General features: G+C 44.6%; 2 protein-coding genes across 9 annotated transcripts; one reads left to right on the top strand and one right to left on the bottom strand.

The window, feature by feature from the left end:
- Positions 1-48476: 48476 nt before the first annotated feature.
- On the top strand, positions 48477-153601 carry SPMIP2 (sperm microtubule inner protein 2). The gene is made up of 4 exons (XM_081242237.1): positions 48477-50700; positions 102140-102372; positions 117179-117237; positions 153244-153601. The coding sequence occupies exons 1-4, from the start codon at positions 50637-50639 to the stop codon at positions 153509-153511; spliced, it is 624 nt and encodes a 207-aa protein (XP_081098363.1). The 5' UTR covers positions 48477-50636; the 3' UTR covers positions 153512-153601.
- Positions 153602-155818: 2217 nt separating this feature from the next.
- Positions 155819-284558, bottom strand: FNIP2 (folliculin interacting protein 2). Of its 8 annotated transcripts, none has more exons than XM_081241310.1 (18): positions 284239-284558; positions 219600-219726; positions 216254-216382; positions 213478-213578; positions 212406-212477; positions 210591-210691; positions 210334-210423; positions 208701-208772; positions 201627-201756; positions 189844-190045; positions 189459-189547; positions 186915-187061; positions 186627-186796; positions 181418-182594; positions 180457-180613; positions 165200-165400; positions 161201-161316; positions 155819-159350 (listed from the first exon to the last, which is right to left on the bottom strand). In XM_081241310.1, the coding sequence occupies exons 1-18, from the start codon at positions 284352-284354 to the stop codon at positions 159272-159274; spliced, it is 3276 nt and encodes a 1091-aa protein (XP_081097436.1). In that variant the 5' UTR covers positions 284355-284558; the 3' UTR covers positions 155819-159271. The 8 variants fall into 8 exon arrangements, 5 of the variants coding, with proteins under 5 accessions (XP_081097436.1, XP_081097435.1, XP_081097438.1 ...); XM_081241309.1 differs by lacking the exon at positions 284239-284558 and adding an exon at positions 238478-238663; XR_014016411.1 differs by lacking the exons at positions 155819-159350; positions 161201-161316; positions 165200-165400; positions 284239-284558 and adding exons at positions 172117-172877; positions 174660-176066; positions 177263-177360; positions 238478-238671.
- Between the last annotated feature and the right edge of the window lie 3800 nt (positions 284559-288358).

The raw sequence follows: 288358 nt of genomic DNA, 5'->3' as shown, positions 1-288358 counted from the left end.
TAGGGTCTACAAGGATTTGCCAAACTCTCTTAATTCCTCAATGCCTTGTGTATTCACCTCTCACCCAGAAGTCTCTTCCCTACAAGGTTCACCTGCAAAATTCTTACTCCTCTTCAAGGCCTTCCTAAGCAGAGGTCTGTGGGCAGGTGATGTTACATAGCAAGATGGAACAAGTGTCCAAGACGCATGAGTCCTAACCTAGATTCTGTCTTGCTGCATACCAGCTGCTTGTCCAGAGGCAACTCACATGCCTCCCATGAGCCTCAGGGCCTATTTAAATGGAGACAATATTAGCTAGATAACATGAGCGAAGCACCTGGGAAGGGACTTTATGGCCATGGCAAAATGTTTCAGCTGGGCAGACCTGTTAAAATATTTTCCCCGAGATTTGTATTGATATGTCCAGGCACCTTTCCTACTGGTAATTTGTTTGACTTCTGCCAAATCCACCCTCTGTTACCCCTGCTTAAGTATAGCTGTTATAGTTAGGACTTTCCTGGTCTAGGACCACCACTGTTCTTGTTGCTGTTACCATCATTGTTTATTATTGTATCATTATCCCCTGATTCCTCACCGTTCCTCCCCACACACACCAGGTAGTGTAGGGCTTCTCACTCTGTGCTCCCAAAGCAGCTTATATGTACCATACTTACAATACTTTTTTTTTTTTTTTTTTTGCAGTACGCGGGCCTCTCACTGTTGTGGCCTCTCCCATTGCGGAGCAACAGGCTCCAGACGCGCAGGCTCAGCGTCCATGGCTCACGGGCCCAGCCGCTCCGCGGCATGTGGGGTCTTCCCGGACCGGGGCACGAACCCGTGTCCCCTGCATCGGCAGGCGGACTCTCAACCACTGCGACACCAGGGAAGTCCACAGTACTTTTTACATTATTCTATAATCATGTGTTTTACAACTGCCTCTCCAGGTGACCCTGAACTCCTTGAGGACAGAATCCATGTATTTTGTGTGTGTTCTGAGAACAACACTGGCCCTGGCTCAGAGTAGGCCGTCACTAAATTTTTAGTAATTGGATGAATAAAGGAAGAAACTATATTTTATTGATTGGGAGAGAATAAGAAATACTGCTTTATTGATTCCTAGCAGTTTCTGAGCTCCTAGAAAGCTGATGTTGTAGAAGAAATTCATCAGAAGAAACCAGTTAGCTGGCTTTTAAAGGGCTGGACTTCCTCAGAAAGCAATGGGCATTTGGCCAGTGTCTTCTAGGGCTGACTGAACTCAGGTCTTTATGTGTGTGTGTGCCTAAATCTGTTTGTCTAAATGATCTAAAATGACTGAAATGATCTTTAAAGCTTAGATTTCTTTGATGAATCTAATGAATCAAAGCTATAGTCCTCCAGCTATCTTACAGACTATGGAAAAACCCCAAATACTAGCTTCATATAATATCAACTGTGTTTCTTTTGATTCTTGGCGTTCTAGTTTTAGTGATTATGTTGTTTCTCCCATACAGAAAAGTTGAAAAAACAGTACATACTTTACCACATTTTTGTCACGTTTTGAATTTTCTCTCTATCTCTATCTCTGTCTTTCTCTTCCTCTGTCTCTCTCTCTCCCTCTCTCTCTCTCTCTGTGTGTGTGTGTGTATATATATATATATATATACACACACACACACATTACACACACTTTTTTTTTTGCTGAACAATTTGCAAGTTACAAACATCATGACAGTAAACCCCTCAATATTTCAGCATACACTTCCTATTGATGAGAACATTTCCTCTGCAATCACAATGCCAGTATAATTCCTAAGAAATTTAATTTGATTATATCTAAAATTTGGTCTCTTTATTCAAAGTCTTTCGATTGCCCCTAAGATACCTTTTTATTGTTGCCAATGATTCCAACAAGGGTTATGCATTTCATTTGGTTTCTTTTCCCTTTTGAAGGAAGACTAAAGGAGCGGCAGTGGACTCATCTTCATGATTTGAGTGAGCAGAGACATTTAGACGTATTATTGGTATTTATACTAGAGATGGTTTGTAGGGGCTCCAGCAAACTGAGGACATTTAGAGGTGTGTCCATTAGTAGGGAATGTTGAGTAACAGAATAGACAGACTAAACAAGTACATATTTAGGGCACCAGCATAGCAGCGACATTTTAAAAAATATATTTTGAAACAATTCAAGAGAAAGAAAGGGGAAAATAAAGGAAGGGAGGGAGGGAGACAGGAGAGAAGAAAGAAAAAAGGAAAATGTGTCAGAAGGAAAATCAGAATTTGTTGGACTCTATCCTATAAATTAGTGGTTTTTTATTGTTACTGTTGTTTAGAATCGCATATCGGGATGAGGCACTGTGGGGTTTTTTCAGTGTTTAGGATTTCTTTTTTTTTAATTTAATTTTTATTTGATATTGGGGTATAGTTGATTTACAATGTTGTGTTAGTTTCAAGTGTACAGCAAAGTGATTCAGTTATACATGTGCATATATCCATTCTTTTTCAGATTTTTCCCTTATAGTTTATTAAAAGATATTGAATATAGTCCCCTGTGCTGTACAAGATTATTTTATATATAGTCATGTGTATCTGTTAATCCCAAACTCCTAATTTATCCCTCCCCCCCGACCTTTCCCCTTTGGTAATCATAAGTTTGTTTTCTATGTCTGTGAGTCTATTTCTGTTTTGTAAATAAGTTCATTTGTATCATCTTTTTAGATTCTGCATGTAAGTGATATCATATGATATTTGTGTTTGTCTGGCTTACTTCATTTACTATGATAATCTCTAGGTCCATCCATGTTGCTGCAAATGGCATTATTTCATTCTTTTTTATGGCTGAGTAATATTCCATTGTGTGTATATACCACATCTTGTTTATCCATTCCTGGTGTTTAGGATTTCTAAGGGTCTGTGACTGGGGTCTGTGAAAAGACAGCCCAGCATGATCTGGGGGCACCTGACCTAACCAGGAACAATGATGTGTGATGACCACAATGGGAAGGTGATATCAGCCAAAAAAGTGTCTACGTTCAAATATATGCTTTTAAAAAAACAAAATATAATTTCTTATATGACAGGATAAGCAGTGGGTTGTCTTCAGGTAGATGCAGGGTGAGTTCAACCCTGTTTAACCTCAGGTGTCAAGCATTGTTCTGGTTTCCAAGAGGAAGTTTTGTAACACAAAATCCATTTGATAGCTTTGCCCTGCATATATCCAAACTATAAGATTGCTCCACCCCCTATAGAAATAGCGCACAGGGCTTCCCTGGTGGCACAGTGGTTAATAATCTGCTTGCCAGTGCAGGGGACACGGGTTCGAGCCCTGGTCCGGGAAGATCTCACATGGCGTGGAGCAGCTAAGCCCGTGCACCACAACTACTGAGCCTGCACTCTAGAGCCCTCAAGCCACAACTACTGAGCTCACATGCCACAACTACTGAGCCTGTGCGCTTAGAGCCCGTACTCCACAACGGGAGAAGCCACCACAATGAGAAGCCCATGCACCGCAACAAAGAGTAGCCCCCACTCGCCGCAACTAGAGAAAATAACGCACGCAGCAATGAAGACCCAACGCAGCCAAAAATAAATTAATTAATTAAAAATAAATTAAAAAGGGAGATAACCTTCTACAAAAACAAAAGTGTACAAACTTTTGTAATCAAACCTCTCCTCTAAGCATACCTCTTCATTCCACACAAAAAGGTAATTCATCCTCACTTGTTTTCTTAAATTTGTAGATAGCTAACTAGTTCATAAACACAGCATATTGACAGGACCTAACCCTTAGTTTTTTGACCAGGCAGCTTTGAGTAACTTCAACGAGTTCCTTAAATCAAAATACCAGATTTCCCTTGCGGTCCAGTGGTTAAGATTCTGCACTTCCACTGCAGGGGGTGCACGTTCGATCATGGCGTGGCCAAAAAAATAAAAAATAAAAAAAAATCAAAATACCATAGTAACATTTACCGCACTTACTTGTATGTAACTGTGTAGTTAAACTGGGAAATGTTGTCCCCTGTGGTTCCAGAAGCACTTTAAAAGTAATGGAAATTACAATGCACTCTGGAGAGATTGATGAGAATATTAATTAAAATCAACTTGTCCTAGTATTCATTTTTCCAGAATTGAAAAGGATGATGAGTATGGGAAACTGACATGTTTTCAAAATATGACTGCTTCTCAAAGCTATGCTTTTAAACAAAGTCTAATGAATCTTCAGAAAAGATGATTTCTCTGAGAACACCGCATTTTTACCTCAAAAAAATTACATGATCATTTATACTTAGCATACATGAGGGTCTCCACTGAATTAATGAAATATGAAAGAAAGAAGGCAATTTCTGACAGTATCTGTGAAATCTGTAGCATTTCATCTCCCAAGGCATGGCCTATTCATAGTTTTACTTTGATGTGCACACACAATATGTATTAACATTGACAGGAGTTAAGCACACAATTTAAAGGAGAAAATTGTACCATTTTGAATCCATCTCCCAGATGATTAAAAAGCATCAAAAAACTACATTTAAATAGAAATATGAATATAACTTAAAATACCAGGAGCCAAGAAATTCAGCTCTGATGATGCTGTCAGGAAGCGGGTGGAGTCATGGAGATTCACAAGTTTCATTTAATAGCTAGTAAGTGCTTGAACTGTGAAATTGCATCAGTTATTTACCTGCCAATTCACAGCCAGAATTGTTCCTGAAATCTAGTTTTCTTTACGAGCAGATTAATTTCATTCATGAAGATGTAGTTGAAATTTTTTTTACTAAAATTGTATGTATTTTATTTGAAGATAATATTTTAGCACTTCACCAAATACCATTCTTTTTTTAAACCTGTTAATTATTTTATTTATTAATATACATGAATTATATAAATGTATTATTAAATAAAATAAATTGAAAAGTAATTGCACAGATAATTCAAAGAGGAGAAAGCACATATAGCTTAAAAATAATTGTAAAAGGGGCTTCCCTGGTGGCGCAGTGGTTGAGAGTCCACTTGCTGATGCAGGGGATACAGATTCGTGTCCCGGTCTGGGAAGATCCCACATGCCGCAGAGCGGCTGGGCCTGTGAGCCATGGCCGCTGAGCCTGCGAGTCCGGAGCCTGTGCTCCGCAACGGGAGAGGCCGCAACAGTGAGAGGCCCGCATACCGCAAAATAATAATAATAATAATAATTGTAAAAATTTTCAGCCAACAGCTTATATGGTTCGTCCTTCCAAATTTGCCCTGTCTTGCTGCAAATACTAGAATCCGAGGATGCTCAAGTTCCTTATATAAAAGGATGTAGTATTTGCATAAAACCTATGCATACCCTCCCTGATACTTTATATATATATACACATATATATATATATATATATATATATATATATATATATATATATATACACACATATGTTTCAAATACCATTCTTATCTTCCCACTCCCGGTCTTGAGACCCTTCATCTTTTCCGAGTTCGTATTTGGTCAACCCTCCCCCTGTAAGGTCCAAATACAAAACAAAGCAAAACACACACACACACACACACACACGCACACACAGAGGAAAGGTGAATTGTCAGATTTACATTCTCCTTCCTTCTGCTCGATTTTTTTCTTTAGGGTTTTTTCTCCTCAGTTAGAGTAGAAGAACAATTTTTCAAGTGTGCTCGTGTAAGCCAGGTGCATTATTTGTCTGTGTCGTGTCTCAATGGGGACATGACGGGAGGAGATGGGAAAATCAAGATTCTAGCACGCTATACACTTAGAATCCCAGGCTCTTCTTGACTCATCATTTCATTTCCAGAAATTGATTATTAGGAAATAATCATGATGAATTGGGTGATTGGGATTCACATGTATACACTGATGTGTATAAAATTGATGACTAATAAGAACCTGCTGTATAAAAAAATAAATAAAATAAAATTCAAAAAAATAATCAAGAGTTATTTGCAGCACTGTTTACAATAGTAATAAAAAAGTGATAACAGGGAATTCCCTGGTGGTCCAGTGGTTAGGACTCGGGCTCTCACTGCGGGGGAAGGGGAGATGGAGTGGCCAGGTTCAATGCCTGGTCTGGGAACTAAGATGCCACAAGCGGTGTAGCACGGCCAAAAAAAAAAAAAAAAAAGTGATAACAATCTAAGTATTCAGCAATAAAAGGGCTTATTAAATAAATTATGCCAAAGCAATACAATAGAATACTATGCAGCTATTAAAATCAAATTTTCAACGTTGTTTATTAACATGAGTATATGCTGACATTGTATTTAGTGAGAATAAAAAAGTAGGCTCCAAACCTAAATTTACAATGATCTCCCAATTTTTAAAAAGGGCTAGAGAGATAGAGACATAGAAGTAGAAACAGGGGCAATTTTCAGGCACTTCCTTATATAGAACATCAAATTAAAGCAGAGCCTATAATGAAATTCAGTATTCCTAAAATTGTGCTTTAAATGCACGGTAGAGCCCTGGCTGGTAAAACCAACCAATTTACCAACCAAAGGGCAACCACAAAAATCCCAAGTCTTCTTGATGAAAAAATCAGTGTTTTAACGCGTCCATTTGGCTTTTAGATGACAAATTGGTTTATCAATTGGCAATATTGATCTAGTAACGAGGTCCTGTTTGAGTTGTGTTGTGACCGGCTCTGTCCCTGCAGGGAAAGTGAGGGGTTTGTCTTTTTACTGCCAGCCTCTCCCGTGGTGTCCTACCCATGGATCCCTCATGCTTTCTTCACCTCTTCATCCCCATCCATCCTCTGCTAAAAATTGCCAGGCTTGGAAAGGTTCTCGAAAATTCATTCAGCCTAAGATAAAGTGCTGACCAGCTTAAGTACCTTCACTGCAGGTATGTGCATTTAGTAGGGGAAGAGCCCTGAATACCCCAAAGTTTCTCCACTGGGGCACTATATGCATTTGGGGCGGGGCTATTGGAGGGCCAGTGTGAACGCCCCACCCCATCACCCTGAAAATCACAAAGTTCATATAGGTCCAGGAACATCGTGTTCTATTCCGGACACTGGCTGATTGCTCAGGAGTTCATTCGTCTAAAGAATATGTACTGGGGACCCACTCCAGGCCAGACACCGTTCTGGGATTTCAGATCATCCTCTGGTCCTCACGATTCCTGCACAGGAATCATGAAATAAAACACAGAAGACACTGAAGACTTCATTTAACAGAAATGATTCATATGCTGTTCATTCTAGTTTTTTTTTCCTCTAATTTTTTGAAGCAAAAATTAAAAACAAAAGTTAGATTTAACTTGGAAAGATCCATCTCACCAGGCTTCTGCTTTCGTTCACATTTAAAATAATATTTTTAAAGATACCTTGACTTTTGTGCTTTGTCATTTACCTGTGGACTTGAGACTCCTGATCACATCCCCTCTGTAAAATGAACAGGAAAATGAAAGTGCCACCTGCTTTCCACCACAATAGATCATTTGCATATCTCGGTTTCAGTAGTGCATTTGAGAGGATGATGCTTTGTTCCATTAAATTGGAGCCTCTGTTTTTTTTTTTTTTTCTTTCTCCCAGATGTTAATAACCACCACTCTGTTACTCAAGAGGTTTTGTCTAGGTAATTAAAGATCTCTTCACATCATGGTTGAATATAAAGTCCTAAATGAGTCATGCAGTGAACTTGGGTCTTTTGAGTTTAATGAGGTCAGTTTTAATGAAGGCAGTTATTTTTTGATAAATTTTAAAACTGTAAAAGAAAAATTCAATTATACATTCCTAATATAGCCACTTAAAATAGAGTTTAAGCTTATTAAGTAATGAGAATAATTTATAAAAACTACTACAAACCTCAAAGTTCAGGTTAAAAAACAAAGAAGAATCCCCCTAGAAACACTCTCCTAAGAGAAAAACTCATTAAAGGAAAACTATTTATTATTGTTTATATGTTATCTTTTAAAAAAATGGACATCTGGATTTCACCACATTTTTTTGTTTTAAATAGTGAAGTGTATTCAATTTGTGGATGAAAATAATGTTTATTTTATTTTTATTTTTTAATTAATTAATTAATTTATTTATTTATTAAATTTATTTATTTGGCTGCATTGGGTGTTCGTTGCTGCGCATGGGCTTTCTCTAGTTGCGGCGAGAGGGGTGTACTCTGTGGTGCGCGGGCTTCTTTCTCATTGCGGTGGCTTCTCTTGTTGCGGAGCACGGGCTGTAGGTGCACAGGCTTCAGTAGCTGTGGCTCGTGGGCTCTAGAGCACAGGCTCAGTAGTTGTGGTGCTGAGCTTCGTTGCTCCATGACATGTAGGATCTTCCTGGACCAGGGCTCAAACCCGTGTCCCCTGAATTGGCAGGCGGATTCTTAACCACTGTGTCACCAGGGAAGTCCAATAATGTTTATTTTAACGGGAACTTGTTTTCTTAATATAATGGTTGTTCCATTAATATTCTAACGATGACACATTACATGTGTATTTCAACTAATAGAAATAAGAACAATTACAAAAATCATCCAAAATAACTGTGAAATCAATTACAGCTTGCTGTAAGCTGTATAATAATAACATAAACATATTCATCTAGAATGAAAACAGTAGGTCAGAAGAGCAATCTATTGGGAGTCAATATTCTATAACCATCAGGACGAAGTTAGGAAGCAGACAGACCGGAATTTGAAAATGGGCTTAAACACTTATTGGAAGTGTGACCTTGTTTTAATAATCCTCTCTGGGGCTTCCCTGGTGGCGCAGTGGTTGAGAGTCCGCCTGCCGATGCAGGGGACACGGGTTCGTGCCCCAGTCCGGGAAGATCCCACGTGCCGCGGAGCGGCTGGGCCCGTGAGCCATGGCCACTGAGCCTGTGCGTCCAGAGCCTGTGCTCCGCAATGGGAGAGGCCACAACAGTGAGAGGCCCATGTACCGCAAAAAATAATAATAATAATAATAATAATCCTCTCTGAGCTGCAGATTGTTCACTTGTGAAATGGGGGCAGTAGTACCTAATATTTGAATCCAGTTGTTTTGAAGAATTGAGTGATGCTGGCAAGAAATGCACTAGAAAAGTTCCTATCCATCCATATATGTGTGCACATCGATGGAAATTTTCATCATCAGAAAAGCCTCTATTGAAATTCAATATGCCCTAGGACGTATTTTGGACAAGCTCTTAGTCCAGATTATTTCCCAGAGGGGAAAATTATTGGATTGGGAGACAGCGTATGGCAATGGGGTGTGCAAAGAGGGGAGAGCTTTCCTTTCTTCTCATTTTTAAATTAGCAAGTGTGGTTAGGTATCAATGACTAATAGTTATGTTTTGGTTTTAAGGCTCATTGTGGAGCTTCACTTTTTTAATTTTTTGGTTGAGAGAGCCTGAACGAATGTTAAGTAGAATAATAGAAGAAAATTTATTTTTCCTAAACATAGTACTTCAAGGAAAGTACAGAGGCAGCACGAGAGACAAAAGGTGCATTTGCCCCATCATAAGAGCATCCCACCTGCCGCCCCCTTTGCTCTGTGTTAATAGTATTTCCCTGACAGCACCATTGTGAGGCTAACTGACAAAGCCCTTGAAAAGATAGGAAATGGTGTGTGGCTATTAATAAGAGTTTATTTTCCTACATTTAGAAGTAGTAAGCCAACAGAGCTCACTGCTTTTCATTGTAATTATCAAAGGACTCTTTTCAGTAAAATTCTAAGTGTAGTTTTAGAGCATTTATATCATTATTGATGAAGTGGTTCTCTGGAGAACTTGGGACACGGAGTTTATAAGATTAACAATGAGAATCATTAAAACACCATAACAGAAAAGACAAGATCGAGAAATAACTACAAAGGAGCGTTGGGGAACATTGGGAAAATATTCCCCAAGGAGAGGATGGGCAAGGGAGACATCCAAGTCCAAGTTGTCCTCAATCTACCAACTGCTGTTTTTACTCTTGAAATGGATACTTGTGAATTCGCTTGGAATTTACAAGAAAATATTCCTAGGGAACCAACATTAAAAATGGTGGTTAGGTCTCTCGCAGGCCTTGTGAAACCACTAATCCCCATGTAGCTGCACCAAAGAACACTACTTCCCTGCTGTTCCTGAGGGCTAAATAGGGACATTCCAACCTGCTACCAGGATGCTAGAATATCTCCCAAGCTGCCAACCCCATAACCCCCCCAAAGTAGTTTCCTCCAGTCTTCTCTCCTACTGGGCCAACAAAGAAGAAGAAGTCTTTGGAATTCCCTGTCGGTCCAGTGGTTAGGACTTGGTGCTTTCACTTCGGGGGCCCAGGTTTGATCCCTGGTCGGGGAACTAAGCTCCTGCATGCCACGTGGTGTGACCACATTTAAAAAGAAAAAAAGAATTCTTTCCCTCATGATGACAAAAGAAGAAAGAATTCTCAGGCAGCCAATGTTAACAGGAAGGGGTAGTGACTGACATTTTAGGGATGTTCAAAGTTTGTTTTCAGGGCCTCGCTTCACTTTCTTTTACAATAAGTGTGTCATTGCTGCCCTATGTTTGGTTGAGTTTATGGAAGTAGCTGCATTGCTTGTTGATCGTGAGAGGTGGGCACATAACAGCATCTATAAATCCCAGGCTACCCCTCTGCCCAGCCCTCTGTCCTCCGCACAGCCTCAAGGGGAAGGTCACCCTGGACCACTTGAACTGAGGTGCCAGAAACCACAGAAAGGTCCTACCAGCCACCTCACAAGATCCTCTGATGACACAGCCTAACACAACCTCCTTTACAGTATTCCAACGACAACCAAAGTCAGAAATAACTCGGACATAATGCTAAAAAAAAAAAAGTAAGCCTCAAAAGCTTTTCTTTTTTTCCCCTCAAAACATTAGCATGCAAATGAGTTAGCTAGTAGTCACTAATAGCTTTTTCCCTGCAAAATTATTGGCTAATTATACCAATTATTACATTCTCAGACTATCAGGCCATGCTTTGTTCATCCAGAGACAAAAATGTTCCCTGGAACCGATCCACAGGGCAACAAATGAAGTCTGTTTTGGTGGTTCTTTCTTGCCAGGCGTGCTCATGATCCGTGCTGACCACGGAGGCCTGGCCTCGGTCCACGGTGAACGGTTACAGCTCGTCATTCAGGGTTCTTCAGAGATGAGTCCTCACTTGGCAACTCTCCCTTCTGAAACATCCATAAAAAGGAGCCATTGCCACATAAACGTGGACCCTCTGACACACAGAAGGATCACCCTTATCTTTCAGGATACTGGAAACCCTGATTACATGACTATGGACACATATAAATGATAGAGCATCCTTCCCTATACACTGTACTACATTACATACAGTCATACTGAGGACAATCTAACCAGAGTTACATATGAAGAAGCTAAGAAGTGTCTACAAAGTTAGCAAAATGCTCACACATCTATCATTTGGTTGATATTAATAATGTCCAGGCATTAAAACTTAATCCCCATTCAGAAAAGTTTACTCCATATAGATCAAAGCTTAGTGAACTATTAAAGCCTTTTTAAGCATAAGTTTAGGATGGAATTGTCAAGATTCTACCAGACAATATGATGGGACTATTAGAGTGAATCCCCAAAAAATAACTTAAGACATATTTACAGTTTATCATTTGCCAGTGTCTATATTATTTTAGAATCAGTTAAACACTTGATGACTATTGATGTTCATTATGTCCAAAGTTTTCCTGACTCCTGTGTATTCACTGTATTATAAGTGTAGTCATCACTGCATTGTGGTTTTAAACCATTTGATAGCACAACACACTGTAGATTTTTTTTTTTTTTTTTTTTTTTTTTGCTGTACGTGGGCCTCTCACTGCTGTGGCCTCTCCCGTTGCGGAGCACAGGCTCCGGACACACAGGCTCCACGGCCATGGCTCGCGGGCCCAGCCGCTGCGCGGCATGTGGGATCTTCCGGGATAGGGGCACGAACCCGTGTCCCCTGCATCGGCAGGCGGACTCTCAACCACTGCGCCACCAGGGAAGCCCCACACTGTAGATTTTTATCTCTGATTTTCTTCCTCTCTCACAGTTTTGGTACAAATGTTCTGTTTATGGTCGGGAATGGTAATTCAGGTTTGAGGCAGGTTGTAACAAGAACCATCTGTCCTTTTCCCCCATCTGAGTCCTTCTGTCATGATTAATTGCTGTTACCAAAAAAAAGTACCACCTCTTTGCTGGAGTTTTGCAAGAGGCTGCAGCCACTGCCTCTCTTTAGAGTAATGGAGCTTAAAATATGACATGCTTTGTTTCCTGTGGCCTTAAACACCCAGTCTCTGCTATCGTGGTTCCCAAGGCTTCCAGTAGATTGAGAGAGACGAGAGACGGGTGGAAACCACTCTTGGTAACATCAGAAAATAACAAGATGGGGACAAAATTGAAATCGTTACTCAAGAATGTTCCACTTTGTATTAAGCATTTTGGGTGTCTGCCTCGTAGGGAATAAAAAACAACTGAAGGAAGTAATATACATATCATGTTCACATTGATACAAACAAGCTCCTAAAGAGGATGAGAAAATGCTGATATGAAATGCAGCATGGTATATACCAAGGTTTGGTAGAAGTTAAGTTAAAAACACAAATCCACGTTTCCTAAAGACCTCTGCTGTTGCTTAATTTCAAAAGTATCTGAAGAGAAAGAGAAAGGGGCCAGAGCTAGGATTTAATTTTTATTAGAAGGAAATGCACTCTAGGAGGGACCAGCGTGGGAGGGAACCAAGGAAGAGAAAGGTCTGCTCAGAGGTGTTGCATCGTTAGCCCTGCAGAGGTAGCTCCCAATGCAGTTCGAGGGGAAGAGTACTGAGTTGTGGTACAAATTCTCAGAAATGCTGCCCGTTTCCTAATTCAACCAGCATTTATCCAACCAGGATTGGATATAGAGAAGGGGGAAGAAGATGCAAAAGGGATGGAGGATGTTGTTGCTTTTGTGTTCAGTCATCAAGGAACTTTAAACAAGTTGGGAAACAGACATGAAACCTAGGACAACCATCTCAGCCTCTAGTGATGTGCTTTGCTGGACCACAAGGCTCCCTCCCTCTTTCCCAGAAATCCCCTTCCCTTCGTCTGCCCATTTTTCTGAAGTCCTCCCTCTTAGAGCCATCGTTCCTACTCAGGCTTTCTGTGTAGGAAAAGATGTGGCGCACACACACACACACACACACACACACACACACTCCCTATAAAACCCCTCTTACAATATAAATATGTTACTTACAAGGACTCATACAGTTCCAACATCTCAGTCTTGGTATAATGCCAAACAAGGTTCTCAGGAAATGAGACGCAGACGGAAACAAAAATATAGGTAAAGAAGGAAAACCAGAATGGTCCAGAATAAGATGTGGGAAGTAGCCAGGGGGAGTTATGAGATTGATAAAGTGAGTTCAAACTACAGATCCAGGGCTTCCCTGGTGGTGCAGTGGTTGAGAGTCCGCCTGCCGATGCAGGGGACACGGGTTCGTGCCCCGTTCCAGGAAGATCCCACATGCTGCGGAGCAGCTGGGCCCGTGAGCCATGGCCGCTGAGCCTGCGCATCCGGAGCCTGTGCTCTGCAACGGGAGAGGCCACAACAGTGAGAGGCCCGCGTACCACACACACACAAAAAAAACTACAGGTCCAGTATACAGGGGCATTTCAGTGCCAGTGAGATAAAGCTGGACTTTGGCTTATGAAGGGTGAAAAGGCAAAGGAGGCGATTACCAAGAAGAGAGTGTTAAGAACCTGGCAGTCACCTTCAGACTGGATCAGAAGAGGTGGAGACTGCGATTACAGGAGCCAATGAGGAGGCTATTGACTTCTTCAGGAATTGAGAGACAAAAATACCTGAACTAAGTGATGTTATCATAAGAATAACTTAATATTTTGAATAAATGTAATATGCTGCAGGGACAGATTGGATATAAGAATTGAGGTTTCCCCTTGGGCAATGATTCCCAAGTTTTAACGTTAGGTATCTGTGAACTGGTGATGGTGTTGAAAGATACAGGACACTGGAAGAGATACCTAATTTGGTCAGTGGTGGCAGCATGGAGAGATGTTACCTTCCTTTCTAATTACTTTTTTTTCCCACTTTTGTTGAGATGTAATTGATATACAGCACTGTATAAGTTTAAGGTATACAGCATAATGACTTGATTTACATAGATTGTAGAGTGATTACCACAATAACTTCACTTAACATACATCATCTCATATAGATACAAAAGAAAAAAGAAAAAGTTTTTTCCCCGTGATGGGAACTCTTAGCATCTACTCCTAAAAACTTTCATATGTAACACACAGCAGTGTTAATTATAGCGATCATGCTGTACGTTACATCCCCAGGACTTATGTATCTCATAACGGGAAGTTTGTACCTTTTGATACCTTCATCTAATTCCCCCTCCCTCTCCCCTCCATCTCTGGTAACCACACATCTCATCTCTTTTTCTGTGAGTCAGTTGTTTTCTTGTTGTGTTTCTTAGATTCCACATATAAGTGAGATCATGCGGTATTTGTCTTTTTCTGGCAAATGTTACTTTAAACACTTTTAGTCACATAAGCAGCTGGACATTTCCTGTTGCCTTAGGACCCAGGACTGAGTTTTCAGTGAGATATGGAGCAAAAGAAACATGAATCTGCAAGTCACAGAGATTTGAAGCCTTGAGAGTAAATGACCAGCAAGAGCAGAGAGCCGAGGACAAGTTACCTTGGAATGTTCATGGGAAAGGACTGAGTCATCATAACTGAGAGGAAATGGATAATCAGGGAGATGGAAGGAAAGTGGGAGCAAGAGTTTTAAGTAGCATAAGATGATCAGTGGTATGAAAGCCTTGTCTAAAACAGTAATTTTTTTCTCACCCTAAAATCATTGTCTCCAGAATAAAGAATTCTGACAGGTGGTTTTTAGTACTTTGAAGTTATTCCACTGTCTTTGTCTTCCATTGTTACTGTTAAGAAGTCCTGTGTCATTCTATCCATCATTTCTTTGTGGGTAATTTGTCTTTTTCACTGATTTCTTTTAAACTATTCTCTTTGTTTTCATTCTGAAACTTCACTGAAATATTTTTTTACTTATACTGCTTGGGACTCACTGTGAATTGTGAATCTGAGGATTATGTCTTTAGCAATTCTAAAAGTTTTTCAGATATTATCTCTTTAAGTATGACATGTCTCCCATTCTCTTGATTCTCTCTTTTAAGAGATGCACATGTTTTCTAAGGGTAGTTGTGAGTTATGCCTTTTTATTTTCCTCTTCATCCCACTTTCTGTCTCTTCATCTCTGCACGTTAGAATGTGGGTCATTTCCTCAGACCTAACTTAGAGTTTACCAAGTCTCAGTTATGCTCTTTAACTTTCCCATTGGTATTTCGTTTCAATTCCTTTGGTTTTTCATATTTATAGAGGCTGTATTTAATTATTTCTTTCCAATCTATATGTTGGATGTTCATAGACTCTTATTATTTTCTCATATTTTAGAGTCTTTCTTTTATGCTCTTAATCACATTATGTCTACTTTTTGTCCCTGTTTAATAGTTCTATGTTAGCTGATGGTCTTAGGAAACTGAATCCTACTTGTTGTGTCTTCTGGCTCTCAACTTTGGTGAGCTGTTTCCTTGTGTACACTGTATTCAAGAACCTGTGTTCACCTTCAGCAGGGGAATCCCTCACATCCCGAGCGAACAAGCTGTCCCTTCAAAACAGCTTTATGTTTGTTTCTTCCAGGAGCCTTAGGTGGCCCTGTCCAGTGGAGCCTATCACTGGACAGGACCAATTTTTGTTGTTGTTGTTGTTGTTTTGTTTTTGTTTTTGTTTTTCGGTACACGGGCATCTCACTGTTGTGGCCTCTCCCGTTGCGGAGCACAGGCTCCGGACGCACAGACTCAGCGGCCATGGCTCACGGGCCCAGCCGCTTCGCGGCACGTGGGATCTTCCTGGACTGGGGCACGAACCCGCATCCCCTGCATCGGCAGGCGGACTCTCAACCACTGCGCCACCAGGGAAGCCCAGGACCCATTTTTACATCAAATTTTCAACTTACAGATACTTGGCCCAGGCAGATGGTATATTGGCATTCAACAAACTACCATCTCTTTTTGTAAATAAAGTTTTATTGAAATGCACACATGCCCATTTGTTGACATATTGTCAACAACAGCTTTTCTTCCCCAAGGGCAGAGTTGAAGAGCTGCAGCAGAGACTGTGTGGCCCACAAGTTGATAATTTACTATCTGGCCCTGTACAGAGAATGTTTGTCAACCTCTGGTATAAATTCAAATCCTAAACCAGAGTAAGAGCAGGTAGAAGGTTACAGAGTCTCAGGGAAGAGACTAATTTTTTCTGCTCAGAGTCCAAGCTGACGAGTTTCTTTGTTCACTCCATGTGCTAGTTGGGAGGTTGCCTTTGTTTTTGTTTTTACAGTCCATACTTTCACTAAGAACATAGCTTTTTAAGGTCCTGAACTCATGCAGATTTATTGATTCTAACTCTCTATCTTGCATGAGTCTAGAGCCTAAGACCTCATGTCCTGAGGACATTTAAATCCAAATTCCTAGATCCGGGACAGCACATTTTTCTGCCACACCAACACCCCTCCACAGCACTGCTCCACTCACAACTCCTATCCTAACTGCTCAGTTTTGACTCCTGCAGATATTACTTATAGCTCAGCTCTGTATTAAGGTTTTTTTTTCAGCAGTTTATGGGTGTTTTATAGCAAAGTATTTCTCAAGTTATATAACAGGTCATATTTCTGAGAAATAAAAGTTGTGTAAAATGTAACTGGAATCTTGGAGGACTGAAAAATTTTAAACTTTACTAAAAAATTTAGAATATTGAATAAGACTATTTATATGGAATCATAAAGGTGAAAGCCATTTAGGAAAATTGAGAAGGAAGTGAGCAATGAAATATGCACCTTGCCACAATGATTGGAGGCCACATGGCAGAGGGGACCCTGATATCAGACTTGCCCCAATTTGAATCCTACCCATGTAACCCTTAGAAAAGTTATTTAACTTCTCATAACCTCACTTTCTTTACCTGTAAAATCAGGATAATGAAGTCTAACATATAGCAAAATATCAATATATGACCCTTGCAATTAATGTGAGTGCATTCTGAAGTCTTTAGAATATTAGTCACTCTTCAGAATACCCCTCTCTGGCTTCAAAGGAAAGAAAGAACCATGTGGTGTATATAACAGCAAGTATTTCTAGCTGAATTTAGCCCCTGTCATTTCCATGGCAACTACCTTACTCTGAAAAGAGGGGCAAAATACATAAAGATGCTATCAAAGATTTATAGTCACTTATTTGGGGTGAGCTTCATAATTCTCAGGGCTCTGAGGGAAGGCATTATCTCAAACATGTGGTATTAAAAACTTATAGTTATCAATTCTTTCCCTTGGAAAGCTATTTAGTAATTTCCAATTGTTCAGCAATCTGGCCTCATTATTTAAAAATTAATTATTTATTTTTGGCTGTGTTGGCTCTTCATTGCTGCGCATGGGATTTCTCTAGTTGCGGCGAGCAGGGGCTACTCTTTGTTGCGGTGCGCAGGCTTCTCGTTGTGGAGCATGGGCTCTAGGCGCACAGGCTTCAGTAGTTGTGGCTCGTGGGCTCAGTAGTTGTGATTCGCAAGCCCGAGAGCTCAGGCTCAGTAGTTGTGGCGCACGGGCTTCGTTGCTCTGCGGCATGTGGGATCTTCCTGGACCAGGGCTCGAACCCGTGTCCCCTGCAATGGCAGGTGGATTCTTAACCACTGTGCCACCAGGGAAGTCCCTGGCCTCATTTTTTAACCATGGCAATGCAACTGTCTTAGAAGGGTATCAGATTGGTATAAGTAATCTGTCTGAGTCTACTCATTAGGTAGGCAACGGGAAGGGAAAATTAGCCAGAAAATACAGGGTGAGGACAGAGGAGATGTTAGGGCTTGAGAAAGGAAGGCAGGGTGTTGGTTCAGACTGTGGTGGTTGGGAAGTGTGGTCCAGCCTAGAAGGAGCAGCATAACTGGGGGGGAGGGAGAAGAGGAGACCCTTTGTCATGTGCACAATGCAGTTCAGTGCTATTCTGATCATACGAGGGGTGTAGAGCCAGTGTGCACGCTTTGTTTGCATCTTATTTATCCAGATGTAGCATTTTTCTCTCACTAAAGAAAGCAGTGACTCATTTCTCCAGTAAATTCTTTAGATCAACTTTGTTTTCAGGCAGTCTTTTCTGATACTATTTTTCGTGGTCTGATGCAACTCACAGAAGACACCACAAATCATTTTCCCAAATGAGTTTTCTCTATCTTGCAGTAATTTAATCAATCAATAGTTTTATTTTTTAAACCTTAGACTTGTTTTCAGTTAGAACCTATTCAATTATAATGAATACAAGGATACAAATCCCCTTTGGTTATATATTTTGTCATTTCTAGACACGTAATTAACATGGTGTAATTTCATTTCCAACCATGCCAAGAGAAACAGGAAAGCAATATAGTGCTTGAATACTTTGTCTATAAAATACAAATACCCTCAATCGTTATGAAGCTTTTGTTCTGTAGAGAAAAATGCCTTTCAAGAAATGGACTACATGAATAAATTCATTAAGAATATCAATTTTATTTACTATGAAATGATATTCTTCCTCATGGTAGGAAATGTAGGTTATGATGAACTTATTTAGAAATATCCAAGACATCTACTCAGAAGGTAGAGAGTAACTTCCACCCACCCCACCCCCCTGTTTAAAACAGGTGCTGCAGCTGGGTCTCTACTCAGTGTCAGATACTCAAAATCAGCTCTGTTTGCTACAGACTGAACACTCGTGCACCCTCACCCTAATTCATATGTTGAAACCCAATCCCCAATTCGAGAGTATTAGGAGGAGGAGCCTTTGGGAGGTGATTAGGGCTTGAGGGTGGAGCCCTCAAGAATGGGATTAGCACCCTTATAAGAGAAGATGACCATCTATGAACGAACCAAGAAGCAGGCCCTCCTCAGAAACTCAATCTTCCAACTGATCTTGGACTTCCCGGCCTCCAGAACTGTGAGGAATAAGTGTCTATTGTTGATAAGCCATGCAGTCTGTGGTGTTTTGTTATAATGACCTGAAAAGATTAAGACAGAGTTCTAAAAGAAAATCTGCTTAGTGAGGAACCATCAAGGCACCTTTGTCAAATGGCTCAGCGCTCTGTACTAGAGAGCAGGTAAGTGCAGGGGTGGCCTCCGTTTACATGAGCAGGTATAAACTGAAACACTCTCAAAGGGCCCCTGACCAAATACACCTTCCCGAGAAGGTAAAATTCTTCCTGCAAATAGCTGCATGCATTATTAATGCAAAGATACAGAACCAAATAGGAAACACCATGCTGTGTTTCATTAATGTAATTTGAGAGGTAATCAATGCTTCCTTTTATACCCTCGGTACAGATGTGTATCCTTTCCATGTGTAGAACTTGATTTGAAAAATCTATACAACTTCACAGGTGAAAGAGAGTTATCTCAATGGAATTAGGCTAAGACATTTTAATGAAAAGAGCTTTAAAGCAATATACATGTCTAAACATTTAATGTAGTTTTCATAAATTTGGGGGTAGTTTAATTTTTTCAATATGATTAAAATAACAGAATTTGGGGGAGGAATCCCTAAACATTATAAATGTTAGAGAAAAGGTTAATGTTGTTTTTAAAACAATCCTGCCAGTAACCATTTTTGAGTAAGATAAGAGGGAAACTATTCATCTGTGTTTCAAACAAGAAACAGTGAAGAATTTCAAGAAGATCACTGATACCAGAAGTAGAATTTTCCTTAGTAATTATTTTCTAGCTTACTTCTGTCATTTTTCTGATTAAAATAGAAGACGTAATGGAGGAATTTCTTTTAAACACTAAATGAGCATTGAGATAGAATAGCAGTGAAGCCACTTTTGTTTCCATAGGAGTTTCTGTCTTTGAAGTTTTAGAGACAATTTACTTGAAATATTTTAAAATGTTCTAATACATTTTTCTGTTTCCACATGGTGTTTTTGCCTTGGCAAAATCTGAAGGATGCAAACCCCTGACACATTAAGCATCAATCACTCTCTTCTAACCATTTCTCAAACCAGTTTTGTTGATCCGAAAATATTAATTGTTCATCTTGTTATTCATTATTTATTCACCAACTCTTATTAATAATACACAGTCATAAATGACAAATATCCAAGTTAACACTCTTAAGGCTGTCTTTTGACATTATCCTTGTAAGCACCTAGGTAAACACATAACAGCTAAAGCTTAAGGAATAAACTTCAATGAAAAAAGGCAAGGAAAATGCCACCCTCCTAAAGACAAGTTTATTAATTTTTAGAGTACGATAAAGCTGAATAACTACTGAGTCAGCCCAGCTTTCAGGCTGTCAACTTCTTATTTTTTCTCAGTACCTTCCCTTTTGTTGATCTTTAAAACAAAAGCATTGAAACTGGCTTTGCAAAGCTACCCTCACATCTTTTTTTTTTTATTTAAAAATATGTATATATATAACAAAACACAACTAATCTGGAAAATGGTGGATAATCTAATTTACATAATAATTTGTGAACATTTTCCACATACAGTTGTATGAGATAAAGGGTATACTTTGAAAAAAACAATCACTCATATCAATGTTAATAAGCTACAAATAGGATTAAATTCCTTTCATCATAAAACAGTTGCTGAACCAACAATTTGAGCAATTTATTCCTTAGGTATCTTTTGGGTAAACTGTAGTTTTTTTTTTTTTCTGATGATCTTTTTTAACATCTTTATCGTAGTATAACTGCTTTACAATGGTGTGTTACTTTCTGCTTTATAACAAAGTGAATCAGCTATACATATACTTATATCCCCATATCTCCTCCCTCTTTCGTCTCCCTCCGACCCTCCCTATCCCACCCTTCTAGGTGGTCACAAAGCACCAAGCTGATCTCCCTGTGCTATGCCTACCCTCACATCTTATGCTGCAATTATCTTTGTGGGGTTGAGTCATAAATAAGTAAACTTAAACCAAATGGTAATTCTTCCTACATTTTTATCAACTTTTGGGGGAACAGACTATTTAAAATGCATTCGGTCTGAATGAACTGAACATAAATGGATCAATAACAGATAGTGAATCAGTTGTCAAGACTAGTCAAGACAGTGACCTGAGGTACCAGAGTTTACTGGGGAGAAGTTAAAGGAGAGGGTAGTGGGGGGAAGGGGTTCGGGAAAAAGGCACCAGACATGAGTTTGAGTCTCAGTTCGTCTGAGTGTCAATTTCCTTGCCTAAAAAAGGGGGATAGTTAAATCTTTTATGCGTGTATAAATACCCTGTGTATCATCATGACTAGCATGGAATAGGTGTTTTAAAATAGTGGCTAATGCACTATGGAAAACAATATGGGGTTTCCTTAAAAAAATTAAAAATAGAGCTACCATATGATCCAGCAATCCCACTCCTGGACATATAGCCAGAAGAGAGGAAAATTCTAACTGGAAAAGATACGTGCACCCCAGTGTTCATAGCAGCACTACTTACGATAGCCGGGACATGGAAGCAATCGGCAGATGAATGGATAAAGAAGATATGGTGTATAGATATGTATACACACGGTGGAATATTCCTCAGCCATAAAAAAGAATGAAATAATGCCATTTGCAGCAACATGGATGGAGCTGGAGATTATCATACTAAGTGAAGTAAGCCAGACAGAGACAAATATCATATGATATCACTTATATGTGGAATCTAAAAAAAAAAATGATACAAATAAACTTATTTTCAAAATAGAAATAGACTCACAGATGTTTGGAATTAACATATACACACTACAATGTATAAAATAGATAACTAACAAGGACCTACTGTGTAGCACAGGGAACTATATTCAATATCTTAGCCTATAATGGAAAAGAGTCAGAAAAATATATATGTATGTGTAACTGAATCACTTTGCTGTACACCTGAAACTAACACAATATTGTAAGTCAACTATACTTCAATTCTTTAAAAAACAGTGACATTATTAATAAGAAAAAATATAACAATTTAAATTGCTTTTGCAACTAAAGCCAGTTATCTTAGTTTCAAATCCATGTAACCCAAGCTTTCTAGGCCAGAGCAGCCTGGCAGGGGACAATCAAGGGATAACTACTTCAAAGGTAATAAAATAGCATCCTGTTTGCCTTTCCTCGCATTGCAGTCACCGCGCCTGTTTCTCTGCTCTGGCAGGACCGCTGGGTGGCCCCGTCTCTCCTTGGCAGGCAGCTGTGGTCCTGCTTTCTGCACATACACCTGTGTGGGTGCTGCCCCGGTGCCCCTGCTGATGTGTTCCGTGCTTCTCCACTGTTGCTGGGCTCGCTGGTCATGCCAGCCTCTGTGCCATCGCATGTCTGCTGACGTTGGGTCCCCTGCTCTCCATGCTGCCACGCTCCCCCCATCAGTCATAAGACAGTCACCATTTCCCAGAGGGAAGGCCTCAGTTTCCATGGGGCTCCTGTGTTTGTGCTCAGTCTTTTAAGCATTCAGTTCTCTTACAAGCCTGTCATCCTGTCCAAAGGATTCATGGAGGACCCACATCTCTCCCTGCCCACCATGAACGAGCGTCTCGGGATGCTCTGCATGGACCTCGAAACGACTGGAGAGGATGCTCATGCTCGGTGCCTGTGCTGCCTCTCATCACAAAGGCTGAGGTCAGCCCCTACAGCCAGGCACTTGCCCACCTCCCATGGGGAGGGACGCTGCCCCTCCAGTCTCCACCCCGCCTTCGGGAAGCCGTCCGCTCTGTCTCCTCGATGAGCCCTGTGATGGTCGCCCCTCCCAGCTCTGACGTTATCTCCCCACGGATGCCTTCACAAAACTCATCTGCCTTTTAAAATCAACTCTTATCAACCTTCACAGTTTGATTTGACCCCATATTTTATCACGCCTAGATTCACAGTCATTCTTTAGGATATGGAGCCTCAGGAAAGCTTGCTCTCTGGGGTCTGTGACAAAGAATAGACTTGGCCCTCAGACTCTTAGAGGATTCCAGTGCCCAGGGAAGTGTCACCCTCTATTGTGTATTGTACAGACTCATGTGTATCTACTGGCAGCTCTCTTACCCCTGCTGTTGTCTTTTCTCTCTGTTCTCGTGCTGAGCTGTCCGAGGATCTATGTCTACATTCATGTTACCCTTTTCAGAACATAAACTCTCACAGATTAGGTCTATGTTCAAGATGTATTAGGCTATACATTTGCAGCAACATGGATAGACCTAGAGATGATCATAGTGAAGTAAGTCAGACAGAGAAAGACAGATACCATGTGATATCACTTACATGTGGAATCTAAAATACGACACAAATGGACTTATCTACAAAACAGAAACAGACTCACAGACATAGAGAACAGACTTGTGGTTGCCAAAGGGGAGGGGGTGAGGGAGGGATGGATTGGAGTCTGGGGTTAGCAGATGCAAACTATTACATATAGAATGGATAAACAACAAGGTCCTACTGTAGAGCACAGGGAACTATGTTCAGTATCCTGTGATAAACCATAATGGAAAGAATATGAAAAAGAATGTATGTATACACACACACACACACACACACATAATTGAATCACTTGGCTGTGCAGCAGAAATTAACATTGTAAATCAACTAGACTCCAATAAAATAAATTTTAAAAAGATGTATTAAGCTATAGAGTATCCTTCACAATGACATTTACACTTAGATTTTTTTTAAAACTACCATATATTCATTATAATCACTATCCTAAAATCAACTTGAGAAGGCAAATTAAAGGTATTATTAGCCATTTGTGGGTCAGTATTTTACTTTCCATAAAACTATAAAGATAATGGTAGGAGCGTGCTTTGTAAAATACTGTTCAAGTTATTCAGTCATTACTATACCATTGTTTTTTTTCATAAATGTGCCAGTTAAAATGAAAAAGTATACTATCCTCTATGTTATAATTATGCTTTTAACCAGAAATAAGCCACTCTTAGCCATGTTTTCACTATTTTCTTTATAGCTGTTTGTTTTCTTTATCCTGTAATAGCTCTGGTTCTGCAATGATAGTCATAGAATCACATGCCTGAAAGAGAGTTTAAGTTCTTACCCTTTTCTCTAAGTTTAGGCAGAGCTCCCTTAAACCTATTCAGGAAGAAGAAAATATACACCGTTGAAAAAAATGTAAAGTACATGTTTTCCTGCATATAAATATGAGGCATACATTTTTTAGAAGAAGTTCTAAAAAATAAAAATAAATAAAAAGAAGTTCTATACCTTCCCTTCATTCAATACCAGACATTTCTGGTTTAACAATATAAACAAGGATCAAAGACAAAACAAAACAAATAGAAACTGTATTTCTTTTGCTTGTTCTTAGCAGAAGAAGCACTGATTGTGGTTTGACACGACACTCTTAGCAACCAGTCTGGTTTTCCGTCCCCTTTCACACTAGTTGCCTGTGGCTACAACCATGACATTTAGAAAATAATACCATTAGAAGATGTGCAAAACAACAAAACAAGAGTTATAAAGAAAAAAAACCCAAGGCAATACAATGACCCTTTCCATATAATTCTCCTATACTTACTAATTGAACTAGTTACTTAAAAAACTAATTACTAGTTACTTAAAAATTATAATGATATACTCAGCTTTTTTCCATATAACATTACATCATAAATATTTCCATATTCTGACATGGCACTGGTATCTTTCATTTTAATATTAACACACAGTTTGCTTCAATTGAAGTAGCATCTTTTTTAAATTTATTATTTATTTATTTCTGTTTTATTATTATTTTGGCTGTGCTGGGTCTTCCTTGTGGTGTGTGGGCCCTTTGTTGTGGGCTTCTCTAGTTGAGGTGTGTGGGCTTCTCTTTAGTTGCAGCACATGGGTTGAATTGTCCCGCGGCATGTGGGATCTTATTTCCCTGACCAGGGATTGAACACACGTCCTCTGCATTGGAAGGCAGATTCTTTACCACTGGACAACCAGGGAAGTCCCTGAAGTAGCATCTTAATCTGAGTTTCCAAAAATGAACATTTTCAGGACTAGGTGTGTAATTTCAAATTGCTTTTCTAAATGATCCTCCTAACTTCTCTACCCTCATCCAAGCACAAGTGTTCCAGCACTGAATGTTTCAGTGATTTTCATTTGCACTAAGTTTGGAATAGGTGTCTCTGATGTGATTAATCTTTTGGAAGCCAAATAAGAGGGAGGAAAATGTCACCTCAGCTGCTACACACATCAGATTATTTTAAAACTCAGATTAATTTCAGATTAGAGAATGATGTAAAATCTTCTATGAGATTATCAGTTATCAGATGTGGTAAAGGGCAGTTAAGAAAAGAGAACACTGCTCCTTGCCTGCTAACAGCCCCGTCTGAAACCTTTTCTCTGGAGGCCCTTTGATAAACGAAAGAACTGAACATCCTAAAGGTTCTTCTCTCTTTTCTGATTATTGTATTTCTCCCTTGTTGGAAAAACCTTCAATGGCTCCAACTGTCCATAGATAAATTCCAAATCCTGAGACCTGGTTCCGAGGCAACAGAAAGGACACAGGGACCGTGGAATCCCCAAAGGAGCACAGGCCACAGACTCAGAGGACCCAGATTCAAGTCCCACCCCTGTGCTAATACTTAACCTTGCAATTCACTCATCTGCACTGTGAGAATAATAGTATCTATTTTACAAGGCTCTGTAGAAGATTAGATGAGAATTCATTTGAAGGACCTGGAATGAAGTGCCTCCTGGACGGACGTGAATTCCTTTCTTTCTTTCCTCTCCAGTCTGGGCTCAGCCTTCTTTACCCCACCCACGGTGGATCCCCGAGCCCACCTGTTCCTTTGCTGCTTCTATACATTTGCTTTTCCTCATAGTTTCTCCATCCAATGCTTGTTCCTCAGATCTCTACAATCCTACTTAAGACCCAGGTAGGAAGTCTTTCCAGGCTTATCTCCCCAACTGAAATGGACTTCTCTCCTGTAACAGCATCTACCTCCTAGCGTTTATCAAGTTGCTGTGTGATGACTGTATACAGGACTACACATGCCCCTTGGAAATGGAGCCTGTGTCTCAGACCTCGATACTTGTGTATCCCTTCATCACCTTACACAATGCCTGGTAAATAGGTGTCTGTTTACTGTTGGCTTTATTTACTTCTATCCTGTTGTATTCCATGCCTTTTTCCCCTGCCCTCCCGTCTCTGCCTTTATTCCTTATATTTCATATGCAGGGACATTCATCCCAATAAGCAAATGAAATGACAGTTTTAAGAAAGGGAGGGAAAAGAATACTAGCCTTGTCAAAGAAGCAGCTTTTGCACACCTTAAACCTGTCTGGTTTGTGATAGGAGCCAAAGTCAGGGTGCCCAAGACTGTTCCAGTTCTTTTTCATTTATTTATTTATTTATTTTCTTATTAGTCATCCATTTTAGACACATCAGTGTATACATGTCAATCCCAATCTCCCAATTCATCACACCACCACCACCACCCTGCGTTCCCCCCTTGGTGTCCATACGTTTTTTCTCTACTACTGCGTCTCAATTTCTGCTCTGCAAACCGGTTCACCTGTACCGTTTTCTAGGTTCCACATATATGCGTTAACATACGATCTTTGTTTTTCTCTTTCTGACTTACTTCACTCTGTATGACAGTCTCTAAATGTATCCATGGCTCTACAAATGACCCAATTTCATTCTTTTTATGGCTGAGTAATATTTCATTGTATATATGTACCACATCTTCTTTATCTATTCGTCTGTCGATGGGCATTTAGGTTGCTTCCATGACCTGGCCATTGTAAATAGCGCCGCAATGAACATTGGGGGGCACGTGTATTTTTGAATTATGCTTTTCTCTGGGTACATGACCAGGAGTGGGATTGCTGGGTCATATGGTAATTCTATTTTTAGTTCTTTAAGGAACCTCCATACTGTTCTCCATAGTGGCTGTATCAACTACATTCCCACCAACAGTGCAAGAGGGTTCCCTTTTCTCCACACCCTCTCCAGCATTTGTTGTTTGTAGATTTTCTGATGATGCCCATTCTAACTGGTGTGAGGTGATACCTCATTGTAGTTTTGATTTGCATTCTCTAATGATTAGTGATGTTGAGCCGCTTTTTATGTGCTTCTTGGCCATCTGTATGTCTTCTTTGGAGAAATGTCTATTTAGGTCTTCTGCCCATTTTTATATTGGTTGTTTGTTTTTTTAATACTGAGCTGCATGAGCTGTTTATATATTTTGGAGATTAATCCTTTGTCCGATGATTCATTTGCAAATATTTTCTCCCATTCTGACAGTTGTCTTTTCGTCTTGTTTATGGTTTCCTTTGCTTTGCAAAAGCTTTGAAGTTTCATTAGGTCCCATTTGTTTACTTTTGTTTTTATTTCCATTACTCTAGGAGGTGGATCAAAAGAGATCTTGCTGTGATTTATGTCAAAGAGTGTTCTTCCTACGTTTTCCTCTAAGAGTTTTATAGTGTCCGGTCTTTCTTACATTTAGGTCTCGAATCCATTTGGAGTTTATTTTTGTGTACGGTGTTAGGGAGTGTTCTAATTTCATTCTTTTACCTGTAGCTGTCCAGTTTTCCCAGCCCCACTTATTGAAGAGACTGTCATTTCTCCATTGTATATCCTTGCCTCCTTTGTCATAGATTAGCTGACCATAGGTGTGTGGGTTTATCTCTGGGCTTTCTATCCTGTTCCATTGATCTATATTTCTGTTTTTGTGCCAGTACCATATTGTCTTGATTACTGTAGCTTTGTAGTATAGTCTGAAGTCAGGGAGTCTGATTCCTCTAGCTCCATTTTTTCCCCTCAAGACTGCTTTGGCTATTCGGGGTCTTTTGTGTCTCCATACAAATTTTAAGATTTTTTGTTCTAGTTCTGTAAAAAATGCCATTGGTAATTTGATAGGGATTGCATTGAATCTGTAGATTGCTTTGGGTAGTATAGTCATTTTCACAATGTTGATTCTTCCAATCCAAGAACATGGTATATCTCTCCATCTGTTGGTATCATCTTTAACTTCTTTCATCAGTGTCTTTTAGTTTTCTGCATAAAGGTCTTTTGTCTCCCTAGGTAGGTTTATTCCTAGGTATTTTATTCTTTTTGTTGCAGTGGTAAATGGGAGTGTTTCCTTAATTTCACTTTCAGATTCTTCATCATTAGTGTATAGGAATGCAAGAGATTTCTGTGCATTAATTTTGTATCCTGCAACTTTACCAAATTTATTGATTAGCTCCAGTAGTTTTCTGGTAGCATCTTTAGGATTCTCTATGTATAGTATCACGTCATCTGCAAACAGTGACAGTTTTACTTCTTCTTTTGCAATTTGTATTCCTTTTATTTCTTTTTCTTCTTTGATTGCCATGGCTAGGACTTCCAAAACTATGCTGAATAATAGTGGTGAGAGTGGACATTCTTGTCTTGTTCCTGATCTTAGAGGAAATGATTTCAGTTTTTCTCCATTGAGAATGATGTTTGCTGTGGGTTTGTCATATATGGCCTTTTTTATGTTGAAATAGGTTCCCTTTATGCCCACTTTCTGAAGAGTTTTTATAATAAGTGGGTGTTGAATTTTGTCAAAAGCTTTTTCTGCATCTGTTGAGATGATGATATGGTTTTTATTCTTCAGTTTGTTAATATGGTGTATCACATTGATTGATTTGTGTATATTGAAGAATCCTTGCATCTCTGGGATAAATCCCACCTGATCATGGAGTATGATCCTTTTAATGTGTTGTTGGATTCTGTTTGCTAGTATTTTATTGAGGATTTTTGCCTCTATATTAATCAGTGATATTGGTCTGTAATTTTCTCTTTTGCAGTATCTTTGTCTGGTTTTCGTATCAGGGTGATGGTGGCCTCAGAGAATGAGTTTGGGAGTTTTCCTTCCTCTGCAATTTTTTGGAAGAGTGTGAGAAGGATGGGTGTTAGCTCTTCTCTAAATGTTTGATAGAATTCACCTGTGAAGCCATCTGGTCCTGGACTTTTGTTTGTTGGAAGATTTTTAATCACAGTTTCAATTTCATTACTTGTGATTGGTCTGTTCATATTTTCTATTTCTTCCTGGTTCAGTCTCAGAAGGTTGTGCATTTCTAAGAATTTGTCCATTTCTTCCAGGTTGTCCATTTTATTGGCATACAGTGGCTTGTAGTAATCTCTCGTGATCCTTTGTATTTCTACGCTGTCTGTTGTAACTTCTCCTTTTTCCTTTCTAATTTTATTGATTTGAGTCCTCTCCCTGTTTTTCTTGATGAGTCTGGCTAATGGTTTATCAATTTTGTTTATCTTCTCAAAGAACCAGCTTTTAGTTTTATTGATCTTTGCTATTGTTTTCTTTGTTTCTATTTCATTTATTTCTGATCTGATCTTTATGATTTCTTTTCTTCTGCTAACTTTGGGTTTTGTTTGTTCTTCTTTCTCTAGTTCCTTTAGGTGTAAGGTTAGATTGTTTATTTGAGATTTTTCTTGTTTCTTGAGGTAGGCTTGTATAGCTATAAACTTCCCTCTTAGAACTGCTTTTGCTGCATCCCATAGGATTTGGATTGTCGTGTTTTCATTGTCATTTGTCTCTAGGTATTTTTTGATTTCCTCTTTGATTTCTTCAGTGATCGCTTGGTTATTTAGTAACGTATTGTTTAGCCTCCACGTGTTTGTGTTTTTTACGTTTTTTTCCCCTGTAATTGATTTCTAATCTCATAGCGTTGTGGTCAGAAAAGATGCTTGATATGATTTCAATTTTCTTAAATTTACTGAGGCTTGATATATGACCCAAGATGTGATCTATCCTGGAGAATGTTCCAAGTGCACTTGAGAAGAAAGTGGAATCTGCTGTTTTTGGATGGAATGTCCTATAAATATCAATTAAATCTATCTGGTCTATTGTGTCATTTAAAGCTTGTGTTTCCTTATTAATTTTCTGTTTGGATGATCTGTCCATTGGTGTAAATGAGGTGTTAAAGTCCCCCACTATTATTGTGTTACTGTCGATTTCCTGTTTTAGAGCTGTTAGCAGTTGCCTTATGTATTGAGGTGCTCGTATGTTAGGTGCATATATATGTATAATTGTTATATCTTCTTCTTGGATTGATCCCTTGATCATTACATAGTGTCCTTCCTTGTCTCTTGTAAACTTCTTTACCTTAAAGTCTTTTTCTCTGATATGAGAATTGCTACTCCAGCTTTCTTTTGATTTCCACTTGCATGGAATATCTTTTTTCATCCCCTCACATTCAGTCTGTATGTGTCCCTAGGTCGGAAGTGGGTCTCCTGTAGACAGCATATATATGGGTCTTGTTTTTGTATCCATTCAGCAAGCCTGTGTCTTTTGGTTGGAGCAATTAATCCATTCATGTTTAAGGTAATTATTGATATGTGTGTTCCTATTACCATTTTCTTAATTGTTTTGGGTTTGTTTTTGTAGGTCCTTTTCTTCTTTTGTGTTTCCCACTTAGGTAAGTTCCTTTAGCATTTGTTGTAGAGCTGGTTTGGTGGTGCTGAATTCTCTTAGCTTTTGCTTGTCTGTAAAGCTTTTGATTTCTCCATCAAATCTGAATGAGATCCTTGCCGAGCAGAGTAATCTTGGTTGTAGTTTCTTTCCTTTCATCACTTTAAGTATATCATGCCACTCCCTTGTGGCTTGTAGAGTTTCTGCTGAGAAATCAGCTGTTCACCTTATGGGAGTTCCCTTGTATGTTATTTGTCATTTTTACCTTGCTGCTTTCAATAATTTTTCTTTGTCTTTAAGTTTTGCCAATTTGATTCCTATGTGTCTCGGCATGTTTCTCCTTGGGTTTATCCTGTATGGGACTCTCTGTGCTTCCTGGTCTTGGGTGGCTATTTCCTTTCCCGTGTTAGGGAAGTTTTCGACTGTAATCTCTTCAGATATTTTCTCGGGTCCTTTCTATCTCTCTTCTCCTTCTGGGACCCCTATAATGCGAATGTTGTTGCATTTAATGCTGTCCCAAAGGTCTCTTAGGCTGTCTTCATTTCTTCTCATCCTTTTTCTTTATTCTGTTCCACAGCAGTGAATCCCACCATTCTGTCTTCCAGGTCACTTATCCATTTTTCTGCCTCAGTTATTCTGCTATTGATTCCTTCTAGTGTATGTTTCATTTCAGTTATTGAATTGTTCATCTCTGTTTGTTCTTTAAATCTCTAGATCTTTGTTAAACATTTCTTTCATCTTCTTGATCTTTGCCTCCATTCTTTTTCCGAGGTCCTGGATCATCTTCACTGTCATTATTCTGAATTCTTTTTTGGAAGATTGCCTATCTCCACTTCATTTACTTGTTTTTCCGGGGTTTTATCTTGTTCCTTCATCAGGTACATAGCCCTCTGCCTTTTCATCTTGTCTATCTTTCTGTGAATGTGGTTTTTGTTCCACAGGCTGCAGGATTGTAGTTCTCCTTGCTTCTGCTGTCTGCCCTCTGGTGGATGAGGCTATCTGAGAGGCTTGTGGAAGTTTCCTGATGGGAGGGACTGGTCCAAAATTTATCTTTGATGCTACAAGTCAGGGTATTGGTTACCCTTGGAAGCAGGGCAGTGAATGGAAGGGGACAGAAGGAGCTTCTGGAGTGCTGGTGATATTCTACTTCAGGTTTCTTCACTATATTCCCCACAATCCTGCAGCCAGTCTTCAATCTTGTTGATTGGATTCCCTAGAAAAGCCAGACATCAGATCACTGTGGAAACTCAACTGTTCCAGTTCTATCGCATTCCATTTATTATTTATATGGTGCATATTGCTGCAGTCTCTAAGTGCTTTACAATGAAATACAACATACCTCTGGGAGAGAAAAAGGAAATGAGGAAGGGGGAGGAGGAGGTGCTGGAACATGGGTTATCTTTGTGAGCTGGAGAGATCTAAGCTGACACGAGCATGCCCTCCCTGTGACACAGGTGTGAGCAGTATATTGGTCACTGTCCGTGGCATAAATTCACATTGGGAGCTGGAAGCTAGCCTCTGCAGAGAAAGCTTTCTTTATCCTTGGCTTGAAAAATGTGCAGTGCTCAGGAAGGGAGACACCCCTCCTTCCTGGGTATACACCTGAACTTCAGAATCTGGTCAGAACATAATTGATACTGATGCTTACCATCTAAACCTTACCCTTCAAGAATTTTTTTTTATTCCTTGTGGCAACAGAAACTACAAGTACAAAAGCTTCTGGATGCTGAGCTTTCTTCAGACGGTTCAGTTTCCCATGGCATTTGGAAGTCCTCAAAAGGAAGAAGGGAAGGAGTCCAAACATCACGGACACCCCACGTCTTGTCATTCCTCCTGCCAGCACACGTGCCTCGGGGCTCTAATGCTTTTCTCCCAACTGAATCCTTCACGAACTCCTGGTGATGCGCCCTTCCTTAAGGAGGCCGAAGGGGATTGCTCCTGAAATAGGAAAGCATTCAGACGCTTTGACCCCAGAGCCCCACACTCCTGATGGCTTTAAATGTGGCCATCCGGCAAACTCAAACTCTATGGGGTGGGAGAGGCTTCGATAGGCCTTTTCAGTCCTGCAGATTTTCCTGTGGAAGCCTTGGACCTGGGGAAGAAGTTAAATCGCGATGGTTAGAGCAGTATCCTCCTCCAGTATCCTCTCGAATGATTAAAAATGCTGACTCTGTTGCTGGCAGAGCAGCTGCTTTAGAGATTATTACGGTGTGAAGCGTTTGCTGGAGGAGTGATGAGGGCAGGGTGGGAGGGGCCAGGGAACCAGACCAGGAAAAATGTCAGGGCCTCCAGCAAGAAGCCAGGAGGGTCTGGGGATTCAGTGCCTCAGCTGGACAAGGACGGAGGCGGGTGGGCACAGCGCTGAGAAGTGGGCGGCCTCTGTGCTCCACATACCAGGTTTTCAGAACCCAAGTCTCAAGTGGTTTCCCACGATGTGTGTAAGGTCCCTCTATAACTGACTACCTTTCAGTAAAGAATGTCAAACACGCTGCTTTCTGTTCGCAGTGCATGCAGGCAGGTTAGGGAAGAAGGCGTCTGTGTGTGGGGAAGTGGACTGGAGAGAGAGGGGTGTCAGCAGAAGAGGAACAGGCTGCTTGTGGCCCAGAGTGAGGGGACAGTGCCAGCCAGACGGGCTTGTGGAGCCTGGAAACAGGATCCTTGGGGTCTCGGAATCGTTAGGAGTTAGGGCTGCATTTCCGCATCCCTGTGAGATGGGGGAGGGATGGGAGTGAGAGGGAGGATCATTATTATACGAATTTTGGAGAAAGAGTTGAGCGGACATGGTGATAAACTGGAATAGGAATGGCTACAGTATGAATCTGTTTCAAATCAAAGAAAAGAAAGAAAAAAGGAAGGAGGGAAGGAAGGGAGGGAGGGAGGGAAGAAAGGAGGGAGGGAGGGAAATCTCTGCTGGCTTGCTCCTGAACCATGCACGGCTTTAGTCTGTTGAGAACGATCCCGGGGCAGGGAGAGCCTGTCCAGGTCTCCCAGGAATGGCTCTAAGCGATGGGGAGTGGAGAGGAACTCAGAAACAAAACACACCTGGAGCTTTCGGGAACCATGCTAGATCCCTGGAGGGGACCTGAAGGAGGAGGTGTGGGCCCAGTGAACCCAAGGATGCGAAGTGCTGGATCCCGGGTCCTGGCCATCCTTGTGTTCTTCTAGGTGTTATTACAAACTCGGAAATCAATATATTAATGATCCGTCCATGTCTGTTTGAATTTTTAAAAGAGGGAGCATACAGCAGATAACACTTAACACCACAGAATGACCAACAAAATGTTTGGGCAGCTACGCAGTTCTGCCGTTCTGCATGTACTCGGTACCTTCACTCCAACAGTTAAAAAACAAATGATCCTCATGACAACCCTGTGGGGATGGACGGCAACATCACCCAACCCACACCAAAGGAAGGTCGAGGCTTACATCTGCAAGGTTACACGTTTAGAAAGTGGAGAAGCCCAGTCCTAAGCCCCAAACTTCTCACCATTTTCAGTCTGCTTTACCCATACAAACGCGTAGTTACAGCCTGTGGCACTGGGTAGATAGATCCTTTATCATGCGCAAAACGTGTGTGTATGTATATGTGTGCGCATGTGCGCACACATGCATGTGTATGCATGTGTGTGTATGTGTGTATGTTTATGTCTGCACGTGCGCCTGTTTTCATGTGTGCACGCATATGTACATGTGCATGTGTGTATGTGTATGTGTGTGCACACACGTGTGTGTTTGTGCGTGCATGCATGCATGCATGTGTGTGTATGTCTGTGTGTATATGTCTGCATATGTGCCTGTATGTGTTTGCATGTGCGCACGTATGCACGTGCATGTGTGTACACGCATGTACATGTATCTGTGCATGTATGTGTGAACGCATGTGTGCACGCGTGTTTACAAGTATGCACATGTGTGTTGAGTGCATGTATGTCTCTGTGCATACGTGTGTGCACGTGTTTATGCATGTATGCATGTGTGTACGCGTGTGTTTACGCATGTATGCATATGTGTCTGCATGTGTGTCTGTGTGCATACGTATGCGCATGAACGCATGTGTTTATGCATGCATGCATATGTGTATGTGCGTACATGTGTGTGCATGTACGTGTGTGTTTCTGCATGCGTGCACATGTGTATTGTGTACATGTGTGCATATCTGTGTCTGTATTTGTGTGCATGTGTGTGTGTATGCGCACACGTGTGTTCAGGGTCTCCCTAAGTCAGGGGTCCCCAACCCCCAGGACCAAGGACCACTACTAGACCGCAGCCTGTCAGGAACCAGGCCGCGCAACAGGAGGTGAGCGGGGGCCAGCGAGTGAAGCTTCACTTGCCGCCCTGCGTCGCTCCCCATGGCTCGCGTCACCGCCTTGACCATCCCTCCTCGCCCCCCACCCCCCGTGGAAAAATTGTCTTCCATGAATCCAGTCCCTGGTGCCAAAAAGGTTGGGGATCGATGCTAAGTCATGGCGCATGGGAAGCTCTGCTCGGCGCTAGCTGATTATTACCCTGAAGGAATGTGGGCCCAAGTCTTCCAAGTTTTCAAGAGAAGCTGAACATTTGTATTTGTCCACCAAGTCTGATATTTTAATGTTGGTGCATTTGAAAAGGAAGAGAGATCAAAACACTATACAAACGGAGCACCCCGGCCTCCCCTGGGAGGCTTCTGCCTTCAGTCTGTGTCCCTGGCCCCTCCCGGAGTTCCTCCTGGTAAAGGGGGTAAAGGTGATGCCCCGAGTCTGCACCCCCTGCCCACGCCTTTCTCTCCAGTGGACTCACCTAGTCAGGAGGTTTGCCCCGGATTCCTCCTCTCTTTTGCCTATCTCCCTCCACCTGAGTCATTTTCAGTCTTTGGGGGGAACGCTGGGAAATCAGGTGGAGGCCAGGGAGGCTTTAACATCCTGATTGGGGGGGGGGTGAGCTGGGTGGCAGGTAGTTAGAGGGGGTGGAGCAGGGAAGGAGGAGGAAGGGTGAGGAAGCTCCAGGCAAAGCGCTGCCCCTAAGACAGGAAATGAAAGGATGGAGCTGACACACTCGGTAAATATTAAACAGCAATGAAATAGCAAGGAATAGGCCACAAAGACATGGCGAGAAGCGCTCGGTGGTCTGCTGTGTTCTGGCACACAGCTGGGGGCTAGGGCTTAACACACCTCTGCCGACACTGCCTAAGGCTTTGCTTGGCTGGGAGAAAATCCTGAGTAATGAATCCAAGGCCCACGTTCTTGCTGTTATGGAAACAAACAAATGGTGGAATAAAAATGACAATAAAAGAAAGATATTCTCTTTCCATCATTCTAAATAGATGTTACATCTCATGGCAGATAAGATTTCATTAATTAGCAGCAATAGATTTTGGAAATAGCCACAGTGTAAATGGTCTCTGCTCTGCATTTGGTAATGAAAGTGCTTTTGAATGTGACACTTTAGTCTTCAGGCAACAATATTTCTTAGTTCCTATTGTGTACCCTGGGGGGGAAGCAGGGAGATGGTAGAGGTAATCTTTTTTTTTTTGAGCAGCTTATAGTCTACTGGTATTAGATGTGCAAGGACAAAGCTCCCCACCAAAAGCCCATCTCAAATCTAACAGTTTCAAGCAAAAAAAAAAAAAAAAGCCTCTTCCAGAAAACATAGCACTTTGCATTCATCTGAACATAATTCAAGCTACATTTACTAAAACTCTTGTTACCCTGTTATACAGCCAGTTGGTTTTATGTTTCTGCAAGAAAACATAAAAATGCTCAAAGAAGAGCATTTTCTTGGAAGCCTCTAAGATTTTAAACAGTAAATTTATACTTATCTGATCTTAAGGCTGAGTCTAGGCTGGAGGTTTCAATGACTTATACACAGTGATCCTTGCTTCTAACTCACATGTCTCTTTTCACCACCCATCTTTGTTCTGATTATTGTACTCACACTACCATGAATTGCAAACATATTTTATCTATTAAAAATGCGATCACTTCTCTCTCCCACTCACCAGGCCAACACTTAAGTTAGGTAGTCACACCTGTCTGCCACTTCTCAAGCCTGCCAGGGTTACCAGTAAGCACAGATGGTCAAAACATAAAACAGAACAATGGTAGCACTAACCCAGTAAGAAGAATGAAATCCAGATGCTGTCAAAATTAAGAGAGGTTTAAAAAAAGATAGGCTTGATTAATGCCACTGTTAACTTTATTTTCACTGCCTTCCCAGCTGAGTCAAAAAAAGCTAATGTGCTGATACCAAGAGACATCTTTCAGCAAGGCACAATTTTTAAAATAACGTCTACATTAATTGATGTGTTATCAAAAGACTGTCTTCTTTCACCAAGAAGCTTTAATCCTAGGAGTCAAAAGTAGCCTATACCCCAATGCACATTTCCCACCAAGATTTCTCCAACGTTAAATCTACTTTTGTCTCTTCTGTGACAGCTAAAATAACAGGGCTGTAATGCAGTATATATTTGCGATCTTCAGGGCATCTGTGGAAGTCAGACCCTATTTTCCAGACAGACACAAAATTCATGTGGCTTTTAACTCAATTTTAAGTAGATCCTGACCTAATATAAAAAATTGAGAACAGGTGACCAATATTCCCAAAGAATCATAAAAATTCAAAACATTCTAAAGAATAAATACCTTCAAGGAAAGTTGACTGAAAATCCTAAGTTGGGATCAAATTTAGTTGACTGTTTAAAATCACTTGGTCTGCATTCCATTCTTTAATCAATCTCTCTGAATCTCGATATTATCTATACATTTTCAAGCTTCTTTCTTACATCATCTCAACGATTTTCAAAGCTATTTATTGTGGTGCTTTCAGGAAATGAAAAATGCCCGAGACTTTTGTGTGTAGTGAAAGAAAACACAGAAACAAAAAGCTTAACAGGTCCGGCTGTGCCTTCTTGTTTTTTGTTTTTTAAAGCTAATCTGTGTTGAATGTAGACTCCATTGAGATATGACAAATTGATGTTACTTTATCTTTCTTGACAGTGTTTTTTTCAGAAATCCCTATCATTAAAAAAAAAAGTTACATTAGAAAACTCTTGTATTTTCTTTCTGTGAAAATTAGTGATGGATAATTTTTTATAAGTATAATGAGCAGTAAACTTTTGACATCTATATTTTAAGGAATTCGAATCTCGTATTTCAACCTAAAAGCTTATGTTTTATATTCTGACGTTAAATAATTTCTTGAACTCTTTATCATCTGGTAAATTATCTCAGTTCTTTTTTAATTGAAGTATAGTTGACTTACAATGTTGTGTTAGTTTCGGGTGTGATTGTCTCAGTTCTTAAAACTATTAGCTATCATTGTAAACAAACTTCTTTGACAGTATCCTCATAAGCAAACCTAAGGCATTCTCAGTGAGGGTCCTTCTGCAGGTTGAATGCGGGGAGTGGGGGAGGCTGGGGGCGCCCCCTCCCCTTGTCCGCCTGAACGTGGCTCAGAAATGCCTGCGGGGGCTTCCCTGGTGGCGCAGTGGTTGAGAGTCCGCCTGCCGATGCAGGGGACACGGGTTCGTGCCCCGGTCCGGGAGGATCCCACATGCCGCGGAGCGGCTGGGCCCGTGAGCTATGGCCGCTGAGCCCGCGCGTCCGGAGCCTGTGCTCCGCAACGGGAGAGGCCACAACAGTGAGAGGCCCGCGTACCGCAAAAAAAAAAAAAAAAAAGAAAAAAAAGAAATGCCTGCGGAAGGGAAGCCGGCTCTGAGCTTGGTTAAAGACGAGAAGACAAAACCCAACACTGCGGATGGAACTCCTTTAGGACCCTCTCCAGGGAACGGCGCGTTTGGGATGCCCTGCGTAGGAAGCCCGCTCCGGAGGCTTCAGGACGCGCTGCCCTGAACTTGCACTTGGGCATCTGCTGGCGCCCGCGCTCACCGGGGAGCATCCCTCCCGCCCCTTCGGGCTTAGATGGGACGGGCATCTCTCCCGTTTGAGACAGAGGCCAGGTCTGTCCTCCAACACCACGCTCTGGCGGATGAAGGAGGATGTCGAGGGTGACCTGAGCCAGTTCGGGGTCGGGGTTGGTGGGGGGCGAGGAGTGGAAGAGAAGGCAAAGCGGTTCCTCTCTGGACCACAAACATCAGTTTAAGAAAAACAAGCGTCTGTGCTGCCATGTAAGCACACCAACAGGTAAGCAGCATCTTGCCCACGTGTTGGGAGTTGGAGCACTTTTACTTTTCCTCTTTGTTCGTTTCTCTATGACGTGCTGTCATATCATGGTTCTCATGTGTGAAACGCTCTCTTGTACGTTTTAACTTATTTCGGATCATGCAAAACCGCAAAAAAAAAAAGGAGAACAAATATCACAGAACATCCCGTAGCAGGGCGGGCACGCTGTGCTTTCAACACCCTTCCTGTCCACGTGGGCTCCATCCTGGTTTTTCCTGCAGGGCTTGTCTGGTGGATGCAGGGACTTTTACTCACCAGGATTTTTAGTTATCTAGGAGCATCTTGGTATTTTTCAGATTACCAAGACTCTGTTGTAATGTGACTCTGTGACATCACAATTAAAGAGACCAAGATAGATCGCTGATGGAGGCTGCCATTTTCTAGGAATGGATGATAAGCATTGGCAGATAAAAATGCAATCAGTCAACTCCTGGAACAAGGCAGGAATCAGAAGAATGCTTTTCAATTTTAAAGTCTAGTGAAAAGTTTGCTTTTAAGAAAATTGGAGAAGATCAGAAGGAATTTTTAAAATATACAGTTAAGGACGAAAAATATTGCTTAAGTAGATGAGCAAATGGTTTTAGACATAAATACATGCATGTATGTATCTATATATTGGGGGGTTCCTTTCTTATTAGAATTAAATAACTTTTAGTGTGTATTTGGAGTTATTTAGGAGTTGATTACTTAGTTGGTCAATAGTAACAACCTACTTTTTATAACTCTTAAAAAATTACTTTAGCTGTACAACTGAAACTAACACGACATTGTAAATCAACTATACTCCAATAAAATTTAAAATTTTTTAATTACTTTAAAATGTACAAGAATTGATGCTTGCTTTAGAAAAACATGAGTGATATTGCTAGCGTTTCTAAATAGCAGGTTCCAGAATACTAGTGGTCTAACAGGACTGATAAGATCCCGGTCACTAAAAGTGGAAGGCTCCAAAAGGCCCCAGAAAATATAGGAATGTAAGAGTGAGACAAGCAAATATCCAAGTCTGGATAACTTTCAACTCTCTACCCACCAACCCCTGCCCTCCCACACCCGCCTCACCCACCTCTTCAGTGGTGAGTCAGTCTCCCAGCCCTTGGTATTCATATCCTTGTGGAGTGCCCTACCCTTCAGGGTGGCTGGGCTTAGTGACCCGTTTCTAGCAGATAGAATGTGGCAGAGGGATAGGGTGTCACGTATAAGAGTAGGTGGCACAGTGGCTGTGGTCCCTGTCTTGGGTGCTCCCTCTCTCTTGTGGTCCATCTGGAAAGAGCCAGCTGCCACATGAAGAGGCAACAAACACGGCCCAGGAGCCCTTGAGGAACCAAATCCTGCCCTCAACGGTACTCTTAACACCAAGTCTTCACCTGAGACCTCAGCCTCAACTGACACCTTCATGGCAACCTCCTGGGAGACCTTGAACCAGAGGCACCCAGCCAGGCAGCTCCCAGGTTCCTGACCACAGAAACAGCAAGATACTAAATAGTTGTTGCTTTAAGCCATTAAGTTTTGGGGTCGTTCATTACACAGCATCAGAGCTAATAGCCTGTTTGTCCCTATCCAGCTTCCACCTTCTCTAGCCCACGTCTCTCCCCCTACCTCCTGCCCTGTCCCTTTTTGGGCTCCCCTCACACATTCCTTTATTTCTTCTGTGGGACAGTTTAAGCCATCTCTGCTTCATAGACCCCTTCAGGCCTCACCCTCAGGGCTTCCCCTTCCTCACCTGAAATGGCCCCAAAATTATAAAGTATGAGAAACTCTAGTGCAGGCTGCTGTAAGCACAGTTTTCAGCTTATGTATTTTTTTTTATTTTTAAATTATTTATTTATTTATATATATTTTTGGCCATGACACACGGCATGCAGGATCTTAGTTCTGTGATCAGGGATCGAACCCACGGCCCCTGCAGTGGAAGCACAGAGTCTTAACCACTGGACCACCAGGGAAGTCCCCAGCTTATGTATTTTTTTTTAATTTTATTTTACTTTATTTTTTTATTGAAGTATAATTGATTTCAGCTTATATTAAGAAACTGAATCACGCAAAATAAATAATGTATCTGTGATCTTATCAACTTAAAAATACTCTCGCTTTGGTACATTTTATAAAGTTGAGATTAAAACATCTGATGACTAAATAATCAATTCCCTGATTACTTAAACTTTTTATAGTAATAAAACAAAATAAAAATTATTTAAAAATATTTTAGTTATTTTTGGCCTGCCATTTGATTTGGGTTATTGCTACATGTTACTATGGGGTGTCTGTACCCAAAATCGTCAGGCTTGTCAGCCTTCTGGGCTCAGCGGTTACTTCAGTACCCCCAGTAAAATGTCTTTAGATACATACAAGGCCTTTATTTCAATAAATTAATGTTATTTATCTTAAATTATAAGTTTGTATTAAAATAAAATTAATTTATTAAAATTATAAATTACAAATTAAATAAATTAAATTAATACAATAAAACATTTAAATAAAATAAAATGCCCCAATAAAACCCCTTTCCCTCAGGTTGTGGCCATCCTTCTCTCAAGATTTCAGAGGACACCCTGAAGGTTTGCTTTCCTATTTGTCTTGTCTCTCTGGAATTACTCCTCCTCTGCAGCCTGAGGTGCATTTCCTGCTGAGTTTTGCTCTACAAAGGGCCCTGTCCTGCTTTCTTCAACTTCCCCCAAAGGCCACCAACACAGGCTGCCGAATGGAACTACAGCAAAGCACAAGATAATAAACAAAATTAAAACGAGTCATTTGCTGAAATCAGACTTCGCCAGTTTCTCGGACAACCAAGCACATGGAAGCATCACCACTGCCCTTCTGGTCCCGTGCGCCCCGCCCTCACTGGCCTCCCAGACTAAAAAGCCTTCTCTTCCAGCTTGCTATTTTTTCCTCTAGTCCAAGAGCCCCCAGACCCACTCCTCACCACAACTTTAATTTTCCTTGACACAGGGCATTTTAGCTTGGTTTTGTTTCAGCTTCTCCCATCTAGGTTGTGTGGGAGTAAGTTTGGGGTTGGGTTCAGCTTCTACCACAAGGAGTTCCCAAACCCACCACGTGTCCTTTCCTAGATGTTGTCATCCTTCTCCGCTCAAACTGTTCCTAGACATTTTAAACAACATTTTAAAGTGTTACATTAGAGTTTAATAAAAAGATTAAGCTAAAAACCCTAATAAAATATATAAGAAGAAAAGTTATTTTCCCATTGACATCTAAATGGGATTTGCTAAAAAATGAAGTTTTTCAAAGAAGTAGGGTTTTTTCTTAAGACTATACCAAACACTTGTACTATAAACCAGTGTATAATCCATTTCAAGTGAGAGATAACAGCTATTTTTATTATTAAAAAACTTTTTTATTGAAGTATAGTTGATTTATACAATGTTTCAAGTGTACAGCAAAGTGATTCAGTTTTTACATATATATGTTCTTTTTTATATTCTTTTCCATTATGGTTTATTACAGGATATTAAATATCGTTCTCTGTGCTATACTGTAGGTCCCTGTTGTTTATCTGTTTTGTATATAGTAGCATGAATCTGTTAATCCCAATCTCCTAATTTATCACTTCCCCCATGGTTCTCCTTTGGTAACCATAAGTTTGTTTTCTATGTCTGTGAGTCTGTTTCTGTTTTGTAAATAAGTTCAATTGAATCTTTTTTTTTTTTTTTAGATTCCACATATAAGTGATATCATAGGATATTTGTCTTTGTCTGGCTTACTTCACTCAGTATGATAATATCTAGGTCCATCCAGGTTGCTGCAAATGGCATTATTTCATTCTTTTTTATGGCTCAGTAATATACTATTTTTAGATTGTTTGTAATTATCAGACCCTCTTTGAGGATCCATACATTTGAATGCTCTTTCTGTGTCATGGCAAATGATTGGCAAATACTAAGAAGCTACGTCGTCTTTTTTTATCAAAGGTCAGACATTGAAACGAATCTTGGATTGTAGAACTGCTGTAAATGGTGCTTAGTCTCCGGAAACTAGATGAAAATAAGATGCTGAGCTTCAGACATTTATCTAGGTTTAGAAGAACCTATGGAAGCACACATATTCTCGATGATATTTAATTGCTTTCCCTCCAGTAAGTATAAGTACTTATAGTCCATTATAGAAATACATTTACTCGGAAAGGTAAGAAAGGTTGGTTCCTGGCTGTGCTCTGGGGGAACCACCCTCTGCTGCTGCCTTGTCATTACATTCAGTGTTTCCAAAGGGAGCTGCGAATTTCTCAGGAAAATAACTGGTAAACTGGATGAAGGATAGGAAAAATGGAGCTGGGTGGAGGGAGGGTGCTGATGGAGGGAATTTTCTACAGTAGATTTGTCCTGGCAGGAGGAAGACTTCATCAGGAGCAAAGATTAAGTACGGCACGATGCCCTGGATTCGACAGAAGACCAGGGTGGTTGGAGGAGTCTCCAAATCACAGTGCCCCCCTCAAACCCACCCAATCAGTAGTGTGCTCTTAAGTAATCAGAAAAGCTGTCACCGCAGATTGTGCTGCTCTATGGGGCCCAAGAAAGTCTGTTGGCGGCCTTCCAAGGGAGCATGTCATAGAGGAAGAGACTTGTTTCCTTCCCGCAGCGTCGAGGAGTCTGTGTCTGAGTGGCGGTACAGAGAATGGCGTGGCAGCCAGGAGCCCACGGGTGGTTGACGTTGCTGGGGAGGGAAGAGCAGAATCCCACTTTGGCCGGGACCGCTGTGGAGAGGGACGCCTGCTTGCACAAAAATGATCTGCATAACAGCCACGGTAAAACGTAAAGCCTCTAGGAGCACAGAGAAGGAAGTGTGGGCATTTGAGGACCTCTGGAGATTTGTGCTGGTGGAAGGGGAAGAAGAGAAATTTGGAAGGGGGCTGATTTTCTTTTCTTTTCTTTTTTTTTTTTTTTTTTACAGTACGCGGGCCTCTCACTGTTGTGGCCTCTCCCATTGCGGAGCACAGGCTCCGGATGCACAGGACCAGCAGCCATGGCTCACGGGCCCAGCCACTCCGCGGCATGTGGGATCTTCCCGGACCGGGGCACGAACCCGTGTCCCCTGCATCGGCAGGCGGACTCTCAACCACTGCGCCACCAGGGAAGCCCGGGGTTGATTTTCTTAAAGGCAAAGATGGGAAGGCTATTTGCCAGGAACATTTAAGAGGGAATGCTACTATTACAGGCGGAGAAGCTGCAATAGCACCCAGATGGGAGAATTTCACTTATATTCAAAGTTCGAACTAACCATATTCATAATTTTGATAAATATGTTTATTTATTTTTTATTTGAAATCCTTATATTGTGCTTTTAAAAAAATTATTTTATTGAAGTATAGGTGATTTACAATGTTGTGTTAATTTCTGCTATGCAGCAAAGTGATTCAGTGGTACCGATATATACATTCTTTTTCATATTCTTTTCCATTATGGTTTATCACGGGAGACAAATACGTCTATTGAAGATCAAAATTAGATTTAATTTCTACAACTCAGAAATAATTAACCAGATTTGGAACCCCACATTCTCTGTTATGCACAATGAGACCAGACTTTGACACTAAACCCTCTGGAACACACCGACCTCAACAGTAAACCAGGGATAATAATTTTGTGTCATAGCACTGTTGTGCAGACAGTGAAAAAACTTTGGAGAAAGTGTTTTTCACAGTATCTGACACGTAGTAAGTGTCCAGTGATATTTGTTCACTGCTCAGTGAAAAAGTCTTCACCAGAAAGTTCAACTAGTGGCAGAAGAAGACCACATAAACCATTAGAACAGAACTCCAAGGGCTTTTGACATCCACAGTACCACGCATGAGAAAAAGAGACGACAGATTCTTGTACAAGATAGAGCAGGGAGAACAGCACCCTGAACTGAGGGCCAGGAGGGTGGATCCGTCCTGGCTCTTCTTCCGGCTCCCCTGCGCCTTGGCTTAGCTCCTCAGCTGGCCTCTCCCACGATCAGATTGCTCGAGCGGAAGCCGAGGGGCTCTGCTTCTGTCTCAGGAGTAGCTACGGTCCCTTATCACAAGAACAATTCACACATTTGTAAGAAATCACCCTATGGTTGCTAAAGCACTTGCTTTAATTATTTATTGTTTCTCCATGTAGAGTATAGCAGTTAGGGAATGGCAATTCTAATGTGTTGTGGTTTTAATTTTCTAAACGGTGTTTTTATAGAAAAAGCATGTATACAATAATCCCTAATTATATTAACTACAACTGTGGGAGGTCAGGTTGATTGGACGGGCAGGGAATAGCATCGCTGGTGCCAGCTTACCCGAATTCTAGCTACATGAGTAAGACGAAGAATACAGACACTTTCGTGAGCTGGCCTTGAAAACCCAAATATAAAAAGAAAGGTTATGATGGTCACACTTTATTGTTTTATTTACTTATTTTCATTATTTATTTATTTATTTTATTGAAGTATAGTTTTTTTTTTAAACATCTTTATTGGAGTATAATTGCTTTACAATGGTGTGTTACTTTCTGCTGTATAACAGTGAATCAGCTACACATACACGTACATTTACAGTGTTGTGTTAGTTTCAAGTGTACAGCAAAGTGATTGAGTTATGCATTTATGTATATAATATATATTCTTTTTCAGATTCTTTTCCATTATAGGTTATTACATGATACTGAGTAGAATTCCCTGTGCTATACAATAGGCCCTTATTGTTTACCTATTTTATATATAGTAGTTTGTATCTGTTAATTCCAAACTCCTAATTTATCCCTCCTCCCTTCCCCCCACCCCTACTATCCCCTTTTGTTTGTTTTCTATGTCTGTGAGTCTTTTTCTGTTTTGTAAATAAGTTCATTTGTATCATCTTTTAAGATTCTGCGTATAAGTGATATCATATGATATTTGTCTTTTTCTGTCTGACTTATTTCACTTAATATGATAATCTCGAGGTCCATGATGGTCACACTTTAAATGTATATTAGTCACATGTATTTTCTAAGGGAAGAATAGGGAGAGGCCAGGGTAAGGGGGAGGTGATGAGACTAATATTACAGTGAATATTTACTGCATACATACCACATAGTGTGTCAGGTATTGTGACAAGCATTTTATATACGTTATTCCCTTTGCCCTATAGGGAGGGAGGCACAATTATTCTCATTTTACAGAAAATCAACTTGCCAGTGTTACACAGAAGGCTGTTGAGATTTGAAGCCAGGTCTGTATCTCTATTCCGTGAGTTTTCCAGATCGTTGCCTAAAAACAGGAATGTAGGGAGAGGACCTAAAATTATTTGGCGCTTAAAAGTATAAAGAGGGCTTCCCTGGTGGCGCAGTGGTTGAGAGTCCGCCTGCCGATGCAGGGGACACGGGTTCGTGCCCCGGTCCGGGAGGATCCCACATGCCGCGGAGCGGCTGGGCCCGTGAGCCATGGCCGCTGAGCCTGTGCGTCCGGAGCCTGTGCTCCGCGATGGGAGAGGCCACGGCAGTGAGAGGCCCGCGTACTGCAAAAAAAAAAAAAAAAAAAAAAAAAAAAAAGTATAAAGAAAGATTTACTGGTATAGGAGTGGCAAAGCTCCCCAGTTTGTAAAGTGTGCTTAGTAATAGGGTACTTGAGCATTAATTTTAGCAAGTACTGACCTATATTCACCTGGAGATAGGTTCCATTGCTGCATCATGGGAGTTTCTAGTTTGTATCACTTTCCGTCATTAACTGTATAGCTGGATGCGTTCCCAAACACTGGAACAGGCATTTTTGCAGGGCCTCAGCACCAGGCACTGGCCTCCACAGCTGTACCGTGAAGCCGTTTTCAACTGTCAAGTAACTGTTACATTAGCAAAGCAAGACAATAGCCAATGTTTCATTTGTGCCGAGCAGTAAACCCTGAGCTTCCTCAGAGGAGGTTGCGGCTGATTCATAAACAATAGGGATTTTCTCTAATAGAAGAGCATCTGGTGGCCACAGGAGATCGTCTTTAATCCCCTCTAATGAGTTCAGAAGCTGTTGCAACTTTTGATGACAATATGGGCTTCATTTTAACTGCTCGGTTAGCCTGTCGGGTCCACACCGAGTTAACACCATTGCTTTACCTACTGGCCTAGGTTTTCTCTCTTTCTCTTGTTTTCAGTGTTTTATTTTGTGACCCTACTACTCACGGTCACCCAGGCTGGATAACCGGGGTCCTCCTGATTCCTTACCACCTAGATTCAGCACGTCTCCCGAATGCATCTCTTCTCTGCTCCCATCACCTCTGCCTTAGCCTCACCTGTACTTGCCTGGACCACTTATGGCCCTGCCTGCTGGGCCCCCATCCCCAGGCTCTTCTCATCAATTCGGTCTCCACCCAGCCAAGCATCTTCCATTTAAACCCAAGACTGACCAGTCTCTGCCCGTTTGAACCTTCAGGGGTCCCCGATGCCTACAGAATAGAGTCCCTGCTCCTGGCATGCCTGGCAGAGCCCCTTAGGCCTCCTCTCCCCTCTCCCCTCTTAGCCATGACCTTCAGCAATGCTGAACTTGTCTTTCTGCCATGTACAGTTCTGCGGGCTGTGTCTCCCCTCTGGGCCATTTGCTCAAGCTGTCCTCTTTGTCCAAAATGCCCTTTCCGCCCACGCCATCCCCCAGCCTCCCATCCCTTGCCTGGGTCCTCATCATTCTTTGAGACACAGTTCAGACGAGAGCCTCACCCTCTGTCCCAGGAACGGCAGGTGACCCTCCCGTGTTAAATGTATTCCCGTAACCATCACTGCCCTTCTGACACTTTACCATGATTCTCTGTTGGTGTGTCTTTTGTCCTTCTTTGGAATGATAGCTCATTCTTGTAAAAGTAGAAGAAGCTCAGTGCCTGATAGTAAATTACACAAGAGGGATGACCAGAAGGGTCTTAGAAAATCATGCAAATAGCTCCTAAACATACGAAAAGATGTTCAGTCTTGCTGATAGAAGAGGAATGTCAGTTACTATTTGACCAATTCTTACCCGTCGTAAATCCAGAAGTTTGACAACATACTCTGTGGGTGGGGTCATGTGGAAATAGGCATTATCTGACATTGCTGGTTGGACAACAAAATGGTACAGCCCTATGGCAGAGGGAATTTGGCAGTATCAAGCTAACTTATATATGCCTTACCCTCTGGTCCAGGAATGACACTTCTAGGAATCTATCCCAAAGATGTACTGCAAAATAAGTGAGAACATGTTTGCAGAAACCTATATTTTATAGCACATTTTATAAGAGCAAAAGATTGGAAACAGCCCATATAACCATTAATAGAGGTCTCGTTGAATAAAGGGAATGTGGAAAAACACGTGTTTAGTTTGTTACTCTTTTTCTGGGAAAGGGGAGGATACGATTATAAATATATTTTTCTTTGAGTTTTTACAAGTTTTCCTATAAGGAAAAAGAAGTAACAAGATGTAGATGACAAAGATAAAAGCTAGATTTCTCTAAATATTCCTTATTTTAAGAATTTTACTTTGAAACCATGTAAATATTTTACTTAATTACACAAGAATTTTTTAATCCCTAAAAAATGAAACAAAACTAAACAAACGAACCTAAACATGTACTAAGTCGGTGGAAAGATCTCACAAAGAACTAACTCTGATTTTTTCTCCTCTATTTTCCCTTCCCTCCAGCCTTTTGCCATCAGAATCACTGACCCTAAGCCCACAACAGATTGAAAAGTTTGTAACAGTCTCTGAGGCAAAGTGGAAGCCTGCGTTCCTCAGGATGGGTTAAGGGGAGGTCCTCCGCCAAAAGCGAGATCTCCTTTATTTCCTGCTTATTTTACTAAAGAATTTCTTTTTGTCACTGAGGTTCCTCCTTCCTTCTCTCTCCGCATCACAAAAACTGCAGTGAGAAACCAAATGGGCGGGCTCCTGACTTCCACTAGGAGGTTTCAAACTTGGCTGACTTGGAAAGTGGTAGTTTTGAGGACATAAAGAGGGAAATTTCAGAGAGAAGCCTAAGGCTGGGGCTGGAGAGCCCTCGACCATAGTAACAAGAACTGGTTAACCTCAGAAAGGGTAGGAAAGCTTCTGACACTGCAGAGGTAAAGAAGAGTGCCATGCAGGGCAGATCAAAGAAGACCAGTAGACTTGCCCACGCTGGGGAAATAGAATCAGCTTCTGGTTAGAGGGTTGAGGGGTTAAAACAAGAAGCCTTCCAGTATAACACGTTTATGCTTGTACATCAGTTACCCAGTTCAAGCTCGTACTGCTCGCCACACAACAGGCCAAAAAATCGAGACACAAGGTGTTGGGGCAAGGAGGAATAGAGATTTTATTCAGGAAGCCGGAGAAGATGGGGCACTAGTGCCCCCCAAAACCACCTGCCCCAAGTTAGCAGTCAGGCTGCTTTTATACTAAAACGGGAGTGGGCGTGGCTGATTGTCGGAAACGTTTTGGTGCCGGAATCCTTTGTTTACAAATGTTATTCTCTGTTCTGCAACATTTTATCTCTGTATGAATGGAAAAGTGTTTTACCCTTAAAGGTCAGAGCCTTGGGAATAGGCTCTCCTGTATATTTCAGGCTAGAGGCAACATTGTTTCACAGGTGCAGAGCCCGCAGGACTCAGCACAGGCAACAGAGCACAAGGCTTAGAGCTACAGGGATAGATCTGATGCGGAAGCAGGTTTGTTCTTCCCTGTTACACATCTGTGCTGTCTGGTCGCCACAAGTCATGCCCTCCAGAAGTTGCTGGGGGGCAAGATGGTTATTTGGGATCTATGCCTGTGAACAGAAAGGCTGAAGCAGGATTGGGCAGAGGAAGAAGCTGAACTGTGGTGAACTCGGCTCACCGGTTGAAAAATGGTCCCGTGGCAGGTGGAAACATCTAGACTTTATCCCCTCACCTTACTGAGTCTTCTGACCATGCTGCCCCGAGAGGGCTTGCCTCGGAGAGAGACACCACGAGAGGGACACAGCCCACTGCAGCTAAAACAGCCCCTGAAGGAGCAAATAGCTGCAGGCTGTCTACTGGTGGTATTTCCTGCAGCTGGGGCACAAGTCTTTCCTTGAAGGGGGACTTGGGGGTTATATCCCTTTGCTACCAGGCTAGCAACCCTCTTCATAGTTAATGTAGAGTGTTTTTACTGTAATTTCTCTCAACAAACAAAAGGCATTACATTTTCAGTAAAGAACTCCATATATTTAAGGTTGAATTCAAAATTGCTGTTAGAATTTATATTCCATGGATTATCAGGTGGTCAATATTATATTTCTGGGCAGGCTGGAATTAGCTGTTTGTTCATTTATTCATCTCACAAACATTTCTTAAGTATCTGTTGCATGACAGTCTCTGGAAATTGAAATATGAATAAAGATGCTTTTCCCCTGAACTGGGAGTTAGATTCTAGTAAGGAGGCGGACAAAATAGACAACTGAAACAAAGTGGTAGGAGTTTAACAGGTAGGTATAAACAAGACGCCATAGAAGTTAAAGGGGCATGAAGGAGCCAGTGGTCAGCTGTGTCTGCAGGCATCTTCCTGGGAGAGGAAGCATGGGCTCTGACTCTCAGAGGACAGAAATATTCACATAAGAACATTATCGGAAGAGCAAATGAATGGCTAAAGGCTCAGAGGAACGAAAGAGCATCACACATGATGGGAACCACAGATAGATTGATATGACCAAGGCACAGATTGTGTTTACGGAACTATTGAAATACGGGGCTGGGAAAAATACATAAACAATTATCTTATTCATTTAAAATATAATTTCTGATTGTATTTTATCTAGCCAGGTCTTCTCAAATGCCTCTAACCGTGGTTTGTGATTTTTGTTTGTTTGGTTTGTGCAGTAACAGCCCTCTGCAGAACATTCTTTGGGATATGTTGGAAGACAGTGTTGACTGATGCTGCCAGGTCTTTGGGGACGTAAGGCTGCTCTAGATCTACTACCTGAACAGGTCTGTTCTGGACTTGATGTTGACAGGTAAGGAAAAGACTGGATGCCGTTCCTGGGGATGCTACAGCTGTGTCTTGTCTGTTCCTGGAGGCTGGAACACTGAACTGTTAGAAGGAACACCCTGCCTTCCTGTCATAATGAGTCCCTAGCAACCACCTACTTCGGGTCACAGACAGGGAGAGGAGAGACAGCAGAGTCTTTGGCTCTTTCTGGTGCAGATAAACTGGTGTGAGGAAGCTGAGAAAGAAAATCCAGTAGCACAGCTACAACCATGGCATGTGTATCCTTTCGAGAGCCAGTATCGACCACAGTGGGGAAGCGGATGGTTTTTACAGGTAAAGGGCTTTCGAGTATCTTTCACAAAGAGAGCTAAGCTTTCTTTACCCCTCACCTATATGATGCTCACATGACAATGGACATGAGAACGAAAGAAACACAAGTTTATTTTGCACAATTCTGCTACTCTTATGCACTCAGTCTGGGCGTCGACACAGAGCTGCCATGAACAGCTCTGTGACGTCCCCGTTCTCAGGACATCTGAGCTAACTTCCACAAAGGAACATTTTTATATCATAAAGTTTATGTTTTGTGTAATGGGGGCTGCTTTGATGTTGATAAAAAGTATACTTGTGATCAAATTTTCATTATTACTGATTTAAGTTTCTTGTATTTTTATGAACTTGACATATTTGGTTGATAAAAATTTGAGCAAGACGTGTAGTCAGCTTAGTAAAATTGTTGGCTGGCGTTTTGTTCCTTCAGCTTGCTTTAAGTGATTTGGGTGGTGTGTATGTGTGCAATTATGTGTGTGTAACTGAATCACTTTGCTGTATACCTGAAACTAACACAGCATTGTAAATCAACTATACTTCAGTTAACAAAGTGTAGTTAAATAGAATATGACTAATTGTGATGTCTGTAAGAGATAAACCACATTTAATCTTATTTCCTTAATATTTTAAAATCACAAGCCTATTTTTAAGCATACCGCTTGCTTATATGTAAATTCCCCCTCCAATCGTGAGAACCCGGGCTCCCACTCTGCCATCCGTTTACTTAATTGTTTAAATTTCAGTATATGTATATACACGTATCAGAATTGTTAACCAGTTCTCCAGGGGAAAAAACCTTATCAACTAGAGTACGGTGCTTCCTTGACGTCCTTTTGCTCTTGGGCTTACAGGCTCTGCTCATTTCCTAAGTTACTTGGGTCAGGACCTTTCCCCAGCCCCTCCAGTGAGGCTGTTTCGTACATCTGTAATGCAGTTAGATTCTCCTGTCACTGTCTGAATCGTCCTGGAATTCCTTAAACTCCTAAATGATTTTTTAAAAAATTTATTTTATTGAAGTATAGTTGATCTACAATGTTGTGTTGATTTTTGCTTTACAGCAAAGTGATTCAGTTATACATATGCATATATATTCTTTTTTATATTCTTTTCCATTATGGTTCATCACAGGACATTGAAAATAGTTCCCTGTGCTATACAATAGGACCTTGTTGTTTACCCATCCTGTATGTACTAGTTTGCACCTGCTAACCCCACACTCCCAGTCCATTCCTCCCCTATCCCTCCACCCGCTTGGCAGCCACCAGTCTATTCTCTATGTCTGTGAGTCTGTTTCTGTTTCCTAGATAAGTTCCCTAAATGATTTTTTAAAATTGTATACATCAGGGTTTGCTCTTTGTGCTGTGAGGTCTACAGGCTTCGACAACTTGGTAAGGCCGTGTACCCACATGACAGTATCACACAGAACAGTTTCACCCCTCTAAATGTCCCTGTGCTTCACCTACACACTCCCCACTTTTCTCTCCCTGAGACCCTGGCACCACTGATCTCTTACTATCTCCATAGTTGTGCCTTTTCCTGAATGTCCTAGAGCTGGAACCACACAGTGTGTTGCCTTTGCAGACTGGCTTCTTTCACTTGTCAGTAGGCACTGAAGGTTCCTCCATGTCGTTTCATGGCTTGGAGTGCTCATTTATTTTATCACTGAATAGCCTTCCATCGTATGGTTGTATCATAATTGTTTACCTAATCATCTTAGTGTCTTGCAGTTTTTGGCAATTCTGAAAAAAAAAACTTCTATAAGGCTTTTGCATGGATATGTTTTCAACTCAATTTGGTAAACACTTACTTAGCAATGTGATTGCTGGATCATATGGTAAGACTATGATTAGCTTTGTAAGAAACTGCCAAATTGTCTTCCAAAGCAGCTGTACCATTTTGCGTTCCCACCAGCCAAGTAGTGAGCGAGAATCCCTGTTGCTTTGCACCCTTGTCAGCATTTGGTGTTTTTTTATTTTTTACCTGTAGCCAGTCTAACTGGATGTAATTACATCTCACTGTTGTTTTAATTCCCTAATGATCAATGATCATATACTTATTTGCCATCTGTATATCTTCTTTGATGAGATGTCTGTTCATAATGTTTGCCTATTTTATAATTTTTTTTCTTATTGTCAAGTTTTAACAGTTCTGTATATATTTTAGATACAAGTCCTTTATCAGATAAGTGTTTTGCAAATATTTTCTCCTGCTTCGTGGCTTGTCGTTTCATTTTCTTAAATAGTCTTTGATAGAGCACAAGTTTTTAGTTTTAATAAAGAACAAGTAATCAATTTTTTCTTTCATGGATTGTGCTTTTGATGTTCTTTCTAAAAATTCAAAACCAATTCCAGGGTCCCCTAGATTTTTCTCCTTGTTTTATTCTAAAAGTTTTTACTGTTTTGTGTTTTCATTATATCTATGATCCACCAAGGTGATTTTTGTGTCTTTTATTTTATTTTTTATTTTTATACTATTTATTTATTTGGTTGCTCTGGGTCTTATTTGAGCAGGTGGGCTCCTTAGTTGCAGCTTGTGGGCTCCTGAGTCATGACATGAGAACTCTTAGTTGCGGCATGCATGTGGGATCTAGTTCCCTGACCAGGGATTGAATCTGGGCCCCCTGCATTGGGAGTGTGGAGTCTTATCCACTGTGCCACCAAGGAAGTCCCCTTTGTCTTTTAAAGTTTTCATTTCCGCCAGCTAATTGATTTCCTTTTTGCTTTAAGCCGGTTTGGGTTGGCTTTTCTGTCACTTCCAACTGTGAAAGAGTCTTAATTGATACTTGAAATTTCTTCTAATCTATGTCAGTGTGTACTTAGTTTCATGTATTTACGTAGCTCAAATTCTTGTCACCTTTGATAGGTTTAAGGTTTTTCATTATATTGATACAAAATAATTAACTTCATATTCTCCTGTATTTTATATTTAATCTCCAAATTTTCTCTGTTATAGTAAAGCTATATGAAAGCTTTTGGGAAAATTATTTTTCCCTTTCTGTTATTTTCTTGTGGTATATTTACAAAGAGTGGAATTAGGTAGTGAAAGGTACAGACTCTTGTTGAGGCCACGAACTTCAGAGGATTGTATAAAATACTGTGAACAATGTATTTGTATTTAAAGCCTGCAAATAGTTTTAAAAATCACTTTTATTTATTTATTTTTAAAATATTTATTTATTTATTTGGCTGCATTGGGTCAACCACTGCACCACCAGGGAAGCCCTGGAAGGTGGATTCTTAACCACTGGACCACCAGGGAAGTAACCCATTTTTATTTATTTTTGATAATGGAGAGGTATATATCAATCTTTTTTTGATACAACTTTTAAAAAGTTTGTTATGGGGCTTCCCTGGTGGCGCAGTGGTTGAGAGTCCGCCTGCCGATGCGAGGGACACAGGTTCGTGCCCCGGTACGGGAAGATCCCACATGCCGTGGAGTGGCTGGGCCCGTGAGCCATGACCGCTGAGCCTGCACGTCCGGAGCCTGTGCTCCACAACAGGAGAGGCCACAACAGTGAGAGGCCCACATACCGCAAAAAAAAAAAAAAAAAAAAAAAAAAAAAAGTTTGTTATGACTATTTTAAAATATATCCCACTTACCTGTTACTTATATTCAACAATTTATCAAAATGTTTCATCATTTGATCACATAGCTTTTTTCTTTTTCATTTGCTGAAATATTTTAAAGTGAATTCCAGATATTCTATTGATATTATCTCACTCCTATATGTTTCACAGTGCATCTCTTAAAAAAAAAACATATTCTTACATAGCCACATTGATATTATCACACCTAACAAAATTAACACCTATCCTCTGACATCATGTAATAACTAGTCCATGGTAATATTTCCCTCATTGCCTCTAAAATGCATTTTTATGACTGATCGTGAAAATACAGATTCAAGCTAGGTCCACACATTCATTGCATTTGTTTGTGTTGTCTCTTTTGGTGTCTTGTAAGCTGGTATAGACTTCTTTTTTTTTTCTTGTTGCAGAAATTGTGTCAGTCATCCAGTAGAAATACCCAACATTCTGGATTTGACTATTGTCATGTCATTTAACGTGTTCCTCTATCCTTTGTATTTTCTGAAAATTGAATTTGGCTGTTGAGTCTTGATTTTAGTAGGTTCAACTCTTTAGGGAAGCTTGTTTCTTGAATGCTACTGTGGTCAACACATCACACATTAACTTTTACGCAGGTCAGATGTTACAACGTCAATTTCTCTAAGGCCCAACACTTAGGACCTTTCTAAGTTATTGGAACTTAGCTCTTTTCCCTCCAAGTGTGGAACTGATCTCGATGGAAAGTCCATGTTCTTATAAAAGTGTTGGCAAAAGTGGGTATGTATCCTGGTTAGGCAAATGAAAAGTTGATTTGCTGCATACTTTAAGTCAAATATTGCATAGTTGCAATAAAAACATAGAAAATATTTTGTCACTATTAATAACTAATGTAAAAACAATAAAATATCATGAGAAATCATTTAAACAATTACCTCAAATGCTGATAGGTAAGGAAAAACTAACCAGATTATAAGAGGATGAGAAAATAGCTGAGAAATTTTGCAGCAACTTTGAGGATGATTTCAGAGCACTTTTAAGAGTTTTATAGTGTTTTTATTAATGTCTAATTTAATTTAAAAATCAAATTTTCCCTTTTTTGCCATAAGTGTAACACTCCTCATACTTATCATTGGTAGCTATAATTGTTTTAATTTCAATTTCTTTCATTTCTAGTGAGATTCCATTATTCCGTGAGATGATTCACAATGTATATTTACTTAGTGTACTGTGAGTACCAAATGAATTTGACCACTCATCAAGTTTTATTTTTCTACCCAATTTTAATATTTTTCCCTTTAAAACATATTTTAGAAAAAAATTTGATTCTAAATTTTTATCACAGAGATTTGAAATCCAATGTAACAAATAGAAATTGAATCCCTATTGAATACTAAAAAGTTGGCCACGAGCTTCGGAGGATACAAAAATGAACAGGAATAAGATGTTTTCTGTCTTCTAGAAGCATGTAGAACATTATAAGTTATCCTGTTATTTAATCTAAATATCCATCACAGGTGTCCCCAGAGTGTAGTGTGACATTGAAAGGAAATACAAACCCAATTCCAAAGGCCTTGAGGAGTCAAGTAGAAGAAGTGGGGATGGAGGACCATTAACTCATTGGACACTCCACAAACTACGCCCTGTGCTTTGTTTTGTTTTGTCTCCTACTCATTTCTTTTGACTGTCATAATTAGAGCACAAATTGTCTCCTCCATGATGGACAGATCTTAGATTTTATTTATTTTGCAACTAATAAAGGGATAGAGATTCAAATGTCAGTGGGTCCAACTCTGAAAACTTTTTAAAAAGTTGATATGTAACATATACTCTAGTAAGTATGTTCATCTAGTGTTCAGCTTGATATTTTACAAAGTGAACACACTGATGCATTTACTTTTTAGATCAAGATGGTGAATATTTTCATCATCCAAAAATGTTCCTTTATGTCACTTCCCAGCCAATCCCACCAAACACTGTTTTTATTTTTATAATCCATATATTTTTGATAACTATGAGTTTAATCTGATAAGGTAAATTATTGTCTGTATTTTTAAAACATTTTATTTGCTGGCTTATTCTTTCATGTAAGTTTTATTATCACTTTGCTAAGTTTTATTACATAGTGAAGAGATTTTATAGATAGTTATTTTGGCATTACAAAGGTCTTACTATGAAAACTAATATAATAAACAAAAATTCTGAAGAGATTTTAAAGTATTTTAGAGCATGGTTATGTATTTTTACAACATCTGTTTGCAAACAAATGACACTGCTTACCCAATTCCAGGTCCCATGCTGCTTTAAAGTTACAAAATTACATTTAAAAAATACATTTTTTCATTGAGATTTTTAAATGAATTCCCACTTGGTCCAAATTGAGAGATTGATGGGATAATTACTATGGGATGTTAAATTAAAAAGGCACGTTCCTAGAGGGGTGGGATAGGGAGGGTGGGAGGGAGACACAAGAGGGAGGAGATATGGGGATATATGTGTATGTATAGCTGATTCACTTTGTTATAAAGCAGAAACTAACACACCATTGTAAAGCAGTTATACTCCAACAAAGATGTTTAAAAAATGGCACCATAACAGATAATCTAATTTCACCTATCATTTTTCAGATGAGAATACTGAGGTTCAGAGAGCTAAGTGACCTGCTCAAGATCACACAGCTTTTTTTTTTTTTTTTTTTTGTGCGGTACGCGGGCCTCTCACTGTTGTGGCCTCTCCCGCTGCGGAGCACAGGCTCTGGACGCGCAGGCTCAGTGGCCATGGCTCACGGGCCCAGCCGCTTTGTGGCATGTGGGATCTTCCTGGACTGGGGCACGAACCCATGCCCCCTGCATCGGCAGGCGGACTCTCAACCACTGTGCCACCAGGGAAGCCCAAGATCACACAGCTTTAATCTCAAGGTCACACAGCCTTGATCAGAAGGATGGAAGCCTCTGCCTGCTTCTTGTTTATATGATGTATTTATGTGTGTTATATCCAGATTACTGACTAAATAAATATATTAATGTATTTTTTCAACCATCATAGATCTACTAGAAAATCTGCATATGTAAACCAGGAATATTGCAGAATTCCACCTTATAAAAAGGAGTGATCACAACATGGGACTTCTATAAGAAATATATAAGAATTGGAAATACTGTCTAGGAAATGGCCAAAAACCAATATGATGAATGAAGCTTTAGTGATGGGAGAAGTACATAAACAAGTATGTGATTATGAACAGCTCGCTTCATTAGCCTGGGTTTCAGACCCATTTATTCATCTTGGTTTTTGCCTTGTGAAACTGTCACACTCATAGTCATGTCTCAAATTCAATTATTTTAAAAATAGAAAATGACTTCACACAGAAATGCCAGTGGTTTCCTATTTGAAGAAAAAAACAAATAGTCCTCCTGCAAATTCAGCTTAAGTCTCATCGCTATGATTCAGGAGGCAAATACGTCCCATTTTAAAAAACTAATTCATGACAAAAGCTTACACATTTTAATGGGCCTGACACATTTGGCTTATCTGAATTTTATTCTGTAGTCATAGGGTGTGATTTGCCTGAATCAAAATTTATCTACAAGTGAAAGCAGTTTCAAATCAGTCCTACCTTAAATTACTGATCATGTGAATCATCACCAATGTGACTTGCAGGAAAAAAATATTAGTTGCTGGCATCACTTTGAAAAGCATCTAAACCAAGCCATTAGAAGAGGACTTCTAAGGACAAGCTTTGTCTCATACTCTATTTTTTTGTTTTTTGGGTTTTTTTTTTTTTAGACAATATACACCTTTATTGCATGAACTAAGAGGGAAAGGAGAAGAATTGATTAGCCTTCCTGGGCTTTGATTTGATTTTCCAGAGTTGACACTTTCCAGAGTTGACACTTTGTAGGTTACATTAGTATCGCTTCCTTAAATCAGGCAGAAATGCTCAGGATTAAGCAAAAAATGTTTTTTGCTTTTGAGACAGGGCTTGAAAAAATTATTTTGTCAAAGATTAGTGGGTAGTTCTGTGTGCTAATGTGCTACCTGTGAGGAAATCAACATGAGAAGCCTGCTTCAAGAAGCAGGGCTGTCACGTTAGTTGTCATCTCAGCTGCTTCTCCTAACCTTTTTTCTTTCTTTCTTTTTATTGGAGTGTAGTTGATTTACAATGGTGTGTTAGTTTCAATTGTACAGCAAAGTCATTCAGTTATACATACATATATATTCCTTTTCAGATTCTTTTCCCATATAGGTCATTACAAGATATTGAGTAGAGTTCCCTGTGCTATACAGCAGGTCCTTGTTGGTCATCTATTTTATATATAGTAGTGTGTATCTGTTAATCCCAAACTCCTAAATTTTTCCTCCCCCTACTTTCCCTTTGGTAATCATAGGTTTGTTTTCTATGCCTGTTTGTTTCTGTTTTGTAAATAAGCTCATTTGTACCATATTTTTAGGCTCCACAAGTAAGTGTTATCATATGATATTTGTCTTTCTATGTATGACTTACTTCACTTAGTATGATAATCTCTAGGTCCCTCCACGTTGCTGCAAATGGCATTATTTCATTCTTTTTTATGGCTGAGTAATATTCCACCGTATATATGTAGCACATCTTCTTTATCCATTCATCTGTTGATGGACATTTAGGTGGCTTTCATATCTTGGCTGTTCTAAATAGTGCTGCAGTGAACATTGGGGTGCATGTATCTTTTTGAATTAGACGTTTTGTTTTTTCCAGATACATGCCCAAGAGTAGGATTGCTGGATCATATGTTAACTCTTATTTTTAGTTTTTTAAGGAACCTCCATACTCCATAGTGGCTGTACCAATTTACATTCCCACCAACAGTGTAGGAGGGTTCCCTTTTCTCCACATCTTCTCCAGCATTTAATGTTTGTAGACTTTTTTTTTTACAACTTTATTGGAGTACAATTGCTTTACAATGCTGTGTTAGTTTCTGCTTTATAACAAAGTGAATCAGTTATACATATACAGCTGTTCCCATATCCTTTCCCTCTTGCTTCTCCCTCCCTCCCACCCTCCCTATCCCACCCCTCCAGGTGGTCACAAAGCACTGATCTGATCTCCCTGTGCTATGCGGCTGCTTCCCACTAGCTATCTAACTTACGTTTGATAGTGTATATATGTCCATGCCTCTCTCTCGCTTTGTCACAGCTTACTCTTCCCCCTCCGCATATCCTCAAGTCCATTCTCAAGTAGGTCTGTGTCTTTATTCCTGTTTTACCCCTAGATTCTTCATGACATTTTTTTCTTAAATTCCATATATATGTGTTAGCATACGGTATTTGTCTTTCTCTTTCTGACTTACTTCACTCTGTATGACAGACTCTAGGTCTATCCACCTCATTACAAATAGCTCAATTTCGTTTTTTTTTTACGGCTGAGTAATATTCCATTGTGTATATGTGCCACATCTTCTTTATCCATTCATCCGATGATGGACACTTAGGTTGTTTCCCTCTCCGGGCTATTGTAAACAGAGCTGCAATGAACATTTTGGTACATGACTCTTTTTGAATTATGGTTTTCTCAGGGTATATGCCCAGTAGTGGGATTGCTGGGTCGTATGGTAGTTCTATTTGTAGTTTTTTAAGGAAACTCCATACTGTTCTCCATAGTGGCTGTACCAATTCACATTCCCACCAGCAGTGCAAGAGGGTTCCCTTTTCTCCACACCCTCTCCAGAATTTATTGTTTCTAGATTTCTTGATGATGGCCATTCTGACTGGTGTGAGATGATATCTCATTGTAGTTTTGATTTGCATTTCTCTAATGATTAATGATGTTGAGCATTCTTTCATGTCTTTGTTGGCAGTCTGTATATCTTCCTTGGAGAAATGTCTATTTAGGTCTTCTGCCCATTTTTGGATTGGGTTGTTTGTTTTTTTGTTATTGAGCTGCATGAGCTGCTTGTAAATTTTGGAGATTAATCCTTTGTCAGTTGCTTCATTCGCAAATATTTTCTCCCATTCTGAGGGTTGTCTTTTGGTCTTGTTTATGGTTTCCTTTGCTGTGAAAAAGCTTTGAAGTTTCATTAGGTTCCATTTGTTTATTTTTGTTTTTATTTCCATTTCTCTAGGAGGTGGGTCAAAAAGGATCTTGCTGTGATTTATGCCATAGAGTGTTCTGCCTATGTTTTCCTCTAAGAGTTTGATAGTTTCTGGCCTTACATTTAGGTCTTTAATCCATTTTGAGCTTATTTTTGTGTATGGTGTTAGGGAGTGATCTAATCTCATACTTTTACATGTCCCTGTCCAGTTTTCCCAGCACCACTTATTGAAGACACTGTCCTTTCTCCACTGTACATTCCTGCCTCCTTTATCAAAGATAAGGTGATCATATGTGCGTGGGTTTATCTCTGGGCTTTCTATCCTGTTCCATTGAACTATCTTTCTGTTTTTGTGCCAGTACCATACTGTCTTGATTACTGTAGCTTTGTAGTATAGTCTGAAGTCAGGGAGCTTGATTCCTCCAGCTCCGTTTTTCGTTCTCAAGATTGCTTTGGCTATTCGGGGTCTTTTATGTTTCCATACAAATTGTGAAATTTTTTGTTCTAGTTCTGTGAAAAGTGCCAGTGGTCGTTTGACAGGGATTGCATTGAATCTGTAGATTGCTTTGGGTAGTAGAGTCATTTTCACAATGTTGATTCTTCCAATCCAAGAACATGGTACATCTCTCCATCTATTTGTATCATCTTTAATTTCTTTCATCAGTGTCTTATAATTTTCTGCATACAGGTATTTTATCTCCTTAGGTAGGTTTATTCCTAGATATTTTATTCTTTTTGTTGCAATGGTAAATGGGAGTGTTTTCTTGATTTCACTTTCAGATATTTCATCATTAGTGTATAGGAATGCCAGAGATTTCTGTGCATTAATTTTGTATCCTGCTACTTTACCAAATTCATTGATTAACTCTGGCAGTTTTCTGGTGGCATCTTTAGGATTCTCTATGTATAGTATCATATCATATGCAAACAGTGACAGCTTTACTTCTTCTTTTCTGATTTGGATTCCTTTTATTTCCTTTTCTTCTCTGATTGCTGTGGCTAAAACTTCCAAAACTATGTTGAATAAGAGTGGTGAGAGTGGGCAACCTTCTCTTGTTCCTGATCTTAGTGGAAATGGTTTCAGTTTTTCACCATTGAGGACGATGTTGGCTGTGGGTTTGTCATATATGGCCTTGATTATGTTGAGGAAAGTTCCCTCTATGCCTACTTTCTGCACGGTTTTTATCATAAATGGGTCTTGAATTTTGTCAAAAGCTTTCTCTGCATCTATTGAGATGATCATATGGTTTTTCTCCTTCAATTTGTTAATATGGTGTACCACGTTGATTGATTTGTGTATGTTGAAGAATCCTTGCATTCCTGGAATAAACCCCACTTGATCATGGTGTATGATCCTTTTAATGTGCTGTTGGATTCTGTTTGCTAGTATTTTGTTGAGGATTTTTGCATCTATGTTCATCAGTGATATTGGCCTGTAGTTTTCTTTCTTTGTGACATCCTTGCCTGGTTTTGGTATCAAGGTGATGGTGGCCTCGTAGAAAGAGTTTGGGAGTGTTCCTCCCTCTGCTATCTTTTGGAAGAGTTTGAGAATGATAGGTGATAGCTCTTCTCTAAAAGTTTGATAGAATTTGCCTGTGAAGCCATCTGGTCCTGGGGTTTTGTTTGTTGGAAGATTTTTAATCACAGTTTCAATTTCAGGGCTTGTGATTGGTCTGTTCATATTTTCTATTTCTTCCTGATTCAGTCTTGGCAGGTTGTGCATTTCTAAGAATTTGTCCATTTCTTCCAGCTTGTCCATTTTATTGGCATAGAGCTGCTTGTAGAAATCTTTCATGATCTTTTGTATTTCTGCAGTGTCAGTTGTTACTTCTCCTTTTTCATTTCTAATTCTATTGATTTGAGTCTTCTCCCTTTTTTTCTTGATGAGTCTCGCTAATGGTTTATCAATTTTGTTTATCTTCTCAAAGAACCAGCTTTTAGTTTTATTGATCTTTGGTATCGTTTCCTTCATTTCTTTTTCATTTATTTCTGATCTGATTTTTATGATTTCTTTCCTTCTGCTAACTTTGGGGTTTTTTTGTTCTTCTTTCTCTAATTGCTTTAGGTGCAAGTTCAGGTTGTTTATTCGAGATGTTTCCTGTTTCTTAAGGTGGGATTGTATTGCTATAAACTTCCCTCTTAGAACTGCTTTTGCTGCATCCCATAGGTTTTAGGTCGTCATGTCTCCATTGTCATTTGTTTCTAGGTACTTTTTTATTTCCTCTTTGATTTCTTCAGTGATCACTTCGTAATTAAGTAGTGTATTGTTTAGCCTCCTTGTGTTTGTTTTTTTTTTTTTTTTTCTTTTTGCGGTATGCGGGCCTCTCACTGTTGTGGCCTCTCCCGTTGCGGAGCACAGGCTCCTGATGCGCAGGCCCAGCGGCCATGGCTCACGGGCCCAGCCGCTCCGCGGCATATGGGATCCTCCCAGACCGGGGCACGAACCCGTATCCCCTGCATCGGCAGGCGGACTCTCAACCACTGCGCCACCAGGGAGGCCCGTGTTTGTATTTTTTACAGATCTTTTCCTATAATTGATATCTAGTCTCATAGCCTTGTGGTCGGAAAAGATACTTGATACAATTTCAATTTTCTTAAATTTACCAAGGCTTGATTTGTGACCCAAGATATGATCTATCCTGGAGAATGTTCCATGAGCACTTGAGAAAAATGTGTATTGTGTTGTTTTTGGATGGAATGTCCTATAAATATCAATTAAGTCCATGTTGTTTAATGTATCATTTAAAGCTTGTGTTTCCTTATTTATTTTCATTTTGGATGATCTGTCCATTGGTCGAAGTGGGGTGTTAAAGTCCCCTACTGTGAATGTGTTACTGTTGATTTCCCCTTTTATGGCTGTTAATATTTGCCTTATGTATTGAGGTGCTCCTATGTTGGGTGCATAAATATTTACAATTGTTATATCTTCTTCTTGGATCGATCCCCTTTATCATTATGTAGTGTCCTTCTTTGTCTCTTCTAATAGTCTTTATTTTAATGTCTATTTTGTCTGATATGAGAATTGCTACTCCAGCTTTCTTTTGGTTTCCATTTGCATGGAATATCTTTTTCCATCCCCTTACTTTCAGTCTGTATGTGTCCCTAGGTCTGAAGTGGGTCTCTTGTAGACAGCATATATATGGGTCTTGTTTTTGTATCCATTCAGCCAATCTGTGTCTTTTGGTGGGAGCATTTAGTCCATTTACATTTAAGGTAATTATCGATATGTATGTTCCTATTCTCATTTTCTTAATTGTTTTGGGTTCGTTATTGTAGGTCTTTTCCTTCTGTTGTGTTTCTTGCCTAGAGAAGTTCCTTTAGCATTTGTTGTAATGCTGGTTTGGTGGTGCTGAACTCTCTCAGCTTTTGCTTGTCTGTAAACGTTTTAATTTCTCCATCAAATCTGAATGAGATCCTTGCTGGGTAGAGTAATCTTGGTTGCAGGTTTTTCTCCTTCATCACTTTAAATATATCCTGCCAGTCCCTTCTGGCTTGCAGAGTTTCTGCTGAAAGATCAGCTGTTAACCTTACGGGGATTCCCTTGTGTGTTATTTGTTGTTTTTCCCTTGCTGCTTTTAATATGTTTTCTTTGTATTTAATTTTTGACAGTTTGATTAATATGTGTCTTGGAGTATTTCTCCTTGGATTTATTCTGTATGGGACTCTCTGCACCTCCTGGACTTGATTAACTATTTCCTTTCCCATATTAGGGAAATTTTCAACTATAATCTCTTCAAATATTTTCTCAGTCTCTTTCTTTTTCTCTTCTTCTTCTGGAGCCCCTATAATTCGAATGTTGGTGTGTTTAATGTTGTCCCGGAGGTCTCTGAGACTGTCCTCAGTTCTTTTCATTCTTTTTAATTTATTCTGCTCTGTAGGAGTTATTTCCACTCTTTTATCTTCCAGGTCACTTATCCGTTCTTCTGCCTCAGTTATTCTGCTATTGATCCCATCTAGAGTTTTTTTAATTTCATTTATTGTGTTGTTCATTGTTGCTTGTTTCATCTTTAGTTCTTCTAGGTCCTTGTTAAATGTTTCTTGCATTTTGTATATTCTATTTCCAAGATTTTGGATCATCTTTACTATCATTATTCTGAATTCTTTTTCAGGTAGACTGCCTATTTCCTCTTCATTTGTTAGGTCCGATGGGTTTTTATCTTGCTCCTTCACCTGCTGTGTGTTTTTCTGTCTTCTCATTTTGCTTATCTTACTGTGTTTGGGGTCTCCTTTTTGCGGGCTGCAGGTTCATAGTTCCCGTTGTTTTTGGTGTCTGTCACCAGTGGCTAAGGTTGGTTCAGTGGGTTGTGTAGGCTTCCTGGTGGAGGGGACTGATGCCTGTGTTCTGGTGGATGAGGCTGGATCTTGTGTTTCTGGTGGGCAGGTCCACGTCTGGTGGTGTGTTTTGGGGTGTCTGTGGACTTATTATGATTTTAGGCAGCCTCTCTGCTAATGAATGGGGTTGTGTTCCTGTCTTGCTAGTTGTTTGGCATAGGGTTTCCAGCACTGTAGCTTGCTGGTTGTTGAGTGAAGCTGGGTGCTGGCATTGAGATGGAGATCTCTGGGAGATTTCCACCGTTTGATATTATGTGGAGCTGGGAGGTCTCTTGTGGACCAGTGTCCTGAAGTTGGCTCTCGCACCTCAGAGGCACAGCATTGACTCCTAGCTGCAGCACCAAGAGCCTTTCATCCACACGGCTCAGAATAAAAAGGAGAAAAAGTATAAAGAAAGAATTAGTAGAAGGAGAAAGAAAGAAAGAAAGAAAGAAACGAGGGAGGGAGGAAGGAGGGAAGGAAGGAAAAAAGAAAGAAGATAAAGTAAAATAAAGTATGATAAAATATAATAAAGTTATTAAAATGAAAAAATAATTATTAAGAAAAAAATAAAATAAAAAAAACAAAAATGGACGGATAGAACCCTAGGAAGCAAAGCTATACAGACAAAATCTCACACAGAAGCATACACATACACACTCAGAAAAAGAGAAAAAGGGAAAAATATATATATATCGTTGCTCCCAAAGTCCACCTCCTCAATTTGGGAGGATTCGTTGTCAATTCAGGTATTCCACAGATGCAGGGTACATCAAGTTGATTGTGGAGCTTTAATCCGCTGCTTCTGAGGCTGCTGGGAGAGATTTCCCTTTCTCTTCTTTGTTCTCACAGCTCCCGGGTCTCAGCTTTGGATCTGCCCCGCCTCTGCGTGTAGGTCGCTGGAGGGCGTCTGTTCTTCGCTCAGACAGGACAGGGTTAAAGGAGCAGCCGCTTCGGGGACTCTGGCTCACTCAGGCCGTGGGGGGGGGGAGGGAGGGGCATGGAGGCGGGGCAAGCCTGCGGCGTCAGACGCCGGCGTGACGTTGCACCAGCCCGAGGCGCGGCGTGCGCTCTTCTGGGGAAGCTGTCCTTGGGTCCCGGGACCCTGGCAGTGAGGGGCTGCACAGGCTCCCCGGAAGGGGGGCGTGGACAGTGACCTGCGCTCGCACACAGGCGTCTTGGCGGCGGCAGCAGCAGCCCCAGCGTACCACGCCCGTCTCTGGGGTCCGCGCTTTTAGCCGCGGCTCGTGCGCGTCTCTGGAGCTCCTTTAAGCAGCGCTCTGAATCCCCTCTCCTCGCGCACCAGGAAACCAAGAGGGAAGAAAAAGTCTCTTACCTCTTCGGCAGCTCCAGACTTTTTCCCGGACTCCCTCCCGGCCAGCCGTGGTGCACTAGCCCTTTCAGGCTGTGTTCACGCCGCCAGTCCTCTCTCTGCGCTCTGACTGAAGCCCGCGCCTCAGCTCCCAGCCCCGCCCGCCCCGCCACCAGCAGACAAGCATCTCGGGCTGGTGAGTGCTGGTCGAAGCCGATTCTCTGTGCGGGAATCTTTCAGCTTTTCCCTCTGCACCCCTGTGGCTGCTCTCGCTTCCGCGGCTCCGAAGCTTCCCCGCTCCGCCACCCGCAGTCTCCACCCGCGAAGGGGCTTCTAGTGTGTGGAAACCTTTCCTCCTTCACGGCTCCCTCCCACTGGTGCAGGTCCCGTCCCTATCCTTTTGTCTCTGTTTTTTCTTTTTTCTTTTGCCCTACCCAGGTACGTGGGGAGTTTCTTGCCTTTTGGGAGGTCTGAGGTCTTCTGCCAGCGTTCAGTACGTGTTCTGTAGGAGTTGTTCCACGTGTAGATGTATTTCTGGTGTATCTGTGGGGAGGAAGGTGATCTCCGCGTCTTACTCTTCCGCCATCTTAACAAAGATCCCCTACATTTTAAAATGTATTCCAGGCTCCTGAGTGCTAATGCGTGTTCTACGAACTCTAATCTCTGGAATGCTCCAGAGCTGTGGGAGAGCCACCAAGTGCGCAGGTCAGAAAAGACATCGTGGAGGAGGTAGACTTTTTTTTTTTTTTTTTTTGGCTGTTTTGGGTTTTCGTTGCTGTGCGTGGGCTTTCTCTAGTTCTGGCGAGCGGGGCTACTCTTTGTTTCAGCACTAGGGCTTATTGCAGTGGCTTCTCGTTGCGGAACACGGGCTCTAGGTGTGTGGGCTTCAGTAGTTGCGGCACACGGGCTCAGTAGTTGTGGCTCACGGTCTCTAGAGCGCAGGCTCAGTAGTTGTGGCGCACGGGCTTAGTTGCTCCGCAGCCTGTGGGATCTTCCTGGACCTGGGGTCGAACCCGTGTCCCCTGCATTGGCAGGCGATTCTTAAGCACTGTGCCCACAGGGAAGTCCCTGTAGACTTTCTAATGATGGCCATCCTGACCGGTGTGAGGTGATACCTCATTGCGGTTTTGATTTGCATTTCTCTAATAATGAGTGATGCTGAGCATCTTTTCATGTGCTCGTTGGCCATCTGTATTTCTTCTTTGGAGAAATGTCTATTTAGGTCTTCTGCCCATTGTTTTCTTTTTTTTTTTTTTTATATTGACTTGTATGAGCTGTTTTGTGTATTGTTGGTCGCATAGTTTGCAAAAACTTTCTCCCAGTCCATGCATTGTCTTTTCCTCTTAACCCTTGTGACCGCGATCATCTTATCTGTAATTTGAGGCCAATAGTACCTATTTCATAACATATTCTATGATGATTTAATGAAATGAAAGTGCCTGCATATAATAAGAATTCAGTAACTTTTTTGAAGTTTTTTAAAAAATAATTTATCCTATTTATTTTCTTGAGAAGCTGATTATCTGAAGGGGGGAGGAGCTAGGAGAGGACACAAAAATCATCTTAGAATCTTATTTTTTTTTCATAACAAACCAGCCAAGTATACATTATTTCCTAAAGTCTTAAGCCATAGGTGGGTTTTTAATGGGCACAGAGAGAAATAATCTAAGACTATCTAAGCCCGTGGTTTCTAAACTTCAATGTGCATGCGAATCGCGTGGGGAGTCTTGTTAAAATGCAGATTCCGAGTCCAAGGGTCTGGGTGGGCCTGAGAGTCTGCATTTTTGCCAGACTCTCAGGTGATGCCTGTGCTGCTGGTCCAGGAACCATACCTTGAGTGGTGAGGGTCTGAACTCTTCTGGCTCTTACTGTTGTGACTTTGGACTAGGTGTTGGACTAGGACCTTGGACTCTGTGCACCAGTTACACGGTCTGTAAAATGGCAATATGAGTATCTACTTCATAGGGTTGCTGGAAGTTTTAAGTGAGTCAGTGCTCATAGAGTACTTAGACCAGTGTCTGGCACGTGGTATGCTCCATATCCGCATTAACTGTTATCATGTGACATAGATCACTAGCAATATAAAGTAGTAAACTGCTGGCTATGGGCCCAGAACACTATATACATATACATATATATATATATATATATATATATACACATATATATATATATATATACGTATATATATATATACATATATATATATATATATATATTTTTTTTTTTTTTTTTTTTTTTTTTCCCGTATGCGGGCCTCTCACCGCTGTGGCTTCTCCCATTGCGGAGCACAGGCTCCGGACGTGCAGGCTCAGCGGCCATGGCTCACGGGCCCAGCCACTCCGCGGCACGTGGGATCCTCCCAGACCGGGGCACGAACCCGCGTCCCCTGCATCGGCAGGCGGACTCTCAACCACTGCGCCACCAGGGAAGCCCCCAAAATATATTTTTTAAGCTGCCAACTATTGGCCTTTTGTATTTTCCTATAAACCTGATCTAAATAATACTAAGGAAAACAAGTTCCATTAAAACGATGTTGTGATAGAATGGCAGGTTTTAAAAAATGAATTAGTTAATTAATTTTACTGAAGCATAGTTGATTTACAATGTTGTGTAATATAGAATGGCAGATTTTGGAATACTACCTTAAACCGCATGAATTCACGGGATCTTGGTTCGGAAAACAACCCAGCATCCTGTGGTCAGGAAGGATAGATGGGTGGGAAGTCTTACCCTTTGTCTGTCTCCCTTGTGTCCGTCCCCCTCCCCTGTCCTGTCTGCTACAGCAGGAGAGGCAAAAGCATCTTCCGAGGCACCTGCCCTGTGTGATCCTAGTTGGTTTCACTCACAGCCAGTGAGAAAGGGTAAAGTGCCTGCTGTCTAGCTGACCCCAGCTGCCAGCAATTATCTCAGAAACGGTGAAACCTACTAAACGGCCCTTCTGACCACAGATACCATCTTTGAGAAAAATACACTCCAGGGTGGAGAATGAGACCGATTGAAGATTATCCACGCTTTTAAGAATGATAGCTCTGAAAGAGACTTCAAAACGCTTATGTGGTCGAATCATTTCTTTGGGGCAGCACTTTCTAAAATAAAGGAAATAATTTCTGGAAGCTACAGAATTGCAGGCGAGGCAGTCATTTGAGAAGAGGAAGTTCTGTATCTGGGGTTGAACTCGACAGACCTGGCGAGGAGCCCCAGCACCCCACTTCCAAGCCGGGGCTAAGCAGGAATGACCTTCCCAGACAAGGACCTAGAGCAGCCTGAGGAAAGCTTCTGGTGGAGGAAAGGCGAGCTCTGGTTTCTTTCCAAGCCTTATTCTTGTCAATCAAGGGAACTGCACTGGGGATGGAGGTGGGGAGCCCCGAGTGGCTGAAATGAGTGCAGCACCTCCCAGGTTTGCTAAACAACGATCAAAACTCACCAGCCCCTAATTGGGGGAGGGAGGGGGCTACTGAGGAACGGGGAGAAACAGTGTGCCTGGACATAGGAAGCAAATCCGCTTTCTGCCAGCAATACTAAGACCTCCCTGCTGAGGACTCTGAACTAACCAGTCCCAAATCTAGGGCACCGATTCTCAAAATGTAATGTGCAGAAGAACCGCTTATGGAGATGTTTAAGGATGCAGAATGCCCCAAATTCTGAGTTAGTTTTTCTGGGGCCTTGGAACTTGCACTTAAAGAAGCACGTGGAGAGACTATGATGCAGGTGGTCCACGTGACACTTTGTGGGAAACACGTAGACCCTTGGGCAGCAGGCGCTGTTCCTGTTCTACCCCAGGAAGGTCACAGGTCCTCCAAGGCTGGAAGGTCTAACTGGACTCTAGTCAGCACAGAAGACTCAGCTCACGAACATTGTTGTGTTTTTTTGTTTTTTTGTTTTATTATATTGGAGTGTAGTTAGTTGATTTACCATGTTGTGTTAGTCTCAGGTGTACAGCAGCAAAGTGATTCAGTCACATATCCATATATCTACTCTCAGATATATGTTTTTACAATGTAATCTAAAAGTTTTAAAATGTAATTTAAAGGCTCATAATTTTTTTAAAAAAGGTTGGGAACATTTGTATAATTCAAATTAGTGTGTGTTATATCATTCTGTAAATGATCATATAAAACAAAATATGTCTTTCAGCCCAGTGGATTATGGCACTGATGACAGGATAATTAGGAATCTGAGTAGTCAAAACTTATGTAAGCAAAGCTATCCGAGGTCAAGATTAGTGAGTAAATGTTGATGGCAATCGGATTAGATGAATTCTTTGTTCATAGCAAGGAAATAATACCTCCCATGTCTCTTTCTTTTAGAGATATCCAGACTCTTTCAAACTTCAATTCACAAGCTGAGTAGCCACTCTCTTTTCACAATATGGAAGCAGAATGAAGTAGGCGTGCTAGTCATGTGGGCTAAATAAAGATGTTAAAAAGCACATGCCTTTGATTCTGAAATCCTAGGAACTGACGTGGTAGATCTCATTCATTTCCTTTCCTAGGGATTGTGCAGCCACTTAGGACGTGCGCTCCACTGCTGGACCACACTCTCTCCCCATCACCTCCTTTGGGAACATGTCGGGGCTGGATGCACACCAACACCCACACACACATTCTCAGCAGAAATCACCCGAGGAATGTCAACCCCTCTTATCTGCAGGGATTAAACAAAAGTTACCAGTTCCAGATCACAGCGATTTCTTCTTTTCTTTTCTCAATTCCAATGTCTTAGATTGCCTTGAAATGCCCCCTCCCCCAAAAATGATAGCTTATCATTGACCTTGGCGTATAGTTACTCAGAAGAAGAGATTGAAATGACAGTTTGTGGTAAATCCCCAACTCTGTTGGAGGAGAAGTGCTGTGGAAATACCGTCTGCTTGTATGAATTTCTGGTGTAAGGACTATAAAGTAGGACGTTATTTACACTAGTGTATATATTGGTCAAGAGCCCCATTAATCATTGTGTTTTTTTTTTAAGAATATTTTTTACAAATTTATTTATTTTATTTATATATATATATATATATATATATATATATATATACACATATATATATATTTTTTTTTTTTGGCTGTGTTGGGTCCTCGTTGCTGCATGTGGGCTCAGAAGTTGTGGCTCGTGGGCTCTAGAGTGCAGGCTCAGTAGTTGTAGTGCACGGGCTTAGTTGCTCCGCGGCATGTGGGATCTTCCCGGACCAGGGCTCGAACCCGTGTCCCCTTCACTGGCAGGCGGATTCTTAACCACTGCGCCATCAAGGAAGCCCTAATCATTGTTAAATAAATAGTTCCTGCTGCTCCCCACCCAGAGGGCTCTGAGGATGCAGCTCGTCCACAATCAATGCGGGAGATTGAAAGACTCTGCCTTTGTGATTTGGGGTCTGAGCATCTTCATATGGCTTTCTTCAACTGAGAGTCACATGCCTCTTGTTACACTCTTCTCTTAGTGGCCTTGGAGGACGGCTTTGGAAGAGTCAGATATTCATACACAACAACCAGCCTTTAAGTCTGACTATCTTTAAGCATTATCTCCAAATTTGGGTGGGAGTTTTTCCAGCCATTTTTGTGTGATGATATAACATAGACAAAAACTGTATGTGTAAACATTCACTTCACCACTGTGAATCACCTAAAAAAAAAAGGAAGGTGCCTAGCTAAAATATTTGGAAGTTGAAACATATATTTGGGACTGAGATTGGGCCCAAAGGCTGAGGTTGTACAAAAAGTTAGGACCATGTATTTAAGCAGAAAGTTCAGGGTTCACAGAAGGTGGGATAGGGTAGACACACCGATAAATGGAAAGGTAAAGACCCCCATCCCACCTGGCACAAAGGCAGAGGGTCCAAGGTCCGGGATACTTATCTTCTCACCTCTTGACCAGACACAGTTGAGAAGGTAAAATTTTGAGCAAGCGACTTGAATATAAGGCGGCTTCAAAGACAACTTCTGCCATGATGGTTATTCCTGTAGTCTATCAGAAGGGATCACAAACACTGGGACCTTCTATCAACTCCTGCCTTCATCAAATGACTGGTATACCCTAAACCCCCATCTTCTTCTCTTCTGCAGTTACAAGGAGATGGAAGAAGAAAGAAGAGCAAAAAAAAGCTGCACAGAGATTATCACAAACCCTAGTTGGTCTCTGTTTACATTTGTCAAATTCCTACAGAAGGACATTCAGGGAATCTTGACTAGAGCTTTGAATTTCAGCCCCGGTACAGACCTGATTTACTGTAGCTCCCACCCAGCAGGCAAATCCAACAGCCAGGTGGCTGGCGCCCCCCTCCTTGATATGTCCTCTGCCCTCTGGCTTTAGTTTCTCCTGTTGTCCAGGCTGAGACCTTGTTCTAGCCACACCGCACTCTGTTTTAGGATGACCAGCTGCCCCAGTTTACCCACAAGGAGGGGTTTCCTGGGACACTGGATTTTCAGTGCTAAAACTGGATGAATTGGTCACCCTAATTCCAGCCCTATAACTGCTGCCCTATCCCAGCCTCAACACATTTACTTGAATTCATTATCTGAATTTTGCACGAAGCAGAGTGGGGAAATGTTGGTGCAGTCAAAGCACGCGGCAGGAGTTCCCTCATATGTAAGCCTTTACTACCTTCCTCCCTGGCACTCAGAGGAAAATAAACAGGCCCAGTGGCTGCCACGGCGATTGCTCGGTAGATGCACCCCTCTGCTCTGAGGACATCTTGCCCAGTTCTAGACATGTGTGTTCACTGGCCTCTGTCTGATCTGGGGCTGCTAAAACCACTTGTTTTGTATGTCTGTGGGTCTATTTCTGTTTTTGTAAATTCAATTGAATCTTTTTTTTTCAGATTCCACATGTAAGTGATATATATTTGTCTTTCTCTATCTGACTTGCTTTACTTAGTATGATAATCCATCCATGTTGCTGCGTATGGCGTTATTTCATTCTTTTTTTTATGGCTGAGTAATAGTCCATCATATATATGTACCACACCTTCTTTAGGGGAAGGCGAGTGGAGGGATAAATTAGGAGGTTGAGATTGACATATACACACTACTATATATAAAATAGATAACCAACAAGGACCTACCGTGTAGCACAGGGAACTATACTTGATATTTTATAATAACCTATAAAGGAAAAGAATCTGAAAAAGAATATATATATATGTAACTGAATCACTGTGTTGTACACCTGAAACTAACATGACATTGTAAATCAACTATACTTCGATAAAAAAACAATAGATTTTTAAAAAGGTTTTTAAAAAGTTATATATGAAAACATAGGAGAAGAGAGTAGTTAGACATGATACCAAAAGCACAGTCCATGAAAGAAAAATCTGCTGCATTGGACTTGGAAAAATTAAAAACTTTTGCTCTGCAAAGGTACTGTTGGGAGAAAAACATAAAATAGAATAAAATAAAATAAAATAAGGACCACTTGTATCAGACCATCTATTGAGTTCATCATAAACCCAGGAGACCCCGAATTTATCCTAAATTGTTTCCAGTAATCCGAGGGGACCTCAAATTTTACAAGAGGGGCAAGACCAGCATTCTGGGCCATCACACTTGCTTAGAGGCAAAAAAAAATCAATAAAATGTTTTTTCCCTTTTTATGTTTTGGACTTTTTTTTTTTTTTTGCCTTGGTCTCAACAGTCAGCTGTCCATGTATTTGAGTGGTTTCTGTCATCAGTGGGAATGTCCTACCTAACATGAGGGTCGCATAAATCATGTGAAGTGCAAATCAGAGGGACAGCACAGCCCGTGCGCTCTCCTGAACTTGCTACGACCTAAATGAGCTGGGTCTGTGCCTTGTCGACTTAGGGAAGCTGGTACTGCATTTCTCAGAACCTCCTCCTCTGCACAGTTTTGGGCCAGTCGGGGCCAGCGAGCCATTGGTGTGAGATTGGAAGGCAGAAGGGAAGTAGACAGTATGTCTGTGCCGCCAGGTGCTGCTGCGGCTACTGACCGTTGGTAGTAGCTTCCGTGACCCCTTCAGCCTCTCTTGACTCCTGGGCCTAGTGAGAGACCCACTGGGGTCCAGCCAGCTCTGTCAGGTTCCAGTTTATCCTGCAACAGGAAAGCCCAAGCGGTTGGGAGCATCCCCGAAGCGCACCAGGACACGGTGGCCAGCATCCTGGATCCGCATGACTCATGCCTGTGTGTGCCCGGCGGCTCGCTCTGCCTGGCTTCCCTGGTTTTCTGGCCCCAAGACTCCCTCTTTACCATTTTCAAAGCCACCCTGGCTTGACCACAGCCTCTGATCTACTGCTTGTCTCCCAGCATCTGAATCACTTTCCTGACCATCCACTCTGGGTGTGTCACGCACAGAACTTTTTTCTTGTGGAGCTGGGGGACCAGGACTTCTGGGATTCACCTTCTTTCTGGTTCCGGCTTCAGAGGATAAGCAGACAGGACATTGTCTTAGCACCAAGGGCAGCCTAATGCAGAGTACGCTGTCAAAAAAGCTTCTATAAGGAAGGCATGAATGAACCGATGAACTGACAGATCCTTGAGAAGTTTACAGTCTGGCATTTTCCTTTATCACATTATTCCCAGGCACTAACTTACACGTTTGGCCAATCGTTCTCCTATCTAGAGAGTCAATCTGAATGTCTTTTTAATCCCTAAAGGGGGTCAATAATGATCTCAGCATTAAAGGACGAGGCAGAGGGAACACATCGCTGTCTCCTCTCTGTGCTCCCTTCTTTGCCTGGAGTAGACGTGTGTTTGTAGAAAGCACAGGAGTCCTCCACGGTATCTCCTACCTCTCTCATCCAAAATGTCTCTAACTCTCCTTTCTCCGTGACTTATATGATTTGGTCCCTAATCAAGCACTGCTGAGACCAACATCAGATTTCAGACCAGGAGTTTCCACCTGCTTCCGTCAAGGTACACGCTGGTCACCCATCACCTCCACCCGCAGACCTTTCCAGGGTGGTGGTTACTTCTGTTCATGCTCCTTTGGAGAGAGAGATTGGCTTTTTAGTGGAAATGGAAAAGTTAAGGTACTGCAGATGCCGTTTAAGCCCCTCTTCTTACCAGTGGCCCAGCTGCTTCTCACCCAGTGTCTCCCTGTGGGGAGCGGGCTGTTATAAAAATGAGAAACTGGGAGCCCAGTAGGACTCCCTACTTCAGCTTTTTAAACCGACAAACAAGCATGAAGTAGCTAGGCTGCAACCGCAAGGGGTTCCTAAAGAAAAGGTAGGAAAAGAAACCAGAAAAGGTGGCAATCTAGAAAGCCTCCCTAAACAAAAAGGAAAAGAAAAAAAGAAAGAATAACAGAATGAATCCCCTCCCCTTTTCTGCTAACTAGAAAATTGGAAACTAGAAAAAAGAGCTGTCATGTTAAAATTATTGCATTTCCCCCAATAATAATTAACATGAAAAAGTAACACCTGATGGTGCAAAAGTAATGTTATTTTTTAATTTGAACACTGCAGTAATAAATGGGCTAAAGAGAGTTCAGCTAACTGGTCCATGGTTATCGATGTAATTTCTTCATCTGCTGGAGGGAATAGCCAGCGTTTGCCGAGGGTGGAAAACTCCGAGGTGCTTCCGTATGAACCTCTTCATGTTGTAGTGGTCTGGTGAATGGAGGTGATTGGCAGTGATGCTGGAAACCTGCTTTCCATCCCATTTCTCTTACACAGGCAGCAGGAACATTGAACGAATTCCCATCCCCACATTCATCATGTATTTGACTGTATACATATATTTTAAAAAGTTACAAATTCTAATTTTTCAAACTTTTATGTTGACTTCATCAACCTGTCCAGGTCCTGCTCAAGACCCACATTTCCCCTGACTGAAACCTCACTCCTTCTTGGATGGGACTTGAACCCAACCAAAACTCAGATCGGGGCTTGAACCCACGATCCCTGACTTAGGAGGGGACTCGAACCCACTATCTTTTAATTGAAACCGCTCACCTGGTGTCAGGACTTACTGAAGCTCAGATTCTTTTGTCTCAATGCAGAAAGAATTCAGCGTGAGGCAAAGTGATAGGTAAAGAGTGAGTTTATCAGCATAGAATGCTTGTGAGAGATACAGCAGACAGGCAAGAGGTCAAAGACCTGAGAACAAAGGGGGCTACATTTTCATAATCAAAGAAGAAGTGGGGAGGGGAGAAGACCACCTTCTTCCTCATTCTTGGGTCGATGTCAAGGCTTACATTATTAGTTCCTCCGTTGGCCCTATATGGTTTAACTGGGACTGTCATGGCACTATTTAAATCGTATGTATATTAGCAGAAGGATGGTGACAGACTAAAATATGGTAATTCATCTCAGGTTTTGGTGTAATGTCCATTTTCACCTAGTTTCTTTTCCCTTTCACCTGTATTCCTGTCTTGGCTACATGCAGAAATGCTACTCTTCAAGGACCATAACTTCCTGACTTCATGTAACAAGATTCAGACCCCATGTCTATTGTCTTGTGTTTTAACTATCAGGGTTTGTGGCTTGTGTGTGCCTGGTGCTTGGATACACCTGGTCTTCCTTCAAGGTAGAGTTGCTAGGTTACTGGATTCTTTCCTAGAGTGGTCATTAGCTTACAACAGTCTCCCAAACTCCCTTAAAATTCCCTTTCTGTCTTTAATCCCTTAGTGGGATTTCTAAACTAACTAATTTTCCTGCTTTATCCCTATCATGACTACTTCTCACTGCTCCTGCCCCGTCTCTGAATTTCTCTTTCACTGCAAGGCAGCATCACCCAGCTCCGCTCTGGTTGTTCAGTGGGTACCACTCCTTTCTTAGATTGTAAGCTCTCTGAGCGCTGGGCTGAGCCTTAGCCTTTTGCCTTCCCCTCATCAGACAACATAACACTGCACATGTAGTAAGCACTCAATATAATTTTTAAACATTAATCAGTCTAGTCACACAAAATTGTAGGTTTTTATCTTTTGTCAGCATTCTAATATACATTATTCATATTTATATGTAAATTACAATGCAAAGCATTACAAAAAGCTCAGTTTCTTTGTTCCAATTCTTTTCTTTCTAATAGATTATTTCTCTTCCCTTAGTCTAGCAAAACTTGGAAATTTTGTATTACAGTATCTGCAAAGACTCTAAGACACATACCCAGAAGTGGCACCAGTGTTCTTGGCTTTGGCTTCATGAAAGGGACTAAGTGATACTGAACTAAATTTCATTTCTAAAGGCTTTGCTACACTTGAAAAAAAATTCTTTCTAAATGGAAAATTATCAGCTCTATTTTACAGTAAAAACTGCATTATTCCAGCAAGAGTGTGATACTATTTCAAAATGTGTTGCTCTGGAGTCCGCACCTCACTGGTTTGCAAGAGACATTGGATTTCTCCCTTCCTTCAGTAAGGGAATTCTTTCTGTAACCTGCATATCACACACTATTCATTTAGTCCACAAATATTTACTGTAAGTCAGGAACCAGGCATTCTCTGCATTTGTATATTGGTTGAGGAAGGGAAAGAGACCAAGTGCAAAACAAGCCTGGGACTTTCCAATTCTTCTAATTTACAGTCAACTAACATCAATGAATATTGTTAAATTATTTACATTCTTGTAGGGCTTGGAAGTCCCCAAACTGATTTTCCCATAATTCAGTAAATATATCATTTTATTACCATCATTGTGATGCCGACACTTGAGAAAAACTAAGTCACAATTCATACTAAAAATATAGAGATTTTATGGAGAGGTCGACATAGAGATGAAATGCCCGTCCTCTACATTTGAAAAGACAATGGGAAAAAAGCGTAAACAAATAATTAGACCACTAGCTGATAGACTGAAGGCACATCATGGCAACACAGTAAGTGTGTGTGTTTCAGGAGAAAGAGACCCACCAAGAGTGAGTGCCATTTGGGGTCACACACTAAAGCATGAATGTTTGAGTACTTTTCTCATTTTTTTATTTTTAAAAAATTGTGATAAAATGACCATAACATAAAATGGTACCCTTAAAAATTAAAAAAAAAAGGTAAATATTTTAAATGTACAGTTCTGCAGCATTAAGTACATTTACACTGTTGTGCAGTGGTCACCCTCATCCATTTTCAGACTGTTTTCATCTTGCAAAATTGAAACTCTGTACCCACGAAACACTTGCTCTGTTTGCCCCTCCCCAGCCCCTGGCAACCACCATTCTCCTTTCTATTTCAATGAATTTGACCACTTTAGTAATCGCATATAACTGGAATGAGATAGTATCTGCCTTTTACTGACTGGCTTATTTCACTTTGCATAATGTCCTCAAGGTTTATCCATATAGTAGCTTCTGTCAGGAATTCCCCTTTTTAAAAGGTTGAATAATAATCTTTTGTGTGTCATTATAGACTGAACTGTTCCGCCACCAAATTCATTTGGTGAAGCCCCACTCCCCAATGAGCCTTCTTTGGAGACAGGTCCTTTATGAAGGTACCTAAGGTTAAATGAGGTTGTAGGGTGGGACCCTAATCCCGTAGAAGTGGTGTCCTTATAAGAAGAGGGACACCAGAGCTCTCTCTGTGTGTGCAGAGGAAAGACCATGTGAGGACACACAGAGAAAGGGGCCTTGTAAACGAAGGAGGGAGGTCTCACCAGAAACCCACCCTGAAGGTACCTTGACCTTGGACTTCCAGCCTCCAGAACTGTGAGAAAACACATTTCTGTTGATTAAGCCACCTAGCCTGTGGTATTTTGTTATGGTAGCCCTGGCAGGCTAACACACACACACACACACACACACACACACACACACACAAGAATATACACGCGACATTTTGTCCATCTGTCCAGCGGCTAATGGACACTTAAGCTACGTTACCTTTTGGCTGTTGTGAATAACGCTGTTATGAACACGGGTGTACAAACACCTGTTATGGTCCCTCCTTTCACTTCTGGTATACACCCAGAAGTTGAATCGCAATGTTGATTTTCTTTTTAATTTGATTAATTTAATTTATTTATTTATGGCCGTGTTGGGTCTTCGTTTCTGTGCGTGGGCTTACTCTAGTTACGGGGAGCGGGGGCCACTCTTCATCGCGGTGCGCGGGCCTCTCACTGTCGCGGCCTCTCTTGTTGCGGAGCACAGGCTCCAGACGATCGGGCTCAGTAGTTGTGGCTCACGGCCTAGTTGCTCTGCGGCATGTGGGATCCTCCCAGACCAGGGCTTGAACCCGTGTCCCCTGCATTGGCAGGCAGATTCTCAACCACTGCACCACCAGGGAAGCCCTATGTTGAATTTTTTGAGGAATCATCATACTGTTATCTACAGCAGCTTCACCATTTTACATTCCCACTAGCAGTACACAGTGTTCCAATTTCTCTGTATCTCTCATTTTTAAAACATTTCAGTATGATATTTTGGTTACTGGGAAGAACCTGTGGCCACTCAGTAATAATCATAGACCTGGGACTACCGACCACCTATTCAAATGTGTCAGTTAATTTGCTTTCCTGGAAGAAGTAATGCAATAGTATAAAATACTACTTTCGAGGGAGGGTTCAAGATAAACAGGAACACTTGGTGCCATGTTACGTCAGCATTGCTTCATCAAAAATTATTGTAAAATTCTGCAGTGCTAGATTCACCAGGGTCGTTCATGTTAAAAATGAAAAAGTCACACACACACACCCCTTCCCCAGCAGTGGCTTCACCCATGTCAACAGAAACCTGTTTTCTAATCTTTCCTCTCCGGGTGGTCTAAAGGTATCAGATCAGATACCATCTGGGACTTCCCTGGCAGTCCAGTGGTTAGGACTCCGCACTTCCCCTGGAGGGGGCGTGAGTTCAGTCCCTGGTGGGGGAACTAAGATCCCACACGGCGTGGCCAAAAAAAAAAAATATATCAGATGTCATTTCAGAAACCGTCCCCCAGACTGAATGATGGTATTTGTGATCCTGATATTATTTGCTTTCAGCTTCACATTTCACATGTTTATGTAGCTCATAAATAGAATTTAGGAATATGTTTCTTCATATAACCTGTAAACTCTACTCTATGCTAAGTAGAATGTCTTTATAAAATCTTTCTTTATAATTTTCAATTTTCATAGATCTAAGTGGCCACTTGAGGAGTAATTTTCACAAACACAAAAGTAATTAACTCGAAGGAAATTGAAAGAACCAAAATTTTGTAGTCATGTTTTCCAGTATAGTATCAACACCCACTAAATCCTTCAACGAATCTGGGATCATGATTAAAGCTTTTAATTATTCTATACTGTTCCTAAGCTGTCTTTTTCTGCACACATTGAAGAATGTGTATATGTATTTCAAATATTTAATAGCTGCTAAGGATTCTGAATGTTCCCTAGGAATTATTTACAGTGACTGCAGCATTTTTATTTCTCAGGCTACTTCAGCTGAAACACACTGAGGTAAAACTGGCGAGTGAGAGTCAATATTTAACTGGCACTTCACTTGGACATTTTATTCTAGTTTCAAGCTTTGATGTTTAATAATTGATTGGGGAGGGGGGAGGGGTTAGCTCATTCTGTTCAACAGTTTTCTGAGTGATTTGAATAGAGGAAAAGCACACTGTTAGGTTTGCAGAAGGCATCAACCTGGGGAAAGAGAGAGTGAAGATTAGACGACAGTTTGGGTTGTAAACGATAATATTTTAGAGTTAGGGCTGAAATGAACAAGACTATAATTTGACAGGAAGAAATATGAACCTTGCACTTTGGGTTAAAAATTCAGTAACACAGGTAAAGACTCGTTAAATCGTGGTGTGATTGGTTGGTGCGGAGTTTGTAGCTGACTGTAAACTCAGGGTGAGCCCAGAGGTGAGCCTGGTTGCCGACAAAGCTCATTTAATCACGGAGGTCTCTGTTCCACAGACAAGGGGGTCACACGTAGCATCATTTTCAGTGGTGAGGACCACGTTTTAAGGGAGATGTTAATGAATGGGTGGGGAGGCATCTGAGCCTCAGGCCACATGAAGAACACCGGAAGGAATTGGGGAACCTGATTTGCAAAAGAACCTAGTATGAGCCTTTTCCCGTGTCTGACAGATGGTCCCCTGAGAGGGATTAGTAACTGAGATTCAGATTTCACACCAATGTGGGACTGTTACAGAAAGGCAGATTTCAGCCCAACAGAAGAAAGAATAATTAGACCTGTCCAAAAATAGAATGCGCTTCTGTTGCTGGGACTCTTCTGGCAGTTGGATGAGCACCAGCCGTGGGAGGGAGCCCTACCTAAGGGTACAAGGTTATACCTGCTGACCAGTCCCAAGCCCCAGAACTCCCTGGAAATGTGTGCCTCTCGGCCAGTACGGTGGGTGCCGTAGCTGGCTTTAGGGCTGTAGTAATGGGACTGCCAAAGCTACGGGCAACCCAAGTGGATTGATATATGCACTAATGCAACAGGACATCTCTTTATTTTACACGGGAATTTTGCCCTGGTCTCCACGACAGAAGCCACCAGAAATCACAACCAGTAGCACTTAACGATTCATTCTCAGAGCCTCTGAACAGCAGCTGAAACGTGGAAATATTGGGAGATGGGTTACCTTTCCCATCTTCCCATGGGAGTAGTAGCTTGGGGTCCTTTCTTGATTCGAGAAATATATGTTACAAGCTCAAAGGCTCTTAGATGGCCCGAAGAATCAAAACACCATGTTGCTGCAGTGGCATCATTTCATTCTTTTTTATGGCTGAGTAATATTCCATTGTATATATGGACCACATCTTTTTGTTGTTGTTGTTGTTAGTTTCTGCTTTATAACAAAGTGAGTGGACCTAGAGGTGATCATACTAAGTTAAGTAAGTCAGACAGAGAAAGACAAATATCATATGATATCACTCACATATGGAATCTCATCTTAAAAAATGATACAAATGAACTTATTTACAAAACAGAAACAGACTTACAGATATCCAAAACAAACCTATGGTTACCAAAGGGGAAACTTGTGGGGGAGGGATAAATCAAGAGCTTGGGATGAACACACACACACTGCTATATACAAGATAAATAATCAACAAGGGCCTACTGTATAGCACAAAGAACTCTACTCAATATTCTGTGATAGCCTATATGAGAAAAGAATCTTGAAAAAAGAATGAATATATGTATAACTGAATCACTTTGCTGTACACCTGAAACTAACACAACATTGTAAATCATCTACACTCCAATAAAATTTAAATTAAAAAAAAGAATCAAAACACCAACATTGTTAGTGTCAGCGCACTAGCTAATATATGTTAGAAGTTACTGAGCCGCTCTGCTTCTTCAGAAACAACAGCCTGGTGTAAGGCAGTGGTTCTCAAACCCCAGCAGGCGTCAGACTGGCTTGGAGGGGTTGCTAGGACACGGAGAGCTTGGCACCACCTTCAGAGTTTCTGTTTCAGACCATGTGAGGCGGGGCCTGAGAGTTTGCATTTTTAATAAGTCCACAGGTGATGCTGCTGTTCTTTCCAACTCTGCATTCAGTGACATCAGATTGGTAGTTTGAAATTGGCCATAGTGGCAATATTTACACCACGGGAATTGGTATAAATTCTGAGAGCTGGTAGTTCAGCATTTACCAGTAAATCATCCCTGCAGACTCAGAGCAGACAGAAATTATAGGATGATCAAATGTCTAACGCAACACTTCTCAATTCACTTCATTCATGGGTTTAATGAAGGTTCCCTGAGCCCTGGCTACGTAACCAGAGCAATATTTTTTTAAGCAATATTGTTTCAATTATAATGTGTTGCAAGAATTTACCAAGAATGGAGTTCATGATATAAAGCATACTCTTGGATTAAAACAATGAAATATGGTTTCATATATTAATTACTTGCTGTAAGAAAAAGTCAACATTTGATCCATTTCATAAACGTGTATTAAAATTATAAGTGAAAATGAACATAGACTAGTGATTCTTAAATGTACATATCGATTCACCATTATCATCACCATCTAACACTTACTGACTCAGACTCATAACCTGCTCTAAGTTTATGATGATCTCATTTAATTCTTATAAAAATCTGTCATGTAGATACCGTTAAACCCTCTGTACAGATAAAAACCCGAGTCACAGCAACAGGCCCATGATACTTATGTATCAGTGTGTGTGGAGCATCAGGCAGTCGTGTGTCAGGTGATCTCACATGGAAAGTCCTGGAAATCTCAAATACAGCATTTCTTTTGTGTGTGTGTGTGTGTGACTTAATGAAATTTTAAAAAATTTATTTTATTGAGGTATAGTTGATTTACAATGTTGTGTTAATTTCTGCTGTATGGCAAAGTGATTCAGTTATATATATAATATATATGTATATATACTCTTTTTAAAATTAATATTTATTTATTTATTTATTTATTTAGGCAGGCAGGCAGGCAGGCAGGCTATGTTGGATCTCCGTTTCTGTGCGAGGGCTTTCTCCAGTTGTGGCGAGCAGGGGCCACTCCTCATCGCCGTGTGCGGGCCTCTCACTGTTGTGGCCTCTCCCGTTGCGGAGCACAGGCTCCAGACGCACAGGCTCAGTGGCCATGGCTCGCGGGCCCAGTTGCTCCGCGGCATGTGGGATCTTCCCAGACCAGGGCTCGAACCCGTGTACCCTGCATTGGCAGGCAGATTCCTAACTACTGCACCACCAGGGAAGCCCTATATACTCTTTTTCATCTTTTTTTCCATGATGGTTTATCACAGGATATTGAATATAGTTCCCTGTGCCATGCAGTAGGACCTTGGTGTTCCTCCATCCTATATGCAGTAGTTTGCCTCTGCTAACCCCAAACTCCCACTCTGTCCCTCCCTCCCCCCACCCTTGGCAACCACCAGTCTGTTCTCTATGTCTGTGAGTCTATCAAATGCAGTTTACTGATGACAACTATATTATTATTATATAATCACTATATTCTTAAATATATTTTTAATACGTTTTAGAAGGAAACACTGCTAGCATCACCCCTTCCACAACACACTCCTAGAACACTGGCGCTCCAGGGAAAACTATGTAAACATGGGCTAACTGCCATTAAACCATAATAGCCTGACCATCCTCCGTGTCCTCTTTAGAGCTGTACCTCCCAAGAGGAGACCCCTCAGCCCTCTTCTGTGGTGCGTGGGCATCATCAGAGTTTGGCACTCTGACTTCTGTATCTCTATGCTTCCAGGAGGTTGACCTGCTATGCCTGACATACTTTTTATTTCTACATCATTCTTAGGTTATTATCAGTCTGTAATAATAGACTGATGTTACCATATCAGTCTGACTTCAAAACCTTCTGTCTTTAAGATCCTTTTGTGTCTGTTTGATCCCAACGACTGCAGATCCTGGGGATTTCTGTTGGTCACCACCTAGATTGGCTACAATCCATCTGTCATGCTCACTGCTTCATTCAGAGGCATCATGTGACCTAACATGAGTATTACGTGGAGTGAAAGCGTAGATACTCTCAGGCCGTGAGCATATACGACATGTCCTGTCGGGAGTGTAATCGCACTTTAAAAGGATCCAGCTGTGAGCAGTCAGCCACAGAAACCTGGGCGACAGGTTTGAGGGATGAGCAACCAGTCTCACTGTAACTGCAGGGACAGGGCGTGGTCACATAGCCACACAGCCAGGCCACCAGCTCTTGCCCTGCAGAAACACAGTTGCTCACTGCAGTCTCCTTTTGGTCGTCTGAACAGACCCTTCTGGGCCACGTCTGTCTGACTCTTCAGCCAGTTTTGTGCCCTGAAGACCTCGCCCTCCCTGACAAACATTGCAACAATTTCCCCAGTCGCCACGAGCCATGCTAATAGTGATCCACCAGCTTACATACCATAGAATTTCACAGGTTTCCAAACTCCACACCAGCACTGTTCAATAGGAATCAAATGCAAACCACATATGTAATTCAAAATGTCCCAGTAGCCACAATTTTTTTTTTTTTTTTTGCGGTACGCGGGCCTCTCACTGTTGTGGCCTCTCCCGCTGTGGAGCACAGGCTCCGGACGCGCAGGCTCAGCGGCCATGGCTCACGGGGCCAGCTGCTCCGTGGCATGTGGGATCCTCCCGGACCGGGACACAAACCCACGTCCCCTGCATTGGCAGGCAGACTTTTAACCACTGCGCCACCAGGGAAGCCCCTGTTTTTGTTTTTTTAATTGGAGTGTAGTTGATTCACAATGTTGTGTTAGTTTCAGGTGTACAGCAACATGATTCAGTTATACACACACATATATATCTATTCTTTTTCAGATTCTTTTTCCTTATAGGTTATTACAAGATATTGAGTGTAGTTTCCCCTAACAGCCACATTGTAGAAGTTAAAACAGGTGAAATCATTTTAATAGCAAATTTTATTTAATCCAGTCAATCCACACGGTTATCATTTCAATATGAAATCAATGTCAGAAGTTATGAATGGAATGTTTTACATTCTTTCTTTGGTACTAAGTCTTTGAAATCTGAGATGTGTCTGTAACTCACAGCCTGTCTCACTTTGGACTGGACCCTTAACAAGCTCCCAAAGCCACTTGGGCTAGTGGTTACTATTGAAAAGTGCAGCACCAGACTTGCTAAAACTCAGATGAATATTTTCTTAGAACATCCAAATATCCAAATACCCAGTTGATGGGTTTTTAACTAAGTTTCTGCAAGAAGGTATTGATTAAACACTTTTGACCTGTAGCTTCTATACCAGGTCACCATTTGTAATTAGGATGAATAATAATAAATCAATTATGATGAAGAACAGCTAGACGCTTACTGTGTATAAATGAAAATGAATAAATTTATTAAAGTGGTGATAGAGTGCAAAAATAGAACCACCATCCTGGCTGCCAGAAATTCAGTTATTGATAATCAGGTAGGGTCTACTGAGGCTAGGAACCTAGAAATTCATAGTGTGGCTCCTTGATTATTTTTATAGTTAATGCAGAAAACGTAACACATATAGAGTAGGTTCCCAGTTTCCTGTTCCTCTTCACAAAGGACTGAAAAGATTATAGCTCTTAAACAGTGTCCAGTCTGAATCTCTTTTCCATGTCCACATTTTCTTATCTGGAATAAGTTAGAATATTCTTGCCCCCATCAGCAATCACAGAGTGCTCTTATTTTGAGATGTTAGGTTCTAGGGAATGGTCGTTTAAGCTATAGCTTCAGCTTTCTTAGCTGAATGGTTAGCATTTCTAGTAGTTGTGTTCTCTTTATTTTTTTAATTTAATTTTTATTTTATATTGGAGTATAGTGGATTTACAATGTTGTGTTAGTTTCAGGTGTACAGCAAAGTGATTCAGATCTATCTATCTATCTAGATAGATAGATAGGTATATTCTTTTTCAGATTCTTTTCCAATATAGGTCATTACAGAGTATTGAGTATAGTCCCCTGTGCTATACAGTAGGTCCTTGTTGATTCTCTCTTTTATATATAGTAGTGTGTATATGTTGATCCCAAACTCCTAATTTTTCCCTCCCCCCATTCTCTTTAGAGAGGAGTATTTTTCTGTCCACCTTGACAATGGGAAGAAGATTGTAAGGTCTCTTTTGTGGAAGAAGAGTCTTTTTCTTTTTTAGAGTAAGATTAAATCTGATGTCCATCTGTTTGGCACGATGATGCTTCCTGTGTAATGTCATTAAACATTTCTCACTATAATAGTTCAGGGCATCGCATTTAGTTAACTCAGGCCTAATCTTGTATATTAGCATTAGCAGAGAGGAAGATAGGGCAGGGCAGAAGGTGATGGAAATAGCAGAAATGGGTAGAAGGTAGATAATATGATAACAGCCAACCGCCAGACATCTGCTATGTGCCGGGATCACGTATAGACACGGCTTACCTAGCCTACGTACAATAGCTCTGAATTCTTACAACTGCACGAAGTCGTTAGATGTTTCATTTTTCAGATAAAGAAACTGAGCCTGAGAAGCAGTCTTTTGAAGAAAGTGACAAACCTAGTCTGAAATAGAATTCAGATGAAGTATGGCCCGTTCTCTTTTCCCCACACCATGATGCTTCCCAAATAAAGCAAAACAAATGAAAAAGGAAATGGTTTGCTGTAAACCAACTGCAAACCGTAAGACATATTGAATGAAAGGGCACAGTGTGAATTACACAGAGCGTGATATAAACTTGGTGGGGAGAAATAAAGCATTTCATCACTTTCCTGAACGACAGATGCGAGGGAACAATTGAAGAGGCAGTGAAAGCAATGGTGTCCTGAGGTGATGACAAATACGCTTCCACAGAAAATGAAGTTTAGAGGAACAGTGAAAATGGAAGAAGTAGGAAGGACTGAATGTGTACAAGTGAGAAGTATGATTAAGAGACCAAAGCAGACAGAAAAAAGTAATTCAGGTGACCATTACATCAGTGGCATTCAAAGTTTTCTGACTGCAGCCCAGAGTAAGAAATATATTTTACATAGGGACCCAGTTAACCAACACTGTGTGTGTGTGTGTGTGTGTACCACTAAAACACAGGTGTAAAGGGAATTCAGTGGAGAAAGGATAGTCTTTTATTTATTTTTTTTCATTTCAAATATTTTTTTAAAGTTTTTTTAAAAATAAGTTTTTACATTCTTTTAAAAAATATTTATTTAATTAACTTTATTGGCTGCGTCGGATCTTAGTTGCGGCACACTGGGTCTTCGTTGAGGTGCCGGGCTTCTCTCTAGTTGTGAGGTGTGGGGTCCAGAGCACGTGGGCTCTGTAGTTTGAGGCACACAGGTTCTCTCGTTGAGGTGCATGAGTTCAGTAGTTGTGGTGGGCGGGCTTAGTTGCCCCGCAGCATGTGGGATCTTAATTCCCCGACCAAGGATGGAACCTGCGTCGCCTGCATTGGAGGGCAGATTCTTGACCACTGGACCACCAGGGAAGTCCCCCATTTCAAATATTAAAAAAAAAATTATTTTATATTGGACTATGGTTGATTTATAATGTTGTGTTAGTTTCAGGTGTACAGCAAAGTGGTTCAGTTATACATATACATGTATCTATTCTTTTTCAAATTCTTTTCCCATTTAGGTTATTACAGAATATTGAGCAGAGTTCCCTGTGCTATACAGTAGGTCCTTGTTGTTTATCTATTTTATATACAGTAGTGTGTATCTGTTAATCCCAAACTCCCAATTTATCCCTCCTGCCCTCCTTTCCCCTTTGGTAACCATAAGTTTGTTTTCTATGTCTGTGAGTCTGTTTCTGTTTTGTAAATAAGTTCATTTGTATCATTTTTTTTTAGATTCCACATATAAGCGATATCATATGACACTGTTAGGAGGATAAAAATACAATGACAGACTAGAAGAAAATATTTGCAAAGTGCATATTGATAAGCGACTTGTATCCAGAATATGTAAATAACTCTCAAAACTCTCCGTAAGAAAACAACCCAACTAAAAAATGGGCAAAAGAGTTGGACCCTTCGTCAGAAAAGATATACAGATGGCAAATCAGCACAAGATGCTCAACATTATTAGTCATAAGAGAAGTGCAGATTAAAATTGCAATGAGATAACCACCACCCACTTATTAGAAGGGCAAAAATTAAGACCAACTCTATCAAGTTTTGGCAGGGATGTGGAGAAAGCTCTCAGTAGAACACTGCTGGTGGGAATGTAAAATGATGTGACCACTTAGGCGAGCAGTGTGGCAGTTTCCTAGGTTAATGCACCTACTGCATGATCCACCTGTTCCACCCCTAGGTATTTACCTAAGAGAAATGAAAGTGTATGTCCACACAAAGATCTGTACACAGATGTTTATAGCAGCTTTATTTGTAACCACCCCAAACTGAAAACAACCCAAAAGTCCATCACCAGGAAAATGAATAAACTAACTACTGCATATCCATAGAAGAAGGTACTATTCAGCAGTAAAAAAGAATAAACTATTGGTACATGTTATAATAATATGGATGATCTCAAAATAATTATGCTTAGTGTTAGTAGCCAGACAAAAGAGAGTGCATGCTGTTAGGCAAAACATTCTCTGACATAAATCATACCAATGTTTTCTTAGGTCAGTCTCCCAAGGCTATAGAAATAAAAATGAAAATAAACAAATGGGACCCAATCAAATTTACAAACTTTTGCACAGCAAAGGAAACCATAAACAAAATGAAAAGACCACCTATAGAATGGGAGAAAATATTTGCAAATGAAGCAACTGACAAAGGATTAATCTCCAAAATATACAAACAGTTCATACAATTCAACAACAACATCAAAAGAACCCAGTAGAAAAATGGGCAGAAGACCTTAATAGACATTTCTCCAAAGAAGACATACAGATGGCCAACAGGCACATGCAAAGATGCTCAACGTCACTAATTATTAGAGAAATGCAAATCAAAACTACAATGAGGTACCACCTCACACCAGTCAGAATGGCCATCATTAAAAAGTCTACAAATAACAAACTCTGGAGAGGGTGTGGAGAAAAGGGCACCCTCCTGCACTGTTGGTGGGAATGTAAGTTGGTGCAACCACTATGGAAAACAGTATGGAGGTTCCTTAAAAAACTAAAAATAGAATTACCACATGACCCAACAATCCCACTCCTGGGAATATACTCAGAAAAAAACTATAATTCAAAGAGATACATGCACCCCTATGTTCATAGCTGCACTGTTCACAATAGCCAAGACATGGAAACAACCTAAGTGTCCATCAACAGAGGAATGGATAAAGAAGATGTGGTACATATATACAGTGGAATATTACTCGGCCATAAAAAGGAATGAAATAATGCCATTTGTAGCAACATGGTTGTAACTAGAGATTGTCATACTAAGTGAAGTAAGTCAGAAAGAGAAAGACAAATACCATATGATATCACTTATATGTGAACTCTAAAATACGGCACAAATGAACTTATCTATCGTACAAAACAGAAACAGACTCAGACATAGAGAACAGACTTGTGGTTACCGAGGGCAGGGGAGGGTATGACTGGGAGTTTGGGATTAGCAGATGAAAACTATTATATATAGGTTGGATAAACAAGGACCTACCGTATAGCACAGAGAACTATATTCAATATCCTGTGATAAACCATAATGGAAAAGAATATACAAAAAGGATGTATATATGTGTATAACTGAGTCACTTTGCTGTACAGCAGAGATTGGCACAATGCTGTAAATCAACTACACTTCAATAAAAAAAAATTTTAAAAGGAGAGTGTATGCTATATGATGCCATTTATATAAAATTGTAGAAAATCCAAGTTAATTTATAGGAACTGAACGCAGATAAGTGGCTGCCTGGGTGTAGGAAAGGGCAGGGAGTGGGAAAAGGTAGAATTTCCAAAGGTGGGTGAGAAAATTTGGGGGTGATGGATATGCTTTTTATCTTGATTGTGGTGATATTTCATGGATAGGGTTGCCAGATTTAGCAAGTGAAAATATAAGGCGCCAACTAAATTTGAATTCCGGATAAAGAATATTTTTAGTATAAGTATGTACCATGCAATGTTTGGAACATACTTACACTAAAAAAAAATACTTAGTTTATCTGAAATTCAAACTTAACTGGGTGTTCTGTATTTATGTGGCACTCTGCTCATGTGTGTACATGTTTGTAAGACTTAAATTGCACACTTTAAATACATGCAGTTTATTGTATGTCAGTTACACTTCAACAAAGTTGTTAAAAGAAGAAGAAATTGTATTAACCAAGGAAGATGTGAGGGTTTTCCCAGGTCCTCTCAGCGTGGCAGCCATGCCAAGACCAAAGTCCCAATGTCATTGTCCTCCTGTCCAAGGGCTCTCCCTGCTGCACCAAGTTGATTCGAGAAGAAAATATTTGCTCGCAGGGAGGGGAGAGTAGATCCCCAAAGTAAGGACATGCAGATATGAACTGATAAAGAAATTTAACTTAGTTTTTAATGTATAATCTCTGCTCTCATGTGGCTTTGTGAGTCTAATATTTCACCTGTTCACAGACCCATTTTAAAAGCAAAGTGCCACAGTGTAGTGAATCTGTTCTGGGAATAAGTGAGGACTTGTTTCATTTCAGTCCCCTTAACTAGTATCTGGGAACACAGCCAGTTCCCTGGCTGGCTGAGTAGGAAAGGGTAAAGGTATAATAAAAAAGATACAAAAAATGTATAGAATGGGTAATTAACAAGGCGCTACTGTATAACACAGGGAATTATATTCAATATCCTGGGAAAAACCATAATGGAAAAGAATATAAAAAAGAATGTATGTATATGTATAACTGAGTCACTTTGCTATACAGCAGACATTAACACATGTAAATCAACTATACTTCAATACAAATTTTTTTAAAAGATACAGAAGTGTAAAGAGTACCTGTCTGTTGATTACTGCTTACCTGTTTTTTTACAATTAAACATTTCTCAATAATCCCAATAGCGAGTTCCCATGTTTTTCTTACAACCTACTTTCAGCCATTTTAAAGCCATTTTTACTCATTTATTATATAATTTACAAGGTGGAGAAACACCACTTACTAGTCTAAATTTGCCCTGGTCTAAACTGAAGTCACTTACTGCCATCTAGAAATAAAGAATCCTTTCCTGATGTCCTGTTTATCCAGGGGATAGAGAAGGAAATGGCCATATTTCATGAAGGCTAAGAAGTGTTATTTTCATAAATTACATTTTAACTTGTCTGTGATGTGCCTTGCTATCAATGCTTACATTTAAAGTAGTAAGTTTCTTTTCTTTTCTCTTTTTGAAGCAAACCTAGTATTAAGTCGATGGTACATTTTACAGTCCATGTCAGCTGTTTCCACCCAGCCCAGAGTTAGTTAAGCTCTTCTCTCTGGATTAGGTGGTAATTCCCATCATTACTCAGAGCACGAACAGAGCAACGCATACCTGTTTAGCGGTAAACCAGTGCCATTCTTACCTCGTGTTATTATTTCCAGTGTATCTGTATCATTTATCATCCCACCCACTTTTCTATTTTTTATCTGCACTGGCAGGTTAACTATATTTGCATCTCCTCACTGGTCACTAACACAGCTCTAATAATATGAAAATCAATGATCACAGAGTCAGAAATGAGATGGGCCAAATTAACACCAGCAGAGTAGAATAAAGCAACACTTTCTCTGGGACCTTTTGTACAAATAAAAGGTAGGCTCTTTGATGCAAAATAGTGCATTTCAATGAAATACTAATTTTTGCAGTGATGTACTAAACTACTCGACTCTAACAAATGGAGAAGCTTTCTGTCTAAAATACGCATGGAGAAAGTGTCAAATAAAAGGCAAATATGAGACACTCCAGATCAGAGGATAGTCAGCTATGCCCTGTGGCACGCAGGGTCTTAGTTCCCCAACCAGGGATCGAACCCGTACCCCCTGCAGTGGAAGCGCAGACTCCTAACTACTGGACCACCAGGGAAGTCCCTATGGCTCGTTTTTGTGCTGCAAAGACAGAGCTGAGTTGTGGTGACAGATATGCTAAGGCCCCAGAGTCTGAAACATTTACTCGCTGGCCCTTCGTAGCAGTTTGCCCACCTCTGCTCTAGCTCAGAGGGTTTGAGAGGAACACGGCCCTCTCTCCCCTGCATGTTGTGAAGGTGAGTTCTGACGGGGCCCCTGGCTGGCCTCCATTTCTCTGTTTCCGTGTAAAGTCAGATCCTCATGCGTGAGAGCATAAATACCAAATGAATTATAATTCAGCATGTGATCGAGAACCAGATGGTTGTGACTTCAAATCATTGTGTGTGGTATTAAAAGTAGATTGTAAAACAGTAAAAAAAAAGTCACATTGGGTGTGTGGTTTCCTTTTTTTCTGTGAGGAGTTTCCCTATGTGCTCTGTGTCAGAGAAGTCAGGGGCCTCACATCCTCCTCCTTTCCAGGGAGCCACCGTTTTGTTTGGTTGCATAATTTGGCTTCATATGACTCAGGGTTAAACCCTGACTCATTCATGCCAGGCTGTGAAACCCCAGTCCTCTTCCAGTGCTTGGTTTTAGGAAGAGATAAATGACTCAGTTCTGACCAATAAAATGAGAGAGGAATTCACCTGTTGCTTTCGTGGAAGGGCTTCTCCACTGGTGAAACACACACAACCCCTCTTGGGCATTATGGTACCTGCATAATATTATGCAGGTACCATATGGTACCTGCATTATGATACCTGGAGCTGTGACAGCCTCCTCGGAGCCTCAAGGGGAGCTTGCCTGAAGGCGACCTGGTACCCTGAGGATGCAGAGCACAGACCTGGGAAGAGTCTCTTCGTCTGAGGACATCGCTGGGCATTAAGCAAGCCCAGATTCCTCAGACCTCAGGTCTTACAATATGACACAATGATTTCTCTTATTATTTAATTCATTTGTGATGACTTCCTGTTACTTGCAGTGCTCTGGTGGGTTTTTATTAGCTTTACATACGTACATCTTAATATCTTTTCTCATGGGAACGTCTGAGGACTGTCTCCATGAATGGTAAAGAGTTCCTTATAATAAATTGACTATTTTACACACATCTATACAGGAAAACTCCAAGTCAAAACCAAACCAAAGCAATGAAACCTATTTATTATTTTTTTTTTGTAAATTTATTTATTTATTTATCTTTGGCTGCACTGGGTCCTCATTGCTGCGCGTGGCTTTCTCTAATTGTGGTGAGCAGGGGCTACTCTTTGTTGCGGTGCACGGGCTTCTTATTGCAGTGGCGTCTCTTGTTGCGGAGCACGGGCTCTAGGCACGTGGGCTTCAGTAGTTGTGGCATGTGGGCTCGGTAGTTGTGGCTCACGGGCTCTAGAGCGCAGGCTCAGTATTTGTGGCTCACAGGCTTAGTTGCTCCGTGGCATGTGGGATCTTCCCGAACCAGGGCTCGAACCCGTGTCCCCTGCATCGGCAGGTGGACTCAACCACTGCGCCACCAGGGAAGCCCTACAAAACTGTTGATCCTGCCTTTTTTCTGTGTTCACGTGGAAAAGTACGGAATTTTATACTTTTGGATTATATCAGCAACTTAATGTTAAAGTAGTCGATCTTTCAACGAATATTACCAAGCATTTGCTTAGTGCACTGCACCGCCCAGGATGCTTTGGAAGCTTGAAGCAAATAGAAGACAGTTTGAGTCTCTAAGGGAACTAACCCGGGGCTGCTTGACAAGCAGAGAGACAAGATACGCTCCTAAAATAGCTGGGGACCCTGACCTCACACATGAAACACGGACCAAGCTGTACTTTACCGCTTCAGGGAATAATAATGTCTGTCCTGAGAGCAGACAATGCTTCTGAAGGAGGAGAACGAGGTCTCTTTAGACTGTATGGTGCACCTGTCCATTTGGGATTATCCTCTCATCTGTGGGTCACCCACCTGGGGATGCTGTGTCTCCTTCCTTTCTATCCATCTGATTGAGATTCCTTCTTTATATATCTTTAGTCGTAGACGATCTTTTCTGCTAGCCTTCTGGTCTTTTGCATCCATAGTTGCTCTGTAAATAGTGGTGATTTTGGCGTGCCGGTGGGGGGTGGGGAGGGGAATGAGATCAGGGCCTTCCTACTCCACCATCTTCCAAACGCATATCGACAAACTGAGTCTTCCAGGTCATCCGATGGTTAGACCTATTGAATAGTTGCATGACTTGCATTGAAATACGGAGTTTAAAACTGTTCCTGTCCGTGAGTCCACTGTGTGCCAGTTGATAGAAATGGAGAGTCCTGTGCACATTAGCAGTTATAACAATTAGCATCTCCTCTCCTTTCCCCACGTGCATATGTCAGATGTGTCCCTTAGAGTTTGTTTCATATTTCACATCCCTCCCTCTGACCTTTGCCTTGGCTTGCTTCCCCCGACTAACCCTGCTGTTCTGCATGGCACATCTGTAATGGCCAATTTATACCCGTATTGTCAACATATTTTCAAATATACGTGTTAAAACACTCATTTCCGTGTTCCACTCGATGCCTTTTGATTTATTTCCTTGGTGTGTTTCATTTTGGTCCCTGAAGTGGAGAATTGGCCTCATGAGGCCATGTTATGGGACGAAGTGATATTGCTATGAGCACTCAGCCTTCTCTGTGCCTCCAACTATTCAGAATAAATGTTGTGAAAAGCAGTCCTTTCTCTGACCTTACCCTAAACTGTCGAATCATGAAGTCCAGACTAGGGGGGTCTAAGGCAGTTCTGGAAATTAGATTGCTTATAGATATTTAAAGAACTGCTTGTTTCTCCCTCAGCATGACTTTATATACTTCCCATCTTATGATGGAATTCTTTAATTCACTTATTCAGCAAACAGTTCTCTTCAGCATTCAACACATGCTTCTTGAGGACCTACTATGTTCCAAGCACTGTGCTGGCAATTAAGACTTTACAGAGATTATATGTGTATATATTATATATATATATATATATATATATATATATATATAAAATTCAACCATGAGAAAGAGGACATCTGCCATTTGTGACCACATGGATGGACCTTGAGGACATTATGCTTAGTGAAATAAGTCAGACAGAGAAAGACAAATACTGTATGATATCAGTTATATGTAGAATCTAAAAAAGCCACACACTTAAAGTGTAGAATGGTGGTTACCAGGGGCTGGGAATTGGTGGGATAGGACAAACGTCGTTTAAAGGTACAAACTTGCAAAGAGTAGCAAATAAGCCTAGAGATCTAATGCACCACATAGTGAGTATGGACAACAATATGGTATTATTATCATCAAACTTGCTAAGAGACTAGTTTTAATTAGTCCAACCACTAAAAAGAAATGATAGATGTGCTAATTATCACTACAATGGCGATCATATTAGAATATATAAATGTATCAAATCAATATGTTGTATACCTTAAATGTACACGTTATATGTCAAATCTATTTCAATTAAATTTTTTTGTTTTTTTGTGGTACGTGGGCCTCTCACTGTTGTGGCCTCTCCCGTTGCGGAGCACAGGCTCCAGATGCGCAGGCTCATTGGCCATGGCTCACAGGCCCAGCCGCTCCGTGGCATGTGGGATCCTCCCGGACCTGGGCACGAACCCGTGACCCCTGCATCGGCAGGCGGACTCTCAACCACTGTGCCACCAGGGAAGCCCTAAAAAAAAATGTTTTAAGTGTTCACAGAGATAAATAAAATATACCCTTTACCCTCTAGGAGGTTACAAATGGAGTAGATCCAATAAGTATGATATTTTTAAAGATGAAATAAAGAAACTCCTGTGAACGCAGCATGCTGAGCATCTAATTTTGACTTGGCGGCATTAGGGGTGTTTTCCAGAAGAGGCAGCACTCACAGTAAGCGTTGAAAGATGAGTTCTGATGATGAGAAAAGGAGAAGGAAGGTAAGACTCCATCAGTAGGCTTGGCTCAGTTTATGAAGACACTAGTCAGAAATCCTAGGAAATCTGGATGAAAAAAATTATAGGCACCATTCTAGAAAACCATTTCATGATTTTTAGGAGAAGAGATATGTTATTTTACCTCTGTTTTAGATTCCTCCCGGCAACTGTGTGGAGGATGGATTGGATAGGAGAGAAGCTAGAGGCCAAGAGTAGTTAGGAGGTTACTGTGATAAGCCAGATGAAAGATGCTGAAGGACTGTTTACAAGTATCGCCTGCCTCTCAAACACAAGAGAAGCTCCTTGAAGGCAGGGTCTTGGCTTTGTTCGCTGCTCTATGCCCAGCACTTGGAACGGTGCCTGGCATACAGTTCAATAAATATTTGTTGAAGGAATGAAGCCATCAGTGAGAGAATAAAGGAATGAGTTCGTTAATTAATTGAAACACTGCAAATGCAGAGGAGAGAAGTCGGAAAGAGACATCTGCCTCAGGATGGAACTTTCTTTCTCCATTGACACATGCCATGGCTGGGCCTTTCCGAGTGTTGGCAGCAGGTGATGCTTGTTGGAAAGCCGCCAGGATTCACCAGTCTGGGCTCTTCCCAGCCTCCGTGGCATCTGCTGCCTTTCTGTCCACCATCATCAGAGGTTGGCAAACTATGGCTCCTGGATCAAATTTGTCCTGCCCCCTTTGAGCAAAGAATGGTTTTTACTTTTTCAAATGGTTGGGGGGAAAAGCAAAAGAAGGATAATAGTTTGTAACATGTGAAAATTACATGAAGTTAAAAATGCAATGTCTGTAAATAAACTTTTATTGGAACCCAGCCACGCCCACTTGTTTACATAATGTCCATGACTGCTTTTGCCCTAAAGGGCAGAGCTGAGTAGTTGAGACAGAGGCTGTATGCCCTGCATGCAAAGCCACAAATATTTCCTCTCTGGTCTTTTACAGGAAAAGTTTGCCAACCCCTGATCTAGAAGAGCTCTCAGGAGAGGCTTCCAAGTTTATTCACAATAAGAAATAAATTATTTATCAGTGAAAGCTCCTAAAATATATTTTAAAAAATGTAACAGGTAAGACAAAGCATCAAATTAAAACAAGAAGCGAACAGACAAGAAAGAGGAAGAGACACGAATAATAATATTGCTGTATCTTATGTGCCAGATCCTCAGATAAGCACTTCTTTCAATAAAATTATTTCCTCTCCTTCCAGCAAGGCTACCAGACAGGCATCACTATTTTTTTTTTTTTTTAACCATTTAAAAAAATTGAAGTATAGGTAATTTACAATGTTGTGTTACTTTCAGGTGTACAGCAAAGTGATTCAGTTATACATACACACACACATATATATATATTCTTTTTCAGATTATTTTCCATTATAGGTTATTACAAAATATTGAATGTAGTTCCCTGTGCTCTATAGTAGGTCATTTTTGGTTATCTATTTTATATATAGTGGTGTGTATCTGTTAATCCCAAACTCTTAATTTATCCCTCCCCCCTTTCCCATTTGGTAACCATAAGTTTGTTTTCTATGTCTGTGAGTCTATTTCTGTTTTGTAAATAAGTTCATGTGTATCATATTTTAGATTCCACATATAAGTGATATCATACGATATTTGTCTTTCTCTGTCTGTCTTACTTCACTTAGTATGATAATCTCTAGGTCTATCCATGTTGCAGCAAATGTCATTATTTTGTTTTTCTTATGACTGAGTAATATTCCATTGTATGTATATAATACATCTTCTTTATCCATTCCTCTGTCGATGGGCATTTAGGTGGCTTCCATGTCCCGGCTGTTGTGTATAATGCTGCTGTGAACACTGGGGTGCCTGTGTCTTTTTTCATTTTAGAGATAAGAAGCCTAAACTCAGAGGCCGAATGATGTTCCCTGGGTCACAAAGCACAAGACAAAGCCAGGATTTGACCCTACGGTAGTTTAGCTTCAAAACCACATCTTCGACCATAACTTGAGAATTTCAGACACTGATGAACAAGTCACGTTGGGCACGTACAGGGGAGACAGGATCTACCCACTGACCTTGAGATCACAGTTTCCCCAGGGCAGGAAGATGCAGAAATGAGGACCCATGAAGCCTGGCACAGGTGTAAATGGAAGTACCTCTCCTTCCCCCATCATGACGTGGCTCTCCTGGCAGTAGACCAATGTTGGGCAGCTCTGTTTCAGGATTACAGCTGCAGGTTGTCCCCCTGGAGCTGGTCTTCAGGTGTTGATAAGAACTCCAAAGCAGATGGGCACATGAAGGTTTTATTAAAACCCAGGAGCTGTCAACTTCACGGCTGGCAAATGGGGGCCGGGGTTTTGGGGAAAGCAGTGAACGATCCAAGAAAACTTGCCATAAGATGAAAAACAGTTAGGAACACCCTGAGGGACGTAGCAACAGTTCTCGAACAGAGATGATAGCTGTTAAAGGAAAAATAAAGCGACCGTGGATTGGACAGGAGTTGGAAGTTTGACCTTGAAGCAGGGAATCGGATCCAGCAGAGAGTCTCGGCTCTGGAGGATGAGGGTTAGGGGAGGAAAATATGGGTCATTTAAAGCCAGACACCCGTGGAACTGCCCATCAGGGAAACCCCATGTCTGCGTTGCTGGCTGGGTGGTGAGAGTGGATTTTTTGGTTAGGTGAACATCAGGCCGGCTCCAGGGGACGGCTGTGAACCTGGCCCACTGCAGACAGTGACGCTCAGCTGCCTCTGCTGTATAGGCAGGTGCCTGCGTCAGCTATGCAGCCAGGGAGGGATGTCCCAGAACTTCCTGTGCCATTCATGCTGTATCACGCTATTTCTGAAGCACACAGGAGGACATGGGGTTTCAGGAAAGTCCAGTGACTCAACTGAAAGGCCACAGAGGAGCTAGATTCTCTGGGGAGCTCCTCTCCCCACACTTGGCTTGTAAAGCGTGTTCACTTTCTACGATGCCGTCTAAAACGAAGTGCTTAGACTCAGCTGTCAAGTAATTGCTCTTTTAAAAAACGTATTGTGGTCTGCAGAGTGACAAGGAATAACTATAGATATACGTCTGCTCTCACTTTTGCAATAGTATGAGGTTATGACAAAATTTTAGCAACAACCGAAAATTACATGGAGGATCAATATTTTTCCAAATCTGCTGGTGTCTGCAGGATGCATACAGGTGACCCAACGAGGAAAGGGATCCATGTTTAGATAAGTTTGGGAAATGCTGGATTACATAATTGCAAACAGGTTAATTTACCGCAGGATTTCTCAGAACTTTTTTTTTTTTTAATAGATTTATTTATTTATTTTTGGCTGTGTTAGGTCTTCACTGCCACGCGTGGGCTTTCTCTAGTTGTGGCTGAGCGGAGGCTACTCTTCGTTGTGGTGCATGGGCTTCTCATTGTGGTGGCTTCTCTTTGTTTTGGAGCATGGGCTCGAGGCGCGCAGGCTTCAGTAGTTGTGGCACGCGGACTCAGTAGTTGTGGTGCACGGGCTCTAGAGCACAGGCTCAGTAGTTGTGGTGCATGGGCTCAGTAGTTGTGGCTCTCAGGCTCTAGAGTGCAGGCTCAGTAGTTGTGACTCATGGGCTCTAGAGCGCAGGTTCGGTAGCTGTGGTGCACAGGCTTAGTTGCTCTGCAGCATGTGGGATCTTCCTGGACCAGGGCTTGAACCCATGTCCCCTGCAATGGCAGGCGGATTCTTAACCACTGAACCACCAGGGAAGCCCGGATTTCTCAGAACTTTTAACACGCTTTCATATGCTGGGACTCTCTGAACGGCAAACGGATAGTGTTCTCAAGTGTATTTGACAATAGAGAACCCCCAGTTCATGCCCAGGCTTTGTCATGGTCACTCATGGGAGCAGCATTAGGGGAACATTTGGGAAAACACCAGCCTCAAAATACCCTGAAATTCCAGCAAGACTAATACAGTTGTAATTTCATCCTGTTTGGAGGAGATTGCAACATTCTCCTTATGGCAGCAGTTTTGTAGGTGAGCCCTCAACACCTGTCAAATTGGGAGAGAAAACAGTTTTTCATGCTTGGGCCATCCTATACCTTACCTGAGTGAGAACCTGGGGCCACGATGTGTCCATCATGGGAAACGGGGCACAGTGAACACGCATGTGTCATGGGAGCTGTGGTGACTGGGAAGCTGGGGCAACATCTGCCCAAAACCTGTCTGGGGAGCGATTTCTCACATTTTCAGCTCCCTTGGAAAGCTTGGATGTTTCCAGGCACAGACTTGTAACCACACTGACCACTTCATCGGAGCATGTGGTCAACCCCCCGCCCACCTGTGCTCCCTGCAAACCCTGAACTCCATGACCTAAGACAAAATGAGAGGGGCCATGGGGTCAGGAGGGGCCAGGTGACACCGTGACCACAGCACAGCCTCTGCTTCCAAGGTCTGGGGTTCACCTTGGGTAAGAGGAGTGACGTTTCTTCTTTGTGTTCCCCAACCAACCTGCCCGGACAATCCTGCAGCCACTTTGGTTCCGGGACTTCTGAAACTCTTCCTGGGCCAGCAGCTCATTGTCTGTTCTAATCAGGACCATTCTGGCTTCTCTTTACATGTTCACATCATCAACTCTCAACACCAAGTGTATGTAAGCCATCTTTTCCCAGACCTCCTGTTATTTTTGCTTCACCCACTTCCACAATTCATTGATTCCTTTGTTCACTGTCTTACATTTAAAATACCAATGTTTATTAAATGCCCCTGCCTTTGGGCATCATCCGTTATGAGCTGTCCTCCTCATCTGGCAATTTTCTCCATCTTCCCATGGCTTCTAATACACTTGGGGAATTTTCTAATCCTCATTTCGGGATTTTATCTCTCTAGATAAAACATCTCGATGTCTAAAGACCAACATCCTGCAAATGTGGTAGTAGTGAGGAGTTGTAGTGTAAAGACTGTGTCTGCTATTCAACAGCCAAGACATGGAAACAACCTAAATGTCCATTGACAGATGAATGCATAAAGAAGATGTGGTACATATGTACAGTGGAATAGTACTCAGCTATAAAAAAAGAACAAAACAATGCCATTTGCAGCAACATGGATGAACTTAGAGATTATCATACGAAGTGAAGTAAGTCAGACAGAGAAAGACAGATACCATATGATATCACTTATATGTGGAATCTAAAATATGATACAAATGAACTTATTTATGAAACAAAAACAGACTCACAGACATAGAGAACAGACTTGTGGTTGCCAAGGGGGAGGAGGTTGGGGGGGATGGACTGGGAATATGGGGTTGGTAGATGCAAACTAGTATATAGAGAATGGATAAACAACCAAGTCCTACTATAGCAGACTATAGCTATAGTAGAGCACAGGGAACTATATTCAATATCCTGTGATCAGCCATCATGGAAAAGAATTTGAAAGAGAATATATGTGTGTGTGTGTGTGTGTGTGTGTGTGTAACTGAATCATTTTGCTGTACTGTAGAAATTAACACAACATTGTAAATCAACTATACTTCAATAAAATAAAATTTTAAAAAAGAACATGTCTGGGGCTTCCCTGGTGGCGCAGTGGTTGGGAGTCCGCCTGCCGATGCAGGGGACATGGGTTCGTGCCCCGGTCCGGGAGGATCCCGCATGCCGCGGAGCGGCTGGGCCCGTGAGTCATGGCTGCTGAGCCTGGGTGTCCGGAGCCTGTGCTCTGCAACGGGAGAGGCCGCAGCAGTGAGAGGCCCGCGTACCACCAAAAAAAAAAAGAACGTGTCTGTATTAAGTTGGTTATAAAGAAAACCACGAGACAGCCTGTCGGCTCATTAGCTGTGACTCTGGACAGGTAACCAATCCTTCTGGGCCTAATTTTCCTCACCTATAAACTGGGGGAAATAATACGCCCAACTGCATTTGGTTAATACAAGGAGTAATTGAATTAACATATCTAAAAGGCTTATGTGAGCACCTAGAATATAGTCAGTGACATACAAGCATTAGCTATTATTATTTCCACCATTTAGAATAAAGCGTCTTAGAATAAAGTGTGGAGATTTTTTTTAAGTGTTTTTTTCTTTCTGTTTTAAGGCCCAGATTATGTAAAGGATCATCTCCCTAAAATTGCTCAGCATACTTCCTATATAGGAGAGAAGCGTCCTGCATTAGAAAAAACGGGAGATCTCAGATATTTACGGAGGTCTGCCTCAAAGAGAAGCTTGCCGGCCAAATATAAATCTGAGTATGTTGGTGAAATTGGTTGGGGAATACCAGTGTATGATTTTATCAACAAAACAAGGCTTCAGACTGGCTTTCACGTTAAGGTATTTTTCTTAAATTTATGCTCCTCCTTGCACATTGTTTTCTGGTTTGAATGCTTTCTGAGTTTGCTTCCATAGGAAATGTCATGCTCTTGACCTGTCCTTGAGAAGCAATGGCATTGGAGTTTTTGCAGAAAAATGAGTGTGTGAATAAATGTACTTGCTGCTATCACTCCCTTCGTCCTTTAGTACCAGCAAGGAGAGGTGTGAAGGGAGTGAAGCCGAGGGCAGTCCAAGAGCATTTGCACTGGGCTTTGGAATGCATCCAGATTCCCATCGACGCTGTGACATTCACACACGCTCCCCCATCCTTGCAAGGCTTGGTGAGTGGGTGGTGTTAAAGCAGCAGCCTGTGCTGGACTTCATCCACCAACCTAGAAACCAGCCCCAGAGCTTTAAAACCCACTGTGTGGATCATGCCTTTAAATCAGAGCATCCAGGGCACGTAGTCGGAGGGCTCTTAGAAAACTTGTCTATCTCCGTTTGGTGATGTGGATGTGGGCGTGACCCCACACGTTCTCCTCTGAAACAGGAGAGAGCGCGGGTGATTTTAGAAGCAAAATCTGAGAATTCAGACTTTTTTCCCAGGTGAGGCTTTGCCTGAAAATATGTATCAACGATGCAGTAACTGGATTTCTTAAGGCAATATAGTACAGCCTCATATAGTAAAGGTTAACGAAGGAAAAAGCCTTTTTCTGGCCAACCCTCGGCAAGTACAGGAGAGCAGCTGGGAGCTCAGTCTTTGAGGTCAAGAAGGGTTCCACTCCTGCCTCTGAGTCAGGTCCAACTCTGCGACCCTGGGCTTGAGCTCACCTCCCTGGGTCTCCATGCCTCCTCTGCCCCGTGGCAGCGTTAGAGTGCCCACTTCCTAAGACCACCTGAATTCCTATCCCACTCCTGCCACCTGCTAGCTGTGAGTGGCCTTGGCCAGTTTCTTGACCTCTGTGCCTCTTCATCATGAATCTGAGCATTTGCTTTATCAGGCTGTCATAAAGAAACATTTGTAAAGTGCTGGGCACCATGCCTGGAACACATCAAGGCTCTATGTCTTTTATGTTTCTTAACTTCCCAGCATAAGGTTTTCCTAGTTACATACAAAACCCAAAAAGCGAAAACCCTTTTAGGTTAAGTTAAGAATAAAAGAGAACTTCCCTAATCTGACAATCTACAAAAAACAACAACAACAAAAAAACCTATAACAATAGCAATACTGAATGATAAAACATTGAAAGCATTTCTCTTTAAGATCAGGAACAAGGCACAGATTCCCCAAATCATGATTTTTTCATTCAGCTTTGTACTGGCTGTCTTAACCATGCCAGTAAGGGGGGAAAAAAGTATAAAGTGTGTAAGGATTGAAGTGGAAGAAGCAAAGCTATCATTATTTGCTAATAATATGCTTGTCCACGTAGAATACCTCAAAGTATAAGAGAATTTGGTAGTCAACAGGATACAAAATCCAGGTACGAAAATCAATTTTATTTTTATATATGAGAAACAGACAGAAAATGCAATAAAACAGGATACTACTTACAGTGTCATCAACAGATACAAAGTATGTATAAGGAATAGATCTTAAAAAAGGATATTCTAGCCCAACATTGTAAATCAACTATACTTCAATCAAAAAAATAAAGATGTTCAACACATGGAGAAAAATGATAAAACTATTGAAACAAGATCTAAATAAATGGAAAGATACATCATGTTTATGAATTGGAAGATTCAATATCATAAAGATGTCAAATCTATCAGATTGATAAAAATAATTCCCATGCAATTACAATAAAAATCACATTTTTTTTTCTGAATAAAAAGACTATGTCTTAGCATGATTCTTGTTATGTCGTGACTTCTAAATAGAGGTCATGAGGAACGTGCTCTGCATTGGTACCCGGCACGCAGTTGACACCCCGATGTCAATGACTGGGACTGTGGTTTTGTACTTAATGTCACTCAGAGCCAGTGACACAGAATGAGGTCTCGGGTTCCTAAACTGGGTCTTACTCAGGCAATAAAGATGAAGATCAGAAACTTGATTCGATATCAAAAGTGGCCACCAGTGAGAAGAGGACAAACACAAAGCAGGGCAGCCAGTTTGAACAGAGTCCAGAACATCTGTTGCCTTGTTGCTTCTCTCCAGTGATGCCGGGCTTTTGTGCACGGCCCTTGATCTGTTGCCCATCTTGAGTGTGTGCAGCTGTGAATGCAAGATTCACGTCAGCCTTGACTTAGCCTTCCAGGAAGGGATTTATTTGGTTTCTTTTGATGGAATTTCACAGACGGCTCTAAATCCCCGCTTTGCGTGATAGCGTGGTCCTCTGAACCCTGGTGGGACTGAGTGTGAGCCATACAGAGACCTCCACCCCGCCACCCAACCCTGTGGCTCACATAGAAGCTGGTCTTGTTTGGCATAGGCTGTGAGGACTTGTCATCCGTGCATTTTCTTGGCCCCAGCATTTGGACAGTAATTGTTTTCAAAGATGTACTTATCTCAGTTAACGATCTTAAACAAGTCTTAAAGGATTCCTTGGACTTAGAACTTTATCATGAGAACAAAAATATGCACTGGGGCTTCCCTGGTGGTGCAGTGGTTGGGAGTCCGCCTGCCGATGCAGGGGACACAGATTCGTGCCCCGGTCCGGGAGGATCCCACATGCCGCGGAGCGGCTGGGCCCGTGAGCCATGACCGCTGACCCTGTGTGTCCGGAGCCTGTGCTCTACAATGGGAGAGGCCACAACAGTGAAGGGCCCGCGTAATGCAAAAAAAAAAAGATGCACTGAGAATGACTGTACATACAGGTCAAGAACCACATATGATTTACCCACCAGCTAAGGCCTAGGATTTGTCACCAAGACTGCTAACCTCCCCCAACCCTGCACCCAGGGCCTGCTTCCATCCCCTGCCCCCCAACGTCAGCTTCTGAGTCAAGCCCCATACTTGGATACCTTATCAACGCAGAGCTCCAGGCAGGCCCTTCCGATCAATGAGACTTGGCTGGAAGTGACGTTTGAGCTGATAGATACACAGACACTCCATGCCTAGAAACAAGCCCCTAATCACAAATAACATGTGAGCATCTGTGCCATGAATTCACACCTCCTCGACAGGGAGCTGGTCCATTCCTTAGTGCGATGTAACCCAGGGCAACATCTCCATCCGCGTCCTTTTCTCTCTCTGGCTCCTTGCCTTGGTAGCCCTCGATCACATCCCCGTGACGTCTTTGTCTGTAAGAGTCCCACCAAGGTGGCACCTTGTTTCTGTCTAACCTCAGAGATTCCTCGGTGGCTCCCACCGAGATAACTCAGAACTTTGATTTTAAGCACAAACCTTCACCTAGTGGACTTTTATAGCCAGAACAGCTGCTCTTCCTAATTTCCTGCTCTAGGTTCCAGTAAGACCAGCAGCTAAGGAAGCTCGGGCACCTGCAGTAGACTCGGTAACATGCCTGGGGCAGCTGCTTCCTGCCCGGGAATGGTCTCTCCTCTCTGGGGCACTGGGAAGGGGTCTATAGATCATCTGGATTTGGGTAGGAAGATAGTGACTTGCAGGCTGAGTGACACCTGAAAAAGTTCCCACATTGCAGTGGTCAGTGAAAATGACAACATTGGGTCTCTCTTCTGGGTCTTTCTGTGTTTGGCTATTTCCTGCTCGGATGTGGGGCTGCAGTGCAATGATGATACACGTGTAATAAACCAATAAAGATCACTGCTTTTGTTACTGTCTCAGATTTAAGAGCAGTACATTCTTCTTCTTTTTAATGGATTTGGTCTCTGCCAAACTGTGTGTTGTTTCTGCAACAGTATATGGAGACCAGTGAAACAATTCCTTTGGTTTCAAACTGAGGAGCGTGTCTAACTGGTTCATAGGTGGGTTCGTAGTGGTTTGTAGCTAAGTGGTTCGTGTCTCCCTCCCCTGGCCTTGCTTTAACCCAGGTCTCCCGATGCCTGTTTTCTGCTCCTACATCCGACCTCAGGGCCAGATGATTTGACACTTGGTTTTCCCACAGAAACAGTGCGATACTGGACTTGAGGACTGACTCTTCATAGGTGTGGTCCCAAAGACAATATTAAATCAGTGAATCGTAACAGCTATTACAACCAATATATCATACGGTATAATACCTTGAGCGATGTGTAGAAGATAAACGCTGTGTAGAAGAGAACCATGGGGATGCGCCAATAATATATTTATATGGGATACAGTGTCATATAATAAAAAGGAAATTTTTCGAGGCTTTGAAACTCCTGCCTCCTGTTTATCTGCCCCAAATTCCCGTGTTATGAACACAGAGGGCTTCTGTGAGTTTCATGGACATGGGAACAGACTTCTTGATGGATGTCGAATAAATCAGTCCAAGGTCGGTTGCTTTATGAGACACTTTTCTCACTGTGAATTTATTTAGAGAAAGTAAACATAAAAAGAGCTCTTGCTGTGGGAATGTAAATTGGTGCAGCCACTATGGGAAACAGTATGGAGTTTCCTCAAAAACTGAAAATACAGCTACCATATGATCCTGCAATCCCACTCCTGGGCATATATCCAGACAAAACCATAATTCAAAAAGATACATGCTATGTATAGCTGATTCACTTTGTTATACAGAAGAAACTAACACACCATTGTAAAGCAATTATACTCCAGTAAAGATGTTAAAAAAAAAAGATGCATGCAATGTTCACAGCAGCACTATTCACAATAGCCAAGACATGGAAACAGCCTAAGTGTCCATCAACAGAGGAATGGATAAAGATGTGGCACATATATACAATGAAATATTTCTCAGCTGTAAAAAGAATGAAATAATGCCATTTGCAGCAACATGGATGGACCTAGAGATTGTCATACTGAGTGAAGTATACCAGACAGAGAAAGACAAATATCATATGATATCACTTATGCGTGGAATCTAAAATATGGCAGAGAGACTTCCCTGGCAGTCCAGTGGTTGAGACTTGGTGCTTCCACTGCAGGGGGCACGGGTTCGATCCCTGGTGTGGGAAATAAGATCCCACATGCCGTGCAGTGCGGCCAAAAAGTAAAATAAAATAAAATATGACAGAAATGAGCTTATTTATGAAGCAGAAACAGACCCACAGATATAGAGAACAAACTTTTGGTTACCAAAGGGGAAAGGGGGTGAGGGAGGGATAAATTAGGAGCTTGGGATTAACATATACACTCTACTATGTATAAAACATAAACAACAGGGTCCTACTGTATAGCACAGGGACCTATATTCAATATCTTAATAATAAACCATAATGGAAAAGAATATGAAAAAATATACATAACTAAATCACTTGGCTGTACACCAGAAACCAACACAACAGTGTATATCAACTATACTCCAATAAAATAAATTTTTTAAAAAAGAGCTCCCGTTGACTATTTACTATGTGAGGAAGGCACTGTGATCATTTTCATCTTACAGAGGAGGAGTCGGAGATATTGACAGCCGAGGCCCCTTGCCTGAGGCTGTACAGCTGGTCAGTGATGGAGCTGGGATCTCAGCCCAGGCCGAGAGCTCAGGGACTTCATGGGAGCCCAGCGTGTGTGAGAGGAAGGGACAGAAAACGAAGTCGGAACACGGGGCTGGAGCCGCTGGGCGAGGCGCTCATCAGGGCGAGCACTTTTCCCTGAGGCAGTTTCCGCCCGGGTCAGTCCCGGTTGCCTTGTCTCCTAAGGGCCCGTCCTTTCTTCACGGGGCCTCAAGCCTCTCCCAGATCCCCACCACTGTGCATCGTTTGCACACAGATGCTTCATTCATGATAGTAAAATGAATCATCAGTAGTGGATATCACCCACATATTTGACATAATAAGAAAGAGCTTAGTAATAGTTATTTTCTTTTTTGTTTCTTTATTAAATCTTAAAATTTTTTTATTGGAGAATAGTTGATTTACAATCTTGTGTTAGTTTCAAGTGTACAGCAAAGTGATTCAGTTATATATACATATATATCTATTTTTTCCAGATCCTTTTCCCTTGTAGGTTATTACAAAATGTTGAGTGAAGGTCCCTGTGCTATACAGTAGGTCCTTGTTGTTTATCTATCTTATATATAGTAGTGTATATGTTAATCCCAAACTCCTAATTTATCCCTCCCCTCCCCTTTCCCCTTTGGTAACCATAAGTTTGTTTTCTATGTCTGTGAGTCTATTTCTGTTTTGTATATAAGTTCATTTGTAATTTTTTTTAAGATTTCACATATAAGTTATATCATATGATATTTGTATTTCTCTGTCTGATGTACTTCACTTAGTATCATAATCTCTAGGTCCATCCGTGTTGCTCCAAATGGCATTATTTCGTTCTTTTTATGGCTGAGTAATATTCCATTGTATAAATGTGCCACATCGTCTTTATCCATTCATCAATGGACATCTAGATTGTTTCCATGTCTTGGCTACTGTAAATAGTGCTGCAGTGAACATTGGGGTACATGTCTCTTTTCAAATTATGGTTTTCTCTGGATATATGCCCAGGAGTGGGATTGCAGGGTCATATGGTAGCTCTATTTTTAGTTTTATTATTTTCCAGTTTCTGTGTAATAAGCACTCTAGAGTGCTTCAAAACATATCATCGAATATTATCTTTGGCATTCTGGAAAAAAAAAGAGAAGACAGTGACGTTCCCCGCTCCCCAAACTGTACCTTATTTCCAGCCCCACCCTGTGCATTCTCCCAAACCCACCTTCACACGACAGCGTCCCGGAAAATTTTCAAAATCACCTAGAAAAGAGGAGTATTGTTGGTGTGCAGTTGATCAGTATGTAGACCACCAATCACACATTTTAGAATTTCTGGGTGTTTTTCCCCCCAAGCTTCTCATTAACCTTTGGGTTCATTTGGGCGAATCACAAACAGTCTCATTAAAATTCCTAAGATCTCCCACTCCTAATCTCCAGATGTTATTATCAATATAGAAGACTTTTGAAAGATAATAAAGCTTCCTTTTCCAACCAACTTATAAAAGCAAAATAGAAAATAGCTTTCCTAAAATTAGGAGCACCTTGGGATGGCTGCTGTTTCTTTCCCAGATGGGTGTGTGTTTATTTCTCACTTTATATTTCTTAGAGTTATTTGCATCCTAACAGTTTGTCATTTAATATAAAAATAATCACATGAGCACCTTTCATCCTTAAGTGCTGTGTAAAGTAATGGCTTTCCTGGTACCACGGGAAGCCTCTAGTAGGGGAGGGCCACATGCTGACTGCCTATGAAGGAGAAGAAACCTTGGCTACAGAAGCCAAATAACCCTCCTTTTTCTTGAAAATAATATATTAACATCATCAATGCCCTTCTATGCAGGTGTTATATTTTCTCCATTTTATAAAACCTGGCTTTATATAGGATTCCTCAAATAAATTGAAGGAATTTACTTGTATCCAAACTCCCAGGAAATAAGTTTTTAAGTTTGATGCTTCCTTTCTGGAACAGACCATGAAAACAACAAGCGAGGCACATATCACTGATATGCATTCTCTGTGCTGTGTTCAAAGCCATTCCGTGAAGAATAGCGGGTTTGGAAAGAGAAGCATCTCTACTGATAGCTGGGGACACTGCCACTCCACATGTCACCAGGCATCCCAGCACCAGCCAGATGTGGGCTTCCTCCTTGTGGCTGTGAGTTTATGGATGATTATTGGTGAATTGGAAAAAAAGACATCCTAATGTTCACATCTTTTGTTAGGATGTGGAAATGTGAAAAGAGAGGGAGAGGGAAGGAAGGAGGGAGGAAGAAAGAAAGGAACTCAATGTAATTTAGAGTCTAGTGAGTGATTTTATTCTTAATTAAGGGAGGCTAAAAATACATCATGGTGGTTACTAGCTTTTGTAAGTCTTGGCATGCATCTTGAGTATGCATCTCAATGTAAACATCACCTTTTTAAAAAATTACACTTCTTAAAGTTAGTATTAAGCATATGCCATAGGTTTTCAACGAATAGTATTTGATGATGATAGGGAGATAGAAAGCTAAGAAAAAGTTGTATAAATTAGAATGGGTTCTAGTAAACCTGACGTTGGCTCCACAGCCAGGGTACTTTAAATTTACTGTCAAGAATTTGGAAACTTGTGTGTGATCTAATATCCCAAGCACAGGTGGCTAAAATACCAGGACATATGTTTTCTAAATCTTGGCTTTTTAAGATCTTTGGAGGAAATTCTAATACCATTAAAAATTTAGGATTATACTTTTCCCTACTATTCATATACAACACTTCCAGGGTACCTCCACTGCTTTGACAAAAATGCATAGAATGCATAGCAATCTGGAGATATCTATTCTCTTCCCAGGACTGAACCTAGGATCCAAGAAATCTTAATTGAGCAAATTGAAAACAACCCATTCAACAGAGGGGCCCCTGGTACGTGGTCCCACTGTCTCTGGGCACAAAGAAAGTGGCATTGAAAATAAGTGCTTTGGAAGCCTTGTGGGCTCCTGCAGCTGGGGAGGAATTCGTAGGAAGTTTCTTTGTGCTGTGATCGTTGTTGAAGTTTTTGGTGAGACAGTTGGTCTCCACAGTGCCAGCCACATCCCAAACGGCTGTAAGCACCTTGAGGTCTGAGAGCTGTGTCTTATTTGGCTTTGTACTGACAGCATCCACAGCCCTCCGTGCAGTGCTTAGCACAGCGTACGTGATCGTCAAGAAATGATGGGAGACGGAGACTGAAATCCCATTCTTTTCTCATTCAGAGTCATTGTTAAGAGACCAAGTTGCAGAAGGGGGGGAGATGAGCTTTTAAGCATGTGTGAGATTGAGAATTATTTTCCTCCCAGCTTATTCAACAGTCATTTGAGAACTACTTAGCCTATATTTTTTATTACTGAAACTTAGTTATACTGTTATGTTCACAGTGCCTGAGCTACCACCCCCGGTGTAATTCTGTGTTATAGAGCTAATTGGACAGTTAACTTGGAACACTCTTCCTAACCTTTGAATTAACAACAGTGCCAACACATTAGGAAACTCCAAGGGTAACAACAGTCACCAGCCAGGCACTTGATTATATTTCAGAAACTGTGTACTGGGCACAAGCAGAGACTCGGGAAGCTCCCATATCGCTTTTCTGTAGGTTGAATAGTTGAATCCACTCGTATTTCACACCCTGGTAGGGACCTTCTGCTAACTCTGGATAAAGGGCTGGTAGCAGAATGATTGGTTACTCATCACATATCCTAACAATTCCCAACAGAATAAGCTCTAATCTTGCTTTAAAATAAAATTCTAGTGTATCTTGAATTATCACGTGAATAAGGAAAACATTAATCTCTCTGGGGAAGTGCAGAAAAAATAATAGAAATGTGCCTTCTCTCTGAGAGTAAATGAGGCAGCGAGGATTCATAGTGCTTTTCAGGGCAAATCTATGCCTTAATGAAAAACTGAATATGCAAAAGTAGCCAGTTGAAGAAATTTTCATTTTCCCTCTTTTCTTTCTTTGCATGCTAGTCTGCCTACTATTCTTTATAATGTCTCAGTTTTTGCACCTATAAAACGGGCATTGCATTAGTTTTCTATTGAGCATAACCTAATACCACATAACATCTTAAAACAACACCATTTATTTGCTCACAGTTCTATAGGTCAGAAGTCCCAAGAAGGCCTGGCTGGGTTCTCTGCTCAGCACTCACTAGGCTGGATGCAAGGTGTTGGCTGTGGCTGTGATCTCACCTGAGGCTTGGAGGCTCTTCCGAGTTCATGGGGTTGTTCCAGCTTTCAGTTCCTTGGGGCTGTAGGACTGAGGTCCCATTTCTCTGCTGGCTGTCAGCCAGGGACCAGTCTCAGCCTCGAGAATCTGCCCACATACCATAGCCGTGGTGCCCTCCATCTTTAAAGCCAGCAACAGATGCTCTCCCTCATGTCCAAATCCCTCTCACACTTCAAATCCCCTTTGCCTGGAAGAGCCCAGATCCTTTCAGGAGCTCACCTGATGAAGTTTGGGCCACTGAGGATAATCTCCCTTTCTTACAGTCAACTGATTTGGGATCTTAATTACATCTGCAAAATCCCTTCACAGCAGTACCTAGTATTTGGTTGAATATCTGGGAGAAGGTGTATATACCAAGGAGTGAGAATCTTGGGGGTCTTTAGAATTCTGTCTTCCACAGGGATAATAACAATAACTTAGAGTGTTGTTAAATGGATTAGGTGAGATGTGTAGAAAGCACTTAGCATAGTATCTAGTACAGACTCTAGTACAGTCTCAAGAAATGGGATCCAGTATTATTAATGTCTCTATATACTGTATTTTCTTGCCTACATGGATTTTTTTTTAGCTCACTTTATTGTTTTTTTTTGTTTTTTTTTTTTGGCTGCATTGGGTCTTCGTTGCTGCACACGGGCTTTCTCTCTAGTTGCAGTGAGTGGGGGGACTCTTCACTGCGGTGCGTAGGCTTCTCATTGGTGGCCTCTCTTGTTGCGGAGCACAGGCTCTAGGCATGTGGGCTTCAGTAGTTGCAGCATGCGGGCTCAGTAGTTGTGGCTCACAAGCTCTAGAGCCCAGGCTCAGCAGTTGTGGCGCATGGGCTTGTTTGCTCCTTGGAATGTGGGATCTTCCCGGACCAGGGATTGAACCCATGTCCCCTGCATTGGCAGGCAGATTCTTAACCACTGCACCACCACGGAAGTCCTGGATTTTAAAATTATATTATGATAAGCACATTAGAAACATAATGGAATATGTTTCTCATTATTTGGATACTCCACAGAAAACACATACCGGGGCCAGAGTCAAGGAACTCATGAAACTTACTGTTTAGTCTGTTTGCTGAAAGTTGATGTACTAATTCAAATTAAATAAACAGTGCAGTAAAAAAAAAAAAAAAAAAAAAAAAGGAGACCAGGATATAATTCATGTGGTACTCAACTCAAGCTCACGTATAATGTGGCATAAAATGAAATATGAGCCTCTGCATTGTTCAATTTTTGTTTTTTAGTGAGAAAAATGCATCACAGAATCCATGCCTTGAACACTGACATTTTTCAGAGAGAACTGTTTTGTTTCTACTCCTGCTCTGAATATAAAATGAACGCTTCAAATGCGCCATGTACACAAAGGCTTGAAGCCCCCCTTTCTCCCTTCTATAGTTCCAGTCTAGAATAGGCAGCATTATGCAATTTGGTGACCCAACGCCAGCAATGAGAATGCTTCTCACTGGCTGTGGGAAGAAAGACACCTAAGCAGTTAACAGTAATATTTTGCAAATGGAAGCAAGTGAAGAAAAAATTACATTAGCATAAGAAAAGGTAGCCTTAGGGGATTTTCCACTCCAATGTTTGGTACTGAGAGCTCTATGTTACAAAGGAGGAGGATGGCGAAGGGAAACTCTAGTGTCCACACATTCTTGAAACGCATTGCCATTGTACTTATTCTGCTGGCGAGAAAGACCTCTTTAGTTACAGAGATGGAAAACGGTCCTTTCTAGTAAGGAAAGTCAAAATTGGATATATTAGGAAAAACATCCTGAGCTAAGTACAGCAAGAAAGCAAGAGGATTCCTCAGTGATGGCAGTTCTAGACTAGAGATGATTTGGGATTAAAAATGAATTTTTTAAGCAATGATTTTCATTGTTAACTAGAATGGGCCCCAATGTCTGTGATTACTTTAACTCAAATTTAACAGCTCATTTCAGAAATTGTGTCTAATTCACAGTACCTGAATGTAATTACCAGACATATCCTTTTAAATTAATACCTAGACTTATTTAAAGGTTGCTTAATAGGGAATACCCAATTTAAAGTTACAATTATTTTCGCTAGTTGAAAACATGCAAAATAACTGTAAAGATTCTCACTGATTTCCTTAAGATAGAGAATATACTAATCAGTTGTTATCTGTTTCTGTGAAGATGTTGAATTTGTTTTTGAATCAGTCTTTGCTTTACTCTTATGAATAACTGATCAGTAAAAAAAAAAAAAGATTTTTTGATTCTGAATTTCATTAGATTTAATAGCAGAGTGAGCATGACTGTCCAAATAAATCATGATGAATTTCATTAATTAAGATAGAAAAGGGTCAACTTATTTTAGATAAATTTTTATGATATTATATGCTGATTAACTGTAGGAGAAATAGAGGGGTTGGGGGGCAAATGAATCTGTTGTATGTTTCTAAGAACAGTCTTTCCAAATTAAGACAATGAAATTTTGGTTATTAAAAATGGGAACAAAGATCAAAGAAGATTGTCCAAGTCCTGGGAAATTTGTCGAAAAGCTGATAATAAAATTATTTATAAGTCCATTGATAAGGTCAGTATTTAGGGAATCATGTGTCAGAAATCAATTGGGAAACAAGGATTTTACCATTACATACAGATTATCACTTTTCAAATTTTCTATGGAATAGTGGGTCAACCTGGCATTTAAATCTTGTTTATTTTGTCCCTTCCTTTCTTTGTTTATTTTATACATGGACATTAAAGTTCTAGAAGTGACCAATTTTCAGGTCTTCATCACTGAGAAGATGACCTAAGTAAATAGATCTGCTTTCCCAACACAAATAACTCTGAAGCACTTGATCAGGAAAGTCATTCTAAACCAAAGCTTGAGAAGAAAGGAAGAAAACAGGGAAGATAAAAAAGAGTACAAGATGATTCCTCTGATATTAACATTAGGATATGATTTTGCTACTTTTTTTTCTTTTTTCTTTTTGAAGTATAGTTGATTTACAATGTTGTCTTATTTTCTGGTGTACAGCAAAGTGATACAGTTAGACAGATAGAAGATAGGTAGATAGATAGATATTCTTTTTCAGATTCTTTTCCATTATAGCTTATTTCAAGATATTGAATATAGTTCCCTGTGCTATGCAGTAAATCCTTGTTACTTATCTATTTTATATGAACTGCTATTTATTTGTTAATCCCAAGCTCCTAATTTATCCCTCCCCGCCCTTTCCCCTTTGGTAACTGTAAAATTGTTATCTATGTCTGTGAGTCTATTTCTGTTTTGTATATAAGTTCATTTATATCTTTTTTTTTTCAGATTACACATGTAAGTGATATCATATATTTGTCTTTCTCTATCTGGCTTACTTCACTTAGTATGATAATCTCTAGGTCCATCCTTGTTGCTGCAAATGGCATTATTTCATTATGGTTGAGTACTATTCCTTTATATATATACAACACATCTTCTTTATCATCTGTCAGTGGTCACTTAGGGGGTTTCCATGTCTTGGCTATTGTGAATAGTGCTGCTATGGACACTGGGGTGCATTTATCTTTTCGAATTATGTTTTTCTCCAGATATATGCCCAGGAGTGGGATTGCTGGGTCATATGGTAACTCTATTTTCAGTTTTTTAAGGAACCTCCATACTGTTCTCCACAGTGGCTGTATCAATTTACATTCCCACCAACAGTGCAGGAGGGTTCCCTTTTCTCCACACCCTCTCCAACATTCGTTATTTGTAGACTTTTTAGTGATGGCCATTCTGACTGGTGTGAGGTGATACCTCATTGTAGTTTTGATTTGTATTTCTCTAATAATTCGTGATTTTGAACATCTTTTCATGTGCCTGTTGGCCATCTGTATGTCTTCTTTGGATAAATGTTTATTTAGGTCTTCTGCCCATTTTTCTATTGGGTTGTTTGTTTTTTTGATATTGAGCTATATGAGCTATTTGTATATTTTGGAAATTTATCCCTTGTCAGTTGCATCGTTTGATTTTGCTACTTTTTGATATGTTACGAATATAACATCCTGCATCAATGTAAAAATGCATTCCAAAACTGAAGTGAAGGGCTTCCCTGGTGGCGCAGTGGTTGAGAATCTGCCTGCCAATGCAGGGGACGTGGGTTTGAGCCCTGGTCTGGGAGGATCCCACATGCTGCGGAGCGACTAGGCCCGTGAGCCACAACTACTGAGCCTGCACATCTGGAGCCTGTGCTCCACAACAAGAGAGGCCACGATAGTGAGTGGCCCGTGCACCACAATGAAGAGTGGCCCCTGCTTGCCGCAACTAGAGAAGCCCTCGCACAGAAATGAAGACCCAACACAGCCAAAAATAAATAAATAAATAAATTAAAAATAAATAGACAAAACTGAAGTGAAGTACTTTTGATAATCCTTATCACTGTTTCCCAACCCTAGTATGGAAAATCGAGAAATGATTAAGGCCCCAAACCCTTTTCAGTATAAGTTTGACACCCCCATTTCCCATGTTTATGCATAAAATGTGTCCTCCATTGACAGTTCCTGGGGAAAAGAGGCCAGTCTATAGTCATCTATTCAGTTATGAGAGATAATTTCTATGCACATGAAAGGGCACGGGGATTATGTTTTCATGTGAGAACTAGTTCTAAGCAGCCAAATATTTTATCGATGTTCTGTGATGCTTTCTGAAAGGAACATTCAGAGCTAGACTGCACCACAGGCTGTCTATCGCCCAGCTCTTTCCTGTGCTATAGCCACCACATTTCCTAATTCTGTGAGGGCAAGGTGAAGTGAAAAGAGCTGAGCTGTTTGAATCTAAATGATAAATTGTGGTTTTGCATGCCTGCTGGTGTAGACACAGAATCATTAGGAGCTTAGAGATTGTGGATGACACTCTTCTTGGGACCCAGCACCTGTCCTTTGACAGAGAGGGAAGGGAAAGCACAGAGGCTCAGAGTTATTTTACCTCTTATGCCTTTTCCTCTCAGTTCAAAAATCAAAAGACCATCTTCTTTCAACTGAATTTAGCATTTCCTGTTTAATTGCTCAACCTGACCTCCTTTTTGACCAGGAACCCAGACTCTCAGACATGTTTGTGCCCAGTGACATTGGAATCAGGGGACTTGATTCATGTTTTTCCTTTTATAGTATGAAGAGTTCAGTCAAGCTGCTGTTGAGAAACTAAGCCACAGATACCAGAACCCATGGTAAGCACATACTAATACATTTTACATCAATTAATTAATGTGTTTCCTTCCTAAATTAGGAACAGGGTTAATATTTTAAAACTTTTTATGTTCTATAGGTTTCTTTGTATAATTATGAATTTTTATTCCTCATAAACAAAATGTTCACTATCTACTAGGTTTTCATTAAGGGGAGGAAAGAGGTGGGGCAAGCATGGTGAGGGCACAGTGGAGAAAAAGGAACCAGCCTGTTAAGGACAGCCACTGGACAGGTCTGGTAGCTTTAGCTACATAAATAATTCTTTTTGTGGAAGAACAAGAATATAAGTTTTTTGGTTAACAAAAACCCTTATGGGACTTCCCTGGTGGCACAGTGGTTAAGAATCCGCCTGCCAATGCAGGGGACACAGGTTCGAGCCCTGGTCTGGGAAGATCCCACACGCCATGGAGCAACTAAGCCCGTGTACCATAACTACTGAGCCCACGCACCACAACTACTGAAACCTGAGCACCTAGAGCCCGTGCTCCACAACAGGAGAGGCCACCGCAATGAGAAGCCCACGCACTGCAATGAAGAGTAGCCCCCACTCGCCACAACTAAAGAAAGCCCACGCGCAGCAACAAAGACCCAACGCAGCCACAAATAAATAAAATAATTTTAAAAGTAAATAAAAAAATTAAAGTAAAAATTTTAAAACCCTCATTTCATGCTGTTGGCCTAGAAACCATCATAACAGGTCATGCTGGTTAATAAACGTAGTCCTACTGAAGTCACACCATGGCTTGAATTGACACTCTCTTAAGGCAGCTGGTAACCTAAATTAAACATGCCTAGTGCAAGGTATGTTCAGTTACGGGAAAAGCAAAACCTAGGCGTGTCATCTAGATGGAACATATAATTCAGATTTCTAAGAGGGAAAGGGATCAATCAGCATTGCTCTTAAAAACTGCAGATTCAGTAATGTCTTTGTTCTCCTTAGACTTTTGCAGGTCAGGGTTTCTGGAGCTGACTTCACCTCCTTTTTAATCATTGAAGATTCCTGTTATTAGCGTGTACAAAATTAGTGGATTTTAGTCTGTTTCTGCTATATCACCACAACATAAGCTGCACCAAAAAGAGACAAGACCATAAACCCCATGTCAAATGTCTATTAGTTACTACAATACGATCCAGGACAACAAAAGATATCATTGCACAATTCCTACAACTTACAAAGCATATCCTATGTTTAAAGCCATGGAGAAATAGTTACAATTATTGCATGCAAAGCACATGTTCTCATTTAAATATTCCACTTCATTTGTTCAAATAACATTGCAAGCACCTATTTACAAATACCCTATCAAATATTTCTAAGCAAAAACAAAAAAATAATGAAAGGCCATTGAAAATCACAGTTACTTCAACAAGCATTGGTGATACAAGTGTGAACATCTGCTCGACTTATTTAAACATAAAAAACTTGTTGGAAAGAATCTGAGAAATATTGACACTTTGAGCATTTTCCTTAGATGAAAGAATGTTGGCTACATTCACTTGTAAGGAATATGACATGGATTGTACCAAGCCATGAGGATGCAAGATGTTTATGAGAAAGACCTTGTACCTAGGGAATTGTGGATTCAGTTGGGAAATTGTAGATAAATATATATATCAAGGGCTTCCCTGGCGGCGCAGTGGTTGAGAGTCTGCCTGCCGATGCAGGGGACACGGGTTCGTGCCCTGGTCCAGGAGGATCCCACATGCCGTGGAGTGGCTGGGCCCGTGAGCCATGGCCACTGAGCCTGCGGGTCCGGAGCCTGTGCTCCGCAACGGGAGAGGCCACAACAGTGAGAGGCCCTCGTACCGCAAAAAAAAAAAAAAAAAAAAAAAAAAAAAATTAAATATAAAGTTAAAAATTAGATTTGCCCGCAGCCTCTGGCTTGGGTCCTTTTTCTAACTAGTCAGGTGTCAGTAACCTGAATTCTGCCCTCTCTAGACTAAGCACAACTGCTGCTTAAAAGCCTTCCAGGCCCCACCTTCAGGCTGGGGAGAGGCTCTTGAAGAGAATGCTGACTCTGACAGGCCCAGGTGTGCCCACCTGCTTGCGTTCTCTCAAGCTGGACCGAGGGCCATCTCCATCCTGGGCAAGTTTCGTGCTTAGCCTCCCCGACCGTTTTCATGTTCTGTCCTCTCAGTCAACTGCATTCACTCTATAAATCTAGCACCTCCTGTATTCAAAGCACTGCTAGATCCTGCAGCCACAGTGCTGAACAGGACGAGCCCGGTATATGCCCTTCTTGGAATTTGTATTCTAGGGAAGGGGAGAGACATTGAACAACTATGTCATACTGTCTTTCATGCTTTTAAATAATTTTTTTAATGACAAATATAATGCATGCTTATGGCAACAAATAAAGCGATATAGTGGTATATTAAAGAAAAGTTAATATCCTGCCCTATTCCGTCCAGTTCGTGATAAAACATTTCATTACAAAGGGTGTTTATGGGATGGAAAGAGAATGTTTTACCAGGGACATCGACCTGGACTGAAGGTCAGAGACGTGTTCACCCAAGAAGTAATTATTAAGTTGGCTTGGAAAGGTGAGTATAAGATCATTCCTGGCCCAGGGAATGGCCTGAACAGGGTTCAGAGGATGGAAAGAATTTATCTAGTTAGGACCAGGGTGGCAATGGGAGGGGTGAAGGTCAATGGGCAAGATGAAGGTCAGATTTTGTAGAACCTTGTGGCCAGGTTAGAAGGTTTGAATTTAACCTAAGAACAAAGAGAATTCATTGGAAGGTTTAAAACAGAAAGCAACGTAATCCAGTTTTTTTTAAAAGATCCCTCTGGAATGTTGGAGTGCTGTGTGGAGAAAAAAATTGAGAATTGACAAGACAGTTGTAGGAAGCTCAGCCAGGAGACAGTTTCATTTTCAACAGGTCCCTCTTGAGTTTTCAGTGTGCTTTGTAAACAATCCAAAATAAATTGTGATGATGGAGTCTGTGAGAAGGGAAGGATTTGAGCTGAGCTTTCAAAGACATGCGGGCTTTAAATAAAGAGGAGATGATGTTTGCTGTGACGATGGGGAGCAAGACTGTACTCAGCAATGGGGTGCAGCAGATTTCAGCATTATCCTAATTTTACAGGTGAAGGAATTGAGCTTCGGAGGCTAAGGTACATGAACAAGGGCACAGAGCTGATATATCAGTCCAAGTTGACTGATGCTGTGGATCTGGGTTGGGATCTGGGCTTGGACCTTTTCCAAGGGCTCTCCAAGCGATTCTGATGATCAGCCAGGGCTGAGCACCACTCATGAGGACTGAGAGAGGAAGGGGAAGAGCCTGGGGGGCCGGGGCGCCCACACAGAGGACAAGGTGAGTGAAGGACCACAGAGCCTCAGAGGCAGGACCCTGAGGACAGTAGGAGGCTGTAAAAGCAAGCGAAGAATTCAAAGAGGAGAGTTCCATACGAGGAAATGGAAATCCCAGAAAACAATAACAGACACATATTTGGAAGTTATCAGCGGTCTCAGAAAAAGCACTGGAGGAAGAGGAGGATGAGTTGAGTCAATACAACCAACACTAAAGAATTTTTGTCCACTGACTTAATAGAGGCAAGAGTCCACCTTGTTTTCGAGACCAGAAGTCCAGTCGAGGACAATGACAGGATTTCCTCCATTCTGGGGCATACTTTTAAAATTTAACTTTCTTGAAATCAGGATGTGTTTTATAATAATTGTTTATAGATGTAGGGCCTCTTTTTCTCTTCCCATGTAAAGCTGTTATTAAATCAGTGGTGTGTTATCCTGTTTATTGCATCTTAAAGACCAGTAAAGATATACTTCAACAGACTTGAGATGAAGACCTTAATTAATAAACAGGCTCCTTGCTCTCAAGTAGCTGACAGACTCTCAAGACAGATAGATGTAAGCAGATTTCAATACAATATCCATTGATGGAGAATGATTGCAGTAACTGGGTGTGGGTTGACTATTTTTTTTCTTCTGAATTAAAGGAAACGTTCTCTTGCTTTAAATACAGAAGTTTCTCTAGACATGTGACCTGATGATTAACTCATTTTTATGTGGTCTCTTCTGTTTGCAGTTGGGTGTTTTCCAATATATACAAACAGTATGTTTAATTTCAATAAGAAGAATAAAAAGCACAGATAGGAAATGGGAGAACAGTTTACAGTCAAATTAAAAGAGTCAGATTATAAGCGAACACACTGCAAATAGTGAATGGGCAGGGCTTTTTGTTTTGTTTAAGGAGTAAGTGAAATCTGTAGAAGCTACACATTATCGAAAATTGTGGGGCATGGAAATATCTTGCTTTCTTTTTCTCTTCCTTACATTTAACACAGAGCTTGGCATACATGGGTACTCAATACATATTTGCTGAATCAGTGTGAAAGACAAATCCCAGTTCTTCTTGTACTCCGAATGGCACAAGTTGTTATAGCTCAGGCCAGAAAAGCTGGAGAACTTCAAGTCGTTAGGACTTACTGAGAGAGATGAAATTTAAGCTGGATTTAGAAGGAGCATTTTAGGAAAATCTATGGCTGCCTACCTGGGTAAACTTGTTATCCATGCAAATGAAAGTCTTGCTGAGATTATAAGATCAACAATCATATTCACAGGCAAACCTCCTTCCAGAAAGGAGCTGCTGATATGACTCTGCCCTCATGTCACTACAAAGTTGCCTCTTTGCCACTCATTTGCCGATGTATAGATTTGTCTTAGGACTAATGTCTTAAGGACTGGTTCAGGTTCCCATGGACAGCCATTGTCAGTAGTCGGTGGGGGTCAGGGTGTGGGTGTCAAGGAGGCTGCAGATTCTAAGGTGAGAGTGATCAGACTAGGTGTCAGCCATGCAGAGAAGAGCACTATGAGTTTTAAAAATCAGAATGAACTACAACCTCCCCTGACTTTTCATTTACTTGAGGTTCACAGCTCTTTTCAGAGTGTTGGCTCTCCTAGTCTGCTTTCTTGTTTTCTGCCTTTTCATCATCAAGTGGTTTGTTAGCCAGTTCCTATCCTCAGGAGGTGCACAGCACGGCATACTCTAAAGAGTGTGAACTGAGAATCAAGACAGCTGGTTTCACTAGGAATTTATCCTCCAGGAAAATAATGAAGGAGGTAAAGAAACGTTTAGCTAGAAAGGAGTCCAACACTGTTTGCAGTAATGCAAATTCAGAAATAACCTAATATCCCCCAAATAAGGGATTGTAAGCAGTGATGAAGTGGGATCTATAGTGGTTAAGAGATGTGGTACATATATACAATAGAATATAACTCAGCCATAAAAAAAGAATGAAATAATGCCATTTGCAGCAACATGGGTGAACCTAGAGATTATCATACTAAGTGAAATAAGCCAGACAAAGACAAATATTATATGATATCACTTATATGTGGAATATTAAAAAAATGATACAAATGAACTTATATACAAAACAGAAATAGACTCACAAACATAGAAAACAAACTTATGGTTACCAAAGGGGGAAGTGGGGGAGGGATATATTAGTAGGTTAGGATTAACAGATACACACTACTATATATAAAATAGAAAACCAGCAAGAACTGACTCTACAGCACAGGGAACTATACTCAATATTTTGTAATAACCTATAAGGGAAAAGAATCTGGAAAAGGATATAAATACATATGTATACATACTATATGTATAAAACTGTGCTGTACACCTGAAACTAACATGATATTATAAATCAACTATACCTCAATAATAAATAAATAAATGCAAATATTAAACAAACAGATATAGTTGATAAAGAAAAGAAAAAAAAGTGCAAGGCTCTGAAGCAGACTTCCCACATTCAAGTCCCTGCTTTACCACCTGGTAGCTGTGACACCTTGGATGAGTCACTTAAACTATTTATGCCTCAGGTTCCCAATCTGTAAAATGATTAGAATCTACTCCACTGGTTGTTGTACAGATGTGTTGTTACACGCACAGCACTTAGAACAGCACTTGGTACAAACTAAGTGCTCAGTAAATAGTGTGACCATATATTTTATCACCCAAAATAGGACACTTCTGAGAGTGAAACAGGAAGCTAATGGAACTGATCACTTGGACAAGAGCCTAACCTGAAGGTATCTTGAGCAAATCAGGCCACTCTGTTAATAAACATTATCAATTAGTTAAATGAAGTACATTGAAATAATGTAACAAAGTGCATTTATTACAATTCCTGTTGTTAGGAAAAAATCAGTATAGAGATTCAGTATAGGAGAGAAATTTCATGCTATATAGTTGAGTTAATCTCACAAAAGTAGAACAAAAAGTCCAAGAGACAGAAAAGAAGTGAAAAATAGTAAAGTAAGAAATCAATTAAAATTAAATTAGTCTAATATCTGACTAATAAGAGACCCCCAAAAAGATCAGAGAAAACAGAAGAAAGAAAATCAGTAAGAAAATTTCTCAGAAGGGAATAACATGAATTTCCAGTTGGAAGTCTCCACAGAAGCAAAATGACAACAACAACAAAACAACTGTGTCAAGGCATGTCACTGTGAAATTTCACTGCTGGGATGAAGACTACTGTGAAGCCCTCCAGAGGAAAACTAGGACATATATAAAGGATCCAGAATCAATAAGGCATCACACTTCTTGACAGCAATACTGGGCTCTGGAAGACACTTGTCAATGACCTCCCTGTCTGCCAGAAAGTGACTTTCAACCTGGAATTCTATACCCAGCCCAACTATCAAGTGGGAGGGTTGAAAAGAGACATTTTCATGTATGTATGTACTCAAAAAAATGCATTTTTTCCTAAGAAGCAACTGGAGAATATTATCTAGCAAGACAATAGGGGGAAATTCAGGAAAGAGAAAGGAATATGATCCAAGAAGCAAGAGACCTAACAAAGGTGACAGGCAAAGGGGATTCCCAAAATGGTAATGGAGAGGACCAGGAATGTGACTGTACAGGGGCCCAGAGGAGAACAGGGCAAGTGGGATCTCTCCAGGAGGCATTTACTGTGTACAGATATTGGGTGAAGTTCCAGAAGAAGCAAATGAGCTAAAAGTGGGTACTTTTGGAGAAGAGAGTGTTGGGACAGGGAGCAGGGAGAGACAGGGAGTATTTTTAATTATAAGCATTTTAGTACTATTTATTTATTTATTATTTATATACTTTGTTGAAGTATAGTTGCTGTACAATATTATATAAGTTACAGGTGTACTTATATAGAGTACTCTTCACAATATTCACTTTAGTACTATTTATATGTATTATGTACATGTACCTAAATGATTGCATTAAAATGGAAAAAAATTAGCACTACATTATGTGCAATGTACAAGCATTTTATCTTGATAAAATTGAAAATTAATTATAAAGTGGGAGAAATAGAAACTCAGTCAACTAGAGTTTTAGTGGTTAGGGTCCTAAGTTGAAAATATTTCTAAAACTAGGACTTTCAGTACTAAAGAAATAAGCACTGACATGAATAAACCGGGCTTTCTGTTTATTCAGAAAGGTAGAAGGTGTGCCTGTATTTGGCATTAGTTAAGGGTTGTGTAGAAAATTGCCTGTTTTATTTCATAATGAAATACTGCCAAAGCCAGTTGTTGAACTAGCACAGACTTAATGACACCACTATTTAAAAATATATTGGTACATAAATGCTTGCTTTTTTCTTGGAGTTGTTTTCCTCAAAACGTCCATAAATCTTGACAACTTTCTATTTTAAGGCTGTCGGTGAATGGCACATTGGAGGAATTTCAGTGAACCTTAAGGAGCAAAATGTTACAATTTTTTCAGAAATTTATTTTATTGAAGTATAGTTGATTTAGAATGTTGTGGTAGTTTCTGCTGTACAGCAAAGTGACTCAGTTATACACATATATACATTCTTTTTCATATTCTTTTCTATTATGTTTTATCACAGGGTATTGAATATAGTTCCCCGTGCTGTAGAGTAGGACCTTGTTGTTTATCCATTCTCTATACAATAGTTTACAACTGCTAACCCCAAACTCCCAGGCCATGCCTCCCCTACCTACCTCCCTCTTGGCAAACAGAAGTCCATTCTCTATGTCTGTGAGTCTGTTTCTGTTTCGTAGATAAGTTCGTTTGTGTCATATTTTAGATTCCACGTATAAGTGATATCATATGGTATTTATCTTTCTCTGACTTACTTCACTTAGTATGATAATCTCCGCAATTGGAATAATTGCTGCAATTGGCATAATTGCTGCAAATGGCATTATATCACTTTTTAATGGTTGAGTAGTATTTCATTGTATTTTTTGAGATCATCAGCACCTGTTCCTCCTTTTGGCTAGTTACCTAAAAACTGCCTTTGTACTTCCTCCCCTGGACCCACCCACCCCCAACCTCCTTCCCCAGCTGCCTCTCCATCATTGTAGTGTCGGGGGAGGGCTCTCAGGAAGCTCAGGTGCAGTAGGGTCAGCGCAGAGCTTCCGTGCTGGTCACTGTTGTGGTGCCACACAGATAGCGGAGGCCCATTTATTCTTTCAGTAAATATCCAACTGCCAACTCCGTGCCAGGCACCGTGCTAGGCCCAGGGATTCAGTAGTGAACAAGACAGATAATTCCTGCCTTCCTCATATTCCATCAGGAGAGACAGGACAGAAGCAGCCTAATGTCTGACTGATCATTTCATTGTAGGAGGTACCATATGGAGAAACACAGGCTGCACGTAAATGTTTCTTGTTGATTGAGTAGATATTCCTCATCCCAGGATGGAGCATTTATAGCAGAAGGATACGATACAGCTGTTATTGAAAGGAAAGCCAGGGAAAGAAGAGTCAGTGCTGTTATTCTTTTTTTTTTTTTTTTTGCTTTATAACAAATTTAATCAGTTATACATATACATATGTTCCCATATCCCCTCCCTTTTGAGTCTCCCTCCCACCCTCCCTATCCCACCCCTCCAGGCGGTCACAAAGCACCGAGCTGATCTCCCTGTGCTATGCGGCTGCTTCCCACTAGCTATCTACCTTACGTTTGGTAGTGTATATATGTCCATGCCGCTCTTTCACTTTGTCACAGCTTACCCTTCCCCCTCCCCATATCCTCAAGTCCATTCTCTAGTAGGTCTGTGTCTTTATTCCTGTCTTACCCCTATGTTCTTCATGACATTTTTTTTTCTTAAATTCCATATATATGTGTCAGCATACAGTATTTCTCTTTCTCTTTCTGACTTACTTCACTCTGTATGACAGACTCTAGGTCCATCCACCTCATTACAAATAGCTCAATTTCATTTCTTTTTATGGCTGAGTAATATTCCATTGTATATATGTGCCACATCTTCTTTACCCATTCATCCGATGATGGACACTTAGGTTGTTTCCATCTCCGGGCTATTGTAAATAGGGCTGCTATGAACATTTTGGTACATGTCTCTTTTTGAATTATGGTTTTCTCAGGGTATATGCCCAGTAGTGGGATTGCTGGGTCATATGGTAGTTCTATTTGTAGTTTTTTAAGGAACCTCCATACCGTTCTCCATAGTGGCTGTACCAATTCACATTCCCACCAGCTGTGCAAGAGTGTTCCTTTTTTTCCACACCCTCTCCAGCATTTATTGTTTCTAGATTTTTTAATGATGGCCATTCTGACTGGTGTGAGATGATATCTCATTGTAGTTTTGATTTGCATTTCTCTAATGAGCAAAGATGTTGAGCATCCTTTCATGTGTTTGTTGGCAGTCTGTATATCTTCTGTGGAGAAATGTCTATTTAGGTCTTCTGCCCATTTTTGGATTGGGTGGTTTGTTTTTTTGTTATTGAGCTGTATGAGCTGCTTATAAATTTTGGAGATTAATCCTTTGTCAGTTGCTTCATTTACAAATATTTTCTCCCATTCTGAGGGTTGTCTTTTGGTCTTGTTTATGGTTTCCTTTGCTGTGCAAAAGCTTTTAAGTTTCATTAGGTCCCATGTGTTTATTTTTGTCTTTATTTCCATTTCTCTAGGAGGTGGGTCAAAAAGGATCTTGCTGGGATTTATGTCATAGAGTGTTCTGCCTATGTTTTCCTCTAAGAGTTTGATAGTGTCTGGCCTTACATTTAGGTCTTTAATCCATTTTGAGCTTATTTTTGTGTATGGTGTTAGGGAGTGATCTAATCTCATACTTTTACATGTCCCTGTCCAGTTTTCCCAGCACCACTTATTGAAGACACTGTCCTTTCTCCACTGTACATTCCTGCCTCCTTTATCAAAGATAAGGTGACCATATGTCCGTGGGTTTATCTCTGGGCTTTCTATCCTGTTCCATTGATCTATCTTTCTGTTTTTGTGCCAGTACCATACTGTCTTGATTACTGTAGCTTTGTAGTAGAGTCTGAAGTCAGGGAGCCTGATTCCTCCAGCTCCATTTTTCGTTCTCAAGATTGCTTTGGCTATTCGGGGTCTTTTGTGTTTCCATACAAATTGCGAAATTTTTTGCTCTAGTTCTGTGAAAAATGCCAGGGGTAGTTTGATAGGGATTGCACTGAATCTGTAGATTGCTTTGGGTAGTAGAGTCATTTTCACAATGTTGATTCCTCCAATCCAAGAACATGGTGTATCTCTCCATCTATTTATATCATCTATAATTTCTTTCATCAGTGTCTTATAATTTTCTGCATACAGGTCTTTTGTCTCCTTAGGTAGGTTTATTCCTAGGTATTTTATTCTTTTTATTGCAGTGGTAAATGGGAGTGTTTTCTTAATTTCACTTTCAGATTTTTCATCATTAGTGTATAGGAATGCAAGAGATTTCTGTGCATTAATTTTGTATCCTGCAACTTTACCAAATTCATTGATTAGCTCTATTAGTTTTCTGGTAGCATCCTTAGGATTCTCTATGTATAGTATCATGTCATCTGCAAACATTGACAGCTTTACTTCTTCTTTTCCGATTTGGATTCCTTTTATTTCCTTTTCTTCTCTGATTGCTGTGGCTAAAACTTCCAAAACTATGCTGAATAAGAGTGGTGAGAGTGGGCAACCTTGTCTTGTTCCTGATCTTAGTGGAAATGGTTTCAGTTTTTCACCATTGAGGATGATGCTGGCTGTGGGTTTGTCATATATGGCCTTTATTATGTTGAGGAAAGTTCCCTCTATGCCTACTTTCTGCAGGGTTTTTATCATAAATGGGTGTTGAATTTTGTCGAAAGCTTTCTCTGCATCTATTGAGATGATCATATGGTTTTTCTCCTTCAATTTGTTAATATGGTGTATCACGTTGATTGATTTGCGTATATTGAAGAATCCTTGCATTCCTGGAATAAACCCCACTTGATCATGGTGTATGATCCTTTTAATGTGCTGTTGGATTCTGTTTGCTAGTATTTTGTTGAGGATTTTTGCATCTATGTTCATCAGTGATATTGGCCTGTAGTTTTCTTTCTTTGTGACATCCTTGTCTGGTTTTGGTATCAAGGTGATGGTGGCCTCGTAGAATGAGTTTGGGAGTGTTCCTCCCTCTGCTATATTTTGGAAGAGTTTGAGAATGATAGGTGATAGCTCTTCTCTAAATGCTTGATAGAATTCACCTGTGAAGCCATCTGGGCCTGGGCTTTTGTTTGTTGGAAGATTTTTTATCACAGTTTCAATTTCAGTGCTTGTGATTGGTCTGTTCATATTTTCTATTTCTTCCTGATTCAGTCTTGGCATGTTGTGCATTTCTAAGAATTTGTCCATTTCTTCCAGGTTGTCCATTTTATTGGCATAGAGTTGCTTGTAGTAATCTCTCATGATCTTTTGTATTTCTGCAGTGTCAGTTGTTACTTCTCCTTTTTCATTTCTAATTCTATTGATTTGAGTCTTCTCCCTTTTTTTCTTGATGAGTCTGGCTAATGGTTTATCAATTTTGTTTATCTTCTCAAAGAACCAGCTTTTAGTTTGATTGATCTTTGCTATCGTTTCCTTCATTTCTTTTTCATTTATTTCTGATCTGATTTTTATGATTTCTTTCCTTCTGCTAACTTGGGGATGTTTTTGTTCTTCTTTCTCTAATTGCTTTAGGTGCAAGGTTAGGTTGTTTATTCGAGATGTTTCCTGTTTCTTAAGGTGGGATTGTATTGCTATAAACTTCCCTCTTAGAACTGCTTTTGCTGCATCCCATAGGTTTTGGGTCGTCGTGTCTCCATTGTCATTTGTTTCTAGGTATTTTTTAATTTCCCCTTTGATTTCTTCAGTGATCACTTTGTTATTAAGTAGTGTATTGTTTAGCCTCCATGTGTTTGTATTTTTTACAGCTCTTTTCCTGTATTTGATATCTAGTCTCATAGCATTGTGGTCGGAAAAGATACTTGATACAATTTCAATTTTCTTAAATTTACCAAGGCTTGATTTGTGACCCAAGATATGATCTATCCTGGAGAATGTTCCATGAGCACTTGAGAAAAATGTGTATTCTGTTGTTTTTGGATGGAATGTCCTATAAATATCAATTAAGTCCATCTTGTTTAATGTATCATTTAAAGCTTGTGTTTCCTTATTTATTTTCATTTTGGATGATCTGTCCATTGGTGAAAGTGGGGTGTTAAAGTCCCCTACTATGATTGTGTTACTGTCGATTTCTCCTTTTATGGCTGTTAGTATTTGCCTTATGTATTGAGGTGCTCCTATGTTGGGTGCATAAATATTTACAATTGTTATATCTTCTTCTTGGATCGATCCCTTGATCATTATGTAGTGTCCTTCTTTGTCTCTTCTAGTAGTCTTTATTTTAAAGTCTATTTTGTCTGATATAAGAATTGCTACTCCAGCTTTCTTTTGGTTTCCATTTGCATGGAATATCTTTTTCCATCCCCTTACTTTCAGTCTGTATGTGTCTCTAGGTCTGAAGTGGGTCTCTTGTAGACAGCATATATATGGGTCTTGTTTTTGTATCCATTCAGCCAATCTGTGTCTTTTGGTGGGAGCATTTAGTCCATTTACATTTAAGGTAATTATTGATATGTATGTTCCTATTCCCATTTTCTTAATTGTTTTGGGTTCGTTATTGTAGGTATATTCCTTCTGTTGTGTTTCTTGCCTAGAGAAGTTCCTTTAGCATTTGTTGTAAAGCTGGTTTGGTGGTGCTGAACTCTCTCAGCTTTTGCTTCTCTGTAAACGTTTTAATTTCTCCATCAAATCTGAATGAGATCCTTGCTGGGTAGAGTAATCTTGGTTGCAGGTTTTTCTCCTTTATCACTTTAATTATGTCCTGCCACTCCCTTCTGGCTTGTAGAGTTTCTGCTGAGAGATCAGCTGTTATCCTGATGGGGATTCCCTTGTGTGTTATTTGTTGTTTTTGCCTTGCTGCTTTTAATATGATTTCTTTGTGTTTAATATTTGACAGTTTGATTAATATGTGTCTTGGCGTATTTCTCCTTGGATTTATTCTGTATGGGACTCTCTGTTCCTCCTGGACTTGATTAACTATTTCCTTTCCCATATTAGGGAAGTTTTCAACTATAATCTCTTCAAATATTTTCTCAGTCCCTTTCTTTTTCTCTTCTTCTTCTGGAACCCCTATAATTCGAATGTTGGTGCGTTTAATGTTGTCCCAGAGGTCTCTGAGACTGTCCTCTGTTCTTTTCATTCTTTTTTCTCTATTTTGCTCTGCAGCAGTTATTTCCACTATTTTATCTTCCACCTCACTTATCCGTTCTTCTGCCTCAGTTATTCTGCTATTGATCCCATCTAGAGTATTTTTTATTTCATGTATTGTGTTTTTAATCGATGCTTGATTCATCTTTAGTTCTTCTAGGTCCTTGTTAACTGTTTCTTGCATTTTGTCTATTCTATTTCCAAGATTTTGGATCTGGGAAATAGAATCTTGGATCATCTTTACCATCATTATTCTGAATTCTTTTTCAGGTAGACTGCCTATTACCTCTTCATTTGTTAGGTCTGGTGGGTTTTTATCTTGCTCCTTCTCCTGCTGTGTGTTTTTCTGTCTTCTCATTTTGCTTATGTTACTGTGTTTGGGGTCTCCTTTTTGCAGGCTGCAGGTTCGTAGTTCCCATTGTTTTTGGTGTCTGTCCCCAGTGGCTAAGGTTGGTTTAGTGGGTTGTGTAGGCTTCCTGGTGGAGGGGACTAGTGCCTGTGTTCTGGTGGATGAGGCTGGATCTTGTCTTTCTGGTGGGCAGGTCCACGTCTGGTGGTGTGTTTTGGGGTGTCTGCAGACTTTTTATGATTTTAGGCAGCCTCTCTGCTAATGGGTGGCGTTGTGTTCCTGTCTTGCTAGTTGTTTGGCATAGGGTGTCCAGCACTGTAGCTTACTGGTCGTTGAGTGAAGCTGGGTGCTCGTGTTGAGATGGAGATCTCTGGAAGATTTTCGCCGTTTGATATTATGTGGAGCTGGGAGGTCTCTTGTGGACCAGTGTCCTGAAGTTGGCTCTCCCACCTCAGAGGCACAGCACTGACTCCTGGCTCCTCAATTTGGGATGATTTGTTGTCCATTCATGTATTCCACAGATGCAGGGTACATCAAGTTGATTGTGGAGCTTTAATCCGCTGCTTCTGAGGCTGCTGGAAGAGGTTTCCCTTTCTCTTCTTTGTTCTCACAGCTCCTGGGTCTCAGCTTTGGATTTGGCCCCACCTCTGCGTGTAGGTCGCCAGAGGGCGTCTGTTCTTCGCTCAGACAGGACAGGGTTAAAGGAGCATCCTCTTTCGGGACTCTGGGTCACTCAGGCCGGGCGGGAGGGAGGGGCACGGAGTGCGGGGCGAGCCTGCAGCGGCAGAGGTCGGCGTGACGTTGCACCAGTCCGGGGCGCGCCGTGCGTTCTCCCAGGGAAGCCACCCCTGGATCCCGGGACCCCGGCAGTGGCGGGCTGCACAGGCTCCCGGAAGGGCGGTGTGGACAGTGACCTGCGCTCGCACACAGGCTTCTTGGCGGCGGCAGCAGCAGCCCCAGCGTCCCACGCCCGTCACTGGGCTCCGCGCTTTCTGCCGCGACTCGCGCCCGTCTGTGGAGCCCCTTTAAGCAGCGCTCCTAATCCCCTCTCCTCGCGCACCAGGAAACCAAGAGGGAAGAAAAAGTCTCTTGCCTCTTCGGCAGCTCCAGAGTTTTCCCGGACTCCCTGCCGGCTAGCTGTGGCTCATTAGCCCCCTTCCGGCTGAGGTCTCACCGCCAGTCCCAGTCCTCTCCCTGCGCTCTGAATGAAGCCCGAGCCTCAGCTTCCAGCGCCGCCGGGGCGAGCAGACAAGCCTCTCGGGCTGGTGAGTGCCGCTCGGCACCGATCCTCTGTGCGGGAATCTCTCCGCTTTGCCCTACCCAGGTATGTGGGGAGTTTCTTGCCTTTTGGGAGGTCTGGGGTCTTCTGCCAGCATTCAGTAGGTGTTCTGTAGGAGTTGTTCCACGTGTAGATGTATTTCTGGTGTATCCGTGGGGAGGAAGGTGATCTCCGCGTCTTACTCTTCCGCCATCTTACCCAGAAGTGCTGTTATTCTTAAGAAGAAAACTTCCTGGTTGATCACTTGATGTCCAGGTGGGGAAAATTCAGTTCATGTCAGAATGGGGCCCTTCGTGGCAAAGTACCCTCTGTGGAACTTCTGAAAGCTACTGAAGCCTGAAGTGTGTAAGAAAGAGGCACTCACATTTCACTGGCCTATGATCTTCCCTTTCTCAGCATTTCAGATGTCAGAACGGTAGCTTTTAGGGCCTGTTTCAGGAGACAGGGTCTCCAAAAGAACAGCTGCTGGTCCTAAAGGAATAGGTTATGGTCTTGAAATTCAAGCACAGCCTGCAATCCAATACAGATGTTAGGCCCAGGCAAAGACAGTTTATGTGCTGAAAAGACTGCAGAAAAACAAGGACAAGATGTGTTACAGGTGTTTGGAATGTTTTATTTCGCTATTATAGATTCAATTTTTCAAAGCCATAAACATGCCCCAACCGTGGTCATTTCGAACATGCTTATATTACTGTTTTTGGTGAAACTCGGTCCTCGTCTTCTCTGAAGAAAGAGTTCAACAAAGACACCAAGACTGCAAAGCAGGCCCAGCATTTATTAGAAGCACCGTACGTGTGGAAGAGCCCAGGGGCAAACTTTTAGAGTGAGGTGCACCTTATAGGGGCAGCTTAGGTTGTTAATATGGGGTTTAGATGAGGGTGACTCCCCTTTCCTTCCCCTGTGATCACATCATCTGCAGTTCCTTATTTGGGCTTCCACTAGGCTACTGTTTTAAATCTTTCCCGTGAGCGTCCAAGCGAAACCTATGGGGGGAGGGGGTCAAAACCGCAATGCTAATGGTATTATAATGATATTACAACGCAGCCCAGATTACTAGAGGATGACTTGGGACCCCTTCTGCGCATGTGTCAGGCTGGGAAGTCCTCTCAACCACAAGAATGAGGAGGCTGCGGTGGGCTGTTTTGTCTTTCACCCAATCAGGGCGTGTCGTTCCTGTTGATAGTTTATCTCAAAGGGTCAGCATGAAAGTGGCTGCAGCAAGTTAACCCGAGGCCCCTGTATCTCTTACCTCATTACCAACATCTATGGAAGTGGTTTACAAAGGATCAATGATATCATGTGGCTTCCATCTGTCTACATGACCAGATGAAGCAAGAGAACAATAATCACACAGTCCATTTGATGTGCACTATTTACCATTCTCTCTGCTTTTCAGTATTTCTTTCACTTATTCTTTTAAGCCTGCTCATAATGCCAGTTTTTTTGCAGCTGACAGAGTTGGGCAAAATTCCTCCATCTTGTGAAACGTAGATGCTCTCGGACCTCAGTTCGCGGTAAAAGGGGAAATAGTAACATCTGTCTCATGGGGCTGTCTTGAGGATGAAGTGTGAGTGTGTAAGGCATCCAGAATGGATCTGACACACAGGAGGATAGCTTCTTTCCCCATTTTACGAAAGTCTCAAAATGACTGTAGGATTCACCACTTTCTATTCCTTCTTTAACACTATCACCTCAAAATAGATTACTTCTAATTCTATCCTTTTCCATAAAATTTTGTCTAAGGGCACTGGACTCTTTGGAGATATATTATTTGCTTTCTGCTTTAAAAAATGATCATTTAAAAACTTTTTTTCCCTTCTGTTTTCCTGCTAAGGGTCAAACCACTTCAAACAATTTGAGTTTGGAAAGACTTTACCTTTTAGTGGTGGTGGATTTATCATCTGGCACATCACTTCTCATCAGTGTTACCATTAGTTTCATGACTGGGGCATTTCCCCAAACGTTCATGGAGCACAGAGATGGGGCAGAGAGGTGCATTGCTCAGATTGGGATATTTGAAGACTGTGAAGAAAAAAAAAAATCCAGGAGTCCCTGTCGCATGTGTGTTTTGAAATTATTAATAGTCAGAAGGAAAGTTTTTCTTCAGCGTTGGCATTTTTCTTGAAATTCATTTTATTCCAAGTTAAATAGTCCCATTGATATTCCAAGAAGAGGAAATACCCTTTTCTGACCACTTTGGTTTATAGTCTTTAACTGGGCCACTTGTTTATTGAGTCAGTAAATCAATAAATCCTTTTGGAGTGCTGTCCTTTTCCATCAAGCAGCCCCTAGTGTAGTGGGGAAAACAGACACATCGATAATTCTGACACATGGACAGAGGAATGATAGAGCCACGCCGGGTATTATGCATATAACCAAGCACAGGGGTGAGGAGAAGAGGCAGGGAGGCTCTCTGTAGAGGGGTCTGAAAAGGTGAGGTTTGGTAACAAAGGATGAGGAGGGAAGAAGTGTTTTAATAAGAGCAGGCATCAGTACCAAAGTCCAGAAGTGATAAATAGCTGTGATTGATGCAGTAAATGTTGTCGTGCTGCTGGATCCAATAGTGTAGTGGATGGTCCAGGGACAGGTGAGACCAGAGTAGTCGTCAGGAGCCAGACCAGGAAGAGTTCACTCTTGAGTTCTGACCTCCAGAGTATGGGAGCCCCAAGAAGGGACTTACAGTGTACTCACCCACGCTTCTACACAATACCCAAAGTGATGAAGTCGGGTTTACATTTTGGGTAGAGGGTGGGCATGAGTGGGGAAATCAGTGGAGACAGGGGGACAGGCAGGTATCTATTAGAGGAGAACGGTGGTGATCTAAAGGAATGGGAGGCATGATGGGCAGGGGAAACAGGTTTCAGAGTGATCAAGGAGTGTAAATTTGACAGGACTTAGGTACTGGGTGTGGGGGATGAACCTAATGATGGAAGCTGTGGCAATTCCCAATTTCCAGTTTGCATGCATAACTGGATGGATAGTGGACCGACTGAGACCACACATGAGCAAGATGTCCCTTTAACAGTGATGCGGTGATGAGCTCAGGTGGATCTGAAGTCCCCATGGGACAGTAACAAGCAGAGAGACAAACATGTGAAATGTGTGCTGGGAGTTTGTCATCATAGTTGGGTTGTATTCAGAAATACAGGTGTGGATGAGAAGGGAGAAGACCAGAGAAATAAGAGCAGAACTGTAGGGCGTTGGGACTCTGATTGTTGGAAAGAAGGAGAAGGGCTGTGAAAGAAGATGGGCAGAAGCAGCGGAGAACCAGGAGCACCATGCTGAGCGAAAGGAGATGTGACCCAGAAAACACCCATGAAGAGAGTAGACAGGAGTCATCAGAGACCCAGGTGAGAATAGGACAATGAGAACGATTTGTGAGATGGAGAAGGAAACGAGGGATGGAAGCTCAGATACGGCAGGTGGGGTGTGATTGGGTTGGGGGGGGAGTGGAGTCACAAGTACAAGCCGTCGTTTTGTCACAGAACCAAACTTGGGTCCACTCGCCCACATGCAGTAAAGCCAATCTACTGACACCAGGTTGTGGTGAAGGAAAGTGCAGCATTTATTGCGGGGCGTCAAGCAAGGAGAATGGGCAGATCATGCTCAAAAGACCCCAACTCCCCAATGGCTTTCAGGGAGGGTTTTTAAAGGCAGTGTGAGGGAGGGGCCTGCAGGGTGTGTGATCAGTTCATGCACAATCTCGCATTGGTTGGCATCAAGGTGAAGTTTCAAGTATCATCAACCTTCTGGTTTCAAACAGCTTAGGGTCTACGTGCTTGCGGTCAGCACTTTTCATCTGGTGGGTCTGCTTCCTGTAGAAACAACTGAGAACTGTGTGTCAGACTTTTATCTGTATCTTTCAAGGAACTGGGAGTTCGGTGATTCTGCCATGTGGTGGATTTACAGTCTAAATTTTTGCTAGTTCCCTGGCCCAACAGCTATTCTTTGTTTCTACATCTTCACATTCCTAATCATTAACTCTGGAGCAGCCTTTAGAGACTCAGGGGAGACCTGGGAGACTAAAGCAAAAGGCTTTTACTTCAAAGGATGGGGACACAGGGGCTTGTACACGGTTTCCAGTTCTGAAAATTTTTGATTAAGAAATGAAGAAAATGTGAATAGTAACTAGTGGCATGAGGGGCCAAGAGTAGGCTATTTTAGGATGTGAAAAACATTATCCAGAGAAGGGCTGAGGGCTGTGGGGCCCTGGTTTCAGGTAAGTGCTGATGCAGCCGTGGGCCCGATGGAGGCCCTGGAGGAGGAGGAAGACTCCCTCACTCCCAGAGGCCAGGAGGAAGGAGATGGACTTCCCTGTCTACACAGCTGGAGATGTGCTTGTACCTAGGTGTGTGGTCCGCGTTGGTGGTGGTGGGTGAAGGAGCTTAGGCCTGACAGCCTTGGTGTTCTCCAGGAAGTCTTTCTGAGTTTTTCTCTATGATGGTAAAATATACGTAACATTAAAATGACTATTTAAATCATTTTAAGTGTACCATTCAGTGGTCCATGAAGTATTGTACAAGGCTCTGTCCTAGGAGGACAAATGAAAGTTATGGGAGTGAGATGTGAATAGGTCTTGAGGAAACAAGGAAAGTGTAGGGTAGCTGCTGGAGGGGTTAGAAGGATGTGCACAAGGATATGTGAGAAGATCGCTGTTCTGAGTACAGAAGACCCTCCTGGGGCTGGAAACCACATGTTCATATCAGCATGGTTATCCGGTCGTTCCGTAGGAGAGTTATTTGCCTGGGTCAGAAAAAATGGATTTGGGGCAACTGGCTAACTTGTTAGAAAAAGTAAAATTACATCTATTTCTCATAATATACAATAAAATAAATTCCAGGTGGACTAAAACAATTAACTGCTTTAAAAGTGAAATAATAAAATATGGATAGAAAATGGGACTTCCCTGGTGGTCCAGTGGTAAAGAATCCGCCTTCAGGGCTTCCCTGGTGGCGCAGTGGTTGAGAGTCCGCCTGCCGATGCAGGGGACGGGGGTTCGTGCCCTGGTCCGGGAAGATCCCACGTGCCGTGGAGCGGCTGGGCCCTTGAGCCACGGCCGCTGAGCCTGCGCGTCCGGAGCCTGTGCTCCGCAACAGGAGAGGCCACAGCAGTGAGAGGCCCACGTAACGCAAAAAAAAAAAAAAAAAAAAAAAGAATCCGCCTTCCAATGCAGGGGACGCGGGTTCGATCCCTGGTTGGGGAACTAAGATCCCACATGCCACACAGCAACTAAGCCTGCACGCCACAACTACTGAGCTCACGCACCTCAATGAGAGAGCCCACGTGCCGCAAACTACAGAGCCCACACGCTCTGGAGCCCGCGCGCCACAACTAGAGAAGAGAAAACCTGCACGCCACACCTAGAGAGAAGCCCGCGTGCTGCAACGACAGATCCCGCATGCCTCAACGACGATCCCACGTGCTGCAACTAAGACCCGATGCAGCCAAAAGAGAAAAATAAATAGATAAAATATGTATAGAATATACTGAAGCGTTCACATTATGTTTTGTGGTCTGAGGGTACAGAAGTCAGACTGTAGCATTCAGCAGCAGCTGAGAGTTTATGAGGATGCTATTCATCACTTTCAAAGGTGGCCTCATCCTTATGATATGATCCTCAAGAGGATACTGGGTTTATCCTCTATTATTCTAATTCTATGTTCAATAGTATCACTTCTGTTCTTTATTCCATCCAAACTATGGACAAGTGTGGTACCGAGGAAGGAAGACACAGTTCTTGCCCTCAAAAAGTTTATCGAATAGTTGGGGGAAAGAGATACCTAAATGAATAATTATACTAGAGTATATTTGGATGCAGTGATAGAAATATTACATAAACCAATATTTGTGGATGGCCTGTTTGTGCCTGGCACCATGCTTTGTGTTTTAGATACTTAAAGTGTAACAACTAAGTGCAATGCCTATTACAATAGGAGTATTTTAGCGGGTGTCATGGAAACAGATGTTGGGGAATCTAAACTTTGGGGAGACATCAGGAAGGCTCCATAAGGTCCCCTGAGCTTGAAGGATAGGTGGGAGTTGGCTTCTAAAACAGTTATATTAATTAATTAATTTTGTTTCCATTAAAACTCCTGTATTTGTTTTATTTTAAAAAATATACTTATCTTTTTTTACACTATGCTTTATTGTTTTATTGAAGTATAGTTGATATACAATATTACATTTGTTTCAGGTATATAGCAAAGTAATTTAAAATTTTATTGATTATACTCCATTTAAAGTTATTACAAGATAATGGCTGAATTTCCCTGTGCTGTACAATACATCCTTGTTGCTTATCTATTTTAGATAATACTGCTATATTTAGATTCCAAATTGTTATCACGAGATGGAACTTCACAGATCCAGACGAACTACTTTGGAGCACATAACCATATATTTGACAAAAACTTCTCATTTCTAGCCTCTACAGCAAAGTAGAAAGATGGCAGAGTTTAAACAGAACACAGCGGCTGTTTTCTGTCTAGCAGCCTAAAGGCTAACTCATTAAAATTCAAAGAAGAATTACATAGTGGGTGGCAGAACAAACGGTTTCTTCCCTAAGGCCTTCGAGACAGATTCTCCCAGAATTGGAGTCACTCTTTGCAGCTGTTCAGTAAGACACGATTCAGGCATCACCTCCTCCTCCAAATCCGCCACCACACAAACCCAACCCTTTCTCTGGCTTAGACACATAGGGCGACGAGAAAAACAGGAAAGCACTGCTGGTGCCACACTTGGTTTGGCTTTGAAACCATGTGCGTATCTTACTTTACGTAAGACATATAAGACATGTACCTTATATCTTAGTTCTTATTTATGAAATAAATTTATTTAAATATAAAATGAGAAAAAAACCCTAAATATGTACCCAGTTGATGGTTTAACCCACAGAGAGGAAATATTCCCAGGAATTTGAAAGCACAGTAATCTGAGTACAAATCTAAGGACAAAAAGAGCTGCAAAAAGCTTGGTGGGTGTGTTAGCTGTGTCTGACTTTGTTGTGCGTGTGTCGTGTGTGAAAGCAAATGGGCAGCAATGTGGGGTTCTTATTTAATCATTCCTGCTGTGGCTGAGACCAGGATTCTTGGAGTGTGAAAGAGGAAAGACAGATGTTAAGATAAAGCAAACCCTGAATTTGATTGGAATTATATATGTACTTATATGTATGATGATGGATGTTTACATACATCCGGTTCATAGTTCTACTCACTATAAAGGCCTAGATGTAGAAATCAATTCAGTAGCTGTGAGCTCCCCTAGTGCTCAGATTCTGCTCTTCAAACACCTTTTCCACTAAAAGGAACTGGAGCTTCTTGGATCTGGAGAGGAAATGGAAAACATGAGCCTGGCACATCATGCCATACCAGATAACGAAGCTCTCCAAGACTACTGCAGTCCTGTCTGAGGGACTTGGAAGCCAAGCTTGCAGAGACTCCCACTGGCCAAATATAGGACAACTTGAGGGAAAGGTAATAACTGCAGTGGATTAATATACATCACACCTTCATGTACACAGACGTGAACATCCATGAGTTCACAGTGTCAGTTAAAAAGCCTCAACAAACTGATCACATTGGAGGATTCCAATGAACCAACCTATTATTTTGAAAATGAGTAAATAAATGGAAAGAATCAAATATTAATTCCGCCTTTCTAATACAAATTGTACCACTGCAAACCAAAGAGAAGATGAATCAACTTAAAAAAAAGAAGAAAAGAATCTAGCTAATACGTAAAGAAGTAACAACAGAATTAGGCTATCACCACTTTGCAAAGTCAAATGAATGAATCTAGATATTGATCATGAGTGGCTGCCAAACCCACAAAAAGATAAACGATCCGATCTTGTATACATCTTGATGGAAGGGCAGACAGCTACCTGGAAAGTCCTTATGGACTGACTTGTTCACTCCCGAAATGCCTGTGTTGAAGCCCTAACCCCCCAGCACCTCAGAATGTGACTGCATTTGGAGAAAGTGTCTTCAAAGAGGTGATTAAATTAAAATGAGGTCATTAGGTTGGCCCTAATCCAATCTGACTGGTGTCTTTATAAGAAGAGGAGGTTTGAACACAGACACACACACAAAAGACCATGTGAAGACACAGGGAGAAGACGGCCGTCTACACACCAAGGAGAGCGGCCTTGGGAGAAATCAGGCCTGCTGACCCCTAGATCTCGGACTTCCAGCCTCTGTAATGGTGGACGGTACATTTCTGCTCTTCAGCCACCTGTCTGCAGCACTGTGTGATGGCAACCCTAGCAAACTAACGTGGTGGTCTTGCCCCCAAAACCCAGCCTGACTTAGATCAAGCCTCTAAATCCAACCAACACTGTATAGGAAATAAGATGATGGCAGAAAATGTTAAATGACGACTTGGAGATGTCAGATGTGGGAAATTTCATAGGACAAATGGAAACACCATTTTTATAGAAATTGTGTTTCTTCAACAAATAGTGAGAAGGAGAAAGACGAGGAGGAAGAGGAGGAGGGGGAGGTAGAGGAGAATAGAGATGAAGAGAACCTATGAATTAAAGGAAACTTGAAAGCCTTAAGCAATTACAGGTGTGAAGCTTACATGGCTTCTGTTTCTAACAAACAGGCTGATAAAAAAAAAAGTCATAACATTGATGAACTAGCCAGAATCTTGAATGCTGAATATTTGGTGAAAGTATTAAAATTTTAGGAGAAATAATGGCATTGTGATGATGTTAGCAAAAAGAGTTTTTACATCTTTGAGAGTTGATGTCTTGGCGGAGGGAGGATTAGTAAGTAAGATAGAGATTCAATAAGACTGGCTATATATTGCTAGCGTTTGAAGATGGTAATGGGTCCTTGAGGCTCTTTGAACCATTTGGTCTAATTTTCTATATCCTTAGATTCCAAAGGAACTAAGACGAAATTGTATCAACTTTATCCTTAGTTAATGAAGGTCAGGCTTCACCATCTGGATAGATAAGCATGTCCAAAACTAAATTGAGTCAATACTGTTACATTCTCCCTACCAGCCTTCCCCAGGATTGCTGCCACACAGATGAAATACATGTTGCCCTTTCTTCCCCTTGTGGTTTTCTGATCTGGAGGCAAAAAAAGCAAGTGTCACCCAGGAAGCACCAGCATGGAGAGATGCCCCATGCTGCTGAAACTGGCAGGACTTCCTGGATGCCCTACAAAAAATTGCCCATATCTCCAGCAACATCAGGAATTCCATTCAACATTCCTCACAGGTGACCCCAGACAGTCTAACATGCTGCATTGCTGAAAGCTTTTGGACAGCTGCCTCTGAGTGAGCGCAAGTGATAGTCACTTCATATAAATCATTTAAAATACTGAACGAAAATCAGTAAACTCCTCTGTGTACATCCACGTTGTGGACCAACTCTTGGCAACAAGAACCCTGTGGAGTGTGTTACTAGGCACAGGAAGACAACATGTTTGATTTCGATGGCATGACCCGGGTGACCGGAAGCCCAGCTGGCATCTGTAAGGGCAACCAGCCGTGAGCTCCACATTCCGGAGCTCGGGGAAGACAATCTGGCAAAGCAATGAAGAAGTGTTTGTCCACTGAGGGTCATGCAAGACCTCTCTTGTTCCAATAAATTCTTTACTCCAGCCGAGTGGTAGAATATTTAACAAGTCTTTCAAATAAAGTGGTTGTGTTTCCTATGGAATAAAAGCAATAAATCAAATCAAAATAATCACAATTTGAGGTTTGAAGCATATGGTGTGTGTAATTTTACAGAACTGCACAAGCCTTAGATGCTCTCCTCCTTGAAGAGAGCCCAAGAGATTGGGTTTTTTTCTACTTAAAGGAAAAATAAATATTCTTACATTTAGTTATCTCTTTCTGTCTAAAAACAGCATTCAAGCAATGTTCTTATGTCTGAAATAGCTACACTGGCAATTTGGGGATGCATCTCTTGTGTTTTCCCTAACATTTCTTTGGAAAGCAATTTCATTTTCATCCTTGAGGTGGTATGTTTCATGCTAATGTGAACCACACAGTTTTGTTTATAAATATAAATCTATCTACTTTGCAAAATAGTTTGTGCCCATAGATATGCAGACCCATTTAATAAGTTTGTTTTCAAATTGTTAATGATGTAAAACTGATAGTAGGCATTTTTGTTATTTGGGTAAGGAGAGAACTACTAAACAAGAGTAAAAGATTCAAACAGGCATAAAAATGTTCTTCTGCATTTCATCATGAATGATTAACATTGGAAGTTTATTGCAATCCAATAACTTCTTAGTAGCTGTTGACAGGTACAGAGGTAAATAAGCAATTGTGTATTCATGCACTGATGCTTTGGTCCCATGCCATGTGTCTATCTTACATAGACTGTTAGCCTTCTGCGTGGTCTCCAGGGACCTGGGACACTGATGAATACATACTAATCTCTGTTCAAAAAACTCGGGTTCAGACTCTTGTTGTCTGAAGACTTGACCAATCATGCAGGTGGCTTCTGCATCTTTGAGGCTGTACATCACCACACATTGTCCTAATCACTCAGTTACATTTAACCTTGGACCTTTATTGTAAACTGGTTAAGTTATCACTCAGAGGTAGAACCTTGATTTTCCCAGCATCTTGAAGACTACACATTAAAGAAGGAAGGTCGGCATCTTGTAGACAAGTCTTTATAAGCAGCTTTGGGTACGAATTACTAAGAATTAGCTTTTTAAATAAGTCTCTTTCTCTTTCCACTCAACAAGAATCTCCTGGGCAACAAACAACCTAGGATAAATTCCAGTTGCATTAAAACTTATATTTTAAAAATTGCTAAATATAGTCATGCACTCACTTTGTCCAAACATGAAACATCAAGATAATTTCATGCTTTTTAATCATCTCCATGACAGCTGCTGATCCAGGATCAAGTAAGTGTGACCCGAGGATTAAGACGGTGTCTTTTGAAAGTAAGATGCAACGTCCTCACGTATGATTCTCTAGGGCAGGGAGAGAAGGAAGGTCAATGGGTAAGAAATGAGGTCTGACCTAACTAAATGATGACACAGCTAACACCGACCTGCAGCCGCCCCAATCTCCCCAGGTCCACCTCTGTGGCACCACCCCTCTAAGATAAGTTCTCTTGAGAAGGCTCAGGGGATGATGCTTTATGTGACCTCTCCCGACTGTGTGCTCGGAAGGAACCCTGGGCTCTGGCTGTTGTCTGTCTCTAAAATCATTGGACATATGTGGCTTCCAGTGTCAGCAGTAACACCCACTCCATCAATGCAGGAGGCCAGTTCAGAAGAGAAAAACACAATTTTAAACATCATGAAATCCCTAATTGTATCCTTGGCAGATTCTGACTTTAGGTGTGGACCATACCGTAAATGCAGAGATCTTTAAAAAGCTGGGGTCTTATTTTCCTGCAAATGTACTATAGAAGGCCTGTTCTCCAAGAAAGCAAGGATCCTGCCAGATGGTTTGGGAATGTGTTTCTCAGAAGTTTCCATTGTGCCATCAATGGCTTTTGAATACTTCCGGAAATGGAAAGAGCAGATATCAATGACCCTGCAAGAAAGCAAACATTTACGGGAACTAGCTTGCTGGGGAAATAAGTAGTGGTGCTTTTAAGTCGCTCTACAGATACAGCCCCAGGCCTCTTCACAGGCAAGAAATGCACAGGGTTACATCACTTTACGATGCTGCAAGGAAAATGCTGAGCCCAGCAGGGAAGTTTCCACATCTTTCTCTATTGAAACTCTAGTGAATAACTGTCGCCAGGTATGTATAAGGCAACCAGACTGACTCACTGGGGCTTAAACAGTTAGCGATTTGTTTCCTTAACTTTGGAATCCAAAAGACAGTAATTTTACCACTTATTAGAACAATTTTCACTCAACCAGAGGGAACCCAGATGTCCAAACAGTAGAAACAGCTTTGCTCCTGGACAAGACTGTTGTCGGGAGGTCAATCTTCAGAAGAATCAGCTGCTCTGATCAATTTAAGTAAGCATATTAATTCAATCTGGTTATTTTGCCAACAGACTGAGAGTTCATTGAATGGTTGGGTCATGAATCCAGGTGGCTGCCCTGGAGTCTCCTGCGGGCCCAGCTCACACAAAAAGGCGGGAACCCAGAAGACCAAGCAGAGCACTGCTCTCGAAGGGCTGCTCTTCAGCCACCCAGAGTATGTTTTCTGGCACAAGTGTCAACATCAAAGTTCAGTTTGTCCCATCGGTTTTAGACAGTTATATAAGCAAGTCCCAGCCAGTCATTTCCTAACTCAGTGCTGGAGTCTATTTTATCTTCTGACCCTATTTCTGTGCTGTCCAGTCTGCTAGGAAAACTTTGATCATTTTCCAAACAACCAACAGTTTTTAAGGAACATTTAGACATCTTTTATTATAAAAAAAAATTACATGCTCACAGTTTAAAAAATTCAACTAGCAAAAGAGAGTGTGAACTTGAACTCAATCCCACCTCTCTGCAAACCCTCCAACCCATGCAGTCATAGACTCTCTGCCTTGAGGTAACAACAGACCATCTTTGGGTACCTTGAGAGAAGCAAGCAAACTCGACTGGAAACGTGTTCTATGTCAGGAACTCTGCTAGACACTGAAGACCCAAAAAAAGTATGACAGGGTTCCTTCCCTTTCAGGAAGATGCAAAGTAAAGTAGGAGTGAACAGTGTGTGAACAGTGTTGAAGGTCAGATAGCCAATCAGGAATGTTCTGTAGGAGGGGTAGCTTGAGCTGCATTTTTAAGGCTGGGTGGGAAATCAAAAGGTAAGCCTGGAGGTGGAACCAGGGAAGCAATCCCATCCATAAGGAAGAGTCTGTCATACAGAGTGAAGTAAGTCAGAAAAAAACAAATACCATGTGCTAACATACATATATATGGAATCAAAAAAAAAAAAAAAGGTTCTGAAGAACTTAGGGGCAGGACAGGAATAGAGATGCAGACGTAGAGAATGGACCTGAGGATGGGGAGTGGGAAGGGTAAGCTGGGACGAAGTGAGAGAGTGGCATGGACATATATACACTACCAAACTTAAAACAGATAGCTAGTGGGAAGCAGCCGCATAGCACAGGGAGATCAGCTCGGTGCTTTGTGACCACCTAGAAGGGTGGGGTAGGGAGGGTGGGAGGGAGACACAAGAGGGAGGAGATATGGGAATATATGTATATGTATAGCTGATTCACTTTGTTATACAGCAGAAACTAACACACCCTTGTAAAGCAATTATACTCCAATAAAGCTGTTAAAAAATATAAATGGAACTAATAGATGTGTTTGGTAGGAAAATTCAGACAATACACAAAGGAGTAAAATGAACAGCTGAATCTCTCTTCACCCCACCCCCATCAATTTCTTTCCTTTAAGTTTTGTATGTATCCTATTTGTGAAAAAATACGAGTATACCAACCTATTATATGTATGAATTTTTTCTTCTTTACATAAAAGCAATCATACCATAAAAAAAAAAAGGCTAGGAGGTGTGAGCCTTTCTGGTGTGCAGAGGGAAGACCGTCGTGTGGCTGAAGCACAGGGCACTGGTTTGGGGCGTGACAGGAGGTGAGACTGGGGTGCAGTACAGGGGCCGCATGGTGCAGTGTTTCGAATTCCCGACGAAGGTTTTGTGCTTAGTTCTGTAGGCGACGAAGCGCTGTTTTAAATTTTTAAGTAAGGAAGCGATATAAATAAATCTCTGTGATAGAAAGAATACATGGAACGTAATAGCTGTTGAAAACTGTTCGCTGAGCAGGCAGAGCAGAGAAAGGAGAGCCCGAAGAAGAAAGGCAAGTTAAGTAAAATTGGAATAATCACACTGATGGGAGCCCGAGTGAGAGATGGGGATGGTGAGGTCGTTTAGAGAAAGGTTCCACGAGGCTTGGCAACCAACAAAATGTGGGTGGATGGAGGAGATGTGAAAGTCCAAGGCAGTTCTGATGTGCCTCTCTGGGGGTGGCTGGGGAAACGGTTATGGCATTGAATGAAAAAGGGAACGCAGGAAGAAGAGGGTCTATTTGGGGGAAGAGAGAAAACAGGGAGATGGGAAGATGAGTTGAAAGGCAGCATCCTATAATAAAAATACAAATGGCCAACATTTTATTGAATTTTTACTATGGGCCAGATACTAAGTGCTTTCTAGGTATTGACTCATTTAGTCCTTATAAAGAGTAGGTATTATAATATGATCCCCATTTTACAGATGAGGTAATTATATACGTTTAGAATCAGACAACTCTGAGTGCACATCCCAGCTCTACTGCTTTTTAACTGTTTGATCTTGGATAAATTACTTAGTCTAACTTCAGAGGTAAAAAGTAGGAAATGACATCTATCATGTTGGATTATAATAAAGATTAGAGAGAGGTAATACATATCAAGCAACTAGCGTAGTGTCTGGAACCTCATGTATCTCAATGAATGTTAGAAACAGTTATCATTATTAGTAATGAGATTCCTGGTACTATGTTTAGTGAGAACCTGGGGATTTGTACTTAGATTTTTAGAGCTGAAAGTAAAAAATTTACACATAAGTGTGTGTATATATATATATATATATATTTTTTTTTTTTGTGTGTGTGTGTGTGTGTGGTACGCGGGCCTCTCACTGTTGTGGCCTCTCCCGTTGCGGAGCACAGGCTCCGGACACGCAGGCTCAGCGGCCATGGCTCACGGGCCCAGCCACTCCGCGGCATGTGGGATCTTCCCGGACCGGGGCACGAACCCGTGTTCCCTGCATCGGCAGGTGGACTCTCAACCACTGTGCCACCAGGGAAGCCCTACACATAAGTATATTGATGTTGGTTGGATCATCAGATATAAAGGCTATTTCCCGATTTGGAGATGGGTGGTTGTATATCGGGAGATGAGAATCAAGGATGGAATCCTAGGGAATACCAGTGATAAAGGAGCCGAAAGAATAAAAGATTATTCCAGAAGAAAAGTAGATGACATAATATGAGAAGTAAGAGGAGAGACATAAAGAAAAGAGCTTTGAAAGCCCAGTAGAAAGCCAAAAGGAGGACAGTGTCCACAATCACGAATTGGAAGTCTTGGAAGTCTTACTTGAAAGTCTGAAAAGAGGTGACTTGATCTCAGGAAGGAGGCTGCTGTCAGCTGGGGTCAGAACCATCACGATGAAGTAACAGCAACACCAAGTAGCATTTGGAGCAGGGGCAAATGGAGTGGAAACAGAAGGCACAGACGATTTTTTCTTAAATAGTCTTTGTTTCATTTTAAAATAATTCAGTTTGGAAACCACTTCAGGAATGGTGCAGTAAGGACCTCCAAAAATATATTTCCTCCATAAAAGAAATAAGAACAGTGGCAAAAATTGTCAAAATCACCTTTTTCCAAACATTGGAAATGAATGAACAAATGCTTTCAATAATCCATGGAGCACGTATTTAAGAAAAATGGTTACATCTTAGAAAGAAACACGAACTTTGTGACATTTTAAATTTGAATTAAAATTGCTCTATTCCCATCCTCTCTTTCCAGCTTCAAGGTAGCCTTGAAAAAACCAATAGCCTCACAACCATGGTAGCTGTGAAAACTAGCAGCCGACCAGTCACTGAAGGGGAAACACAAAAGTGCCTTGAAAAGCTTCCTACTCAGAGAAATGTTATATCTGATTTTTTTTTAAGAAGATGTTGGGAGTAGGAGTTTATTAATTTTATTTATTTATTTTTGCTGTGTTGGGTCTTCATTTCTGTGCGAGGGCTTTCTCTAGTTGTGGCAAGCGGGGGCCACTCTTCATTGCGGTGCGCGGGCCTCTCACTATCGCGGCCTCTCTTGTTGCGGAGCACAGGCTCCAGACGCGCAGGCTCAGTAGTTGTGGCTCATGGGCCTAGTTGCTCTGCGGCATGTGGGATCCTCCAAGACCAGGGCTCGAACCCGTGTCCCCTGCATTAGCAGGCAGATTCTCAACCACTGCGCCACCAGGGAAGCCCTGTTATATTTGATTTTGTGTCTGTGTGTGTGTAAATGGCTGGGTTCAAATCCCAACTCAAGCTCTTTATTTTTTTTAACTTTGATTTTTAAATTTTTTATACAATTTAAAAAGTTAATTTCCATTTACAGTTATTACAAAATATTGGCCATATTCTCCGTGTTGTACGTACACCCTTGAGCCCACCTTACACCTAATAGTTTGTACCTCCCACTTCCCCCCGACCCCTGTATTGCCTCTTCCCTTTCTCCCCACTGGTAACCACTAGTTTGTTCTTTGTATCTGTGAGTCTCCTTCTTTTTTGTTATATTCACTAATTTCTTGTATTTTTTTAGATTCCACATGTAAGTGATATCAGATATTATTTGTCTTTGTCTGACTTATTTCACTGAGCATAATGCCCTCCAGGTCCATCCATGTTGTCACAGATGGCAAAATTTCGTTCTTTTATGGCTGAGTAATATTCCATTGTGTATAACACCACATCTTAATCCATTCATCTATCAATGGACACTTAGGTTGCTTCCATACCTTGACTATGTTAAACAATGCTGCTATGAACATAGGGGTGCATGTATCTTTTTGAATCATAGTTTTCTCCAGATATATGCCCAGGAGTGGAATTGCTGAGTCATATGGTAGCTCTATTTTTAGTTTTTTGAGGAACCTCCATACTGTTTTGCATAGTGGCTGCACCAATTTACATTCCCACCAACAGTGTACCAGTGTTCCCTTTGCTCCACATCCTTGCCAACATTTGTTATTTGTGTTCTTTTTTTTAACATCTTTATTAGCGTGTTCTTTTTAATCATGGCCATTCTGACAGGTGTGAGGTGATATTTTATTGTGGTTTTGATTTGCATTTTCCTGATGATAAGGGATGTTGACCATCTTTTCATATACCTTTTGACCATCTGCATTTCCTCTTTAGAAAAATGTCTGTTCAGGTCTTCTGCCCATTTTTTAATCAGGTTGTTTGTTTTTTGATGTTGAGTTGTATGAGCTGTTTATATATGATGGATATTAATCCCTTATTGGTCATATCATGTGCAGATATTTTCTCCCATTCAGTAGATTATCTTTTTGTTTTGTTTCATTATTCGATCTGTCTTGAAAATCCCTGGAAAATCTCCATTCTCAGGGCTTGTCATTATTTGACCTCTGTGTGAACATCTCTATCTCACAAGCACCCGTCAAAAACAATAATCATTTAATATTACAGTTGTCTGGGGGGAGGAGGGAAATACAAGTTGGGGCAAACAAGAAGCTGACCAAAAATCTTTAAGGAAAAAACTGGGAAATGACATGTCTCTAGAGGATTTCAAAAAGCTCTTAACATATGCCTAGAAATCTAGAAGGCTGTGCACACGTGCAGGGCTGTGCACATGCCCAGGCAAGGCCCCAGAAGGTCCTAATCTCTGACCTTTGGCTGATCTTGAAGCTCCATGAAAGCAGGAAACGAAGGCTAAGGCAGAGTTGTAAACTGTCTGCTGGGGCATTGAAGGTATGCCTAGACACAAACAAAGACCAGAAAACACATGGATTTGAGACATTTAAGGAAATTTCTGTCCAATCATTAGCTGACCACTAAGCTAACCAAGCAGAAAATTCAGGGAGCACACATGACAGACTTTAAACACTTAGTCCAGGAAAGTAAACAACAGCAATATCACCACCACCACCAAAAACAAACAAAAAGCAACAAAAAACAACAACAGAGAAAAGAAAAAACAAAAAACAAGCAGGAACAACAAGCCCTGGGGAGAGGGAGAAAATCTCATTTCCAAAACTGGCACAGTATATTATTTCAAATGTCAGTTTATCAACAGAAAAATTATGAGGCAAAGGAACAGGAAGGTATGGCTGATACACAGGGAAAGAAAGTGGTCAATAGAAACTGGCTCCAAGGAAGCACAGATATATTTAGCTGACCAAGACTTTAAGTCAGCTATTTCAAATATGCTCAAAATACTAAGGGAAACTGCTTCCGTAGGTGGTTAGACTGTGTCAGAGGATAGAACAGAACATGAGTGTAGCCAAAGTTAACAGGCAGGTAAGTGCCAGCCAGGGAAGAGACCAGTGCATGACTCAAGGTCACTGAGAGCAGACAACAGGCATGCAGGCTCAAATGGTACATTGTTTACCTACCTCAAGAGGAGAGAGTACACAAGATCCATCTCCTTGCAGTGTGGCAGACCCCCATGGCTCGTGGGTCCATTTGGCAGCTGCAGTGGGCAGCGTGGCTGCATTCACCTCACTTTGTGCCATAGTAGAAGGACCCCAACTCTTACCCCTTAGAGTCTGAAATACACAAAGTTGGGGATGCACCTGGGGGCCATTTACGCATGCATAGCAAAGCGGTTCTGAGAAAGTTTACACATGCTCAAGATAAAGGGAACAGGTATGTACTGACTGCGCTCTGAGCTCTTTTCATGCAGTGCGACTTGTGAGCTTGCCGCCATGTCCTGTACTGAGCACAGAGAGTTTCTTGGGAACAGAAGGGAAGGGATGGACTGAACTTGGACCCTCCCCTCACAGAAACCATGTCTAAAATATTAAAGGAAAGTATGAGAACAAGGTCTTGACAAACAGAATATCAATAAGGAGATAGAAATCATACATATAAAACAATAGAAATTCTGGAGTTGAAAAGTACAATAAATGAAATAAAAAATTCACAGTGGGAGCTTAATAGCAGGTTTGAGCTATCAGAAAAGAATCAGTGTACTTAAATCTAGATCAACTGAGATTATACATTCTGAGAAATGGAAAGAAAAAAGAATTTTTAAAAAATGCACAAGGAACAGAGCTCTGAGACTGTGTACCAACATAGCACAATGGGAATCCCAGAAGGAAAAGAGGAAGAGAGGAAGAGGCAGAAGGAATATTTGACATAATGGCCAGAAGCATCACAAATGTGATGAAAAACATTAACTGACACATTCAAGAAGCTCAACAAACTCCAAGTAAGAGAAACTCAGAGACCCACACTTAGATACATCATAGTCAAACTGTCAAATGGCAAAGACAGAGAGAGAATCTTGAAAGTAGCAGAAGAAAAATGAGTCATTGTATACAAGGGATCTTCAAGATTAGCAGCTAAGGGCTTCCCTGGTGGCGCAGTGGTTGAGAATCTGCCTGCTAATGCAGGGGACACGGGTTCGAGCCCTGGTCTGGGAGAATCCCACATGCCGTGAAGCAACTGGGCCCGTGAGCCACGGCTACTGAGCCTGTGCGTCTGGAGCCTGTGCTCCGCAGCAAGAGGGGCCGCGATAGTGAGAGGCCCCGCGCACCGTGATGAAGAGTGGCCCCCGCTTGCCACAACTGGAGAAAGCCCTTGTGCAGAAACGAAGACCCAAGACAGCCAAAAAAATAAATAAATAAACAAATGCGGGGTTTAACAGAAAAAGAATGTATAAAAAAAAAAAGATTAGCAGCTAAATTCTCAGCAGAAATAATGAAAGCCAGAAAGCAGTGGAATGATATATTCAATGTGCTGAAAGAAAAACAAGTTAGCCAAAAAATTCTATATCCAGCGAAACTATCCTTCAAAAATGAAGGAGAAATTAAGACATTACGGATAAAAACTGAGAGATTTTTGTCCCTAGCAGACCTGCCCTACACTAAATGCTAAAGGGAGTCCTTCAGGTTGAAACGAAAGGACAATAAACAGTAACTCAAATACACAAAATAATTAACAAGTCAGTGGTAAAGGTAACTGCATAGGTAAATTAAAAAGTCAGCATTAATGTATTTTGGTTTTTAACTCTTTTTTTCCTATATGATTTAAAAGACAACTGCATAAAATTATGCAGCAAAAGATATGAATAGACAGCTTTCCAAAGAAGATGTATAAGTGGTCAATAAACCCATGAAAAGATGTTTAACATAATTAGATATTAGAGAAATGCAAATGAAAACCACATGAGATACTACTTCACACTTGGATGGTAAAATAAAAAAGACAGGCAATAACAAGTGTTGATGAGGATGTGGAGAAATTAGAACCCTCATACATTGCTGGTGTTAGTGTAACATGGTGAAGCCATTATGGAAAACAGTTTAGTGGTTTCTCAAAAAGCTAAGCATAGAATTACCATACAACCCCACAATTCTAGTCCTAGGTAGAAAAAAAGGTGGAAACAACCCAAATATCCATCCACTGGTGAATAGATAAACAAATTGGAATATTACTTGGCCATAAAACAGAATGAAGGTCTGCTTTTTACATGAAGGTAAGAAGGTAAGAAGCCCCACGAGCTCTCTTGGGTGACAATAGCCTTCCAAAAGAGATGGCAAATCCTTATCCTACGATCATCTCCTTATCCTACGATCCTTCTTGTCCTTTCCCCCAGACCTGGCCCTTTACAATGGGGAAACAGTCCTCAGATAATATTCTAATTAAGGGGTGTTGAAATGGAGACCGTGATTTTACTGGGGAAAGAGAGTGAAGCCTGGATCTTTCCTCCCACGCACTGTCCAAAGTCAGAGTCTGTCATCACCAAGCTGGCTTTTCCCTGAATCCCCTGAAGTCTCAAACCCGACAGGCGTGTCCTGCAGGAGAACTCAAGGCCTCGGCCTGCCCCCAAATTCCTAGCATCTTGCCTACTTGGCTCTGAAGGATGCCAGGAGCAGTCGTGGTACCAGGGTGATGTCATCAACAAGCTTCCTGGATAAGTGTCCACCTAGGCAGGTAGTTCCCTGCATCTCCAGCAGCTGGATGTCTAGGGAAGTGGAGGGGCAGAGTCCAGAAGCTTCTCAGGACACTGGCTGAGGGCTCAGGGCCTTAGCTTTCCCAAGCTCTGTGGCTAGAAATCATCACAATCACAACAGACACAGACAAATCTCAACTATCTGAAAACTGGTGGCCTTATTTCTAACAATTTTCCAATTTGAGAACCAACCGATTTGTTCCTATTTCAGGCAACCAAATCCTTCTATTATGGATGCAGAAGAAAGCTTCAGTCGTGGTTTTATTGCCTGGCATATGGGTGATTATGAGGACACCAATCAAAGAAACTCCAAACGGGCCATCCTCCTTCGGCAGAGCCAGGCAGCATTGCCAAGAGTTTCCAGACCACCTAAGCTGCCAAAGCTACCAAAAGAGCAGGAGGTACAATCATTTGCTTTTCAGAATCATCAAAGAAAAAGTCAAGCTGTTTTAACGTGTGAATTAGAGAATGCTGTTTAATAGCAATGCTATGAATAATCAGTTTTATAGCTCCTTTCAACCTATCAGAACGTTTTGTAATTCATATTCCATTTCCACAGTGATGTCCATATAGTGACTGGGTGGGTATTATTCCCATTTTATAGCTACAGAAAACAGGAGGTGTGGGGCTCAGTCCTTAGAACCGCTTATTTATCACATGGTTTAACCTGGAGAGCACAGCCATCTGGTCAGTTTCCAAAACGTGAGAAAACTCTCAGTCTGTGAGATGGAGGTAAATCTATAATGCTTCTTAAAACCCCACAGACTGGGCTTCCCTGGTGGCGCAGTGGTTAAGAATCTGCCTGCCAATGCAGGGGACATGGGTTCGAGCCCTGGTCCGGGAAGATCTTACATGCCGCGAAGCAACTAAGCCTGTGTGCCACAACTACTGAGCCTGCGCTCTAGAGTCCGTGAGCCACAACTCCTGAGGCCCGCATGCCTAGAGCCCGTGCTCTGCAACAAGAGAAGCCACAGCAATGAGAAGCCCGTGCACCGCAACAAAGAGCAGCCCCCACTCGCCGCAACTAGAGAAAGCCCGTGCACAGCAATGAAGACCCAACACAGCCAAAAATATAAATAAATAAATAAATTTATTTAAAAAAAAAACCCCACAGACTGCCTAGCAGAGTAAGAATATACCAGTTCAAATTCAAGGTTTTTTTCCCCGTTACTATCTATGGAATCTTGAACAAGTTGCATATTTCCCGATGTGGGTTTTTTCATTAGTAAAATGGGGATGTTAGTATCTGTCCTGAATATTTTATAGAGTTATCATGAGAATCAAGTAAAGAGTGTGTAAGCATGTACTCAAATGAACAACTATTTCCTGACATCCTTCTGCATAATACCACAGCGAATCCACTCTGTAGTCATCCAGCGTTTCAATATTGAGTGTGACAACAAGCTTCCGTGATAGAAAAGGGAATACACTCAGAGACTCCTGTTCCCTACATGGAGAGAGGCTCCTTGCTCCGCTGGAGAATCTTGCCACTGCCCTAGTATATTGCTTACCCTCTCTCGCCAGAGATCTGTTTATCAGGAGATGTCTGTTTGACAGTTAGTTGTATATCCATCTGAAACACTCTGCAAGGAGCCGTGGAAGTCCTCCTTGGTAGGTCCTGCCCCAGGGATGCTCTGTATTGAGGAAGGTAGCGTTCAGCTGCTGACATTCCTATGTGGTCTGAACTTTGAGCTGGGTCCACGTGAGATTTATTGCAGTGTGTGTGAAGGAGTCTTGGATTAGTTATTTTCCACCTGAACTAATTTTGTGTAGGATTAGAGAGATCATGGATTAAACCGTCCCAAAGTCCTCCTACTATCTATCATTCACTAAATCCAATTGAGGTGTCTTTGTGCATTAAAAAAAATCTGTTAAGGGCTTCCCTGGTGCTGCAGTGGTTGAGAGTCTGCCTGCCGATGCAGGGGACACGGGTTCGTGCCCCGGTCCGGGAAGATCCCACATGCCGCAGAGCGGCTGGGCCCGTGAGCCCTGGCCCCTGAGCCTGCGCGTCTGGAGCCTGTGCTCCGCAACGGGAGAGGCCACAACAGTGAGAGGCCTGCATACCGCAAAAAACAAAACAAACCACTATAATGCCCTAGTTGTACTATTTGACAACTTATATTAACATATACTTTAATACACTGACATTGGGGCACTAGTAGATTAGAAAATATAATGAACGAAGCAGATACTTGCCCCTGAATGGAATCTCCACAAAGGCAACCGCTACAAGCAGAGATGATACAGAACACTGCGCTGACGACAGATTTCATGAGGAGCGCAGCTACGGGTAACAGGGTTTTCCAAATGGATGTGAGTTCTTGCTGAAATCCTAAACCTTACAAAAGTAAAATCTTGCCTCAGTTTATATACAACAGTGGCATTCCTGGAAAATTCAGCGTATAGTAAGCTCATGAGAGAAATGTGTTGTGCTTGTATGTAACGCAAAATTAAATTCTCAGCTTAGATCATTATAAACTAAGGCTTTCACCCACCTGAATGTCAGCAGGATATTTGTGAGTCACACGGGAGGTGGGATAACTCCTCATTCCGGGGTGCCCTGCACGTGACAAGATGTTCTCCTATCACCCTCAGCCCCTGCCCACACTGTGCCAGGAGCTCTCGCCCATCACCATGCTCACCAAAGAGGCTCTACGTTTCCCAAACAGCCCTGCTGAGGGTCACTGACATATACAGTGGGCTTGTGTCAGCATGAATTACTGGAAATGAGACGTCTAAGTCTGATTGAACGTAACAAACAAATCATAGGCAGTACCAGGAAAATGTTCAAGATAAATTCAGAAGGTTTATTGCACCAAATGCCACATAAAAATGGATCAAAATGATATGTGAACAAGTTTGAAGAAAAAAATTTCCATACATTGACATTGATATCTATTTAACTGATCAAAAACATAAAGTCCTACCAATTTGTCTTAATGGAACTTCAGTAGTAACAAATCAATCCCAGAATTTTCTCCTTTTTAAACACCACTTAAATTTAAGCACATTGCAGTCTTGCTTTCAAGATATACGGTTCACCAAAGATGGACATTTAAAAATTAACATTCAGACGGGGCTGCTTGATTTAGGCAAACAGTATATTAAAAGGTCCCCTCCCCCAAAGCACAAGAGAAAACAAATGGTTCACATTTACCAAGAAGCTAAAGACTTTTTCAGTTTATTGGTGAAAGTATGCATGAACAAAATACTTTCAAAAGTATGTGTTAGTGGAAAAATCCAGATATTTAAAAGAACCGTGGGATCACTTTATATTCTTTATTTTTATGTACAACCAAGTCTAGTGAGGAACCTAAAAAGCTACAGGCTGAATTTTATAAAATCTCAGGACCTAATTCGAAGGGCCTAAACAACAGTTTAGTATCGTTTAGCAGGCAGGGATTTTCCTCCCTCGAAAAAAGTTAACTTTGAAAAATATGGAAAGTTTAAAAAGTTGTGATGTGTAAACGGCAGTTCCATGGGATGTGAAAAGTTTGGAGTTACTTTCATTAAAAAACACACTTCAGAAAAATGGATTGAAGCCTGTACAAAAAGCTATTTAACACTGATAAAAATAAAATACTTTGGAATTATGCACAAGTATGGAAGCTACATTTTAAGTTTTCATTGTCATGTTTAAACGTACACAATGATCTTTACATTCATATCACCTGTCAGTCTATGAAAAATAAAACCGCGACATGCTAGAGAGAGGCCCATCACGGTCACGCGGGCACACACCGCTCTATCCTGCTTCCCAGCTTGCGTGGAAAAGCAAGATGCTACAAAAGGTGCACTCAACAGGTAAGACGTCAAAGTTGAAGAAACCCTAAAGGTGGAATCCTGTCAACTGAGGTAGTTTTCTCTATTTTTCCTTTTTTTTTTTTTTTTTTACTTTTGTTTCTTTTCTTGAGGTGGGCCTGGGCGAAGGCAGGTCCCTTCCTTGCCTCTTGGGCTAAGACAGACCCAGGCCACCAGGTGGGGTCCGGTGTGTGTCTCAACACAGTTCCATGAGATTCTTTTCCGCTTTTGGGAGGAGGCTGAGTTTAGGAGAGAGCACAGGTGGATGTTCTCCAGGGGAGGGTTTATGAACGAGCAGCAACATCCCTGGTCTGCTGTGCAGGCGGCAGCCGTGAGGGTCGGGGCCGCCTAGGGTCCTGAGTGCTTTTCCTCTGTCACCTTCTCCCGGGGGAGGCAGGGGACAGGAGATGCAGAGGCAAAGCCAGTTTCCTCAGCTTCCAGGGGCTGGGCCGCATCTGTAATGCGTGGAGTTTAGAAATCGGCCATTTAAAGCTCAGCGTCCCCTGGGCCGGGTCTACTGCTCACCGGGCTGCTACGTGCACTGATTCTGTTCCTAGTTATTGACTGTGAAGCCCTGGAAGGTGAGGGGAGGAGGGATGGGAAGCGCCCAGAACGTGTGAACGAGGAGAAGGAAACCGAGACTGCGGGTGCTCGAAGCCGGTGCAGAGGGGACGCTATGACCTCACTCAGCACGGACGGGGAGAGGGTGGCCACGGGCGAGGTCCACGACAACCGCCGCGATGCCACGGAGCCAGGGACTTGGAACACCCGTCTCGTGCCAGACATCAGGCAAGAGGAAACAGAAAACGTAGGAAGAATGGACAACGTCACTTTTATGAGAGAAAGGCATACAATACAAATCCAAGATCTTAAGAGCCTCAACACGCCTCTCTGCATTTCACACCGTAAAAAAAAGGGGGGGCGGAATTCCCTGGGGTCCAGGGGTTAGGGCTCGGTGCTCTCTCCCTGCGGAGGGCCTGAGTTCAGTCCCTGGTCAGGGAACAAAGATGCTACAAGCCGCCAAAAGAAACAAAGATGATTTATTTAAAAAGAGGGGAAGGCTGCCGTTTTGACCTATTCCTAAGAAAGAAAGAACACACCTGTTTTTCTCCATTGGTCCTGCCGCTCTCCTCTTTCAAACAAATAACTCGCGTGCATGTGTCAGAGAGTAAAGACACAGATGTATGTAACTTGGGTTTTGGGATCAGGATTTTATCAAGTAGAAAATATGAAGTCATTTTAACTCCTGAAAGGGAAGTCGTTTCATATTCTTAGGGGCAAAGGCTACATGGAAAGGACCGGCATCAATTCATAAAAGAGAAGGAAATCAGAGCCTGGTTATAACGAACCGACCTCAATATCTGCAGGTGTAACAGTTCTGCTGTACTGGGTCAGCCCCCTGCCTTTTAACCATCCATTGACCCAAGAGGCTTTTCCTTTACCCTGGATGTCAGTACATCATCTGTTTCACGGTCAGTAAACTAAAGTTAACGTCAACAGAATATGAAGGTCTTTTAAAAAGCAAACTATGCTCATAAATAAACAATGCTTCATTTTGGCAAGTTTTTATACTACGGGGCAGTGAATTTCTGGGAAGCTGTTTTGAAAAGGACATAGGGATTGGAAGGCACAGAGATGATAGTGTAAAAATTCAGCTCATATCTGGATTGTTTATAAACGTTCAAACGAATTCGTTTCATGGGTCTTCCTGCACCCTTGCAGCTTTCGTTTCCCACCAGGACAGCTGGGCCTTTTAAAATATAAATAGTCGTATGTATTAACTAGTATAGGAAGAAGGTGGCTTCCGCTGGAGGAGTTCAGCCACAGAACCACTCGCCAGCTTACAGAACCAACTTTGGTGAACGGTCCCGCTTAAAAGGCTGCCGAGAGCTGCGAAGCGTCCGGAGAAGCCGGGCGGGGTCGGGCGGAGCTCGCCGCTGCCACGGGACCACACAGGGCCGGGCTGAGGATGCCGCGCCGATTTCTGCCTTGATCGCACCAACGACCCATCCCTGACCTACTCGTGGCTGCATCTCGAACACGGTAAACTGGGACAAGACGGGGAAGCAGCGGGTCCCTGGAGCTCCCGGCCCTCCGTGCTTTGCACCAGACGGTGATGGTGACGCCGCAGCCACCGGAACGGAGGGTGGCACGCGCGGGCTTCACCCGGCCGCTGACCCGGGGTCCCCGCGCTGTCTTCTCAGGACGGCGGGACCCCTCTCCCCAGCTTGGGGAGCTCGCGCTGGAACTGGGAGACGTCTCAGCCCCGCTGCTGGGCCCCGACGTGCTCACGCCATCGCCCGGCCCGGCCCAGCGTGCAGGACTGGCTCCGTCTGCCCTGCCCGGGCCTCGCGGTCCTGGGGAGCGGCCGTCTGTCCTCCCTCCTTCGGCTGAGCGGCTGACCCTTCTTCCACAGAGCAGCTGTCCTGAGCGTCAGCTTATAAGAGTATCTGAGCGACGTACGGAGAGTGAGTGCTGGCGACAGCTGTCAGCAGGGGCAGGTCGTTGGACTCGATCCTGAAGGAGGAGAGAGGAGGGGACGTTGCTTTAAAGCAGCAGGACTTACGGGAAGGGCCCCGGCGCCGGACACCAGGGCTGCCCGGTCAGCGCCCAGACCCGATGACGGAGTGAACGAGGCGGGGACACGGGAGCCTGTCACGCTCCATTCCCCGCATCCCCGCACGGCCTCTGTGCGAGTCCCCCTCCGGCCAGCCCTCCCGGCCTGCACCCCGAGTCTGCACCGGCTTCACGTTCGTCTCTGGGAACGCATGACGGTGGCAGCGTCTCCAGAACCCCGGAGATTTCTTCAAGGCTGACACGCCCGAGACCCCCAGTGAGCACGAGCCCGACACTGACAGGTGAGCATGGGCAGAAGGCCGCGCGGCCTGGAGAAATCAGGACGGTCTTGGCCCTTGAAATAGGTCCTAACGCTCTCCCTTGATTCCCGAAACCACAAATTAAACATATAACCTAAAAAGGGAGCTGGCATGAGCTCGTGGAGTTTTCCACGCCTTCTTCAGTAATGCTTCCTCCGGATCTCACCTCAGGGCAGACGGGGAGCCCCCAGCACCTGAGTGCTGCTGGCCTGACCAGGAGGGCCTAAGGAGGGGCTGGAGGGACCCCCACTAACAAGGCGCTGAGGGGCCTGGCGACAAGGAGGTAAATCCACCCTCACCATCCTTCTCGGGGTGCTGCTGGTGGGCACCTGTCAGGGTCCAGGCAAGCGTCCTGGAAATAAAAGCTGCACATTCCTGCATCGGAACCTGGATGGGGCAGGACTACAGTGAGGCTGGTGAAGAGATCTAAGTAAAAAGTGCAGAAGCAAATGCCTCGGGGCTTCCCTGGTGGCGCAGTGATTGAGAGTCCGCCTGCCGATGCAGGGGACGCGGGTTCGTGCCCCGGTCCGGGAAGATCCCACATGCCGCGGAGCGGCTGGGCCCGTGAGCCGTGGCCGCTGAGCCTGCGCGTCCGGAGCCTGTGCTCCGCAACGGGAGAGGCCGCAGCAGTGAGAGGCCCGTGTACCGCAAAAAAAAAAAAATGTCTCAAAAGGGGAGAATATTTTTTAAATGATGTAAGAAAAAAAAAATAGTGACAGGAAACGCTGAGTCAAACAATACAATATAAGTCATAACCTGGGTGTGAAAGATGAAAAGTCTGACAAGAATGCAGAGGCCTGCCTGAGCCTTGAAATAATACTTTGATTGGCAGGCTTAACAGAGAATTTCAGGGTTGACGTTTTATACACGGTATTTCCTTGCCCCAAACTGGGGCGGCGGGGGGGGAGGTCATCATCACAAGTAAGGAAGACAGTGCCTCATCTACACAATGTCTTTTTGTTACTTCTCTGTGGAAAATTAAGCAGAGAGTAAAACACAAGTCAGAATGTCTTTCCCGAGAGAAGTTTGGGCAAAGAGCCTCTGGAAAATGTTATACATTACTGATAACATGCACGCCTCCTCTTCTGATGGGCTCATAATAAAAGGGAGAAGAGTACAGTCACCCCGGGACGTGCAGACGGGCCCCCAAGTCCAGGGGAACAGCCTTCCCCGCCGCCAGAAAAAGCAAGGAAAACACAGCTGCTGCCACGTGTCTGACAGCTCATGACTCTCACATCTTACTGAAATGACTAGAAATGGGCAGATGGAGTAGGATTACGCTTTTCACTTTCAAGGATAAAATAATCCAGGGGGAAGACTAACAAGGTACCGCTAGCTTCAAGGTCTGCATGTGTTTCCGGGTGTGAAACTCCAGTATCAGATACAAGAAACATGCCGTTCACTGGGGAGCCCCAGAGGCTGGACAGGTCAGTGGGTAGAGTGCAGGGGACAGCCCCCCGCAGGGGGATGCTGGCACTCCCCAGAACTCACCCCAGAACGACACTTAATTCTTTCACGTGCACGCGCGTGTGTCCACGAAGATACTCAGACAGCATCTTACTCTTCAGGTACATCTCCTGTAGTCTGTCTTCCAGGTGCATGATGCACTGCAAAGCCAATCACGCTCATGATGAGGGCAAGAACTCAGATCTCTGCCAACGTCTAAGAGTCGCAATTCCCTCAATCCACTTCTAAGTACGCTACTGTAATCTCTTTAAAATATACTTCAAGAATTACAACCCAGCTCAAACCCTACCGTAAGCAGGGATAAGAATAGGTTTTTGTCATCAACAAGGACCCACTGAAAAGCACAGGGAACTCTACTCAATACTCTGATAACCTATATGGAAAAGAATCTGAAAAAGAATAGATACGTGTGTGTACAACCGAATCATTTTGCTGTACACCTGAAATTGACACAACATTGTAAATCAACTGTACTCCAATATAAAATTAAAAAAAAGAAAAAAACAAAAAAGAATAGGTTTTTGTAAAACAATAAAGTTTAATTTTTCCAGTGACTGTTAAGATCTTCATATATATTTTCTGGTCTTTCTAAAAAAGCATTTGTTTCTACATAGTTAAAATCATTCTATAAGTACACTTATTTCCTGCTTTCAAAAAACTTTCTAATAATCCTTTTCCCATGTTATTAAAAATTCTTTATCAATATAATTTTTATGACTGATTTTTCAGAATGTGAATTTACCATTACTAAAATCACATAGCCATCTGCAATTTTGTTATACATAATTTTGTAAAGAGCACCTTTCTTGTTGTTTTCCTATATCTCAGATTATTTTGGTGCAATTCATTCCCAGAAGAATGACTGGAACAAGGTTATTCTGAACCTTTTTTTTTTTTTGCTCTCAAGAGTGTATTTTGACTAGGTCTCTAGTAACAAGGAAGAAAGGGCAATTTTGTTCAGAACATCTCTACCCTTGGAACTGTGTCCAGCTTCGTTTTTAGAGAACAGCAGTCACCTGTGTCTTGCACCAGAGGCAAATGCTTTTGCATTTGGCAGGGAGACCGATCCAGGCAGCTCAGTAAGTCACCTGATGGCTCTGGCAAGGGTCACTCCGTCAGACAATATTTTCTTCTAGACCTTTATGCCTGCTATTTTCAAGGTAAAAAGATTAACAGATGCACTTGAAAATGTTGATCTTGACCACCTGGGCTGATCAGTGACATGGAAAAAGTATCCATTCGAGATGCAATCTTTTCCGTCTTTCATTGGCTTAAAATCTTAAGTGCATCGTGTTTTGTGGACGAGTAAGAGTAAGAGTAATAATCAAAGCAAGGAGGATTTCGCCAATTCTTTTGGGGGAAAACGTTCCCCCAGGAAAACAGAGTTAAGTGCGGAAAGGTCTCCTGTTCAGTGTCAGTCCCTTGTGGAGCAAATACAAAGTTTTAGTAAGAGTGTTGTAAAATATTAAAAAGAACATTGACATTACGTTGAATCCTTTATGTTTTAAAATAGTGAATTTACTGTGTTTTCATAGTCCCCAGGAAAACTGTGTGTTGCAGTGCGGAAATAAAACAGAACATTGGTTCATATGGAATGTGCACGGAACTTGCAATCAGGGCAGTTAGAAATTTTTTTAAAAGACTGATTATGAAATTGAACTGTTTCGGGATTCCCCTCCCTCCTTTCTGAGACGGATATCTTCAACTTTAACTTCTGAACTTTTAAATAGCTACTTTCTCTTTTCGTACTGAAGGTACTAACAGGCCTTTAATCACGTGTTTCATTCGAGTTATTTATTTATGTATGTATGTATGTATGTATGTATGAATGAATGTATGAATGACTGTGTTGGGTCTTCGTTTCTGTGTGAGGGCTTTCTCTAGTTGTGGCAAGCGGGGGCCACTCTTCATCACGGTGCGCAGGCCTCTCACTGTCGCGGCCTCTCTTGTTGCGGAGCACAGGCTCCAGACGTGCAGGCTCAGTAGTTGTGGCTTACGGGCCCAGTTGCTCCACGGCATGTGGGATCCTCCTGGACTGGGGCACGAATCCGTGTCCCCTGCATTGGCAGGCAGATTCTCAACCACTGCACCACCAGGGAAGCCCCTCGAGTGACTTTTAAGGAGCATTTTAAACTGCAGATGAAATGTTCTTTGATCCTGATTTTGTCAAGTCATTCATATTATTAAGTGGTTGTATGTAACTTATGTCTAAGTGAAGTAAAAAACAATTAACTGTGGTAATTTACTGCTGGGATAACTAAGATATCAAACGTAGCAAGAGATATGGAGTATAGAATGAAATATAAAAGTTTGGTAAATATAACAGTAAAAAACTGTAAAATCAAATATATCTCTCTTCCCTTACAGAAAAGCAGACTTCAGCCTCTAAATCAGCCTGATGCAAGTTGCTACTAGAAGGAAAAACTGCCTGCAAATGTAGAACAAGAATCAGGTTGTAATATGCCACAGGTGGTGCCTTCTGTGTTACCCCTGAGAACAGGGGTCCTACAGTTTAAAGCCCAAATAAAGGTTTCGGTGAAGAGGTGGTGTCAGTCTTTAAAGCCATGAACACTGTTCACGCAACTGGTTCTCACTAACAGTTACACTAATAGTAGCTGTTTCCCGAGTGTGTATATCATCCAGCACTACTTCAAGTGCTCCACCTGAATTATCTCACGTAATTTTTATAACCAGACAGGTTCTGCTGTGCCCCAGCTTCAACAAGGCACACGATTCAGAAGCAGAGAAGCCTGGGTCTGAGTGCAGGCCACTGAAAGCCCACGGACTGGCCACTACTGTCCACTGGCTGCCAGGGCATCTCATCTCGCCTGAGCTTGGACAGGTAGAAAGCAGCACCTTGGAGGATTCTCACACATGCTTGTTGCCTAGGTACCATCTTCACTTTGCAGAGGAGAAAGCCGCGGCCCTGAGATGCCCGACGAACCAACGGCAAAGCCTGGACGTGACCCCCATGATGTCCAGTGGTGCCCCGTGATGCTGTGCTGCCCCCTGAGGTGACAGCCAGTGTTTCACAGCACCTCCTCCAAGGACAAAGGAGTCCTGACCTTCCGAGGAGTGTGGTGCACCTGCAGATCCGGTCACAAGAACTCAGGGGAATACCCTCCATGAGCAATCAGGGAGGTGGCTCATATTCAGCCTCCTACTTGGTTGTCAATAGCTCTGTATCTTGTGCGGAGGCCGGAGGCTGGAGGGGAGATGCTGTTTGGTTTGGGGCTGACGGAGGGGGAGGCCAGAAGGCTGGTGAGCTCATCCCAGCTGCAGCCCCACCAACTCGCGGGGCTCTGTCCTGTATGTGCCCTTCAGCTGTGCTTCTGCTCTGGAAACCTTGCTCCCTTCCTTGCTAAGTGTATTTTCTCTCGATCTCCCTGCACGCAGACACACAGACACACACACACACACACAGGAATTTGTTTTGCATATTATTCCAGGGACTCGGAGGGCAGCTGATCATTTTCTCGGAGTTTAGGGGGTCTGTCTGCTGTTTGTATTTAATGTAACGTTATCAAAGGGACTTGAAAATCCCATTCGAAAAGGAACAATTGATACCATCCCCTATGGCTATGGTGCTTCAACATTTTAAGTGTTTACACGAACTATATTCTGTTTATCCATAACAACTTGGGGAGGATGGTCCCTGAACAGATGGAACTAGTCCCTTCGGAAGCTGGCTGGCTTGCATTTGACCTGATGGTGGGAAAACCAATGAGTCCCCCAAAGGAGGATTTTAAATTTCCCTTTATGCTCGATTCCTGCCCCCATACCTTACCTGTTTCTCCATGTAACTTGTTCAAAAAGATTGTGTCACTCTGTGCTGTCTCCAGAAGGACTATTGCTACTGAATCCAGCCCGTGTGCTGGTTTTGTGTCACACGCTCTGTTTTCACTGATGCTAACATCCAGTTAGACTAAAATCAATACACGGGAATTCGTGACTTTATAACCACAATGCTGCGGAAAATGCTTTCTTAGCTCATCTCTCTGATGGTCTGAGAACGATACTTACAAAGTCGGCGGGGAGGTGAAGCCTATAAAGCTGCAGAATGGACTGAAGTAAGCTGGACACCTGGCTTGAGACCAGGACGTCCTGGCCGAGTTTCGTGCTGTCCACCGCCTTCCTCTGACTTGTGGCCACCTGGACGCTCCACTTGTCCGTGTCTGCAATGATGCACACGGCCTCGGCGATGGGCTCGTCGAGCACGGGGTGCTGCGGGACAGACACACAGGGTCAACTCTTCACCATGCTTCCGGTGACATCGGAACGTCCAGAACTTTCTGTGCAGTGTCAGACTCAGGGGCAGAGGTGATGGCGGGAGCCCCGAGCCCTACAGGGACCCGAACTGGGGTGTCATCCCATAGTCATTTAAATGTTAACTTGACCAAACTGCACCCGGTCATTTTTTCCTTTCTGCACCCAGGGGGCACACTATAAACAACATCTAACATGCAGAGGTAAGCAAAAAGGCCTGTGACCTCCCTACATCCCAGGACATTAAAGCCCGTTTCCTTCCAGAAGACTGCACTCTCCTTTTATGCTTTTTATTTTTATTTATTTATTTTTTTCCCACGAGTCTTGTGGGATCCTAGTTCCCTGAACTGGGATGGAACCCGGGCCCCCTGCAGTGGAAGCGTGGAGTCTTAACTACTGGACCACCAGGGAAGTCTCTGCACTCTCCTTTTAAAATGGAGATGGTCAGAAAAAGGTGTAGGAGTCTACTGCCAATTTTCCCATCACAAGGTTTGGCAGGGTAATTTAACAGTCCCTGAAAGGTATAGCTTTAATCATGAGGCAATATTTATTCAGAAACCATGTGCTACATGCATAAATCAACTCCAGGACAACTGAAATCAGACGGGGCTAGGGAGCTGTGTACTGAGATGAGGCCAAACGCACAAGTGTGGCTACCGATGAACGTACTTAAAATACCAAATCCTCAGTAACTGGGCAGTGATGGATGGAGCAGGTTAACTAGGAAATGTGCCACGGGGCAAACAGGGTGAACACTGACACAGTCCAGGAAAACGGCCCACAAGAGGCACGTGAAAAGACGCTCAGCATCACTAATTATTAGAGAAATGCAAATCAAGATTACAATGAGGTATCACCTCACGCTGGTCAGAATGGCCATCATCAAAAAGTCTACAAACGATAAACACTGGAGAGGGTGTGGAGGAAAGGGAACCCTGCTGCACTGTTGGTGGGAATGTAAACTGGTACAACCACTATGGAGAACAGTATGGAGGTTCCTTAAAAAACTAAAAACACAGCTACCATATGACCCAGCAATCCCACTCTTGGGCTTATAACCAGAGAAAACCATAATTCGAAAGGATGCATGCACCTCAATGTTCACTGCAGCACTATTTACAATAGCCAGGACATGGAAGCAGCCTAAGTGTCCATCGACAGAGGAATGGATAAAGAAGATGTGGTACATATATACAATGGAATATTACTCAGCCATAAAAAGAATGAAATAACGCCATTTGCAGAAACATGGATGGACCCAGAGATTGTCATACAGAGTGAAGTCAGACAGAGAAAGACAAATATCATATGATATCACTTATATGTGGAATAGAAAAAAAACGGTACAAATGAACTTATTTACAAAACAGAAATAGAGTTACAGATGTAGAAAACAAACTTATGGTTACGGGGCGGGGGGAAGGGGGAGGGATACATTGGGCGATTGGGATACATATACACACTGCTACATATAAAATAGATAATAAGTACCTACAGCACAGGGAACTCTATTCAATGCTCTGTAATGACCTGTATGGGAAAAGAATCTAAAAAAGAGTGGATCTATATATACGTATAACTGATTCACTTTGCTGCACAGCAGAAACTAACACAAATTGTAAATCAACTATACTCCCCAAAAATTAATTAAAAAAAGAAAAATGGCCTAAAAAATTGAATTTCTCAAAACTGATCACGGTATAACTGCTTCACCACCAGCTCCTTTGCCACACGTGTTCAGGATCCCACACGCGTGCAGATCAAGGGCACAACAGGACTGCCCTCTGGCCCAAACTAGGAGAGAGAAGGGGGGGGCAGGTACACAGTGAGACGGAGACCGACGGAACGCACCTCAAAGCCAGCGTCCTCGAGCACACCTTTCTGACCCTCAGTCACTGAAGGCAAAGCGGGCCTGGCCTCCTGCCGTCACGCGGTTCCTTCCGCTACCCTGTGGTGGCCCTTCGCTGCTGTGGCTGCTGGGCCAAAGTTCCTCACGCTAGGTGCGTCCTGATGCCCCTTTGGAGAAGGACCTTTCCCGGGCAAATCCTGGAGGCCCCTCCCTCCGTTACAGGGTGGGAACAGGGCCCAAGCTGGGCCAGTCAGACTCTCCCTCCTGGCCGCCTGCCTGGAGCAGGCAGCCAGGAGGCCGGGAGCAGCTGGGGTCACCGCACTCCTGCTCGACAAAAGCCACCACGAATACCCACAGCGATTCCTGGTTCCTGCACCTCCACAGGTGCCTTGTTTCCTGCCGATCCCAACCCCAGTTCTTCGGTCTCCTTACCATTTCTAAGAAGCCCTGACATCCCTCCGATGAAGTCCCTTCCGGTTAAATCAACAAGAGTCGGTTTCTGTTGCTTGCAGCAAAGAACCCACACAGGTACACGACCTCATCTCGGGTGACCGAGACCTGAGATTTTTAAGACTTAACAGTAGTAGTGGGAAGGCCGATGATAGAAACCCAAATGTTTGCAGTCACGCTGTCCTTTCAACAGGTGATCTGGCTCCCTCATTTGGGGCTTTTTCACTCAACCTTTGTGTTCTTTCTCACAGATGGGGAAATGACTGGTGGGCTGAATGAGAACTTCGGTGAGACCAACATCTTTTTCCTCAACTATATCCAGGATGGAAACTTCCACGTTTTAGAATATTTTTCCCATTGAAAAGAAGAGCAAATCAGGCAAAGTCTAGCGGCCCAACATTTATTTAAGCACAGGTTAAACGTGAGAAATAAAGAATATGGCAAAGCAGATTCTTGAATGAATGAAGCCCACTTTCCCAAGGATGGCTCTCACTTTTTAAGACTTGCTCACCAAACAGTCGAAATGCTCACACACACAATGACCCTGAATTCCCACTCTCACCCACAGGCTTTTGTGGCCCCTCAGTCCTACCCTTCTCACACACTCTCCAAAATAGAAAGTAAAGACAGGGCTGCAATGACTTCCCTTTACAAGTTCCTGCAAGTTCTTGCTCAATCCGTATGTCATAAATTCACAGCAAGAGGACGATGACGTGCCATCAGTGTACCTGGTCCTTGTGAGCAAAGGAAATGGAAATTTAAAAGATTTGTATTTTGAGCTCAAGTTCCTTCAGTGCTTTGCATTTATCAGAAATTCACAGTGCGCTGGGCATAGCACAAAACAGATCTATAGTGAGACCTTTTTCTTCAAGGGACTTACGTTCCGAAAGTATATATATAACCATTAAAGACCAGAGGCCAACGTACGTACAGTGAGTGGAATGCACGCCAATCCCCTTTCACCTGGACTTCAATCACCTCCCTCTAGCAAGGTGTGGTAACAGGACCCAAGCCAGGCCAATCAGATGCTCCTCCCCTGAGATTTCCCTGTGAGCAGGGGGCCAGGAGGCTGAGAAGGGTTGGGGTAAAAATCTAGCTTTTGTTGGATTGTTTGCAGTAGGTAATTTGGGCCCTAGTTTCCAACTCAGCTCAATTTCCTAAATGATTTCCCCAGCATCGTGACAGGGAAGGGAGCAGTGTGTGGACCCGAGGGAAGCACACAGACAGCAGATTACGGGGCCCCATAACCACACACAGAGCTCCGCCTTCGGAAGTGAGCCACTGGCACGAGGGCAGCGAGGCTCACTGGGGAAGACATGGATGGAAGGCTGCCCAGGTCCCAGTGACCCCAGGAGGCTGCAGACCCGGGGGCGTAACAGCAGAGGAGGGACAGAGGAGTTGGCTCAGGTGTCTTACGAGGAAGAACGAAACGGGTCAGAGAACCGTGAAAGAATGAGTGTGCGTCAGCCGTTTTTAAATCCCTGGTGGAAACCTGAGCACAGGCCTAGCACACAAGAAGGCTAGGTCTGAAGGTTGGGACAAACGGACAGGAGGTCGAGAGCCCATCCCCTGAAGGAGGGGCTGACTCTTCTCTCCCGGACTCTCAGCTCCTAGCCCAGGACCGGGCCCTTGAGAAAGGGGACAAACTTAAGATGGACCAGGTCAAGCACAGCGGTGACAGGGCAGGGAAGCACGTGCAGCCCGAACACAGCATGGTGCCACCACGTGTGCAGGCTCCAGGGACACAGAGAACCACGGAGAGCTGTCAGGGGAGCACCTTAAAAAGGAATTACACAGGGCACGATACTCAGTATACTGTGGCAAACCACGATGGACAAGAGTATGAAAAAGAATATATGTGTGCAGCTGAGTCACTGTGCTGCACAGAAGAAATTAACACTGTAAATCAACTCTACTTCAATGAAATTTAAAAAAAAGAATTACACATCCTCGGACTCCTAAATATCTAAAAAGTAATTCCCTGAACACACCCCAATTGCCTCTAAGTACACCATCTAGTAGTTACTTATTTCCTGAAGAATAAACACTTTTAAAAGGAAAATGGAAATAGAGGGAAACGTAAACAGTCAAGAAAAAGAAATGAATCCTGGAGAGAGATAAAAAATGTAAATAGTCAAGAAAATGACTGGAGAGAGATAAAATATGTGTATAACTTAGATTAAGTTATAATTTAAGGGGCACCAGGGTGACTGCCTGCCCAGCTCTGATCTGATTTAAACTTCTCTAAGGTCAGAGAACTGAAGCTTAAGTTCTGGTGATTCTGGAGATTTCTGATACATATCTTCCCAAAAGAAACACAACCCCACTAAAGACAGGGCAGTTTAACCGTATCATGGTGTGGCTTATTAGTCAATGTCTAAGCTTTTAGAATTTAAAGAACTCCATGATCCAGAAGACCATGCCTGGATTATCAAAGGAACACTCACCCACACACGCCCTCTGCCCTGCCTGGTATTCAATGGAAAATTCCTCTTAGAAAAGGCTCTACTTTTTAAAATAAATTTATTTATTTTATTTTTACTTTTGGCTGCACTGGGTCTTCATTGCTGCACGTGGGCTTTCTCTAGTTGTGGCGAGCGGGGGCTACTCTTTGTTGTGGTGTGCGGGCTTCTCACTGCAGTGGCTTCTCTTGTTGCAAAGCACGGGCTCTAGGCGCGCAGGCTTCAGTAGTTGTGGCATGTGGGCTCAGTAGTTGTGGCTCACGGGGTCTAGAGTGCAGGCTCAGTAGTTGTGGTGCACAGGCCTAGTTGCTCCACGGCATGTGGGATCTTCCCGGACCAGGGCTCGAACCCGTGTCCCCTGCATTGGCAGGCGGATTCTTAACCACTGCGCCACCAGGGAAGTCCAAAGGCTCTTTAAGGCATATAGAGAACCACAATAAACAAAGGAAACACTGAATTATATGATGCTGCTTCTTATTACTTTTCCTTATGAGCCATATCTTAACTGTAGAAGTAATTAACAGCGAAATCTGTCAGGCGGGTCCCTTAAGTTCATGATTTTATCAACTTCACGTACACACCAGGGTACGCACAAATACAGACACTTATCAGTACCAACATACGTGGCTCAGTGCTTTTGAGAAATTAAGTACTTTAACAAATGCTGTAAAACGTTACGACTGAATGATTCAAACACCTACTAGAAGCCCAGTCCCTCCAGCTCCATCCTTAGGGCCTGGATCTGATATTTCGCCAAGGAGCCACGGCTCCGAAGTTGGGCACGACTGGGCTTAACTGTCACCTCCATCACTTACTAGCCCTGGGGCCTCAGTGACTATTCACCTGGGCCTCAGGGTCTACGTCTGCAAAGTGTGATCGTACTTGGTCGAGAGTTTCTGTGAGAAAAATGAACATGGAACACGAAGTGCAGCGCCCACCGCTTGTCGGGGGCCCTCCGCTGCTTCCCTACACCACCAGCTCCATGTAACCGCGTCCCCCAAACCCTCGCAGCACCACTTCCCTCACCAACCCAGAACCCTACTCCAGCAAAGACACCCCTACCCTTAGGCTCAAACTTGTCTCTTTCCATCCTGGAAGCTCCCGTCTGGGCCCACCGTCACGTGCACACGCTCCCCTCCAGGGCGCCCTCAGAAGAACTCCCTGCTCTGGGCAGGGAGGTCGCCCACCTGTTACTCGGGCTGTGCCCAGAATGTCTTCCGGGCCGCCTGCTAAGTCTTCCAGTTCTTCGGGGGCCCAGCCGGGGTCCTCACGCCCCTGCACCCCTCAACAGGACTCCCCGCGTCCACTCTCTGGCATTGGATCACACTGTCTTAACTTGCTCTGGATTTCACGTTTGTCTACTCAATGATTTCATAAGTAACTCAAGGAGAGAAATCACATTTTTCTTGCACAGTCTCGGAAATGAGCATAACAAAAGGCAAGGCGTGTGCTAAATATCTAACGCATGCCGGCTCTGTTGAACAATTCTCTATTTCTTTATTTTTAGATTCAATCCAGTTCCTATTAAGTCATCCACACAACTATTAACATACTTCTTTTCCATGTATTGCACTTAAATAAATGACTAACATTTCACATGGCTACCTTTTTCTTTTTAAAAAATTTTTATTGAAATATAGTTGATTTACAATGTTGCACTAGTTTCAGGTATACAGTAAATTGACCCATTTATACAAATATATATATATAAATATATATATTTTTTACATTCTCTCCCATTATAGGTTATTACAAGATCTTGAATATAGTTCCCTGTGCTATACAGTAGGTCCTTGTTGCCTATCTATCTTATATACGGTAGTGTGTATATTTTAATCCCAAACTCCTAATTTGTGCCCCCCCCCTTTGGTAACCGTAAGTTTGTTCTCTATGTCTGTGAGTCTATTTCTGTTTTGTAAATAAGTTCATCTGTATCATTTTTTTAGATTCCACATATATGATATCATATGGTATTTTTCTCTGTATGACTTACTTCACCTTGCACGATAATCTCTAGGTCCGTCCACGTTGTTGCAAATGGCACTAATTCATTCCTTTTTATGGCTGAGTAATATTCCACTGTATACATGTACCACATCTTCTTTGCCCATTCCTTTGTCGATGGACATTTAGGTTGCTCCATGTCTTGCCTATTGTAAATGGTGCTGCAATGAACATTGGGGTGCATGTATTTTTTCAAATTATGTTTTTCTCCGGATATATTCCCAGGAGTGGGATTGCTGGATCGTATGATAGTCCTATTTTTAGTTTTTTAAGGAACCTCCATACTGTTCTCCATAGTGGCTGCATCAATTTACATTCCCACCAACAGTGTAGGAGGGTTCCCTTTTCTCCACACCCTCTCCAGCATTATTTGTAGACTTTTTGATGATGACCATGCTGACCGGTGTGAGATGATACCTCACTGTAATTCTGATTTGCCTTTCTCTAATAATTAGTGATGTTGAGCATCTTTTCATGTGCTTCTTGGCCATCCGTATATCTTCTTTGGAGAGATGTCTACTTAGGTCTTCTGCCCATTTTTTGATTGGGTGGTGGTTACCTATTTCTAACTCAAGAGTAGGAAAGTACCAGCTCCCATGTATGCTTCCTTCAACTACTGATGAGTTCATCAAACCTTTCTTGCCGTGAGTACACAGGATGCAGTCCTGCTCTACAGAGAGGAACGTGGAGACAAGAAGTATAAGAGCTCATGAAGTATCTTGGCATGTCAGAAAGAGAATCTAGGAACTCATTCAAGTGCTTCTGACTCATAGCTCAGCGAGCCTGCCAAGCCCGCTACTTTGAAACCCTAGGACCTTGTCAGGGTGGAAATCCCTCGGAAGACAAGATTGCAACAACTGGGAAAGACACTTGCAACATAATGACAAGAGGAGAAAACACAGTCACCTCTATTATGACTTTGCTAAGAAACTTCCCATCTTTACGCTGCTGGTATTGCCCAGTACATACTCTAAAAGTCCCTTTGGGACTTCCCTGGTGGCGCAGTGGTTAAGAACCCACCTGCCAATGCAGGGGACACGGGTTTGATCCCTGGTCCAGGAAGATCCCACGTGCCAAAGAGCAACGAAGCCTGTGTGCCACAACTACTGAGCCTGCGCTCTAGAGCCCACAAGCCACAACTACTGAGCCTGCGCTCTAGAGCCCACGAGCCACAACTACTGAGCCTGCGCTCTAGAGCCCACGTGCCACAACTACTGAGCCTGAGCTCTAGAGCCCACATGCCACAACTACTGAAGCCCGCGCGCCTAGAGCCTGTGCTCCACAAGAGAAGCCACCGCAGTGAGAAGCTCGTGCACCACAACAAAGAGTAGCCCCCACTCGCCGCGACTAGAGAAAGCCTGCGCACAGCAACGAAGACCCAACTCAGCCAAAAATAAAAATTAAATAAACTGATCCTTTGTGAATCCTCAAAGATGCCAGCCCACATGTGGATCACAGGTAATCGGTGTGCAGACGGATGCTGGTACTCACAACCAGCTCTAGAATCTGCTCACTGATTACAACAGTGCAGATTTAGCAACCGGGACAAGCCACTGGGTGGCCTCTTTCACACACAAAGGGAGCAGGTGATTTATGACTCAGGTAATGGGAAGAACCTCTCTGTTTCTTTTATTTTTCTCTGAAATATTCTGAATTATGAAACATAAGATTCTTAGGTATTATCTAAGTGTCAATTTGCTCATCACTTCCTAGAAGATATTTCTGTCAAGTTCTATAACTTTATTAAACTGAACTTGAGTCAGAGAATGTGACATGACAAAACACCTTTCAAAGAAATCCCCCCCCCGTTATGTTATAGCCCCACGACTTAACAATAGCAGCTCTTACATGGCTTCAAGTAAAGCCTTGAATTGGTCACAGAGAGAAAATGGGACAATCGGTGCCCTGAGGGCCACAGTCTCAGCACCTGCTCTTGGTTAAACGTCCTCGGATCCCGTTTTTATTCTTCTACCTCCGTAGGGGCCAAACCCCCTCCATGTCCTCGGAACTGAGGATTTAAGCAACCCGAGCCAGTCCTTGGCCAGTCCACCCACTTCTGGACGGCCGAGGGCGCCTACAGGACACAGACACATGTGGATGTCTGGCCAGTTTTTATTTAAAACCTTCAGTCTCACATCCGCACAGAGAACAGGAACCTCATTACCACTCGCCGTTCTCCAACACTTCCTCCAGCCTACAAAGTCATCCAGGATACTAAACACTAAATGCTCAGCATCCAGGCTCTCCTGACAGCAGTTACAGAGACAGACAGACAGACAGAAGCTCCCGTGGTGGCAGAGCCAGCTCTGCCTGTGGTTAGTCTGCAGCCCCTGGGGGAGCCCAGCCCCACTGCAGACATCACCTCCTCCAGGAAGCCCCCAGGCTGTCCCGTGCCTCCTGCACCCATCCCCCTGCTGTGGGCTCTGCTTTCACTGCTTATGTCTTTAATCACCTGTTGGAGTTCAACCTCCTGAAGGACAGGGGCCACGCCTCCTCTGTGGCTGTTGACAAGTGTCCTTTGTCTTTGATGTCCTGCCGCTCAGCGAGGGTTTGTTTATATCTACCCTACTCGGGAGTCAGTGGGCTCACTTCATCTGAAAGATCGCAGCTGTTCTTCCTTCAAAGGCTGTTTCTCTTTCCCGCCTTCTGTACGCACGACACAACCTTCTCACTCAAGCCTCCAGGCCTCTTACTTGCTCTTCCGTATTTTTTCACGTACCTCTGTCTCTGAGCTACAGTCAAAGCGGTAGTTGTGTATCTAGCCACTCTTTCACAAACGCTAATCCTCTCTGGCTGCATTTAATCTGCTCTGCTCTTTAACCTACCCCTGAGTTTTCATTTCCATGACTGCATTGTTCCATTGTAGCATCTCTCTTCGGCCCTTTTACAAATCTAAATAGTCACGTGTCATAACAGACGGTCTTTTTAAAGATTCCTTCTTTTATCACCATAACCATGTTAAACATACCTACTCAACAGTTACTCTGGACTGCTGGAGGAGGGCTAACGCCTCTGCCTGTACTGGTCCCTCTCCCTCACCCTGACCACGAGCCCATCGTGTTGGAGTTTTGTTTTATGCGCTATATGCATCTCTCGGAAACAGGCTCCACGTCGGTCTCTAAAGGCTTCGGAGTTGTGATAGAGAAGGAGAGCGAATCGATCATTCTGGACCACGGGCACCGTTGAGGGGTCCTGGGAGGTGAGGGCGTCAGGACCTGGGGCAGCGGGAGCGGGGAGGGTCTGGCTAGGGGGCAGGGTCCAGAGGAAACACCTGACCTTCTGTGTGTCTGTGCCTGCAGACTTGTGGACACAGGGCGCAGCCTCGGGGACGCCTTAAATGTCAGGACGGTCACATGCTGAGGAAGGAAAGACTTTAAAGTCGAGGAGAGGTGCTCAAGGTCAAAAAGGGTCATCAGAACAGTTATGGGAGGATGTGCATGACACCAAAATACAAGGTAAGAAGGCTGGTACACAGATTTTTCTGCAGAGAATGGCACAGACGTCCAAATATTTTGCATGTAATGAAAAAAATTGGGGAAAACATAAAATTAGCCATGCGCCTGATACTTACAAGATGCAAGAGAAATGATGCCTTTGAGACGTATAATAAGCATTTTTTTCTCCTTTAGGTAAAGAAAAAGAACACAAAGGGCCCCAGGCGGCATGTCCAAACAGAGAACTCTTCCCCTTTATGTCTTAAAGGTGGACTCTGTGCCACGTCTCTCTACTTTAGAAGGAGGGTCACACTCAGGGGCACAGCTTCATCTGCAGGAACACATGCTCCTCCGCCCAGCGCAGGGGGACCGTGCAGCATCCCTGGGCACCGGGCCAGGCGCTGGACGGAGAGACGCCCACAGGCCTGGTGAAAGAAAGATGTTGGAGGCATATCCATGCACCGCGTGCAAAGGGCCTGGGGCAGTTTCAGAGAAGGGGCAATGTTGGGACGGGGCCTGCAAAAGGCATTGGGGCTGCTTCAACAGCGCCTGAGGCAGAGTGAGCAATGCACATGGCAAGGAGGTGAGAGAGAGGGCGGGCCGTTAGAGGCTGGCACACGGTGTGACTGAGCCGCAAGGGAGAGCCGGGCTGCGTGTGTGCGTGTGTATCTGCAACACATACAGGGGGCAGTTCCAGCCAAGGAGCCTAGATTTCACTCTCTAAAGAAACAGGCCCCTATGAGAGCAGAAGAGTGACCGACAGAATCCACGTTTGAGAAGGAGCCCTTCGTGGCCGTGTGCAAGGCTGGAAGGCGGAGGGCAGCTTAGGAGGAGAGGGGTCCCCAAGATCTCAGACTGGGGTCAGCGATACCCAGAGATTGGTAGTTTTTTCAGATATTTAAAAAACCCCCACCTGCGGTAAGTAACGCGTTTTAACGTCGTAACCCAGGGTGCTCGCTGATACAGGTGCATCCATACGTACAGCCCCCAAGAGCCAGACGGTGCTAAAGGCTCGCATCCTGCTGCACACGCCACCCCACACCGGGACGTGTTCTGTCTCGCCAGCAGGTCTGCCTAGCACGGGCGTCTGTCTGCTCCACAGCACTACAGACCTAAGGCTGCTGCTGACTCCGGGCCACCCCAGTGCTGCCCGCATTGCTAAAGTGATGCCCCTCGGTCGCTGTGACTCGCTGTCCTTGCGTCGGCTCCCTGGCTGACTGCGCTGCATGGGCAAGCAGCCAAGCCATCGGCAAAGCTGCTCTGCTGCGCTGCTGATTTCTGCATATTTCTGCAGTCTGTTGCTACTCTTAAAATGAAACGAAAGAGGCTGCCATATCCAACTGGTACCTCGTTTCATAGAGTATTCTGAAGATGCCCAAAGCCCTGGAACACAGTTCTTGTTAAAAGAAACACTAATACCTGATGCTAATTTTGGTCTCGATGACCCGACCCTACAGAGCTGGAGCGGCCTGGCCGCTCCTCGTGAAGCCACCAGCGGAGGGAAAGCAGCCGCCATCAGCGTTGAATGAATGGGTCCCGCTTCTGTTCCACCACCCCCAGCAGGAGCATCTTGGGAAACTCATTTACAAAGCGCGTGCACGGGTGTCATTGTAACAGCTACCGTCTGTCGGGCGTTCAGTAATGTGCCGGACGCTGTGTTCAACAATGGATGTGCATCATCTCACGGTCTTCAAGCAGACCTCTAACTGCCGTCATTTTCTAGAAAACGAAACTGATGCTTAGACGATTAAAGAATCCTGTGCCAGGCCACGAAGCCACGAGGGGTGAACCACGGGTCAATCTCAGGTTTGTCTGCCTTTAGAAGCCAAACTCTTAACTGGTGGGTTACGTTTGATCTGTTCCTCTAAATACATTTTTCTGAGGCTTAGCGAAGCCAATGGACTTACCTGACGACCAGCGAACAAGTGGTAACACCAAAGCATCAGTGTCAAGTCGGTCTCCTCCACCACCTCCACTGCCCCGTAACTTAATACCTGCCCCTGCCCCCATCAGCAGTACCCACAGGCGGACAAGACACATGAGAAAAGAAGAAGAGAGAAAAAGCTCCTTGAGAGTCACAGGTGCAGAGTGAAGCTGGCTCTCTCACCCTCTCTCCTACCTCACCATTTAAAGCCAAAAGGAAAACAGAAGAAAGAATTCGCGTTTAGATGTGGCAGCAAAAGAATGAAACTAAATATGACTTCAGCCTAATTGAAGGCAGCTGTATAATCTATATGTTAGAAGGCAAAGACACAGTTCCAGTGACGGAACAGAGGTAGTCTGTGGATTAAACAAGAACATGTGTTTAAATATTTAAAGACCATCAGAATCTTACCACGGGGAAGCCAGTAATAAAGATCAAAATGACTGAAATAAGGTTGATACATCTTTCCTTCATAAGAGACTAGGATAAGGAAATGCACAAAAAGAAATTCTTAGTATTGGAAGCTCCAGATGCAATGCCTCAGTGAGAGAAGAATCTCCGCAAGCTGGTCCACCAAGGCTGCAAAAGTACGCATTTACGTAAGACAGATCTTACAATCCAATTGTGCACAGGCCTAGAGAACAGATCAATAATGTAAATCAACTGCTTTTAAACAGTGACTAAAAATCCTTCTCTAAAAACAATGATGAATCTCAAAGCTGGATGAAGTCTGGCATGAACACTAAAAATTATTAACGTCCGAAAAACAGGTTTTCGAAAGCAAATTACAGTAAAGCAATGTATCCCAAGCCCCTCTTCCTCAGCAAGCTGTTATTTCAGCCCTAACTCTGCTCATGTACTTGTTCTTGGGCCTTTGCGTCTTCCTCTGATAACACACTCAAGAATTTAAATAATTACTAGGCTTTAGGGGCAGTAAATTCAATATAACGCCCCCCCCCAAACCTCATAATTTACTTTTCCACAAATATTCATCAACCGCAATTTTTATTTAAACTCTGCCACAGAGCAGGGCCCCAGTCTGAGAAGCAGTTTAAACGGAACGCTTACTTCAAAAGCCAAATCCATTAAGATGAATGTGCCAAAGAGACATGAGAACTCCGCTAATGCTAATCGGACACATCCTGGATGCAGTACACTTCTGAACATAGTTTATGCCCCTTCACAGTTTCCTCTTAACACCCAGGCCGGCTGCACGGGGTGTGTTCCCACAATCTGACACAATACAGGCTTTTATGGTCAGCAACTTTCCATCTCTCAGGCTGACTGCATAGTCTACAGAGGTGAGAACAGCTGCAGTGTGAAAACACTACTTCTGCAAGGAAGAGAAAATGAGAGATGACAAGTCTTTAAGAGTACAAACAGAGGAAACATGACTTTGTTTTCTTAAATATAAGAATTATAGAGCTAGATGGTCACCATGAAAACCTAATACACAGACCTCTGAACTTGTCAGCCTATGGAAGACATAAAAAGTGTCGTGTATGGTTTTGCAGATAATAAGGGCAAGACACGCTATCAGTCGATAGATGCGTGTCCGCAGTGGGGCAGGAACTAAACATATGCACGGCTCTAGAACCACTAAGCCTCCACGCGTGGTTCAGCCGACCCCGAAAAAGCGTCGTCGAAGGAAGGCATCTCCTTTCTCCGAGGTCACCGACGTGAGGGCTTCTGAGGTGACAGGCAAGGACACAGTGCTCGTGACAGCTATGAAGATAGAATATTAATGGCACTGCTTCCTTCCAGGGCCAGCCTGGGGAGGGTGGTGGCCAAGCACAAAGCAGGGCGGGTCAGGATCGTGGTACCAACGCCCACACCGGGCGGGCCCCCAGCCTCAAGCCGTCCTCTCCCCATCTCCCTCCCTCCCCGTTCAGGGGAGTGAGTGCATCTGCTTCACCATGGGCTTTTCTTCCCATTTCACAGCAACACCTCCAGCCCGCTTGGCCTGTGCCTGATGGACTTCACAGAGGAGAAGCTCAAGGTCAAAGGCAGCACACACTGCCTCCTGTCCACCTCTCCAAAAGGATTTGTTGGGCGAGGAGGAAGGTACTAGCCAAGTTACAATTTTCCTAATGCGATGAGGACTTTCCCTATTGCCCAAGATACAGCATGTTTCCAATGCAAAACAGCTATTTTTGCACATCTGTCCGAGAGCGGCTCAATTGAAAACAGGCCTGTCAGATCGACACCATTTCCATCGCCGCTCAGTTCCTGTCACGCTGCAGAGAGCGGAGAAGCGCTCAGCAGCAGCCACAAGGCAATCTTGCAGGAAGACTTGTTAATCTCTATACAGTCATTCTCATGCAGCCATCAAAGCGAACTTAATGACAAATCAGTTAAAATAAATTACTTTTAGGATCTTGCAAGGAGCGGCTAAAAGGCAAACCATATGTGACATCTTTCTGGTCCTCCCCATGAAGGCACACAATCGTCACCATCTGTGCTGACTGTTCTGTCTGCTCCACCCACCCGCCCACAGATCCACCCTTTGCTCGGGTGGCTCGGGAGGTGACCTCTGTGAGCCCTGGGACTGCGTCTGCATCAGCTACGACCTTGCTCTGTGGCTTCTGGCTGGGCTCAGCCAACGGGGGGCACCGTGAGAGCTCAGACGCTGGAGGAGAGCGAGGTGAGGTCCCCGCCCCTGCCGTGCCCCTGCAGCCAGGCAGCCCCCCTTCCTCCCCCACTGCTGCCCGCCCAGTGTGCTCACAGCCTTCAGCTGTTGCTAATCCCTGGTGGCTCACCAGCCTTGCTGGTGCCTGCAACCCTGCCTGCAGCTCCAGTGACAATCCCTTGATCGCACCCGTGGCCAAGCGCACCCCTGGCTGCCCCCCGCCCCGGCCAGCAGCCCGAGGTGACCGGCTGGCATCGCTCACCTGGACTGTGTGGACCAGGTCGGCTGCCAGGCACTGCTTCAGCTTCTCATCACTGCTGGTCCCATGAAGCACCAGGTCTGGCATGTACGTGGGGCAGTAACCCGCCAGAAGGGAGCGGCCGAAGTTTCTCACGTTCGGGCTGCTGATACTCTGAGACCTAAGATGATACTGGCCGTCAGAACCCACAGCGAAAACGCGCTCCCTTTTTGCACTGCAGCTGGAACAAAGCCCCAGTGACACAGGTGAGAAAAACAGATTCGGGGTGGTTCGTATCACAAGTCCTCCAGGAAGTGGGTCACTGGTGCAGGAAAAGGAAGGGAGGTGAAGGGAAAAAGGAGTTTTCCCAAAAGGGAAGAGCAGGAAAAGATGAGTATTCTGGTGGCTGGCTGCGAGTCTGGGCCTATACCTCACACAGAGCATCCTGCAGCCACTGTGTGGGGAGAAGAAAGGGAAAGTCCGTGAGCGTGGTGAGGGGATTTTGGCGAAGTCCGGCTTGAGGAACTCAGCACACCTGCTCAGAGTGCAGCCAGGACAGCAGGCATCTCTAATTACTGCTCTACAGACCAAACATCAACTGATGGAGCCTCAGGAAGAGGGGCTTTTCCTGACGGCATCAGGCTGCTCTGACCGGCAGGCAGGAGAGACCCGCAGGGTGTCACCCACCACCTCCCAGGCTGGGTGTCCGCGGCCACAGATCTGCTGCGGGGACGACGGAAGATGACACCCCTGCTCCCCACAGCCCCCGCGCCCCTTAGCGTCCCCCAGTGTCCCCAGAGCTGCAAAGCTGCCACCAGCTCCTGGCTCAAGAGCTGGGCTGAGGAAGGGCCGGCCGGTCTGGGGACACTAATGCTTGGAGAGAATAACGCTGCCCTGTGGCAGCCCACAGCAGCGGTGCCGGTGGGTGCCGGCTGGACGCACAGCATCTCCCGGGCCCGGCCCGCCGCTCCCCCGCCGGCCTTACCTGGGCAGCGGCAGCTCCACCTCCGGCGACCCTTCGGGCCGGTCATGCTCACTGTCACCGTCACTGCCGGGACCCGGGTCCGGCGAGGCCGGCGCACACGCGTCGTCGTCACTGTCGCCGAGGGCGCTGTCCGAGCTCTCGTTCCTGGGGAGGCCTCCTTCCCGCCTGAAGCCGGCGTCCTCGTGCGGCACGACGGCCGCGCACCCGCTCCGCGCAGGCCTGTCCGCGTCCTCCCTGCCCCGACCCCACGGCTTCCCTGGCGCACGCGCCGGGTCGACAGGTGCACCCCGGGCGGCAGGTGCGCCGGGCGTCTCCGCAGCCTCCTTGGCGGCCCCGGTCCTGACGCCGCGGGCCCCCGCAGATGCCTCGGGGGCCCAGGAGCACCTCGGAGCCCTCCAGTCCCGGGCCTCCCAGGCCTCCCGGGCCGCGTCGGGCCCGGCCGGGGGTCGGCGCGCTGACTCCGCACACCTGCAGGCCCGCAGCCGCTCCTCCATCGCTTTGGTGCGACTTTCAAAGTCCGAGTCCGGAGACACGGAGCTCCCGATGTGGAAGGTGACCTTCTCCCAGGGTGGCCTGCCCCAGGGACGCCCCTCAGGGCATGGCCTGGCCACCGAGCGGTCGGGCAGCTTCTTGGGCATCTCCCCTCCCGACTCCTCCCCGCCGGCCGGCCCCGCGCACGCACCTGCGCCGCTGGGGAGTCTCACGGAGCCGCCGCGGGGCGCCTCCTCCGTACTCTGCTCGTCCCCACACGACGCGCCCCGAGGTCTCCGGGTGCTGCGGGCTGCGAGGCTCTGCTCCGGCCCCCCGCCTTCTCGTCCGGCGAGGTGGGGACAGAGGTCTCCGGTGTCAGCGTGCGGCGGGGCCCCGGCCAGAGCCTCGGCCGCCGTCGTGGGCAGGCTGGGTGGCAGGAGGGCGGGCTCGCTCCGCACCGTGACCACCACGTACTCGGACTCCTCCACCTCGCCCCTCTCCAGGGCCGTGGTGATGCTGCCCCCGGGCAGCGCCTGCTCATCTGGCCCCCAGGTCCCGCTCCACGTCAGCTGGTTCTCCTGCAGCTCTGAGCACCGCAGGAAGTAGGTCAGCACGTACAGTATGCGCTGCACCAGGTCCTTCTGCTTCCCGAGCACCACCGTGCGGGTCAGTCGCACCGGCGAGCCGATGGCCCCGTAAAGGTCGCCTAGAGGCAAAGTGGACAGAAAGACAAGTCATCTGGGGGAGCGTGTCAAGGGTATGTCAGCCCGAACAGGAGAGATACAGATGACTTACTCCCAGGCCAGCATCGCTTCTTCACACGCCTGACTGAGGCACAAAGGTAATTCCTAGAAGGACCATCTTTCAGTTTTCCTCTGCAACGTAAAGCCTGCCTGGAAGGCCTGCCGGGATCAGCCCTGTTCTGGGTGCTCAGGTGCAGTGCACTGACAGTGCAGTGCTGGTGTACACTGGGTGCAGTGCAGAGCCAGTGCAGAGGGTGCAGTGCACAGAGGGTGCAGTGCTGGTGTATACTGGGTGCAGTGCAGAGCCAGTGCAGAGGGTGCAGTGCACAGAGGGTGCAGTGCTGGTGTATACTGGGTGCAGTGCAGAGCCAGTGCAGAGGGTGCAGTGCACAGAGGGTGCAGTGCACAGAGGGTGCAGTGCTGGTGTATACTGGGTGCAGCGTGGGTGTATACTGGGGGCAGTGCGGTGCCAGTGCACAGAGGGTACAGTGCTGGTGTATACTGGGTGCAGTGTGGGTGTATACTGGGGGCAGTGCAGTGCCAGTGCACAGAGGGTGCAGTGCTGTGTACACAATCCCTCGAGGTGCTTGCTGGGCCTTTCCAGGCAGCTCAGTGGGCTGGCTGATCCCACCTCCCCAAGGTAAGGCTAAAGCCAGAGCCCTGAATACGTGACCAAACCAAATAATTTATCTTGGAAACTAGAATGATGAGATCTTCTTGAAGAATCCCAGGACAATAGGCCCTGGGGTGAAATTCCGGGATCTCTGAACAGAAAGTGCAAGTGAATCAATTCAAAACGGTTAATGAAATGGTCTGCTCAATACACACAGGCACCAAGAAGAATCAGTTTGATTAACAAGAAGAAAATCACTTGCTCATGAATAATGAATCTCATTTTTTTTCTATTACTTCACATGAAAATTCTACTGGAGAAAAATGTCCCATAACTTATATCCTGACACATTGATTAAAAGCTGGCTAATGAAGCATGAACATTTGGCTCAAAGGTGGAAGAAGAAAGGCAAACCTGTCAACGAACCATCAGTGCAGGCTCCTCATCACAAGTGTCTGTCCAGTGCCTATTAAAATTATTGCATGTAATAACACCTGACGATTACACTTGGTAAGTCGCACCTTCCATATTTTGATAATATTATTGACAATTAGAACAAAAAGCCAACACTTACTGACTGCAAGCACAGTGCTGAGTGTTTTACATGGATTGATCTCATTTACATATCTGTATAAGCAACCCTAAGTCAGAAAGCATTGCAGGAATAATCAGAATGTTGGAATAAATCAAAATGTGAAAAGATCCTAAATAAAGGAGAGGAGATGCATAGTTACCAGCTATAAATAAGAACTCAGGAAGTCGGACTCCATCTGGCGGGAGGAGGAGAGGCATCTGTTAGATAAGACTAATCACACTGTTAAGGTTTAAGACTGACGGAAAAGGGACAGCACGCATCAGAGGTGCCCCCCCCCCCAGAGAGGGTTTCCAGGGTAAGCCTCCTGAGAACAGGTAAAGGGCAGGACAGAAGTGATATCACACAATCCTCTCTATAAAAGGACTAGGTGGGGCTTCCCTGGTGGCGCAGTGGTTGAGAATCTGCCTGCCAGTGCGGGGGACACGGGTTCAAGCCCTGGTCCGGGAAGATCCCACATGCCGCGGAGCAACTAGGCCCGTGAGCCACAACTACTGAGCCTGCGCGTCTGGAGCCTGTGCTCCACAACAAAAGAGGCCGTGACAGTGAGAGGCCCGCGCACCGCGATGAAGAGTGGCCCCCGCTTGCCACAACTAGAGAAAGCCCTCGCACAGAAACGAAGACCCAACACAGCCAAAAATAAATTTTAAAAAAAAAGGGCTAGGTGAAGGCTTAGTAGAACGTTATCTCTGAGGCTTTTGCAACTGACTGAGAAACCATGCAAGATTTCAGAAAAACAACTCAGAACTGTAGTCTGATGTCAGCACAAGCACTTCTGTTTGAGTAAACTTTCTTGACTAAGAGCGTGTTACTGTTCCTTCCCGTGATCACAGCTGCCCATGGCTGCGGGGTGTCACGGCCACATCAGGAATTCATGAGACACTCTTGTTAAATCAGCCCCAGTGTTAATAAAGAAGACAAGATCTACATACCCAAAATCTGGCAAAAAAAAACACTTTGGAAAGTCCACTCAGAATGACAGTTTTTAGCAATGCATTTAACTTTTGGTGTTGTGCATTATAATAACTAAGTCACAAATGGGAAAAAGTAAACACAAAGAAGGCTATTAAAACACCACTGACAACAGTTTAACCTGTATGAAGCGGACAGCTGTGTATGGAAACAGTGCTGCTACTTCAGAGCCCAACTCCGCAGAACAACGCATCACTAAGATAACAGACTTACTGGACCCTGACCTTGAAGGCAACTTTTTCAGTCCAGGACTGATGAAGCTACTAATTTTAGAGTGGATGCCTTTGTTTTGCACGGGGATGATTTTACAAAATGAAGAAGAGCTTGCACAATGGCGTGAACAGACCGAACGCTCCGAACTGCACACTTAGAAATGGCTGAGATGATAAATGTTAGGGTCTGTGGCTGTTTTTTAACCACATTACCTCCCATATCTCATGACCCCGGGCAGAGGGAAAGACAGCTTTATTATCTGTGATACAGTGAAGACGCAGTACCAGGGTCAGAATGAGAGTCTAAGTAATTAACACGTGCAGAAAGCACCCAGGACAGTGCTTGGCGCACAGTGGCAGCTTTCACTATTACAACACACTGTTTCCTGAGGTTGCCGGGCTCTTCCCCGGTCTGCCGTTATTTTCTGGAAAATGCTGCCTTCTACCGATTCCTCAAGTGTGTCTTCCTTGAAGGCCCCCTCCCCCACACACCCCCTCCTGGTGCCTCCCCCATATCAACACCTGCAACAGCAGTGTCGGTAACAGGGGGCTTCACATACAAGCAGTGGAACTCCCACGGCAGCCATGAGCTGTCACCACCCATCTCACAGATGGAGAAGCGGAGGCACAGAGGGTTAGGGCACTTGCCCAGGAGGCTGGGATCTGGTCCAGCCGTCTGAGCACGTCGTCACCCTCTGCACTGCACTGTATCCCTCGTGGGCTCCTGCTCACCCCAGCAAAGGAGTGATCGGGGCGTTCTGAACACGGCCCTTCTCCTCCACCGGGCAGCAGGCTCCCCAAGGCTGAGCTGCGTGTCACCCGGGCCCTGGGTCCCGCAGAGGGACGTGGCCTGGGACACAGCGGCTGTGCAGGCCTGATGGGTCACTGCAGACTCGGCCGAGTGACAGGCCCTGGAGCGCGCCTCTCCTATCCCCGAGCCCTGGGCTCGCAAGCACACACTCCACGAGCAGCCACGCGGCACGTCAGGCCGCTGCGCCAGGCCTGAGCACAAAGCTTGGAGGAAGCAGCTAAGGGGGCAACGGAGAGAAAGGCAAGGGCTCTGACCTCAGCTCAAACTGAAAAGGCGGCAACATCCTACAGTGTGTTACTCTCTTTTTTGTCCGACTTTCTTCCTATCTGGCCCACCCTCTAGGGCGGTGGTCCTCAGCCAGGGGCCCTCCTGTCCCACTGGGGACACTGAGCATCGTCTGGAGACACTTTTCATCATCACAACTTCGGAAGAGGGGTTTTCACCGGCAGCTGGTGGACAGAGGCCACTGGTGCTGCTAAACATCCGACCAGGCACGGGGCGGTCCTCTTCCCCCCTACCCAACAAAGAATTTTCTGGCCCAAATGTCAACAGTGCCGAAGTTAAGGAGCCCCACTGGAGGAGCAGCCGCGGACCTATGTGGCTTTAAAGAGCAGAATGAGGCTCTGGCAGGGGGAGCAGAGGACGGGGGCTGCTTTACAGGTAGAATCTGTGGGCCAGTCCCCCGTTCCCTGCAGCCCAGTGACAACTGGGAATTGCCGGGCTGGATGGCGAATAGCAACGAAGAGGCTCCCGTTTTTCCTATTCTGTCCCACATGGTCTCTGAACGGTACTGACCCAGCTGCGCCCAGAGAGGATTGTACGGGTGTGTCTTGGCCAGCGTGTTGACCAGCTGAGAGGTGCGTTTCTCGGAGAAGGCTTTGATGGGAGGGTGGTCAACGGGCATGACGGTGGGCACCCAGGCCAGGTGGTAGGTTAAGACTGCGGTCAGCAAGGCAGCAAAAAACCTTGGAGAAACGGGAGAAAACACAACGGGGTGAGTCAATGCAGGAAGAGGCATGTCACCTACAGCGCGTACACCAGCCTCGGAACTGGCATTCAGGGCTCCAGAGCGCCGCCGCTTACTGGTTCTTGTTGATCTGCTCTATCAGGAGCGTAAATTCCTTGAGGAAGCGCTGGCACAGCTGCGTCTTCTCCAAGGTGCTGGACATCATGGCCAGCCACACGGGCTCAGCTATCCTCGGGACGGAGTACAAGCTCCAGATGGTCCCTCTACAGAAGAGAAGGTACATGGAACTGTCACAGATGTCACGGTGGATGATCTTTGTGTAAAGGAATCCAGAGGAAAACAGTCATCTGGATCTAGGTAGCCCCTAAGGCATCCAAAGCAGAATATAAAACAGGGGTCGGTAAACTAGGACACGATGCACAGGCCAAATCTGACCTTTTTTTTAAAAAATAAAGTTTTATTGGCACACAGCCATGCTCAATCATCTCCCTATTATCTGTCGCTGCGTTTGCACGACAGCAAAGCTGAGCAGCCGTGGGGCAGAGACCCTTTACAGGAAAGGTATACTAACCACTGATATAAAATAGTCGGCCTTAAAAAAACTTATTTGCATGATGCCTTGTGTCAGAATTTATGCCAATTTTCATAGGAAAAAAATAAAGGAAGAAAGAATGAACATGCTAGACTGAAAATGTGACCAGAGGGAACTCAAGTCCCCCAATTTCTGGTTAGTGCTTTCATTCTTTTGTTTGTTTGTTTTGTTTTGGTTTTTTTGCGATACGCGGGCCTCTCACTGTAGTGGCCTCTCCCCTTGCGGAGCACAGGCTCCGGACGTGCAGGCTCAGCGGACATGGCTCACGCGCCCAGCCGCTCCGCGGCATGTGGGATCTTCCCAGACCAGGGCACGAACCCGTGTCCCCTGCATTGGCAGGTGGACTCTCAACCACTGCGCCACCAGGGAAGCCCCAGTGCTTTCATTCTTTGAACCAAAGCACCCTATTCACTTTAGATGAAAAAAGAACACAAATAAAATGGCTCTTCTTCACCATATTATATACTAGATTGTTACATGGGCTAATGGAATCAAATTCTTAGAACTGTAAGCTGTTAGGGAAAGTGACGAGTCTGGCCATGTCACTTTACGGCTTAGGAAACTGGAGGTGTAAAGGAGTTCCTTGCGAGAGACACACACGCACTGAATGACAAGGTCCAGATCCGGATGAGAGCGCCTGGTGCCGGGGACTCTGCCCCAGGCCGCGTGGCTCGTGGCGGTCCTTCCAGGGAGCGCACCGACGGGCCTCGGATCTCCACGGGCACCTCTGCATCTAGGAGACACCCCCTCTTCCCGGATGGGGGTACACGAGGCATATTCTGGCCTGAGTTTCCGGCCGTGTGCATCAAAGAGCCGGGACACACAGGATCCTGCCCTGGCACAAGGCAGACCACCTGCTGAGCAGCCAGCAGTGACAAGTGACAGCTACGTGGACCTGGGCTTCGCTTACTGACACCAAGGTTTCCAAACGCTAACATGTGATCCTGTCGCTGTTTCTGGAGCGGCAGGTCGCTGAGGTAAGGATGAGACCCGTCTATCCACAGTGAGGCCTCAGGTCCTGTCCTTCCAGATTCTGGACCTTCTATTAAATGAGTGTCCAGACCCTCCAGCACAAGCCAGCTTCGAGCCTGACCACAGCCCGCCCGGCGCTGCCCACACAAACCATAGAAGGTTCGCTAGTCACCACACTGCCATCGAAACACACAGCTTCACACTATTTCTCAAATGTGCGACTTGGGTCTGAATGATCCCCAGATAAGGACTAACGTGCTACTTGAGTACTTTACACATAACCCAGGGTTCAACTAAGGCTGGGTGGGGATTTTGCTCCAAGCAGCATTAGAGTTCACCAGCCTCTACCTTAAGCGTCACAAAAACGTTCTAACATTCTAAGAATCGTAAACATTTTTATCCCTGGGCTACAGAGGAACGGTTGGACTCTTAATTAGTTCGTGACAGCTCTGAAGTGCGATTCCATCCCGCACCCAGAAACTGGCCCTAAGAAGCACTGCAACAGCCCCACTCAGCATGGTGACCGTGGATCCCAGGTACAGCTCAGACACGAGGGGCAAGACCTCCAGAAAACCGGTCTCCGGGGTACAAAGGTCAACAGTTAGGAACTGACAGTGAGGACACGCTAGGGTGACCATACAATTTAATGTCCTGACCAGGACACCCACGGGGAGACACCGGGTGTACACAGGGCTGTCACGGCCAACTGGAGTGTAACCTCCCTGGCGTGCATACTCTCCCCACTTATGCTGTGGACAAGCATCTCAACCTCCAGTTTCCACATCTGTAAAATGGGCTAAGAGTGCTTACTCTTAGGGCTTTTGGGAGATGACACGAGATGTATGAATATTAGTTTTCTCCATTCCGTCACATCAGGGACCTTCTATCTGGCAGTCGTGAGGATTACTCAGTGCTGGTGGCTTAAACTTTGTGCTCCACTGGGCCTTAGCTTCAAAGGAAGGAGCTGCTAAAATGACTAATAACTGCCAGCCCCCAACATTCCCGAGTTGTGGTCTCCACGCATCCCGAGATCCAAGGCCGCTGCTACCGCTGCTCGCCAATTTCCCGTCGGGTTTGCCAAACCTTGCCAGTTTACCTGAACTCCCCCAGAGCCTCCATCAGACGGCTGACATAAAACTGGACGCGGAGACTTGACTCCGCTATCTTCCTGCAGGAGATCATGGCCTTCAGTGGAAAGAGAACAAGCCACATTACATGGAGAAATTCCTTCGTAACCATATACTGGGCTTTATTAATAAGAGACGATGTTAGAGCCCACACTCAAGCTAGTCACGACCGAGGTCGTCGGGGGCAGTAATTCCCTTTCCCAAAGCAATCAGGATCCGGTACCTGACATCAGTGTGCCTAGGGAACTTTCTACCACTGCTGCAGCCAATCTACATGCCCTGGGAAAGCGATCCGGTACAGAGACCCCCTCAACCCTTACAGCCCCATGTGACAATGGACTGCATTCTCAGTACCTTTTCAATTGCACTCTTCAGCCTGTTCATGTGAGACTCAAACAGGGGGAAATGAGAAAAAAAGAAGTCCTGGAAGTTCCTCTGGGCTTCCTCCTTCTCGCACAGGGAAAAGATGAGGCTTATGGCGATCTTCTTCCTCCGAGCTATGGCCGGGTTGGAACTGCAGGTTTCTTCGGCCAAGCTGAACGTCTCATCCGTTGACCTGGAAGGAGAAGGGGTTTCAGGAGTCACCCTCCATCAGTGAACCACACCGAGGACGAACCGCAAAGCCAGGGCGACACCCTGGCGGCCGATCCGGGCATGCGGTCCTAACTCAGAGTGTGTCTACCGCCAGGTCATCCTCCTGCATCAGACTCCGTCGTGAAAATGAAAACCTCCGCTTGACACTCAGTGTCAGCCTAACACAAAAGGAAACTTAAGTGAGAACTGAAAGTAATTTCAAACGTCCTCTTGTTAGACTCTTAGTCCTTTTCCCTTGGACTGTGTTACATCAGATTGGCCGCATTTAGGAAGGGGTGTGAAGCATCCGTTGGCTCAAAACACAGGCCCTTTGCTTTGGCTGCTAGATACCGATGGATAAGAACATCTGAGGAGAGATGGTCCTCTGTGGTATTCTGTGTGACCCGGGCATCACGTTTGGACCTTTACTAGTAGCTGAGGCTTACTTTCCCAAGGTTATTAAAACCGTTAGATGAAGTTACTCCTATGAATGCTGAGATTAAGCCATGCGACTGGGGATACTCTCTGGGAAACCCCCCGAGCAGAAAGACCCACCTCTCTTTTGCTACAGTCAGATCCTCGACCACCTTAAGATTCTTTGCAGAGACTCTGTTTTTAGGATAAGAGAAGCCAATAAACTCTGAATATGTATTCAATTTGTCGTAAGGGGTAAGCCTCACAAATACGGCCAATCCATATCTCTACTTTAACTAGTCTGAAAAACCAGCATGTGACCACATAGCTGCTAACGGCAAGAGTGAAAAAAAGTTTTTGAATTAGTTTGTTTTTTTCTACAAAGACAACAAAGCAAAGGACATCACACTGCAAATGAAAGCGCCTAGCCTGGCACATGGTAGGCGTGCAGGGAGCCTTCTCTTTCTCACGGGCTTCACCATTCAGCCTTGTCTGTCACCAAGCTTGGGACACCACCCCCTTTACTACAAACTACACCCGAACGGTCACGTCTGCTCACGGGGCTTGAGGCAGCCAGCCTCCTTCTTTAACTTGTTCTGTAGCGCTCTGCTCACAGCCTGTAATGTTCCCGTGATTTCCAACATACCCACGTCTTAAAAACATACACACATCAGAAGTTTGATGGTCAGGAAAGCTATCTTATTTTTAAAGGAAAGGAGAAGACATCGTGCTCTAACCTCAGAGGGATATGTCACTGTTTTGCTCGACTTGAAGCAAGATCCGGGAGACTTGGGTGTGGCTGGTAAATCAGTAAAAGTCCTCGCCGACAGACATGGCAGAGGAAGGACATGGTTTCCAGATGCTCGTGTAAATGCTGCCCGTTAAAATAAACCAGCAATTGCTTTCTCCAAGAAATCCCTAGATCCTAATCATCTGCTCATCAGAAATTCTCGAGACGCTCTTACCATGTTACTTAATTTCAAACAATGCTCCCTCTTCTTTTCCAGAGTACTCGCCCTATAACTTTGTTTTTCTGCACCAGTTTACTCCTATTCTGTAGAGGAAATTCTGAGCTTATGTTACACCAATTCTTTCTTACAACACTTCTTCATTATCTCCTATTTCCCCCCTTTTGCAAAAGTAAAATGACTACATCAGTCCACTCATCTTTGGCCAATGTGGTCCTTAATAATCAGATTGCAGTGACCACTGAGCCCTCTGCAGATGTGTGTCAGCTTCAGCTCCACCCTAGAAACAGTCACCAACTGCACCTAGCACAGCAGACGGGGCCGTCTGCTGAATTTCTGAAAAACACCCGCAGCTTTTTTTTTTTTTTTTTTTTTTTTTTTGCGGTACGTGGGCCTCTCACTGTTGTGGCCTCTCCCCTTGCGGAGCACAGGCTCCGGACGCGCAGGCTCAGCGGCCATGGCTCACGGGCCCAGTCACTCCGCGGCATGTGGGATCTTCCCGGAGCGGGGCACGAACCCGTGTCCCCTGCATCGGCAGGCGGACTCTCAACCACTGCGCCACCAGGGAAGCCCCACCCACAGCTTTAATAGCATGCGTGGCTCTTACTCGCTTCCCTATGTCTCTCTGCTGAATTCTAAAGCAACTGAGCTTCATTCAATCTGTCGTCTTGGATCAACCACACAAACTGGAATAAATCAGGTCATGCGGTGTTTGTAAATATACTTTTAAGATCAATCTACAATGAAAGCATGTTTCAGAATGTCTTAAAAAATTTAAGTATGCACACAAATACTTCAGCCTAGCTTTACCCTCAAGGCAACAGGTAAGATACACAGACCATTCTGCAAAGGTGAAAACTGGGGCAGAGTGACTGACCAACTTGCTTCAGAACAGAAAGCTTTTCAGTGACCGCGCTGGAGTCACAGCCCAGGGAGTCTGTCTGCTAGCCCTGGCTCGTTGCTCGGACACTGGGAATGACCAGGGGCTCTGGCGCCACATCTGATCCATCCACTGGGGGGGATGGGCTGGGAGCAATCACCCCAGCTGACAGGCCTTCAAGTCAAGGGAAGACCATGCTACACACTGGATTTTTTAAATAGAATTTTGTTGACACATGAATGAGCATTTACATACACTGTAAATACTTCAAGATCCTAAATAAAGCAAATACTGTGACTGTTTAAATACATCTCAGTGACCTGTAATTGGCCTCAGGACTGCCCAGTCTGACTGGTTACGTCAGCTCTGAATGTAGGCGGAATCTATGGGTTATGTTGGAACATATGAAATCGCCATTTCTGCAGGTCAAGGAACATCTCATCAGAGACTCTTTCTGGTTATTCATTTTACAATTCCGGGCCAAAGCCCTTCTGGGACGTCATACCTGCTTCTTTAGGGTTTCACCAGCTGCACTAAGGGGGGAATCCGCAGCTTCTCTCCTCCATGGACAGCACCTCTGCGCCAGCGGGTAAACTGCCCCCGGACGACGCTCCCCACCCGCTGGTCGCTCCCCACGTGGCACGGGGGTCAGCGAGCAACCAACCGTAAAACTGTGAAGATACTCCCTGGTCACCCTGCACTCCCTCAGGAACCAGGTCTCTGAGTGCTGTGACTTCCTCTCAAAGCCGGAGGCAATCGCATCCCTGGTACCCAGTGTTCTCCGGCCCCGCGTCAGAAACTAATCCCCTCCCACACACCTGCCACAGGGGAGAGACGGGCGGCGACCCCGGTAATCAAAGGGTCTTCGCGGGCACAGTGACCGAAGCTGAGCGCCCGCGGCTCTTCCATCCTGGGCGTCAGGCAAGGGCGAGTCCAGGACCAACGGCTCACAGCCTGCGTCCCCCGCCTTGCGGGGCTGCTCTCAGGAGGGCCCAGGCTCGCGGTGACATTCTCCGGGTGCTATCTTGATTCTTAACCATGTCACCTTTAACTTGCGCTCTGTAAGTGAAGTCTGATGGGGTGATGACGCATGGGCGTGGGCAGGGCAGACGCCAGGCAGCCGAGCGCACGGCGGGTGGGGGGGTTCGGAAGCTGGGTGGCTGGCCTGGGGTCTGGCACACACCCAGGAGCCCAGAACCAAGGCGGTGCCACAAGGCCCCAAGGCTGGGACCTGGGCCCAGATGGGCGGCAGCGGCAGAGGGCACGGCCATGGGAGGGGGGAAGGGCTGGCGCAAGGCCTGGACCAAGGGGGAGGCAGCCTGTCTGTCCGTCATCAGAACCGGCCCTGTGGAGTCTGCACAACACTTAGCTCTTCATCCTGAGCCCCAGGGCAGTAAACTATCACAAAGTAAGAGCCTACAGTGCACAATGCAATAAAGTACATCAGGGAGTTATTAGAATCCTTTAGAGAGTTTGTTAACATCTCGTTTTGAAAACTGCAGCAACATTGCAAAGCAAATACCCACAGGCACAGAAACAGAAATTGAATGTAGAGATTGCTGCATTGGATAGAAAATACCCACAACTGTCATATGAAGCTTCAGAAGAAGAAATTATTAGGAATGAAGCTCATTTTAAAATTAAATTTCCGTATAATTGACGATGTAGTGACACAATGCGTAAACAGGCATTCTGAATTATATGCAGCCCATGAAGACACCTGCAGTTTCTTGTAAGACCTCTATAAGTCACAGGAAATGGCAGGGGAAACATTAAAATAACCGTGTACAAAGATACATTTAAAATTCAATTCAGACTTACACAAAATGGATGTGTGTGAAGAACTGAGTCTTTAGCAAAACTGTTCCGTAAGAATCGTCTGATCCAGATGTACTGAAATTTATGTGTTTTTCTTTCTTTTTTTTTAACATCTTTATTGCAGTCTAACTGCTTTACAATGCTGCTGTATAACAAAGTGAATCAGCTGTATGTATACATATATCCCCATATCCCCTCTCTCTTGCGTCTCCCTCCCACCCTCCCTATCCCACCCTCCCTATCCCACCTCTCTAGGTGATCACAAAGCACCGAGCTGATCTCCCTGTGCTATGTGGCTGTTTCCCACTAGCTATCTATTTTACATCTGGTAGTGTATATATGTCCATGCCACTCTCTCACTTCGTCCCAGATTACTCTTTTCCCTCACAGTGTCCCCAAGTCCACTCTCTATGTCTGTGCCTTTATTCCTGGCCTGCTCCCAGGTTCTTCAGAACTTTTTTTTTTTTTTTAAGATTCCACATATATGTGTTAGCATACGGTATTTGTTTTTCTCTTTCTGACTTACTTCACTCTGTATGACAGACTTAGGTCCATCCACCTTGCGACAAATAACTCAATTTCGTTTCTTTTTATGGCTGAGTAATATTCCATTGTATATATGTGCCACATCTTCTTTATCCATTCATCTGTCGATGGACACTTAGGATGCTTCCATGTCCTGGCTATTGTAAACAGAGCTGCAGTGAACACTGTGGTACATGACTCTTTTTGAATTATGGTTTTCTCCGGGTATATGCCCAGTAGTGGGATTTCTGGGTCATATGGTAGTTCTATTTGTAGTTTTTTAAGGAACCTCCCTACTGTTCTCCATGGTGGCTGTACCAATTTACATTCCCACCAGCAGTGCAAGAGTGTTCCCTTTTCTCCACACCCACTCCAGCATTTATTGTTTGTAGACTTTTTGATGATGGCCATTCTGACTGGTGTGAGATGATATCTCATTGTAGTTTTGATTTGCATTTCTCTAATTATTAATGATGTTGACCATCCTTTCAAGTGTTTGGTGGCAATCCGTATATCTTCTTGGGAGAAATGTCTGTTTAGGTCTTCTGCCCATTGTTGGATTGGATTGTTTGTTTTTTTGATATTGAGCTGCATGAGCTGCTTGTATATTTTGGAGATTAATCCTTTGTCAGTTGCTTCATTTGCAAATATTTTCTCCCATTCTGAGGGTTGTCTTTTCGTCTTGTTTATGGTTTCCTTTGCTGTGCAAAAGCTCTGAAGTTTCATTAGGTCCCATTTGTTTATTTTTGTTTTTATTTCCATTTCTCTAGGAGGTGGGTCAAAAAGGATCTTGCTGTGATTTATGTCATATAGCGTTCTGCTTATGTTTTTCTCTAAGAGTTTTATAGTGTCTGGCCTTACATTTAGGTCTTTAATCCATATTGAGGTTTTGTGTACGGTGTTAGGGAGTGTTCTAATTTCATTCTTTTACATGTAGCTGTCCATTTTTGCCAGCACCACTTATTGAAGAGCCTGTCTTTTCTCCATTGTATACTCTTGCCTCCTTTATCAAAGATAAGGTGACCATATATGCGTGGGTTTATCTCTGGACTTTCTATCCTGTTCCATTGACCTATCTTTCTGTTTTTGTGCCAGTATCATACTGTCTTGATTACTGTAGCTTTGTAGTATTGTCTGAAGTCAGGGAGTCTGATTCCTCCAGCTCCGTTTTCCTTCCTCAAGATTGCTTTGGCTCTTCGGGGTCTTTTGTCTTTCCACACATAGTGTGAAATTTTTTGCTCTAGTTCTGTGAAAAATGCCATTGGTAGTTTGACAGGGATTGCATTGAATCTGTAGATTGCTTTGGGTAGTAGAGTCATTTTCACAATGTTGATTTTCCCAATCCAAGAGCATCGTATATCTCTCCATCTGTTTGTATCATCTTTAATTTCTTTCATCAGTGTCTTATAGTTTTCTGCATACAGGTCTTTTGTCTCCTTAGGTAGGTTTATTCCTAGGTATTTTATTATCTTTGTTGCTGTGGTAAATGGGAGCGTTTCCTTAATTTCTCTTTCAGATTTTTCATCATTAGTAAATAGGAATGCAAGAGATTTTTGTGCATTAATTTTGTATCCTGCAACTTTACCAAATTCGTTGATTAGCTCTAGTAGTTTTCTGGTAGCATCTTTAGGATTCTCTATGTATAGTATCATGTCATCTGCAAACAATGACAGCTTTACTTCTTCTTTTCCAATTTGGATTCCTTTTATTTCCTTTTCTTCTCTGATTGCTGTGGCTAAAACTTCCAAAACTATGTTGAATAAGAGTGGTGAGAGTGGGCAACCTTGTCTTGTTCCTGATCTTAGTGGAAATGGTTTCAGTTTTTCACCATTGAGGACAATGTTGGCTGTGGGTTTGTCATATATGGCCTTTATTATGTTGAGGAAAGATCCCTCTATACCTACTTTCTGCAGGGTTTTTATCATAAATGGGTGTTGAATTTTGTCGAAAGCTTTCTCTGCATCTATTGAGATGATCATATGGTTTTTCTCCTTCCATCTGTTAATATGGTTTATCACATTGACTGACTTGCATATATTGAAGAATCCTTGCATTCCTGGGATAAACACCACTTGACCATGGTGTATGATCCTTTTAATGTGCTGTTGGATTCTGTTTGCTAGTATTTTGTGGAGGATTTTTGCATCTGTGTTCATCAGTGATATTGGTGTGTAATTTTCTTTTTTAGTAGTATCTTTGTCTGGTTTTCGTACCAGAGTGATGGTGGCCTCATAGAATGAGTTTGAGAGTGTTCCTCCCTCTGCTATATTTTGGAAGAGTTTGAGAAGGATAGGTGTTAGCTCTTCTGTAAATGTTTGATAGAATTAACCTGTGAAGCCATCTGGTCCTGGGCTTTTGTCCATTGGAAGATTTTTAATCACAGTTTCAATTTCAGTGCTTGTGATTGGTCTGTTTATATTTTTTATTTCTTCCTGGTTCAGTCCTGGAAAGTTGTACTTTTCTAAGAATTTGTCCATTTCTTCCAGGTTGTCCATTTTATTGGCATAGAGTTGCTTGTAGTAATTAATCTCTCATGATCCTCTGTATTTCTGCCATGTCAGTTGTTACTTCTCCTTTTTCATTTCTAATTTCATTTCTAGTTCTGTTGATTTGAGTCTTTTTCCTTTTTTCTTGATGAGTCTGGCTAATGGTTTATCATTTTATCTTCTCAAAGAACCAGCTTTTAGTTTTATTGATCTTTGCTATCGTTCCCTTCTTTTTCATTTATTTCTGATCTGATCTTTATGACGTCTTTCCTTCTGGTAACTTTGGGGTTTTTGTTCTTCTTTCTCTAATTGCTTTAGGTGTAATGTTAGATTGTTTATCTGAGATTTTTCTTGTTTCTTGAGGTAGGATTGTATTGCTATAAACTTCCTTCTTAGAACTGCTTTTGCTGCATCCCATAGGTTTTGGATTGTTGTGTTTTCATTGTCATTTGTCTCTAGGTTTTTTTTTTTTTTTTTTTGTTACGCGGGCCTCTCCCTGTTGTGGCCTCTCCCCTTGCAGAGCACAGGCTCCGGACGCACAGGCTCAGCGGCCATGGCTCACGGGCCCAGCCGCTGCGCGGCATGTGGGATCTTCCCAGACCGGGGCACGAACCCGTGTCCCCTGCATCGGCAGGCGGACTCTCAACCACTGCGCCACCAGGGAAGCCCTCTAGGTATTTTTTGATTTCCTCTTTGATTTCTTCAGTGATCGCTTGGTTATTTAGTAACATATTGTTTAGCCTCCATGTGTTTGTGTTTTTTACGTTTTTTCCCTGTAATTGATTTCCAATCTCATAGTGTTGTGGTTGGAAAAGATGCTTGATACGATTTCGATTTTCTTAAATTTATGAAGGCTTGATTTGTGACCCAGGGTATGATCTATCCTGGAGAATGTTCCATAAGCACTTGAGAAGAAAGTGTATTCTGTTGTTTTTGGATGGAATGTCCTATAAATATCAATTAAGTCCCCATCTTGTTTAATGTATCATTTAAAGCTTGTGTTTCCTTATTCATTTTCATTTTGGATGATCAGTCCATTGGTGAAATTGGGGTGATAAATTCCCCTACTATGATTGTGTTACTGTCGATTTCCCCTTTTATGGCTGTTAGCCTTTGCCTTATGTACTGAGGTGCTCCTATGTTGGGCGCATAAATATTTACAATTGCTATATCTTCTTCTTGGATTGATCCCTTGATCATTTTGTAGTGTCCCTCTTTGTTGCTTCTAGTAGTCTTTATTTTAAAGCCTATTTTGTCTGATATGAGAATTGCTACTCCAGCTTTCTTCTGATTTCCATTTGCATGGAATATCTTTTTCCATCCCCTCACTTTCAGTCTGCATGTGTCCCTCAGTCTGAAGTGGGTCTCACGTAGACAGTATGTATACAGGTCTTGTTTTTGTATCTATTCAGACAATGTTTTGGTTGGAGCACTTAATCCATTTACATTTAAGGTAGTTATTGATATGTATGTTCCTATTACCATTTTCTTAATTGTTTTGGGTTTGTTATTGTAGGTCTTTTCCTTGTCTTGTGTTTCCTGCCTAGAGAAGTTCCTTTAGCAGTTGTTGTAAAGCTGGTTTGGTGGTGCTGAATTCTCTTAGCTTTTGCTTGTCTGTAAAGGTTTTATTTTCTCCGTCAAATCTGAATGAGACCCTTGCTGCGTAGAGCAACCTTGGTTGTAGGTTTTTCCCTTTCATCACTTTAAGTATGTCCTGCCACTCCCTTCTGGCTTGCAGAGTTTCTGCTGAAAGATCAGCCGTTAACCTTATGGGGATTCCCTTGAGTATTATTTGTTGTTTTTCCCTGTTTTCAATATTTTTTTCTTTGTACTTTATTTTTGAAAGTTTAATATGTGTCTTGGCATGTTTCTCCTTGGATTTATCCTGTATGGGACTCTCTGGGCTTCCTGGACTTGATTGACTATTTCCTTTCCCATATTAGGGAAGTTTTCAACTATAGTCTCTTCAAATATTTTCTCAGTCCCTTTCTTTTTCTCTTCTTCTTCTGGGATCCCCATAATTCGAATGTTGGGGCGTTTATAATGTTGTTGCAGAGGTCTCTTGAGACTGTCCTCAATTCTTCTCATTCTTTTTTCTGCTCTGCAGTAGTTATTTCCACTATTTATCTTCCAGGTCCCTTATCCGTTCTTCTGCCTCAGTTATTCTGCTATTGATTCCTTCTAGAGAATTTTTAATTTCATTTATTGTGTTGTTCATCAGTGTTTGTTTGCTCTTTAGTTCTTCTAGGTCCTTAAACGTTTCTTGCATTTTCTCCATTCTATTTCGTAGATTTTGGATCATCTTTACTATCATTACTCGGAATTCTTTTTCACGTAGACTGCCTATTTCCTCTTCATTCGTTAGGTCTGGTGGGTTTTTGCCTTGCTCCTTCATCTGCTGTGTGTTTCTCTGTCTTCTCATTTTGCTTCACTTACTATGTTTGGGGTCTCCTTTACGCAGGCTGCAGGTTCGTAGTTTCTGTAGTTTTTGGTGTCTGTCCCCAGTGGGTAAGTTTGGTTCAGTGGGTTGTGTAGGCTTCCTGGTGGAGGGGACTGGTGCCTGTGTTCTGGTGGATGAGGCTGGATCTTGTGTTTCTGGTGGGCAGGTCCACATGCGGTGGTGTGTTTTGGGGTGTCTGTGAACTTAGTATGATTTTAGGCAGCCTCTGTGCTAATGGATGGGGTTGTGTTCCTGTCTTGCTAGTTGTTTGGCATAGGGTGTCTAGCACTGTAGCTTGCTTGCCGTTGGGTGGAGCTGTGTCTGAGCGTTGAGATGGAGATCTCTGGGGGAGTTCTCACCCACTGATATTATGTGGAGCTGGGAGGTCTCCGGTGGTCCAGTGTCCTGAATTCAGCTCTCCCACATCAGAGGCTCAGGCCTGACACCCGGCCAGAGCACTGAGACCCTGTCAGCCCCACGGCTGGCTAGTGTTGAGGGGTCTCCTGCAGAGGTGGGGGGTGGCTGTGGCTCACTGTGGAGACAAGGACCCTGGCAGCAAAAGTTCTGGGAAGTACTCCTTGGTGTGAGCCCTCCCAGAGTCCGCCACTAGCCCCAAGAAAGAGCCTGTAGCCTCCAGTGCTGGATCACCTCAGGCCAACAACCCAAAATTTATATTTTTAAGGTTTATTACAAATTTATCTCAATGTTGTTATAACCTATAAAGCTCCAGTAACAGCTGCAATGTGCACAAAGAGCTTTCCCCAAATAAAAAAGTTATCAAAAATTATTTGTCAGCTTGCATTTGCCAGGAGTGACTAATGCTGCTTTCAGTTATGTCAATTGACGTACACATTTTGATGACCTAAACAAATGAATGTGCAGAAAAGTGAGCCAGGAAAACCTTATGATGAAGGAAGATAGTGAGTGAAGTATTACTATTGATTATATAAAATTTTTTACACCAAAACATTTTAGTAATTTATAACTTTGTGATAATAGTCATGTATCACTATTATTTCTATTATATTTGGTAAGTAAATTATTTTTAATGGAAAAGCCTTACATCCATTTTATAGATTACTCTGAAAATGCCTGAAGCCCTGGAACATAATGTTTCTTTAAAAACAAACAAACAAACAAAACTAACACGTGATGTTAATTTTGGGAGAAGGGGGCCAGTAGCCTGATGCCCTGCACACGCCTTGGCTCCCCCGTTTCTCAGCCTGTGCTTTCAGGTCCCCCCTTCACGAAGGCTGCCCAAACCCCAAGACCTCCCGCGAGTCTGCGTCCCTCCCCCGAGCCGCACACCCCCATGCCTCTCTGAGCGTTTAGCACTTAGTTCCTTCACACCACTGTTTACGTGAGCATTGTCTCTGTGAGCTCCTGAAGTGCAGGCCGGCAGCCAACTCTTTACCCCTTCACAGAGCTGACACATGCCGACCTCTACTCACTTACTAAGGTAACCAACTGTCATGTGAGTTTTTAATAGGTACAACCTATCTTAATTCCCTTTTAAGTTTTTGGGTTGTAGAAAGAAGAGGTGGGAAGGTACTGATGTAACATCATCATAAGCTAAAAACGTGCATTTTGCAACATAACTAAACTTTAGAAAACCAACTGAAACGAAGGCAGAGAATATCTCGATGCTGTCTCTATTCATAGTAAGACTGTTGACTGTTTAAGAATTTGTTTCACCAAAAATTAACCATCCTTGAGTTCATATATTTTCAAAGACCACACTGGTGTCACCGTAAGCCAAGGAAAGATTTATTCCAGCCTTCTAACTTACAAAGGCTACACCTGGAAGGGACCCAGTGCAAAGAGAGCACACACTCACTTTAAATCAATGCCAAAACTACCCAGGTAGTCCCAGTGTCTTTCCCAGAACCTCTCACCTGTGAACTTCCAGGCTGAGCTGAAGCCGAGCGGAAAACTCCAGCCCGTTTGTGCTGACAGCAAGTGAGTGCAGTGTCTACCAGCATCGCCGGGCCGCCCGCACCAGTGCCCTGCACAGCCAGGGGAACCCAGCTCACCTCCTGGGAATGATGCCGTTTTCCAAGCTCGTGGTCTGGCTCCGAAGCCAGCGGCGCTGGTAACTGCTGGAGGAGGACGTGGAGGAGCTTGGCGACGGGAAGGGTGTGATCAGAAGGCTGCTCAGGGAGGCTGCGGGAAGAACATTGGGAAGTCGAGAGCTGGGCTCCAGGAGCCCACGTGCACCTACGTGAAAAATATCCATACAAGCCCCGGGACGTAACTGTTCAGGTTCCACCGGCCACAGCCAGCAGGGGGAGCCGCTCTCAGGCTGTAGTACAGCCAAGAAAACACCCTTTAAAACGAACAGGGGTCGCCGACACGGCAAGGGCATCGGTGACCAGGCACCAGCCCCACGTTCCAAATGTAAACAAACATTACTCATCCAGTCAGAGGACAGCCTGCAGACTTCGGATACAACGAAGAGTCCACGGGAGTACTGCTACTGCTGCCCGAGAGGCAGTGCCGCACACGGAGCCGACTCACGCGCGTGTCCCCCCTTGACTGCTTGGTCCCCCTGTGTTTCGAGGTGAAACCCAGGCAGAAGGGTACTTGCCCCGCAAAGCACCCTCTCCCGCCACCATCTCCAGATACACAGCACTTCCCGCTCCCACCCCTCACGACTCCCTCGGCTCTGCAGGAGGCACATCTGCTCCTAGACGTGCGTTCTGCTTGGATGACTCGGCTGCCCTCAGCCTCTCTGCGGCCTCCTGCAGAAATGTTGCCATATGAAGAACGAGCACATGATTACGCGAAGGACAGCGATGCCTGTCTCAATCGGCAAGCATGGCAGAAACAACGCATTAGAACACAAATTTCTAGAGAGAGTTCAAAGCCTGAATTTATTAAAAAGTTTCCAATGGTCAAAGCTGTAGGCAGAGCATTTAGATTTTCTCTCCCCTCCTGCCCCCCATTAAAAGAAAATCTTTCTTCTGTTTGGTGGTGATGGTGAAGGTGATGGTGGTGGTGATGAAGGTGATGGTGGTGGTGATTATGGTGGTGGTGGAGGCAGTTATGGTGATGGTGGTGATGTTGGTGATGGTGGTGGTGGTCGTCATGGTGATGGAGGTGATGGTGGTGGTGATGAAGGTGATGGTGGTGATGATGGTGGTGGTGATGAAGGTGATGGTGGTGATGATGGTGGTGGTGGAGGTGATGGTGGTGGTGATGATGGTGGTGATGGTGAAGGTGATGGTGCTGGTGGTGGAGGTGATGAAGGTGATGCTGGTGGTGATGTTGGTGATGGTGGTGGAGGTGATGGTGATGGTGAAGGTGGGGATGGTGGTGATGATGTTGGTGATGATGGTGATGGTGGTGATGAAGGTGATGGTGGTGGAGGTGATGGTGATGGTGAAGGTGGGGATGGTGGTGATGTTGGTGATGGTGGTGACAGTGAAGGTGATGGTGGTGGTGATGGTGGTGTTGGAGGTGGTCATGGTGGTGGTGATGAAGGTGATGGCACCCCTCTCCAGAACCAGGAGGACGGAGACCCCCACGCTGGCCCTCCCCGAGCATCACATCCCAGGGCCCTCTCTGTCCCGTCTCTCACAGGTGGCCTCACTCTGTGGGTCGTGAATCTCCCTTTGCCCCCGCTCCCCGTTTGTGTGCATGTGCGTGCACGTGTGTGCATGTGTGCCATCTGTCTTCACACCCAAACAGCACAGTGGCCAAAACTCGGGTCCTGTCTGAACACTGTGACGACGTGTGCTCTTGTCCTGAAGGCTGACCGTAAAGCACTTAATAAACATGTCTGAACATACGAGCTAGAGGTTCTCCTCACACTGATGGTTTTACTACTTTCCAGGGTGCAGAGAATGAAGATATTACCTTCCTGTCCGTGATTTGAGTGTGCTGCTGGGGAAGGGAGTCAGCAGCTGGATGGAGGTGATGGCTGACCAGGCTGGGAGGCGGGTCCCAACCCCAGCTGCCTGGACCTTCCTCTCCCCCTCGCCACGACCACCAGATTGCAGCTTCTGCGCCACCCGTGTCCTCTTTCTAAACTACAGCTGACTGCTCATGGCTGGAGCACTTGCGGGCACTTGTGACTGAGATACTGGCTCAACACCAGTCTCCCCAGGCGCCTCCTGCTTCCCTGGCATGGGGCATGCCCGCATGCCCCACTCGTCGTCCTGTTAGAAACTGGAGAGTCGCCCTTTGTCCCCCCCGCCATGCGGTGTGTCCCATTAGTCCCCGAGCCCCGCCAGGACCACCTTCCAGCACGGCTGAAACCCATCCCTCCTCTCTCCCGAGACCTTACCTGAACATTCCTAAGAGCAGCCACTCAAGTAACCTCTTGAGAATGAATTTATCTTTCTGATTCATATATGCACAGGGGACACATTCACAGTCTCCAGAAAAGAATGAGAATGCACTCCCTCCACCGGTCCTGGGGGGACCCCTTCCAGAAACGTTCGATGAACACGCTTTTCTATCTTTATATATGGAGAGAGATCTTGTATATGCCTTTTTTTTATCTTGAAATATAAATGACCGTTTACTGCAACTCACTGCTGATCAACTTTTTTCACTTAGAAATATATCTAAGAGAACTTCTATTTCGAGGCCTGCTAGGCTGCCGTGCCCTTCCAATCACAGCGTGGGGCTGCTCTGTGGGACGAACGTGACTTAAGCAGGCCCTGGATGAACATCTAGGTCACCTCCAATGTTCTGCTGGTGACAACAGCTCATCGTGTTTTCTACTCCTACTTTTCACCCTCCACAAAGACACTAGACAAATGGTTGTCAAACTTGCTATAAGTAAAGTCTATGAAGATGAACATCAGATTTTATAGACGTCTCCCTCATACAAAAAATCATTTTCCTTCATACAAAAAATCAGGAAATAAGGCAAAGACCGTCGAGTAAACTGCTAATACTCTAATGTAAAAAACACTGTGAGCTTGGAATTGAGTTTGTTCCTTTACTGAGGACGTGTCTTTAAAAAAAATAGGTGGATAGATAGTCTAACCCATTAAAGCAGTAAATTGGATATTCTTGTTATTGCTCTATTCCTTATTCTGCGTGTGTGACAAGCTATGTAAAGAGGCACTGGGGCACTTATCATGAAGGGTAAAATGTATGAAGGCATAGATCAGAATTAAGATTTGATTTCCTCTCTGTTATTATAGTAAGCTACTGAATAACCCAGAAAAAACGTTGGATATTCTTCTCAGGTACTATTCTAAAAAGAGAAAGAGGGGAAAAAAACCCAATGAACTGTTTTAAAAAATTTTATGATAAATCAGATAATCCTTTTACAAACACATGTGTGCGCACGCACGCACATACACACAGCGGTGAGTTTGGGGGAGAAAAAGTTAATGGGAAAAAAATCTATCTTCTGCCCACCTCCCTCAGTCCTGTACCCCCTGCCCAACTGATCTACTTTAGCAATGAATATACGAGGGCAGTTTTTTCTGGAGCAGTTGGTGAGGCACCAAATAGACCTAAAATATGGAGCCAATCAGGTTCCCCCTTTAGCTGCCCCAGAACAAGACTAAGTCCAAGTCCTCACAGGGCGCTGGTGCCTTTTGTGATGAGGCTCACCCCCCCAACCAGTCCCCGACACTGCGGGCACATTTTAGCTGGGCAGCCCCAGGACCTATACCCCTGCGCAAACGAGCTTCCGAAATCCGCTTCTGCTCAACGCTGATGCAGTTCTTTCCTCCCTTCCGGCTGTCGTCCCTCGAACACCCCTGTCCTGGGCGCCACCCCCAGGCCCAGGCCCCCGGCTCCCACAGGGCGGGCGAGGCAGTGCCCCTCACCCGCTGTTTTAACTCTGGGTTTACATGGAGCTTCCTGAGGGCAGGTGCTATGGGTCACTCATCTTCTACATCGCCCCAGCTCTGGCAGTGCCTGCCAGCCTAGGGGGTACAAGATTGTTATTCAATAAATGTAATAAATGTGGCTTCCCGGCCTGACTCAGGGCTACCCTGCCAACTCCTTCCCTTCACCTCGACTGCAGCAAACTGGCCCAACTGTGGAAGCCACCACGGTAACTGAGCTCTCCTATGACAGGGGGCCCTGGGGAGTGCAAACCCAGACAGCGCTTTGCAGCCCCGGAGCACACGGTGCACGAGGGGCATGCGGTCAGCACCCACAACATTCCTCCCTGAGCGGGCGGAAGACAGGTGCGGGGAAGGGGCTGGCGGAGGGCAACAGAGACCCTCGGTGTCTTGTCTTTCTGCCGGGGAACCGTACTGTGTGCTCTCAGACTCCTCATCCGGATAGAGTTCCTCTCTGTAGAGGATGATTTAAAAAGCAAAAAATAAACAAAGAAGCTTTTCTAAAGTTACTTCTTTACTGAACTACTGGGGAAGAAAAAGACTCTGAGGTCACTCTTCAGATGTGACTTGTGTGCTCAGAGTTTTGGGGCAGCCGCCATGCAGCCAGTTCATCATGAAGATGAACTGGTGTCAGCTGTGACTTCAGAGCTTCTGCTGGCCTGGTACTGACAGCTGCAAACATTCCCCATCTCCAAAGGCGCCCGCCTAGGTAACCTTGGCAACGAGTGACGTCTGGGGGACAAAAGGTCAGAGGAACTGCACACAAGCACTGCTCTCTCGTTTAAAAAAGGCGTTTCCCACAGGAGCACTGGGGTAAGCACCGACACTGCTGTGTGTGCCCTGCAATGAATCCATTAACTAAATGCACGGCAGGCCGGGAGCCGGGTGTCTCGCCATCGGGGGCGGTTTGCAGATAAACCGGGCGGGGAGGGTGGGATGGCCCACGGGCTCACAGATGGTGGGCAACACGGAGAAATCAGCAGCACTCATGTGTCGCTGAATGCAGGTGCAGGCATCGCCGACAGCAGTACGCACAGAGACACAGAGACACAGCTGGCACAAACGCACACTCCTGCTTGCTGGCCGAGAAGGCCGTTGAGAACAGCCCTCCAGGTGCAACAAGCATATCTGGGGTCCAGACCCTGGGACCTAATTCCGTCTCCAGTGAAAGGACAGGGCAACATGGAGACACGACTGATTCTAGGGATGGGGCAGGACATATATGAGGCACGTCTGGAGCATCCTGTAGTGCCAGAAAGCGAGGAAGGGCTACACACACACACGCACGCACACACACACAGGTTAAAGAAACACAGGAGCCAATGGAAAGCGCTCCATGGCTTCCATGGCCAAAGCTGGAGCCAGGTGAGCGACAAAATAAAGCAGTACTGGGGTGACCTGAAGTGTAAAGTAAGCATTCTGAGTCCATATTGATGTGAATGACTGACTGACTGGACGGATGAGGAAGGAGGACAGGCTGCCACGCAGAAGAGCTCCAAGTAGCTGACGCAGGGCCCTGCCCGCAGGAGACGGGGAGAGGCCAGACAGACACTGTGCCAGCCAGGTGACCAGGGCCACCATCAGCGGTCATAACTTACGCTGACAGCACATACCCTTGGTCGGGGGCAATGAAAGTGTCACCGAACCTCCGTGACCTCTCTTCCAAAACCCGGTCCACTCACGTGCAAAGCATCCAACAAATTCCAACAGCTGGCATTCTACACAGTACCTGGCCGCTACTTCTGGAGACTGTCAAGGTCGTCACAAAACACAGCAAGTCTGAGGAACTGCCAGAGCCGAGCAGAGTCAAACAGACATGACAACTGACCGCCCCGTCTTACAAACTAAGATGTTAACGACAGGGGGGCTCCACTGGAGTTCCCCACTACCATCTCGATTGCTCTGCAAGTCTACAGCTGTTCTGAAAAATAAATCTATTGAAGGTATTTTCCCCGGCTCTCAACTCTTCAGACAGGAAGTTACAAATCACAGAAAACAGGAATAAAGCATGTCTGTAGTTTCTCTCCATCTTCCACTGCGAATTCAGGTCCAACAGTCGGAGTCGCCGCTCTGCTCCAGGCCGAGGACCCCGGTCCACACAGTGCGGGCGACGTGAGCGACCAGCCACGGCAGGGGCACGAGCGGCCTCTGGTGGAGGGCGAGCCTCCCAGGGCTGACCCGGGGGGTTCAGAGCAGCTCCCGGGACGGAAGGGGAGCAGAAGGCCCCCGGGGGCCCCGTGCAGCCAGCCCCCCATCTGCCCGGACTCCCAACAGGAGGGCGGGAGCCTCGAAGGAGAGACGGCGGGTTCAGGGGCCGAGCTGCCCACAAAGCCAAAGCTCACACTGGCATCAGCTTCACCTCTGCTCCCTCCTCCCGAGAAAGTGTTCAGACCCGGCTGCTACTGACCTTTCACATCAAGGCAAACGTGGCCCTCGACTGTCCCGCTTCTCAAAGAACAAGGGACACTCGCCTTAGGAGCAATTTAGAGTTGGAAGGAACAGGCTGGGACCTGGGACCGTCTGCTGCAGGGCTTGCACCTGGACACACCTCTCCTCCACCCACAGATACAAAGAAACTATAAGGGACTAAAAATAACTGGGGGCATGCTGCAGTTGGGGCACATTATGGACAAAAGATACAAAGGGACCAAGAAACCCAACTGCCACTTCTGAAGAGCCTGGAGCAAAAGCAGGGCACTGCACGCGCCGCCTGCACTCAGCACCACCTGAGGGGCAGGCAGAACACCTAAGCCGCCCCTCTGGCCTGATCCCTGGACACACCCCTGCCCTCACGCCTTACAAGGAACTAGCTCACCCCCCTCAGAGAGCGAGCCAGCAAGGGAACCTGTCCTTTGTTCTCCTTCCCTCATGCTGCAGCAGGGGCCCCAATAAAGCCTTGCCTCCATTTCTTGTCGGGCCTCTAGTCAATTTCTACTGATCAAGGAGGCCCAGGGCCCTGGTCAGTCACCACTGGACATGAGGAGAGAAGGGGTACAGGAGACAAAATCTAGAGCATCACGACTCCAGGACAGAAGAAAGAGTGAGCAGGTCAGCGGACAGCCCCCATGGTCGCAGCCAGAGGGATTCCCCTGGACCCTATCCTTCCCCTGGCTGGATGCTCAGGACTCAGCAGGTCCCAGGACCACAGGCTCCAGGAGGCTCCCCTCTTTTTAGTGGGGCGCTGCTCGACGTATGTTCGTCTCGCAGGAGCCGTCCCTGTGCACGTCACACCCAGATCTCAGAGGGAGGGCTCGCCCTCCACGGGCGCTGCGGCAAGAGGAAAGCACGTACCTGAGCGGGCGATGCCGCTGTCCCTGTCTTCGCTCTGCCCTCTGCTCGGCATGTCGACCGGGGTGCTGTGCACTGCAGGAAGCAAGGAGACCTGGTCACTGGGCTCGCAGAGGCGGGCTGCTCAGACCACCTGCACTCGCTTTACGCCTGCTGGCGGTGGCCGCACGAGCACACACATGGAGGGACGGGAAAGCAGAATGCAGTTCAGAGAAGACAGGGGAAGGGGCGGGCAGAGGCCAGCGACCACCTGCCCGCGCCTGTCCCCTGGCAGCACGACAGAGGCTCTTCCAAGGGACGCTCGCCTCTAAAAGAAGCCGAGTCATCAGCTGTGAGGACACTTCACACGACGAGCAGACATCCTCGAGCAGATACGTTCAGCCATTTTCCTCATTAGTAGTAGTTAGATAGCATTTAAGTATTTTCAGTAGTTTCAGGGTACTGAAATACTGCAAAATATTAAGTACTTTCAAAATGCTTTATAACCAGTTTCAGCAGTAACTACAGGCAACCTCGAGAAGAGAAAGGCTTGAAAACCATTTCAGGAATTTAAAAAAAACCTTTTGTGTTTTATAACCCCTCTCTTGGCAGACAGAAACACTTATATTCATTTTCAAATATCTCTTCCTCCGCCTCTTTTCCATATACACCCGTACACAACGCTACTGTAGAGCTGCTAAGAAAACACTCTAAAGGACTGCAGACTTCTAGGAATGCTTCATGTTGGTCTCAACTGTGTACTTGTTGAGCTACACGGTAACTCACACGTCGCTACCGTAAGCTTTACGGTGCAGGAGAAGCCTGCAGCTCTGCCTGATTATTATACTTGCCGGCTATTTTGTGAAGCGTGTTTATTTTCACAATTTTAAGGAGAGTATATAAACATGTTATCCTCACCCGGAAGCAGGCAGGAGGGTGTCAGTCAGTTAAATAGGGTGCCTAGCATATTTCAGCTACGGTGAAAAACAGAATGCAGAATACCGTCTGCGGTAAACACAACCCCTCATGTTAGCAATGAAGCCTCCCACACTAATCACGCCAGCCTGCGGCAGACATTCGACAGCCTGAGCTAGAAGGCCAGGCTGGTCTCAGGATGTACCTACCCAGAGATGGAGGTGGCTACACCTGTAAAGAAGCTGGAAAGTGCATTTGAACTACTTAAATGCTACGGACAGAGAGAGGGAGAGGGAGAGGGAGAGGGAGAGGGAGAGGGAGAGGGGGAGGGAGAGGGAGAGGGAGAGGCCGGTCTTCCATGCTCTTGTTAGAGTGACTTTTGAAGACACAGTGCAGGTAAGGGTGCAGGTGAAAAATGGGTCAAAGATGCCACGGCAAAGAGAAACAGTTCACAGCAGCGGAAGAGGCCGAGGAAAATCGGAAGATGTTATCCTCTTAGAAACACGAAGGGCTCATTTCAGATCCAAATTGGCTTACGCCGTGGGGGTATTAGCAGAGACGTTTCCAACAGGGGTTCTGGGGTGGAGGTTTCAGAACGCCAGGCGCTCGGCAGCATTTGGAACTAAACATCTCACGAGCCCCTTGGATTTCTAGAGAGGCGCCCAACAGATTTGTTTCTAAGAATCTGCCCAGGATTTACTAACGTGCGCGGGTCGCACCGTACTCAGCATTCCACACAAACCTGCAAAGAAAGAGGCACTGCGGCTGAGCCGGTGCGGTCCTCCTTCAGCCGCCCCCAGTGGCAGTTTGCTGCCGCATCCCTGCAGCACACCTGGGGCGGAGACACACACGGGGGCGGACAAAGTACACACACAGAAATAAACGCAGATTAAAGATAATGCCACAACAAAACAACACCACAAACTCAAAGAAAGCAAAACGCACACCCACGACGGCGGGACCCGGAAAGCAAGACCCCGCTTACGCGGCGGAGTTTACCTAGGTTACTTCCAGTACGACAGGGACCCAGGTTATTCTGATTTGTGTTCAGTCTCCCCAGGTTAGGATCTTGGTTGATGTATTCGAAGCTGTCTTGCAAGCTAAGTCCAGAGAGGTAAGGAAGGGAGAGAGAGGAGAAAAAACATCAAGGGACGAACAAAGCTGTTTGCTAACAGATAACTTTTCTTCATGAATTAATCAAGTCTCACATCTACCAAAGAGACTTAAACTTTAGGGGAATTTGTTGTGGGAAAAGACAAGAGAGGCTTTGGGAGGTAGTTCAACCTATAAAACGAAATGGCACATTCCAAACAATTTCACAATATAATGTAATGAGGGACACCGAATTCTAAAATCTTCCCCTGGTGACTGACACCTAGGATATGGCTATTCATTTCAAGGGTAATTTTATATAAACCCTCAAAGTGAAATTCATTTTAACACTTAGTTAACATCCATGAGCAATTCAGCAACCTTCTTCAGGCGGAGCATGTAACAGAAATTATGATTCTTATAGGAGTTTGATTTCACAACTTCTTAAAAGTTAGAATTACTCATAAACACACGTGAGAGAAGCAGCTTTTAATAATTTATTGTATTTGTTAACAAATGAAATAAAGATTTCGAGGGTAATATAGCATAATGAAGCCAAAATAATTTTTACTTAAATCTGAGCTTGATATTTTATTAGAGGGAGTTAGTATAATAAATGTTCAGGTACTATCAAGGGTCAGAAAAATAATACCTCACAAAAAAATAAATACCAATTCCTATACTGGCTTACGTCATGACAATCCAGTGTTAAATGCTCAAAAAAGTAAATTCATTATTCTGTTGAAAAGTAAGCAGACTTACTCAAAGGTACCCAAATTTGCAGAGGAACATACTTTTAATTTCCTAGGATTGTAAAAAATAACAGCCTTCATTTGACTGCTAAGAATACCCCTTTAATTTACAATAAACATTTCTTCCAACTTACCCAAGTGTAATAAATGTTCTGTTGTTTTATTCAAAAAAGAAGTACATGGAATATTTCTGCTTGAAAAATTCAAAATATACAAACAATTGTGCCAGAGTAAGAGTTAAGTTAGACATTTAAGTATTCTTAGTCTACACAGAAGTGTAAAATTAAGAGGGGGGAAAAAAACTCGGGAGTGAAAATCAAAATACTGCCTAGCCTGAGTCCCCACCAACCACAGAGGTTACACGGATGGCTCAGACAGACGATCCGTCCTGCCATTCAGGTGTCTCTCAGCTTGGGAAACTCACCCTGTGCCTCATTCCTTCAGAAATAAATAAACGAGCAGACTGACAGGCGAGATTTTTTTGTTTAGTTTTGTTTGCTTTTGTTTTGGTTTTGGCCGTGCCACGTGTGGGATCTTAGTTCCCCGACCAGGGATCGAACCCAGGCCTCGGCAGTGGAAGCGCGCAGTCCCAACCACTGGACCGCCAGGGAATTTCTGAGATTTTTTTTAATAAGATGAAATAATATCCTTTTCCCCTTCACTTTTCATCCCCAGGGAATGAGAACATGGTGACTGGCAGTAGGAACAGAGTGGGTTAACAGGTGAAGACCCCCAATGTATGTATGTAGACCATCACTTGTCTTTAAGGCCACCTGCTAAGGTCCAAGGCCCCTTCATACTCACTATGTATTGGACAAAGGCCACCTTGAAAACCCCTTTGTTAATGTGGACTCATCCTGCTTCTCAGCTCAAAAAGCCTTATGGCCCTCAAAGAATGACTCTATCCAGAAACAGCCACTTGGAAAATTGGGGGGGGATGGGGAGGGGAGGGGGAAAATCCCGCACTTACTTATTTGTACTCCCACAGAAGCTGCCCATTCTGGCGGAGAAGACTTTACTAACCATCAGCTGTGGAGGAGAACTGGAGAAAAAACAAATGGACAGAAGAGGGAGAGATGCATGGGGGGTTTTTTGTTTTTTATTTTTTGGGTTTTTTTTTAACTTTTTCTGAAGCTTTTATTCATTTCTCTATCTTATTTTACAGAAAATGAGATGTGCATTTTTCAAATCACTGTATCAATGGGGTGTCTAGATTTTTTTCTAATTTTATCATTTTAAAATCCCAAGAATGTTAAAACCCTGAAAGAGAGCTATGGAGACATTGCCGGGGCCATTTTCCTTGGGAGCAAATGTTTCAGATGAACAAACTTCACTTAGCAGAAATATTGCAAAGCAGAAGTTTGTTTTTTTCTCAGGTTACATTTTTCACCTGCCACGTGGCACAGATGAACAGACAGAAGGTTTATAAGTGCAGGAATGGGAAAAGGCTTCCTTTCACACATCGTAGAGCTTGTGCCTCCAGCGAGTTAAATTCTATTCTGACATGCAAATAAGGAACGTGTTCTTTAATGTCATCACATTCTGCTTTTTGCAGAAACTTTTATTCTAGACACCATTCCCTAGAAACAAAAATAAAACTTGGCATGCGTTCAATAATTTTAAAAGATAAGAAAAAATATGTATCTCAATACAAGGAAAAAATCATGACAAATTTTAATCTGAAAATGGAAAATCTGTGAAATTTTGACTTTAAACTTTAAACTTAAAATATTTGAATAACTCTGATTAAAAGTATTGCTATTACTAACCTAGCAGATATTCAAAATGCTTTGGTATGCATTTTTCACTTACAGTACTTAGCCAAAGCTCAGGATTTTGTCCTGCTAAGCTGATTCAAGGTCAGAGTGATGCAGAAAATGTCAGACTATTTTAACTGCTAAAGATATATAAAAGATATCAAGTGCTAGCAAATATGAGATGACAAAGCTTAGATTATTATTCTACCGCATAACTTTTTTGCGCATGTTTGTATGGAGTCATCATCCCCAAGCCACGTCTCACAAGCAGTGGCCCGAACTCACCGTATGTAGTGAATCTTCAGGGTGGAGCCTTTGTAGCTCATGGCGACCGAGCCGAACATCATCTCCCCAAGCATGTTGACATCAGAGGCGGGTCGCGTGTACTACCAGACATGCAAGAAACCAAAATCGTGTCGAGTACAACACAGTAGAAAATAATGTGCAATTTTGTTGGTAATTAGAACCATTTCTCAAAGCAGCAACTGATCATTTCACAATCTTAATCTACAATGGTGACTGCCTACTTTTTCCCCCAAATTATCACTAATGTTCACGATTTCTTCTTTATACACTATATCCTGGTACAGGATGCAAGCGCTTCACCAGAGTTCATTTTTAATCTGGTTATGAGAAACCACGACTTTCATCGTCTCCATTTACAAAGTCTAAACAGATTAAGTGATGGAAGAGGCAGAGTAATTCCTCTTGATACTAAGAACACATCCTGAAGTGAAATATAGCTCAGGGTTATCCAGCCAAAATCAACGTGTGGAACAAAAATGCCAATCGGTGTGGGCAGGGTTTCGTGGGTCCGAAAGATAATGGACAGTCTGGTCACCCCAAAGTTTGACTGAAACATTTTAACATTTTTTGACCCCCTAGCTTCTGACCAGTCTTCGGCATCCCCTTGTCACCACAGAGGGTGGACGGCACCTTCCCCCATCCCCCGCTATTCAAACGGCTCCTGTCACAGCCAACGGGCGCTTCCCAGTTTGCTTTATTAAACGTCTCACGGTATCTGATGCACATAATTGCTCTCCTTTTTATATTTTTTAAATTACTTTTAATTTTTTTTAGAAAGGCAGACTGTCACGTGCAGCGCCTCATTTGGATGTGTCTGGAGTCTTGGAAGCTCGACTACCCTACGTTCTCCTACAAATGGACCTTGAGAGCTTGTCTGGAGGTTCTAGCAGGGGAGCGCAGCTACTCGTATACCCTTGACCGAAGAACGGTCCTCCTCTATCGGGGAAGGTCGTCCTCTCCGACCGAGCGCGCAGCTTCGGGAGGGACGCACCTGGAACGGTGAGGGAGGAAGGGGACAGCCGCCTAGCCAGCCCGATCGGCTGAATCAACCCTGGAGATCAACGGGGTGACAGACGTCACAGCCAGATCGCCCTCACATCCTGCTCTCCCTTTTAAATCTCTACCTTCCCAAGTCATCCCTTGGACAGGGTTGTTCCTCAGAGGGCCCTCCTATCACTGTCTGCGTCCTCAACCGCCGCTGTGATTCCGGTTATTCCCAACAGGATCCCCCAAACCTTCATCTCGGGGCCCGGACTCCCCTGGAGCACAGGCGGCTGGAAGCCAAACGCCTTCACTCACATGACGTAACACTGTGCGTACTGTGAACCTATGATGACACACAGGTGCCTGCGTTTGGATACAGGATGCTCAGTTCCCACTGTAAGTGGTGGTGACACATGCTGAGGATGGACGTGAGCATCAACCAAACCAGTGCGCACGACACCCGCACGGCCTGACTGAAACCATACCTCCATCTCCTGTGACCCAGGCCATCAGCCAGACTCTCTGCTGCCTTGCTTTCTACCCAAGCAAAACCATGGCAATCAGCCTTTCAACTCCAAATCCACACGCATACACGTATATATCCATACACACGGACACACATATACACACCTACTTACACCTGCTCGCAAAGGAGGAAAGAGGAACAGACATCTATCCGCCTGATTTAACGAGCCTCCTACCAACCTCTTCTCGCTTCCTGCAGACAGAAACTAACAGGCTTTCACGTTCTTTATGAATAACTTCCACCCATCACCTCCATTTCTGAACCTGCTTTTTCTTGGGGTACAAGGTCCACGTGCCAACTGCGATTCTCAACTCGCTGAAAATTTCACTCTATGCTGTCGTAACCACATACTGCTTTGAGAGCCGGCAGCTCTGTGGAATAAGGGCAGATGCACAGCAGCGATCCCGACCGTGAAACGAACAACGTTCTATACACCTGTGGCTGCTGGTATACACCTCCCTGGCTTTGCTGTGTCAGCAACACAGTAGACAAAATTCCTCACAGCTCCAAAAATAAAAATAAACACTCATACATCCTCCATCAAGCAGTACCCTTCTGCTATTCAATATTTATGAAACCTCTTTCCTTGTGCCCAGCTGGCCAATATTTCTCAATATACCAGCCCTTCACACTTCACACTCAAGTTAGGTCTTGCCTTTCCATCTGCTCCTATACAAGGCTTTCTTCCTTCTACTGGCAAGTGCTATTTTCTCAGGATGACAATATTCATCCCCAGAATCCTCAGAGCTCTTAGAAAAAACTGGAAAACACATGTGCATCAATCTGGTTCTGACCACCAAGGAAGCAAAACAGGAGGGTTTACCTCCTTTGCAATATTTCTCTTCATTCGGTGTATGTTACACTGGATCACTGCTGCTCCATTATAGTTTTTATCAAGAGATAAAGCCAAAGTGTGAGCACAGCACTGGCCTGAAACACCTAAGAGCACGTTTTTTTTTTGGGGGGGGGGTTGTTTATTTGTTTGTTCTATTTTTATGGGAGTTGATGTACAATGTTGTGTTAGTTTCTGCTGTACGGCAAAGTGAACCAGTTACACGTTATACACATATCCCCTCTTTTTAAGATTCTTTTCCCATAGAGGCCATCACAGAGTACTGAGAAGGGTTCTGGATACTTAGTCTCCTATCCCAGGGACGGGGCCCTCAAGCAGCCATTATCCCCGAGGAGAAATGGCAGTAAATGGCTTCAGCCTACGGGGTATTCCGCATGCAAGGGTGGTTGTACCTGGTACTTTGGAAGCTGGTCCTTGGCATGTGGTAAAGATCCCCCGGAAGAGCCGTGGGAAGAGAGGCTGCCGCTGCCACGTCCTTGACAGCACTTGGCTGGCGTTTTCGTGGGGACGTCCTCCGTTTTCTGGGTGAAGAGGGAGAGGAGAGTAAACAAACCACCACCGCTGAGCGTACCAGGCTCCCCAGCACACGCTCACTGGGGGCCCCTTTCTCACATCGTTCTGTTCTGTTGAGCCTCAGCTGAATAGAAAAACCGGGGTGTTGTTGTTTTCTTTTAAACGAGGACAAAAGAGTGGCTCCTGTGAGTCTATAACATTTGGAAGAGGCAGATGCTGAGAAGGGTGATACAGGTGGTGGGTTATGTATTAAGACTATTCCCTTTATTTTATTATTATTATTATTATTTTGGCCGCACGGCTTGCAGGATCTTTGTTCCCTGACCAGAGACTGAACCCAGGCACCCTGAACTGGAAGCGTAGAGTCCTAACCACTGGACCACCAGGGAAGTCCTCAAGAACTCTCTCTTTAAATTATTCAACTCTTATTGACGTTTCAATTCATATTTTAAAATCATCGATGAGGTCTGACCTCTGTTCTGGTCGTTAGAGAGTTTTTTAGTACTATGTAGAGTCATACTCTATAAAATTGATGAGGATACAGACATTGCTTCAAATTTAAATGTTCCCCAAGCAAACGGAATTGAGAAGGCAGAAGTATTTATTCATTTGGAAAGACCAGCATGTGCTTTAATGGCACACCTCCCCCCGCACGGCTTTAGAGAAAGTCATGAGGTCAAGCTTGTGAAAGATGAGGGCAAAATGCTGGAACAGGGGCTCCTGTGATTACACAGCATGTGAGGCAACACGGCCTTCAAAGGTCACGGCTTGTAGAGGATTAGCTACTACACGTTCCCTATGTGGAGCTCATGGCAGATTTTTATGACAGTGACACAGAGGCATAAAGATACACCTTCACTAACGTTTCCCTTCCTCCTAGGCCAAGATACACTACTCCCTACAGAAGGAGCCTGTACCCTCCGTGATACACTGTTTCTATCCTGAGTCTTCTTTGCTTTTTTGTGTGCAGCTTTGCTTGGAAAAACATGAATGCAAGTGCAGCTTATCTAATCTCCAGTGTGACAGTCACACTGATGGTCGAATGCAAATGCCTGCAGTCACGGGCCTGCTGCTGACTCCTGACATTTCGTGCCTGCCCAGCGGGTGGGGGCCTGAAGATGGGGGAAGAACAGAAGGGGAACAGGAAGACTGCCCCCAGCGGTCGCGGGCGGGATGGCGATCCACGGCCCTACAGGGCCCAGAGTGACATGCGGTCCACACCCGCCCCACACTGCTGGGCCCACTGGCCGCGCCGTCCACGACTGGCCACAGGTCCTGGTACAGTGAGCAGAGCCCCCGCTGGACTCCCTCTGCAGCCTCGGGCAGTTTCCAAGCCTCCCCGGGCCCAGCTGCCTCTGTGAAGAAATGAGTGCATCCCAGGAAGCTTCTGTTCCAGACTCCAGGGTCATCACTGCTCCTACAGACAGGATTCCGGTTATTTTTGCAAACCGGTGAGAATTTTTTCCCTCCACCTGCTACCACCATCAGGAACCCTAGTGACGGAGCGTGGGTGTGCAACTACACCATCTGTGCAAGGCCTCAGGGAGACAGGAAGTGATGTGGGAAAACAGGGGGAAGCCATGTGCAGTCCACCATACAAAGGGCCGAGTGCTGGCTCACCTGAACTAATACCAATCTACCATGGAAGCCTTCGAGGAATCACCGAGAGATTTCTCATCCCCCCTGCTCCAGCCACCCACCTAACAAGCCCAGCAACGGCTATAGTGATTATCTACCTGGCCAGCTTCCATGTGAAAGCACCACAGGATCCGCACAGCTAAACTGCCTTTAACCAGACACTTTCCTTCCTGAAGAAACGACCATATCAGGAGCAGGACAAGACCTCAGCCCTGACGAGACAGAGACCCTGACATAAACTATTCAGCTACTTAGCTGCACATTCTCTAAACTGCCAGGATTCGGTCAGTACAGGCATCAGGTGAAAAGAAGGAACATGAAAAGGGGGAACACAAAGGGATTTATTTAAGTTGTAGACATCTGAATAACTGTTGAAAGGTGACAAGTCAGAAGTACACTGGATGGCCATCCTGAAGACTCACAGGGAGGACCGGACCTTGCTCCTGCCTGGACACATCACTCTACCTTTCCCATTCTGGCTCCGAGGGATCGAGAGCTGCTCTGTCCCCACTTTACCCACCCTCAGACCCCCACGCCCCCATACCACCACCACCAGCACCATCACCTCCATCACCATCACCACCATCACTTCCTTCACCATCACCACCACCATCACCTCCGTCACCATCACCTCCACCCTCACCTCCATCATCACCATCACCTCCATCACCGCCACCATCACCTCCGTCACCATCACCTCCACCCTCACCTCCATCGTCACCATCACCTCCATCACCGCCACCATCACACATCCATCACCATCACCTCCACCACCATCACTTCCATCACCATCACCACCACCATCACCTCCATCACCATCACCTCCACTCTCACCTCCATCACCACCATCACCTCCATCACCATCACCACCATCACTTCCTTCACCATCACCTCCACCATCACCTCCGTCACCATCACCTCCACCCTCACCTCCATCGTCACCATCACCTCCATCACTGCCACCATCACATCCATCACCATCACCTCCACCATCACTTCCATCACCATCACCTCCATCACCACCACCACCCTCACCTCCGCCACCACCACCATCATATCACCACCACTACTACCCCCACACTGCCCTCCACTATAAAAAGGAAATAAAACTTCCTTGGTCAAGCAGGCTTGGGTTGCAGGCCCTTTTGCAGATGACAGTGCATGTTAGCACCCTGCAGCCCCGTGGCAAGGAAAGCGCTCCAGTTTTGTCTAACCCAGCGCTATGTATCACCTCTCACTATCTATAGGTAATAGGAGACCTTCCCTTCAGGCGAACGCTTCATGAACTTTAGCATTCTCAGTTTTCCCATTAACAGCACACACCGTTAACGGCACATCCAAATCCTACTGGATTGCAACTTACCAGCAAATTCGCTTCTGGTAACGTCTAAAGTACGATGCTTAGCATCTGCACGATGACTTGCTAACAGTCTCACCTGTGTATATTAATAAGAACGCAAATGGGGTGGGCGGAGGGACCTCTGCCCGTGTTTCCTCTGAACCACTAACGGTGCTGTGCGATTCAGCCCAAAGAGCAGGCAATGGACTAACAAACACAAAGGAGGAAAGCAAATCCGTATTTCCTACCTGAGTTGCCACCTCCTCAATCTTGTGGACAGCTTTAGAATCAAACAAGACTTGTCTGCCTCTCCTTTCACAGTCCTGGTAAACTATCAGGCGAATCTCGTTCAGGTCCAACTCTGAACAGGACCAACTGTGGGTTCACAAGAGAGAAAGAAGTCGTGTTAGTGGCGACGCTTGGGATGGTCGCGGAGAGACAAGCCTCCCAGCCAGTGTCCGCCCGCACACGGGAGCCCCAGTGTGCAGGAGGCGTGATCCCCACAGACTCGGGCACACGGCCCTATCCGTGGACTCCGATGGGCCAGTGCCCATGACCAAGGCTAGGAAGGCTCCTGAGATGATAAACCACTGGAGAGGAAGCTTCTCCTTCCGAAGCGACTTTGGGCAGAGACGTCAGGCGGGAGCGGCCAGGGCTGTGGAGGGAGCTGAACCTGGCACCTGGGTTCTGGGGGCGTCACCGCTGAGGTCGGAGGCTCTAGAGCGTTCACGCCTCTGCGCCATCGGGCCAAGAACCTGCAGCCAGTCAGGGGAGCCATCGCTTTTCCTCTCCCACCCACCCAGGCCCAGGACAAACAGAGAGGGATCACATCTCCTGAAACTTAGCCTTTTCTTGTATCGTGGCTGGTCTGACACAGAAGTTTGGAAAACCAAGTACATCACAGTACAGCGTCTGAATGGCGGACAATGACCATCAGCGATAAAGCCAACCAAAAGCCACTGGGACAAAACTGCTCCGAACGCAGGTTCGTTCTCAAGCAACAAGTGAAATCAGAACGTGAGGACTAAAAAAGGGCAACCATCAAAATGCACTGCTCTGGGCATCTTCAGTTATATGTCTGTTAACCGGTCAACACAGATCTGAGTGCCTGCTGTGTAACAGTCACTGTGCTCGAAGCTAGAGATTGAGCAGTTGTTTAACTAAGCAGACTTGGTCCCTGCCCTCAGGGAGGACGCAGTTCAGTGCGCAACACTGGGCGAGTTGCCACGTGTAACTACAGATGTCCAACTGCGAGAAAGAAAAGGATGTGGTAAGACTCATATTTTCAGGTTTAAGCGGTGGCAGGGAGGGGCAGGGAAGTCCCTAGGATTTAAGCAAGGGACATTTAAGCATGACTTGAAGAAGTAGGAGTTAAAGAGAGATAGAGTGTGGGAATGAAGGACACAGCAGGAAGAGGACGGGACGGGGGAGATGCAGGAAAAGACAGGCAGAGGGAGACGGCGAGCTGCAGAGGGCGGTGGGCGGGCGGCAGCAGGGGCCAGCTCATCCCTGAGGGCAGGCGAGCAGGTCGAGAAACTCAGCCTGCACTTTCCAGAGGTCAGTTTGCAGCTCTAAGGAAAACATGGCTGGGGAGGATTAAGAGTAGAAGCAGGAGGGCCACGCAGAATTTACTCTTAAGAGTTTGGGGCCTTCAAACCAAGACTAGAGTGACAGCAACCGAGGGGGAGTGGAGGGGACAGGTACCGGCGGCAGGTTCAGTGTGGACGGAGGCCAGCGGGTGCCAGGCGCTGCGAGCACAGAAGAGGAAGGTGGTGACAGACGGAGAGTCAGAGGACAGACAACATCACACTGTACAACTAAGAGGTGGTGTAACAGTGAAGTCAGACACGTGTGGATACAGATCCAAACCCTCTGAGATCACGTTTCTCCATCAGTGCGACGGAAATATTAACACCAAGCTCACAAAGCTGCCGTAGGAATTAAATGAAAGTGCTTTACACAGCGGCTGACACAGGTAAGTGCTCCAAAATGCTAATAATTACCTAAAGAACCGTTCACGCTAACAATATTTTAGAAACATCGCTACAGCATCTGGTCCCCAACCACGAATTCTGCAACACCGGTCCTTTCCTTTTCAGGCCGTGGTAGTGAACACAGAACACATGCTGTTCAGGGAGCAGATTTGTTGACTTAAATCCTGGCCTCCAAAACATCAAGTTCTGGTTGCACCTTCTCAACAGCCTGTGCTCTAAGCTGCCAGGCCCAGCACCCTTGGTGCTGGTTTTGATACAATTCGGCAAGTTTGTTTCAGAAGTCGTTCGTCTCCTGCTCTGGGTCCAGGCCTGGCTGGCTGAACAAGTCCCCCTAACCCCACCTGGACTGCACAGCCAGGGCCTGTTTTTTGCCGTTGCGAGCTGAGAGCTGACCTGAGGACCGAGTCACCAGAGGAAGCAGAGGGGAGCCGTCAGTCAGCTCTCTGTCACCCCAACCCGACAAGTCCCGAAGCCTGTGCCTGGAACCATGACATTTTACACCAGGTCATTAAAAACACCCTCTGCAATGACTAAAGCACAGTACACAGGTCGAAGTCATTAACAGCGAAAAAGCGACAAAGATTTAATGGCTTTTTGTTTTCATGCTCAATCTGTTTTGCCCCAACAGTGACATTTTGTCAAAACAGCGTTACCATTTACAAAACAACTTGCTCAGTCCTTATTTCTGAGGGCTAACGGTGACTCAGATGTCAGTCGAACTGAGGACAGCCCGTCTGGAAGAGCTAAAATTTAATAATGATCACAACACCCTAAAAAACATTTCACGTTATCTTTCCATTTAAAAAGATGAAAAGAAAAGACGTGGGAAAGGAAAACCATGTATGTCAGATGGTCCAACTTTTTGACCATTCGAATACTTTAAAAAGCATTTTCTAAAATACGAGGAAAACTCTATTCCCCTTTTGCACACGAATAGCGTCACTGATTTAACACCTAACTGTAATTCTGGCGGCGTCGTCCACCCCACCCCCCGCCCCCGCCCATCTCTGACCTTAGTAGAGGGAGTCACAGTGGAGTCACCCGGGACGGGAAATGCAGGCGGTTAAACGATGCTTCCGAAGGAAGCAAGCTTGGGTACCACCTGGGCTCGGGTCCTGCTGCGCGTCACGAGGATGACAAGCGCTCGGGTGCGGACCCCCAGCACGCTGCGGGCTCCTCCCTGCCACCCTCGAGTCACCCGTGGCCACAGCCATACATCTTCCCTTCGTGCCCACGCTCACCCCAACCCTCAGCCACGGTTCCTGGAGCTTGGCTGAGGGCGATTCTCTGCAGGATTGCAAGAGGCTGAAAGACGAGCCTAGGGCCTTTGCCGTAAAATATCTGGCTACAGCTGTAAAGACACTTACTCCCATCAGAAACATCCTGTGTCTTGGCTTTTGTTGAAAGCAAGGGAAGAGCACTGCCCCTGGCCTCGGGGGACACGGAATTATTTGTCTACTTTATGGTCACAGCTGTACGACCTGAGTCACAAGAAAATAAGATGGTTTGTCTACCCTTCCCTACTGTAAAATTTAAACAGAAGTACTTAGATAGACCCTTTCCAGTTTTAAAATTCCATGACGTGAAGATTTGCCCGGCTGGAACTAAACCAGATCTCATTTCTGGAATTGGTCATCAAGAGCGGGAAGCGAGGGACTGAAGTCTCAGTCACTTACCTGAAAGGTGACAAGCAATAATCGTTCAAATGATTTTAAGTAGAGAAAACAGAATCGTCTTTAAGGTAGATGTAACCATGTGTTGCGGCTGAATTGTGTCCCCCCAAAAGAGATGTCCAGTTCCTAATTCCTGGCACCTGTGAGTATGACCTTGTTTGGAAACAGGGTCTCTGCAGATGTCATCAAGGCGAGGTCATCCTAGATCAGGCTGAGCCCTGATCCAAGGACTGGTGTCTTCCTAAGAGGAGGGAAATCTGGACACAGACACAGGGAAGATGGCTGTGTGATGTCAGGGGCGGAGATCGGAGCTATGGGCGACAAGTCCAGGAAAGCCAAGGAATGCTGGCCCTCAGGGGGTAGGGGGTGGATACTACAAGTAAGAAATGTCCTTATTCCTAAAGAACTTGAAGAGGCAGGCACGCGGGTAACCAGGGAAAACAAGAGGACCAGGCACAGGAGACGTGCCCGGGAGAAGCAGCGTCTGGACTGGAAGGAGTGAAGCATGGCCAGGCTCGGGCGTGGCGGCGAGCGGGAAGTCGCCGCAGGCCGAGGGCAGGGCACAGGGCCACGGTCGAGTGGCACGGCGTCCAGGGCTGGGCGGCTAGGCTAGGGCGCTTGCAGCAGGACCGCACAGAACTGGGAAGTTCAGGACTTCCGGAGCAGGACCCTGACTGCTACGTCAAGGAACGTGTGTCCGCTCCGCAAGCAATGGGGTGTGTGCCATTCCAGCCTCCTCAGAGAGCGACTGACGCCATCAGACCTGTGCTAGGAGAGGACTGAAGCTGCCTGAGAAACCACCTTCTGGGAAATGGAGAGGGACCCTGACCTGCGCAGCCAGGGTTTCCAGGCCTCAAGCTGGCAAGGACCAGGCCGGGAGGTGTCAGGTTTGCTGCAGTGATTTGTCCCCTGGGACCTGCAGGGTGGGCATCTGATTCCTCCCCTGAACATTTGCAGGAATCAGGCTGGAAGTGGGCTCAGTACATCCGGTGGAACCACGGTCTATGAGAGAAGAAGACCTCAAAAAAATCCTTCCTCTGGCTCTCACGCAAGGAAACAAAAATAGTCAAAGTCAAGTTCATGGGCGGAGTTGAAAGACTGTCTTGTGATCTGAGAATGTGAATGTATAAAGAATCAGTTATGATAGGGAACTTTAAATGGTCCAAGAAAAAGGAATATGAAACACCACAGAATCAACAAAACCAACAATGATGATCACAACAAAGACTGGCAAACACCATCCATCCATCCGCCCAGCAGCTGCAGGCCCTGGGTACGGCCGTGAGCCAACCACGGCCACTGCTCCCATGAACTCACTGTGCTCATGGCGATGTTTTCCCGCCATGAAAATAAAGGATCAGCAGGGTGGAGGAAAAAGGGAAGTTGTACTTGATGAGATGGCGATCAGAGCTCACCCCGTCAGCACAAAAGTGTCAGCAAAAATGTGCGCTACTTCCCGCCCAGTAGCAAGCTATTTATTGCAAGAAAAAAATTATGTAAATACATGGCAGTAACATATTTGGAATTCTTTGTTTCTTTTCTCCTAGGTTAGTAGCTCAGGAAGATGGCTAACGGGAAAAGTAATTTGCAAATTAGCTGATTTGTCTTTCTTCCTCTATTTTGCACTGGTACAACTTCAGCTCTACAGATTACATGGTTTTCAGTTTCAGAAGAGCTACATAAAAATTCACCTCTGAATTGCTGTCCTGGGGTCAAGAGCATAGTGAAAAAGTACTTAAAGATTCAGATTCTCATCAGGAGTTTTAATACATAATACGAACCTAAAGATACAGTTGTTGTTGCTTTTTTTGCGGTACGCGGGCCTCTCACTGCTGTGGCCTCTCCTGTTGCGGAGCACAGGCTCCAGACGCGCAGGCTCAGCGGCCATGGCTCACGGGCCCAGCCGCTCCGTGGCATGTGGGATCTTCCTGGACCGGGGCACGAACCTGTGTCCCCTGCATCGGCAGGCAGACTCTCAACCACTGCGCCACCAGGAAAGCCCTAAAGATACAGTTTTTAAACGATTCCAATTAAACGTACCCCGCTGTTATTTTCCCAGAAAAAATTTATATTGGATATTGGCTGCAACTTTTTTTGTCTTTAAGAAAGCAGGTGATAAATAAAGGTAAATCCTTTATTGCTTTTGTAAAAGAAATGTGGACTGAAAGAATCAATCCCCACTGTCGGCAGCCTGGCTTGGCAAGAGCACTGTAACCTGAGCCCCAGTGACCACGCCTGCATCCGGCCTGACCAGGTGCCATGAAAGACACCAGGAAGCGAAATCAATGAGATCGGTGCCTACCTCAAAATGCTTACAATCCGACATGGAAGGGCCAACGCACAGACCAATCAGTAAACACTATCGTCACAGGGATGGAGATAAACGTCTACAGAAGGAAGGAGAGGTCAAGTTCAATTAGCGGGGGTGAAGCGAGGGGCGAAGTCACAGACGACGTGACACCTGGAAAATGGGTGACCCTCTAGGGTAGACTGAGCTCCCAACTCCAGCGCGGTCACTTTCACCCCAGGTGACTCTGGGAAGGCACTGACTCCAAAGCTCAGCTTTCCCCAAATGCAGCCCTTACCTGCCTCACCAGGCTGCTGGGAAAGACAGAGAATAAGGATGAAAGTACTTTCATAACTGTAACGCAGGCCTCAAAGGTGAGTTCAGATAGATACACGGTCCCTTAACTGAGATCCTTGGGTCCAGATGTTTCGGAATTCAGATTTTTTTTTTTAAATTTTAGAAAGAAGCTTATACCACATATTATATAACAGCTCCTTCAGGGCCAGAGGTGTAATCAACCCCAAAGTCGAACAAATTAGAATCTCACCAGCCCAAGAGATGAATATTTATGCTGAACGGATTATCAAGAGACTATAAATAGTTATAAATAGCTCAGGTCAGTTTCAACTTTTTTTTCAGAGGTTTTAGGATTTGGGGACTGTAGGATAAGAGGTTGCTGCCCAGTGTCCTGCTTGCTCTGTTTGAGGGAAGGCCAGAAGTCCCCTCCACATCACCCCAGATATGAACGGTCCTCACGAGCTGGCGGTGGAGGCTGACACGTAGGGAAGCCGCCGGCGGCTGGGAGCGTGGTTCCCGCCAAGACAGCGCTATGAATGTCCACGCCGGTCACGAGCTCAAACCACACAGCCTTCACGTAATACGTTCACACAGCAAAGACAGAACATCATGAGTCACCACACGGCCTGAGGTTTGGGAGCTACGGACAGGGAACTGTGAAACACCGAAGAGGAAAGACAAATGCCGTCCATCCTTCCTGAGTTCGGGGTGACGTCGAGCAGGACTCGGAAGCAGGTGGAGTCTGTGTGGCGCTCCCGGTACCCACAGCCCCTGGCCGGGGCCAGGCTGCATGCCAGACGCCTGGCCCCCTGCCCGGACGAGCATCTGACCCCAGTGCCCCCTCCTTCATAAGTGACGGACTGCGGCCAGAATGACCTCCAAGGTCTCAGCCTTCCGACTCTGACACAAACCATCTACTAGGTGTGCAGAGTACAACTCAGAACAGGTGGCCTCAGCCGGGTACAAAGAGGACAGCCACCTTTGTGGACTAACCTCCATCCCTGCATGGTACCCCTCGCCTTCCTCGAGGGAGTCTGCACCGTGATACGGAAGCAGCACAAACACACCTCGAATCGACAGAACGCTCAGAGATTGCTGGCAAAGTCTGAAGGGGAAAAGTGCAAGTTCTCTCGAGGCAAGAGTGACGCTGAGCGGGCAGGTGTCCCTGAGGGGCACTGCACCAGCCAGGATGCCGCCCTCGCTGGCTTCCCAGGTTCCGTTATGGTTATCAACAGGTTTTTCCCTTTCTCCTCTTTAAAAACTTACAGAATTTCTAGGTACGGCTCACATTTTCCAAAAGGGTTCCTTTAATTCTTAAAAGAGCGCTACTAATTCTTTTCTTGTATCTAGAAGCTAGAAACGGTTTTTTTAAAAAGCAGCTTTGCGATCCACCTCCACGCATGCATTCATTCACTATGCCCTGAGCTGATTCTTTCACACTCTTGTCAGCATAACCCAAACCATCAATAGGCATCCCTGTATCCCAGGATGGCTGAGATGTAATTTTCACCTCCGCTCAAAGCTAACTTGAATCAACATGATTCCGTAGCTTTTCCTGAAGGGAAGGTTTCCCATCCTCCCCTCCACCCAGGGAAACTGTCTTACTCATAACAAGTAAGTGAATGAATTTCGAAGTAAATATTCAAGACATAGCCTTATACATGAGTTGATTCTAGATCCACTGAACTTGCACACAGATAAGGTAATAAATCTTTTTCCCTAGAGGTTTCTAGAGGTCAGTTTTTCTAGAGGTTTTCAGAGGTTAAAAGCATGATTCTCTCCACAAGATCTTTTGTCTGCAAAATGGGAAAGTCAAAATAAGTAGAATCTGTACCTATCTTTGGTCGTAAAATATTATCCCTAAAAGAGATGGGTATAGGCGAGTAGGTGGGGGAGGGGTGGGGGGCAGTGCTGCAGGGCAGGGGCCAAAATAAGCAAAACAGAGAGAGAATGGGAAAGAGACAGAGAGAGATGGGTACAAACACACATACTCACATACTCTTTGACCCAGCAATTCCACTTTAGGAATTAATCCTACAGATCAACTTACATCGGTCCAAATTGATTACGCACAAAAAGGGATCCACTGCAGCACCGTTTGGAGAGGTAAAGGACTGGAGCTAAGTTTTAGCATGGCGTGGTACGTCCCTACAATGGGGTGCTACACGGATACAACCCCGAATGGGGAACTCTCCTCATGTGATGACAGAATACGCTAGGACATCACTTTAACTGGAAAAAAGAAGTATAGAACACTGTGTATAGAAAGCTACCGTATGTATTTTTGAAAAGGAGACACAAGGAAAAAACTCTGTATTTTATTGTATTTGCACAGAGTATGTCTAGAAAGATGTGTAGCTGTAAGACTGGTGCCATCCGGAGCAGGGGGCTGGGTTGTTGGGAGAGAGAAGCAAGTGGGCCCCTCCTTCCAGGGCACAGGGAGAGGGCTTCCTGACACCACCTGATGCACGTCTGCCAGGGCCGCAGAGCAAGGGAGCTGCAGGCTCGGGGCCGGGCAGCCTGCGTTTGCGCCCTCACCCGCCCTGCCGCCTCTTCCCAGCCGTGCGGCCTGGCAAGCATCTCCCTCTGTGTTCCTTAGCATCCCTATCTGCACAATGGGGACGACAGTGGGACCCTCCTCATGAGCGCTGACTTGAGGGTTAACTGCAAAGTGCTTATCGCAGAGCCAGGCAGCTGGTGAGCGTGCTGCAGGTATTCACTAAGACTCTGCGGCTTTGGGGGCTTCCCTGGCGGTCCAGTGGTTAAGACTCTGAGCTTCCACTGCAGGGGGCGTGGGTTCAATCCCTAGCTGGGGAACTAAGATCCCGCATGCCTCTCAGCACAGCCAAAAAAGAAAAAGAAAAAAGTTAAAAAGAAAAAAAGACACTGTGGCTTTTGAATATTTAACCACATGACAGTACTCTCTCTCGAAAAATTAAAAATAAATAATGAAACTGAGGCATACAGCAGTAAAATCCATCAAAGACTCAAGTATTGTCTTAAGACAAACAACCTCAATGACAGTTTGCTCCAAGAAGCTTCTGAAGCTGAAGCCTGAGGCAGTGGGTGAACTCCCTCAGGGAAACGACCTTAATGAATCCAAGGCCTTCAGATTCCGTTTCAAACCCATAGTTCGGCCTTAGACAGTGACATTTACTGAGCTTCCTTCTCAGCATCCATACACCACATTCTCCTGCCCCTTTTCACCCCCTTGCTTCCCCCAAAGACAGGATGAAGTTTCTAAGAAAGTGATGCCCCTTCTCATTTATCCAACCTATTTACAGCTTTCAGTTTGTGATGACCATTCCAGGACTGTACTGAATTGATTTCCACAGTATTAAATAACTGTCCATTTTTACTGCATAATCTCAGAGACTAGAGACGCTAGTTCCAGAAGGCCTGACATCTGGGTGCAGGCAGGGAGGCTGGTGGTGAGAGCCACAGGGCGCCCAAGAAACACCTACCTAACTCCTTTCCGGAATGTACGCAAGCTGGCGTCCACAGATGCCCTGTGAGAGCTGGCACTACACCACCTATTTTGTGCAGAAGTTAGGAGACTTTAATAAGGCTGGAACCAGTAAGTGGCAAAGGCGGGACTCGAACCAATGTCTCCTGACCCCAAACTCTGCTCTCCCCACGCTGCTGGGCCATCATCACCTCCACACCACGAGCAAACCACTCAGCGTCACACGCTCTGCAGCCCAAGACCACCCTCTGCGTTTCCGTCTCAGGGTCTAAAGAAACGCTACATTTGAAAAAGAAAAATGCTGATGAAACAGTGTTAAGACTGAGAAACAGAACACGGGATTATGTATATAGTATGACCTCAATTGTGTAGAAAAAATGTGATCAAGCACTTTTTGAAAAGTTCAAAAAAACATCATCAGCTCGTATCACAGACAAAGGATTAATCTCCCTAATAGATAAAGAACAACCAGAAATCAATAAAGATTTGCAAACCAATGGAAAGGTGGGCAATGGATACAGACAGTTCACAGAAAAACAAAAATAAGATGGTCTTTAAACACAGGAAAAGAGGCTAACTCTCACTCTTGGAAAGAGAAAAGCAAAGTCAAGTCATGCCCCTATCAGATTGGCAAAGATCCAAAAGGTAAGACAGCCCACGCGAGAGAAATGCAGGCAGAGGCGCAAATCGGTGCAGGTTCAGACGGAGGGTAACTAACTGGTGGTCACAGCTCTTAGAGTCACCAGTATCGTTAACCTTGGAACTCCGATCCCGCTTCTGGAACTAAACAGATGCAAACGTGTGATTGTAGCATGTGTGCTAAAAGCAGAGAACTAGAAACAACTGGAGAGAACACGAGCGGGGCAAATTCAATCCCTCCTGCCCAGTGCACCCAGCAGGACACCGGGGGGAGAGCCGGGTCCCACGGCCAAGTCCACACAGAGGGAGCAGACCCTGGGGCACGCACTCCTCCTCCTGTGGAAGAAGGAAGGGTACATATTCGTATTTGCTTACTTCCGCACCAAAGAAATGTAAAAAGATTCAGGGGCTTCCCTGGTGGCGCAGTGGTTGAGAGTCTGCCTGCCGATGCGGGGAACATGGGTTCGTGCCCCGGTCCGGGAAGATCCCACATGTCACGGAGTGGCTAGGCCGGTGAGCCATGGCCGCTGAGCCTGCACATCCGGAGCCTGTGCTCCGCAACGGGAGAGGCCACAACAGTGAGAGGCCCGTGTGCCGCAAAAAAAAAAAAAAAAGTCTTAAAAATGTTTTATTGACATGGGGAAAATGTCGTGGTATAATAGTGAGTGAGAAAGCAGATTATATATGTATATATATATGCATTATATATATATACATATATATGTAAAATACATATATGTCAATATATGGTTTAGTTAATACAGTGCAGCTTACATCCATGTACCAAAAAGGACTGCAAGGAAATAAATCAAAGTATTAATAGGAGTAAAAATTTGTGTGATAGCACTGCTAGTAATTTAGGTTTTCATTTTTATATTTGCTTGCATTTTCCAAATGCTTTGTAACAAAATTGTACCGTTTTGATAATCAGAAAAAATACTTAAGAAAAATATTAAAAATAAGTTTAGTAACAATATAAAAGAAAAAGATGGAGGCATTTAAAAAGGAGAATGCAACTAGCCTGACATGAATGCAGCCATGCTCTGAAAAATATACCTGTTAAAATATTTTTTAAATATTTCATATACTGGCAATTACAAGTGGAATTTAAAATTAAAAACACAATACTTCTTATACTAGCATCCCCCCACCAAAAGAAATAGTTAGGTATAAATCTAACACAGTATGTACAAGACCTATATGAAGAAAACGACAAAACTCTGGTAAAGAAAATCAAAGGAGCACTAAATAAATGGAGAGATATTCCATGTTCATGGGTGGAAGACTCAAGGCATCAGTTCTTCCCAAGTTGGTCTAAAGATTCAATGAAATCCCAATCAAAATCCCAACAGGTTACTTTGTGTATATCGACAAACTGGCTCTAAAGTTCACATGGAGAGGAGGCACAACACCCAGAACAGCCAACAGGACATTGAAGGAGAAGAACAGAGTCAGAGGAATGACACTACCCAACTTCAGGGCTTACTACAGTCACAGTAAACAAGCCAGTGTGGTCCTGGTGAAAGAACAGACAAATAGGTCAACAAAGAAGAGCAGGGGAGCCAGACTGAGAGTCACACACACTCAACTGACCTTTGACAAAGGAGCAAAGGCAACACATTGTAGAAAAGACAGTCTTTCAACAAACAGTGCTGAAACAAGTGGACATCCACACTCAAAAGAAAGAATCTCGACACAGACCTTAAATCCTTTACAAAATTTTAACTCAAAATAGATCACAGACCCCAAATGCAGAACTATAAAACTCCTAGAATAACACAGGAGAATAGGTAGATGACCGTGAGCATGGTGATGACCACACAAAGGCACGCGCCATGAAAGAAACAGCTGATATGCCGGACCTCATGATAATTAAAAACTCTGGTCCGTGAAAGACAACATCAAGAGAAGAAGAAGACAAGCCTCAGACTGGGAGAAAATATTTGCAAAAGACAATTCTGATGAAGGACTGGTATCCATAATATACAAAAAACTCGTAAAGTTCAACAATAAGAAAACAAACCCAATTTAAAAATGGGCAAAAGACCTGGACAGCTCACAAAAGATATACAGATGGCAAATAAGCACATGAAAAAGGTGCTCCACATCGTATGTCATTAGAGAAATACACATCAAAACAACGAGATACTACCACATACCCATTAGAGTGGCCAAAATCCAGAACACTGACAACAGCAAATGCTAAGAGGATGTGGAGCAACAAGAACTGTCACTCGCTGCTGGTGGGAACGCAAAATGGTACAGCCACTCCGGAAGTTTGGTGGTTTCTTACAAAACTAAATAAGCTCTTACCTTACAACTCAGGAACCATACTCCTTGATATTTACCCAAAGGAATAAAACTTATGTCCACACAAAACCCTGCACATGGATGTTTACAGCAGCTTTAGTCACAACTGCCAAAATGTGGAAGCAACCAAGATGTCCTTTGGTAGATGACTGGATAAATAAACTGGTACATCCAGACGATAGAACATTATTCAGTGCTGAACAGAAATGAGCTATCGAGCCATGAAAAGACATGGAGAAGACTTTAATGCATATGACTCAGTGAAGGAAGCCAATGTGAAAAGGCTACAAACTGCATGATTCCAACCAAATGACATTCTAGGAAAGGCAAAACTATCAAGACAGTTGAAAAGGTCAGGGCTGCCGGGGGGTTAGGGGACGCGTGAACAGGCAGAACACAGAGGATTTTTAGGGCCGTGAAACTACTCTGTACGAGACGCTATTGATGGGTACGTTTCATGACACGTTTGTCCAGACCCATAGAATGAACACCACCAAGAGTGAACCTCAAATGTAAACCGGGGTTTGGGGTGATGATGATGTGTCAATTGCAGGTCCATCAGCTGTAACACATGCTGACAGTAGGGGAGGGGTGAGTGAGGGGCAGGCAGGAGGCAGGGGCTCTGTCCTTTCTGCTTAACTTCCCAGAGCACCTAAAACTGCTCTAAAACATAGAGTCTACTTTTTTAAAAATTCAGTGGTCAAGGGGACTTTTAAAATAGAGGAACTCTGAGTAATAAGCACTGGTTTTAAGTTTGCAATAGGATTATTCTCTGAAGATCATTCAGGCTGCTAGAGAACTCCCTGTGAAGACGAGAACCAAGGACACGTTACTTGAGCTTGCATGCGGCCACCAAAGTTCTCTGTCCCTGGTTCAGCAGAAGCGCAGGCCACCTCCCCTGGGGCCCGTGCGCCCACCTGGGAGGAGGGGGGCCTCGCACCGGGCTCTGCAGAGCCTCCCGTAGTCCTCCATCAGCTCTGGTAAAAGCAGTTCACACGAAGGCAGCAGTCACTGCCTGGAGAGAACAATGGTTAGATACAAAGAAAAGAGGCTCAACGGCAGGAAGGTTTGTTCTCAAGCAAAGGCCAATGGGCGAGAGGCTGGGGGGCAGGCAACCTACACCTTCCTCTCACACCACAGTGCGCAGCTGCAGGCCCGACCGCCCGTTCATGGGCCCATGGAGGACCACTCACCGTCTGCATCCCTAGAGCATCACTGTTTAGGGTGCACGCCAAGCATGCTCCTGCCTTAGGAGCTCTGCACTGACCCCCCCGTTTCCTGAGAATATGCTTCCTCAAATACCCACGTGGCTTGCTCCCCAGATGAGACAGTTATGACTTCCTCGGTTGCCAAGGTCCTCACGTCTGTCTGACATCCCTGGGTCCTGTCGGTTCCCGACAGACAGTCGGCATGTTGGAGCCGGAGGGGCTCAGACACCCCATCTGGTGGTCCCAGGCCTGACTCTTCACTAGACCTAACCCCAGAGGCTCTGTGGGTTTGTTTGTGATGAACAAAGCTTCCCGGGCTCCACTTCCAAGAATTTGGTCTGGTGGATCTGAAGTGAGGCTCAGGAATCTACATTTTTAAGAACACATCTTTGGGGATCACCCACCCATCTACCACTTTAATTTCTTTTAGAAGAGAAAACAAATACAGAGAGATGAGGTGACCACCCAGAAGACACAGCGAGTTCCAGGGGGAGAGGAGCCTGAGATCGTGAGATCAAGGCAGAGAAGACCCCAGATCAGAGGAGCTTTCCCTAAACCTGGTGCCACATTCTATGTTCTCACATGTTAGGGGTGAGTTTCTTTAAAAAAATCACTAAGTGGAAAAACTAGCTTAGCTCTACCAAGGTTTTGGTTTTTTATTTTTTTCTTTTGTTTGCCTTTGGGGAGGGTGAGGCATGAAAGTGAAAGAAAATGTCATAGTGAGAAAAAAAAAAAAGACCACATTTTAATTCACATCTGTTCTGTAAAGACCTGAGAGTAGTGTTTTGTGGGGTTTTTTTTAACCTTTCTAAACTAAGAAAGGTCAGAGAGTAAGAGGAGGAAACCCTTCAAGACGTAAACGTCTGATGGATGGACGTACCCCTGGATGCGCAACATTCCATATAAACCCGGGATCCCATAAAGGGGAGGCGCATTGCCTGGAATCGCTCGGCTGGGTCCCCCTTGGTGAGTTCTGGCTGGGAGTCTAATGACAGCATCAGGCGGGTCACGGGTTATCGCTCTCACCAACTCCCACGAGGGTTGCTTCCCCTTGTTCAGCGGTTATACAGCTTCTGTTACTGTAACAATAAAGCGATAAGGCTGAGCCCCAGCCTGACTCACAACAGGACTCACCAGCAGGCCCAGGAGTCGTGGCCAGTGCACCCGGCCGAGCAGAGCTTGGGGATGAGCCTTGGGCTGCCGCCCAGCGCCTGGCTGTGGACCCCAGAGCTGGAGGGACCTGCCCTCTGCCTGGAACGCTGTCACTCTCCACACATTCTCTATGGTGACAAATAACAAGGGCTTCACCCTGCTTGTCATCGATACTTATCAGAATAAGAGCCAGACAGAGTGTCAGCCAGTTGGCAGCTTCGATGCAGCAGCCCCCGTACGGAGGCTGCTCTGATTCATCCCTGAGACATGCGGCCTCAGAGATGAATGTTCTCTGAACCTAAAGCAGCAGGGCTCTGCAGCAATACCAACGTATACTGCATTCCTGCAACCATTCACCCATCCTCAGATGACACCTCGAAATCCCATCCATCAACCAGTGGAAACAGACTCTCTTAACGAGTCAGAGAAAACTCCTCGTGGCACAGGAAGTCAGTGAAAAGGGAAGGCGGGCAGGGAGGGCAGGGAACTTGTGGGGCAAGGCCCAGGCATCTGGGAAAGTACCCCCCCGGCCCCCGCCCCCGCGTCTGCAGCCCCCTGTGGAGCGGGTCACCAGAACGGGGCTGTCAGCTGGCCCGGGCGGGGCTCTGCCTGGGCCCTGCACTCAACCTGTCCGGCAGCTCCATCTCCTAAGCAGGAAGGTTTTCACGGTGTTTCTAGGTGGAAAGCACAGTGAACACCCCCCGTCCCTCCCCACCCCAGCCTGCCTTACCCTCTCTTTAGTAGCCTTTTACTAAAATCTTCAGAACCCTAAGGACCCTAAACAAAGACGGCGGTGCAATCACAGCCAGCTTATCTCCGTGAGGCGTGCACTGGGGAAAACACACCCTGGTTCCTGTATTTGTCTTCTCCTTAAGCTCCTTCCACAAGCAAGCAAAGGCTCTACCTTTTTCAATAAAATTAGTTCATCCAAATTGTAAATCAGAGATCTACACTCATTACTTCTGCTTCCTCCGTCCTGGTGACTGTAAAGCAGTACAATGGATCTCTTCTGAATCTAAATGTCAAGATGTGAAACTTCAGGCGCCACTGACTCTGAAGGGCTGTTTCAGTTCCTCTTCGGCATGTGTGGGGTACACTTGTCAGGGCCAAGATGTGTCAAATTTTCTCCTGCCATCAGATAAACAGCAGTTCACGGATAAACTTGGCAAATCCTCCCAGAGTCCGCATATAAGCAGCCCTACGGATGTATCTAACTTGCTGGGAAAGCTGGGAAAATCAAGTTATTAGCAGCTTTAAGAAAGCAGATTGGAAGCAATTACATTTGAAGCCCAGCATCGTAGTTCAAAGTTCCCAGGTCTGAAATGTTTCATTCCACAAGAACCACAGTGGGAAGATCGAACGTTTCGCTCTCTGCCCTGCACTGCGCCAGGTTTACACCGTGCCACGGTTAGGTACCTGGAACCTCTCCACTGTGTTTGTGGGATCTTTCTCTTCACCTTTGCCTACCTGGAAAATCATGAGGAGAGAAGGAAAAAGAAAAAACTGCCTATCAGTGTGCTCAGCTAAGACGACCACCTGAAACTGTGGATTTAAGGTAACCCAAGAGCAAAGCAGGCATTGGGAGTCACATCTGGCTGGCTGCCACCTGACCTGGACACACAGACAACTCGTGAGCACCTGGAGCCAGATCCTCAGGGCACAAGTGCCTAACGATAATTCACTCCATCTTGAGACCGACCCGAGTCCTAGAGAAACTCAGGAAACCAAGCACAGTACTGCACACAACACACACCTTTTCAAGACTGTACAAAGGGGAAGAGAAAGTGGGAAGGGACCAAGACAACTGGTCCAACGAGAGATGAATTCCAACTAAATGACACACACATCACCACTGTACAGAAGTCTAAAAATGTCTCAGCATCTGAGAAGTAAATCTAAAGGCAATTAAACTAAGGAAAGGAGCTAATGGATGTGAAAACTTTTGGTTAAGTTAAAAGTACTGTTTACATAAAAATTATTAAAACCCTGCCCCAAATAGCAAATTGAGAAGCAGAAGTTCATACCGAAAACTTTAGAAGTTCTGTAAGAATTGGTGTGGCCCTGCATGTCATCTTCTCATGTGGGTGCTACCCCTGGAACCCCAAATACCTACTTGGAGAATCTAGAATTGTCTGAATAACAGAAATAGGAAATTCAGAAGGTCCTGATGTTACCCTGTACAAACTCAGAGAAGGAGAGAATTTCAGAAGTAGTCTGAACAAGCTACACAGCTGAACAGTTGAGAGTGAGACCCAGAAAACAAGGGGACTCGCCACGGTTACATGGCTTCTGGGCAGCAGAGCTGGGATCAGGATCGGATCCAGATCAAGACTCGAGATGACTGAGTGTCAACCCACCACCGGCTCCTCCTGCCACTCAGCCATCCTTTCTAGATAAGAAACAGACACAGAGAGCAAAAAAGTGAAACTCTTATCTCAACACTCACATGAATCTCTGTAACTGAGCGGACGGCACGGGATTTTCAATCTATGAGCGCTTACCCTGCAGGGGACTATATACCATTTTACTAAGTTTCCATTGAAGAAATACAACAATTTTTACATGACAGAAATCATATCCTGATTATTTGTCAACCAAGAACTACCTTTATGGGATAAACAGTTTATGAGTCATAATAATTTTGAGAAAACTTCTACAAGGAAAAAAGCAGAAACATTTAAGCAAATTTAGAAACTTACTTTTACACTAATCACGAGAATCAGAGCTTACTCTTTGGCCCTCCTCACTGTCTATCTAACTAAAATTTTGGAATGAAATGCACTTCCCAAAGGACTTTTCTGTTTCACTGATATGCACTAAAATTCTTTACAAGTAGTGTTTCAGTTAAGAGCTACTACTAATAAAATGAATGAATTCTTCCAAAATGGATGAAATAATCAACTTAAAAGAATACAGCAAGTCATGGAAGCAACCTAACTGCCCATTGACAGATGAATGGATAAAGAAGATGTGGTACACATATATAATGGAATATTACTTAGCCATAAAAAAGGAACGAAATTGGGTCATTTGTAGCGACGTGGATGGACCTAGAGACTGTCACACAGAGTGAAGTAAGTCAGAAGGAGAAAAACAAATATCGTATATTAACTCACATATGTGGAACCTAGAAAAATGGTACAGATGAACGGGTCTGCAGGGCAGAAATAGAGACACAGATGTACAGAACAAACGTATGGACATCAAGGGGGGAAAGCGGCTGGGGGGTGGTGGTGGGATGAACTGGAAGATTGGGATTGACATGTATACACTAATATGTATAAAATGGATAACTAATAAGAACCTGCTGTATAAAAAAAATAATAAAAAAATCAACAAAAGTACAGAATGAAAACCAAAATAAATAAATAAGTTAGATGGGCAAAAAAAAAAAAAGTATGCAATTATTGATTACCAAAGATAAAAAACGTGTTTTTCTTCCCCAAAAAGGTATTATTAAATTTACGGTGAAGTAATTGAGAGATATGTACGACAGAATTAGCAGGAGTTTGGAATAAACCACTATTTGCACATCAGGAAAAAAAGAATATAGCAAGTACAATGCTATTCCTTTGATGGGCTGCATTAGGAGCCCCGGTTCATCCCAGCGCCTTCCTTCCTTCCTTCCCATGGAAAGGATTTTCCAGAAGAGGAAGCCTGGGCTCCGTCACCACCCACCTCCAGCTGGAGACGCCCAGCCCTCCACGCACCGTCCAGACTGAGAAGTGAGGCCCCTGGCCCCGCACCCCATCTGTCAGAGTGCTCATCCTTGGGGGCCGCACCTCCTTTTCCCGACAGCCCCTGTAAGAGCACTGCTCAAGCTTCCACGCAGGACAGGCGGCACCACTGCTTGCAGGTGGCTCCAGCAGGGGCAAAGGAAGGGTCAGGAGGAAGCACAGGGCAGCAGAATCTAAACAGCCATTACGAAGTGCCCATCCTCCACTTTTTCCGTAAAGGGAGGACGTGTCTGCACACCTACCAGCCACCCCGTGCCTGTCTGCAAACGCAAGTTTCCCATCAACACGCTTTTATCTCCCCGGTGCCTAGTGAATTACAGAAGAATTTCTCTGAGATTCTGAGATAGAACTGAAGTTTCAAACCTGTGGTCGAGTTCCGGAGGATCGGTGTCCCTTCCCACCCTGGCGCACTTCCAGATCCTCGAGCGCGCAAGTGTCCCGTGCGTCTGCCCATCGCTCACACCCCCGGCCGCGTCCCGCCGGCCCCCGGGCTGGGCTGTGGTCCTGGCCGAGCAGCCGCACATCTCCCTAGCAGGCCAGCCCTCTTCTGGGTGGTCCTGACTCTCCGCCTGGACCTGGAAGGTCCCGTTGTTGGAGGATTTCCTCGGTGACCAGCTGTGCTAAATGACCCCAGCGCTCCCCGTACAGATGCGGGAGGTGACACAAGCTCCCCGGCTGCAGCCTACTAATTTCCTCTTCCAGAAGTTACAAAAAACAAAAACAAAACAGGAACATTCACTTGTTACGTAAATTAAGCCCCTCCGATGATTTGGGAAGTCAGACGCATCCCTCACACTGTAAAACATGCTCTCAGCAAAGCCATTACAATCTGACAAGTCCAAGTCCCACTTCCTACTTCTGTTCCTGGGTTTGTGCTCCGGTTACAAAAGACAAAAACACTCAACCGGCTGAGCAGCTCGGACTTACTCACTCCATCTGTGGCCCTGCTGGGGATGACGTAGTAGCCAATTAATTCATCACAAGACCTCTGAATATGGCTCACAGGGCTGTGAGCGAAATGCAGTGACTCGCCTTCAGCTGCAAGGTTGTTCTGACACTGGCCACCACCCTGTGAATGGCTCTCCTGTGACCAAGTGTCAGCTGACAGGTCCTACTCTGCAACCTTGCAAAACGACCCAGAGCACGGGAGAGAGATGGTTACCCTCAGCAGACGGACGTAGGGCTTAATGCACAGTGGGTGACATGGGGGCGGGTGGGCAGGGACGCATCCTGGCTTTAATACCAGTACAGAATTGAATTTATTTATGCAAGAAAAGCAATAATAAGCCGAGAAGCCATAAACCCTCACAACTCTTGCACTGGATTCTTAATTCCTAAGCATATTCAAGCTGAGAGAGCCCTGAACTAGCAGAACCCCAGAACAAAAGCAGTTCAGTTTTGACTTCTGACATGAATATACTTCATCTGTAAAAGGAGAACAATACTATGGTATTATACATCAACATGATATATCTGTGATATATTGATATATACTGATATATCACATACTTCAATATTTTATATGATACATATTTTATATTTTTGTTGTATTTTAAGCAATATATTTTATATGATATATACTTATATTTTATGCATTTATGATATATTACATATTTCCATATGATTTTAATGATACATATTTTACATTTTTGTTATATTTTGATATATATGCTATTTTATGATACACATTTATATTTTACACATTTTATATGACATATATTGATATATCATACATATCAATATGATTTTTCCATAGTATTGTGAATTCATGGAAAAAATAATTTTTCTTTTAGAAGAAATAAAAAGCACTGGTCCTTAAAACATAGGTCAAGTCTTGATAAAAAAAACTACAAGGGACTGTCCCAACTTGTTTTCCTCTTGTCATCCTGGAATCTGGCTGAATATTAACAGAGCTCTAAAATCTGATGAGCCCTCAGCTGGGTCTTTAGTTTGAGGAAATAAAATCCATACTTCATGGCAAGACAAGAAAAATTTAAACATAAAATGTTCCTCTGCCCGTGTGGGCCTCCTTGCTCCCCGCCAGCATGCGCCGTGTGTCTGCATTGACCACACCTCCTTAGGAGACTACATTCCTTCTTAATCCTGTACAGGGTCTGGATGACACTCTACTAACTCTGCGTGCAGATCTGGGTTGTGTAAACTGTCCATACATCATCTGACATGTAACCCTTTGTCTCACAAATGTATCTAACTGTGCCGTGACCTCTAACGGGCGGGGCAGTCCTCACAGCTTTCTGAGAGACCGTCTCCCAGGTTATAATCCTCAGGTTGGCTCGAATAAAATTTTCTATTTCTTTCTTAGATCGACTATTGATTAACTTTTCATCGACAGGCTTCAGAGGGCTTTTAAGTGTATCGACACACGGCAGCCGCATATATTTCACTCTGCAAGCGTGATGAGGTCTAACGGTCTTGTGGCAGAAGCCTCAGTTACCTGAAGACTTTATTGTACCCTAAAGTTCCTCTGTAACAATCCCACAGAAGATCTTAACTACACCCTCCTGTGAGAGAGAAAGACTGCAACACACCTACGATGGTGACCAGTTCCTCTGCGGCACAGGGTCAAATGACAGACAGGACCAGGTTAGAAGAAAGTGAATCCATTTCTCCAGGGAGGGAACAACACATTTGGAGCTCAAGGTTTAATTTCAGCAGCCACGGTGAGCTCACGGGTTCCTCTTTTCTTCCTCTGAACTGTCTGGAAAACCACTCTCGCTTTTTCACAAGAGGACCAGAGAGCACCTAAGCAGCTCTAACCTGTCCACCTCGGCCCAGGCAGCCCAGCAAGCAGAGGCCAGAAGGAAGCCCCTGCACCATCACGCCCACCTGACAGACGGCCCAAGCAAGGCCCCAGGCGGATGCCTCTAACTCACCAGGGTCTGGCTTGCCTTGTCTAAAATCACGGCAGAAATGAAAGCATCGTTCCATGCTGATGGGGCAGGGCCTTTAAAAATGCCCAAGTAGCTAGATTCTATAAAATCTGTAAAGGAAACACTGGGGGAACACATCCCACTTTCTATGTGTAAGAAAACAAATTCACTTATTAAACTTCAGTCTCTAAAACTTATTTATCCAGGCCCTGATGAAAGGACATAAACCCTTTCTAAATATGTATTCTGGACATACACCTTCCTACACCCAATTACTTAGCCGCAAAGCTGGTTCAATCATTCTAACATTTTACATCTTCCCAAGGCTTCAAACACTGTTATAAAAATGCAATTGTATCCCCTATCCAGACAATGCGAACTTTTAAATGACAAGAATAGTAAGAAAATGACAACATGGTTACAAAGGACATTTGGATGAAGTAAGGATGGAACTGCATTGGGAAAGAATCCCCTTAAACAGAAACTGAGCTGACTGGCATGGGAAACTCTAACCCAAACTCAGCCTTCAACTAACACGCAAGGATGAGCAAGAGAAGGAATCAGGATGGTCCCCTGTAGTCTTTGTATTGAGACTTAAGCTGTGTTTCAGTGACTGGTGCTTTTCCTTTCTTCATCGGTGTTTCTCCCTAACTTCAGCCAGCACAGCTTTAGCCTCCATTTCCCTCGTAGGTGGTGCTCAAACTTCACAGGCTCCTAAATGCCCAGTGCTGGGCCGACCCCACCCCTGGTTTCCAATTCAGCAGATCCGGGGTGGAATCTGAGAACGCGGTTCTAACTAGTTCCCAGGAGCTGCCACTCCTGGCCTGGGAAGCACCTGCTGGAGAACCACTTCCCCAGAGAACATCCCAGCTTCCCTGTGAAGACGTCCCGGGCTTGAATTCTGCCGTGATCTTCTAAAAACACACTTTTAACACTTAACACATAACTGCTTGGCAGTAGAGAAGTGTATGCATCTTGTGATCCTACCCAGATCATACATCCTTTGAGGATAAAAACTGGGTCTCAAGACCAGTTCCCTCTGTGCAGGTCTCACACATGACCTTTTAATTGGGTTAGCACCACGGAGTATTTACATTAAAACTAGGGCATGAATCCAGCCACAAAAAGCTGCCTGCCTCTTGACAGTGTATTCTGACCAGAGGGCGCCACTTGCGCTCAAACTCTCCCTCTCTCTCTCTTTCTTAGCGCAGCAGAAGTTCCTTTAGAAGCTTTAACATCTTGCGTTCACTCCGATCAACGTGACTCGTGCTATTTTACCAGTTAACGTTTCCATTTAATGTTTCCCCCTTAAGAACCCTAATTCCACAGCCCAAAATCTGATTGTATGTAATAAAGTAGAGATGTACATCAAAACCACTACCACTGTACTCAAAGGGGATGCCACAATATGGCTCTAAACTTCTTTACATTTAAGTGGGAGCTTTAAACTTTCTTCAGTAAATGGAAAAACAAGTAATAACGATACTGTCGTATCCACTCTTCTGAGACACGAGAGCAGGGCACGGAGTAGGTGAGAGAAAGGTGACATCCTGTTCAACCTTGACCCCGCCTCCCGTGACCTCCTTCTTCTCTTTCCCGAAACGGAATCCTCCTCTCCTACGGGCCCCATCGCTCGTTACCACGCTGGATCCCCTGCTTGTCCACAGAGGGTAACATGCACACGACCATTTATCGCGGCCCCTCCTCATGGTCAAGCTCTCCATCTCCCCACGCAGCTCAGCCGGGCTCACACGCTAGGAGAAGGGTCCCCGCCCGCTGGCCCCGGCAGCCCACCTGCAGCTCTGCACGCTGACTGGAGCAGCTGCCGCCCTCACGGACACGCCCCCGACGGGCGAGCTGTGTCACAGGCTGGAAGGGAGGATGGAGCAGCATAGCAGGGTGAACCCACGGGCCAGGTGTGCAGAAGGCAGGCTCCTGGTTCAGGTCTGTGAGCTGCATCTGCCACGCTTCCAACCTCACAGCCCAGGACTGGACCGAATGGTCCCGGAGAAGATCAGAAGCGCCATTTAGACCACATGAGGCAGGTTCCTGGCACTCAAGATCCCGGTCCAAGCCAGGATCTCTCTCCAGTCCTTACAGCGTGGCGCTCCGGGGCCACCTCCAGCCCCCAAGATGTGGCGGCTAAGGACGACTCCATCCCCATCCCTGACTTAGAGTTGGGAGAATTAAAGTGTCACCCTTCAGGTGACAAAAAACAGTGATCACTGTGTGCAAAGAAAAATCAACTGAAAAACCACAGCTGAGACGTGGGTTTGCAGAGAGAAAAGACGAAGGCCTAACACAGTGCCCCCAAAAGTCCAGTCTCATCAGTATTGTCCAATGACTCTCCCTCTGCCTCCTCACACTACCTTGATGCAAAGAAGGGAAGCATAAACGGAGAGGAGGGGTGGCGGGCAGGGTTCAGGACCCACAGCCGCGGCGGCGGACCCTCTGACGGGCTCATCCCCTCCCTCCCTAATGCCTTTCCCACACCCAGGAACGACTGAGAGCAAGCCCTCCTACCAGTGGCTCTCGAAGCGCGGTCCCCAGCAGGAGACACCAAGGAAGTTACAGGATGCTCGTAAACTCTTTCTTGGTCTGGGCACTGCTGCTGTCAGCATGCAGCCAGCAGAATACGTACATTTCCTGTCTGTATATTCTCGTTCAGTATGAAGTTAAAAACACGCCTCCAACAAACACATGAAAGGACGCTCAGCATCACTAATCATCAGAGAGATGCAAATCAAAACCACCAGGAGGTAACACTTCGTACCGGTCAGAACGGGCATCATCAGAAAACCTACAAACAACAAATGCTGGAGAGGGTGTAGAGAAAAGGGAACCCTCTTGCACTGCTGGTGGGAATGTATACTGGTGCAGCCACTACGGAGAACAGTATGGAGGTTCCTTAAAAAACTAAAAATAGAGCTACCATATGATCCAGCAATCCCAATCCTGGGCTTATATATCTGGAGAAAACCGTAATTCGAAAAGACACATGCACCCCAGTGTTCACTGCAGCACTGTTTACAATAGCCAGGACATGGAAGCAACCTAAGTGTCCATTGACAGATGAATGGATAAAGAAGATGTGGCACATTTATACAATGGAATATTACTCAGCCATAAAAAAAGAATGAAATAATGCCATTTACAGCGACATGGATGGACCTAGAGATTATAATACAAAGTGAAGTAAATCAAAGACAAATATTATATGATATCACTTATATGTGGAATCTCAAATATGACACAAACGAACTTGTCTACGAAACAGAAACAGACTCACAGACATAGAGGACAAACTTATGGTTACCAAAGGGGAAAGTGGGAGGGGGAGGGATAAATTAAGTTTGGGATTAATAGATACACATTACTACATATAAAATAAACAACGAGGACCTACTGAATAGCAAAGGGAACTACAGTCAATATTTTCTAATGACCTATAAGGGAAAAGAATCTGAAAATGAATACATATACGTATGTATAAGTGAATCACTTTGCTGTACACCTGAGACTAACACAACATTGTAAATCACCGACACTTCAATGAAGCAGTAAGTTAATTAAATTAAATAAAGGTATCAAATTTGAAAAAAGAAGGCCTCCTGCTGGGCTAGAGATATGGACTCAGGCAGGGGGAGGCAGCATGCTTTCGGGGAACGGGCTTGCAGACAGATGCGGGACGAAGACCACATCTGCCAGGACGTGGCTGCTTAAGCCTCGGCCCACCCTCAGGACAGCAGTCAGTGTGCGGCGCCCACCGGACCTGTGGAAGCCCACTGGACGAGCTCGCGCTCGGGAAGCCCGGCAGCGTGCAGCCAGCCATGTGGGCAGTGACAACCCGCTGGCTCGCTGGTCACAGGGAGTGAGCGGCACTGATTTCTTCAGCAGATGGGCCAAGGCGCCATCTGCCGTGGGCTGGGCAAGCCGGGACTCGGGGCACCCTCGCCAGTGACAGGGGAGCCATGCCTCCCCCCACCCCGCCTCGGTCCTCGGTCCTCAGGGGCAGATGTCCCCTCCTCCATCCAGGAGGAGGCTGGATGTCCTTGCCTCGACAGTCATGTCCGAGTCTCTCTCCTCCAGCTCTGACCCCGGCCCGACACGTCCAGATTCTCACTAACTCAGTCCCAGTCCGTGCACTGCGGCGACCAAGCCTCTCATGGGACACCTCGCCGGCAATGAACCCTGCCCCGAGAACAGTCCCCACGCAGGAGCCCCCCTCCCGGGCACTGCTCTGCCCTCCTCTCCTGACCTACCCAGCTGAGGCTCGGACTCCTAAACAGAGGGTCTTTGATCCATACCAAGTTAGATGGAATGGACGATAAAATCAACCAATATGACTGCTTTGATTTAAAATGAGGAAGCAGCTGAGAGAGAACTGAGCTTTCAGATTCAGATAAAAGTTACTTGAAAGTTCACAGTTCTGTGCAGTCCCGATCATGATCCAGATTATTCCCACTCCCGTATCCCCGGACTCTGAGGACAGAGCACGCAGCACCCAGCATGGAAAAGGCTCTCAGCCACTGAAAGAATGAATGCATGTGTCACGCCTTCATGAAATCGGTGAAACACAGAAAAATTCTTATGTTACAAAGCCGAATAAAAAGAACAGGATACAACACAAAATGGTGGAGGCACTTTGATAACTAGCGTGAGTTCAGAAAACCAAATGCAGAAAAAGGAACTAAAAGGAAACATCAGAATGGCTGTGCGCAGAGAGACTCAGAATGCTTTTCCTGTTACAATTCTCCATTTTCCATTTTTCAAGAATAGCTATGCATTACTTCAAACTATGGGGAAAACGACTTCACGTTTTTAAACTCTTGCTGCCAAACCAGTAATGATCACTTCACTTCTCTGTTCTATAACAATTCTGAGGGCTTTATTGTAAGGAAATTGTCAGAGTCAAAACAATTTCAGATGGCTGGAAGGAAAAGCAAAGCACGTGCACTATGAGACTGCTATACTACTCACACAGCTTTTCCTTCCGTGTGATTGCTATCATTAATACTTACATAAGAGAGGCGCTGCGGAGGCTCCCGGGAGCGGGCCGCGCGGGGCTAACGCGGCAAGCGGACAGCGGCGGGACCTCCCGGGCAGCCAGCATGGACGGAGCGGTGCGCGTGCTGAGCATGGCGGGCTCCCTGCCTCCCTGCGTGGTGGACTGCGGCACCGGGTATTGCCATCAGAGAGTCTGCAAAGGTGGTCGACCAAGCCCAGAGGAGGGTGTTGAGGGGTGTCGACGACCTGGACTTCTTCATAGGGGACGAAGCCATAGACAAACCCACGTACGCCACAAAGTGGCCAATAAGACACAGAATAATTGAAGACTGGGATCTAATGGAAAGGTTCATGGAACAAGTGATTTTTAAATAGCTTCGAGCTGAGCCTGAGGATCATTATTTTTTAATGTGGTTTATGTAAAATAAATGGAGCCAGGAAACTGACAGTGTGTCTGAGTGGCTTTGTCTTTAAAGCCTCAGTAGATCACAGATTCCTACCTGTCCCATCTGGCGTCTTTCCATCTCTCGCGCGTTGTGTAACAACTTGTTGGACAGGACTTCAGGAGCGCCTGCCGCCCAGCACTTCTGTCTGCCTCAGCTTCCCATGCCAGGTGGTCCCCTCTCACTCCACTCAGAGGGACGCTTAGTCCTAGCCTGTGGAGTAGACACACACCACCAGGACACAGCCTACAGGAATTGTTTCCTGCAAGAAATTATTTTCTGCTTTAGCTGGCATTATAGGCTAGTAAGATAAAACCACTTTCTCGGAAGGAATTGGAGGTGTTTGGTGTGAATATGGAAAAGTCCATTTGCCAAAAATGAGTACCTGTAATGAATATTCAAAAATAATCAAGTTTATTAAATTAAACAGAGAAAATATTGTGTTCTGTGTATTGTGCTTTGAATTTTGCAAGGTCAGTTCATTGCATGATGTGACTGAGGAAGTAATGAGAATGGTACATTTCTTTCAGGTTTATGCCCTTAGTCGTCAGTTCATGGAATAGTTCAAGGGGAGTAAAGCAGGTATAGAGATTTATGGCCGAGCCTAGAAGTCAGTTGAAGACATTTACTGAACTGCTATATCAGATAATGCTTTTTGGTATAAGAGAGTCTAAAGGGGTTAAATTAAAGGTCCCTCAGTAGCCCCCCAAATTGTTCTTTCTGACTGCGGTGACCAGATGCCTGAGCGTATAGGTGAGAATGAGCTCATTACGGCTCACGTTTTTCAAGACATTTCAGAGACTCGGCTGTATCGGTCATGTGGATCGAGCAGATAGCAAATGGGAATCCTACTCTTTTCTCCAATACTGAAGAGCCCAGAGTTCAGAGCAGAAGCATGTATTTTAAAGAACTGCAGTGCTCTTGAGTGGAAATCGAGTTACAACTTTAGAAGAGATTGGCAGACTTTTTGAATATGAGTCAAGGAGGAAGAGCAAGCAGCACGTGCTGATCAAGAACGCCTGAGAGCCGGGAGCCGGGAACATGGACATCCCGGCTTAGAGGGAGAGAGAGAGAATCGCCCTTCCTTCGTCTGGGTCCTCAGTGGCTCAGATGACACCCGCCCATGTTGGTGAAGGCGTGTCTCTGTTCTCAGTCCGCTGAATGCTAATCTCTTCCAGAGACACCCTCACAGACACACCCAGAAATGATGTTTTACCAGCTCTCCGGGTGTCCCTTAGCCTAGTCAAGCTGACCATAACATGTGGTAAGTCCTGACTCGCCATCATAGTTGCCTTCCTGGCTCTTGAGAATGATGTAGACCCGCTGTGTCCAGTACGGAAGCCACCGGCCGCTGCGAAGGCTGACAGCCCTGGGTACGCTGAGTCCATCACCCCTGGCCCATGTGCCCTCCACCTTACACTGCCTTGTCATCTCCTCTCCTGGTCTCCCTCCCTTCAGGATTTATATTTTAAAAAGGTTTCTTTACTGCAATTATAGAGAGGCTTGTGGGTGGAGCAGTATTAGGTACATGTGTTCAGTTTGCTGTCTTTATCCAGAAATATGGATTGGTTTTATGGAACAGATTAATTCTTTATTTTTGAATTAATACCAGATGATGTTTCACCATTATTATGAATAAATTTGTTTGTGTAACTTGGAAAAAAAAAAAACTTACATAAGCCAGCAAAGGTAGAGAGCTGCAGCTATAGACTCTTTTAAAACACCTAATTAAAAACAAAACTCCCCAATTTCCCTTTATTTGGAGACCCAGCTTAATACCTAGCAGCAGCACAACGTGCATTAACAACGAGAGGATTTTTTTTTTTTTTTTGCGGTACGCAAGCCTCTCACTGTTGTGGCCTCTCCTGTTGCGGAGCACAGGCTCCGGACGCGCAGGCTCAGTGGCCATGGCTCACGGGCCCAGCCGCTCCGCGGCATGTGGGATCTTCCCGGACCGGGGCACGAACCCGTGTCCCCTGCATCGGCAGGCGGACTCTCAACCACTGCGCCACCAGGAAAGCCCCAAAGAGAGGTTTTTTAAGCTGCACACAAGGAAAGGAAAGGTGAGACTCCAGGAGGTCCCCAACCTTGTTAAGTGAAAAGGTGGCTCTGAGGAGGAGGATCACAGTGTAACTGGGGCTCTAACTGCTTCATACCTAAACTTTAACAGCAAGAGAGACGGCAGCCAGGCTTGCTAAGGCCAGGTCAGAAGGCTCTCTGGGGTAACACTCTCCACCCGCAAGAAGGAGCATTGCTTGTTTTGCCAACCCAGTGAAGTGATTCAGTCTTTCTGGAGTCAGCCAGATAACCAGCAATTAAGAGAAAAGCTTTCATCACTTTTTTTAGGCCCAGTATCAGACCTCGATCTACAACCCTCCCTCCCTATGACTTTTACATCCCAGCCCGCCACCCCCCCACCCCCGTTTCTCAGAAATTAACAACAATCAGGATTACTTTTAAGACTTCTAGAAGTTAGAAACATACTGGCGACAACAGATTACACAACTTTTAAAGTTTAACTCTGACTTCGGGCTAGGCTGCCACTAGCGTGTGGACCTGAGCAAAGTGTCAGCGGTCCGGGTCGGGGAAGAGGTTCGGGGCTGAGCTCCAGGGCTGGGGCGTCGGCCCAGGAATCACCCTCTGCAAAGCATGTGACCGGGGCACACGGTGACAGAGTCAAGTCCTGTCCAGCACAGCGCCTCACTCGACTTATTAAACCTCAAGCAGCTCTGCGGGACGGCCAGTTTTCAGGGGTCCCATCTCTCCTTTCAAAACTGCCTTAATTCTCACCCAAACTGTGTAACTCACGAGAAGTAAGTTTCGAGAAATACCTAAGAAGGGGCTCCCTATCTATCTCCATCTCTCTTCCGTTGAACATATAGCTATAACATCATTAAACTTTTCCGTTGATGCTTTGAAGCAGATGCTGGATTGCTCAGGGTACAACGCATTGCTGTACGGGCAAAGGCATGTCCTAAGGTGCTGTCCGTATTGAGACACGGCAGCTCACACCCCCAGGGCACAGCCGAAGCTCCAGCCCCCTTGGCTGAGCACACAGACGCCCCTGCAGTAAGCCCTCCCATCGTTCTGGAGCCCCTCACAGGCCTCGTGCTATTCAGGTAAACTACACGCCTGTGTCCCACACTGGACTGGGCTCTGATCTCCCTGGAGAAGAATTCTGTTGTGAAAAGGACTTTCCCCCCGCCCACTTTCTCTTACATTTATAACATTTTAAAAAACGCTTTGAAGCATTTATAATTTTTTAAAAACATTTATAACATGGGGATACAGCTATTTATCTCATAGAGGAATAAAGAATTCAATCAAATTACTGTTAATGGTATCACACCAACAACAAGTAGTATTATTCTAACTACTATAGCCATTGGGATAATTTTGGAATTACTAGGAGCTATCAATTAAACCGTGCTGTAATGAAATGAACCGCCAAATAAGATTAAAAAAAAATAAAAAGCAATTGACGCTCTTCTACAATTTATAAAGATAATCTCATTGGTTTTGCAGAATAATTTGTGACCTTGCCTTGGAAACATGCTATCTAAAGACGAGGGCTCCATTCATTCACCCTTTCAGAAGCTGATGCGCCAGGCCCCATTCAAGATGCTGATGACACAGAGGAAAGTGGAATGAGTGTGGGAACAGTCTCGAAGCAGGTGTGCGATGGTGTGACGGGGCCGTCCGTGTCCTGGGGGGTGGAAGGGGGAGAGAGGGTCTTCCTAGAAGTACCCAGAGTACCCAGGCCCGCTCTCCCCTCCCCACTGGTGATATGGAAGCTAGGGAGGGAGGGAGCCTTACGTGGCGCACGTGGAGCTCCTGGTCTCCTCCTGACGTCCCCCCCTCACCCCCCAACCATGGAGACAGGGCAGCCGCATCACCTCCCCGGCTACACCTCGTCCGAGCCCCGGGTCCGCCAGGACTATTGCAACAGCTTTCTTGCTGGCATCCCTCCCATGCTTGGCCGGCTACAAATCCAGTCAATGGAACAGTCGACATACACAGCAGAATAAAGGTAATGGGAGTAATTCAAGGAACGCTACTAGAGGTTAGGTTAAGAGTAAAGTTAGTGATAGCAGGTGCTTCTCGCCTGTTCTTCTTCGGTCGGTTTAACAGAGCCGCAACAGCAATACCACCGTAACAGAGCTAACTAAAATGAAAAGCTTCTCATGTTAAGTCTATCACTGGCAAATTAAATGCACCAGAGTCCCCAAGCGCTCTGAGAGCTCTCCCAGCCACAGGGACTGAGAGGGCTGCTTAGGAGCCGACAGAAGTCAGTTACGAGCAGAGAGAGCTGGGAAAGGGCATGAGCTCTGGATCAGCAGACATGCTCCTCCTGACTCAGTTCCTCATGACGAGGCTGGGGACCAGGAGGCCCAGCAGCCCGATGGCCATCACGATTGGTGGGTGTCACATGAGGGGAAGGACCGCAGTCTGTGGGGCACAGGGCTGTGTCCGGCTCCAGCCCCATCACTCAGGGGCCATGGGACTCGGAGCCTCAGTCTCCTCAACTGGAAATAGATGGTGATGATGAAACTCACTCTGCCTGCCAGGAAGGTGGATAAGGCTGCTTGCTGTGAGCGTCCGAAAGCCCCCCCACCCCGAGAAACCGTACTGCTCAGACAGACGTGGTGCGTCCTACTTTCTACACACCCATCCAAAAGCACTCACTGTCCTGTCTGAGTGGCTAAGCTCACGGATGACTGCACTGCATTTATACAACACGAAGCCAAGAGAAATAACTTCGGCCACAGTGACATCTGGCAAATCATAATTTTATCCGAGACAGTCAGTCGCCTCCCACCCGCCTCCTCAAACAGGGCCAAGTCTCTGGAAGCTGCAGGCGATTAAGCCTTCCAAAGCAAACTCACTGCAGAGCCCCTCGGGAACGATAAGCTCTAGAACAAATTAGTGCAACAGTTGGGAAGTGAAATCTACGAAATCATTAGCTTTCGAGCGAACATAAGGCACTCTTTCTTCCACGGATCAGTTCCTTTTCCAGCTCCTGGGTCCCTTCCACCACCCAGACTGCCCCCCTAAAACACCCTGTGTGCCTAACTCTCCAAGCCAAAGCCTCCGGGTTCTTCCAGGACTCAAACCCAGGGCCATCTATCCTGTAAACGCTCCCCACAAGGACCGTTCTCCTGAAGATGCTCCAACATCTACAACGGGAAGACAGCACTCACAGACAGACAGAGCCCCCGAAGGAGGCTGGCTGTTTCCAGCAGCTCAGAATCCCTCCGACGCCCTTGCTGTAACCTCCCCTCGGCCGCACCTTGAGCCACAGCCCCTGCGTCTCACACAGGGCGACGGTCCCGCTGCTGGCCATGCACAACCCCCAAGAGAGAACACACGCGAAAGCGGTGCTTACTCAGTGACCCTGAATCTGCACTTGGTAATAAATAGTTGTCAGACTGCAATGTTTTAGCTGCTACATGTCAGGTATTAATCTCTCCCCAGCAGGATGTTAGAATGTCCGCTACGAGCTTCTAAACCAGATGATAAGCTTCTTGAGGACGTGAGCACCACGTCTCTCACTTCTTTTGTGTTTCGCTTGTATGGCTAAAAGCTAACACCGAGCAGAGAGAAGGCACTCGGAAAGTGGTTCTGAAGTTAGAAATAACCCCTCTTCAGTCATACTCACTAAGGCTGCCTCACACACAGCTGTTCACCCAGGTTCGGAAAACAGTCAGTCACTCTCTCAGGGACAAGGAAACCTCATTATGGCTCAAGGCGGCATAGAGTCAAATGCTCCTGTGAAAAATAATTACGCATTTAAAAATCCGACTGGACTTAGTCCAAAACATGAGCTAACGCTAACATTTATTTCAGTTATGGCCCCCCAGTACAACTGAATGTTGACTGTGACACCGAATTACACAAGAATTTCCACAAGAAAAGAGCAAACTTCTTAGGAGAATTTTTTCTCCGCAGAGAGATTTTTCGTCTTCACGACAGTACTCCTTTTGTTTACAAGAGCTACATTCAGGTACACTGGCAACTTCCATGGAATTACAAAGACAAGTGGACCTAAGAATTTGGTCTTTAGAAGTAGTACCATGGAACAGCGTTTTCAAATTATTCCTAGAAATTCAAAGGGAGCAATGAAACACTGTCCCGCAGAAATTTACGGGGAGCCACACGTACAATTTAAAATTTTCTAATACTCACATTTGAAAAAACAAGACGAAATGGACGAAACGTGAATTTTACCCTCGGAGCACAGCTCCGTTCGGGCTGGCCCCAGGCGGCCGGTGGCCGCGGCCCCAGACATCCCCGAAGGAGAAGCCCAGCGGCGTGGACGTGTCCCACCGGCGGCTCCTCCATCTTCAGCCCGGAGGAAAGTTTGCAGGGTGCGGTGCAGGGCAGGGGGGACGCGAGGGAGGCCGGCCTTGCGCAGGAACCTCTCAGAGCATCAGAGGAAGCTGCTCAGCCCTACCCCTCGCAGGAGAACCGAGGGGAGCGGCTCCCTCTGTACCGAACCACAAGGTGTCTGCCGCCAGCCTCGGGCCAGGCCAGCAACAGTCGCAGGACAGGGGAACAGGGAACGGAGGGGCCATGGGCGCCGGCGGAGAACCAGGGAACTGCAAGCGAGAGCTCCCTACGCTCTGCGGAAGGCGGAGCATCTCAAGACCGGCCCTCACTCCCTCCTCGCCCCCCCCCAACCTAACCCGAACACCTGGCTGACTCTGGGTCCCTGTACCACCCGACCCGGCAAAGGGGGCGGGGCTTGTACGCGAGACCCCGCCCCTCCTCCGACGCCTGCAGGGGCCTCTGCGCAGCCGCGTCTACACCTCGACTTCCCCGGTTCCCGATCTCGCCTCAGGGTGCGTGGAACCTCTGGGAAGGCACCCACGGCTGCACGTGGGGGCCCTGGCATCGCCTCCGCACCCGCGGGCAGCCGGCGGGGCCGGGCGTGCTGTGCCGCGGGCGCTGCCTCCCCTTCTGCCCCGCAGCCGTCCAGGCCCTCTGCCTGCAGCCCCCCGCCCTGGCCCACCCTCCGTCGACAGCATCCGCCGCGGTCTCCCCGTGCCAGTCCATCCGGGCTTCGCTTCTTTACCTCCAAGCCCTACCCACCTCGTCAGTCCTTCAGCCGGAACAAGCCCAGGGCCCATTCCAGGAGCCGGGGCCCACTCTCCGCCTCCCGGCGCCGGCCGGTGCCCTCCGCGGTGCACGCGCGCTGTGCACGCCCCAGGAAGACGGACTTAGCCAGCGGGGAACCAATGCTTTCGGGGGAAATACAGGGTCTGGCCACAGGCCTTTCATCGGCCGATGAGCACTTAGCCTTGTTTCACGCGCGGTTCTGTCACTGCACAGACGCCGTTGCTTCCTTCACACTGAACTCGCAGCCAACAGCGCCAGAGCGCAGGCCGGCTCGCAGCGCATCCGCACGCCTTCTCCGTCGGGCCGTGCTGCCTGGGCACACTGGACAGCGTGCTGGCACCATGCTTGGGGCCGTTTCCACAGCCATGTCACCAGCGAAGGGGCACAACAATGCAAAGAGAAACCCATCTCGACAGGAAACAGGCTGCGAAGAGGGCGTGTGTCTGCAGGGAAGGCAAGCGCTACCCCTGCCCTCAGCCGGTAGGTGCACGTCGGGCGGCGGCAGGATTCTTACAGCCTGTCCGCGGCCCTGATCCACCATAAAAGCGGCCCGAGTGCTGATCTGAGGGTCACAAACCAATTTCAGGGAGTAGGCGAGCTTGCGCACACGGAATCCACGAGTAACGGGGGACGACCACCTGGCACCCGGGCCGGCTTCCAGGACCACTCCCTCTGCCCTCCGCAAGCTCCAGAGAAGCAGCTCGTGTCTCAGTCCTCCGGGGGTCCCAGAGACCACCCCCCCAAGATGCGGGGCGACTGCCAGTTAACAAGAGCCCTGCCCACAGTCACCTGCGCCTCCTCTGGCGAAGGAGAGAAGGATTAGCAGCCCCTGTTACCTGGGTCTCAGTGTCTGTGACCTGCTCAGGCCCCATCAGATGCGCACACACATAGCTGTCACCCACGTGCAACCCTTCCGTGTAAGGCCCGCAGACCACGGAAGATGGCAGACGTGCGCGGCCCTCACGGTTCACCCCACACAATGCAGGGGGCGCGCGGGACGCGGAGCAGGACACAGAGGGTCACCGTCGAGGTCGGTGTGGTGGGCGGGGCTGGGAGGCCCTGCGCCCTGCGAGCCCACGGAGGTGGTGACTTTGCAAAAGCATTTCCTGCATCTGAACCGTCGCTGGTTACAACTGGCAAAATTCCTAGTATTGCAAACGTACCAACAGTGAGAACGCCCTACGGGCTCTCCCTGCAGAAGAATCATCTGAAGCCTGGAGTATCTGGGGACCTTGAACAGAAAACGAGGTCAGAGAAAGGACTGGAAGCAACTCAGCCTGAGGGTCTGGGGAGAAACCACAAAGTCCTGCAGGAAATGCCACGTCCCATCCACTGCCACTCCCTCCCACCTAACACTCAGCCCACACTGTCCAGCTCCCTAAGTCAGGTCTGCAGGGAACTAGCAGACACATCTGAATCACGCAAACTTGGCTTTCACTTTTAGTAAATCATCTGCAGATGAGATGGAAGGACAGCAAGGATTTAAAAACTATGAGCTCAAATATCAAAACGACTTATATATATATTTAGTATCTAACTCTCCAAATGGAAAGATAAAAAAAAAATCTAAGAAAGTGCTGGAAAAAAAAAAAACCTGAAAAACGAAGGCGTCTACCAAGCTTAGAGACCTTGGTCACATAAGAGACATTTACTGGGCGCTTCTGTAAGGCCCCCGGCCTCTGCCGCATGGCACACTGTTAACTCCTATTACACCTGTTACAACGGAACCATATGGAATGAACCTTCGTGGGCTTAACTGCTCAGGGCAGTGATGTGCCTCATTCACCCCTGTATGCGAACACTTCGCTGTACCTGGAATATGGAAAACGTTCAACAGATGCTTCTGAATGAAGATTTACTGTGCAGGGTCCTGTAAGTTCACCTGTGACTTTCAGAGCTCAGAATGCACACCAGAGGCATCACTATAAGAGGTGGTCAGAGTACTGGCCATCCTGCCAACGCCCCTGTGATATATCCATTATTCTAAAAGCGCGTGAACTAGCTGCTCTCCGTAACAGCACAGCATCTTTACCATCTTAACTATGTGAAAGTCCCTTCCACGTGGTAAGAGCCTGCTGCGTCTCTCTCTCTCACCCACCCCAGTCCTGCCCTTCCGGAGGCTGAGGGCCGGGCAGGGTGGCAGAGACTCTCAGACCCCGGGGCTGGGGAGCACCTGTGGAAGGCGGCGCGGCTTAGAGAAGAGGAATGAAAGGAGCTGGGCTGCCGTGAGCACGTCCGGTCCCTCGAGCTCTGGGGGCAGCTCAGTGAAGTGTGAGAGACACACAAAGAGATGCAGGAGCAGTGACAAGGCGGCCGGGGGCTTGGGAAGGCAGAGGGACAGTGCTCGCAGCCCCTTCTGGCAGAGGCGCAGGTAAACGCCCCTCATGAGCTTCCCGGCAGGGGCTCTGAGGGGTTCCATCCACCTCCCGGGACACCAGTCCCAGCCAAGGGTCACGCCCAGCGGGGGGCAGCACCGCACGTGGGGACCGCTCGCTGAGCTAACCCGGCCTGGCACGGTACCGCGCTCCCACCATCTCATCAGCAGGGATTCTATCTCCACCTGCAGATACGCAGAGACAAAAAGCAACCCACCCAGAGTCACACAGTGGATGAGAAGAGGTGGGACAGGCACGCGCGCGCGTGCGCACACACACACACACACAAAAAACGCTCGTAATCGTACCCGGCGGGCCACACGGACAGTGCTCTGAGCAGTGGGCGTGCGTGGCCCATCACTCCACCAGGGCAGGGGACGTGGAGCAAGGCTGGACACACTCAGAAGCGGGCCCTGTCCTACCAGTGGCTCTGCCCTGAAAGCCCAGCCTGCAGCTGGTCTTTGCTTTCCACCACCGCCCCTGAGATCCGAGAGATCTCACAGCAAGTGATCGCCGGTATCACTCTTCTTAGCGGGCCGAACCTCCAACGGCTTTGAACAAAGGAATCACGGCGGCCCAGCGAGCCCCTTCCTCCCCACCTTGCCCCTAAGAAAGGCATTATTTTCACCGAGAACACCCCACCACGGGGTGGCTGCCAGGGCAAAGCCCCATCTCCACCCCGGCGCAGAAAACGCTTCTCTCTCGTTACTTCCGGCCAGAAACTCTTCTCCTCTTGCATCAGCTTTTCCTTCTCCATTGTCTCCATTCCTGACTAAGGCCAAGTGGCTTCCAGGCTACACGGTGCCCAGAGCATGCCTGACAGCCGACAGAAGCCCCCGAGCACGTGTTTAGAGCCGGGTGGAGCGGCCGTGACCAGAACGAGGGGATGCCAGACACGGCCAGCGCGGACCTGGCGCTCCCCTCGAGTCCGGCCTGCTCCAGCCCAGTGAGTGGAGCCCACGTCAACCTTGGCTCCGAGGACACGGCACCTCTCCCAGGGGCCTGTCGGATGCACCACCACTTCCCCAGGGATGAAGTGCCCAAAGCAGCGAAGTCCCAACCCCAGAAGCTCCCAAAAGAACCCCAGGCCCAACCAGGAGGTGCTCTTTTCTATCATGTCTCTCCTCATGCAAAGCCCCCAACGAAAGCTAAGAAGCTCTTCACAGAAGGGAAGGAAAGCTGAGTCAAAGGTATTCTGCTTACAGGGCCGTCGTTTATTCATTTATTCAAATGTGCCTACATATGTGTCGTGCGCCACATCCCCCCATGAACACACGGACGTGGCATGTCACCCCTGACCCTGAGGGGCCGTGGCAGAGTCAGGCACAGGCCACACTGCCCCAGCAGGAGGGGGTGCTGAGTGCAGTGATGAGCACAAAGCGGCCGGGGCTATCCTGTCCCCTGGGGTGTGGGTGCCCCCAGCCCTGGAGCACTTACCAAGGGCCAGGCGCTGCCCTCACTCTGCAAGGGCATCCCCACGTCCACCTCACGGCCGCGCCACCAGGCGCTCGCTATGCTTCCCACTATACCGACGAGAAAGCAGCAGCCCAGCACAGAGAGGCTCAGGAACGCGCGCAGGACCACACAGCTGCGTGACGGTGATGGCGGCAGGACTGCAAAGCCGAGGTCTGGCTGTGGAGCCCACGCCCGCTCTGGCCCCATGCTAGGTAGGAGCCGGTGGGTTAGAGGAGGAGGACGAGGCAGGCCCAGGCAAGGAGAGCTTTACAAAGGGAACACCCGCAAGTGCTGGAGGAACCAAGGCAGGTTCACTCTGACTCAGGTGAGAAGGAGGGGGAGAGCACGAGAAGCGAGACCCGCCCACCACGTGGGGGCGTCCAGGACTGACTCTTAAGGGCCACAGTTTACAGCGCTGAGCACCGCAATACCAGACAAGGGCACAGACCTCAGGTTCAATGATGCTCAAAAGAATGCATGTTTACGATGATTAAAAACTATAAAATGCATTTTAGTTACAAATTCATAACAACTTTTAACAAGTACAAAACAAGGGAACTGCTACAAACAGTACATACCGCAGAGGGTGTGGAGAAAAGGGAACCCTCCTGCACTGTAGGTGGAATGTAAACTGGTGCAGCCACTGTAGAGAACAGTATGGAGGTTCCTTAAACAACTAAAAATAGAGCTACCATATGACCCAGCAATCCCACTCCTGGGCTTATACATCCAAAGAAAACCATAATTTGAAAAGACACATGCACCCCAATGTTCACTGCAGCACTATCTACAATAGCCAGGACATGGAAGCAACCTAAATGCCCATCAACAGAGGAATGGATAAAGAAGATGTGGTACATATATACAATGGACTATTACTCAGCCATAAAAAGAAATGAAATAATGCCATTTACAGCAACACGGATGGACCTAGAGATGATCATACAAAGTGAAGTAAATCAGAAAAAGACAAATATTATATGATATCACTTATATGTGGAATCTAAAAAAATGATACAAATGAACTTATTTACAAAACAGAAACAGACTCACAGATATAGAAAACAAACTGCGGCTACCAAAGGGGAAAGGGGGGGAGAGATAAATTAGGAGTTTGGGATTAACATGTACACACTACTGTGTGTTAAATAGATAATCAACAAGGACCTGCTGTAGAGCACAGGGAATTCTGCTCAATATTCTGTAATAACCTATAAGGGAAAAGAATCTGAAAAATAATAGGTACACGTATATGTGTAACTGAATCACTTTGCTGTACACCTGAAACTAACACAACATTGTACATCAACTATACTCCACTATAAAATTAAAAAAAAAAAAAAAAAGGGAACCAGCCAGATCTGTGGGGATGAAAACTGACCACAGTGCAGTGCAGGAGCCCAGAGGTCTGTGTTCCCGACCCGGCCCTCCCTGCACAGGCACCCAGCACCCTGGTCAGGGGGCCTGTGACCTGCTGTATGAAATAAATGTAACCACTTTGGAAAACAAAATCCACATGATGTGAACTATTACAGTTAAGTCCATCTCATCAATGTACTATCTCTGAAACACTGGTCCTTAACGCCCAGCAGCACGTGTAACCAACTCGCATCTCTCTCTCATCCCAATTTTTAGAAAAGAAACCCATGGGGGAAACTGGTTTACGTGGCAATGTGATTCCTAACTGCAGCACTCTAAACCTCCAGCACGTCTTGTTTCTACTCTGAAACCCTCACCACTACATTTCCAGGGCTAAATAAGTCTGTCTTTGTCTTTGCCAAGGAAAATAAATGATTTGAGTAAGAGGATCTCGGACCAGCTGCACTCGGGTCGGGGCGGGGGGGTACTTTCTCAGCAACGTCGAAGTACAAGACGCTCCAATGCCTGACGGTCTCCCCACCTCCAGCCTTCTGGAGCCACAGGTGCTCCTGTGTCAGATGTAAAGGTCAAATCACAGACTTGGGGATTAAAAGAAACCTTCGGGCCTTGAGAAGCAGTGCTAAGAAAATCATCTCTCCCCCTCATGTCTCCTGTGTCCACACCCCACTGAGAAGTTACCACATCTGAGTCGATAACATGGCAAATTAAGGGTATAGCATCATGAGGAGGAAACCACAAAAAGTCAAAAGGAGATGGAAAGCCCCAGAGATCAAAACTGCAATACCAGGGGCTTCCCTGGTTGCGCCGTGGTTGAGAATCTGCCTGCCAATACAGGGGACACGGGTTCGAGCTCTGGTCCGGGAAGATCCCACATGCCGCGGAGCAACTAAGCCCGCGAGCCACAACTACTGAGCCTGCGCTCTAGGGCCCATGATCCACAACTACTGAAGCCCGCGCATCTAGAGCCCGTGCTCCACAAGAGAAGCCACCGCGATGAGAAGCCCGCGCACCACAACGAAGACCCAACGCAGCCAAAAATGAATAAATAAAGTAAATAAATTTTTTAAAAAAACCTGCAATACCTCTGACACCAGGGAACTTGTCACTACTTTTTTAGGAGATGGAGCAAGACTCTGAAGGAATAAAGGCTGCAGAGGGTGACTATCGGAGCTTCTTCCTAAACAAAGCTGTGTTCTCTGGGAAGTAAAAACCACCATCAACTCTCACCATTATGTGAAGACAGCCACAGTTTGTGGGTGAAATAAACGCTCTCGGGACTTCCCTGGTAGTCCAGTGGTTAAGAATCCGCCTTCTAATGCAGGGGACGCGAGTTCAATCCCTGGTCAGGGAACTAAGATCCCCACACGCCACGGAGCAAGTAAGCCGGCGCGCCAGGACTACTGAGCTCACACACCTCAACTAGAGCCCATGCGCCCTGCAGCCAGCGCGCCACAACTAGAGAAGAGAAAACCCACACACCACAACTAGAGAGAAGCCCGAGCGCTGCAACGAAAGATCCCCATGCCTCAGCGAAGATCCCGTGTGCCGCAACTAAGACCCAACGCAGCCAAAAAAATAAGGAAAATAAATTAAATAAATATTTTTAAAAAATAAAAAATAAAAAAAATAAATGCTTTCAAGTCCTAGTTGGCCCACTCATTTCAAAACTGACATCCACAAAATTCGAATGGGAGGAACAGACGTCTGTTCCTGAAGCTGTTAAGTGTATATAATTCATGCACTAGTAAACGTAGGTGGCTCGTGTTTTTAAACTGTGGCCATGAGAATCCAAACCAAGCGTTCCTTTATTCATCCGAGACTCACCTGCCATTAACATTTTCATTCTACGAACCACAGGTATCTGGTCACTTGTTTTTACGAGGATAAAACAGTGTGAAGCCAGTAAAATATTTATCTTGGACAGAGATCTGGACTAGGACCAGAAAACAGAAGTAGGCATAAACAAACATTTCTCTGGAAGGAGAAGTATAAACAGAGTGGTCTTTTCAGTGATGCGTAAAGAGCGAACTCAACATTTTCATGGCTGATCTGAGGGAGAGGCTGGCCAGGGATAGGGCCACGTGTATCTATGGCACTAAACATTTCCAGCAGGAAAATGCACAACTAAAGCGGAACACACAGTAAGCCCTTTCAGGTTCTTTGAACAAACAAACAGATAAGTAAATGGTACATGAGTTTTAGTTTGAGCAAAGGTCTGATCAGTTTAGAGAATGACCGCATTGAAGCTATTCTTATGACAAACCCAAGCTCTCAAAAAAGTATATTCTTAAGAGAATACATCATATGTTTCTTGACAGTGAACCTCAGAAATCTAAACTGGAACTAGTATAGAAAAAGATAAAACGGTCTATAGAGAAGAGGCTCTGAGGTTGAAGAAAAATTACGTAACCCTGTAACTGAAAAGAAAGAAGAAAAAGGGGGTAAACACAGAGGCACGACAGGATAAACACACTTACTGGTTAAATTCTGCAATGTAAGCGTGGGGAGATGTCCTTAAAGCTTTAAAGAGGTAAGTTTATGTACAAAAAGGAACTTTGTACAATGGCTAATAAATTTATATTCCTCTAATTAGTGATACTAGCTGAGAAAAAAAAACAGGCTCTAATAAATATATTTAAACATGACTGAGCTCCAATCAGTGTTCTCAGTGCTATGCAGTGCACTACAGGGACATATATCGATATATTCTGTTCCCTGCACTTACCGTATAATCTGGTTGTGTTTGGATAATTAGAATACCAGCTGGTAGAATGCTGTTGGTGCCATAAAGACAAAACAAACAAACAGTAAGTGCAGGAGCTGGGAGGGTGAGCCCTCTCAGGGCTCAAGACCGTTGGAGGGCATCTGAACTGTGTCGGGAAGAGCAAACAGAACTTGGAGAAAAGTAACTTTGAGGGAGGGAATAGAAAAAGAAAAGTCTTGTAATGTACAGCATGGTGACTACAGTTAATATTGTATTGCATATTTGAAAGGTGCTAAGAAAACAGGTCTTAAAAGTTCTCATGACAAGAAATTTTTTATAACTACGCGAGGTGACGGATGTTAAGTAGACTTACTGTGATTGTTTCACAATATATATAAATAGAGAATCATGTTGTACACCTGAAACCAATATAATGTTGTATACCAATTATACTTCAATTTTTTTCCACAATGTTATCTTTTTTATTCTTTATTTTTATTTTTTGGCCGCGGGGCTTGCGGGATCTTAGTTCCCTGACCAGGGATGGAACCCGTGCCCCACGCATTGGAAGTGCATAGTCTTACCCACTGTACCGCCAGGGAAGTCCCTCAATTTTTTTTAATTACAAACAAACAAAAAAAAAAACGGAAAGAAGAACAGTCTTAAGAGCGAGATGTGGATTTCCTAGGCCCTCTGGCAAATACTGGCCTAAACTGTCCCCTGAACGTCATTACTGGGGTGTCCAGCTGCACCTCAAATTCACGCGCAGAAACAAACATACGCGTTCCTTTTTTCAAGTCATTTCTCCTTATAACTGCCCTACTTGCATTAACCATGCTACTGTTCGCCCAGGTTACTCTGGCTCAAACCCTGGAAGTTATTTTATATATTATATTGCTCCTTTTTGAGAATTCTTTACTCTTTTTGTTTACAATTCCCTGTCCCTCTCACTTCCTGTCCCTTTTTCCTCTGAAACATGCCTGATGCACAGCCCTCCATGCATACCATTTAGGCCCCCCAGGGAAACTACCTGCAGAGAATGCAGTGGACGACAGACAAACCCAGAACTACTTGCTGAGCTTTGACGCCCAGTCTCAGCCTTAAATCCTGGGACGCTGGACTGCACCGGGCTCAGAACAGATGGAGAATTCCAGCCGTGAGGATCTCAGAGCCTAACCAGTGTAGGTCAAAGACCTCTTCCTCTGCCCCCCAAAAGGCCACAGGGAATTAACCTGATGGTGAGGAAGGACCCTCACTGAGAATGTGAGCTGGCAAAAAAAAGAACTGTGAAGCCTGCCTGCCCCAATGCCCAGAGCAGAGGTGGTCAAAATCCTGCACCCCAAATATTTCTAGGATGGGAAGGAAAGGTGAGTCATCTGAGCAGAGGGGTGATAACAGACAGTTTAACAATACTTTGGGATTTGTTTTGAAGGACAGCAGCGATCCTGTTATTTTATCCTCGGGGATAACTGTGCCTCCAACCCCCGACGACATCTCTGGGGTCCTGGAAGCCCAGGGCCCTGCGCACAAAGGTTTCTAAAACACAGGGAGAGAGCTTGGGCCTAACATACGATGGACAGCAAGACGGTCACCTCCAGGATGTCACCTGCTATGGTCTGCTGATTGGACCACAACCATCAAGTGCTCATTTTGATGTAATTCTGAAAAGAACCTTCCTGTTAAACAGCGACTGAACAGGCCAGCAGTCAAGGCAAGCTCAGGGCAACTCACGTGGCCACCACCGTGTTAAACACACTACCGACTTTTACGGTCCAGGCTGTAAAGCTCCATCCTCGATTCAGCAATCTGAGCAGCAGGCAGCCATCGGCTGTGAGAGCGAAGTCCAGCACCAGGAAGACGTGATGCTGAACGCACTGTGAAATGCGGGTGCGGCTGCACCTGCAGGAACCAGGCGGCCTTTGACAGCGTCAGCTGCAGGAGGCGGAGGGCGCGGGCTTTCCGAACTGCAACCCCCCAAGCCCGCTACAATGAGGACCAGCGCTTAGCACTTCAGTTCGATGAGATTACGGGACAGCTGCAAGGTTTTCCTTCGTCTAGCTTCTGAGACAAACGCCTCTCTCTCTTCTCCCCTTGCTCCCCCTTCCTGCTTGTGAAAATCTAACTCGTGTTCAAGCGCAGCCTCCTCTCCTTGGTGCGGGCCTGCATTTTAGGAAACCGTTAATCAATATAGGAAGCAGAACTACCGGGAAACTGCTTTGGGGGAAAAATGGGGCTCCTGAGCTATAGAAAGAGATATGTGGGGGTTGGGGAGAGAGGAGAAGGCAGAGCACAGGGGGCTTTCAGGACCATGAAAATTCTCCGTCTGACGTCATCATGGTGGACACATGTCATTACACATTCGTGCAAACTCACAGAACAAGACAGGACCAAGAGGCAACCCCAAGGTAAACCAAGGGCTTTGTGCGATCGTGGTGTGTGGATGCAGTGGGTCACTGGTTAAAAGACGGACCGCTCTGGTGAGTGATGCTGATAACTGGAGAGGTTACGCATGTGCGGGGCAGGGGGTACAGGGGAACCTCGGGGCCTTCCTCTCAGTCTTCCTGGACGCCTAAAACTGCCCTAAAGAAAGTCTTTATTTAAAAAGAGAGAGAGCACGCTCTCTACATGTGCTAGGCTTACCAAGTATGGGTTCTGCCACGGGCTGGGAGGGGAACCACACAGGTGACATTGCTGGCTCGTATCCGTTTTGGTTTTTTCCCTTTGGAGATAAGAGAGTCCTGGGATTGTGGATGAGGGGAGACTAAGGAATATCATACACAGTAAAACTGCACTAACTTGGATCCCAGCCCCCAAGTTAAGTGAAGGCATTTGTGCTGCACTGCTGCACAGCCACCCACGCTCACACCTGCGGTGGCTCCCCGGTGCCTGCCGAGAGGGAACGCCACCTCCTGAGGAAGACAAGCCGCTCGCGGCTGCCACAGGCTCGGCACCACCCAGAGTCGGGGTGAACGCAGGGTAGCAGCTGGAGGAGCTGCGGGCAGAGACACGCAACGCTGGGACCTGAGAGTTACGAGACCCAAGGCCCCGCAGGTGCCGAGTGCTATGCGCCAGGTGTAACGGATGTGTGTCATCTCCAGTCCTCAGAACCGTGCAAGCCGTTTTACACTCATCTTACAGAAGAGAACCCTCAGAGACGACATGCCCTAGGTGGTAAGTGGGAGAGCCGGCTTTGACTCAAGAATACAGACCCTACCTGTGTCTCTACTCTTTCTATTAACCCTCAAAGTGTAGACCGAGGATGCTCACCTACTCTTTGGGGCCACCGAAGTTTAAAACTGAGCAGGGGGCTTCCCTGGTGGTGCAGTGGTTGAGAGTCCGCCTGCCGATGCAGGGGACACGGGTTCGTGCCCCGGTCTGGGAAGATCCCACATGCCACGGAGCGGCTGGGCCCGTGAGCCATGGCCGCTGAGCCTGTGCGTCCGGAGCCTGTGCTCCGCAACGGGAGAGGCCATAGCGGTGAGAGGCCCACGTACCGCAAAAAAAAAAACCAAAAACAAAAACAAAACTGAGCAGGAATAATGCCTGTGAGGCCCTGCCTCCCAGGAGCACTCTTATTTCAAAGAATCCGGCCCATTCCCTGACCCAGGAACACCTCCAAGGTAAGAGTCGTCTTCATCCTTTCCACCCGAGTCCTACCCATCAGATCCCAGCTCCTGGGTAAAGCCTGCCCTGAAGCAGCCAGACTCAAGAGCCCTCACCCCTGCCTGACATCTCAACAGGACCGTAGAGACTTGGTCCTGAACTCCTTACTGCTTTGTCTTATCGGTTAGTTTTTTAAACTTAATACCTACCATTTGCACAGTTAAAGTGGAAGCCCCCTAGAAATAACAGTTAGACCCCATACTTCCTTATAAACCCCACAGAACATCAACCTCCTAGGAACTTCAAATGCTCACCTGCATAGAGGGAATACAGACAATGTTCCGACTTGGGTTTGAATTCCCAGCACCACTAGTTACCCACACAGTGATCTCCAGCAAGCCTCAGTTTTCATCTGTAAATTATTACAACTTTATACCTATAACTTAGCTAATGAAATACCCACCCTCAAAGGGTAACTTCGAGATGATGTAAGCAAATGCCACGCGGCGCGGGTCCCTCCTCCACAAACACTGCGGGGGGCTCCGTAAACACTCTGGAGAAGCAGCTACTTACAGGCGTCTTAAAAGACTGCAGAGACGCTGTTTACATACACAGCCCACAATACGTCCACCAGTTAATGAGGTTCACAACAAGAAAATACATCTTTAAAGTCACAAATGGCTACTTGCATTACAAAAGAATTTTTTCTCATTTTTTATTTTTTGCCCACGCTATTTTATAACAGTAAACAAATTTTTTTAAAGGATATTTATCCACAAGTTCATTACCCCATCGAATCAACTCTTGTATTTTCCTGTTTTCCTTTCTAGTCCTTGGTCATACATTTATATATTTTACTAACATGTTCATCTTGTAGGTACCAATTGATTTGGGGTTTTTTATTTACCATATCAAACATTTGATTATGTTATATTAAATGTGAATATATTAATTATAACATAGTATATATGTATTACATTATATATGTATATTATATAATATATATGTTATAATTAATACATATTTTAACATATAGTATTTAATGTATTTGTTGACATATTAAACATACATGAATATATTTTATATATATTAAAACACAACGTAACTATATTAATACAGTCTTCATAATCATTTAGCCATCATATAATATCCTACGAAGCTAACATCACAGTTTAGCTACTTTCCTGTTGTTAGACAACTGTTATAATTCCTTTTAGATATTTATCATTATAACAATAATGTCTAAAGATCATCTCCATGCGTGAAAGGTTTTTTGCTTTTTTTTAACATCTTCATGCAGAGAACATTTTTCTTTTAAATCTAGAACAAGCTAGACAAGGGATCAACAGCTACCAAGCGAGGGGTAGGGTCTGAGTTTCACCACCACCCACCAGCACAGTTTCTTCGGTCACTTTAAATCACCTCCACTAAACAGCCACTCACGTGATGCTGCCAGGAGTGTAAGTAGGTACAGCATCTCTGAAGAGCAATTAGGCAGAAATTCCACCCTGGGTCCTGACCCTAGAAATATACTTGAGCTTATGAATAAGCATCTTCTGACCAGGAAGTTCACCATCTCTAACAGAAAAGCCTGAAAACAATCTAAACATCTGTCAACAGGGGACTGGTTAAACTCACTGTAGTTGTCTGCCCACTAAAATTACCTGGGGGGTGGCAGGGAGGTGTTCATAACGACAGACCTGTAAGCAACCCGGATCATGAGATCAGGATCTCAGAGAATGGTCTGGGCATTTAAACCTTGCTGGGTCCCTGCAATGTCCAGCCAGACTTGACAGCCACTGAATTAGTCTTCCACGCACATTCACTCATTGGAAGCCGGGCAACTATCAGCAACACGCTGGATGGTGTGTACAGCAACTACCATTTCTGTGAATGAAAGTGAATGTTTTTTCTTGCATGTGTATCGAATATTTCTGGAAGGATACACTAAAAGAAACTGGTATAATAAGGGTGGCCCTTGGGAAGAGAGATTAGGAGTGTGAAGTAAGAGGCTTATATTTCAATGTATATCATTTTATACTGTTTGATTTTTAATCAGGTGCACTGAAAAGTTAATAATCTTGAACAAAATCATAATTTAATTTGTGAGCCATTTCTCAAGACCACGTGGCACTGGCCAGTGCCCATGCTCTCAGAGTCTCCATGGAGCCCTGCACGCGCGGAAGGGACCAAGTGCCCTTCTTGGCCTTGCTCACTGCTGTGGCCCTGGCAACTCCCTTACTCAATGTGCCAACCTAAAGCAAACAGTCACCGCCCGATATGCTGGGGAGATGTTTGCCTGTGGCTCCCCTCCTCGCCTCTGAGGCCATCACCAATGACACGTGGTCTGGGCCTTCTCTGCCTAAAGAACATGTCAGATTTACAAACCCATTTTTAAGTGAGTCTCTCAGCTGCAAAGCAGCGACAATTCCATCCTTTTTCTAAAGCGCTTACTTCAGGTAGCATGCAAACGCCGTCTCTGCGGGATTCACAGTACCAACATCGTTCTCAGAACTAAGTGAGCTGCATCTTCTATTTGAAACAACCTCTTAGCTAATTTCATTCCATCATGTATTTCAGTTCAACAAGTCACACAAAAATTCAAGGAATCTAAAAGGTATAGAACGCAGTTTTACAGTTATCAACACACAGCTGGTAATTTCAGAGGTTCGCAGAGATTATTTAAATAAAATACTTTTTCTATACGTTGCTTTCAACAGCTGTGGGAGTTTATAACTGAGTCTCAGATATATTACTTAAGTGTCTTTTTTAGGTTTTTTTTTTGTTTTTTGTTTTTTTTTTTTTTTTTTTTTTTTTTTTTTTTTAAGTTTATTTATTTATTTTTTTAATTAGTTTCTGCTTTATAACAAAGTGAATCAGTCATACATATACATCTGTTCCCACATCCCTTCCCTCATGCATCTCCCTCCCTCCCACCCTCCCCATCCCACCCCTCCAGGCGGTCACAAAGCACCGAGCTGATCTCCCTGTGCTATGCGGCTGCTTCCCACTATCTATCTACCTTACGTTTGGTAGTGTATACACGTCCATGCCTCTCTTTCGCCTTGTCACAGTCCACCCTTCCCCCTCCCCATATCCTCAAGTCCATTCTCAAGTAGGTCTGCGTCTTCATTCCCGTTTTGCCCCTAGGTTCTTCATAACATTTTTTTTTTTAAATTCCGTATATATGTGTTAGCATACGGTATTTGTCTTTCTCTTTCTGACTAACTTCACTCTGTATGACAGACTCTAGGTCTATCCACCTCATTACAAATAGCTCAGTTTCGTTTCTTTTTATGGCTGAGTAATATTCCATTGTATATATGTGCCACATCTTCTTTATCCATTCATCCGATGATGGACACTTAGGTTGTTTCCAGCTCCGGGCTATTGTGAATAGAGCTGCAATGAACATTTTGGTACATGTCTCTTTTTGAATTATGGTTTTCTCAGGGTATATGCCCAGTAGTGGGATTGCTGGGTCATATGGTAGTTCTATTTGTAGTTTTTTAAGGAACCTCCATACCGTTCTCCATAGTGGCTGTACCAATTCACATTCCCACCAGCAGTGCAAGAGTGTTCCCTTTTCTCCACACCCTCTCCAGCATTTATTGTTTCTAGATTTCTTGATGATGGCCATTCTGACTGGTGTGAGATGATATCTCATTGTAGTTTTGATTTGCATTTCTCTAATGATTAATGATGTTGAGCATTCTTTCATGTGTTTGTTGGCAGTCTGTATATCTTCTTTGGAGAAATGCCTATTTAAGTCTTCTGCCCATTTTTGGATTGGGTTGTCTGTTTTTTTGCTATTGAGCTGCATGAGCTGTTTATAAATTTTGGAGATTAATCCTTTGTCAGTTGCTTCATTTGCAAATATTTTCTCCCATTCTGAGGGTTGTCTTTTGGTCTTCTTTATGGTTTCCTTTGCTGTGCAAAAGCTTTGAAGTTTCATTAGGTCCCATTTGTTTATCTTTGTTTTTATTTCCATTTCTCTAGGAGGTGGGTCCAAAAGGATCTTGCTGTGATTTATGTCATAGAGTGTTCTACCTATGTTTTCCTCTAAGAGTTTGATAGTTTCTGGCCTTACATTTAAGTCTTTAATCCATTTTGAGCTTATTTTTGTGTATGGTGCTAGGGAATGATCTAATCTCAAACTTTTACATGTCCCTGTCCAGTTTTCCCAGCACCACTTATTGAAGAGGCTGTCCTTTCTCCACTGTACATTCCTGCCTCCTTTATCAAAGATAAGTTGGCCATATGTGCGTGGGTTTATCTCTGGGCTTTCTATCCTGATCCACTGATCTATCTTTCTGTTTTTATGCCAGTACCAGACTGTCTTAATTACTGTAGCTTTGTAGTATAGTCTGAAGTCAGGGAGCCTGATTCCTCCAGCTCCGTTTTTCGTTCTCAAGATTGCTTTAGCTATTCGGGGCCTTTTGTTTTTCCAAACAAATTTTGAAATTTTTTGTTCTAGTTCTGTGAAAAATGCCATTGGTAGTTTGATAGGGATTGCATTGAATCTGTAGATTGCTTTCGGTAGTAGAGTCATTTTCACAATATTGATTCTTCCAATCCAGGAGCATGGTATATCTCTCCATCTATTTGTATCATCTTTAATTTCTTTCATCAGTGTCTTATAGTTTTCTGCATACAGGTCTTTTGTCTCCTTAGGTAGGTTTATTCCTAGATATTTTATTCTTTTTGTTGCAATGGTAAATGGGAGTGTTTTCTTGATTTCATTTTCAGATTTTTCATCATTAGTGTACAGGAATGCCAGAGATTTCTGTACATTAATTTTATATCCTGCTACTTTACCAAATTCATTGATTAGCTCTAGTAGTTTTTCGGTAGCATCTTTAGGATTCTCTATGTATAGTATCATGTCATCTGCAAACAGTGACAGCTTTACTTCTTCTTTTCCAATTTGGATTCCTTTTATTTCCTTTTCTTCTCTGATTGCTGTGGCTAAAACTTCCAAAACTATGTTGAATAAGAGTGGTGAGAGTGGGCAGCCTTGTCTTGTTCCTGATCTTAGTGGAAATGGTTTCAGTTTTTCACCATTGAGGACAATGTTGGCTGTGGGTTTGTCATATATGGCCTTTATTATGTTGAGGAAAGATCCCTCTATACCTACTTTCTGCAGGGTTTTTATCATAAATGGGTGTTGAATTTTGTCGAAAGCTTTCTCTGCATCTATTGAGATGATCATATGGTTTTTCTCCTTCAACTTGTTAATATGGTGTATTACATTGATTGATTTGCGTATATTGAAGAATCCTTGCATTCCTGGGATAAACCCCACTTGATCATGGTGTATGATCCTTTTAATGTGCTCTTGGATTCTGTTTGCTAGTATTTTGTTGAGGATTTTTGCATCTATGTTCATCAGTGATATTGGCCTGTAGTTTTCTTTCTTTGTGACATCCTTGCCTGGTTTTGGTATCAAGGTGATGTCGGCCTCGTAGAATGAGTTTGGGAGTGTTCCTCCCTCTGCTATATTTTGGAAGAGTTTGAGAAGGATAGGTGTTAGCTCTTCTCTAAATGTTTGATAGAATTCACCTGTGAAGCCATCTGGTCCTGGGCTTTTGTTTGATGGAAGATTTTTAATCACAGTTTCAATTTCAGTGCTTGTGATTGGTCTATTCATATTTTCCATTTCTTCCTGAGTCAGTCTTGGCAGGTTGTGCATTTCTAAGAATGTGTCCATTTCTTCCAGGTTGTCCATTTTATTGGAATAGAGTTGCTTATAGTAATCTCTCATAATCTTTTGTATTTCTGCAGTGTCAGTTGTTACTTCTCCTTTTTCATTTCTAATTCTATTGATTTGAGTCTTCTCCCTTTTTTTCTTGATGAGTCTGGCTAATGGTTTGTCAATTTTGTTTATCTTCTCAAAGAACCAGCTTTTAGTTTGGTTGATCTTTGCTATCGTTTCCTTCATTTCTTTTTCATTTATTTCTGATCTGATCTTTATGATTTCTTTCCTTCTGCTAGCTTTGGGGTATTTTTGTTCTTCTTTCTCTAATTGCTTTAGGTGCAGGGTCAGGTTGTTTACTCGAAATGCTTCCTGTTTCTTAAGGTGGGATTGTATTGCTATAAACTTCCCCCTTAGAACTGCTTTTGCTGCGTCCCATAGGTTTTGGGTCGTCGTGTCTCCATTGTCATTTGTTTCTAGGTATTTTTTAATTTCCTCTTTGATTTCTTCAGTGATCACTTCGTTATTGAGTAGTGTATTGTTTAGCCTCCATGTGTTTGTATTTTTTACACATCTTTTCCTGTAATTGATGTCTAGTCTCATAGCATTGTGGTCGGAGAAGATACTTGATACAATTTCAATTTTCTTAAAATTACCGAGGCTTGATTTGTGACCCAAGATATGATCTATCCTGGAGAATGTTCCATGAGCACTTGAGAAAAATGTGTATTCTGTTGTTTTTGGATGGAATGTCCTATAAATATCAACTAAGTCCATCTCGTTTAATGTATCATTTAAAGCTTGTGTTTCCTTATTTATTTTCATTTTGGATGATCTGTCCATTGGTGAAAGTGGGGTGTTAAAGTCCCCTACTATGATTGTGTTACTGTCGATTTCCCCTTTTATGGCTGTTAGTATTTGCCTTATGTATTGAGGTGCTCCTATGTTGGGTGCATAAATATTTACAATTGTTATATCTTCTTCTTGGATCGATCCCTTTATCGTTATGTAGTGTCCTTCCTTGTCTCTTCTAATAGTCTTTATTTTAAAGTCTATTTTGTCTGATATAAGAATTGCTACTCCAGCTTTCTTTTGATTTCCATTTGCATGGAATATCTTTTTCCATCCCTTTACTTTCAATCTGTATGTGTCTCTAGGTCTGAAGTGGGTCTCTTGTAGACAGCATATATATGGGTCTTGTTTTTGTATCCATTCAGCCACTCTGTGTCTTTTGGTGGGAGCATTTAGTCCATTTACATTTAAGGTAATTATCGATATGTATGTTCCTATTCCCATTTCCTTAATTGCTTTGGGTTCGTTATTGTAGGTATATTCCTTCTGTTGTGTTTCTTGCCTAGAGAAGTTCCTTTAGCATTTGTTGTAAAGCTGGTTTGGTGGTGCTGAACTCTCTCAGCTTTTGCTTGTCTGTAAAGGTTTTAATTTCTCCATCAAATCTGAATGAGATCCTTGCTGGGTAGAGTAATCTAGGTTGCAGGTTTCTCTCCTTCATCACTTTAATTATGTCCTGCCACTCCCTTCTGGCTTGTAGGGTTTCTGCTGAGAGATCAGCTGTTAACCTTATGGGGATTCCCTTGTGTGTTATTTGTTGTTTTTGCCTTGCTGCTTTTAATATGATTTCTTTGTGTTTAATTTTTGACAGTTTGATTAATATGTGTCTTGGTGTATTTCTCCTTGGATTTATTCTGTATGGGACTCTCTGTGCCTCCTGGACTTGATTAACTATTTCCTTTCCCATATTGGGGAAGTTTTCAACTATAATCTCTTCAAATATTTTCTCAGTCCCTTTCTTTTTCTCTTCTTCTTCTGGAACCCCTATAATTCGAATGTTGGTGCGTTTAATGTTGTCCCAGAGATCTCTGAGACTCTCCTCTGTTCTTTTCATTCTTTTTTCTTTATTTTGCTCTGCATCAGTTATTTCCACTATTTTATCTTCCACCTCACTTATCCGTTCTTCTGCCTCAGTTATTCTGCTATTGATCCCATCTAGAGTATTTTTCATTTCATTTATTGTGTTTTTAATCGATGCTTGATTCATCTTTAGTTCTTCTAGGTCCTTGTTAACTGTTTCTTGCATGTTGTCTATTCTATTTCCAAGATTATGGATCATGGAAATAGAATCTTGGATCAGCTTTACTATCATTATTCTGAATTCTTTTTCAGGTAGACTGCCTATTACCTCTTCATTTGTTAGGTCTGGTAGGTGTTTATCTTGCTCCTTCACCTGCTGTGTGTTTTTCTGCCTTCTCATTTTGCTTATGTTACTGTGTTTGGGGTCTCCTTTTTGCCGGCTGCAGATTCGTAGTTCCCGTTGTTTTTGGTGTCTGACCCCAGTGGCTAAGGTTGTTTCAGTAGGTTGTGTAGGCTTCCTGGTGGGGGGGACTAATTCCTGTGCTCTGGTGGTTGAGGCTCGATCTTGTCTTTCTGGTGGACAGGTCCACGTCTGGTGGTGTGTTTTGGGGTGCCTATGGCCTTATTATGTTTTTAGGTAGCCTCTCTGCTAATGGGTGGGGTTGTGTTCCTGCCTTGCTAGTTGCTTGGCATAGGGTGACCCGCACTGTAGCTTGCTGGTCGTTGACTGAAGCTGGGTGCTGGTGTTGGGATGGAGATCTCTGGGAGATTTTCGCTGCTTGATATTATGTGGAGCTGGGAGGTCTCTTGTGGACCCGTGTCCTGAAGTTGGCTCTCCCACTTCAGAGGCACAGCACTGGCTCCTGGCTGCAGCACCAAGAGCCTTTCATCCACCCGGCTCAGAGTAACAGGGAGAAAAAGTAGAAAGAAAGAATTAGTAGAAGAAAGAAAGAGAGAGGGAAAGAAAGGAAGAAGGGAAGAAAGGAAGGAAGGAAGGAAGGAAGGAAGAAAGGAGGGAGGGAGGGAGGAAGGATGGAAAGAAAGAAGGAAAGAAAGGAGGGAGGGAGGGAGGAAGGAAAGGAAGAAAGACAGGAGGGAGGGAGGAAGGAAAGAAAAAGAAAGTGGAAAGAAGAAGGGTGGGAGGGAGGAAAGAAAAAGAAAGAAGGAAAGGAGGAGCGGAGGGAGGAAGGGAGGAAGGGAGAGTAGGAAAAAAAGAAAGAGCAGGTAAAGTAAAATAGAATAAAGTATGAAATATAGTAGCGTTATTAAAATTAGAAAGTAATTATTGAAAAAAAAAAAAAAAAACCGGACCGATAGAACCCTGAGACATATGGTGGAAGCAAAGCTATACAGAGAGAATCTTACACAGAAGATTACACATACACATTCACAAAAAGAGAGCAGGGGAAAAAATAAAAAATCTTGCTCTCCAAGTCCACCTCCTCAATTTGGGATAATTCGTTGTAGAAAGAGGAAAAGGGCGAGAAGTCTGAAATCTTGCTCTCTAAGTCCACCTCCTTAATTTGGAATAATTCGTTGTAAAAAGAGGAAAAGGGGGGAAAGTCTTAAATCTTGTCCTCAAAGTCCACTTCCTCAATTTGGGATGATTCGCTGTCCATTCATGCACTCCACAGACGCAGGGCACATCAAATGGACCGTGGAGCTTTAATCCGCTGCCTCCGAGGCTGCACAGAGAGATTTCCCTGCCTCTGCTCTCACAGCTCCCGGGTCTCAGCCTTGGACCTGGCCCCGCCTCTGCGCGTAGGTCGCCGGAGGGCGTCCGTTCTTCGCTCAGACAGGACGGGTTTAAAGGAGCCGCTGATTCGGGGGCTCTGGCTCACTCAGGCAGAGGGGAGGGAGGGGCGCGCAGTGTGGGGCGGGCCTGCGGCGGCAGAGGCCGGCGTGACGTTGCAGCAGCCCGTGGCGCTCCGTGCGCTTTCCCGGGAAAGCCGTCCCCGGGTCTCGGGGACCCCGGCAGTGGCGGGGTGCACAGGCCCCCCGGAAGGCGGGGCGGACAGTGACCCGCGCTCGCACACAGGCCCCGCGGCGGCGGCAGCAGCGGCGGCGGCGGGCGGCGGCGGGCGGCGGCGGGCGGCGGCGGGCGCGGCGGCGGCGGGCCGCGGCGGCGGGCGGCGGCGGCCCACGCCCGTCTCCGAGGTCCGTGCCTTACCCGCGGCTCGTGCCTGTCTCCGGCGCTTCCCCAAGCAGCCCTCTTAATGCCCTCTCCTCGCGCACCAGGAAACAAAAGGGAAAAAAGTCTCTTGCCTCTTCAGCAGCTCCAGACCCTTTCCCCGGACTCCCTCCGGGCTAGCCGTGGTGCACTAACCCCTTCAGGCTCTCTTCCTGCCGCCAGCCCCAGTCCTCTCCCTGCGCTCCGACTGAAAGCCGATACCCGAGCCTCAGCTCCCAGCCCCGCCCGCCACGGCGGCCGAGCAGACAAGCCTCTCGGGCTGGTGTGTGCCTGAGGGCACCGGTCCTCTGTGCCAGAATCTCTCCGCTTTGCCCTCCGCACCCCTGTTGCTGTGCTCTCCTCCGCTACTCCGAAGCTTTCCCCCTCCGCCACCTACAGTCTCCGCCCGCGAAGGGGCTTGTAGTGTGTAGAAACCTTCCCCCCTTCACGGCTCCCTCCCACTGGTGCAGGTCCCATCCCTATCCTATTGTCTCTGTTTATTCTTTTTTTCTTTTGCCCTACCCAGGTATGTGGGGAGCTTCTTGCCTTTTGGGGGGTCTGAGGTCTTCTGTCAGCGTTCAGTAGGTGTTCTGTAGGAGTTGTTCCACGTGTAGATGAATTTCTGATGTATCTGTGGGGAGGAAGGTGATCTCCGCGTCTTACTCTTCCGCCATCTTCCTCCGGGGTCTAGGTTTTTTTAAATTTTATTTTGAGGAGAGGGCAGGTCCCTTTAGAGTATTTACCTTATGATTTTGATACCAAAAAAACAATTCATTCATATTAATGGAAAGAAGGAAACTGTGTGGTCTATAACAAGATTCCTTTGAAAAATGACAATATGCATGCCAGAAACATCAAGAAAAAGAATAATAAAACAAGGGGTCAGATTCTGGAATACCAGAGAATCTTTAAGGATCATCTGTTTGCAAACCTCTTAAACGTATTCATTCATTCATTCATTCATCGAACAAGTATTTATTAAGTGCAACCTCCTGCCAAGCCCTGAACTAAGCACTACAGCCACGACAAGAGGGCTAGGATTAGAAGAATTCCCATATCTAACCATAACATGGACATTTTCTTGTTTCATTCAGTTACTCAAATGTATGCTTAAAGCGGCAAATTTAAATGATATTCTTGTTACTATTTCTCAATCATGTTTTATAAGAGAACTTGAGTAAATGAGAATAGTTAATTAAGAGCTAAATGCAATCAAATACACTACATTTGTTCACCATCACCCCAAAGGTTTCAACTGTAGGTTAGAAAAAAGAAAATGTCCAATTTTCTGGGTACACCAGGGAACCACAGTTGGCAATCTGAAGTATTTATAAGGTGTTAAAGGCAGAACAGATTAGACTACTGCTTCTTCCTGACACATCCTAAATCAACACCTGTTTCATCTCTGGAGGAACAAGCAGGTTAACGTCTAACTTGTCTCCAACTTGTGAAGGAACAGAGTTGCCATGACATCTGAACGAAAAGTTAAGTGAGCAGAATTTACCAATGAAATGCAAAATTCCACTCAATTCCATTTAACTGGTATGTGTGTACTTGTAAGCAAAGGCTAGTTTTCTGTTTGTTAAACCATCAGAATAAATGATAATGTGTTCTGTGAAAAGTTTCATGGATAAAATGTTTAAAAACACACACTCTTTTTTGTCAGAGTAAGCCACAAATAAATAAAATTGAACGATGATTGTCTGACAAGTCAATATTGGCAATGCGGCCTTTCACATGACAGGGTCTCGAGTATACTTAAATCAACGAAAACCAGATACTTCTAAAGTTAGTACCTTTCTTAGGTTGTGTTAAATTGTCAGGTAAATTCAGGGACATGTTTCATTTCTACTGATATCCGTTACACAATGTCACCTAGGGTATATTCAAATAGACAGACTATCAATTTTCCTAGCAAAATCCTTCTATCATAAGCACACAGTATATTTAGGCTGTGCACACATGCTGCACGATTACATTATTAACGTCCAACATTATCCTCACTGGAAACTAGAGTGAGGTCCCCATCAGATAGGAAGGTTTCCCATCTGCCCCCGTCGGCTTTGAGGGGTGAATTTCTACTGCCCCAGTGACCGCCCTGCATGAACTGGTGGTCATTTTCAAGTAGACATCTGTGAATAATCAGACACCAGTGGTCACTGATTTAAAGATGTATTACTTCAAACACAGAAATGCTCTTATTTCTGATTAAAAGGTCTCAGGTGTGGTGATAAAATCATCTTCGTAAAGCAGACACGTATCTCTTTATAGCACTACATTGGACACAAATTCTAGAGCACGATGTACAAATTAAGCAAGATTCAGGGACAAATAACAAGAAAAGTATTCCAAATGTACATATGAATGAGAAGCACATGGTTAAAGAGAGAGGAACATGATAGCCGGGGACCCAGACTCGTGCTAATACTAAAATCTTATGTAACAGAAAGCACCTGCCATACAACACATGCCCGCAACATTAGAGTATTAATGGCTGCATTTAATGGCTGTATTTATTGAGCTTAATAGATTATACTATTTTGGCACAAACAGAAAGTGTGCAGTAAGAAATAAGTATGTATGTGATGTGTGAGAAGGCACACTGTCCTTTCCAGAAGTCCATCACAGAGGCAGCTGGACAGCTTCTGGCTGAACACAGAGTGTCCGCAGCCCACCGGCTTCCATCCCCACCCCCGACCCCGGCCTCCCACAGAGCACGCCTCACAAGAGTGCCCCTGTGGCCTGAGCAGTGAGTCATGGACGTTCCGTTTACAGACGGGGTGGGGTTGAGGGAAATCACCATTCCATGCCCAGTAAGCTGGAAAAGTCCATCCTGTTTTTCCTCTTCTCCAGAGTAATCATTTCTCACGGACCAGAGATAAAAAGAACGCTTGGTAAGTAGGAACTCACTAAATATTTCAGCACTCTTACCCGCAAAGGGAAAGACTGACTTTTACAGCCAAGAACACGCTCTCACCCTGAGGGTTTAACCATTCACGCCCCCGAGGGACTCGGACAAGCGTGATGAAACATTTGCTCCTTTGCGTCCACACCAAGCAAACCAGTGGCTGGGGAAGTCAGCGCGGTCCCAGCTCCCAAATCAGACTCGCCCGCCAGGAGCTCACAGTGGCATCCAGAGCATTTCATGAGCGCAAGGACGACCTTTTACACCCCCCTTGGCCAAGGAAACACAACTGCAGGGGCTTCCTTAGGCTGACCTCACAGTCAGGCCATGAGAAACACAACCCAAAGCCACAGCGACAGAAATCAGCGCCCTCTCTACATCGACACTCTGTGCATTAAAAGACCACGGGCCCGGCCCGTCTCTCAAGACCACCTACTCAGTCAAATGACAACGTGTGACATGACTGACTCGGATTTCAGAACTGAAAATGAAAATGCCTGTCTCAGCTTTCAAAGCATCCAGTCCAAGCCCCTCAACGTACCCCAGGTACCCCAACTCTCAAAGGTCGTGTCACCTTTTTCCATATATTTCAAATAAATCTTCCCTAGGTCTCTCTCGACCACCGACTGGAGAGCTGGGTGCAGCTCCTGAGCCCTGCTGGAGACCAGGCTGCCTGAGGCTGGACGAGGGCCGGGACCCTGCCCCGCAGGTGAAAACTGTGCACACAGATACCGCCTACGCTCACCAGCCTCCCCGGTGACACTGGCCTCCTAAGGGTCGTCAATGACTTCGGTGTTAAGTACATTAAAGTTCACAGCATACTGCTCTCCGTAACAGGGACTACCACTTATTTTTACAAAGAGGAGGAAGTCTCTAGAGAGTTGTTACTCAAATCAGGTCTCTCCGCCAGCGTTACACTCAGTCCCTCCCTCACGATGCAAAGTACTCCAAAGACTACTTAACATTTAAAATAACTTAAATCACAGAGGCAGCACGAATTTGTTAGAGCAAAATCCAAAATACCAACAAAACATAAAACACAGACGAGTCGAATGAAAGCTTCACCCGCCGGTTGACCACCCCTGTTAAAATGCTGGTGTGCAGGGCCGCTCACCTTCTTACACACACACACACAATCAACCCCACATGCCCATCTTCAACATCATTCACAAGTTTACATCTTGTTTTTACTTTTTCTAGAGAACACCTTTCCACGTGCACATACACATGCACACACATGTACATGTGTGTGCATGTGTATGTGCATGTGTGTATATACATAAATACACATGTACGTGTGATATATAAAAATATATATATATATAAAGACATAAAATAAAGATTTGATGGCTGCAGAGTATTAGCCATTGTGCAGCTGTGTCACTTCACTTAACACATTTCCCCCTGCTGCTTAAATAAGATTTTATTCTTGGTAAGAAAAACTTGCAAATAATTCTGAAAAATACACCGTACTCCTAAAACCATTCCTGACCGTCCAGGCCCCTCCACCCGGGTCTCAGTGACTGGTCTTAACGCTCCTCTTAAGACTCAGTCTGTTTCATCACGGACACCATCCAGGTGAAAAAAAAAAAAAAGTAAAATCATGTGGCCTCTGTTCTGTCTCAAGCCTCCCAACTATAGAAAGAGAAAACAGTTCAATTTCCATAAAGCCTCAATATGAATGATACTGAATTCCATGACTTAAGAGGCTCTCCGTAATACTTAAAATCGTTCTGTACTGCATTTTATTCTTTTCCCAAGATTTTCAAATGTATTACCTCCTCACCACAACCTTATTACACAGGACAGGGGTGTTACAAATGCCAAAACTGAGGCCCAGAGAAATGGAGAGACATGTGGGTCCCATGTCAACATGGTGCACGAGACAGGACAAAATCGACGGCCTCCGCGATGAAAAGAACCCACGACGTGAGCCGGACTGGCCCCAAACCCCTAATACCCCCCGGGACCCAGGGCACGGGTCAGGACCAGGAGATGTGATTGGGGGGGTGTGCTCACGGATCCAGAGCAGCGTGCAAGGAAGCCTCCAGGAAGACTTAGCAAGCAGTAAAAAGAAAGCAACAGGGGCCTTCTGCACAGCACAGGGAACTATATTCCGTATCTTGTAATGACGTATAATGGAAAAGAATATGAAAAAGAAGATGTGTGTACAGATGGATGAGTCACTGTGCTGCACACCTGAAACTAACACAACGTTGTAAATCAACCGCAGTCCCGTATACAATAAAAATTAAGTTAAAAGAAGAAGATAGTAAGCCATGATCCCTTTCCTCATGTTCTCACTGTCTGGGGAAGGAAAACTCAGGCACGAATCCAGATTCAATTCAGACCACCTTTTGGGTTATCACGTGTATTGCAACTAAATAAAGAGGCTCTCACCACATATCCCCACAGCAACGCCAAAAAAAGAAATGAAGCCTGTGATTTCTGTGTCACGTGTCTTATGTTACAGTCAGTAAAAACGTGAGCGTAGTGGGGCTAATGTGTGTTTCTTCCAGAATCCCCCCCTGACCCCAGGACAACCACATTAGAAATGCTAGCGTCGTGGGAGCTGGCAGCGGAGGTGCCTCTTGGAGGGAAGAGCAATCCTCGGTCACAGCAGGGGTGAGAACAACCTTCCTGTTATAGTTTCCAGGGTGTTCTTTGCTGTTTGTGCATCTCGGCGTAGGACCTGCTGTCCTCAGACTGTCCTACCTTGGTCTGTACGGGCGGAGCGCAAAGCCACAAGCCCAGGAGATGAGCATCAGACGCTACTGGATAACAATGGTAAGTGGATTAAATCATACTTATATAATACTAGCTCCGGAACGGGTGACTTAACGTTGTTCTAACAGAACCATGTGGATTAGCACTAACTAGGCCATGTGGCCTCAGATATTCAGGACTGGAGAGGCGCAGGGGTGGGGTCTCTCCTTCCCAGCATTTACACAGCCACCTACCAAGCGGCTGAGATGCTCTCCTTCACCCCTCACGTCCCAAGCGACATGCGGGCTTACTCGCTTCATTTAACTGGTCCCAAATAAGACACTGCCTAACCAGTGACCTCTTCCGCCTCCCTCTTGCATACACATTTGAGGTGGAAACTGGTCCACTAATTTACCAGAGACATTAAAAAAAACACCTTAAGATAAAACTTCAAACTTGAACCAGACATGCAGTTCAAGAAGTCAGTGGGGGGGCTTCCCTGGTGGCGCAGTGGTTGAGAGTCCGCCTGCTGATGCAAGGTACGCGGGTTCGTGCCCCCGTCCAGGAAGATCCCACATGCCACGGAGCGGCTGGGCCCTTGAGCCATGGCCGCTGGGCCTGCGCGTCCGGAGCCTGTGCTCCGCAACGGGAGAGGCCGCAGCAGTGAGAAGCCCGCGTACCGCAAAAAAAAAAAAAAAGAAGTCAGTGGGCACACCTTGGCTTTTAAAACTTCCTAAATGAACATGCTGCCCTGAGATGCAAGGGAACCAAGAACCCAATTCTACTTGTTCGAGCCGTCAGACAAATAACCTCATTTTGTTCTCGTTTATCCTTCTGGAAAAAAGAGTTGTATCACACACACACATACATGTGTGTGTGTATGTGTATATCAATTAGTTAAAAGTGAAAGCACTGTAAAGACCAGCAAATAGAGAATTCTCTCAAATTTCAAGACCACGATGCAACTTTATAACTTTAGAGCTTACACTTCACAAATACCATAATCGCAGAGTGTCCCATCTCCTTCTCCCAAACTTGTAAATTCAATCTCTTCTGATTCTCTTTCTGTTTTCCTAGAAAGCTCTTTCCTCAAAGCTATGAAAAGGGCTTCTTGTCGAGATCCTGAAAAAATACACTTAAGAAGGAATCCCAACTGTGATGACTCTTTGCAGGTGGAACGCTGGGAAGCACGAAGATCTGAAAATGACCTGTGAGGTAAGCTACTTACACCAGGCCTCAAAGTTCCTCTCTAATCAAGTCCAGTGAGTACGAACTGGAGGGACACGAGGACGGTGGGGAAGTTGGGGAGGTGACAGGGCCGGGCACAGGGTGAGCAGTGCACCGTCCAGGGCACGACTGCAGAGAAGGGGGGAAGGGCTTAAGATGACTAGTGGAAGTCCATCACTGAGAGGAAAGAGAGAGAAGAGCTCTAAAACAAAAAGATGTATATACAAACTGGATCTTATTTTAACTTAGGCTTTTCCCAAAAATGTATGGCAATCTATGCTACCAAACCGCCCAAAAGCCAGCCTGAATCTTCCTTTTATTCTCGAGATCTACAAGGTACTGCCTGTATTTAAAGGCACTAAAGAATACAAAATCAGGGACTTCCCAGGCGGTCCAGTGGTTAAGACGCCGCACTTCCACAGGTTCCATCCCTGGTCAGGGAACTAAGATCTCACGTGCCATGTGGCATGGCCAAAGGGGGGAAAAAGAAGACAAATTTCACAGACACAATTTAAAAGAATACAAATTCGCGTTAGGCGTGCTAGAGGTTCAACCTAAGGGTTGCACCTTAACTTCTGAAAATCTATTCAACTACAAAGTGGGCCCCCAAGGGCAGCTCACTGCCTGTCTGAGGTACCCCCTTCCCCCAAAAGCACGTGCCAGCTCCTATCTGGTTAAATCTGGATAGAAATGAAGTGCGAGGGCATCATTCTGTAGGGCGAGAGAGGGAAATTTTCCAGGAGGCTCTCCCAGGCAGGCTGCACAGCATCTGAGAGTTCAGCCAGGTGAGGAGAGCAGGAGGAAAGACCCGCCCGGGTGCCCTTGGTCGACGTGGTGTGTCATGGTTGATTTGGCCCTCATCTTCCTGAGTCTTTACTGCATTTCTTTTTCCAAGGGGAGCCCTTAGCAGGGACACTGCTGAAGGGCCCTGAGACCTCCAATTTTCTCCTAGGCATTTACCTCCCAAACTTGCAGAAAATCCTAATGAGGTCAACAAAAACAAACCTCCAAAACCATTCCCTGGCCCAATTTTGCATTCTTCCCTAGACACCAACAGGAAGTCTGAACACTACACTGAGAATGTTCCCACAAAGTTAGAATCAGTTTCCCTAATATGGCCAGGCCCTAAATATAGCCACAGTTTTTTTGTTCAAAGGACACTCCCTTACAGTTGTAGATGGAGGAAACGGTGGTGGGCAAGTGAGCAGTAGAGCACAGGAAACCACGACAGTGCATTCATTCAGAGGGCTCTTGTGTCCTTGACAAGGGCTGCCCAAGCAAAGCCACCTGGAACACATGCCCTGTCCTTTCCAGGCTTTGTTCCCTCCACTGAGTCTGGGTTACCGGGAGGGAAGAGGAGAAATTACACACCCTGGGCCAGAAGTAATTCTACCGAGTTCTGAGAAGCAACACAGCATCACTAGTACCCAAGGCAGTGAAAGGAGTAGAATTCCCTGCTTGAATTGTAACGATACAGTTCACCTGCAGAACACACGGGAATTTAACGAAGGTGTGTCAAGTCTTCACAACCTACCTTCCAAATAACAACACACACCCACACACACCCTACGGTCACAAAAGACTGGTAACGTTCACGTAACTGCCGTGACGGGCTTTGGGTGCTTTCAGCGAATGGGATTTAAGCGGAGCAAAATCTAGAACACAAAACTTGGCCCAAAATGCAGTCAAAGTTTCGCTTGAAACTTTTGAAAGGTTAAGTACCCTGGGTCTACACTTCAATTATAAACTGCTTCTGCAAGACATTTTAGCCAAAAAGCACCCAGCAGAGTGTCCGAGTTTGAAGTAGATGCTCAGTAAAACACCTGCTGGGAAAACACTGTTACAGGGAAGTAAATGAACTTCTCAACACAAGCGTGCTGAAAGGCAATACAGGCCGTTTTAAGGCCCCGTGTTAAAGTTAGCCGGGGAGGGCGGACGGGCCTAGAGCGTTCAGGCTGGACTGTGTGCTCAAAGCCGGCAGGTCAAATGCAGGGTCTGTCGCCCCCATCTGCGGGTCGCGCTCTCTGCGACTTCACGTTCCCTCGGCCGTGAAAGGGGGATCGGATCACACCCGGCGCCCAAGGCTGCCGGGCGAGCAACCGGGAGAAAGCAACCAAAGGCACCCAGGATGCCAGCGCGCCTCCCGCGCGCGCGGCACGTTTCCGGAGGCGCGTACCGGGGGTCAGTCCGTGCGCACACGCACCAGCTTCGCTGCGCGGGCACCTCGGGCCCCGCACACGCCCCGCGCAGCCGGCGCCCCGAGGAGGGGAAGCGACTCGCTGCCAGGCACGCGTCCGAGAGCCGGTCCCACGGCAACGGAGGAGGCGGTGCCGCGCTCGCGCCGCGGCGTCTCCCACACAATAGGCTGCAGCGGCGCCCCAGGTCCCCCGCGACTCGCGACCCCCGGGCCCGCGGCGGGCACCCCCGGAGCCCCGGCACCTCCAAGCGGTTTGGGGGGGCGCCGCGCGGCGCCTGACTGGGGCCCACGGTGCCGGGTCGGCGGCGGCGGCGTGCCAGGCGCGCCCCTCCCCTCGTACCTTCCCGCTCCGAGCCCCTCCGTCCCGCGGCCCCTCACCTGAAGGCCGGTCCCTCCCGGGGCGCCCGGCCCGGGGCCGCCGCCGCCGCCGCCGCCGCCGCGGAGCCGCCGCCGCCCTTCCTGTTGAAGAGCCTCTGCAGCAGGGTCGGGGCCATGGCGCTGCGGCTCGGCTGCGGCTGCCGCTCCGCGGCCTCGGCCCGGCTCAGCGCGCGGCCGGGGGCGGCGGCGGGGCCATCGCGGCGCGGGCAGCTGTGCTCGGCGCCGGGGCCGCCGGCCGGTCATATGACGGGGCTGGCCCGCCGCCGCCGCCGCGCGCTGACAGTTCTCCCCGCGGGAGGAGCCGCCGCCGGCGCGGGAGGAGCGCGGCCGCCATTGGCCCCGGGACCCCGCCCGGCCCCGCATCCGGGGGGCGGGGGCCGCGGGGGGCAGGAGGCGGGGGACAGGGGGCGGGGCGAGGCGCTTAAAGGGGGCCTGGGGAGACGGGGGCTGGGCGCTTAAAGGGGGCGGGGGGTGGGGCCTCGGGGAGGGGGCCAGGGAGCTTAAAGGGGGCGGGGACGGAGGGGGCGGTGCTTAAAGCAGAGGCCCCGAGGGCGCGGGGCGGGGCCAGCTGGGCGGGGCCCTGGTGGGCAGGGGGCGGGGACCCGGTGGGTAGGGCTGGGGGCCGGAGTTGGGGATGGAGGTGGTGGTGATGGTGGGACGGGGGGCGGGGCCCGGTGGTGTTGGGGCGGAAGGGCGCCGGAGGGCGCTGGGACGCGGGGCGGGGTCCCTTGCGGGGGCGGGGCGGGGTGGGGTGGGGTTGGTGCTGGAACTGGGGCCGGGGTCCCGTGGGCGGGGCGGGGGACGCTGGGCGGGGTCCCGTTGGGGGGTAGGGTTCGATGGGCGGGGTCCCGTGGGGGACTGGGCGGGGGGGGCGCCGGGACTGTGGCCGGGGTCCCGTGGGGCAGGGCTTGGGGGGCGCTGGGACTGGGGCCGGGACCCGTGGGAGGGGGAGGCGCAGCTCCGAAGGCAGCAGGGGTTCCCGGGGCGCTGCGTCCCTCGGAGCCCCGGAGAGCTGCAGGGCGGGTCTTAGTCGCATTGAGACAAAGCCGCTGAACCTGGGCCTTCGCCCGTGCAGGTGCGCGGGCTCGTTCGCGGGAGGCGTGCGCTGGGGGAGCGGGATTTCTGCACTAGGTCGCAGCTCAGGGGCTGATTGGACGGAATCTCGCGACACCCCAGGTACTGGCGCTTGTGCCGGATCCACGTGAGAGTTCTCCGGGTTTTGTGAGGTTTTGTGTTTTTTTAATATTTGGTCGAGTAACTTGCTGTTTGGCATCTTGGGCCACCATCCCATAATTACGTAAAAAGTTGCACGTGGAGTAAACTACGTAGATTTAGAAACTTAAGCTATTTTAGAACAAGGGACTGCTTTCCTAATACACATGTAACAGCACATCCTAACCTGATACCAGGCAGACGCTGTTTGGTGTGGGGAAGGGAGGACTTACCGTGGTACCTGAGTTCACTCACCTGCCAGCCCCTCCCTGGGTCTGTGAGAACTCCCGGCGGCGGTGTGAGGGACCAGCCTTCCAGCGCTGGCTGCCCAGCTTTTCCACGGTGGTGAGATCCCGACCCACACCATGTCCTGCATGAGCCGCAGACACTGAGCGCTTCACCTGGATTCTCTTAGACTTGTTGGAAGGAGGACTCCTGGAGACTCAAAAAGGCAAATGTATTTCCATGAATAGAAATATAACCCAACATATCTCTTCTGGGCCCAATTTAATTTGCATTATCATTTTTTATTGCGTAGGTTTCTGGCCTTGGTGGGAAACTAGCTGTGAGTGAAGATGTGCTGAAATTTCACAAAAGTATGGGAAAGGTGGTAGAAATTGAAACGCAGTCATTTTTTTTCTTCAGATTTTTACCATTGAAATGGTGAATTAAATGTTCACACTGGTTCATCCTTTCCCATGATGTAGTGTGCACAGAACCCTGATTTACAGCTTGGCTGTTTCTCTCTGTTTATTGAAAGCATCTACCTCACAGGACTGCCAGTATTAGTCAGTATCCTGTATTTCAGGTATTGGTCTCATCTGTTATGATTTTATTAAGACAAGGTCCCGAGTCATATTATGGCCGGCCACACACCACCGTTCCTTACCCCATCCTTGGTCAGAAAATGTCTTTTATTCTTAAAACTAAAATCTGCGTACTCGTGGTGTGCCTAGCAGCTTTTGCAACAGCATACCGAAGAGGAATTTGGTGTGGTGTCCTTTGTTCCTCACCTCCAAGGGCTGTTTCTGTCCCACCCCTGTCCAAGGCTGTGGGATCATCCACAAGGGACAATTAAAAACTCAGCCTGACCCGCCATCTTTCTCAGTTTTGGACCTGACTGGGCAACTCTAGAGGAAAAGTGTGCATTTACAACTAAAGACAACACTTCAGTTAAGGGAGAAAAAAGGAACTGAAATGGTGCCCTTCTCCCACTTTGCTTCCTCTCAACTCCACGTTGTTCTTCATCCTGGTTCTGGCCACACCTTTCTTGCTTTGGATTTTTTTTTTTTTTTTTTTTTTTTTGCGATACGCGGGCCTCTCACTGTTGTGGCCTCTCCCGTTGCAGAGCACAGGCTCCGGACGCGCAGGCTCAGCGGCCATGGCTCACGGGCCATGCTGCTCCGCGGCATGTGGGATCTTCCTGGACCGGGGCACGAACCCGTGTCCCCTGCATCGGCAGGCAGACTCTCAACCACTGCGCCACCAGGGAAACCCTTGCTTTGGATTTTAAGTGTTACAAAAATCCTAACCCACCGAGTTCTGGGAGACAGCTCCAGACAGCCCTTGCACCCCAGCTTCATTGTTTCTCCTCCTGGCTGTTCCGGGTCTCTTCAGAAACCCCTTGTGTCCCCTGGCATCCGTTGGTCACTGCTTCACCCCTGAGGCTTAGCGTCGTCCCAGGCTCCAGCACTGGTCCTTCCATAGTCTCATCCACCTCATCCTCCGTCTTGGAAAATAATCCACCGGCTGCTCCTGCAGGCAGCCATGGAGAGGAGGAGGAACTCAGACAATATCCTGAGGGTCTGGAGATGCAGAATAGGTCTCAGATGGGGAAGGCTGACTTCCTGGTCCTATTCCATTCTGAGTCCCGGTGAGCGTTCCCTACAATCTGAGTGTGAGTTCTGTAAATTGCTTTAGGTGTTTTGCTTCCACAATTAGAATGTCGTGGAGCCTGTAGCCTACCCGATACCTGTTACCCACTTCTTCCCAACAGAAGCCCAGTTTTGTTCAGGTGTCCGTTCCTCCCCCAGGCCTGTGCGCCTCAGGGCAGACCGACACTATCCCCAGCCTGAGTCTGAAAGATCTATGGGAAATCCCGTTGTTTTTGCAAGGTGGTAGCTCAGGAATGAGCTAATGGGGAACAGGAGGCAAGAGGGAAAGGAGCCGGAGGGGAAGGAGGCGTTCTGGAAGTTTCTGCACTCTTCATAGAGAGCTATAAGGAGGGAGGTAGGGTTTTCCCTTCCTTTGGAGGTTGTATGTCTACATGTAACGCGATAGCTCTTTTGCTGCAGCCTGAGCATGAAACCAGCCAGAGCAGGGAGGTGTGTCCCTCAATACGTTATTGAGCCACAGTCCCTGTACCCCGGCTGACCTTCCCCATTCAGTGAGATAATTTGCTACTATCTGAAGCCAGAAGCAGTGTATAAGAGAGGGTCCTGTTTTCTGTCCTCAATTGCTTGTTATTTGAGGCAAATAAGCCCTACCTGCTTAACTTTCAGTGTACCAGGGGAACAGTCATCACGAATGGACCTCCTCTATTGTTTTCAGATTTTGATGTCATTTTGCAAATCATTTATAAGAGGCAAGAATAAAGGAATGGTGAAAATAATTTTTAATTAATTTTTATTGGAGTATAGTTGCTTTACAATGTTGTGTTAGTTTCTGCTGTACAGCAAAGTGAATCAGGCATACATACACATATATCCTCTCTTTTTTGGATTTCCTTCCCGTTTAGGTCACCACAGAGCATTGAGTAGAGTTCCCTGTGCTATACACAGGCTAGGTTCTCGTTAGTTGTCTATTTTATACATAGTTGTGTGAAAAATAATTTTTAAATAAATTTTAAAAAGAAGTTAAACATAGCAAACTCCATTTTTTATTGCATATTTTCCTACATTGGAAGGAG

This window comes from Mesoplodon bidens (genome assembly GCF_964165515.1).
Source record: "Mesoplodon bidens genome assembly, chromosome: 1".
NCBI lineage: Eukaryota > Metazoa > Chordata > Mammalia > Artiodactyla > Ziphiidae > Mesoplodon > Mesoplodon bidens.
This window is presented reverse-complemented; position numbering and strand designations above follow the sequence as displayed.

What these genes read in the sequence shown, in the direction of transcription:
- SPMIP2 (XM_081242237.1), top strand. Translation starts at nt 50,637, where the DNA reads ATGGCATGTGTATCCTTTCGAGAGCCAGTATCGACCACAGTGGGGAAG. An exon ending in GAAGCGGATGGTTTTTACAG is followed by an intron (nt 50,701 to 102,139) that starts GTAAAGGGCTTT and finishes TTCTGTTTTAAG; the next exon opens with GCCCAGATTATGTAAAGGAT. An exon ending in AGACTGGCTTTCACGTTAAG is followed by an intron (nt 102,373 to 117,178) that starts GTATTTTTCTTA and finishes TTCCTTTTATAG; the next exon opens with TATGAAGAGTTCAGTCAAGC.
- FNIP2 (XM_081241309.1), bottom strand. Translation starts at nt 238,638, where the DNA reads ATGTGCGGCTGCTCGGCCAGGACCACAGCCCAGCCCGGGGGCCGGCGG. An exon ending in CCTCCGGAACTCGACCACAG is followed by an intron (nt 219,727 to 238,477) that starts GTTTGAAACTTC and finishes GTGAACCCACAG; the next exon opens with TTGGTCCTGTTCAGAGTTGG. An exon ending in GAGCAGATCAACAAGAACCA is followed by an intron (nt 186,797 to 186,914) that starts GTAAGCGGCGGC and finishes CGTTTCTCCAAG; the next exon opens with GTTTTTTGCTGCCTTGCTGA.